The 273888-nt window shown below is 41.3% G+C and overlaps 12 protein-coding genes across 17 annotated transcripts in view; 5 read left to right on the top strand and 7 right to left on the bottom strand.

Annotated features, from left to right (window-relative positions):
* The window catches only part of triqk (triple QxxK/R motif containing), a 19397-nt gene extending 17229 nt beyond the window's left edge, over window positions 1-2168 (top strand). Inside the window, exon 4 of one of the 2 annotated variants that reach the window (XM_068728562.1) lies at window positions 306-2168. In XM_068728562.1, coding sequence (XP_068584663.1) covers window positions 306-413 — 108 coding nt within the window. In that variant the 3' untranslated portion in view covers window positions 414-2168. The remainder of the gene's footprint in view (window positions 1-305) is intronic. The other variant, XM_068728561.1, reaches the window with a different exon arrangement.
* Window positions 2169-83694: 81526 nt separating this feature from the next.
* On the top strand, window positions 83695-146257 carry runx1t1 (RUNX1 partner transcriptional co-repressor 1). Of its 4 annotated transcripts, none has more exons than XM_068728485.1 (11): window positions 83695-84455; window positions 120346-120483; window positions 122602-122843; window positions 125490-125579; window positions 129274-129455; window positions 132856-133118; window positions 133611-133699; window positions 134424-134619; window positions 135682-135750; window positions 138221-138411; window positions 141897-146257. In XM_068728485.1, exons 1-11 carry the CDS (start codon window positions 84428-84430, stop codon window positions 142218-142220), a joined length of 1812 nt encoding a protein of 603 aa, XP_068584586.1. In that variant the 5' UTR covers window positions 83695-84427; the 3' UTR covers window positions 142221-146257. The 4 variants fall into 4 exon arrangements, with proteins under 4 accessions (XP_068584586.1, XP_068584584.1, XP_068584583.1 ...); XM_068728483.1 differs by having other exon boundaries at window positions 83696-84455; window positions 138179-138411; XM_068728482.1 differs by having other exon boundaries at window positions 83697-84455; window positions 133611-133708; window positions 138179-138411.
* Window positions 146258-167827: 21570 nt separating this feature from the next.
* On the bottom strand, window positions 167828-170707 carry lrrc69 (leucine rich repeat containing 69). Its single transcript, XM_068728438.1, is given in 7 exon segments — window positions 167828-167935; window positions 168916-169020; window positions 169023-169227; window positions 169555-169627; window positions 169717-169730; window positions 169732-169835; window positions 169965-170707. Coding segments are annotated over 7 exon segments (771 nt in total). The 5' UTR covers window positions 170127-170707.
* A 139-nt stretch (window positions 170708-170846) lies between these two features.
* Window positions 170847-175150, bottom strand: otud6b (OTU deubiquitinase 6B). The gene is made up of 8 exons (XM_068728437.1): window positions 175035-175150; window positions 174333-174481; window positions 174032-174130; window positions 172453-172653; window positions 172106-172226; window positions 171925-171986; window positions 171726-171832; window positions 170847-171395 (listed from the first exon to the last, which is right to left on the bottom strand). The coding sequence occupies exons 1-8, from the start codon at window positions 175108-175110 to the stop codon at window positions 171311-171313; spliced, it is 900 nt and encodes a 299-aa protein (XP_068584538.1). The 5' UTR covers window positions 175111-175150; the 3' UTR covers window positions 170847-171310.
* Window positions 175151-176916: 1766 nt separating this feature from the next.
* rab5aa (RAB5A, member RAS oncogene family, a) lies at window positions 176917-186305 on the top strand. Of its 2 annotated transcripts, none has more exons than XM_068728434.1 (6): window positions 176917-177102; window positions 179894-180115; window positions 182052-182203; window positions 182442-182564; window positions 182792-182885; window positions 183739-186305. In XM_068728434.1, the coding sequence occupies exons 2-6, from the start codon at window positions 179950-179952 to the stop codon at window positions 183852-183854; spliced, it is 651 nt and encodes a 216-aa protein (XP_068584535.1). In that variant the 5' UTR covers window positions 176917-177102; window positions 179894-179949; the 3' UTR covers window positions 183855-186305. The 2 variants fall into 2 exon arrangements, with proteins under 2 accessions (XP_068584535.1, XP_068584536.1); XM_068728435.1 differs by having other exon boundaries at window positions 179897-180115.
* Window positions 186306-186686: 381 nt separating this feature from the next.
* kat2b (K(lysine) acetyltransferase 2B) lies at window positions 186687-195044 on the top strand. The gene is made up of 18 exons (XM_068728603.1): window positions 186687-187077; window positions 188199-188325; window positions 188426-188571; window positions 188677-188763; window positions 188879-189060; window positions 189155-189346; window positions 189553-189656; window positions 189760-189885; window positions 190578-190711; window positions 191146-191354; window positions 191445-191571; window positions 191663-191773; window positions 192230-192373; window positions 192467-192581; window positions 192714-192744; window positions 192860-192923; window positions 193015-193099; window positions 193541-195044. The coding sequence occupies exons 1-18, from the start codon at window positions 186877-186879 to the stop codon at window positions 193732-193734; spliced, it is 2379 nt and encodes a 792-aa protein (XP_068584704.1). The 5' UTR covers window positions 186687-186876; the 3' UTR covers window positions 193735-195044.
* A 235-nt stretch (window positions 195045-195279) lies between these two features.
* sgo1 (shugoshin 1) lies at window positions 195280-199825 on the bottom strand. The gene is made up of 10 exons (XM_068728537.1): window positions 199728-199825; window positions 199372-199523; window positions 198982-199190; window positions 198808-198860; window positions 198644-198708; window positions 197416-198267; window positions 197175-197300; window positions 196300-196470; window positions 195870-196059; window positions 195280-195770 (listed from the first exon to the last, which is right to left on the bottom strand). Exons 2-10 carry the CDS (start codon window positions 199511-199513, stop codon window positions 195611-195613), a joined length of 1968 nt encoding a protein of 655 aa, XP_068584638.1. The 5' UTR covers window positions 199514-199523; window positions 199728-199825; the 3' UTR covers window positions 195280-195610.
* A 4686-nt stretch (window positions 199826-204511) lies between these two features.
* Window positions 204512-217068, bottom strand: LOC137886190 (zinc finger protein 385D-like). Its single transcript, XM_068728515.1, has 8 exons — window positions 216944-217068; window positions 214124-214218; window positions 209325-209432; window positions 208716-208884; window positions 207336-207587; window positions 207066-207247; window positions 205843-205944; window positions 204512-205280 (listed from the first exon to the last, which is right to left on the bottom strand). The coding sequence occupies exons 1-8, from the start codon at window positions 216951-216953 to the stop codon at window positions 205038-205040; spliced, it is 1161 nt and encodes a 386-aa protein (XP_068584616.1). The 5' UTR covers window positions 216954-217068; the 3' UTR covers window positions 204512-205037.
* A 4940-nt stretch (window positions 217069-222008) lies between these two features.
* LOC137886179 (ras-related protein Rab-25-like) lies at window positions 222009-224338 on the bottom strand. The gene is made up of 5 exons (XM_068728500.1): window positions 224088-224338; window positions 223428-223623; window positions 222952-223145; window positions 222697-222777; window positions 222009-222611 (listed from the first exon to the last, which is right to left on the bottom strand). The coding sequence occupies exons 1-5, from the start codon at window positions 224122-224124 to the stop codon at window positions 222484-222486; spliced, it is 636 nt and encodes a 211-aa protein (XP_068584601.1). The 5' UTR covers window positions 224125-224338; the 3' UTR covers window positions 222009-222483.
* A 940-nt stretch (window positions 224339-225278) lies between these two features.
* ubqln4 (ubiquilin 4) lies at window positions 225279-231951 on the bottom strand. The gene is made up of 11 exons (XM_068728576.1): window positions 231775-231951; window positions 230057-230208; window positions 229793-229941; window positions 229425-229687; window positions 229101-229259; window positions 228709-228931; window positions 228454-228593; window positions 227774-227857; window positions 227259-227374; window positions 226889-227183; window positions 225279-226788 (listed from the first exon to the last, which is right to left on the bottom strand). Exons 1-11 carry the CDS (start codon window positions 231916-231918, stop codon window positions 226636-226638), a joined length of 1878 nt encoding a protein of 625 aa, XP_068584677.1. The 5' UTR covers window positions 231919-231951; the 3' UTR covers window positions 225279-226635.
* A 2668-nt stretch (window positions 231952-234619) lies between these two features.
* On the top strand, window positions 234620-236339 carry LOC137886233 (lens fiber membrane intrinsic protein-like). The gene is made up of 5 exons (XM_068728589.1): window positions 234620-234639; window positions 235204-235412; window positions 235642-235791; window positions 235879-236013; window positions 236278-236339. The coding sequence occupies exons 1-5, from the start codon at window positions 234620-234622 to the stop codon at window positions 236337-236339; spliced, it is 576 nt and encodes a 191-aa protein (XP_068584690.1).
* Window positions 236340-239457: 3118 nt separating this feature from the next.
* tinagl1 (tubulointerstitial nephritis antigen-like 1) lies at window positions 239458-263796 on the bottom strand. Its single transcript, XM_068728490.1, has 12 exons — window positions 263665-263796; window positions 259925-260235; window positions 257868-257934; window positions 251149-251241; window positions 250918-251032; window positions 248974-249100; window positions 248392-248542; window positions 248071-248257; window positions 246573-246618; window positions 245458-245581; window positions 242764-242809; window positions 239458-242607 (listed from the first exon to the last, which is right to left on the bottom strand). The coding sequence occupies exons 2-12, from the start codon at window positions 260226-260228 to the stop codon at window positions 242440-242442; spliced, it is 1428 nt and encodes a 475-aa protein (XP_068584591.1). The 5' UTR covers window positions 260229-260235; window positions 263665-263796; the 3' UTR covers window positions 239458-242439.
* Window positions 263797-273888: the final 10092 nt, after the last annotated feature.

Below are 273888 nucleotides of genomic sequence, written 5' to 3' on the forward strand. Positions count from 1 at the left end.
AAAGCACATTTACAAGTTACTTTTTCCAAAAAACGCCAGTCAACGATGTATTCTTACACACAAAGTCAGACTGGTAAAATTCAGATGAGATTATTTAAATGAAAAGAAAGACAATGGGGACTTGGCAAATATAGACGTAACAACGCTAAAAGATAAGCACAATAATTACAGAACCCTGCCAACTCATTCAAACAAAGTAGAGCTGCTCCTGTGCATAAAGACAGACAAGGGATCAGCCAGTAAGATGTATAAATAGTTCTACAGAAGAACTCCATATCTTAAAACCTTCTCGCTTTCCTTCTCAGGATGCATTCCTGGTCATCGCTGCAATCCTGTTCTTTGTCCTCTGTGTCTACGCCTTCTTCTACCTCAACCTGAGTACCGAGATGAACCTGGATGTGGATGTGGATTAAGGAGAGGTGGACTGTATGCCAACGACGTCTCGTCTCTTCACATCAAACACGAGGACGGAGCACAGTCTGTCATCTTTTTTTACACACTTTTGGTGACTCGGTGACGATGAACTGCCTCCTCAGGATAAATGGGACAGTCCATCAAATAACTCAAAGCTTCTATTGAAGATCTACTTTCCCTTTATTTTCTGCATGGGAGCACGTAAACTATAGAATTATACTATGGTTTTACATGTGAGTTCCTTTTAGTCTTTCCCTGACCCCAGATCTGAGAGTAGCTTTGATTCTCTTTCCCTGAAAAAGTCAGTGACCTCGTGCTTTGTGGCAGTTGTATAACATTCTGCTGCAAAATCTACATACAGCAGAGAAAATGAGCCGCTTTAAAAAAAAGAAAGAAAAGAAATCCTCTCTACAGTCAAGACTGAGCCTCCGTTAATCATATTCTGCGGAGTCACGTCCCTCTGTTTTCTCCACTAATAGAAAAATGTAAATCTCCTGCTGAACTTCTCGTCACATCCAGACAAACACTTGCCTCACATTCCAGTGCACAAACCTCTCCTCTTGGATATCTGGAGATCACAAAGTGTGAGATTAGAATCCACAAAGCCCTCGCCCTGATTGAATGTGTGTGCAGAATACAGAACAACACATTCTACCTGCCGCACATACAGGCGGCACGGAGACACATCACAGGATTAGCATTACAAATATGATCCTGTTCTCTCATTTGAATGGAAATTGCAGAGATGAATGACGACTGAAGAGAGCCGGTGTGTTTCTCATAAGCAACACCTTGATTATTTTTCCGTCTCGTCAAATGTAGGATGTGATGTCTCTGTATGAATATGAAGGTTTGTCAAAGCCTCTTTATCCCGACTCTTCTTGCACTAGTGCTGCAAGGTTCAAGGACTGACCTCCCATTTACAATTTCAATCAATGTTCTTCCACTGTTTGAGGGATTCTTTGTTCACAAAGACTTAGTGGCTTTTGTTTCGTCCTTTTTTTTTCATGTTATCACTTTCTATTCCTTTCTAATACTGTCCTCCAAAAGGCAACTGATGCTTTGTTTTAGATATGACTCTTTTATATTAGTGCAATGCGTAGAAGGCCAATACCAAATACACAAGAGACCTTGTGACTTCTTTCATTTCCCAACATGTTTTTTTTTTTTTTTTCTCTTTTAAAAACAAGTCTTGTGTCAGAGCCTGGCTGTGTTCTGTGGCTTAGATGAAATGTGAGACTGATTTTGAGCTTTCAGTTTCGGCTCTTTTCTCCCATGACCTCCCGACCTCTAGTAAAAGAATACTTTTCCGAGAAACCATTATGATAACCATGCACTCGTACCCTCAACCAATGACTTTTATCTGGCTTTGGTACTTCAAGACCCCCTCCTCCACCGCTGTGGACCACTCACATGTGTAACAATAGATAGGCAGTCCTGAGAGACCTTCATATGTGACACCGGTTATCTAAAAGGTCACCATTACCAACTACTAGAGCCCTGACATCGGCACAAAGGAAAGGATCTATTTATTCAGACCCACGCTTTGGAAGATGAGGTCATAAAAGTATTGTTATTGAATTGGTTTGTATGGTATGTAAACATTTTTACAGTTTGCTTTGTCATAATGATTCAGTTACAGGGTAATGTGTGATATATTATGATTTATCTTTTAGTTTTTTTTTGGTTTAATTGCTCAAAAAAATCAAAATCATGGTATCTCTTTGTAAGGAAATAAAAAAAAATTGAAAGACCTTCTCAGTTTCTATATTATTATTTGTATGATTTTTATTAAATGAATCGATGCAGACAGAAAAGGTGTCATGAGTGTAAACTGACAGCAGTATCAGATTTTTTTTTAAGGCCCATTTATTTTGCAAAGTTATTACCATAATTGCAAATATTAAATTATATAAAGTAAATGTTGCATTTAAACACAATAGGAGCCGAACAGGCAGTGCGTACCTTATACAACACCTTGACATTATCTTAACTACCAGTAATGTTTTATACTTCGCTATCCATGAAGGTTTATATTTAGCTGTTAAATGAAGGTGTAGTCGTTACTTTGAGTCTTAAAAGTTAATGAATAAAAAAATCCAATCGTCGATTTACTTTTATGGGGTATGAACTTGCCATTATTTCTCTTAGATCTCATCAATTCTAAGCTATAAACAACAGTGTTCTATCAGTAATGGGTTATTAAATTGTATTGACTGTAGTAATGTCTTCATCGGCCTACATGTCGTGGCCTTTCCTCAATAAGAGCGAGGCTGCTTGTCTGTCAACAAGTGTGACCGTGACGATGTTGACGCAGGATTCCCTCAGAGAGACGCTACAGTAGATTGGAGATACACAGCGCAGAGCGAATCCTCAGCAATGACAAAAGGAACATGGGTGTGACGTTGGCACTCATCATGTGACATATCTCTGCTAATTGACGGCGTTTCACTGACTTCTGCTCACAGCAAGTCAAACGCGGGAAGTTAATCAGGCAGCAGCGTTCGTATGAGCGTTCAGCATGACCTTAGCAGCGTTCCACAGGAGTTGAACGCGCTGAAGCTTTACCCACCATCCTGAGACAAATGAGCTAGACGCCACGCGCCCAACTTCTACTCATTAGTCATGTGAGGTGTGTCACCAAGAGTAATTACACTTCGCCCCAAACTTGCATATGCAACACCACACACATGCAATACGTAATGTCGCTGCACTTTCCCACACTTAAGCCAGTGGGGAACGTTCTCATATATGTATGGCTGTTTACCGAGACATGAATCATAATTATGCCTGCTGGTGAACTCCACATTGCACATTTGGAGCATGCAAGGTTTGGCTCTCATGGTATTTGCTTTAGACATAAACAAACTTGTGCATTTTGTCACATTTTCTGTTCGCACCATGACGTCATGTGAACGTAAATGCACATTGACCTCAGCTTATCTTCTGTTTAGTTTCTAGGATGGCGTTTACTTCTGTTTTGGTGCCGTGTGTGTGTGTGTGTGTGTGTGTGTGTGTGTGTGTGTGTGTGTGTGTGTGTGTGTGTGTGTGTGTGTGAGAGAGGGAGTGAGCGAGCATACAGATGGGCTTGTGCAGCCGCCTTTCTCTTGTTCATCTATGTGTGTGTGTGTGTATTTTCAGTATTCAGCACAGCGCCTTTGGCCATGCTCCAATGGAGCGCTCAGTCTCTGACGGACCGGTGAGGAGTGAGGAGGGTCAGTCCCGCCAGGAGCTCATTTAGTTCCTATCTCTATCATACACACACACACACACACACACACACACACACACACACACACACACACGACTCTACTAGTCACTCTGACAGGGAGTCTCATCTCTCCCTCTCTCGTTCTCTCTCTTTCTCTCTCACACACAAGTGCACAGAAACACACACTGCTGCGCTCCCATTAGGGAGATATAGTGAGAAGACAGGGCTGATGTTGCATGTCACAAAGTACTACTACTAGTCTCACACATAATGTCTCCTCCCTCTTTCTCTCTCCCCACCTTCCCTCTATTTTTTCCTTCTCCATCTTGTTGACTTGCTGCCTTTCTTTCACAGCGTCTGCAGTTCTACTTAAAAACTGAAACATGTAGATTAATATCACGTAAGAAACTTTGGTGCATACATCCAGAGTCAGACAGCCATGATGACAGAAGACATATAAGCTTACATTTCTCTTGACTCTGAGTGACGTGTTGCGTGTTTGAAAATCTGTAACTCATCTCATAACACACTTTATTATTCTCAATGCAGAGAGTGATGTATAATATTGTTGTGTAGTATAAAAATGTGTCTGTCAGTCTGCCTTGTTTTTCATACAGGTCTTTGTCCACAAATGATCTTCCTACCTATCTACCGCATTACCAAAATGCAGGTATCTGCCGACTTCCATGTGAAAAACAAACATGACCACGTCAACACTGAACTTGACAAGTAATACTTTGGTGTTTAATTCTCAGCCGACCTCTGTTGCCTGTGTGTCTGATATGAATGCATTATCAGGATTGCGCTGTGCGGTGGATTAGAAACTCCCCAGTGCTTTGTGAGGTGTGTGGTAATGCCAGACTTAGCGGATTCTGCTGCGAATCACATCCTCCCATCGCCTTCTTAATCCCTGATGCGCTGCCTAATGACACAGAGAACGTAAAACTCAGCGGGTATGCAGAGAAAGGCAGAGAGAAAGTGACAGGAAAGTTTGCGAAGACTCAAAAGTAGTTTGAGGTCTGATAGAAAAGTATGACTTAACGCTGACTGACACCAAATTCATTGCTGATCTTTCTCTATGGTGTTACAATATTTGGGATTTGAAGGAAATGTGCATGTGCAAGTTTTGGCTTTGTGTGTATGTGTGTGTGCGTGTGTGTGTGTGTGTGTGTGTGTGTGTGTGTGTGTGTGTGTGTGTGTGTGTGTGTGTGCGTGTGTGCGTGTGTGCGCGTGTGCGCGTGCCTGCGTGCGCGTGCGTGTGGACAACTGCTGCATCCATAATTGTGTGCCATGAGCGGATAGGGCAGGTGCTCAACAGGTGTGCTCTCTGATACCAGTCCCTCTCCATTTGCCTGTCTGTCCCTCCATGTTTGCACACGCTCATTGTGTTCTTCATAGAGGAACACCTGGGCTCTGCTGTACCTGGGCTTGTTGCCCAGTCATCTGTCTGACAGCACGCACACACACACACACACACACACACACACACACACACACACACACACACACACACACACACACACACACAGAAGAACACACTGGAACACAGCCAGTTCCTGTTACAGGCTAAAGCAGGAAGCAGCAGCTGACATCCTATCCTTCAGTTCCCAGGAGACTCAACCCACTGAGTAAACCATCCAAGTTGGACCCACTTGAGACTGGCTCACCTGAAAAAAAAAAATCAGGCCTCTTCTACACAGCAGTTAAATGGAAAAGGAGAGCATGGAGGACTCATTTTGTGCATTAAGCTAGTATCTGGTACTTCTGTGGGGTTCTGTGATTGCTTTGGGCATCCATTTGTTTTGCCTTTCAAGTGTGGTTTATCATGTCAACAAAAGCTGCAGTATGCATCACAGATTTGTTGTCAAACTCAGCCATGGCTTGTCTGTTTGGATCAGCGTACCTTTCCAGGCAAGAGAGACTACTATATTTTAAATGAGCAAAAAACATGAGCAACCCATGGTTTACTAAATGTGTTTGAGGCTTTAACAGTGTCTTTAAATTGTCTCAGATGAGGAAAGAATTACATGCAAAATTGTTGCGGGTTTTAATCAATAACCACCCTTCAGTGTGCAGGAGACAAAGACAAAGAGAGTCGAGCAGAGTTGCTGTGTTTCTCTCAGTGGTCTGCGTGGCCATGCACTAGTGAGCGTGGGATTACCTGAGGGAATAACACAAACAGGTTGTCTCCAGTTCTATTGGTTTGTTGTGTTTTTTTTTACTGAAATAAGGCGGTCTCAGCTCCCCCTTCTCTCGCTGTGAGTCACTGTTCCAGAGAGTAGGCAAGCACTGATGAGTGCATTCAAGTAACTTAGCGGCTCACTTGCTTATTTGTCAACCATCAGGCTCTCCAATCACTACCTCGTCTGAATAAAAAAAGTTCTGCAATGTAATCGTTTAAGTGATACAAGGGTTGCCTTGCTTGTTTTGTAAATGTAACACTTTAATTTCATGTTTTTTAGATCATGTATTTGTATATTATTTGCCTATTTAAATGTGTGCGCTGTTAAAGCAGTAATGGGGATTTTTTTTTTTCAATCATATAGTTAGCAGAACAAGCTGTGGTCACAATATTGATTTATCATCACCTTTTATAAAGTTGATATGGCTAATGTGTTTGCCTCTGTTTTGGGCTCCACCAACTCCTGAGTGTAATATCTGGCTATTCAGTCACCATCTCGTCACTAACTGTCTGTCAATCGTTTAGTGCTGAGCAGATATCGTACTGAAGGTGTATCCGAGCTTATTCACTGAAAACTGCTGCCTGATGCAGCTGGAAACGAGGATGTTTAGAGTGGTGAGACTGAACCAAATCAATGAAGTCATGGGCCATAAAACCAAAACAATGAGCTGAAGGACGCAATATGACTATAGAGCTGAAGTAAAATAAAATACATTGGCTAAATTGGCACTACTAAAATAGATTTCAACTTCACTTTAGTACGTTTTTTGTCTTCTTCTCTAAACCTATCCGTAACAGCATTTGATGAACAATTAGCCATTCTTCCATCCTCACGTTTTACAGGCACGGAGTTGACCTGGGCAGGATACCAAACCCCATAGGAACAACACATTAGTTACATTAGCAGCGTAACCCACATCATTAGCAGTGACATTTTAACGGGCTGAAGCAGCAGTCACTGTGTTTTGGCAACAGTGACAATGGCAGATGATACATGGTCCAAGAAGATGGTGGCTATCAATCTTTCTGTTCACCTCTCTATCTTGTTCACTTGCTCCCTCTTTGTGGGTGAAACAAACCCGAGCAGATATCACATGACACGGGGGTAACGAGCCAGTCTCAGTGTTTTGGCAAACGTGCTCATAAGCTGTACTGTAGCAGCTTGGTTTGTGATTGTGTCAAATTCTACCTGCTCATTTATTAAGTTTCTATTCTTCACCAGAGCGAGTACTCTCAGCGGTTTCCTTTCGGGGAAGTTGTGAGGGTCAGCCAGAGATCACGTGTCGCACTTTGCTCTTTGATTTAGAACAGTCAGAGCCACAGGACTCGTTACCCGGAGGCAAAAGGAGAACAGGCACCCACACACATGCTCTTTCTTTCTCCCTTTTCCTGTCTGTGTCCCACAATTGCACACACTGCCCTCTCTATTTGCACACCACCGTCCACTCTCTCTCTTCCTTGTCCCCTTAAGCCAGAGGTCACTAGGGGTCAAGGCAGATATCATTCAGTCAGAGGGTCATTAAAGGAAGAAAGAGGGCCATTCTTTTCTTTTCTTTCATTTTCTTCATCTCTGCACCTCTGTCATTCTAGATATCGTAGTGAGACAAAGGCCAATGGTCAGTTTCCAAAGATGTTTTCATGGGAACCATACGCTGGATTTGTTGTGCCTGTTTTGTCCTGGTGTGACACTTGTTTATACATTTTATTGTTTTTTGTGTACCATCATTATGGTTTGTGAATAGATCTTTTGTTTTAACCCCAGTATCTTTGTTGTGTAGATGTTGGAGGAAAGAACAAGTTACACATTGTTAGCGTTAGCAGAGCTGATCTGCTGTTCGGTCAGTCCATCACTTTGGTTGGGGTTAGGTTTATACAGCCTGTACATTGGCTATTTGGAGTGAATAAACACAAATGGTCTAGTGGTCAAATTTGCATGAATGACACAAGGCAAAACTTTGGCTTTTTGTTTCTGTCTGAACACACATTTGGTCTCGATAAACTGACAATTTTGAAATGCTTTCTTGTAATACATTTTTCTGTCTTCTTTTCATCTCAAAATAACACTCACTATTATTCAAAACACTACTCTACTTAGGTCCAATTCCCTTCTCTGTGGTACAGAAAACAGCCATTGAAAGCATTGTTCTGTGTTTAGCACATTGTAAGAACTTATGTTGATTTGTGATTTTCCAGGCATTTTAGTGATGCTTTAAACAGCAAAGAGAAGCATCATACCAGCTTCAAAGGAGCAAAAATAATGATTATGGCATGAAGAGTTTATTTTCATCCTTCAGAGATTGTAAATACTGAATTATTACGTCACCTGACAGGCGGCTGTCCGGGCTGTCTGCACACACAGTGGCATATCGAGTGACATGGCAGTTTACACAGGTGTCCACTATACAAAGGAGAAAACAAACTTCCTGTGATATTTGCATTTGACTTCTAAATATCGGGTGGGCGGGCGGGCGTCCCGGGGCTAAAGTGAACACAGACAGACCTAATACCTTTCTGAAGGACGACTCTTACACCACAGTGGGTTTGTGTCATTAAATTGAATACACATCAGAGGGCACTATGTGAGTGTGTTTTGTGTATGTGCACGGTTGCGTATGTAGCGCCAATTTGTACCAGACCTGTTTTTGATGATGAGATTAGATAATAAACACCTGTTTATTGTTTATCATTTACACACAGAGACACACTTTCTGCTGTCTGCTGTGCTGATCTTGTGTTTACCTTCACACTGTCTATCTTCTGCTGCAGAAGACCCTCATGACTTCACCACAGAATTACTGATCACATTCACATATGCACAGTCACATTTCGATGTTTCTTTTTATGGTTGTTAAAACTACAATATGCAAACTACATCATGCCTCCCTCTCTCTCAGTTTGGTTAGCTTCCGAACACTTCAATCATCTTAATTTTCTTTCTACCAAGAATAATGTAGCTAGCTTCCCTAACAAACTCATAAAAAAGACCAAGAATGTTCCTGAATCCCAATGTGAGATTCTGTTAAGGACAAATAATGTGCTTTACATAAATATTAGTTCTTCCCAAATGTGGTAATAATTGTTTTATCTGAAAGCATCTGTGGAAAGTTACAGTCTGCTGCAAATCACATCTGCCTAAATTTTCAGATTGAAAGCATATTTTTGCAGCGCCAGTGATTTCCATTCTTTAAATATGGCATGAGAAATTAAACTTCCTTGAGCAAAGTAGTGAATATATCTCTTTTTATTGATGTTGTCAAACCACAAAATAAAAAGAATAAAAAACAATTTCAGATGACAATGAGCAAACATGAATGTCATTAAAAGGAAAGTGAGGGTTTGACAGCTCCTTGAATTTAATTATTTTTTGACAGTTGTTATTGTTATTATACTTTTGTTTTTTTGTTTTTATTGCACAGTGGCTTTAATGCATCAATATCTAAACAGTAGGATTTCAATGACAAAAACAAATGGAACAAAACAACAAAAAGTTTCAGGTGAATCCAAATCCAAATAATTTCAATACAGAATTAATTTACAAATGCAACATACTGTACTGCACAAACAAAAATCTGAATATAGAAATTTACAAAAGGAAAATTTTTACTTTACTTTATTGTCTTTTAAGCTCTAGCTAGATTTGTAAAAATGCATAGTACCCATTGGATATATTGTCAAAAAACACTTAATAACAAAGAAGATCATGGCAAGCTCATACAGCAATACTTAATTACTACATTATCCATATATTAACTATTATCCCTATGATATCACGTCAAAAGTGCTCATTGCAGCTTAGCAGGCACCAGCTTACAGCTTGTTTTCATTGTCTTAAATCACTATGTTCAAGCAAACACTGACCGGTGTTTACAGATGTGTGTACGTCAGTAAACTCCCACCACCTTAACGGCGTATAAGCTGTAGATGAAGAACGACCTTCCTCATACCTTGTCCTCGTCATCACCTTGACCAGAGAGAAATAATGAATGAAGAGGTCCCCTCAAATCATTGCTGACTAGGTGCTTCCTGTGACTTACAGCAGAAGCTTGTGGTATCGGTCTGTTGCTGCTTCAGTCAGAGTTTCTCAGGTCATCTCCCCTTCCTCTGTTCTGTCCCTCTAACCCTGCTACACATACACACTGTTTACCATGATATTCCCTCTCCTTCCCAGGCTAACCCCACCCCTACACCCCTCAGTCATAACACTAACTGCCCCCAACGTACACACACACACACACACACACACACACACACCTAGCCCTGACCCAACCTCTCCTCCCTCAACCACAGATAGTGTAAAATGGGGGTGAGCCAGATGGATACCAGGCCTCGACACAAGCCAGTACCAGGGTGAATCAGGGAGCATCCTTCTGCATACTTGCCCCCTGACTCACCCACAAGCCTGGGGTGAGCTCATCCAGCTCCCCCTCCCCTGTATCCCACGCACCCTGTCCCTCCTTGCTTGCTCGTCTGTCTCACCTTTCAGAATCTCTGTGCTCTTGTTTTTTTCTTTAAACTTCTTGGTATTCCCTGTTATCACAACACAGTATAATCTCATTGTGGGACAAATTTATTAGCTTTGATATGACTTCTTCACACTTAATTTCCCTTTAATGTCTTTTTGTCATAAATGATAATGATATGCACAGCTGCAAACAAATCTTAATATCAGTGCATATGGACAAATATTTGAATCAGCATGCACAGCTAGTTAGAAGCTTTAACACTTTTTTTATCATTGCTATCTTTGAAGTGTCACCGCCTTTGTAAAATGAATAGCACACACTCATAATTTAACCTGAATTACAGTTTTTATAATTTTATTACATTGCTTTTTAAATGACAAAATATTCTGCTCCTGTCTAATGAAATGGAGAAAATAATTAATAAACTTAATTCATAAAGTCATCACAAATTGTAATGCTTAAGGTCACAGTTTCATGGTGTCAAAGCAGACAATTGTGCCTCATTGTCTTGTGTGTGATCCTTACGGAATGCGGTTGCCTCCTGAATTGGCCCCTGATTTGCTACCTGGAATCAAATAAAACCACTGTATAGCATCACTTAAGTGAGTTCTCAATGCTGTTTTGGAAAATAACCACAGTGTTACACAGTCTTGTATTTGCTCTTGAAATATATTTCTCTTTAAACACATACAAATATCTTACAATTTTTTTTTTTTTAGTAAAAGCCAATTTTCAGTATGCCCGACACTGATTTGAGAGATAAATAGTGTTTAATGAACAAGTGTTATCTTTATAAGCCTTGGTAGGTTTTTACACTTTGAACTCAGAGACTAGATATTACTCTACAATATGTCTTTAGTGCATTGCTTCACATATGCATCAGCCTGAGAGAGATATAGTATATAAAAAGCTCCCAAACTGACCATGTACAATCTATCCACATCACACTGAAGTCAGACAGTAATCATTTGACACACAGTGGATACCAATAAGATTGACCCTTTGTTGTTTGATTGACGATAACTGGCAATCTTTGCAACAATAGTGGTGGTGAAAACAAGGAGCAGACAGTGGGTGTTTTCATGCTTGACTTTCATTGATGTGTTTCTGGATTAAGCCAGTTTATCGGCCTTCAAATGTGAGAGTCTCAGTATTATTTGTTAATTATTGTAAAGGATATATGACTTATAACGAGGTAAACATTCACCACATAGAAACCTAAGCTTTCAGTTTGCACAAATGCTCTATATAATCCACCTCAAGTACTAGTTTGTGATACCATGACCTGTTGATGTCCTGGATTTGTCACGCATTACAAGCATACTGTGTTTGGAAAAGTAGCCACAAATTTCAAAAATGTTCTTCTTCTCTGTGCCCGTTTGTTGAAGCGTAATTTTGAGAGTGTAAAAGACAAATAAATCATGCTTGTTTGGTCATGTTAAGTCCGATTTGTAGAGCAAGCCATTTCCATGATAACAAAATCTGAATACCCCACACACAGATAAATGGGATTCCTGGAGTGCTTCAATGGTTTCTTTGCAGAGCGATGATACAACTCATCCTCCGACCATAACTATTGTATTGTCAAAGCATCAGCTAAATATGAAAAGATTTGGGGATTTTGTTGCTTTACTTTTAAGTAAGTAGTTGTATTTACTATGTCTTAACATTAAGCCTCTTTGTTAAAAAGAAATACAAGTGCAAATGAGGGAAGTTGAGATGTAGGAGAATGAATACACTACCCTTTTTACCCAGTTGCAGTTCAGTACATTTTCCCAATGGAGCCATGTGCTGTCCTCCACTGCAAATCTTCTGTGTGTAATGTTGTTACACTCAATAGCTGAATTTCATTTGTGAAAAAGGAATGGATTGCAACGTATTCACACATGTTGCGCAGGCACAAAGAGCACTTACTGTAAGAGGACCCCTGGAACTGCTGCTGGAGGAAAAGGCAAAACGATTACACCCACTGTTCCCATTATTTCGCTTTGACCCTCGTCTGAGAGTTTGACACCCAGATTACTTCTTACAAATCAGTTTAATTTGCAGTCACAGTAACATAGATTCTGTGGGAGCATATGTGCAGATGCCGCCATCGCCACTTAACTGTTGTAGTCACTTTCACATTGCGTCTCGACCAAGGAATGGGTAGATCAACTTTTGTCCTTTCTGGCATCACGTGAAGAATAACAGCTTTGAAAAATTACTCTGAGCTAATAAGACTTTCCTACACTATATCTCTCTCTCTCTCTCTCTCTCTCTCTCTCTCTCGCTCTCTCTCTCTCTCTCTCTCTCTCTCTCTCTCTCTATCTATCTATCTATCTATCTATCTATATAGATAGATAGATAGATAGATAGATAGATAGATAGATAGATAGATAGATAGATAGATAGATAGATAGATAGATAGATAGATAGATATATATATATATATATATATATATTGTCCTGCATATAGTATTTAGTTTATTATCTCTGCATGAAGGCAGTACAACATATACCATAGGTGTATTTGACTGGAACATGCACAGGGAGCTGGGTGACTGTGATTTCTTGATGTGAAGAAGTTTGGTTGAGGCAACAGTACAAATCAGACGATACAGCCGTCATTCATCCAGTGATCTCGCACTGTCCCCTCCTGCCTTAAAGGGAGTCAGCCAAATGGGCCAGAGTGCTTGTTAAACATACGTTTCAGGCAGAGATGGGAGGCGAGTTCATACGATGCTGTAGGGCTGCTGAGGAGTCTCAGGCTTTTCTATGAGGGTGTGTGTGTCTGGTTTTTTGCCTTTTATGTGCACTGTTTTTAAAGGAGTAAAATTAACTACAGACAAGCTGTCTGTAGTTAATGCACATCATACAATCACATACAAAGAAGAAGTACTTACAGGTACTGTAAGTACTTCTTCTTTCTCAGTTGTCTTTGCATATGTGCAAGTGATGGTATTTAAACACTCTCTCTCTCTCTCTCTCTCTCTCTCTCTCTCTCTCTCTCTCTCTCTCTCTCTCTGTGTGTGTATGTGTGCGTGTGTGTGTGTGTGTGTGTGTGTGTGTGTGTGTGTGTGAGAGAGACACACACACACACACACGTGTGTAGCTCTGCACACATTGCCAAATATAATTATGACTTCCCAGGGCCACTTCCCACTGTCTGGGCTCGCTCTCTCAGCAGGGTTAGATTGGGAGAAAATAAGGGCTTATTCACTGGACTATAAAAAGAGCTGTAAACAATCCCACATTGTAGCTACTGGGAGGAAACAGAGCTGGCAGCATGGGGGAGGCACTCGGCTGCATTGGCTGGCTGACTGGCTGCTTGGCTCCGAGGTCGGCTACTTGACTGACTATCTGGTTAGTTGGGTTGTTGGGGAGTTGCCTTACAGTTTGGCTGACCACAGTTCTCTACATGCCTCTGGCCAGCTCTGCCACACATTGAGGCTCTTAGCAGAGAAGGAGGGAGTTTAAGAAGGAGGAGAGAAGACGTTTATCTGATCTGACCGTCTAAACCTCAAACCCAATTTCCCAGCATGCCAGTGTTCAGGCAAATTAAGGAGCCATGTAATTTCAGACTGATGCTTTTTGATTGAACTGCTGTTGTTCTGTACACACTGAGTGGTATACTTAGTACAGCTGCTGCACAATGACAATGGTCGATTCACTTTACACCTGTGACTGTTAGCATCATGGAAATGTTACTGCCCCAGTTTTGTTTCTTGATGACAGGAAGTGTTGATTTCACAACATTGTTAAAGCCTCAATGGGCTAAAGGAGTTTATGTGCTTATGAAGTTGTAGTTGATAGATACAGTGGGAGGATACTTTAATGCATTTAAATTTATAAATTTGTTTGTGTGCACAACTTTGTGGACAATGCTAGGTAAGTCCATGTATTGCCCGTGGCAAGTCAGATGAGAACAATTGGCTACAATTACCATCAGCATAGATGATAAACTTTTGAGAAATGCTCTGATCACACACGCAAAGTGAGGACATAGCTTGGGGTCACAGTTTGTTTGGTGACTGTTAATTAATTACATTACTTTAACTATGATGCTATTACACATTCTCCATAGTAGATCAAGAGTTGCATTTTTTTAACTTACAAAAGAGATCCTTAAAAACGTTTCAGAGATTCATCTGTTTTAGCAAATTGCTATCAGCAGGTAATTCAGTATTTTGGACTAAAATACTGACTGGGCAATACCTGGTATTTTCAATTGGATGGATGGATGGATGGACTTTATAAATACTAAATTTGGAAATCATTGATTCCTAGTATTAGTAGTATCTTACCTGACTTGCTCCGAATCAACAATTGTTTGATTGTGTACAATATTCAATCTGCCTCTGTTTATTTGTTTACCTGTTCAATTATGTAGCTGATGACCATGACATTTCTGTTGTAGTTTCACATCCCTGCAGCACTTTACATCATTTGAACACACATAGTAATGTTGTTCTAGTAGTTTAGTCAGCGTTATCTTGAGTTTTCATGAAATGAGAGAAAACACAATAATTCAACAGTTGTACACGACCCTTTATGGACAGTATATTCTTGTATACTGTGCACGTAAACACTGCATTTTTACATCATCACTCCCCTGCAGGGCACAACCTAAAGCATCACCACCTGCCCATCAACAACCTGAGATGCAGTGAATTAATTAGCCTGTATAGCTGCATCAATATGCATGCACAGTATGAATGGGGCATTTATATAATGGCTTGTAACCACATCCAGCACGTAATAATTACTCAAAAGGCATTTGCCTGGTAATAGCACATAATTTCCCACATCCAGATTCCTCTCAGAGGTGACCCATTCTGTGGCATATTGATTCAGCTCTAATGAGAGTCTGGGCAGCAAGAAGTTTCACAAAGGTTACAAGCAGTGTTGTGTGTGCGTACTGTGCATCAGTAATGATTCAGAAAATAAATGTCTGTTTTTTTTATGGAATGAGGTAAAAGTTCTTGCGAACAACTATCCATGTATGTATTTATGTGCCTTTCCATATATGTACATACATCTGTACATACATCCGTCCGTATGTAAGAAACATTTAATCCGTCAGTTGCATCTGGAAAAAACACATTTCTTTCATCAGACAGCGACACATTATATCACACATTCAGATGATTTCCTCTCACTTTCATGTCACTGTTACTGTTGATAACAAAAGTCCATTTCTATCACCAACTGATGAATTTTTCCTGTTTCCATCAGTGTATTTCAGATTTTTCATAATTTACTGAATCAGACCGTATACTGCAGCGATAACAAATATTAAAATTACATTTTATTGTTGACACTGACAACAGCTTATTAAAGAAAAAAGATGATTGTACAAACTTGCTTAAAGAAAAGTCATGGAAGCTATGTACGCTAAAGCTCTTGGTAGCCTTTTTGTGACAGTGTGTGTGTCTATTGGATACACACACAATAGGCACCCGCCCAATGATACGCAGCTCATTAAAACAACTTGTGTGTTTTTGCCAAGTCCTCTCAGCTTTGGGGACATTATTCTGCGATACACACCCCTCTATCTGGGAGCAGGGGGATATCGTTTACCGTTGCACAACTCTGAGGAACCACTTATGCGTGAAAGGCAGATGTGTTTGTACTGTAAACAAGAGAGGGGAGACGGAGAGTGGTGCAGAGCCATGCCAAGAGATCCTCTGTGTCTGCCAGGGGGCTGCAATGATAGACTTCATGAAAAAATACGGACAGGAGCAATGCTTTGCCTGAAAGCACAACAATACATATTTATGTAATTCTTTGCCAGTTGCAAACACGTGTACCGTATGCGGCAAGAGACATTGACGACTATAGCCAATCAACTGTATACCTTTTTGTGTAAAGCATGCTCGCACATCAGCATCTGATCATGTCCATACTTTTCCAATGATTTGAAAGCAGCAAATCCACTTTTTATATATAATTTATTTTAAGGTGGCAAACTGTTGAAAATCTGTAATAATGTTGGAGGAATCCTTTCCTTTTATCAGATTTCCGAGGCACTTGACTGCAACTGTGTCCTTTTGGAGCATTCATTCACTCCCCTCAAAACAAATTATGCCAATCATAAATCATTCCACAGCATCCATGTGCAGATATGGTTCTACTAATTGACATACTGCTCTTGTAAACTGCAGTACAATGAGATTTCACTCTGTAAAGGGCTGTGTCCTTCTCCCTGTAAACTAATTTCAGTGATGTGCTGTTTATCAGAACCTTTGAATAGAGTAGACCTAGTTATTGCTCTCCATAGTTCAAAATGTAGTTAATCACATCCCTCCTCAAGCTATTTCCTTCTCTCTTGGCCTATATTATTCCAACCCTTTTCCTTTAGATGATTTGTGATGCACATTGCTTCATCAGCAACAGGGAGGCAAAGTGGCTGCGCTGACTCAGTCCATCACTGCAGACTTGCAACAGGCACAAGATACACTGCCCACTTAACTTGTGGCAATGTATAATATTATTCTTTTTTTCCCCAAGCTGTAACAGTTTACTTGTCATTGGAAATATTAGATTATTCTGTGTGAGTGTGTTCTCTGGACTCTTGTTGTGAGATAAGGGACATGCTGGCCAGCTCTGGACGCCTGGATAGCCGCTCACCAGGTGATAGAGACTCTCAAATTATCAACTAGTTTATAAGATTTAGATGAACATCCAAACAAATTTTGACTCATGTTTTATAGCTATTTCTTGCTGTCTGTGTCTTCTTGTTGAAACAGGATCAGTTGAAACTGTTATAATCTAATTACCTACCATCAGTTTTAATACATCAAGGAGATTACATGGTAATGATTTTAAAGCCTTTTCACAATCTTTCCACTTAAAATCTGCTCTATTGTGTTTTGTTTTCACTGGCTGCTCTTTTTTCTTTTATGTCACATAATATGTATTGATGACAACATTAACTTTCTGATCTCATGTGTGCCACGTTTACATGGTATAAATATGATTTTTTTTTATAGCATACCAATTATCTGTTCTCAGATATTGTTTGAATAGATTTTTCCTGAGATTTAATTAGGCCCTCTCAAACTATTGTACTTGAAAGTAAGTACTTATGCATTCAGTCCAGTGCCAATTTCTTGGCAGGCTTTCTCTTTTACTTTATTTATTAATTAAGCAATTATTTGTCCTTTTTTTTGTAATTAAGTGTTTGAAATACCCATAAATTTCAATTAATGAGTGCTGCTCACTGGCCATGAACTACACAGCGTGGTCCTGACAGGCAATTGTGGCCATTATGGATATTATTCTATTGTTTTGATATTTGACCCCACAAGTCTTCTGAGGAATAGTGTCTTTGTGTATTTGTCCTAATTGCACAAACTTGGCACAAAAAGGCCAATCATTGAAGCTAGAACTTACCCTTTTCGGAATCTCTTTAGTCTTTGTTGGATATAAATCTCTTTGTTTTCTTCACTTTTCTAATTAAATACCCCCACTGGTCTTTCTAAACGAGGTCTGTATTCCGTAATAGAGATGGATAACTTTGCTCAGTAGGTGCAAACTTAATTGATAGTATAATCATAATGTTCCGATGCATTCTTGGTGAAAAGCTGAATCTCATGTTTGTGTACAATTGTGTGTGTGTGTTTGTGTGCACGTGTGTACAATCTCTCACGTCCGCATTCATTTGTATGTGCATGTGTGTGCGTGGCGCTGCATGATTAGGAGTGAGGGCGAGAAGTAGAGGTGTGTGTCTGTGTGAGGGGGACTGTATAAACGGCTGGCAACATGCATTAAGAGAGAAGTGTGGTGTGAATGGTGATTGTGTGTGTGTTCTGTATACAAGAATGTACGTGTGGGAGTAAGCACAGTGTGTGCATGTAGTGTTAATGAGGCCGAACGATTTGCTTGTGTTTGTGTGTGTGTGTGTGTGTGTGTGTGTGTGTGTGTGTGTGTGTGTGTGTGTGTGTGTGTGTGTGTGTGTACGAGTGTACGGGTGTGTACACACATCTCATCTGCATGGCGCCATGCCCCATCGCTTCCATTGGGGTGTGTGAGAACAAAGACTTTCCATTTCCAACGCTGCTGTGCCTGCAGGGAAAAGCCTGATCATAATTAGCTGAATGATGAGCCTCCGCCATGCACAGCACAGCAGGCCTGTGACTGCCTCTCTGCAGCACCCCTCTCTTTCTCTCTCTCTCACTCCTCTCTCTATTTTCTCTACTTCTTCATTTTTTTTTTCTATTTCTGGCATTTTATATCACGCATGTGCTGCATATTGCTCACCATCTATCTTATCTTCTCCTCTCGCAGTCTGGCTCCCTCTCTTTCTCTCTGCCTTTATCACTCTCTCTCTTTATTTCATTCCTTGGATCTGACTCCCTCTGTTTTCCCTCGCTGGCTTCACTTTTCTCTCTCTCGCTCTCTGCTCCTTCGACACACTCTTCTTTTTTATCTTCCATTTCCTCTGATGCTGGAAAAAGCAGGGATGGGACAAGATTGACTTAAAACTGTCTGGTAAAAGATCAGACCCAGACTTGCATACTCAAATGCAAATATTCCACTGTGCTGAATTAGAAATGTCTGATGATGCGTACAATAATATCTGAATCATCATTCAAAAATTAATTATAATATATTCTAGGAGCAATATTTTTTAGTGTTAATGTTTCTATTGTTAACGGTTAAGACAATATGTGCTCAGATTTTGCTCTATAATTTCAGATCAATGATATTTGATTTTACTGTGTTAAGAAAATAGTGACTGTGTGATACTGTATAATTTTACTCTGCAGCTACAGGTGCTGTACAGTATATTGGCTGTATATTTTGTTACCTCGTATCAATTAGAATTATGTCAATGCTTTTTTGTTGTTGTGATGTAAAACACTTTATAGACAAGTTTATTGACACTGTTTCTTCGAAAGCAATTTCCAAGCTTGAACTGTAAAAAATCTGCTTTAGAAACCTCTTCATATAATTTTAAAACATTGCACCAGTAGGATGTGCAAAAATAAAAATGGCAACATGGTGCAAAAACAAGTCCTTGAGATTTACTCCACATCAAGCGATAAGACACTTTCAATTTGTTTTTCCACTCCTCCCTTGATCTTATCAGTTAATTCAGTCTGGCAATAATTCCCAACATTGTAATATCATTTTTTCCCCGTGTTTACGACTCAAGCAGCCCCATTTTCCTCCTCACCTCCAGGGTGAGTGTTGCCATGTTTGTTGACTGTATCATGACTTAGGGATCTGCAGCGTTTCATTATGTTGGGGATTATTAATGACATCTGTTCTGAACCAAACAGCGTAGCCCTCCATGATGGAGATTACTGAAAGGCAACAAAGGTTCTGATAGCTGACAGATGATAGGGATACTGTGAAATAGACTACACTGTGTTTGACTCAAGTGGAAATCCCTGCATCTGGTGAGCATCTGCATGGAGAGACCAGTAATTTGTTTGCTCCACAAGGTGTTGATGTTTAATGCAATAATCTGCTAAATCATTGAAATGGCATATTTTAAATTCCTATTTTTTAGTTTGGATACCAATGAGTTGTGTTACCTTTAGGATTCATTAACTTAATAGTAAGCAAGCATTAAGTAAAGATGATTTTGTGAATATACTGTAGCTGTGTGCGTGTGCGTGTGCGTGTGCGTGTGCGTGTGCGTGCGCATGCGTGTGCGCATGGGTGCGTGCATACATACATGGGCCAAGAGGGACTTATACCAAACTGATGGACCACCAGAACAATATTCTGTGAGGTGGCCTCTGGGCAACTCGTTGATTTACTGTGCCACCCGACCACTCAATCTGATACACACACACACACACACACACACACACACACACACACACACACACACATATGCAAGCCGACTCTCTCTATCTCTCTCATTTCCTCTCTCTCTCATTTCCTCTCTCTCTCTCTCCTCGTCTCTCTCTGTATACCACAACAGGCCGGGCAGATGGCAGCCCCTCGGCCCGCCGTGCCAGGAAAAGCATGTGAATTAAAGGTTATACCCAGCAGGTTTGAAGAGCTGCCAGCACCGTTGCGCTGCGGCAGAGGGGGGCCCCGGCCCACCTGCCTCCCAGGCTCGGGGACATCTGGCTGGGGTTTTGTGGAATGATGAGCACGCTGCCGCCAACCACGGCTACTGCCACCACGACCGGCATCACGCCGAAAGGAGAAGCCGTCATCTGTTCAGTTTTTCAGCTAGCAAGTTAACAAATGAGCGGGTGTCCGTGTGTCTGCTGGTCTGTGTGCTTTTGCATGTGTGCATGTGTGAGAGGGCTGGAAGAGATTGTGCTGGATGTATCTGATTGGATGAGAAGGATAGAGTCAGGTTCGCATAATGGATGCAAATATTAGGGCAAAGTGCAGGTTAAGTCTCAACAGACCCTAATTTTTACATTCCGTCTCTGTTTTTCAAACTTTTCTCTCTCCATTATTTTGATTTCTCCTTTAGCAAAACCCTCAAACCTGTATGCAAATGTAAAAGTCCATAAAAGTGCACTTCCTAATAGATGTATATTTTAAACCTCCCGACCTTGCAAATCAGTATCTAACACATCTTGGCTGGGGTTGCCAGGTCCATGAAGCGGTTGCCAGGTCAGGTTGTCTGAAACAGACATGTCAGTGGTGAAGGCTTAACAATACAGCCTGTCTCAAATCTGCCCTTAATTCCTTCCCAATATGTTTCCCCTTGTTTGCTTTAGCTGGGAGCGGATTGAAACGTTAGGACCACAAGTAGCTTCACAGATGTTGCAGCATATTTCTAGACCTGCCAACACACAGAAGCTCTATCAGGGAGCAAGACACATTACATCCACCTCAGGGAGTCAATGACAGTAATGATTAGAGGTGGTTTGATTAGAATGGCCTTTGGTTTGGGAGGTTTAGAAAAACACAGAATATTGGATAACATTTAGGGGTAAGAGTTGATGTGGATAATGATGTCTTATAACAGTATCTTGGCAATCACTGTTGGCTAATTACAGATTTCGTAACTTCAAGAGGGATAGTAGAAACGCCTCTCCTATTGGTGTAATCAAGTTTTGCAAATGAAACAGACTATTTTGTGAGAGAAACTCCCTTGTGAGGAAAACATGGCAACGCCAAGTCATTATTAAAGGATAATTCCAGTTTATAAAACTTTGGTCTTGCTCTTGTAGCGTTGCCTTTAATTGGTCATAAATAACGTGGTGCTTAAGAATGATGGGACAAAAAACACAAGTTTCTTTTTTTGCAACAGCAGCCAAATTTATTTGAAAGAGAAAAGAACTAAAAACTTTAAATTACAGTCTAATTTAATTTTACCCCAAATTATTACTTGACTCAAAACCCTTCATCAGCGTTTAAGGACCTACTTCATGGTTCCTACCTCCTAGTTATGCATACAGTACAGATTTCCTGTGGAATATTATTATAGCCGTTTTGTGTGCGTTCACTTTCAGTTTTACCTCCAAATTAAGTGGTTTAGATTATCTGACTGCTATCTATTGGCTTGTGTAAAACCCGTCTGTCTGCTCACATCAGATGTTACAGCAATGTTGCCGTGTTCCCAGACCTCAGCTATTACTTTGGTGAGTAAATGGTTATCATGACGGATAGAATAGACACAAAAAAAATACCCAGTGTAATAATCCTGAATGATCCAATAAAGTATGTAATCAGTGAATACAAGTAAACCCAGCAGCTTTTAATCTACCAGATCCTGGTGTGAGACAAGTTGTGGGGATGTTGTGTGGCTCCTTGAAGCAACATGTGTGACTTGTGTGTGACCCCTCCACTCCAGAGGTCAAAACCATCAGTGATGTCAGAGGAAAACCAGATGCCCGCTGAAGGTGCTAATGACTGCTCAGCCGCAAACTCCACACGGTGTGTGGATGTTGAGTGTGTGCGCTGACGCTGGGGTACAACTATCAACATGAGGTGGGAGTGTTTCCATTGTTGTCCAAGTGTTAATGTGCTTATCTGATTTAATAGACATGGATGCTTGCGCAACATGCTCGCGTTCCCTCTTGCTTTCTCTTTTTCTCACCAAAACTCCCTTTTCATACACACACAGACACAGAAACACAACTCTGAGCAGCTCCTAATGTCTGGGCCTCTAGACACAGCGCTGGACTCCCTCCCTCCCTCACTGCCAGCTGCCAGCTCCTGACCCCTTGATACATCCTCCTCCACATGGCTCACACAGCTGGTGCAGAGCCTACACAGTGTAGGCCGCTGACTTGCTTATACCACACACACACACACACACACACACAAAACATATATTCTGATATAGTCAGACAGACACAAACACACTTGCAAATATGTAAGAACTGCACCCACAAATACAAAGTAGTACATGGACGCTATCATTCAAAAAACCCACCTAGTTTTCTCTCCCGCCCACGCACAGATGCCTGTTCCTCTCACACCCCACCACACACATCTTAAACCACTTACTGCCCCTCACTCCCTTTTCTGCCGGTGAAGGTGCAGAGGGCAGAGAACTGCATCCTGGACACCACGCTATTGTTCCACCAACTCTGTTAAAGTACTCACGTAACTCTCCTGTGTGCGTCCCCCTGTCTTCTGTTCAGATCTGTCTGTAGTGTTATATGGTGTAAGGTTTTGCATGAGGGAATGACAAATGGTTGGACACAAGGTTGATGGGAAAAGCATGAGAGAGTGATTTGTGGCAGATGATTGATTTTAAAGAGACAAGGGGTTGTGGAAAGTGTTTTGGGTGTATTATGTTGTCAGTGGCTCCTCAAGGTTTGTTCATCACTAAGTGCAAAGACAGTGAAACATTATGAAGACACAGATGAAAAGAAAAACTATACAATAGTTTTTAGAATGAGTCCTAAACTTGTTTAAATATTATCATTGTTTATAACAGCAGCCTTTGGCAATTTAAAGGCAATTGCTTTAGACATTAATTTCATTCCAACATTTTTGTTGGGCATTATTTTGTTCTTTGTGCACACACACACACACACACACACACACACACACACACACACACCTAGACACACTCCATCACCACTTCACCCATGATGGCATGGAGCCTGTAAATAGCCCCCATGGCGCTGTACTGTCTGTTGCCATCATCAGTGGCCGTCACCCTTAACTGACAATCCACATTTGTGTCACCAGGTTGGGTGGAATGAACTACAACAGGCAAAAACGCTGCATATTCTTGTTAAGAGGTACTATTGTGCTACTTCATTTTCCCCCCAAAATGACACAGCACCTAGTGTATGACTCTGCTAGCAGGAATCAGATTTCTAGCTACACTTACGTAGAGCCCTCATTCTTTACTTGATGTCAATCTTTTAATTCAAGGGCGGAGTTGCTACCCTTTTCCCCTCAAAGTTAAGCTTAAAACTTGTTTCAGTGGTAAAACTGAAGTTGAAATAGTTTGAATCTCTACATTTTTGCTTTCTTTATCTGAAGACATGATATGTTCTGTTTTGCTGTAATCATGGCAAAAAGAAAGGGAATGTGTTCAGTTGTGGAAAAGGGCAGCCTCAGGGCAGGTTATCAGCCCTGTACAGGCTCCTAACTTGTAGCGCGCCTGGTGGGCGTCAATATGGTGCCAGCGGACTCACTTGATGAAAACCAGACAGAGTCTGGAGCTGAAAGGTGAAGCACTAGTGGGATGATGGGATGGAGAGAAAAGATATACAGTACAGTGTATTAGAGAGAGGAGTGTTGGAATGGATAAGAGCAATGGGTACAGTAGAAATATGAGAAGCAATGTGATAAACATTCAGTGGCTTGGGAGCAGAGCAGAGTGGAGTGGAGTGGGATGGATTTGGGAAGCTTAACAGCGGGACACAGTAGATCTCTCATCTTACTGTGTGTAATGGCAAACAGGAGAAAGGATAAATGTTCCATGGATTATCTCAGTGCTTTAAAGAAAACATTACAGTTTACACACAAATTTAACAGCAGTAGTCGTCAAACAAGTTTTTATCTCTTACTTGTTTGAACTCCAAAAGAAGAGACACAGCTTGAGCTTTCAAAGTGTTGCATGCATATTCAGTATAATCTTTTTTCCTGTTTTCCTCATCACAATCCAGTTGCTGCTAGACCAGACAGAAATGCAGCTATGCTTAACTGTCCAATTTGTTGCTGCCATATGTGGAAACACGCTTGGCTAATGATTGGGTATGTTTGTATATTGATGCATGCATATTCTGTGAGAAAAGTTGCAATCAAGCCACTGATTCACAACTTTGATACTTATTTGTGTGTATATTGAATGAGCTTTAGCATTAATTTACACATAAGTAACTTTTATAAACAATTTACAGATTACTAATTTAATTTCCAATATATAATCAAATCAGATCTCCAAGGACATTGTTGAGCAATGTATGTAAATAACACCAAAAGCCATGGCCTGAAACATGGGTGTGTTGAATGTGTGACCAGGGGAAAGCGGCGGCAGTGTGACAGAGTGCAGGTGTATTTAGGCGGCTGCTGACTATCGGGCAGGGAGGTGATGCAGACACACAGCACTGACAGGGAGGCAGGGACGACAAAGTGCTGTTGATAAGGAATGGAGACAGAGGATCACATGAGGGATGGCTGGCTTCAAGCCCGCTTAACTGAGTAAACACACGCTGAACACACACACAAACATTGTATTTGTGCTGTATTGTATATAGAAACACTGGATTTATATTGTAGGAGCACTCAAGACAATAGCCATTCATCTTCATTGCAATAATGTAAAACTGATTGAAACAATTTTCCTATTAACAAAATTCCATATTTGGAAGTTATACCATGGGCTGTATATAAGAAGTGGATGGAAGAAGTCATTGGTTTGTGGACGGCTGTTATGAAGCCTCAAGTTTGGCATTTTCCTGTTGCAATCTTCGATTATGGCCGTCGCCATCTTGACTTTTTGCAACCGGTGAACGGAAGTTACCACATTTGGAATGTGGAGGAGTGACCTAGAGACGCCGTACATGGCTGTCAATCTCAGTAAACCCGCCCAAAGCAAACTCAGCTTTATGCTCTATTTTACTCTAAATGGGACCATCATTTACTAAAGGAACATCTTGTTGTATTGAAGAAGACTTGAAACTAACGATTGAGACCATAAACTCATGGTCACTGTTTACTGAGGTAAAAAAATCAAGTGAGAAGTAGGACTCTCATAGACTTCTATACAATCAGACTTCTTTTTTGCAACCGGAGGAGTCGCCCCCTGATGGCCATTAGAGAGAATGCAAGTTTTAATACACTTCCGCATTGGCTTCGCTCGGCAGAACCGTAGGTTGTACTCTGAGTTATACCTATAATATATAAAAGCTTGACAGTGCTATCCACTTTAAACCGACAGCACTTAATGTTGCCGCCACAAGTCTCTCAAAATAATAATAAAAGACTTTGATGACGTTGTGGAATAGCGTGGGATCATGGGAGTTGTTGTTTTCATTGTTAAATAACCACGCTTACTGATGAAAATCTATCTGTTGTTACTCAAGCAGAAATCATGTTCACAGACGAGGTAATGTATCAAAGTGTTGCCAAGGGTTTTGAGTCATGCATGAAGGTGATAAAATAAAAACACAGAGGCTCCGTTGTCCTAACCACGTTCAGTGAAAAATACAATTTAAAAAAAGTTGTCAGGAAGCTGAGGAGGGCTAAAAATAGAGAGTATTGCCTTGACTGTCATTCTTCAAACTTAAACCAGCATGTGGGAAAGGAAGGGGGCAACTTGCCAAAGTCCTTAGTCTAGCCAAGGTGTTTCACAGACCGGTGAAATAAGCCTGTCAAGCTGACACATGTCCAAAGTGAGCAGTGTTACTCAAATTACTTTTGTTTAAGTAATATACTATGCAATGTCTTCAATACTGTACGTGTGTGTACAAGTACTGTAGAACGGGGCACCGAGAGAGGCAGAGCATGACAAAGTAAAAAGGGCAAAAAGAGAGGCAGGAAGAGTAAAATAACCTGAAAGGGGAAATTTGACCACATGTGAGATTGTCATGGCAGGAACCTAAAGTCAGAAAAAGTTAAGGTACAGTAGCAGGGATATTGTGTTTGTGACTCTGTATGTGTAAGTACATGCATTATGTTCATGTGATATTATGTATTTCACTGTTTGGGACAAGGTGTGTACAGTTGGAACTTTATTGCCAGGACAGGGTCTGAAGCCTGGAGTTTTATCTTTCAGACACACACAATTGCAAAAAAGGAGTCCTTAAGGATTTGCGGATTATGTTAATTGCAAACTTGCTTTTGTAATATGTTTTTCAGATGGAGGAAATCAATTTAATGTTCAAGAAATTTAATTTTCTTCACAAATAATATTATTTTGATAGAAAAGCCCAGCTTGATGTGTGGTTTCATCATTATGTGTGCCACGTTTTCCAGTTTGTCCTGGTTATTATAAGTCTCTCATTCACGCTATGCAACAGATGGCTGACACATGAGTATCCTATATTAATGAAGTATCCCATTGTTCAAACTGAGTACATGCACAGAATCTCTAAAAGGACTTCTGATGTGAAACAAAAGCACCAACATGAGCTTCCCTTCCTGAACTCCTGGATATATACAGGGAGCATTCCTCTCCTATCATGGTCCATGGGAGCTGTGAAGCGGCCCAGCCTGCCTGCTCTCCATCACGTCCCTGTCACAAGTCCAGTCAGCAGCTCCCAGCTCCTAATTTGCTGCCTGGAGTTAGCGAGCGGTGGTCTGGCTAGTGTTAAACCACTAGAGTGATAAGATCCAGGTCCACTCCTCTTTGAGTCTTCGTTTTCCCACATTAACCAATGGGCTCTTTTGTTTGAGACACGGCGACAACTGTTGGCAGATGCACACAGACATCCATGTTCACAGGACCACTCGTACACACATTCAGATGCAGGAAGAAACATGCCTGAACACACACACACACACACACACACACACACACACACACACACACACACACACACACACACACACACACACACACACATGTACACACAAATAGCAACACAGGCCCCACCACTTCCTCTAAGCAACACAGAAGATGTATGACTTGTCTGCAGCTTGACGCCTGCTGTTGCTTACCTTGACAATTTCTGGAGTGTGTAACAGATGATGTGTGTATTGTGGCAAAGAGCATGCCTGGTATGGCTCATGGCCATGGGTTGCATAGCCAGTCAACATCAGACAGACGGTCCTGCAGAAAGTAAAAAAGGTTATTCTGGACCCCAGCTGATAAGGATGCTACATACCAGGTCATATCAGCATTATTCAGAATCTCTCTCTCTCTGTATTTGGCTAAAATCTGCATCATGTCAGTTTACATTTTTTTCAGTTCTGCTGTGTTTGGACATCACACCATTTTAATTCAGAATGATCAGCAAACTTTGATTTAACAAGCAATCAAAGTTGCAGAACAATTTGAAGACTTGCACATCTCCTAAGATTGCAGTAAACAAATTGGCTCTGACTAATATATACTGTAGTCTCATACAGTACACTGAAATTGGACCAACTGATTGGTTTATCATTCACATGGGTAAAAAGTTCAGGCCAGCTGTGTATTTGCTAATCAGTTCCCTGAGGAAAGAAAGTACCTCTGAGCAAAGTGTGATGGAGAAGGAGAGAAAGCTGCCTGCGGCAGCACCGCCGCTCGGTTACCATCCACTGACTGCATAATGATATGGATCTGTTTTTGCTGGCTTTGACTGACAGCTGACTAACTTTGTCAGCAACCTTGCAAGTGCTCCCCACTCCGACATCTTTCACATACCCATATCAATGACCTTCAGTTTTAAACGCCAAACCACAATATCGACTGAAAGCTTCCTTTTATCAGGTGCCAGTCTCAGAGTACTTCCCTTTCGGAAAGCATAATGCAGAAAGCATAACAGGTCCGGCCGTTCACTGCTCCCATGAATCATTCTCTGCAGAAAGGACGATCTTTCAACCCTTGTGTTGTTTCATTACTGGCTGATGAAGTAGTCTAGCCCTGTGAAGTGCAGAATCTTGTTTAGCTTGGCCAAACCTCTCTGACCTCGGAAATTCATGAATGCCATATGTAAAACCTTTTCATGTACTGTAAATCCACACAGAACTGTTATTTTTGTCATATTCGCTTTTAGTTGGAGCGTAGAAGAGCAAAAATATTATAACTTAGCCTTGTACGTTTTTGAAAAATGAGGAGAGGGTTGCAGGGAATTGATTCTATGTAAAAGGGGAACCTGTCTCATCACTGAATGAGAAGGACAGGTTCTGTTTCTTCACTCTACAATTGAAGTCACAGCAGATGACTAAAGGTCAGCATTGTGTGTCTGGAAAATCTGGAGCTCAGTTAGTCTGCCTCAGAATGCTTTCAAATAACTCCATCACTGTCTGCCCACATACATCTGTCCATTCATATCTGTCACTCCTGTCCCTTTTCCTCATCACTGTCCAACTGCCTATTGTGCTTTTTATGAGCTGTATCTGCTGTCTACCTGACTCTTCTTCTGCCCTCCCCCCTCCGCCTCACCACTCTCCCAGAACTAAACATGTCAGTCCTCCTCAATAAGTGTCCAGAGGTCCCCTATGAGGCAACACTCCCAGGCCGTGTTTCATCTTCAAGCATGCCTCCGCTTGCTTGAGATCACATATATGGCTTCAAAATAAAAGCGGCTACAAAAAGTACCGATTGTGGCTGTTTCAACAATTCGAACAGGGCTCACACATCCAAGGCTGCCAGAGAATTTATTTTAGTAATGAGATGGAGAGATGCCCTGTGCATATCACAGCTTGGGCTTTGATTTATGTCGCTGAATGAGGTGATGCCGTAATTTGTGCACGAGGGGAAAACACACAGCCATTTAGTGATGGGATCCAGCTCTGTTCAGTGGCACTCTCCCAGCCCATCTGGCTTCATTTACTATCCAGTTCGACTCACACACGAACATTATACTTGGCTGTCTTCATTTTTATTGGTCAGCCTTGATTTATGACCATCAAAGTCCAAAATAATTGGCTGACACTGGATGTCTTTTATAAGTCGTGTTCAGGGGGCAAAGCTTCAGCGGCAAAAAATGCTGGAAAATGAGTGAAAACAGAAGGAATGCATGACGTGATGCCTTGAGAGGGAGCAGCAGTCTCTGCAGCCGAGCTTCCACTTGTGTATTTTTATAACCGGCGCCTCTTTGGCCAGCTATGTATGGTCGTGCCAAGTACTTGTGTACACAGCGTTGGCCAGGTCATGTAACTTTTAGATGAAAAACATCTTTGCCAGGAGAGGATCAATGACTAGAGAAAACACAGAATTGTAGAGGAGATAAGTGTTTAAAGCTGAAATTTACTGAAGCTGAAAACAAATTCTTAAAGCAATTGGAAATAATTACCATACTTTCATGTCTAATTCACCAAAATAATTACAATATTTCTGAAAGACTCACATATTGTATAGAGAAATATAAATTACAAGGATATTGCACCTATTGTACATGTTTTTTTTTATTTGTTTTTTGCACACATTTTTGGAGGCTTCAACTGAGAAAGTGAAAGCATCTTCGCCTAGCTTTTTCATTTTCAAACTAATTACCAGTAGACGTTACTTTCCATTTATGTTATTTTAGCTCAGTGCTGCGTTCACCCCACACTATGCAAAGAAGAGGGTTTTGCAAGCATTTGCCGGTCCAAACATGGATCCATGGTAGCCTACTAACGTCAACAATCTTTACGCAGTATAATTCACAGAGTTAAAAAAACAACATACAGTTTGATCAATGACTAACCTGCTGCTGCTGAAGTAATTTGTATTTACAAAGCCACCACAATAATCATAAAACATGGTGTACATTTAGTTTCAGTTTTGATTCTTAATACTTCCTGCTATTGTTACTGTGACTATAGCCCTATTTGTTTATAACTTTAGTAATTTGTAGTCATTGCTGAAATTGTCTGTGATCTTAATCCTGTGTGAATCTGCCATGTCCAAAAGTTGTCAAGTAAAAATTCCCCCGCATATTTCGCCAAACACAGAGGTCAAACTGATTATTTATCATTTTAAAAGTGTTACATTTTTTGTATAAATATGGTTCATAGTGCTTAATACACTAAATGCATCTTGTGATAAACAGATACGATATCTAATATTATTAATTTTGCCACTGTTGGCAGAGTCTAATTAACAGAGTTTGGGGTGGTTTTAGAGCGCACATTTAACTCATGATGTGAATTTTATGAGCTAGTGTATTCTACCAGCAAATTAATGAGCGATGAAGAATTTGAGAGCTTGTTTTTTTAAAGTTTTCCTTACTTTCCAATGAGACAATGACAATGCATTGTCAAGACTGCCTGGATGACTTTTTTTTAATCAATATAGTAGTTCCTTTTCAATTTCAAGTCTGCAAAACATCCTTGAAAACTCAAATTAAATGAAAAGTTGTATCTCATACAGGAATGGTGAAGACGCTTGGGAAAAAAAGAAAAGAATAAGCCAACAGAATGAGAGCGGACGAGCTGAGCCAAGCAGCTAGAGAGATTTTATTTCTTCTGCCTCCATCTTTTTTGAGTTTTTGGAAGGCAGCCTAAAAATGTGCCTGTCGCAGATGTTTGGACAGAAGGTGTTTGCATGCTGTTCATTTATACACTGCCATACGGGACACAGTATGACCACCACAATAACCAGTAAGTAACACTCTCCATGTGCACAACACCTCGCCAACTTCTACCTTCTGTTTTTGGAGGGAACGGGTACCCCCGTGGATTGAGACGTACCTTGAAGCTCCTGACTTGCCCCACCGCCACTGATAATGACGCTGCCATGGTAATGGGTTTTGCATTAGCGATTGGTTTGGGAGGGAAAACAAACAGTTTTTATCGAGGCTTATACTGAGTGTCTGTGTGTGATTGCGTGCACAGGTGTAAACGTCTGTGCGTGCACAGATTGCTGTAGACCAGAGCTTGTCAAAACTCCCACACATGCAAACTTCTTCATGACATGGTAGCTTTGCTCCGCTATGCTCTACTGCAGAAAGCTACCCGGGCCATCTGTCATTCTACCCATGAAGGTGAACAGACTGCGCGCCTGAACCGGTTCCAAGTTTCTCATGCTACCACTCCCACTACATATTGCAGGGGTACAGAATCACTGTCACCAGCTTAATGCTGCATATTCATCCGTTTCAGCAGTTTGTCAGAGTGCTACCATCAACAGTGCTGACTCCCTCTCAAATGACACCAAAATATAACCCTCTCATGAACACTGAGATTAAAACATCCAGTATGCCTAAATTGAATATGTTATTTTTATTCAGAGTAAGAGTGAAATAAACAAGAATTGATAATATAGCGTGACTAGGTGTGGTATGGAAGGAGACAACGCTTCTGTATGTGACTTAAACACAGCTCAAATCCATCTCACAGAACCATTTGTCGTGTGTTTGTTTGAATCGTCTCTGTCATCACGTGTGAAGACAACACTTCTGTTCATTAATGCATCTGCAGTACAGCGGAGATGAGGCAGACTGTCGCAGCGCCAAACATATGCTGTTAATTTTTTTATCCTCGAGCCATAGTTTCCTGCTTGAAATCTGGGATTATTTAGCAGAGAGCGAGATGCGGCATTAAGCCCATATGGTCTCACACAAACGCTGCATGTATGGGTTCCACACTTCCCTGAATACACTAGCGTCATTTTGAGCCTCTGAAAATACACAGTTCTGTTAACAAACATTTTAGTTTGTAGTTTTTCTTTACTTGCGGCCTATTGTTTGCACGGACCGCTCTACTGGCCCAATTTCACACAGCTGAAGAAAACACTGGCAGCGTGCAATGGCCCAAACTCCTGCATTTTAGAGGTTTAGAATTTAAGTTTATGGTTAAGAATAATAAGGCCGGTACTAGTGCAGTACTTTGTATTAATGTAATAATTTTTGTAACTTCAAATTGCAAAGTTTGATTTACTGCTCGTTAGTGCTCTATACTAGTATGGTATAGCTCTAAATTTAGAGGCTATGAAAGTTCATTCATTTTTTAAACAACAGATATCGGTAGAGAAATATTCAAGTCTAGGCGTAATAGAGTGCTGCAGGAATGATGCTTTGGATGCTTTTAGAGATTTCAATGTTTTAGATACCCTTCTTGAGAATTTTGAAGCTGTTACATGTCTTAAAAAAGGCAGTTGCTAAGTAACTATTTGAGACAACAGAAGTTGTTGGGGACATTAAATTGTCATTGACATGGACATTAAATTATTTTAAACTTATCTACCCAGTGGTGATGGTGTTGAAGTCATGCAGCCATGGTGTAGTTAGTTTATAGCCTATTGTTAGCTTTTTACTTCAGCTGATTGCATTTATGCTCCAAAAATGATAAAAGTGGTGTTAATTTGTTGAAGATTGTCTTGCTGAACAAAAGGTGAGTATCACAGAGATTATTTATTGCAATAGATAGATAGATAGATAGATAGATAGATAGATAGATAGATAGATAGATAGATAGATAGATAGATAGATAGATAGATACTTTATTCATCCCCAGGGGGAAATTTGTTTGTAGCAGCAGCAAAAGAAAGTTACAGAGTAAACATAAAAATATTAAGTATGAACAATGCCCAATATATACCATACAATGAAATAACAGCAGAACATAATACATTTAAAGAAAATAACATAATAAAAGTGCAGAAAAATAAATTACAAATAAACAAAAATGTATATACAATAAAATAGAATGGTATTAAATTAAATTAACTAGGTAAACTACACAGTAGTGCAAGGATCACCAACAGCATACAACAACAGTGTAGTGGTGTTGTAGTCAATTGGAGGATGATCTGGCCAGAGGTGATTTGTTATAGAGTCTTATTGCAGTGGGCAGGAATGTTCTCCTGTATCTGTCCTTGTGACAGCGGAGCTGGATCAGTCTGTTGGAGAAAGTGCTCCGCTGTCCCTGCAGTAGGTGGTGGAGAGGGTGATCCGGGTTATCCAATATGGATAATAGTTTCTTCAGTGTCCTCCTCTCCACCACCTGTTCCAGATAGTCTTTTTTGCATCCAATGATGGAGCCGGCCTTCTTAACCAGTTTATTAAGTCTGTTGGTGTCTCCGGCTCCAATGCTGCTCAACAGACTGGTAGAACATCTCCAACATCTTGCTGCACACGTTGAAGGATCGAAGTTTCCTCAAGAAAAATAGTCGACTCGTCCCCTTCTTGTACACAGCATTGATGTTGGCCTTCCAGTTTAGTCTATTGTCAATGGAGACACCCAGGTACTTGTACTCCTACACCATGTCCACCTCCTCTCCCAGAACTCTCAGCGGTTGTGGAGCCAAATGTTGTGTTGGATTTACTTAATTTTTTTTTAGGTATAGGTTTTAGGTTTAGGTATCATAGTTTGGTACATACGTGTCCTACAGTTTGAGTTGCCCTTGAACCTCTCGTGTCCATCGTATTGGTTGATCAGGTGTACATGTGTTGCCAGCCAATCAGGAGACTCAAAGGAGACGTTCTGGTAACCTACCGGGTTCTCAGGGGGGCGGGACTTTTGACCGAAAAGCGTGAAGTAAACAAAAGGTCGCGAGAGGAATGACGGAGTGCAACAAAAGAAAGTGCAACACAACATGTAGCTCAAAGCCACAACCCGAAAGCAAGTGGAAATGCATATGCCTGTGGAAAAGACCTTCCAAACCCCAGTACCGTGCTGATGTCTTTTGCTATAGGTGTGGGGAAGATGGTCACTTCCAGCGAGAGTGTGAAAACCCAGAGAACCTCAGAAAAGTGAACCAATGTCTCCTGAAAACAAGACAGCCAGCGGGAAACTTCCCAGGGGCTCAGTAAAGGGACGACCTAACGCTCCGGAGAAGATACGTTCCACAAAGTGTGACATGCTACAGGAAGGAAAGGCTAATCTGCCAGAGGGTTTAGTTGGACCTAGCTCTATTATCTCTGTACAAATTGAGGGCATTTATGCCAAAGCATTACTTGATAGCGGGTCTCAAGTTACTCTACTGTATCGCTCCTTCTATGACAGGTATCTGAAGCACCTGCCTTTGACCCCTATTGGTTGTTTAGAGATTTGGGGCCTTAGTGTGGATGACTATCCATATGACGGCTATGTGTGCTTGAAACTTGAGTTCAATGAAGATGTAGTTGGAGTAGCTGAGACCATAGAAACACTTGTGCTTGTGTGTCCAGATCCGGCCATGAACGGTGAGGCTTCTATTTTGGTTGGTACAAACACCTCTATAGTTAGGAGACTCTTCAGTTCCTGTCAAACCCCTGGAGGAGATAATTTTCTTCATGCCTGCTCTGTTTATCCAGTTATAAAAGAAGCTTATGAGAAGTTTCAGGAAACTCCTGTTGACACAGCAAAGACAAATAGAGGGACAGTCTGGTTCACGCGAGAGAAGCCTTTCACTCTGCCACCTGGTGGGGTCGCAACAATCACTGGCATTCCAAAATTTTCTGGAAGTAACCCTGGTCAAGCTGTTCGTATCCAGAGGAGGGTTGTTTCCCCGAAGAGCTTCTGGTGATGCCTGTCGTTGAAAAATATGTCTGATCATCATGTGACATTGAGACGTGGAATGCAAATTGCTCATCTTTTTGGTGGATGTGATAAAAACAGTCCCTGAAAAGAAAGAGCCAAGGCTATCTACATCTAAACTTTCCCCCTCCCCTTTTGACTTTGGTGAGTCTCCAGTGCCTCCTGAGTAAAAGGAGAGACTGTGTCAGAAAGGTTTTCTCCTGCAGTGAGTTCGATGTTGGTTGTGCAAAGAGCGCACAACACAGCATTCGTGTGACTGATGATAAACCATTCCGAGAATGTTCCCGACGATTACCACCAGGTGATTTGGAAGATGTGAGGAAACATCTCAATGATCTCAAAGAGGCTGGGATAATTTCAGACTCCAGAAGCCCCTATGCTTCCCCAATAGTTGTGGTTTGCAAGAAAAACGGAACCATACGCATGTGCGTGGACTACAGGCTGTTAAACAGGAGAACAATTCCTGATCAATACACAGTCCTGCGTGTGGAGGATGCTCTGTCTTGCCTGAGTGGTAGCCAGTGGTTTAGTGTGCTGGACCTCAGAAGTGGCTATTATCAGATCCTGTTAAGTCCCGCTGACAAAGAAAAGACAGCATTTATCTACCCAGCAGGATTCTATCTGTTTGAGCGGATGCCACAAGGGATTTGTGGAGCACCAGCCACATTTCAGTGAGTCATGGATAAGACTGTGGTAGATTTGAACTTACTGGAAGTGCTGGTTTAACTGGACGATGTAATCGTTTTTGGGAAAACCTTGGAGGAACGTGAGCAGCGCCTTCTCAAAGTGCTGGACAGATTAAAGGAGGAAGGACTAATGTTATCTTTAGATAAATGTAAGTTCTGCTGCCCTTCTGTAACCTACCTTGGTCACATTGTGTCTAGGGATGATATTGCTACAGACCCTTCCAAGATCGAAGCTGTGAAGACTTGGCCACGCCCAGAGAACATCACCGCTCTTTGCTCTTTCCTTGGTTTCTGTGGATATTACAGGCGATTTGTAAAAGATTTCTCCAGAGTTTGTCACCCACTCAACCAGTTACTACAGGGCTGCATTGTAGCTGGAAGGCAAGGAAAAAAGAAAAAGATAAAAGACTTAAAAGAGAGAAAGTCACCAAAACCAGACACGGAAACCAAAGAAACCAAAGACTGGTACCACTCCAAAGAGCCATTTGGACCTAGGTGGGATGAAGACTGCGAAAAGGCTTTTGAGACTTTAAAGAGATGTCTTACAGAGACGCCTGTTTTGGCATTCGCCAGCCCAGAACTGTCCTATGTCCTGCACGTAGACGCAAGCAGAGAAGGTTTGGGAGGTGTCCTGTATCAGGACCAAGGAGAGGGATTGCGCCCAGTTGCTTTTGTCAGCAGAAGCCTGTCCCCAGCAGAAAAAAACTATCTCACACATAAGCTGGAATTCTTGGCCTTAAAGTGGGCTGTCACCAACAAGCTGCATGATTACCTCTATGGAGTCAAGTTTGAGGTACACACGGATAACAACCCATTAACCTATGTCCTAACTACAGCTAAGTTGGATGCAACAGGTCGTCGATGGTTGGCGGAACTTTCCACCTATGACTAGACAAAACTGAGCTACTGTTTCTCCCGGGGAAGGGTTGCCCGCACCGGGACCTGTCCATCACCATTGATGATACCGTGGTGACGCCAACTCGGACTGCGAGGAACCTGGGTGTGACCCTGGATGACCAACTGTCATTCTTGGCAAACATTTCATCCGTTACACGCTCCTGCAGATTCCTGCACTACAACATCAGGAGGATTCGTCCCTTCCTGACTGACGAGACGGCGCAGGTTCTCATCCAGGCTCTTGTCATCTCCCGCCTGGACTACTGCAACTCTCTACTCGCCGGAGCCCCGGTGTCGGCCATCAGACCTCTGGAGCTTGTCCAGAAAGCCGCAGCTCGCCTGGTGTTCAATTGCCCCAAGTTCTCCCACACAACTTCCTTTCTCCGTTCTCTACACTGGCTAACTGTAAGAGCTCGCATCCAGTTTAAGACTCTGGTGCTAGCCTACAGGGCAGTGAAAGGAGCAGCTCCTTCCTATCTCCAGGCCATGGTCAAGCCATACACCCCCGCCCGACCACTTCGCTCTGCTGCCTCGGGGTGATTGATTGCCCCGTCGCTCAGAGGTCCTGGCGGCCGATCGACCCGGTCACGGCTGTTTTCTGTCCTGGCCCCACAGTGGTGGAATGAACTTCCCACTGACGTCAGGACAGCGGAGTCGCTGCCCATCTTTCGGCGCAGGCTGAAAACCCACCTCTTCAGGAAATGCTACCCTGAGCCTTCCACTTAGCGCTTATTGTATTCATACTAGCTTGTTGCACTTATTGTATTCGTATTACTTCTAGCACTAACTGTTTTTCTTGTTTCTGCACTGTACTTTGGCTCTGAGTTATGCTCTGCTTCATGCTCTTAGATGCTTGTTTGGAAAAGGAAATGTACTTATGACTTCTGGTGACTAGTAGTTCTTTTGATTACCAATGTTGAATGCACTTATTGTAAGTCGCTTTGGATAAAAGCGTCTGCTAAATGACTGTAATGTAATGTAATGTAATGACTATAGCCTAAAGTATCGCCCTGGAAAGCAGAACATTGATGCGGACGCATTGTCTCGGCGCCCTCATGCAAGTCGAGATGTTTCTCATGAGGAGGAGAAAGCCATGCCAGCCACTACTGTCCAAGCTGTCTGTCATATGGTGGAATTAAGACCCCATCGCTACTGCCACTGCTGAGCTGTTGACCTTTTGGGCTCATCAAAACATGCTGTACCCCGAGCATATTGCAATCTGTCTTTCTTGAGCGAACAACAGCTCATTGAAATTAATTCTGCAGATATCTCACATTCTCAGCAGAAAGACCCCTGCATTGGAGAAGTGTGGCATGCTGTCATACAGGACCGTATTGACCGTGCCAGCAAAGACAAGCATCCTGATGTGTCGTTGCTTAAACAGTGGGAAAAACTAAAGGTCAAAGACTCTGTATTGTACAGAATGAGTAAGCCACCAAACAAACCATGTCGCCAACAACTGTTGCCCCCTCAAGAGTTCAGAGAGACTGTACTTCAGTCCTTGCATGACCAGTCGGGCCACCTCGGGTTTGACAAGACCTATGGCCTTATAAGAGAGAGGTTTTATTGGCCTCGCATGAAATTACAAATTGAAAAGTACTGTAATAACTGTCCCAGGTGTATTCAGAGAAAGTCACTGCCCAAGAGAGCTGCTGAGTTGTCACACCTTGAAAGTGAGGGGCCGATGGATCTTGTCTGTATAGATTTTCTGACGATTGAACCTGACTCCAGGAACATTTGCAATGTGCTGGTTGTTACGGATCATTACACAAGATATGCTGAAGCTTTTGCAACTAAAGATCAAAAGGCATTAACAGTCGCCAAAGTTCTGTGGGAACAGTACTTTGTCCACTATGGTCTGCCACGGAGAGTGCACTCAGATCAGGGCAGAGATTTTGAAAGTCGCCTCATCCATGAACTGTTGAGCATGCTTGGCATAAAGAAATCCAGAACTACACCCTACCACCCTCAGGGAGATCCACAGCCTGAGCGGTTCAACAGAACTCTTCTGGATATGCTCGGAACCCTTGAAACGCCAGACAAAAGCAAGTGGAGTAAACACATCGGCCATGTCCATGCGTACAATTGCATGCTGAATGAGTCAACAGGCCATACTCCATACTTCTTAATGTTTGGGTGAGAAGCCAGGCTGCCCGTAGATGTGAAATTTGGAGTCTCAAGTGACGGTACCTCCATCAAATCCTATATGAGGTATGTTAAAAACATGAAATGTGATCTCCAAGCTGCCTATCAGTTGGCTGAGAGTATGGCAGAGAAGAAGAATGAATGGAACAAGCAACACTATGATCAGAGAGTTCATTTCTGTCCATTTGTCTCTGGGGACAGGGTTTTGATCCGAAACCTCGGACTACAAGGGAAGAACAAGCTTGATGATCGTTGGAAGGGTACGCCTTACATTGTGGACATTCAACTGCCTGGTTTGCCAGTGTTCAAATTAAAACCAGAAAGTGGGCAGGGCCCTGAAAAGGTATTGCACTGCAATCACATTTTGCCTATTGGACAGGAAGTGCAGTTACAACCTAAAAAGAAGGAAGAGACACCCAAACCTAAAAGGAGTCAGTAAAAGGCTTAAGGCAAAGACAAATGAGAACCGTGATCTCTCTTCTTTTCCAGCTCCTGAGCATGATGATAGAATGGAGTCTGCATCTGACTCAGAGGATGATGGAATGGGTGTATGGTTTGACTGTAATCCACCACGAGAGTCACAGAAACCCAAACCTCAGAGCAATGAACACTCTGAGCCTTTCTGTCTGGATTTGGATTTTGCTGTCTTCCCAAGTCACTCACAAATGGAAGAGACCACAGCTCAGGAATCTGTAGCAGAACCTGTAGAGAATGAGGAGGAACCCCCAGTTCAAGACAAGGCTGCTGAAAGAATCGTTGAAGCTGAGACCGACACTGAGACACAGATGATAAATGAGACAACGGACAGACAAGACAGTATGACTGACAGCTCAGACGAGACAACATGACCTCAAAGACTAAGGAGGGTCCCAACCAGACTAACCTATGACATGCTAGGGAGCCCTACCTAGGTAGCAGTCAGTACACATAGGGCCACCCTAGTTAAGGTTGACGACAAGAAAGATTGTTTGTCCTTATCTCCCATTAAGAGATACAAAAACACTTTACAAGTGGATAGGTTGAAGGGAATGTTTGTAAGCGGTTACATTTAGAATGTATGTGTTTTGTAAAGGTCATGAGGACATGACAATTTTTTGGTGGGGAGAGAGTTGTTTTTTTTAATGTCTGTAAAACAGTACAGTATTTGCATTTGGGTTCATAGTTTGGTACATAAGTGTCCTACAGTTTGAGTTGCCCTTGAACCTCTCGTGTCCATTGTATTGGTTGGTCAGGTATACATGTGTTGCCAGCCAATCAGGAGACTCAAAGGAGACGTTCTGGTAACCTACCGGGTTCTCAGAGGGGGCTCATGACGCTTTAACTTTAGAGGCGAGTTTGTGTTTTCCGGGGAGACGCAAAGGCTGACAAGACAGTCTGCCCAAGGCTCAACACGGAGGTTCATGGAGTAATGGTGCGGCTCATGAAGAGGAATAAAGTGGGCTGTTCTCAGAGTACTTTCTGCCCGTGACTTCAACTGACGGATCAGTTGGGACTATCAGCTAAGGTGTTGGATTTGTGGAGACAAAACATGCTGCTCGCTGAGTAACCGAGGAACAGTGAGTACACCACCAATGTTCCTTGAGGATTTCCACTGAGCTCCAACAAGCGCGCCAACGCCCAGGTACTGTCACACGGACTATCACATCCTTGGTATTATTATTGTGTGTTATATTGTATGATTCTGTGGGTCACAATGTTTGATGTTATAATAAATGTTGACTGTTAAATCTTCATGTGTTGAAGTATTGGATGTCAGGGCTACATAGGAATGCATGGGATTGTTTACTCACAGGACAGTATAGCTGTTTTAAGCTAACCTTAATAACCTAGTATATTCATTTAAATTGGGCTATTTGTAGGCACATAACTAAATTCTATATTTTCGTAGACCCTCTCCAATTCACCTCCCATGCAACAGGGGTATAATCTGAAGATCCTGAACTAAAAGAGGAATTGAGTAGGTGGGCTACAATTATATTTACATTATCCTGTTTGACTACAATTTTAATTATAGGCTAATATAATTCTAAATGTATTCCAATAGCCCGAAACAATACAGCCCCTTATTCAATTAAATTGGCTAGATGCTATTGTGGAATACTACAGTATATTAATATGATCAATTTGACCCGCTCCTATTGCAGTCACCTGTTGCAGTCACCGATCACCTTGCTATGGCGAGACATTTTTAATATCGAGCAATTTCTTCTACATTTCAGTGACCCTCAGATTACATGGCATTAACAGCACTCTTATTAGTCCTATTCCTTGGCTATAGCAGGTCCCTTAATTACACTGCAGACACTACTAAAAATGATACAATTTCCCGTTATAATTCCCTGAAAGCAAGACTTTAATATTGGACATATGGGGCAGGACACGTAGCTTTATCAGGTATTATTGGGACGTTAATTATGATAATTTACAATTATCATGAAAGTGGCCAATTACGTACAAGTGGCATTCATCCTATTTACGCTGGTCATTTCCACAGCTATCTAAAGTTAGGAGCGTTTGCTGAATTTGACGTGGCTCACAAAAAAAGTTAAGATAAGAACACAAAAATGTTCCTGCATGAGGTCCATTAATACTACTCTACTATCGGTCTGTTAAATATGAGGCTACAAGTCAGCAGTTGGTTTGCATAGCTTACCATAAAAACTGGAAGCAGGAGAGAAAAGCTAGCCTTGCTCAGTCCAAAGGTAAAAAATTCACCTACCAGCACTTCTAAAGCTCCCTAATTAAAACGTTATCTCATTTCTTTAATCCATGAAAACTCCAAAGTGTGAAAAGAACATATTATTAAATAGGGGTTATGCACTGGAATATTCCACAGTGACTTACACAGTGATTTCAAAACTGGTTTTAAAAAACTGGCTGAAAAAAGCTAAGACGAATTAAGAACCTTGTGTTCTGTAATGTGTGTCTTCATCAGATGGGTAACTTTTCTTATGGAGAAGTTTTATTTTCAAATGAGGTTTACCTATCTTTTACTTCCTGTTGTCCTTCCCCTCCTGCATACAGACAATTGTTTGACTTAAATTGATTCTACAAATTTGCATTTCGGTTGATTTTACATCCAGTGTGATTTTTCTTTCATCACAGTCCTTCTGTCCTGAGCTCTGGATAACCAGTGTGTCAGAAGGCTTCGTAGTTCTGCTTGTCTGTGAATATGCATGGTTCTGTTTTCGATGGGAACAAATCAAGCAGCTGTGAATAACACATTTTGTTGATGGAGCAAAACCTCTCACTAAAATTCAATATCTGAAACTACGTGAATGAAAGACTTCAAGCAGAAATGTGAAAGACGGGCAGTCAGTGTTAGGTTCAAGGATATATATTTTCCCATAATTCAGGCAGTGGAAGAAAGGGTTACTGTTGAGTTCAAACCTTTGTTAGTGTATGATTCACATATTTAAATACATTTCTGAAGTACTGATTAATAAAACTGTAAAGTCATGCATAGGGGCAATATAATAAACCTCTGGTTTGAAGAAAGTTACCAAATGTGTCATTCCAGCAACCATAAGGATGACTTGGAGGGACTTTTCAGAAAAATGCAGCTGCCATCATTTACCTTCTATTGTCTGCTTTTCTATAGGGGGAGAAAAAAAACAACCACTAGAATCGAGCACATTGAATTTGTTTATCCCCCACATATCTCTCATTGACATGCAAATGCTCCCCTCTACCCCCACTCCTCAAAAAAAAAAAAGAGAGAAAATCAGTTATTAAAATTCAGGTAATGTATTCCTGTTTCTGAATTCTATTTGAGAAACGTTATTAATTTCATATATCAAGTTCGAAACGGCCATCTGTTCGCTGCGCACCGCTGCACCTCCCTCCATCTGCCCCTGAGTTCCCTGTGCGCCGTTCTGCCGCCACCGACTCCAAGTTTTTATGCACTCTGGCTTTTTGATTTGTCACTCATCGCCGCCTAGGCCCATGTGACCGGGCCCAGGATGACAGGGGCCTGATGGGGGCATTCGGTGATATCATTGATGGTTGCATCTCAGGTGATTCTGAAGTTGAAAAGGTGACTTAGTCCATCCGTAAACATGGCTGGCACCTCCTGACTCCGCTGAACCAACTGTGGTGTCTTTCTCCCTCTTCACTTCCTCTTCTCTTCCCTGCTTTGTTTTCCTCTCTGTCTCCTTTCTTCCTCTTCGTCTTCCCTTCTTTGTTTAACTCTCTCTCTCCCCACGGTGTTCTCTCCTCCAGCTATAACGCCCCTTCCCTCCCTCCCTCCTTTCTGTAAGTGGAGGAAGCAGATTGTGCAGTCGGCACAGTGCAACGTGTCCCTGCCACAGTTAATTTAGCATCTGTGCCTTCATGAATATGAATACATTTACACGTCCAGGATATAATTAGGTGGTGGAGTGTGGAGAGGGTTCGCGACACTCCAGGTGGGGAGAGAGGGAGAGAGAGAGGGGAGGAAGAGAAACAGAAAAGAGATGGAAGTGGGAAAGAGGAGCAGGTAGGGCTAAAACAATCTCCCAGGCACTGTGACCTCTGTCGCCCAGCTAAGCACTCACATCAATCACACAGAAATGGCTGGAACTGCATGACTGAGGCGGTTTACATGCCTGGCACAGAGAAGTAGATGCAGATGCAGGCTGTGAGGCTATGAGGCCACTTCAGCTTCCAGCAAAATGTGCAGTTGTGATGCTGGTTGATGATTGCCTGCAGACTGTGTGTATATGTTGGAAAGGCTCAGATGGCATCTGTTTAGGCTACTGGTGCAAGTCTATCTAGAAGGTTCACAAGACCTTTTTATGCTCTAGGTAACCAATAAACACTGTGAACAAACTTGACTTTTAGCAGATGGATTTTTATTTATAAGGCACTTGGAATCATTTATAAGTTTGGTGGATTTATGTTTGCATTTCTATGTTAAGCAGATGATAGTCCTGTCTTTGTCAGATTGAGGCCCTCAGCATCCACTCGGGTGGTTTGTAAATTGTTAAGTAGCTGGCATGAAATCTGAAGCCATGGTTACAAAACCAAAGACAAGTTGTCCTCAATGGGTTGAAGATTACATTTATCGCCAGGGTAAAATATAATGGGGTTTCATGGTGCAGTCCATGTTCAGTCTTTAAAAGTGATCACAAGCTTTGGGTAATGACCGAAAACAAACGGGTTTTGCTTGGCAGGGGTTGGGGCTCATCCTCGGGGGACAGAGTAGGGTCTTCAATATCGAGGAGCTTAAGGAGACCTGCCAAATTTTAAGGAGCATGTCGAGGTGATTTGGACATTTGATTTTGACATTTTTTGCACACTTCCCTGTGGAGTCTCTACGATTAACTGCCAAATAAGAGGAGACCCCGGGGCAAAGCCAGGACCCACGTGGGGGTTTATATGGGTCCCTGCTGGCTTGGGAACACTTTGGATCCCCAAAGAGAAGTTGGAACATGTAGATTTTAGATAGATTAGGTTTTTGGGCTGCACTGCTTGGTCTCCTGCCGCCTGCCGATAGAATAGCTGGATGCCGTATATGTGAACATGTGTATTTACTGTAATTGTATGTTGTTTTAATATTTGTGTGTCAAGTTTACTTGCATGTGTGTGTGTGTTTTTGCACAAGTTTATAATGCAGATTGCTCTCTTTCTGTGTGCTGCTTTGTTTGTCTCAGCTTGGCACGGGAGTCCATAAGTCATTCACACTGCGTAATGGTTTATTTGCCAAAGCGCTGTGCTATTTAGGCACCGGGGAGGCGCAGTCTCCAAAATGTTTAATGTTGTGTAGTTTAGCCATATGCCACTGTTTTACAGCATGCATTGCCTGTGTCATTACACCCCGGTGCATTGGGCACTTTCCATAATGGATCCATAACGAGAACTTGCTGCAAATGAATAGCCAAACATCTTTGGGGATGTTTGTTTAACACAGGTGTTACCCCTCTGTAAATATGATGGCGAGGTGCCGTATGACAAGGTAAGCTGCCAGACAGAGGTTGGTGTTTTTTTATGTGGACAGGAGGCAGCTTTTCTTCTGTGGAGTCTGTAAGGAGGGATGGCAACTTGGAGCTTTAAAGTCGAGTTTTGCATTCGGTTGTTGTCTCAGTTCCAACCTGACTGACATGACAAAATCGCTCCTTCTAACCAGCTTTCACTGTGAGTGATTTGAATCAGGGAATGTTTTTAAAGTGATACCACAATCTCCTCATCCATAAAACACTACATCACTCCAGAATCAGAGATGTCCTTCAAAGTGAAAAACAACATTGTCTTTAAGGTTAAAAGTCTGTGGTAGAACCTGCACACTGTGCCACTCTGTTCCTCACCAAATGCTCGCCAGGGGACCAAGCAAGGTAATTGATTTTGGATGCAGTCATGCAGGGGTAGTCCCAGCCACCACAGATAAGAAATAATTTCAAATCAAAATTATGTCTGCACTATGCATATGAATCAGATCAGGCCTAATAAAATAAAGGTATTAGCAGCAAGGGAGGGAGAGAAGTAATTAAAGCAACTCACCAGGCGATGCTCTCGCTTCGCTCTAGAGGTCTCAGTACCTCGGGGTGAGTTGAAGAACTTGTAGCTTTTAACAGAAGGCACAGAGGTCATCAAACTTTGACTTCATTCCAACTTTTCAACTGGGGTTCACACTGAGGTTCACTGGTGTGCATTACATATCATAATTCTCATTCATATCAAATACTGTGGTATGTAGAAATGTTATGAAGAGGATTCAGCACAATGACTCAGGAGTTGAGAATAAGGGGAGTAAAATGCTGTTTGGGTCCATGGAAAGAATATTATATGTAATGCAGGCTTGAGGTCCAACATTTTGGACAAAATCCAAAATGGACCATTGGAAAACCCGCATAAACCTGACCTGCATAATTACATAGAATTAAACACCTAAATGCAATCCAAGAGACTCAGCCCGAAAGGAGGACAAATCCGGGCCAAAATGTTGTTGACTCCAGCAGACACAAATAGTAAGAGAACACCAACACTGCCTGCAGAATGATGTACCGCCGACTGATGAGCAGCAGTGGTCGAAAATACATTTCATTTTAGCCAAGTCATTATCACAGTCACTCTCTGTCTCGCTTTTCAAAAACAAAATTTTCTCCTCACCTGCGATGATTTTGACACACCAGTGCATTCACTCAGGTATGACATATATTGACACACAAACCCAAGACCTGTGGCGAAAGAATAGGAGCCTATCCATACCCATTTTAGTATAATTTCACATATCCACATGGTTACAAGCAACTAAATGGACCCGTGAAGACCTTTAATGCAGATCTATAGTTCATTGGATGCTTAAAATAAACACTGCAAGAGATTGTGTTACTTCAAGCATGAAAGTTGATCTGTTCTACATTTCTGTTGTCTATTTAGGGTGGTCAGAGGTCAAATTCAGCTACAAAACAGCACCATTGCCTCGGTAGAAAGTCAAATACCTGCTGCTTAAATCTTACCGATCCTGCTGTCTCCTGCCTTGTAAACACACCCTACACTGGCACATGCATGGGACATAGGACACTATCTCTCTCTTTCTCCCTCCCTCTCTCCCATCAACAGTTGATTGACCAGCCATGGTTGCACGGGTGGAAGTCATTGTCTTTGTGTCTGTGGTCAGGAGTTCTCTGGAGGGAAAATTATTATTCACCCCCCCCCCCCCCCTCTCTCTACTCTCCTCAGGGCTTGCCTTTGAGTGTATCCCTGGATGCCCTTCTAGTTGCAGTCTAGTTACCCATCTGTGGCTTTCTCTCGTTCTCACTTTTTTTTGCATTTTCCTTTTTCTTTTTCTCTTGGTTACTCCTATCATATTCCCTCTAAACCTACCCATTCTGTTTTTTTCCCTGTCTTACCCCTCTTCTTCTCACTCTTTGGCATGTTGGGCCTTAGGGATAAACACGACCACTGGAGAGGGACACACACACACCCACACACACAGGCAAAGGCAAGATAGAGGCAGGTGCGACTGGAATAGGCTTTGCTTAAGACTCACACCTCTCCAGCTGGAGGAAATGGTAGGGCAGCCAGGGTCCCAGAGATGGCACCGTGCAGGAATGTCTTTCATCCAGGCAACACATCTTGCAACATCCCCACTTAACCCCACCACCACCAGAAGTACATGTGCTAAAACACAAACGCGCACACACACACACACACACACACACACACACACACACACACACACACACACGTAAACCCTTGCATGCTTCCAAACTTCCACCCCCAAGCTTAAAGGACAACAACATCAGGAAAAGAGCCCAGGACAGCAAGGTCACCAGCAGAGAGGAAAGAGGGAGAGGGAGGGAAAGGGGGAGCGAGAGAGAAAGAGAAAGAGGGAGGGAGCAAGCAAGTGGGGAGAATAGTGAACAAATGAAAGAATTTTGGTTGTATACATACACACACACGCACATCTTGTTCCGTATGACAGCATAGATGGCCCTCTTTTATTCCTGCTGGATTTTATCTGCTGGCTCCAGAATCAGTCCAATCCAATTTATTCCGTCCTTCACCCTCGCCGAGTCATTTACGCGTACTCTAATTTCCGTATCATTTAATTCTGCTCCCTATCACCCCCCCCACATTTTCTCCTGACACGACGTTTGGAGTTCTGATCTAAAATAAAATTACAAAAATAACTCAGCTGAATAGGTTGCCAAAGACACACATTGCATGGTTTGTAGCTGAACGTTTGGTTAATGCAAATTCAGAGACAGGTGACTGGTGAATGTCACCTTGGTTTTACTGCAGATTGGCTGTTTACAGTAAAAGTCTAATTGTTTTCGTTCACTTATACGTCAGCGATAGTGAATCCCAAATTTTCAAAAATCCTAAAGTTCCATGACTTGCAATTACAGTATGTATTGTAATATACTAACAATCACAATCCACATAGTTAAAGAACAATTTACTGTTGATGAGTTAATGTTCCCAAAATTGATAGTGACTGTGTTCCATGGTTAGCACAAACAGACAAACATTTGCCACTTATAAATTAACTGTATCTGAAATATCTATTCTACAGGTTCATTTTTAGTAATTCTGCTTTTAACATCTCTGCGTGAACTGAGCTGCATTTCACTGGTGTGGCTTGTCACAATAAGAACAGTATAAGGCCCCGATCAGACGTCGCCTGTTTTTCCAGTTTGCTGCGTCTCTATATTTATTGTTGCTAGGTCACCACCGAATGAGTGGTAAAGTTGGCTTAATAAAAAAACATGAACTGCACGCTACCTTCGAGTTAAAATGACACCTACCTTACCTTCAGTTTAAATTATTGAAAACAACCTGAAATCTCAAATACAGCACCAAGTCATACAGATCCGGGTATCCAGCAACAGTCACCACGAAAGCCTGCCTCTCAATTTGTCCTATTGGACTGTGGGAAAAAATTCTAATGACGTTGGGCGTCTCTACAGAAACTCGCTTGTATTTGGTTTCTTGTGTTATTCATCAAGTAGGAGAGGAAGCATATTGTACTGCTGCACAGTGTAACTGGTTAAATGCTTAACATTTTTTGATTTTGCTACATCTTCCCAGATTTTTGAAAATTACCAAAGTGCAGCCACCAGTTTGGTGAAAGTACAGCTGGTCCAAGAACACTGAGATGACCTCCAAGAGTTGCTCCTTTGTCCTGGGAGAGGCTGAACGTGCCAAGTCTTGTGTGCCCTGCACGCGAGCGTGGGCCTGGCAGCGATGCCAGTTCAGAGATGAGTAGGAGTTCTGCAGGCCATCTGGGAAAGCTCCAGGAGGATCCTGGGAGAGCACGGCACACTGAGAGTGCACCATAATCATGAACACAGTTTCACAACCAGACACAATGAGCACAGGGACATGAACACACCAGGACTCAGAAAAGTTACAAAGCCAAACAAAGACTGAGTTTAAATGACCAGAAATGCACCAGAAATTACATAGTAATGGATTAAAGAAAAAAAGTAATGATTTATTCACTTTGAAACACATCAATAAACAAAACGTATGCTCCTGATGTACTTTGGCTTCACAGAGCATTCTGGTTGTGTTTGCTTCTTAGCTTTCCCCCACGAATTCTTCCCTTAATAGGTTTATCAGATGAAAATGATTCAAGGGATGAAAGAGAATTATTAAGATGCCAAACTCGGTTTTTTTCTTCTTCTTAATGGTCAATTTAAGCAGTACTTAGGACTGTATTGCTTTGAAGTCTTTGAAATTTTAATGATGACCTTGATTCTTGTTTGAAGCACATCAATGTTTCTTGCTCGTGTTTAAAGACCCCAGCACATAAACGACTAAAGTTTGGTAGTCCAATAACATCCCCAAGGACACGGTGGGTGGTGGACGTGGTAATTAATTACTCAGTGACGATGAAGTCATGTTTTAAGTGAGCTGGTTGTTTGTGTTTGTTTTGCCTTGATAGTTAAAGCTAATTTGGATTGCCTGACATCTGAATTCAAAGGAAACACCCCTTGATGAAAAAGACAATTTGGGGATTCATTTTCATGTGTGTCTGTTGGACATATTGTTTAGTGTGATATGTAAATCTGCATATTTGTCCTCTCTGAGATACCTGATTCTACTAGTCCTTCCTCTCCTTCTCTCCCTCAAAGGATCTATTGATCATGCAGCACTGTGGTCAATGTTACAACCAGCCCCCCCGCCATCTTTGCTTAATCTAGTCAATAATCGTAATGGTGTGATCAGTGCGACCCCCCGTGAAATGGCTGCACAGCTGTGACTGCTTCATTTGACTGGTGGGAAAGCTGGAGGAGGGGAAGAGGAAAAAAATGAGAGATTCTAAGGGGGACCGGAGCAAAATGAGATGAAGTGATGGGTGGATGGATGGATGGATGAGAAAGTGATAGAGTGAGTGGAATGGATACATGCTAGCTTAAGATTTCATTTAGAAAAGTGTAGAGGAATAAAAGAGTCTCTGTTTTACAGCGTAACAGATGGGAGGATTGATGGAATGATGGGAGAGCGGAGGTGATGAGGATAGAAGGGTAGAGGAAAGGGGGGATGGAGGACTCTTAAAGCATAGCGGCATCAAGGCATCCCAGAGGAAGGAGATTAATGGCGTGTGCCTCTCCGTCACAGTGGCACTTTGTGCCAAGCGCCCCCTCGTAAAGCACACCCCACACATCTGGCACAAGCGCGGGGCGCGGGGCAATCCTTCTCTTTCTTTTCTCTTTCTCTGTTTCTCTGAAATCAGAAAGTTCCTCTTGGCACATGACCATGTGATGTGCCATTATGAGGACAGCCTTCTTCTTTGTGTTCACCAGATGTATATCTGTCAATTAAAGCACTTAGTAACCCACCTATTGGGAATGGTGTTCCATGTTACCCTCATGTACATTGTAATACAATTACCTTGTTAGTCACTGATAGGATTACTCTCATATTTAATTCAAATTAATATAAACAAGTATATGGTTTTTGATGATAGTGCATGGCTCAGGCTATCCTCAAATCCGAGGGATGCAAAACGTGTAACCCCAGGTCAAGACTATTCACTATGGGAGTCAAGAACATCATGAAGGTCTTTATCTTATCTTAACTTCCAGACATCATATGCCAGTTGTGAAGGACTCTGAGGTTCTGAAAATACTAAAATATGACAATGCACGAATCACACATTACTTTATGTCTTATAAATTTCCAGTAGGTTTGCAAAGATGTTTACGTTATTTTCTAAGCATAATTCCAGTTTGAGACCATGTTTGGATGTGCTGTTAGAATCGAGGGTACATTTGTTAAAGTTAGGGAAAGATAATATTTTTTTGTTGAATATTGAAAAAGTAAATCAAAAACTTCTCATGCTTCAAGTCAGTGTTCTTTAAAAGTTAACTAAGACCATCTTTCCCTGACTTTAACAAAGTGAATTGAGTTGCCTAATTGTTGTCATATCACAGTGAGATGTTGAGTATGAGCTCTTGGTGCTGCTCAACTGGCTTCCAGCTAAATCAAGTGCAACTTAAGGATTTGAACTCTGAAAGCTGTGTTTGACATGGGCCAAATGGCACCTTGTGAGAGAGATTTGAATTAAATGCTGGATGAGAGGTGTTGAAATGTGTGCGATTGGTGGTGAGAGGTGAGCAAAGGGTTGTGTATATACATGTATCTGTGTGTGTGTGTGTGTGTGTGTGTGTGTGTGTGTGTGTGTGTGTGTGTGTGTGTTTGGAGGGAAGTTTTACTGCACAAAAACAGTCTGTAGCGGAATATGTGTGTGTAACTGAGCACTGAATGTGTGCTCCCTCGCGCCGTGGCCATGTGTGCGTAACCTATCTCAGGGTTGGAGGCGATCAGTCTCTGGTGGATTACTGTCGGCGCCGGAGAGCGGGAGTGTTTGACGGATCGGCCTCCCCCACACTCGGGATGCTGCGTTCCTACACAGATGGCGTAATTAACGGGAGGCGAGCCAGGGAGGGAAATTTATCTTTGATCAGCACCTTCGCGCCAGATTGTCATCTATGTTAATATGATGATAGCATCAGTGCGCACGCGTGTACACACACTCACATGCACACACAGCAAGAGATGGATGGTGATAGAATAGAGGCAAGGCAGCAGTCAGCCCTGAGGATATAGGATTATGTGTGCAGTCACACGCACGTACACACACACACACACACACACACACACACACACACACACACACACACATCCACACAAACACACACGCACATACACAGTCTCCTCCTAATCCTTTGTTCACTGCATGGCACTGCACTCCCCCGCTGTGAGCAGAGCTGGGATGATCTGTGGAGGGTACCTCAGACAGAATCATACATACAGTAGGCCTACACACACGCACACACACACACAACCGTATGTCTGAAGTGTGGGTGCAACCATCAAGAATATTTCACTTGAAAATAACTTGTTTTTTGTATCGACAAAACCCCAAAAATATTACTGTAATAACGACAGCAATATATGATTGATTGTGTGCGATAAACTGTTCATCAATTTGAAGAATTTGAAGAACTGAAAATCAATGAAGGTTTGAGATCAAATCTCCCTGAATTGTCCTGCACATTGTATGTGTGAGGTTCTACTCTGCATGTGTGTCTGCGAGCGTGCGTATAATTGTTGTCACAGATGAGCTCCGCCACGTGCATACTTTCACCCCAGTGAGATATTAGGAGTAATGGCGTGTAGGTGTAATGGCATGTGCCATAACATCTGGGCCATGGGCAGCCAGATGAGGGAGAGATGGAGACAGAGAGACACAGATAGAGAGGTGGTCTACAAGGTCTCTACATGCTGTGGAGGTAGGAGGACAGATGCTAGTGGTTGTTGATGTAAGAAAGAAGAAAAGGAGAGAACCAGAAGAGAAAAAAGGCATACATGTAGAAATGGTGGTTTCGAGGTCAAAGCATGACAGACTGGAGGAAAAGTGAGATAGAGATGGAACGGTAAAGTGAGGCAAAAGAGACGAGAACTGAAGAAAGGGGAAATGATGAGGAGATAGAGGAGAAGAGGAGATGGGAAACTTGGTAAGTTTGAGTAATTGAGAGAGGAGGAGAGATGAAATCACATGAGGAGGACAGGAACGTATTTCTGAGCTTTAAAACATTTCCAAACAAACCGAGCAGGCAGGCAGACAGAAAGGCAGGCAGACGTGCAGACAGACAAAAAAACGCAGGCGAGCAGACAGACAGCAGGGAGAACAAAGGCTGTGTTCCTCCGCCTCGCTCTGCTGCTCCCCAGTCCATCTGCTGCTTCTGCACACAGCCTCCGATCTGTTTCACACTCATTTTCAGCTATCTCGCCCATCTCCATCTTTTCCTCCCTCTCTATCTCTTTCCCCGAACTCTTCTCCCTCGGTGTACACACACACATTGCATTTTGCTCATTTTCATCCTCAACTTCAACCATCCCTCCTACCTATTCTCTTTTCCTCCATGGCTCATTTTCCTCTCGACTTCCATCTGTTATTACAGAGTTTGACATATGAAACAGCCACCACCTGCAGGAGAAAGTGGTACCAATCAACCATATGTAAAGTGTATCATAAATCCTGTAAAAGATATTGTACGAATACTCTGTAAAAATCTTTACAAAAGAAGACAAGTCTTGATACATGACACAGGTACTGTTTGAAATATTACAAGGTTACAAGGTTTTTATTTGTCATTGTACGACAGGGTTGCACAACGGAATTTAGATTGTGGTCCCAATCAAGCAACAACAAACAACTATATGGGATTAGACATCATGAATAGAAAGAAAGTGTATCAATATAGAATTTTCATCATGTATGACAAATATTTTAAGAATTCTGTATGATTGCTTTGAGACACATAAAAAGTTTGTAGCACAAAAAAAAAAAAAAATTAAATAACAATATTTATGGTGGTCTTAATTTTTGGAAACAGTCACCAAAAACCTATTTTCTTAATCAGCGTCTTTGTAAGTAATGGTTTCTTCCATAAACACACAGTTAGGATTATTTTGGATTTCTGTATTTGTGAAATGGGATCATACCAAACACACCGTCCAGATGAAGCAGTTTTGCAGTGATAATCTTTATAATTAATAACTAAAGATGCTTTTCCTTTGTTTTTTGCTTATTTTGTCAAGATATTTCAATATGCATTCTTGTTCCCACAAGATCTTGTTCTCACATGAACACCATGTTTTTGGACCCTATGGAGATTTTTTTCTGTTTTGAATTACTATGTAGTTCCAGTCATTTTTTTTGCAGAAAATGTCAGTTCTTTCCAAAGTATCACATTGAACACGTCAATTGTGTGACTATAATTATTATCACACTTTTTTAAGTATTTGTTGACAAAAAGAGAGAAAGCTCATAAAACCATTGGTAAAAGAGGAAAAAAGCAGAGCAACAACTGATTCCTGCTAACTAAAACAAACACAACTGTACATCAACAACCTAAAAATAATCCCTCTGTTCAACACCTGAAACTTCCTTTTCCTGTGCTGGTTGAGATGTTTGTATTTCATTTTGACTGTTTTCAGTGAAGCTTAAAATGTCTCTGCGAAGAAAATGAAAAGGTCATTAAGTGTGAATAAAAAAAGAGACGGATTCATTCATTCATTTTATGTTTCAATAATAGGAAATAATAGAGCAACAGAGATGAAATAGAAATCATTTTCACCTTGTATAATAGGAAACAATGGGTTTCATCCAAGTAGCAGACCATAAAACTAAAAGCTTTAATCAGACTTTAGACACACAGCAGACAACAGCCTTCAGTGTGATGAGCAACAGCTTCAACTACATCACTGTGTGTGTATGTATGTAGAAAATGAAGTGTGATGCATACAAATAGATGTCTGTCATAAGTAATTACAGGTCAGAGTTATACAGCCTGCCGTGCCTGCATCTGTGTATGTATGTACAGTACGTGTACACGCAGATGTGGATATTTACATGCTTTTGCATGCACATGACCTCTCGCATCATTTAGTTGCTGGTGACTCTCCAAATAGGGCTGCCCTAGTGACAGCCTATAATACAGTGTATAATAATGGGAGATTTGCTTTCATGAGCTAAGCTCCGGGAATGTTTGGACCTCCCATTTAGACTCAACAGGAGCTTGGCACACACTCTGCACAGGTGCGGAGGGAGGGAGGGGGAGGAAGAGAGAGAGAGAGAGAGAGAGAGAGAGAGAGAGAGAGAGAGAGAAGAGAGAATTGGGTCGAACAACATTCAACATCTGTGTCAATGGCCGTTGCACAAATTTTCACCAATAAAAAAGAGAGAAGGGGGAAAGGAGAGAGTCGAACAGAGCGAGAGAGAGGGATAAGGAGTAAAGCGGGGATTCAACATCTGTCAGTGTCTGTTATGCTTTCTACTAAATTGAGTGAGAAACAGAGAGAAAAAGAGCTTAAAATAGCCCAGAGAGAAAGTTGGTGGCTAGCCAAGCCTGGATGAAGCAATCGACTTCCAGCTGTTGGACTGTTTGTGTATCAGAGAGAGGACAGGAGGGGAGGCAGGGAAGGTAAGAAGCTACTGAAGGTGGGTAAGTGATGAAGGGAGCAGAAGGTTAAAGTAATATGCAGCAAAAAGCAGGAGGTAGTGAGGACACAGCGGTTCCACAGGTTGGAGTTATGAATAGTAATTATTACTGACTGGCTATGTTTCTCTATGTGCACCCACTCTTTCCTCTTTCTCATTACCTTGCACTTAAAACAGTCATCCCACTCCAACTCCATCTTGCATTACATCTTATATTTTAAATACATACTAATCTCCATATGTTCAAAAAAGGTGTTTACGGTAATTAAGTAAATCCATGACCAAAACTTTACTCTAACCTCAATCATCCATTCATTATCTATACATATGTAACATGTGCAAAGGTGGCAACGGGCTGGAGCCCATCCCAGAATGCATTTGGCAATGGGTGGGCTACATCCTGAACAGGTCACCGCTCTACCACTGGGCTGACATACAAGCTACACAGACAGGCTGGTGGATTTGAATTTAGGAGCATCTCACTGTGAGGCAGCACTTAGCTGCTCCATTGTAATGTACCCCATAGGATATAATACAAGCATTTTTTTTTGTTTTTACAGTAAGTTATGCAAGAACTAGAGTTAATGACAATGTGAATATGTTGAATATGTTTGTATTGAGGACTGTTTGTTCTTGAGTGAACAGATTAATCTGCGGGATCTCAATTTGAGTCTGTTTTTGTGTGGTGACAGACAAATTAATATTTACAAAACAAACCATTTCTTATTTTTAATTTTGTTATTTGCCACTTTTGAAATAAATAAAAAAAAGTCATCAACATTTCAAAGCAGAAGTATCTTTCTCAACAGCACCATTTAAGCCAATAGTGATTTACATTCTTTCATCATTCACAATAAGCTCTTTAATAATAAACTTCTTTTTTTTTGTTCGACAAAACACAAAGGACAAGTCTAATTGAAAAGATTGCCTTGAAGAGAGATTTGATAAATAAGTGGCTTCAATATATTTAAGGGAAAACTAAGTTCCAACACTGCTCTTTAGACATGTTTTTTTAACACCTTCTGTCAGTTGTTGCTGGTTCTTTTGTCCAAGCAATGCTTTGTGACCTCTATGTGGGAATGTGAATCTTTGTGTGTGTGTGTGTGTGTGTGTGTGTGTGTGTGTGTGTGTGTGTGTGTGTGTGTGTGTGTGTGTGTGTGTGTGTGTGTGTTTTAAAAAACATTTCTAAGTTTGCTTGATAGGGTGGCAGTTTTAGGTGGAAACTTTGCCTATGCTGAAATTAACAAGCTTTTGAAATTTGCCAAATTGACCGGATTGAATGAGGAACTGAGCCGGTAGTGCACTCTTAATATGATTGCATGTGTCAGAAAAAAAAAAGAAGCTTTTTTTCATGAATAGGCAATTCCTTCGAGATGTTTTGTTTTTACAGACAAAAGGGCTAAAATGAAGCCTTTTACAAGCTGACTAGTCTTGATGGAAGAAAACAGAGTAGCCGTTGCAAATAACACTCTTTCTTTAAAAGCAGCAAACATGATAATATATAATATAAGACACCGTCTTTTTGTAGGTTTTTAAGGTTCGTCACAATTTTAACCAAGACAATCCAACAAATCTATACAAACAACATTATGTCTGTTGCTTGAGTCAAACTATTGTTGTCTCCAACTCCTGAAGTTGCTCCGACTCATTTTCAACATTCAGCCAAAACCTTGTTTTTTCTGGTCTCAACTCACTCTGAACGATTTTTCTCTCCTTTGAGTACCGTGCATCGACAATACCAGTAAAGATTGCTTCCTGGCTGTTAGAAAATGCTGTCACAATGTTGTGGATTGCACCCAATGCATAGAAAGTAGATGCGACTATCGTTATTTTTTGTGGACATGTTTTGGAATCTGTCAATACTGATAATGACGATAGTCTTTTGTAGTCAGAGAAAAGGTGTGTTTGTTCCTTTTGTTTGGATTTCCTCCCAGTTTCTGGGAGACTAATATTTGTCCTCCTTTGTGTGTTTTCACTCACACTGAAAGAACCATAAAACTGCAAGATTGAAGGTTTTTTTCTTTTTCAAACCTGTTCTAATGCAAGAAACAAAATTTTATTTTTTAACACCTTTCAAGATAAGCAAGGCAAATAGACGGATATTGGGCTGTGAAGTTGTTGAATGGCCATCTGAAGGATGTGTGCACTGTTAAGTTGGATGAAAGTGTTTGGAACTAGTGTATGTTGTTGAAAAAGAGCGTGTGCTCTCAACCCACTTACAGAAAAAGGGAAAGGTTTGAAAAGATTGCTTGAATTATCAATGTGGTTGAAGGGTCACATTATATGCACAATATATTACCTTTCAGATATTTAGCACAAACATTCACACTACTGTGCTTAATGATTTATTTCCTACTCTGTCCTTTTGTACTTGTACTACTTTCTCCCATAATATGAATGCATCTTCACATCTTCATTTTGCATGTTTGTCGCTGCTTTATTAGAATGTATCTCCCCATTAAGATGCATAGAGGCACTAATGGTAAATGGGTCATCAGCTTAATGCATGGCTAACCTCTCACAATTAGCAAAATCCAGGGACGTGGCTCTCTTTAAATGGAGAGAATGATTAGAGTTTATTGCATTAGAAATGTGAAGGATGTTATGTGGTCTTTTATGCAGTTACTTCTTCTGCACATAGATATGTACTGTATGTTTCTTCACTCCTTCTTTTCACACACAAAGAGTTGTGTAAGCATATGCTTTTCAGATACACACTCACACTCTCTCCTGTCTTCGGTGCAGGCTATTAACCTGTCTCCTTTCTGCAGAATCTCTATAATTTGGCTGTCAGTTATTAAAATTCTACCTGCTGGCACGTGGCAAGGGAAAAGGTCCCCAGCACTCATTCTGGACCCCAAAAGTACTGGCTGCTAACACACACACACACACACACACAGGCTAATGTGAGTGTGCCGTCCTTGGTACTGCAGGTTTGACACTGGGCCCAGCACTCTGAGTGGATAATTGTATATGCGATGAGAGGGGTGGGTGAAAAGGAAGGGCAGGCGTTTGCTTAACAGTACGAATGTTATAATAAATTGGCCACCAGTTGTGTTACTGTAAATGGGGACAGTCATTTCATGTACAGTACTTTACTGTTCATATCTTACAGTAATGGAGCCTTGATATTTAAACAAAGACACACAAAGCAAAAACAATGTAGACGTGTGCATCTGCAGGCGGCTGCATCGCGTCTACATACTTGGTTGGCAGGAGTAGAGCTGGTGTCACAATAATCAAAGAGCTGTTTCTCTGCAGCCTGATAAACATGAATGAGTTTGTGAGTGGCTTGATGCCCTCTGTGTGGTGTTTTTAAACTTGAGTTGGCTTGTTCTTAGTAAATATTTTATTCCTTACAATCAATGCACTTCTTATTAATTAGAGTAAAGAATATTATAAACTAAGGATATTAGTAAGGAATAGATTGAAATACACTTATGGGCTGGTAGCAGTGACAAGACTTCTGGAGGTTACTGCACCCTTAAAACCACGACTTCTCAAATTTACACTTTGGTTTTTGCATTGGTTAAAAAACGAGATAGCTTTAGAGGTGTTGGTGGGTTTTGGTACCTTTGGACATAGCCAGACCTCTGTTTCCAGTCTGTTAGCGAAGCAAACCTAACTGGCTGCTGGGTTGTACAGACAAGAGAGCGTTATCAATCTTCTCATCTAACTCTCTTTAAGGAAGTGATTATTTCCCAAACTACTACTGTCACTGTGCAAATGTTTGTGTGAGTGTCTACATTTTCATTGTTTGTATTTTTATTTCATTTTCATTTGTGTACTGAATATTAACCAATAAGTATAGTATCACTTAACATGGACCTCTCCAAGTTATTTGTTATGTTTTTGCAGAGGAATGGCAGACAGAAGTTGCATGCGAACATGTAAAAGAGAAAAATCAAAATACAGCTGAAATCTTTGATTGTTAAGCATGTGTTGTTTGTGTTCATTGTTTCTGAATGTCTGCACGATTATGTCAACAAATAAAACAATACACAGATCCATATTGAAGAAGGATGAACATTTCACTCTTTCCTTTCAAGCTAATATGAACCATACACTCCCCCGCGACAGCTTGCCAAGAACAAAATGGTAATGGTGGAACGTTGAGGGGGTGCGCTTGATTATTTATTTGTGTTTCAACAGGGGAAACCGGAGCTCCTTCACCACTGTGTGGCTATGAGTCATAAAAGCCTGTTTATTTAGAAACCAGAACTTGCTGCTCGACAGGCCGTTACATCTGGTGGCAATTATATTATTCAGCTCTGTATCCCACATGCTGAATTCAACTCATATGTGGGAGTTGCATCACATCAGACCGTGTGGGTGTTTGTGTTGTACTGTTATGTGTGTGGGTGTGTGTGTTCTACATGCCTCACTACATGGTTTTCATTGTGATCAAAAAACAAAAGACTTTGTCAGTTCAAAGGAGTCACATTTGTTGACTTTACAAGAGGTTTCAAATCTAAAACATCATATTTTACACGTGTCTGTCCCTGAAAGATGAGCGTTTGACCATTTACGTTCGTTTGACTGAGAATGTCAGTTTGTGCTCCCGTCTGGCTCAAGATGTTTCCCATCAGCTTTTATCGCTGAACTGAACGAGGAGCAACTTTCAGAAGAATGATGATGGTTTTTGTTGTGGCTTCTTTTCTTATGGCGCTCCAGTTCAACAGCTGCTTCCCGCCTTCACTAAAAACAGAGCTCGGTCATCGAGGGAAAACATCTTGTTTCATTTTAGCAGCTCTGTTGTTAAAGGACTTGGAACACTCGTTCTCTCATCTTCTCGCCGCTCTCTCTCCCTCCTCTTGCCTCCTCCCCTCTCTCCCCTTCTCCTCACCTCAGGTCCTGTCAAACCTCTCACCGGGGGGAGAAATGGAAGGTGTGTGGTTCGTCGGTGAGGCATGTGTTTTTACGCATGTTGGCGCATTGGTGCACGTACGTGTGCATCTAAGTGCACTCAGGTCTGTTCATTCACGTGTGTGTGTGTGTGTGTGTGTGTGTGTGTGTGTGTGTGTGTGTGTGTGTCTTTCTCTCAATGTGACTTGTGTGTACTCTGTTTAAACCCACTGTCTCCAAAAGCCTTACAAGGCTCCCTGTGTATAATTGGCGACCTATTACTTTCTGCCCATTGCATTTGACAGATATGAATTGGAGACGGCCAAGCGGACATGCTGATTAATGACAACCACAATTGGTACCTTTTGATTGCCATGGTTGAGAAGTCAGGCATTGTAGAGCCAAAGAGAGTCAGAATGATGAACACAAGACCTATTGCACACATCAGTGATTATAGGGTTGGTGTGTGAGTGTATGTATAGGCCATTTCTGACAATGGGTTGGAGTTATTCTAATCAACCAATGGTAGAGCATGATGGCAATACGTAGCTGTTTGCCATCAGGCTGCTCTCTCTGTCTATGTGTCTGTATGTGTTTTCGTGTATGTGGACCCACAGGGGGGTTGGGTCTGCAGGGGGTGGCATTAGTAATGTGTGTAATTTAGCACACATCTGGTCATATCCACTCCACAAGGGAGAGGAGAGTTATATTAGCACACAGCGCACACACTTGAACAGATCTACACACCACTAATTAACCTGGTGCTTCTCACAGCTGCTGGCCCCGACTTTGCTCCTGCCAAGGCGAACGTGGGTGGCTCTTCAACCTAAATCAATCTGCACTAATTGCTGGTCTACGCTCCCCTGCGTCTTTACCCTGCTGCCTGTCAGCATCCTATCTACCTGTCTGATTTGACATGCAACTCCCCCATCTTGGAGCCACTCTAATCACTCAGCCAACTCAAAGGTCTTGAGTGTTTTGATGTTGCCACGATGTCGAGACATTGTGTTACAGAACTGGCTGCGAGCTTATCTGTAATCTTTTGCAGTTGTGAAGTGTTTGAATGAGGTAATGTGTGGTTAACTTCACATATCGCTTCTCTGTGAATTCTCAACTTGAAGTTGATGAACTTTTTCTCTCTTTACATTATGCCCTTACTGTGCAGTCATTTCCATCAGGAGTTCATGTTAAGGCTGCTAAAAGTATTCATCACATCAAGGCTGACAGAAAAGCCTCCCTTTTAAATCGCACATTGATTCAGTGGTGAAGCCGTGCACTTGTGTAGATTTAGAGTTGAGGTTTGGAGAAGAAATGAGGATTTAAGATTCATGTTTAGGTGACTCCACTTGCAGTTTTCCACCTCTTTTACAGCTTCTCTGGCATGCTTACCTATTCTTGTCACAGATGCCAATGATCAATTATGCTCACTCCATCTGCAGCTTGCAAGCTGACTAGGAATGGTCTTGTCATAAATAAGCTTGTTGCCAGGAACCCCGGGTTGAGAACGGGACCAAGAACGGAGGTGGAGCCAACAAAATTCATAAGCTGACCTACTCACAGCCAGCAGAGCCTTAAAAGGGAATAGGTATGAGGAGAAAGTAGCTGTTCTGTATCATTTCCACAAAAGCAGACGTCTGTCTTCTTTTCTCCCCATGCTGACGGAGGTCATGAGTTTGTGTTGTGTGTGTAAGCACGGGTGTAACAGTGAGTCTGTCCAACTCAATGGAATGTTGTGAATGTGATGAAGAAAAGCAAAGAGCACACAGAGACATGAAAGAAAAGCCTACAGAAGTAACTGAATGTGAGACAGTTACTGAGACAGGTTGTCCATAGATGTCCATTGATGTCAACTCAGAAAGATTATGTATTTCCAGATAAAATATGCACAGAGACATTGATGTTGTTAAAAATGATCAATTATTTAACTATGGCTTGCTTCACTATTGTTGGCAATTGGGCGTGAGCCCCTCATTAGCTATTAGCAGAGCTGAGGCTTTAGGTGAAGACATTTGGCATAGGGAAGGGGGATTATGTGAACGTGTGTGGCAAGGGAATTGGGAGAGAGTAAGAGGGCCTCCCTCCTTCATCCCTCCCTTCAGACTGAGCTGTACTTTAAACAGCTGGAGGAGGGTCGCACAGGGGCTACTGAGAAAAAAGAAAAGAAAAGCACCAACGATAGGCGGGGGCGTTGTGGGTTCTTTCTCTGGAGCAGTTGTGTGAAACTGTAAATCCATCAGCTATATTTCAGTGGGGTTGGCAGCACTAAAAGACGCATCTAGTTAATATTTTATTAAGTGTATGATGTGTGTGAGCTCAGTGGGAGAAGACAAGGGGTATTGTGATGGTGTCACACCAGACAGTGAAATGTGGTTGAGAGAGTTATGAGACAAAGTGTCAGTGAGTGCATGAAGGAAAACATACTATGACTCCATCCCATAATTGTACGTGCTGCAGTGAAACATATAGGTTGCAAGGAAAGATTTGACATTTTCAAGCAAAAGTATGATTTGGGAAGTATGACAAACAACTATTTTTTTTGTCTTTTTACTGGGGCGACAACCAAACAGCATGGGGATACTAGCATTTTTTCAATTGATGAAAACTTCCAGCTATATGTATGGGGTGTGAAAAAGGTTGTTTATGATAGTTTTTGTGATTCTCTAAACTCGACTGGACTGGATAAGAGCAGGATGACAGGAATAAACGCAATCTAAACGCTGTGACATTTGTGTGTATAGTCAGCATAACTGAGTGTGTGTTTTTGAGTGTGTATGTCTGCTTCCCACGTGGATAACATTGCCATTCTGGACTTTTTCTGCCTCATAGACTCACAGCTGCTTTCTGCCATTTGAGGAGATTTGTCAAAACTGATACACAGCCCAATCCATTTTAATATTAACTCACGGCCCAGAAAGTTATATGAATAAGAGAGCGGTTGACATTACAAACGTGCACATCAGCACACACTTTATGATCACATTTGGAAACAATCAGACTCACCTGCATGTGAAATGCCATGATGTATCACAGAAGTTGTGTCTTTGATAGGACGTATTTGCTTTTCATGACCATCATGTAGTTTATGTATAAGAACAGTGTGTTGATATATTATTGCAGCTCACCGGCGGAAAAGTATTCCAGTCAGAAAGCATAGCCTTATGAAGCAGTTCACCGCACTGCTACCTATTTTTTTGCCATTAGCAGCCTTATAATTAAGTTTTGACCAGCATTGAGTCAGGTCATGCTCTATCTAACCACCCACCTCGAGGCTGTCACAGTCCCAGAAACCGTCCTAAGTCAAGGGGACTGGGAGCAGCGAGTACTGGGGCGGTCATGGACGGCTGTACACCGACTCCAGAGGATGACTGGGAGGCAGAGAAAGACAGACTTCAAACCCAGATGGGCTTTGATACGGACTCTGAACTGGTCTCTTGTCATCTAATAGATTGGTGGCAAGAGAGAAATAGAGGAGGGGGAGGGGTGAAGGAGAGGGAGAAGGGAAGGATAGAAAAGGCCTGGGGACTTTTTGAAGTGAATATACTTGTGATCAAAGAGGAACAGAGAGAAAGGGGGGAAGGAAAACGACTAAGAAACTTAATGCCCTTCAGACTTAATGTCAAAGTTAAGTTAAACTTTACTAAACACACATAGCTTACCTCCAAAAAACATATTTTTTACTAATATTTTTACAGTTACAGTACAGAATAATAGAGACAATGTATTGTAAATATGAAAATATAAATTATTTATACAATTCAAACAGTCTTTACAATAAAACAAATATATTATGGTATTAACGTGTCTTTAAAACAAATGAAACCTATCAACTATGTGTGCAACACTGTTTTTCTGTACATACAATATCTCATGTAGCTCTGAGGTCACTCTGTGTGTCTTTGTGTGTGTGCTCTGGGTTTCTATGCCCTGTGTTCTGACATCTGTTTTGGGTGAGAGGGCTAAATGAGTCTTGGACGGGCTCTGTGACCAACTGTCTGTCCCAGAGCGCAGAGAGCTTGACTCTGTGACCGCTAAATCAGCCCAGCTGAAAAGCTGCCATCCAGGCTGGATTGTGTGTGTGTGTGTGTGTGTGTGTGTGTGTGTGTATTATTGGTATTTATCATGTTGTGGGGACAAAAATCTGTTCACATCAATATTATTGACTGACTTAACTCTCATATGGAGAAAAACCTGGTTCCCATAAATAAACATAGAAACATTTAAGGTCAGGGTTAGGTTTATGTCACTAGCAGCACAATATTAGCATTAACATGGATCAATGAAGAAATGAAGAAACTGAACTCTGAGTTGACTAACCCTGTGATAGAACACTCTGAACAGCTGATCAGAGTTTGTTCCTTCACTCTGAGTTAAGCTTGTGCACGGTGAATGAAAACAGCTATCATCAACAGAGCTCCGATTCCACAATAGCAACGGGTAAACAACAGGTAGCCTCCACTGTAATTCAGTGGAAGTAGAGAGATTAATGCTTGTAAGATATATATTGACTGTGCAAAATTTTCCTTGAAAAAAAGTCTGAGTCAGAGAGGTTGAAAGAGAAAATAAGTAAGCACAATTAGGTTTTGCAAATTATAAATATTGTCGATTTATTTATAATTTGCAGATGATAAAGTTGTGGAATCTGACTGCGTATTAGGCTGTATAGATCAATAGACATAAGAGACATGAGTGTAAGCTCACAATTTGACCCAGTAATAATGTGTTGGGTGATTTAAAGGTGAAAATACATTTTTTAATAGTTTTTTAAATGTTATACCTTAAATTTGGATCTTGGCTCAATAACATTCAACATTTTCACCTTCACTGAGATGCTGTTAAAACACGTTCACAAATTCACCTTCAAACTACATTCTACAGCTGCACCAGGGACATGCGGGCAGAGAGCCTCACCTGCCATCATGAAAAGTAAAAAACAAATAATGCTAAAATAAAATAAATATTAATATTTCTCTACTGATCTGTGCTATAAATGTATTTTCTGTATGATTCCAATCATTTCAAGCATTTTTATAATCTAAATCTCTGAATTAGCGCATGTCCTGTTCAGAGGAGACAGTGAGGTGAGGCAGCGACGAGTTGTGCCTCACCTCAGATTGCGCAATCACTCACTAACTGGGTTGAACGCGTGTCTTTTGCTTTCTCATTGTTTGTCACCACTGTAATATTTGTAGACACTTTTATTATATGTCCTTTCTTTCCATAGAATAGGTAATGTATTTCACGTATGTGTAGAACATATTTAGTGTTGCTGATCTGACATTAAACCGCAGTGAAAAAGCACAGAGAGGCAAACAGTACCTCTGCCTCAAAGAAGGGGGCGTGCGAGAGCCCACGGGTCGGGTTTATGCTTTTTCTGTCGTTGCTCTTCTTCTACAGTCTTCTTTTTCTTATATTTTGCTTTGACCACAAAAATGTAAGATTCTATATCGAAGCTTAAAAATGTCTCAAAAAACAAGGAAATATGAACAAATCAACAGTAATTCAACGTCGGACAGGTAAAGTAACCTTTGATGTGTTTGTTGTTCTCTTTATACATCCGGGGTTGTTACGCAGATTATCGCGGAATCTCACGATGTTCGCGGGTGGTGCCCGCGAGCGCTCCGCTTCTGAAACGCTCCCGGTTGAATCAAATATGTACCTTACCTATGTGTGTGTAAATAATGCTGATATGAAAAACAACCAGTTGTCAATGTGCAGGCTGCCAATTGAATGGTGATTTAAGCTTCTCTATTGGGTTCATATATTTGTAAATCTGACTTATGTAGTGTCAGTGCCTCACCAGCCACCAACCTCACCGCACGTCACTGAGCTGCACCACAATCCTGCTCACTCAGAAATATTAACATATAATCTCCAATTTTATAGGAATCATGATCCGTCACTGACAGCTGACATCAACTGTGTGCACGGAGTCACAGCGTTACGTATGGCTCATTTGTTGGTTATGTTGCATGATAAAAATCTAAAGTTGACAATACAGTAGCTGTACTGTACTGTACTCCCAACTTTATGGTAAAAGAATTTTGTATGGTTATATGATGCCCCGAAGATTTTAACAAGTGAAAGGAAGTGAAATAAGAGGGGAAGATGGGTTTGAGGGCAGAAAGTGGTTTAAGGTGAATACTTGTTATCACTTAGCACTTCCTTCTCTCTCACTCCGTCTCTTACAGCCTCTCCTGTGTGCTCATTTTCAGTTGGAGAAGTGGTGGTGGGAGAAAATTTGAGATCCAGATGTTGAGCCCTCACTGCAGATGTGTTCACTTAAAGGTCAAGAAACGTTAATCTGCTTTACCGTGCACATACGCATGAAAGTGAGCACACACATTTACATAAGCCCATATATTTTCATACAGAAAATCACAAACACGCTCATAGAGACGACATTAATTCATGAATTTAAAACCAAAGAAACAAAAAAATGCTTCAATCCTACTTAAATGTTCTATGTGCACAGAATCACATACGGACAAGACAAACAGACACTGTCCTCTTCATGCAGAAAGGATTTTTTGGTACAAAACCTCTCTGCTGCATTTTATTTACTTAACAGTCACTAACCTCTTACTACTTACCGGTTGGAATAAAACACACACACACACACACACACACACACACACACACACACACACACACACACACACACACACACACACACACACAACAAGCTTAATGGTTTTCAAAATAATGTTTCCTCTGTTCGCTACTTACATGCCTCATAGCCCATTATTGTAGAAACAAGCTGCGTTCGAGAGACCTCGACTAGCCTCGTCCAAGGACTTGATGCTAATGAAATGAGCGGGGCATGGCAGCATTGAACCACTTGCATTAAGGCCATTACAGGGAAATAAAATATAGGAAAAAACAGGCACAGGAATTTCCACTTATCATCTGTGAACTGTTGTCACTGTAACAAGCAATGGTTTGACAGTTTGAATATATAAACAGGAATAAATGTTGCTGCGGAAAAGGCTTATGAGCAGGCGCTATTCAACTGCAGCACAGCCACATATTTAAAATCTTAAAAAGCAACAATTATTTTCATTATCAATGTAATGTTTTTTTTTTCATTTATTTTTTCTTCTTCTTTATTTTTTATTTCTATTAATCAGCTTGTCTAAAAAAATGTCAGAACATTGTGACTTATGTTTTTCTCAAGCTCTGAAAACAAGTCATCTGAAGACTTGTTTTGTCAGATCAAGAGTAAATATTCACTTTATTATGAAATTAATATAATTATATTGGAGAAGGTGGTGCCAGATAATGTTTTCCATTGATAAATAGCCTAAACAATTACACTGACATTATTGTTATTATTTTTATTATTATTAGACAATTCATTTTCAGTTAATCATTTCAGCCTTAAATAAAATGGAACCACTTTTTCTGATAATACACTCTTACTTTTTTAGCTCTCTACTGTATAATTATTACAATGGAAATGTTGATATCTTTCGGGGTTTTCTAACCTTTTAGTAGTTTAGTCTTTCTCTTGCTCTCTCTCTCTCTCTCTCTCTCTCTCTCGCGTGCTCTCTCTCCGACACATCGGTTTGTTTGTAGGGGGGAATGAGTGGAACTATAGAGCTTCTTTGAAATATTCAGTAGAGAACAACACATTAGTATCAAGGAGAAAACACTGTTACCCCTGCTTGTTATATATCTTTGTATGTGTGTGTGTGTGTGTGTGTGTGTGTGTGTGTGTGTGTGTGTGTGTGTGTGTGTGTGTGTGTGTGTCTGTCTGTCTGTCTGTCTGTCTGTCTGTCCCCTGGGCCTGTTGCTCATTATTCTTCCTTGTGTCCTCCCGGCCAATGCTTATTGATCGGGCCATGTTAAGTATGGAGAGGGCACCTTATGGTGACAGCTTGACTGGTGCTGCAGTGCCTTGATCTTCTCTGAAGGGAGACAGAGGAATGAAGGGAGGGATAAGTTGTGGTGTGAAGCTGCATGTGAACTAGGAGGAAGATGTTTTGGGGTTAGAAGTGCAAAGAGGTGCTTCTACATGAGGAGGTTATAAGGAGCAGAATCCTTTTAACCCACACATACGTTCTGTAGGTTTCCCAAGTCGATCTGTTTATTTTCCCATGGCTGGATTTATTTAGATACAATATAGACATTTACCGATTCATTCATATAATTACATATCTTATCTTGAATTGTCTTTGGTTTCAGTATTTTTAGTATTAGTATTATTGTTGTTGTTACATGTGCAGCAGTTACCAGTCTTGCTCTGTTTTCCTTTCACTAAATTGTTCCATACTGGGGCCTTTGAAAGGGCCCCATCTCTGGAGTCCAATAACATATTTAGATTTAAAGCAGGGGCATGCAACTACTTGTAGCTAACAAAAACGCTGCATTTTCTTTTTTTTCCCTGTGAATGTCTTTTCAACGTAATCATTGCTGCTTGCAAACCTATGTGTCAGATCTCCATTGAATTGTTTATTTTTAAGAAAAAGCTGAATCTTACATCTATTGAATCCATTTATTTCTCTCGTTGTTGTTGGACTGCCACAGATAACACACCACTATTCATTCTGTTGGTGCAGGATTTGGAGTGCCGTCTGTTGGCTTGCATCAGTGCCCTGCTGTTTGTTTTCTCTACAAGAGTAGATGAGTCAACTGATTGGCAGTCAGACTGTTTGCTAGACGATAGCGCTAAACCTTGGCCTGGGCTGGCTGTTCAATTATTCACAGAAAGAGCAAGAAAGAGAAAGAATGAAAAAGAGGGAGTGTGTGTGCGTCTGTGTGTGTGGGGGAGAGAAAGAAAGAGAGAGAGAGAAAAAAAGAAAGGAAGATGAAAGAGATTAATTAAAATGCTAAACATCACCTAATATTACCAATTGAAAAAGATCTGCTTCTTATTATGACCCACCTTCATTGGTGCAAGCACTGACCAATGCCTTCATCTTGCTGCTGGCCACTGCTACCCACCACAGTGTGAGACACAATAAAGCAGCACTACCCCTGCCTAGACTACACACACACACATGCACCGACACACACTCCAAGCACTCCAGCATATGGGTCAGATCTAATCGCAATAATTTCATTTCCCCCCTCATCAGCTCCTAGCCAGATAGACTAAGTCCCATTTGTAACCACTGCAGCGCTACTGGAAGGAAATATGACAGATAAGAGGACTCTTGTAATAAGCCGGCTGTGTGGATCTGATAAATGAAGAGAGCTTTTGCTAGTTATAGCTGGAGAAATATATTGTGGAACGACAGAAACCCAAGTGTGGTAGCTTGAGGATCCATAAAAAATAAACGGGGAAACAAATTAACTTTGTTGATTAGCGGTAAGATGGAGGAAGCCGCTTGGAAATGACTTGACACCGCTTGGGAAATCTTGGGAGCGCGAGGCGGCATTGTGATATCAAGAAGAAAGAAAAAAAACCAGAGATGTGTAAGATACAGTAAATCCTTGCAGGCATCTTTTCATCGACAGAGTCACTCCTCTCTCTTTCAATAACTAATCTCTTTATCTCCCTCTCTCTCTCACACACACACACACACACACACACACACACACATTTGCACTAACACACTTTCCGCTAAAAAAATCCACCCTTTTCAGCTGTTGCTAGTTAAAAGACAGATGTGCAGCGCTGCTAGTGACGCAAAGTGTAATATCTGTTTAGAGCCTGGGCCTGCATCATGCCCATATGGTTTTCAGTGGGAGAGGTGGAGTTGCTCAAGCGGAATTTGAAACATAAATAGAAGAAAGGGTTGTGGGAGGTGGTTAATTTCAGCTGTTTCCATGGCAGGTAAGCTCCGTTGGCAAGGCTGTGATGTTTATTTGTGTGTCGTTAATCTCTACACAGCATGTCAAATTATTTTTGACATGCTTTGCACAGTTAAAACATATGCATGAAAAGGGTTTTAAATAAATAAATAGAGGCAAAGTTGCACTGTGAGAAAATTACAGTATCACAGCAACATTTTTATAGCAGGACTGTTTAAACGGAAAGAATACGGTTGAAACGTTGCGCTGTTTGAATATTATTGTACAGTTCTGAACACACTGACTGGGAGTTCCTAGATATTTTCTTTAAAGCATATTCCAATGAAAACAGGTCAAAAGGAAAGTCAAGGAAGTTTTGCCCGTGCCGCGCTCTCTCTAGAGGAAACGCTTCAGAGAATCAACCATGCGAGACCCAACACATAAACAGTCACCTTGTCAGTCACATTGTCAGTCAGCCAGTCCAGTGAGCGGGTAGACCAGTCCGCCATCCTGCCTACGACCTAGTCGTACCAATACAGCTGATCATTCTCTTCCCTTCTCATGCACTCCCTTCTCCAAACTCTCCCTCACTTACTAATGCTGAGGAGAGCTGCAAGCCAGGACCTACTTCCCTCCCACTACACATCCAAACATGGTGCTCTGCAATGTTTGGTCAAATTACATATGTTATGTTATTTCTCTTTGTGGAATAATTTTTTGTTTTGATGTAGTGCCAGTAATCTTTTTCTTCTCCATACTGTGCACTCGGATTAAAATAGGAAATAGCAAGGTGTTGCAGCTAAGATATTACAAACCATGACAGCGACGCTGGTATTGTTTTCACCTTGTGAGTCTGTGTGTGTGTGTGTGTGTGTGTGTGTGTGTGTGTGTGTGTGTGTGTGTGTGTGTCATCACAATGCACCTACTGTAGTGGGAACTACCACAGAGGCAGTTCTGAGTACTTTGTCAGATGTTTATATTTCTATCTGTTTGTTAATAGATTTTGTAACTGTGATAACCGTGCAGGATGAAGCTTTACAGCAGTGTAGTTGAGATTAAAATGAAGGTTGAGTTCAAAGATGGGTGCGGTCCGAGCAAGAGAGCCGGAATTAGTAGGTATGAAGAGGGGAAGGGGCCGTTTGGCGTCGCTGCTGGAGTGATCACATCGCAAGATGATCTCTTTAAATGAAATATTGCAAACTGAAACTGAAAAAAAATTGCTAGGAAACATTTCTATTGGTATAGAATATTTGATGCACTGATTTAGCTTGATGTGAACATTTAACTTGGAAATTATAAAATGGCTCTTTAAATCATTATGTTATCTAACTTCATGATTGAAAGGCTTTCTGGTTCGAAGACATTATTTATTCCATGGCTGACATTGGCATATTGTCACACTTGTCAACGGTTAGATGCATAATTCCTATTCCTATTACTTAAAGCACCTTATTCAATAGAAAAGCTAAATTCACTCACAGTACCCTACCTATCAGCATCAGTGTAACAGCAGACATGTTCATGTTATTTTTTGTACAATAAAATACACATGGTATTTGCATTGTTTAAGCCACTTCCTCTAACTGCATATCGATTCAGAATCAAATGAAAAAAAAGAGAAATTGTTTCTGTCTCTTTTTTGTGTTTTGAAAAAAAATGAGTGTGCTAGCGAGGCCACTGAATTGGCATAATTACATGGGTTTAAATGCAAATTTACAATGTGCTTATTAATTCTATTCTGCACATTTCAAATGACTGACTGCACTTAATTAAATCAGATTGATTAGACCTTTTCTAGACTTTCCCTTTACAACCACATAATTATGACAAATAGAGCCACTTGACACCAAATCTACAGCAGAGGACTGAGCTTTCTTTTCTCTGCCATTCAGGTTCTTTCAAGTCCTGCATGGGGATCAGGCGGGTCACAATACTGTCCAAACGGACCGCCACATTATCCTGAAGGAATACTGTTTATTTCTAGAGGGCTTTTAGCCCTGACCTGTTGTTCATATTTACCTAACCATACATGAACACATTACATCAGCCATCTCCTCCACCAACACACAGTATTTTCACCCATTCCAGATTCAATCCGCTGGACAGATTGTGCTTGTTTCATTTCATGATGTTCCTCATCAGCACACTCACGTGTTCTGGAGAAATGGGTGACCACACAGGTTAATGTGTATCAGTTATATCATGTTGAGTCTTGCTGAGCTCCTAAATTGGAACCAAGATGTGTAAAATAATATATGCAATATGTGCAAACAGTGCTAACAGTGCAAAATCCGGCTAAAGTGCTAACAGAGCTAACAGTGTTCACATGACGAGGAACTGCAGGGTGGGTGCTTTGCTGTCTTTCGGGACGGTGTTATCAGCTGTAACCACCATATGAGAGCAGTGTAGAGCGGTGGCCATGAGCTAACCTGTCGGGCACGCTCACATGCGCTCACATGCACTAAATGCCTGCGCGGCTGGCACACACACAGGGAGAGTGACTTCATTCTCTGCTCAGATAGACATTACTCCACTATATCTTTACATTGATAATAGTCATTTGCTGCTATATTAATGCTCAGAATGTTGAATACATCTCCTTTAACTGGATATGATCTCTTGCTGTTGCATGCCATAGTGGTGACTCCTTTGAGGTGTGTCCTTAATGACAATGGTTGTTTGTGCTGTTTGTACTTGGTCCCATTAGTATTTCCTACAGTCTGAAGATACATCATTTGTTGGTAACCAGATGAAGACGACCAAACCAGCAGCGTTCTTGTGAATGTGGTCCTTTGTCTGATACAGTAGCGAGGTTATGCAAGTATATCAGTGCAAAGGGTTTGAAGAAAAAAAGAGTGATTAAGTGCATAAACTTATTAATATTCTTTTGTCAATGCAGTTACTTAGCTTGAATATTAATAAATCCCAAACAGTGCTAATGGTGAGTTGAAGACAAAGAGAAATAGGAAAAATAATTAAGAGGGAAAAAAAACAATATGCAGAAAACACATTCAAAGAAATGTAATATTTAAAAAGCAGCACCCCAGGACCTGGCGAGTTAATGGCTGAAAGGGCTCCTGCTTTTCAAGTGTTTTTCTGAGCTTTGATTGCAATTTGGAGAAGGAATTATCTCATCGGGGTGCGTGGGAGGAGGGAGGTCGGCTCTGACTGTGAAGTGCTTGTCATTACCAAGATCTCTCTCCTTCTATTTCCCCTCGTTGTCTTTGTCTTACTCGTTCCCCCTCTCCCCTTTGTCTGACTCCTCTAGTTGTGGTTGTTCTGTGACTGCAGCTTGACAGTGTCAAAATATAAGTGAGACTCATAACCCTACACTCATTACAGTATACGGCCCTTTCTGTTTATACATTAAATGATATGCTAAAACACGTATTTCGAACCAAACTTCTGATGCAATCTATGCAGTGTATGATTATTGGATTATAAATTGTAGGAAAAATACAAGTAAGAACACAAATCCACACATACCTGCAGTCCATTAACTGTCACGTTCACACACATACACGCGTGTACGCGCATACTTAATCTGTCTCTTCCATCACGATGCACCCCATCAAGACAGGTTCATTCCACATTCCTTCCCCCTCCCTCTCTTCCATTGAATTGACAACCAGTGTGTAATCTCGGACTTAAATGACTCTTTTTTCAAAATGCCGTGGGCACTAGGGTCATGATATTTCCCCTTAATTACTGTGCCACATTATCACCATAAAGCACTTTCCACCTCTCTCGCACTTCTAATTACATTGTTCCGATTGCCCTGACACATCCTTTCATTCGCTGATGCACTTTGCAAGCAAATGTGTGCGTGAGCAAGAAAGGAGAGAAGGAGCAGAAGAGAGAAAGAGGGGAGAAGGCAGCACCACAATGCAAGCAACATGTCTTCATTAATGAAATGCTCTAAATCATGTCCACATTTAGTGAACGCTTGTGATTTGTACAGCCGTCACACTTGCAACAAAATAGAGGATATTTATCTGAATCATCTGAGCTGAACACAGTAGAGGAATGTGTGTGCTGTACTCAGGATGAGACATAAAGATGCTTTTATTACGATACATTTTTGGTATCAGGTGCCAAAAACTATAGTTCCTCAAATGGTCACTTGAGGCTGTTTACAAAAGTGAGTCAATCTCCATAGAGTCCCACTTTAAAATACGCAACAGCGATTGTCCTCTTTGGCCATTTACGAGGACGGTGACATCATGGAGACTATTATTTTATACAGTCTATGGGTTTGGGTTAAAATAAGTACGCAAGTTACTTATTAATAAAAAGTACGGTAAACACACAAACAGCAGTCTCCTATTTGTCCCATCGCCCCAAGTTCTAACACTAGTTTATACCACTTGAAATAACAGATGCTGGATCATTCAGCCATTTATCCATTACTTTTAGCGATCCATTTTGACTTCACTTGCTAACTAGTTTTTGCTTACTCTCAATCACAGCATGTGGTGTTCAGGTGTTACAGCTGGGAGGCATGTCCTGTGCAATGAACTTATCATACTTGGTAATTAAGTGATCATTGTGATGACAGATATACTAAAGAGCATCTTCACGCTAATTTGTAAGCCCATTTGTGTGTTCATTTTCCTTCTAACCACAAATATGTGGATTTTTGTTTTCAAGAAAATTATTACTATTTATTTTTTTAAATTAGAAGAGCTACTTCACAATCTCTCCTGGCACCCCCTGCCAACAGTAGAAGTACAGCCCCCTCGGGTGCATGTACCCCATGGGGAATCACTGATTTAAACTGTATCCGCCATGTGCAAGGTAGTTCTCTTAATTTTTGTCGTAAGTTGCTTAACAATAAAAAATCATGTTTTAGTTACTAGCAACAAATATTGTAGAAATAAGCTAATTAAAAGACAAAAAAAGTGTCTTTATCAAGTTAAATTAGTTGTATCTAAATAGCATTAATTCATTGAAAGAAGCTTCAGGGTTTGCCTCTTGATGACATTACTACACTCTGCCTATAGCTTAAGGTGAGATGTACAAATTCCTAAAATGGAACTGAGCTTTTCATACAATAGAAATAACTATGGATTCAATGTTGGGCTACAGGCTTTCCCATTTTAAACACCCCAACTGCCAGCACCACCTCACTTTACTTGTCACAGTGTTCACAAACCATTAGGAGGTCTTTCCTCTGGCTTCAGTGTGGGGTGGAGGGAAGGGCTCGAGGGCCACGGTTCAACCAGGTGGGCTCTTATGCTAAATGGCCACTGCTCGCTTAATGTGGCCATTAAGGGCAGTGAAGTGTTGAAAACCTCTTCCTGTGTGAACACTGTATGCATTTCCATTGGTGGTCTACATCTCTTTAACTCTCTGTAGCCATGTTTCCATTCTCATATTTTTATGTGCACTTTGAAGTATTGCATTAGAAAAGCTGAATTGAAATGGCAAAATTCCGACTTCCGAGAAAGCCGAGTTGTTTTATTTCCAGCTCAACCTTCACTTCTTCTTCTGTTTATTGGTGGATTACAGCTTTGCATCACCTATAGCTCCAGCTTCTGACCGAACTATTCTGTAACCGAGTTTATTCGCTACAAACCAGTTGATGGAAAGGTGCCTTATTCGCATATCTTTTTTTGTGACATTTCAAAAGTTTGCTTAAAATTCGCTTGACAATTGAATTGATTCACACCTTCTGTGTCTGTCTACTGCCCTCTTTAAACCAAAGCTTTTACACACTGACAGTGAGAGTCATGTTATGTGGTACATAACTCTTCAACACTTTACATTTCCCCTGTGTGTATGAAGGCCAGTACAGGGCAAAATGTGGTTGGTTTATCTAGATGGGGGCAGAGGAGATGGAAACATTTAATATCTAGATCATTTATCTTATAATGTAACATACACTACATACCGTAGTACATACATATCTGTAAATATCTGTGTGTTAAAAAAGAGGACTGGAGAAAAAACTTCAATAGAGGTTTGAGTGTGAAATCAGAAGGAGCAGAAAATCATTTGTGTCAGTATATCAGTATTTTGCGTATGTAAGCTTAATAATACACCTCATGTAAAAGTAATACTCGGTTGCATGAAACAAAACTTGTCTCTACATGGGCCTAAATCTATTTCAACAAGTAAATGGTCAAAATACTTATGCTTTATGTATCCTCAATGGAAGATGGTATAGGTTATCAGCTTTGCAATCTTGTATCTAAAGTATTTGCATGTGCATACAGTTTAGGATTTCATTAAAAACATCCAATGTCTTTAAATCTTACAATTTTAAATGGAAATCCTCCCCTTCACAGAAATAACCCTGTCAAGTTGCACATTGTATGCTCATTAGGTTTTGTGAGTGTTAAAGAAACATATGGGCTAATATATAGGCTAGTATGACACTGGATCTATACTAGTTATTTCATCTGTAGCAAGAGGCCCAATGTGGGACTATGCAGCTTTAGGACTGGTATTGCCTGTAATATACGTCCATGCCACATTAAAGTAAAATGAGACAGTCGTCTGTTTTGGTCAGGTCAAGTATCATTAACCTAAATATGAAGTCACTATAGTGCATAATTTGGTCAATCATTCTTGACCTCAAGATAAACAGATTAAATACTTCAGAAATAGTTAATTATCTCTGCTTTTACAACCATTAAACAGTTTAATTAGATAAAAAAAAATCCAACTTTTTTTACTCACCCTACTGCTCCCTGTGTGTCAGGCGGTAAGAACAAGCATTCAGATATACAGTACAACAGATAGCCTTTAGTCATAGATCTGAGTGCAGCGCATCCTACATCATCAGCATGCTGGATCAACATTCATGCATTCCCATTACTGACATGCTTTTGCCATATGCTATTGTTCTCCTTTGAAATACAAAATCTCAGTATATGGCTCTTCCATGTGTTACTATAGCTACCATATTGCAGCTAACCATCCAAACTAACATGATGTATGCATCAGTATGCCATAGGTCTCATCCAAGGTCACATATATGAACAATACGCTCCTAATATAATACAAGACGTCACTTATCATGATGACTTTTCAATGCCTGCGACGGTGTGGAGGGAGATGGATTGCCTGAAAGGGATGAGAAATAGATGGGTGTGGGATGAGGTGTCAGGGTGTGTCCATTTGTCAGTGTGTGATTGCATCAGTATGTGTGAATACAGCCCATTGGAAGCAGCAAAGAGAAGTGAAAATGAACAGAGGTGTGTGCGCGCCGTGTCTGTTTCTGCGCCCACCTATGAATGTGACTTGGTTGTGCGTCGCTCTCAGCCTTTGATGACCTTTTGCGTGTTGCTGCTGTGAGCAGAGTGACCCGGCTGTACTCATTAAAACCAATGGAACGGATCATTCCCCGCTAATTGTTTTCCACTGACAAATGGCCCCAATGACTCCCAAAGACTGCTGCAGGGGCCCTGCTTGCCTAGAGCACACCGACTTCACTAATGAGAACTGCTAGTCTGTGAGTGTGTGTGTGTGTGTGTGTGTGTGTGTGTGTGTCTTTGAGTAACAGTGTAAATGTATGTCTGTGAATGTGTATTTGTGCTGCCAGCCTCCCTCGCTGTGCACTGGCATGTGTAAGTCGGAAACACTGCTACATTAGGCTCAACATAAGTCATTAAGGCATTTTCATCTTGTCAATCACCCTAACACCGAGATATTGTTAACACTAAAGTATTGTATCTAACTGCTTATAAAGTAATTATTTACAGCCGAGCACATTTCATGCGATGTGGTGATGGCAATCATTTTAGTGGGCTGAATGTAATTTTTTTTTCCTCATTCTAGGTACACTGTAGGTATAAAATGTCTACTACGTCAGCCATAACGTGGTTGTCATCATTAATAAATTAGATGAAAAAAACCGGTGACACCAGCTTCTCCTAAAGCACCCGTCTTCTCTGTCCTCCCATTGTCTCTGCTTTCACAGGCAATCGTTTTGTTTCAGTCAAGCAAACATATACAGGACATTTTTTTTGTCCAACATATCCACCAAGCATACAAGCATCTCCCTGTTGGATGCCCCTATCGGCAGGACTACATGATTTGTGAGAGCCCGCCAAAAACAACTTTAAATCACTGTTGCAGAAATAAAACCATTTTCTGTCTTGTCAGCACTACAGTCAAAGTTTGGTTAGGTTAAGAACAATCGTTCATGGTTAGAAGAAAAACAGCATGGACAGTCTCCATGGTCAAGGTTTGGTTAGAATTTGGCACAAATGTCATTGTTCTCAAGTGGATAGTTTCCTTCTGTCTAGTTTGTTCTCTTCTGTCTACAGCTTTTGGTGTATTTCAATGGTCCTTCCACCATGTTCTCCTCTTTACATTGCTGCAGCCTCTCTGATTTACGCTCTATCTCTTTGTACTGCGTCCTACCACACATACACCTCTCTTTCTCCCCGTTGTCCCTCTCTTTCCTTCCACCTGTTCCATGGTCCACTGGATGACTGTGAATCCTATTAGGGGACACCCCTCAGCACCGCCACCCCCTCCCCAGCCACACTACCTGGCACTAATCCATCAGAGGGGCAGTCAGGCTGTGCACCACCCCGCCATCACCCAATCCCCAATACCCGACAGTGCCCAGTGCTGCAGCAGAGGCCCCAGCTGGGGGACCGCCAAAGCTTGGTCGTTATCAGATGACGGATAGCTTCATATCAGGTGTATAAAGCGGGCGAGCGTTGGCGAGGGCCATCTGGCCGATGATTTGGGGGAAGTTGGGAAGTCGGGTCCGCAAGCGAGGTGTAGCAAGGTGGGTGATGATGATGGATGGGGCCAGGAGCATTGCTGCCAATCACAGCAACCTTCGGCAGCTATTATGCATACATGTGTGGAAGAACTGTTTCACATAAGTATGCAGGCATGGTTAGACACGAGCTGCTCACACAATCTCTCTAACTTCCCCTTTCTCTCAATCTGTCATCTCTCTCTTTTTTCTCAAAGATCCTTGCTCTTTCTACATTATATCTTTCCGATTGCATCACCCTCTTTGTCCTGTCTGTACAGTTCCCAAATTTCTTTCTAACATGCGGTAATGTCATTGTAAATTCAGTCCCTGAGGCGTGAGTATTCCCTCTGTACCTTTACCTAAAGGATTTGATGAGACTGTGTGATGATAGCAACAATCAGGACACACTGCCTTTTTATCCATTAGCAGATAGAGAAGACTCCTCAACAAAGTGTGTCACTGTCATTTTAATTTGACCATAGTACTATTCAATTCAATACATTCAAACTTTTGGAGCTGTGGTACTATCTCAATCTGCTATAATCTATAGTAGAATCATACAATGCAGTTATCATTGTATCACCAAACACAAATAGGTAAAATTAATCCACCATGAAAGAAAACATTTGGCAACATTGTTACGACGATTTTGTGAAATGTTAATGAATGCGACGTTTTCCTTTATATTTCTCATTCATCTAAATGTGTCCTTGTGTGACGAGAATAAACAGTGGAAGTGTGTTCTTGAGTCAGTGAAAACAGTGAGCACACACTTCTGTTTCTCAAGACAAAAGCATAATGTTAGGTGGTTAATTACTTTCTGAGCTGAGGAGTACTTTCATCAATTGAATTCCATTATACATTTGTTTCACCAACATCAAGAGGCTCAGAAGATGATTCATCCACCGAGTGACATTATAACAAAGGTGTTACCGCAGCTGTCGAAACAGAAGCTTTGAGGGTAGGAATTACAAAGGGCAAAACCTATACAATAAAGAAATGGATGAAAACTATGGATGTGGTGGGAGCCCCTGTTTTTGTCTCTGAGCAGTTAATGATGCCGGTGTGACTTTGAGTTACAGAGTATTTAAAATCCCCAGGATACGTAAAGTATACCAGGCTTCCAAATTTTCCAAAATGTGATGTATTCTTTAAGATGACAACTTATCGGTTTGCTCATTAGACATGGATTTTGTCCTGTAATGACATTTGGTGGGATTTGAAAGTTATTGTCTTACATGTTTGCATGCTGTCAAGACATTTAGCCAGTCTTCTCTGAAAGTTGGAAAGATCATTTACATTCTCATGGAAGACAGCAAGGTTGTCAGTTTTCGCCCACTTAGTTCTTCTCCTTTGCTACGAGCCAGACGGTGGGTTGAATTCCATAATACCCCAGTGTGTGAGTAAGATCCCTCTCCAGACACTGTACCTGCATAAGATGCTGCACTGCAGCTGCTATCCCATCATGCAGCTCTGTCTCTATTCCTCCCTCCTACAATCCCTTTCTATCTCTATCAAAGGAGGGTTAGGGATTGTGTTTGAGCTGTTCATTTTAATTTATTGCTTTTCATACTTTCTCCATGAGTTGTAGAATAATCTGTGTGTCATATTTAAATATTTAGTTATTTAGTGAAAGGAAAAATGATTGCGTTTGACTCAGTTCAGTATTGCATGTGTGTGTGTGTTTAAATGGCATGTTGATGATGGAATGTCATGTGGCAGAAATACCTCCAGTTAAACCAATAACCCTGAAATATTTCCTCAAATATCAACTGTGAGCCAGTTAACACGAAATGCATGACTCTTTCTAGTATATGTGCTTTTTAATCAATTAAACTTGGGAAGGTAATTATTAAAAGTCCCTTGACTGACTCGCACTCCTTGTCTCAATCAATGCTACTCTCATTTACTTATTTTTTTTTATTCAATCTTTGCTGAATCACTTGAGCGCAACTTCAATTTACTGTTACCTTGGACAAGCTTATTTATTGGCCCCTGTTAGTGTTTTACAATTCTAGATTACATCACCGCATTATCATCACTTGTACATTGATATGTAAGCAGCATTTTACTTTTGGAATTGGTCAAAATGTGTCTAATTTCAACTATTTTATATACAGTTGGTTTGCTCCCTTTGTTCCTGTAACACTCACATATGTACCCTGACAAAAACATCACTAACCATTTTGGAGACCAAAGCGCTAGAGATACTTTAAAACAAAAGAGATCATTACAGTATATCTACACACTGATGACCCAAAAATAGAACTATGACGACTAACTATTAGGACACAAACGCACGACTCAAAGAAACAGGCAGGTAGACATGATCGTATACAATATATACTGCAAGCATATATAGCAGTAGATGGGACATTTCCATTTAAATCAATGTAGCAGGATGTTCAGAGGGGCAGCCATTTATATGTGTACTGTTAGCATGTTACAAAGGTCATAATGGTAATTTCCATATCAACTAAACCAACTTACGGCAAGTCACAGACTCACTGAGGTTTTGCAGTAACGACTAATACGAACAGTGGAGTAGTAATGTTTCAAAGCGAATGAGTCAGAGTAAATCAGTTTAACAAATGCTACATACACTTTTGTCACAGTGTAGGAAAGCACATTGCTATGGCCAGATTATTCCGCCATGCTTTAATGCCTTTAAAGTGCCACACTTTACAGCTCCACTGACGAGTTGTCACCAAAACAACATTTTCTTTTGTACTGGTCAAATGACCACGGAGAACAGTTCAATGTCCTTCCCTATTCTATTTTGCTGTGTGCTAAGCGTGTGGAATAAATACAGTGAACTACTAGAAAACGTGAAAACGCAAATGGCGTCATGTAGAGCCAGTGTTTGGTTCTTTCGTTCTGGGCCACTGTAGAGACACGGCGGCTATCTCGGTAAAGAGGACCCTCTCAGTATATAGATATAAAGGGCTCATTCTAAGGTAACAAAAAGACAATGATGGCTATTTTCAGGTGATGAAACACTAAGAAAACATACTTCTTGATAGTACATAATAATTCAGCCAACAGATTTCCCTAAAATGCTACACACTGTACCTGTAATAAAAATCCAGCCCTAAGTGAGCTTCTTGACATTAGTTGTCTCTCTGCTTATCCTGTTGCTGGTGATGTGGGTGATGTTGATGTATGGCTGCTTGGCCTCAGGCTATGTTGACCCAATGCCAGATAATAACGGGGGTTCGAATGGCACTTGTTTACTGTCAACTCCCAACTTATATTGGTCTTTTCTTGCTTTGTCTCCACGAATGTAGTGTGTGTGTGTGCTTGTGTGTAGGTGTGCGTGCGCATGTGTGTGTTACAGGTGGCCTCCCAGTAGGTGAGAAAATGCAGGAAGTCTGCTTGTCTGTGTCCACATGTATCAGACGCAGCATGTTTTTCCCTTTCAGAGGCGAGGTATCCTGTGTGTGTATGTGTGTGCGTCCTCACATGTGCGTGTGTGTGTGTGTGCGTGTCGCCGATCACACTGGGCGGCTGACTTCCAGGAACCCCTACAGCAAAAACAGGCACTGTGTGTTTCCTGCTCTCACGCACCGTTATCACAGGACACACACACGCACACACAGATCACTGCCCTATTCTCTTTTCCCTTGCAGGTTTCCTCAACGCCTATCCTTGTGCCTCCGGCCGTCAAGATGTTTCGCTGTGATTGCCATGAGAGAACTTGCTCTCTGGGAACAAATCAGAGGACACAAATAGGCGAGGAGTGACGGCATCCTCACAGCCCCGCTGTTTTTTTCTGACCCCGTTAGGTTGCTCAGTTTGTGCGGGCGCATTACCTCTGCACCTTTCTCATGCCTGACTCAGGGGCCACTTCTTTTCTCAAAGATGTATTCACCACAGGCTTCCCTTCGTCCTTCGTTTCATTATGAACCACGTCTCATTTTCGTTTCCACTCCTTATCATTCAATATTCCCTCCCTCCCTTTCCATCCCTCACCTTCTCCCCCTATATTTATTCACACATCCTGCGTAGCCCACTGCCATTGTAAGAAATTGACAAAAGGACCCAGACTGAAAAATGGAAGCAGAGCAAAGAGTCCTTGCTCTGTGCTTGTGAGAGTGCCAGAGACAGTATCTATCTATATTCCCTTTGAGAACACAATAAAACTCATTGCAGAAGTAGTGAGACAAGGGAGAGATGAGAGAGAGAGAAAGATGAAGTGAAAAAAAGAGAAATGCACAATGGCACTGTTGCAAACAATTGCCATTAATGGCATCATCTTTTCCCCACAGAGATGGCGTTGAGGGAACATAAGCTCTGTGTCGATGGTGTGCTAATAATCCACTGACTGTGTTACATGCAGTATGTTACAAAAGTGGAAGAAGTTACTTTTGTGATAACGATGCTCTAGACACGGGACGAAGTGCATGACAGTTAAATATATGTTGGTAATAAATACACACAGAATTTGTTTTTCAAGAGTATCCTTTGTATTTCCCAGGAATAGAAACCATGTAACCAGAAGTAGTAGTCTGACAACAGACCAGAGGAAAATTTATATTTATTAAGAATGTCTCACAATTAAGCCAACTTTAGTTGTTGTTGCTAACGCCAACTTACTGTTTATTTGTTTCGGCCGAAATGCCTACAAGTATATGAGCATTGCAAAATAGAATACAGTAGAATCTTTTAATTTATCAGACGTTATGAACGGGCTTTGGTGCATGACTTGTTCAACCATGCAGTTCAAGTGGACCGGTTGTTATCACCGAGTTGTAAACGTAGCTTCTGCTCAGTGCTTTCACTGGCTCTGCGGGCGAGATGACTTCCAGATGGTCTGGGGAAAGTGTTTGCCTTAGGTTACTGCAAGCAGCCTGCCTGTGCCTTTTTCAGCTGAGGGAAAGTTAGAGATACAATATGTGTATGAAATGCATCATACAGTCCTCGTCTTCTTTGCACACACAAAACAACCAACCAGCGCTAGCACTAAGCTGGCTGGTTCTTATCCATCACAGTACACTGCTGGCTATGAAAGTGGTTCTCAAAGAGGGGTCCAAGGATCGCTAGGGGCCCCTGAGGACACTCCGAGGGGGTCCCAAGCAAAATTAAATAAATAACCTCATTCCATTTTTGAGAATTAACGTATTTTGATCTAATAACTAATTACTCCCCACCTAAAGCAAACAGAGAATTAAAGGATAGGTTTTCTTTGTTTCCATGTCTTAAAACAATGTGTGCATTGAAAGAGTTATTGCTTGCTGTATTTGTGGCTCCTGTCCATAGGACCCCTCAAAAAGTAATTTCAGTATAATTGATTAGGCACAGATATTACATTTCTGTGCTAGAATGTCCCATTGTGTGCTCAGGAATGAGGAGCAAATACAACTTCATGAAGAGAATCTAAAGTCCTTATTCTGTGTAAAAAAAAACCATTTGTTTAGCTAAATCGAATATGAGGCTTCATTTGTCAGAGTTAGATTACTCCAGTTGCAGTCTTTTTTGTACAAAATCCCCTCTTCAGACAGTAGCCAAGTTTATATCCCCAATTTAGTGCAAATTCTAACTAGATTTCCAGGAAATTCTAATTCATGCACGTTTCCATCCACTGCATGATCTGATCTGATCTGTATGCTAGGCTGTGATTTATTTGGAGATGACAGTCTGACGCTGCTATAATGATACTGTTTTTCTCTCCACACATTTCTTTCCCAAGAAGGGAGTGATGCTTTAGGGATGACACAATGTCAGTCTAATGTATTGCAGTTTTTTGTTTTTCAGTCAAGTGTAAAAACTTTTTTTGTGTTTTCGAGTTGTTGTTTTTTTTTTTTTTTTCATTTTTGGACAGAAAGATACATTTTGTCCACCAACTCTTACATTGGAATTTCATTGGGAAACGATTTGATTTCATCACAGCCAGCATGGACAGGGGAGACAATTACCTAGGCATGATGCAGACATGTGAAACAAACTGTGAACCTATCCGTTAATTCTAGACTAACTTCCTGCGTCCTTGTGTAAAAACCTTAGGGGTGATCTCCCTGGGAGCCCTTGACGTGAAGAAGCTTCGGTAGCCGCTGGTACAGTAGAAAACACTTCGACTTGACCTGACCCCGCTTTTTCCAACCTGTTTTAGGACACACAGATGCTGCTGCCCAGTCGCCGCCTCCCCCTCCTAGGCAGCACTTCGGTACCGCCCACCGCCACCTGGCTCTGCTGCGCACCGCCGACTGGAGGCAGAGTGCCGCTACTCCTCTTCCCCACGCCAACGAAGAAGCAGAATAACAAGAAGCCCTTTGACCAAGGGTGTGTGCATGCATTTTTCTCATACGTAAACACCGATTTCTACGATCTAGACCGACTCGACGTTCAAAGGATTTTGAAAGGAAAGTGCGAAAGACGGATAGGAAGCCAGACGGGTGCCCTGCGCACTACTGCATCCTCCCTCTCCATCTCTGTTTCATCTCTCCTCCTTCTCTGCGTCTGCGCTTTTACAAGACTCCCGGCTTCTTCCATCCTGAAATATCCCCAGTGACTGATCACTTATTGCAAAGCCGTGAGCTGCCCTTCTTCTTTTGTCGGAGTTTGAACCACATTCTGAGCTGCTGGAAGTCTACCGGTTGAGCCCCTGAGAGCTGGCTGGACTGTAGCTTTCGTCTTCACCGATACAAGCGGATCATCGAGGGGACCTTGCGCGGAGTCAAAAGGACTGGAAATTATTTAGCCCTCTCACATCAACGTACCGCATGGTGGGAATTTCTGCCTCTTTTCAGTGTAAGTGGCCTCTCTCTTGCTATTGTGATTTTCTTTTTTTTTAAATTACGCCTTGGCTGAGCATTTTGAGCCCTCATTTAGACGCGTGTGCACCAAATTAAGAACATAAAATCATGAAACAGCTGCTGACCCACTAAAGAATTTGACATTGATGATTTGTTTCATTTGTTTTAATTTTAAGTAGTCACAAGCTGTTGTGCTCCAGAGTTATAGACGTTGACTGATTTGTTTAAAAACAATTACATTATAAAGCCAACAATTACATTATAGCCTTTTGTATTTATTTGTATTTTATGTTCGTTGTCTGGCATGAACTGCTATGACAAATATATTGCAGGAGCGAACAAAGCGTGTCTGTGCTGTGGGAGAAATAGGCTTAGCACTGATTTTTTTGTTTGTTGATAAATTGAAGTTTAAGATCGCATCATCCTAACGTTACACACGTATGACCGCCCATTTAAATATACACTTTATGAAACCAGTTAATTTGTTGTGTTGTTAGAAGAACAACTATAGCTTTCCTTTATCTGAATTATTGGTTCAGTTTGTTGAAATAGTGACACCAACTCACTCTGCCCCTGCATGTCTCCATACAAATCTGATATCAATTCATGATCTTGGACATATGGCGAGTTGTTCGGGCATCAGGCAACTTAAATTCACGGATCACGTTTGGTGACTTCCTTTCGATCAGCCAAGACGCATGTCTCGAAGTGAATACCAGTTGATAATCCTCAGAAAGCATGGGCACCGAGGCGTATGTTTTATAGCGAGGCGTACATGCCACTCCTCAATACGGGATAGACAATAATGTACCAGTGGACTGAGAGCATGCAGGGTTTTAAATCAAAAAATAAAACACAAGTTGAAATTCACAGATTTTATTGACTAAACAGAATATTCTTAAATTGGATGGCAATTGTTCACTATTTTCCGAATAAGACGAATTGCCATTAATGACATGATTCTGTTCAAAGATTGTGGAAAGATACTTGGATGCAGCGACTTTGCCTTTCACAGTGAGGAGCCTCCTCTCCCCCTGCTCTCAGAGAGAGACTTTGCATTTCAGAGTTTGCATTTGAAAACATCCTCCGGAGCTCCGTCACAACTGTCAAACGCATCTTCTCAAATCCTTATGAAGTTTCCATCTCCACCCGCTGCGACTTTGTCATCACCACATTACCGAAAAGCGCAAAGAAAAATAAAGGTTCTCTTTTTTTAATGGAGTGGCGCAGGGTTGAAATTAAAGGGTTCGGGTTATATTTTACTCCAGTGGGAATGTGTTCCCCCGACTGAGACGACAGCAGACATGCGGGTTGAGGAAGGAGACGGCTGGGGCTCAACCTGCTGTCGATGCCCGCCTGTTCTCACGGCTCGGATTAGAGAGGGAGGAAAATATCTCTTGGAAACCCACAGGGCTTTGGACATTTTTTTACGCATGCCAAACAGTGCCATGCAAAACTTTGTAGACATCCGACAGAGTGATTGTTAACTCCTCTTAAAAGCGTGACCCACTGTAGATGTAGTCTTCACCTAGTTAAATATAATTAAAAAGGAGAAGTGTTTATGAGCGGTTGCATTGAGGTAGTCAGACAATTTTCTCATGTCTTCTGTGAATCCAACACACTAGAATTCTACTGGGTTGTTATGATGATGTAGTCTTAGTGTTGGTAGCATTTTTAAGGCTATCATTGTTATTTACTGCAGTGGTCATTCTATTTGAATTGGTTACCCTGGCCGTCATTTATTGTGTCATCCGTTGTTGTTGTTTTTTATTCTGTGACCACTGGGACTTCCATTAAAGTGGTGACTTGACTGAAAAGACCATTACCTGGAGTGTGTGTGTTTACAGAGATAAAGAGAGAGGGAGACAGAGGGACAGAAGGAGTAAATGAAAGGTAAACAGAGCTGGTGATGAGGAGAGAGTAAATTATATGTGCTGTTTGCAGGTTATCACTGTGTTTGTGTGTGCATTTGGTTGCACACGTGTGTGTGTGTGTGTGTGTGTGTGTGTGTGTGTGTGTGTGTGTGTGTGTGTGTGTGTGTGTGTGTGTGTGTGTTGCTGCATCGTCCGTGCTAGCTGTATAAACAGACTAGTATTAACGTTAGCTGCTAACTCTCAGTGGTCCAGGCTCTGCAGCATCAGCTAGCACTTCCAGGGGCCATCTGTCCAGCCACCAGCCTGCCTCACACCTGTTCCCCCTCCCTCCTCCTCCCAGCTCTCAGGCTGTAGGGTCAAATGCATCAGGCCGCCGCTCACAGACACAGACGTGGCCTTGCAAAAATGATGGCAGCCATTTTATTATCGCCTTCATACACACACTCGCATGCACTCAAGCACAGAAACACGTAACCCTGGTTGGCAAGTTGAAAAACAATGTCATCTTTTTTTCTTCAGTGCGTTTTGATGCGAAGAGCTAATAGCTTGTAGTGTATGATGCATTCAAACACAGCTTTTTAGATCACAGCCTCAAACAATAAATGACTGTTATTTTAGAGGGAAAACACTGATTTCTCCTTTGGCACAGAGTCATATCGAGGCTCCAGCGCTGTGATGTGATTACAAAGCACTTCTTTTAGGTGTGACACACAGACGTTTGGATGCGGTCCAGGTTTGCTATGTGGTGAATAAGTGATGATGACTCAACATAGTTAATATGCTGGCTACATCATGAAGCCCCCTCGTGTTTTTCTGCATCAGCAGTAGGGCTCAATTTTCTCAAAGCTACATGTTGATGCAAATACTCAACCACCAAAAGGCAAAGGCTTGGTATTGGATGATGCCCAGAAAACTTGCATCACCTGTATAGTTCAAGGTGGTTGAGTTACAAAATAATCAGCTAAGCACATCTCTTGGCAAGTTGGTTTTGTCTAGCATGCAGAAGCAAACACAAGCTTGGAACAAGTGAGTTTTTCTGGTGCTTCAGTTGGCTAATAGGAATCTCATGTAACTGCAATGTCCTGGATTTCAATCTGGAAGGTTTGTTTGACATGTCACACAAGGAAAACTTACAACATTCATCTTTCTTTCCTTCTATTCTATTATTGCATGGTGTATAAATATGAAGATGGTTGAGCTTTTTGAAATAGGCACAGGTTGCATTTGAAGCAGCCATGCAGTCAGGGGACAAATGTCAGCAGTAGAATTGGATACTAAAACCACTGTTCCACGCACTCCTTCAAGATGTATAGATCTGCTCTGATTATTCAGAGCCATCTCTTACCAAGTCCCAGAGTGAATTATGGAGGGAGTTGGTGTGTATGTGTGTGTGCATGCACCTACTCACACGCCCTTGTAGATCAATAGGCCCATTGATGGTTATCAGCGAGAGGGCAGTTCTCTTCACTGCTTATTGAATTTCATCACCCATGAAAGAGCAGCAGCGGTATAAACTGACTCGCATATGTGTGTGGGTCTGTGTATGGATTTGTGTAAAGGTGTGTTGTATGTGTGGCGCGTGTGTGTGCTCGCTCTCCTGCATTCACAAAAGCAAGAGGTCTTTGTTTTATTGTAGTTGTGAGTTGGCCTTTACAGGGGCTTATTTAATGTCAAAGTCAACAGTGAGTACTACAAACTGATTTTATTGGCCTTGTTTGTGTTTTTACTCCAGATAACGCAAGACTTATAGAGCAACTGAAGAAGACGCCAATAGGGCAGAGTCTGATGGTTCATCAAATTTCATGGACGCAGTTAATTCTTCATAGGTTTTTACACCTCAAGCCATTAACGAAAGAATGGGAAATCATATTTATAATACGGCAGTTCCTGAATGTGACCAAATTAAACTTCTTCCTTTCCTTTCCTTAACTGTTGTGAAAACAGTAAGATACAGTAGCTGCACTAGTAGTATTTTTCAATAAGATGGCTGGCTAGATCTACATTTTAGTTCAGGGTTCTTGGACTGAAACACACTGATAGACATGTGCAGGACATCACAAACACACACATACTGCTCTCTCAGTCCTCTCTATATAGACTGGGATTGAGTTGCTAATTAACTTCACTTTCTCAAACTGTATCGCACACAGGCAGACTGCCACACACACACACACACACACACACACACACACACACACACACACACACACACACACACACAGAATCTCTCTCTTAGGCTCCTTCTCATGATGTCTTTCCCCTCACGCTCTCTCTCTCTCTCCCACTGTTTATTTTCCTGCCTCCATCTGGAGTCGGCTGATATTGTAATCGCCCTAATGCACATTGCCTTCCCCTCTCACACACACACACACACACACACACATGCACACGCACACACAGACGCACACATACATACAATGTGCCATCCTGACAAGCCCCTTTTCTTATTCCAAAAGATAAGCCACTGGTTGGGATTCTGTGACTGTGTGTGAGCATAAGTGCACATGCAGGTGTCTATGCAGTGTTTCTAATGAATACAAAGGGACACACACAAAAGTGTGTTTCACTCTGCACTCTGGCAAAGGTAACGATATTGAATGGGCACTTCTCAGTGATGCGGAGCGGCGATAATGTGGCTGAGTGAAGATGTTACCCATTATCGCTCACCTCTTCAATATTCACCTGTCACACAATTTACATTTAAAATTTAGACAGTGGAAGGGAATTCAGAGGTGGTAGTGGTGTGTATGTTTGTGTGTTGTTGCATGTCTTTTGTGACATTTGTGTTGTATGAAAAGGAAAAGTGTGTACGTGTGTGGGCACATGTGGAAAGAGATTACCGCGCCGCCATCTCTAATAGCTTTTGTTTTGTGATTCAGGAGAGGTTTGGGATGTCGGGTGGTGGGAGCGTGCACACACGCACATGCGCTCACACAAATGCCGAGGACACACAGACAGGTTTGATTGATGGCGAGTATGAGCTGTGAAACTGTGCGATTAGGAGCCTTTTTTTTCTCCCTAGTTCACGAGAGGACAATTGTTGAAGAATGGACTGGCTTGCTTTGCCGTCAGTCCATAAAACCTGACCATAAAAGTCGTTTCTGTCCGTGTGTGTGTGTGTGTGTGTGTGTGTGTGTGTGTGTGTGTGTGTGTGTGTGTGTGTGTGTGTGAGAGTGTGTGTGTGTGTGTGTGTGTGTGTGTGTGTGTGTGAGAGAATGTGTGTGCGTGTTAGGGAGAGAGCGAGAGGGGTGGGTGCAGACAGACAGCTCTTAAAACAAACAAAAAACAGGCAGGCAGAAAATCGGACAAATTGACAAAGAAAGAGACAAAGAACGAGGAAAAGGACGGGAAAGAGGAAGAGTGAGGGCGGGGAGCAACCTCACCGCAGCACCGTCACGCTTTAGCGCTTTTAATCACCTAAACCGAGGTTGCTTCCTCCATAAAAAATTCTACATTGTCACCGTTGACCTCCATGAGCATGTGAAAATAATTCTCTTTCTATCCTTCTGTTACTGTTTTAAAAGGACATAATTTACGATCACCCATCCCTGCTTATCAGCTCGGATGCCCCTCATATTTGATTTACAGCTCGGTTCTCTCTCATTAATTTTGATGTATGGATCTGGACGATACACTTTATGAAAAGGGCAGCCGCCGGAGTGGAGGCCCGACTAGCCTGGTAAAAAGAAGTGTAATTAAGATCAGCAGACAGGGAGAGAGAGAAAGAGAGAAGCGCAGATCAATAGATGCAGACATTGGACCCTCTGTTTTTTCCCTCTGAGTATTGACGTGTTCAGTCAATTACAGCCAGAGAGAGAAGAAGAGAAGACGGAGGGATGGGGAGGAAGTGTATGTGTGTGTGTGTGGGTGTGTGTATGTGTGTGGGTGTGTGTATGTCTGCTTACATATTGTGAACGTCTACACCCAGAACCATGTTGTTTTAGGACTTCGAGTTGCTACAAGCCTTTTATCCACCATCAGCAGACAGACACAACTAAATCATTGTTTCCTCTACTTGCTGGTTAAAATCACACCACTGCAGCCAAATAATGAGGCTCTTTTCTTTTTGTGGTTGAATTTGACTTGCATGATGGGTATTGTAGGAAGAGAGGGCTTCCAGCTGTTGTCAGTTAGTGTCACAGACAAACAGGGAGATGGGACAATGGGACAAAGGCCACTCGCTCCGTCTGATTGTCTTGTTGTCAAACTGACAGCAGGTGCTTCAAATGATAAACGCAGAGTGTCAATTATTTCGAGGAAGGGCCATTTTGGAAATTGGTTCAAAGAGAGAGAGGCACAGGAGACAGTGGGGATTACATAAAGAAATGAAAGGAGCTGGTCCATTTTCCCAAAATGCGGCCAAGTAAAAGCCCCATTTTGTTTAACTTCTAGTGCATCCTGTTCCCAGTATTTCCCGCCCCACATGCCCCCACCCCATCCACATCCACATCCAACCTTCAACAGCCTGAATTGTTGCTCGCTGCCCCGCTAAGTGTTTGTATGCTCACAGTCGATAAAGTCTTCGCCAGGAACAAAATTACAGTCCATTTTATCTCAACAAAAATTATATTTGATGGCATCTCTACCTCCAAAAAAAGAAGATTATGTTGAGAATAATCACACTCACTGTTATTTTTTCTCCAAGGGGATAAAAAAAGTACTGGTTTTCTGGCTGAAGATGGTGGTTAAGTAAAGGAAGGGGGGGTTGTGAGGATTAGGTGTGTGGCTGAAGCTGTGTATTGATGAATTGATGTCTGTCTGTCTGTCTGTCTGTCTAACACATCTATCTATCTATCTATCTATCTATCTATCTATCTATCTATCTATCTATCTATCTATCTATCTATCTATCTATCTATCTAACACATCTATCTATCTATCTATCTATCTATCTATCTATCTATCTATCTATCTATCTATCTATCTAACACATCTATCTAACACATCTATCTATCTATCTATCTATCTATCTATCTAACACATCTATCTATCTATCTATCTATCTATCTATCTATCTATCTATCTATCTATCTATCTATCTAACACATCTATCTATCTATCTATCTATCTATCTATCTATCTATCTATCTATCTATCTATCTATCTATCTAACACATCTATATGTCTTTATCTGATTCTGTAGTGTCATCTGATATACATTCATGACCCCAGCTGCTCTTATGGATTTGCGATTGACAGCCCTTTCATCAAAGCATCTGTTCCTCCCCTCTGTCGTACTCTCACCATATGGACATGTCATCCTCAGCTGCGCGTTTCGTAGTAGTGTAGATGATGTGTCTCCATGGTAACCAAACTCTGCTCTTTAGAAATATTATATGAATTATGTTTTTGGCCCCACATGTGCAGGATGTCTGCACACACATGCTGGTGTCTGTAATGCAATGTACCTTGACATTTATTGTGTTTCATATCGAGTTAGTCGGCGTGATACTGGACTCGTGCAGATTTGGGCTGATACGGCGGCGCTCTCTGAAGTTTTATGGCTCCTGCAGTGTACGGACATGTTTGTCTTCTCTACGCGATAAAGCCATTTGTGGAATCTGAGCTTTTTTCCAGGATATAACCAGCTCCAGATTGAGGCGAAACATTGAGTCCTAACACTGAGAGAACGCTCAGAGCAGAGGAGGGAGAAGGGCTCTCACGGAGCAATAAAAATCCAGGAGAGAGCATAAATCCATCTCCCCTTGTAAGGTCCGAAATTTTTTTGCAGATGTTTCAAGATGTTTGGCCCAAGTGACGGTAATTTCTTGCCCATCTGTCTTCTCTCCTCCCCCTATGTCTTTTTTTTTTTTATCAACATCTGGTTTTCGGTGAGGCAGAGAAACAAGTATCCTTTATAAGCCAAGGGTTCCCAGTTCCCCCTCGGCTTGTGCTATTAACTTAGCCTCAACTACTGCTCTCTCTCTGTGCACACATACTCACATATGCTAACTATTAGAAAGTCATACCATTCAGAAAATGTAATAACTTTCAGTGAGACGGGGGGAGATAAAGTATTTTGCCTTTTTTTTTGTTCTTTTTCCATGAAGAATTTGGGGTTCTGGTTTATATGCTTCCCCTTTGAAAGGACAAATTATTGCTTAGTTGTTAGTTTGGGGATGCTTTAGTGAGAGGAAAGCCCTTTCCCCTTAAGCATTTGAGTGGGACCCTTGGGTCTCTGTCTGCACCTCTACTACCCATTTAGGAGTTAAGAGAACAGAATCAGAGACACATCCAATAATTTAACAAGAAGACATGTTTATTTAGAGATGAATGAGCACAAACATTTTGCTGCACACATAAGCAGTACAGCAAAATTAAGATCTCAATTTGCTATTTCCTCTTTGGCAATATTAAATTGTCCACATAATAATTCACAGCTGCGCCTATTGTTTCACAGCTGCAACTTTATGTTTCCAAATTAAACCACCTCACACACAGAGCTGAACTGCAAATCATACAGTATGCACACACACACACACACACACACACACACACACACACACACACACACACATCTACAAACAGACACACAGGTGTGCACTCCACCAGATCTTTCTCTCACATGCTCACAGACAGTAAGAAGTTGAATATGTTGACAAAGACAAACAACTCAGCACCATATGGTAAGGTTGTCAATCTAAAAAGCATGCAGAGCTTGCTTTGAGTGTGCCATGTAAGGTGCTGTACAGTGTTCCTGGTGTGTTTTTGATAAGGTGAACAGTGTCATGTTAACAGACCTGGACAAAAATACAAATGTTTGCTTTTTGAATGCACAAACATGCAAACACTCTCATTCCACCACATACCCATATCCTACGAGCTCATTGTTAACGCCAATTATGTTCTATTAAATCAGTGTTGTTACTGTAACGCAACACAGTCTCACAGATTTCATCACATGAACATTGAGACTAAAATGGAGACAAACCTCTTAAATTGTATCACATGAGCAGGCTCTGTATTTAGATATAACAAGTCTTTGGCTTTGTTGTTTTGCCCGAGGCTACGAGACAAGAAAAACATGGAGCCACACGCGACAGATGCCCCTAACTGCCAAAGACGTTAATGCATTAGTCGTGCAACGCCCCCGGCTTTTGCCTGATAAGACAATAACAAGACCAAGTCACCAGCTGATCAAGGGTGGACGGCACACACACACAAGTTCAAGCACTTGTGTGTTTATCCTGATCCCATGTTTGTTTACCATTACCATATAAAAGGGATTACACTGAATTAAACAAAATTAGTTTAGTATTAGATAGACGGTGTCTACTATAGATTTGACGTAATGCTTATTGATTAACACTTCTATCTTATGATGACACAGGCTGTCAGACTTTAGGTACCAGTGCTCAGTGAGACCAGTGTGGGAACAATCCAAAATGGGACGCTTGTGTTTTGGAATAAAAGCCATTTTATTAAGCAGGGTGCGTGAGGTTTATGTGTTTGCGGCTCTGATATAAGCCTGCTTGCCTTTGCCAGTTGGAGAACAAGACTCTGGAAATAGGGAAAGTGGGAAACGGAGAAAATCAAGTGGGGCACATTTGTGAGTGACTCTAAACCGCTGGAGACTGCTGCCAGAAGCCACAGAGTCAAGCGGAGCGAGAGATGGAGGCAGTGACAGAGAGAAATACCCCATACAAGATGTTCAAGAACATTCACAAGTTTCCAAATAGCTGAGCTCGGATACAAGCTTCAGCTTTCAGACCTCTAATGTGTTTTTGAGATTCTCTGTCTCTCTTTTAGACAGCCGCTAATGCTAAACTGCCTCTGCGCTGGAAGCATTTCAGCATTTGAGGAAAAATAACCTACGAAATCAGCCAACCTATATTTAACTAGTCCATGTGAAGGAGTTCACACAGACAGTTTTAACCACAGCTACATGCGATGGTATACACTTTATATAGCTGCTCCACTGTAATAGAAAATTATAGTACAACTGGGGATTAAGAGGTTGGGGAAAAGTGCTGTATTTATGGTATGTGGAAGAAAGTTTGTAAAATGTGACACAGCCTGCAGCTAAAAGAGCGTCTTGCTTTTCAGATAATGTGAGGCGGCCTCATTTTGTGCGATGGATGGAGACATACAGTTGTTCTTTTCTTTTTTTTTTATAAATGAGGAAAGACAAAACAGCTTCTGCATGCACACCGCGGGGGGAGGAATTTGAAATATATTGCTTCTTCTCATTTTCAACGTGCCTGTGTTTTCATTCACACCCTGCAAATTAAATCAGGATGTGGATTTGAATGTCTAGGAAAAATGCACCATCATGAAGAAAATAAATTCACAGATCCTAATAAAATAGTTCATTTACACAAGGAACATTTGTTATTTTATGAATTTCCCTGAGAAATGGCAGAACAGAAGCGACAATATTAAAAATCTCTAAGTAATGCCTCCAACACATACACATTTACAAACACATGTGGAGCCCCAAACACCCACACACAGTCACATACACACTCTGACATCCCTCTAGCCCCCGAAAACCATCAATTGTGATACTGCTGAGTTAGGAAAGGTTGTACAGTCTCTCTCTCTAGCGTCTAAGAGCAGCAGTAATGGTGCACTTGTGCCAGAGGAAGAAGCAAGGACATAGTGTTTTATTTTACCAGCCAGACACATGGCCAGTCTGTTTCAGGGTGAGACAGGAGAAGAGCACAAGAAAGGAGATACTTACTGCAGATTTGTTCAAGTCCATCGTAATACGGGAGTCAAGATGTACGTTGATAGAGTTATTGGTCACTTTATTCTTAACTGGCACTAAAACACTCCATTCCTGGCACAACCACACTGTAAGAAAATATGTGCACAAATATAAGTTCACCTTCCTGCTTTATTTGGCTTTTTCTTTTCTTTTCTGCGGTCTTCCATTGTCTCTTTTTCTCTCTCTGTCATTCCAGCAATGACAGCAGTAACAACTGCAGAACGTGCTTGAAAAAATATTGCGTTTGTACTCACCTGTCTTGTATATTTGCAAGTGCATATGTGTGCACGTGTGTGTATGTAAGTAAAGCTTTATTTAACACTTTTTAAAATGCACAGTTACAAAGTCCTTTGACAGTTGGGATAGCATATGTGCTCCTCTTGTTGTCATGGAAACAGTGGGGGCCGATTGTGCGTGTGTGTGTATGTGTGCGTGTTTCACCCCAGAGACCCCCAAAATAGAGCAAGGTGCAGATCTGGTCAGGAGAATCAGGACCACATTCAGACTTCCATCTTGTCCTCACCTAAATCATTTCTTCCTCTTTTTTTGTCTCGATGACTAACTGCCATCAGGAAGTTCAGAGTCCACGGCTGCTCTAGTTTGACTCACTGTTTGATGCCCCAGACCATGTCTGAAGAAGCCAGATAGGACAGTCTGCTTACCCAGGGAAGCAGCCAGGACAGTGGGGTCAGGCCCAAGGCCATCGCTCCCACCATCACCACCCTCCTCCTCCATTAACTATCCTCCATCCGCCTTCAATCCCACAACTACTGTTCCAACTTTTATTACCTGAAAACAAGCAAAAACATCCTGGCTCAACCTGACTGAGTATAATGTGTGTGTGTGTGCAAGTTTGTTTTTTTCATGGGAACAAGACATTTATCTGAACACTGCAATACTGACTGTCACATGGACACACACACAACACACACACACACACACACACGCACACACACACACACACACACACACACACACACACACACACACACAAACGCTGTCCCCCTCACACACATCCTGAACCCGACCAGTCAACCATCCCCACCCTCCTCCTCTCCTTTGCTCTCTGGGCTCCCATCCCCCCCCCCCCTTCCAGATTGCCCTTCTGGTTCCCTTTCTGGTTCCTGACCACCGGGGCTATCTCTGGATGGCCGGCGGTTCCTCTCATTCTGCCGGCCCATTGTGTGGTGAGTTGGGCTGGGCCCGGGGCCCCGGGGGCCGGGAGGGGAGCCAGGAATGACCTGGTTCCTGTTGCTGTAGTTAAAGGAACTGTAGCACCATTTCCATTAGACCATCATAACTGCTGTGAAACTGATTTGAAGGGCTATTTTTTGTGGCAACAGTTACATCCCTGTAAGTTGTCTCCCTCTCTTTTGGAGAAGTGTGGCTTTGATAATGAGAATCGGGTAGTTTATTTGGATGTCTTGGGTGTTAAAAGAACTTAATAACAATTTGTTCCGCAGCAGCACAAGTCTGTATCTTACATGTAGAAGATGCAGCCGAAAAAATAAATGGCTTTTCTCTGGAACTCTAAGGCATACATTTCATACTTATCTAAAAGAGAAAGACATCCTTAATGATATTGACCATATAATGCCACTGTCAAAGTATTTTTTTTTTTTTTTTACTTTTTCCAAAAGTGAAGGGAGTCATCCATAATGCTGTTTTAACAACTTTTCAAAATGACCCTCTTCATTCAACACTAACAAATATTGACAGCATTATTCTTTAGGATAATTTAGTACTTCATAGCACAACACTGACTTCATCAGCAGTCAAGCAGCAATACCCACCCTCAATGAAGACAATGATACTCAAATGAATAGGCTGTAAAAGTCATTTTCTTCTCCCCACCCCTAAGTATAATGGAAGTCAGCCAAACGTACTCCACATTATCTAATACCTTTGATGAACGCACACAATTTAGTGCATGCGTGTGTGCTTTAAACGTCTGTATCCACACATATAATTCATCACCCACTCATAGCAGCGACCATCGCACCTTGCGGCAGTTCTAACTATGAGCTCCGTCCACTGTGCTTTATGAGTTTCTCCCTTTGAGACTATACTTGTTCTCCGTGGTGTGTTGCTACACTAGCTAGTGCACTCAGTTAATTATGACCGCCAAGCCAGGCTGTCACAGTGATTCACTATGGAAAGAGAGAGGGAGAGGAAGAGGGGAAGGAGAGAGAGTTGGCAGGTGTACAGATGTATCGTTAGCGCCACCCAGTGATGCAGAGAGAAGAGAATAGCAACGCCTACTGAAGAAAGACTTGGAGGGGAGTTGATTTTGACAAACTGTATTGCCACACATTTTTCTTTTCCCTCTCTATCTGTTCTCCTCCAATGTCTCCCTTAAGCTATCTTCTCTTCTCTCCATCTCCTATCTTGGATCTCAATCTTTCATCACCCTGGCACTCCATTTTCTTTCCAGCTTTTTTTTTTTTTTTACTTTCTCCTTTTCGCCACTCCTCTTGCCAATGTCAGTTGTGCTGTCTTGTGTACTGTTGTGACAAATCAAGTGCTCCATTCATCTGTTGTCAACTGTGTTACAGAGAACTGCAATGTGCGCTCTCTTCTCTCCTCTGTCTCCACTGACAGCCACCTCTCCACTTTATCATCCCTGAGCAGATCAGATCGGAACTGGGCCAAGTAACTCAGTGCTGGATAAATGGAAGGAGGCCGAGTGTGAGGATTTATAGGACTGGTTGAGGTTGCCCAAGCTGAAATGAAATGGGGTAGTTCCCCATTGTGATCATATGGTTTATTTGCTATAGATCTTTGTGGCCCAGCGGGAAGTGCATTCAAATTACAGTTCCCTATAGACTCCATGTAAAAAGGGTTTTTGAATATATTGGACAGATTTCTGTTTTCAGCGCTCTAGAAATCAAACATCTGTGCGTAAAGACTTCAGATCATGTGTCGGTAATCTGCAGCTATTTTGTGCCTCCAGGTGAGGAAGCAAAACTGGTTTTCTGCATAACCATTAACAACTCTTACGGCCGGCAGTTGAGCGAGCAGTTTTCTGGCGAGCAGCTGAGATTGGAAGAATTCAGCAACCCATCCACCCACTCACACACACCCAGGCCCGCACACATGCATGCACCCGCAGCAAAAAAGTCATTTGTTCTACCTCATTAGCATGTATTGTGGCGAGCGGGCGTAACACACTGAAAGGTGAAATGGGTCCGCCATGAATAGCACACCAGTCGGCAGAGGAAAGGCGAGGAAAAGGAGGGGGGAGGAGAGTGTGGGGGGGGGAGGAGAGTGTCCAGATGGCTGGGGACCTGCCGCACACACAGGGAGTCTCTTGCTCGCTTTTTTACTCCGCTGATTGCACCGTTTCGACTACACTCGCTTTCACTTGCTCTCTTTCTGCAGTTCCCCCTTTTTTCTCACTTCCATCAACACACTCACACACGCACACACACACACACACACACACACACACACACACACACACACACACACATACACACAAAGGCCAACCCCATATGTAACCTCACTTCCTCCAGAGTTGTTGTTCACATGCAGCCGTCGTGCTCGTGCACACACACACACACACACACACACACACACATACACATATACTCTCATTAGTGACGGGAGGTAGAGTGCAGTTGAGTGCAGCACAGTGAAGCGCCTGTTGTGATCCATTACAAACCTGTCTCCTTCTATCTCCTCTCCTCCTTCATGACTCTTTCATTCACCTTCGCCACCTTTCCGTCCTCCTACATTTTTCCTTTTGTCGTTTGACCTCCTTTTTGTGTAGGTGCCTTAAGTCCTCTCCTCTCCTCTCATCCTCTCCATTCTCTCCTCCCCTCCATTCTCTTCTCTTTTCCTCTCTTTTCTAAATTATCAATTTACCAAAGGTTTTTTTTAATATCCTCTTAATTAAGGACTTACATGGACCAGAGTTTGTCCACCTTACAGTCTGACACATTTTGGACAGATTTCACATAGCCTCCCTCTTCAGTTTGATGACTGGGGTATGACTGGGTTTGATATGCAGTACTGAGACTCTGTTTCTGGCGAGTTACATCAGATTGCACTAAAGCTGAGGCCATCTTTGGTCGATCCTTTGACTAGGAAAGAGGAGAGAGGGAGAGAAAGTCACAGGGAGGAAGAGTACTGACGTTTTCCCTGATGTTCCCTTTCCTTTTCTCTCAGTATAGTGTTGCGCTGCCAGAATATATGTTCATTTATCTTCCCATCTGTGTGAGTCTGTATATCAGTCTGCCAGTCTGTCACTGACTCGTTCTTTCTCTCATCCTTCTCTTCTTGATTCTGTCTCCCCCTCCCTCTCTGCTACACTTTTGCCTCTTTTCCTGTGTCTCTCTCAGACTGTCTTCCCTGTGTGTCTGGTCGAGAATCCCTAATGGTCTCTACTGGGGTGTAAACTGTGTTTTGTGTATTCTGTAGGCCACACACACACACACACACACACACACACACACAAAGACACCCACACATCAATTTTAGACAGCACAGAAGCAGGGGTTTGTGGGCTAAGAAAGGGAATAGAAGGAAGGAGGCAGGCATGTCTGGGTGTGTGCTGATGTGGTGTACTGTCTGTCCAAACACAAGCCTGTATTTACATCCTTTTGCATCCCTGCTCTTTTTGCATACATCTACCTCTCCTGCTTCCCTTCCTCTTCTCTCTCACACACATCCCTCTGTGACATTAAACCTACACATGCTGAGCGGCGAGAGGCTGTCTCAACGGACCTCAGTGTATGTGTGTGTGTGTGTGTGTGTGTGTGTGTGTGTGTGTGTGAGAGAGAGAGAGAGAGAGAGAGAGAGAGAGAAAGAGAGCATTTTGTGTGTCTCACTCCATCACCCCCACTATTCAAGTCCACCTCATTGACTCATCATTGAGTGGGCCCTCCAAAGCTCTATTGAGTTTATCAAGTCTTCCACAAAAAAGTCACTCCCATTCTTTCTCATTGAAGCCATTAACCCTCCTTACACACACACACACACACACACACACATTGGCTGATGCACACAGGATGGCTCCGTCCCACACAAAACAGCCTCGGCGCTCCATTGAAATCCCCTTAGCAAAACGTTTTCTCCTCATCAGCATTGTGTGACTATTCAATTTGTTAATGCGCCTGTATGCAGAAAGCTTTTTATTTGCCTGTTTTGAATTTAAGCACATATATTAACCCATATGTTGAGAATGACTCTTTGATAGCCTGAATAGGAGGTGGTGAGTGTGTTTTTGTGTGTGTGCGGGGGGGGGGGGGGGGGGGCGAGAGAGGGGAGATCTTTATTTTGGAAGCCAAAGCTTCTTGACAAGTTTACTTGTTTAATTTTTTAATCAAGCCCTGGAGGCTTATTCACAGACACACACACACACACACACACACACACACACACACACACACACACACACACACACACAGAGTAATTACAACTCATATCCCATACAATTGCAAAAGTGGTATTTGCAACGTGAGTGTCTCGAATGTATTTGTCCCTTTTTAACAAAATTGTTCAAATGGCAGCGAATGCCACAAACTGGTGAAATTACATGCATTACCAAACATAGACCAATGCAAACAATCATCACTATTTGGCCACCGAATTTTACTAAGCTTTTATTGCTGTCAGTTGGAGTATGTGTTTTGGCAAGCCTCTCACTAAAGTGTTTGTTTGGCTGCCTACGTCTGTTGCTGTTATTACATGTTTTTGTTGCGGATGAGATGGTGAAAGTGGGACTGATTCCAGGCAATCTGGTACAGAGGAGTGAGAACAAATGACTCGAAAAGAGGCTTCAGCATCCTGCAACACGGCGCTTCCACACATATGGAATGATTTCATTGTTCATCGTTATCAGGTTATATAAAAAAGGCTTCCCTCACACTGACTGATCACAAAGGTTGACTGGCATCAGCTGGTGCTGGTGAGCATGGCCTTCCTGGCACCAGTGTTGAAAAAATCAATAGCAGAGCTCTGATTACAATAACTGGAAGGTGGGATATGAAGTTAAGCTCCCAACTGCTGTTTATTGAATAAAATAAATCCATTGTATCAATGTCTGCTTATGAAAGGAAATAAGAGCTTAAAGAGAGAGACTACGTGGATGTGAGTAATTTTCAGCACCGCAAGTCTCAAGGGAGCTGGTGGAGCTATTGCTGTTGTCTACCGGCACACACACACACAAGCGCACACAAATTTTCACTCTCATCTGTCTCTACCTCTTCTCTCCGTGTGTCTTATTATGTTCCTTTATCCCTTTTTCTCTCTCCTCCATTACTGGCATTTTAAGCAGCTCACTAGGGAGCATGAGGCTTGTTGGCTTGCAATAATGTTAAGATGCTTTGTCTCTCATCCTCACAGTTGTGGGCACACACACACACACACACACACACACACACACACACACACACACAAATGGAGGTAAATGCAGTTAAAAGGAGGATCAGTGGAATTTCTGTGCCTTTTTTGTCTTCTACTTTCTTGAACCTGAGACACGATGCATGAGATTGTGTGAATGTGTGTGCTTGCATGTGTGCAGATGCCTGCAAGCTGACAGGGAGTGAAAGCCCAGACATATGTTAATCAGATGTTGTGATGATGGCAGAGCAGAAGGGGAGAACGAGAAAGGGAGAGAGAGCACTGGAGGGAAGAATGATGGGTGAAAAGAAACAGGAGCTTTTAAAAGATGAGAGAGGAAAAGGAGGCTTGGTAGAAGAAAATGACAGGAAGTGGTGGAGTGATTCATTTTCTAACAGCCAAAACCACTGCTGAGAATCGATCCAAACCATTACTTTAACTGAATGGACCTACACTATAAGTTTGAGGTCACTGAACAAAAATGACAAATGTTTCCTCTTGGGACTGGATACATTATCCATACTCTGATTTTAGTACGACATAGCTTGCTCACATCAGTACAGTTTCCCTTCAGCTTTAACTGTAGCATCTTTCCACCAGTTGCTTTGGTTTCATGGCCCACAAGTAACTGTTTTTGTTCACTCTCATCCATGTTGTTTCCAGCTGCAGGAGGCAGCTGTTTTTAGTGAAAACACTATAATACATTATCAGCTCAGCTCTACATGTCAGACGGTCAAAGTTCTTACTGCTGAACACAGTGGACAATTTAGCTGGTATATTCAAATATTTCCCTCAAAAGTTAGTGGAGAACAAGCAATAAATAAAGAGAAAATAGTGGACCTACATTTATGAAGTGGGCACAAACACGACTCTTAACACATACTAATGTTGGCTTGCATTTTCTGGATGTGTAGATAAGCAAGTGTGTTATATCACCTTTATAAGGTGATAATGTCTGAAATGGTTTTGTCTATTCTAATGCAAATCAGTGGGCCACATTTAATTCAAATTTAAGTATTATTCTCTATAATAATTTTGCATGATAACATTGCATTATTATGCATATATTTTTAAAATACAAATTGACAATCAAATTCTGAGCTCTAACCTGATGTGTATCAGTAGAGTGAGGAAATCTGAAGGTAGTATGAAGGCATGGAAAGTTAGTGGCTCATGAAACAGATAAAATAGAGAAAAAGAGAAATGCAGAGAAATAATTACAGTATAAAGAAGGGAAATCCAAGAGGGAGAGAAAAGAGGGAGAGGGCTGGAAAGAGGAGGGAGAGATGTGGGGCATTTCTTCTCAGGAGGGTTCAGAGGGGGCCAGAGAAGCAGCAGGCTGCTCCAAATGGATTTTCCTTGTTTGTAATGAGGCTACTTCTTCTGCCGCTGCCAGAGCATGTGGTGCTTCTTTTTTTTTTTGGAGGGTTGGGGGGCTGGATGGAGAGAGGGGTGGAGAGGCGTACAGACATAGCAGAGGATGAGTAGTGAAAAGTGGTAGAAGTGGTAAAGAGAAAGCAGGGGGAGGTGGGCGACTGAATGAGAATGGAGGGTGAGGCAGAGAAAGAATTGGGATGGGAAAGTGTTCAATCGTAGATCTTTCTGACGGTGTTATGCAGTTGCCTGAGGGATGGGGGGGTGAGAAACAATCAGTTATTGCAGGTAGTGGTGGCCAGTGAGAGGGAAAGAAATAAACGGAGCGAGGAATAGAAAGAGAGGGGAGATTTGTGATTGAAAATATTACAGCTGTTGTGTTGTGGAGGAGAGAAGTGATAGCTTGGCGCCATTCCAAAAGCCAAGCTGTTAAACTGTGATGTAGGGATAAAGATATAAAGATAAATGGAACAGCATCTGGACAAAGTTGAAAAAAAAAAATCAGTTCAGCAAATGAGCTAAATCGTACGTGAACATACTCCAGCTGAAGAAAAACAAAAGGGCTATACCCGTGTAGTACTTGCGTCTCTCCTTGGCCTTCATCTGCAAACGGTGGTTCAGAGGGTTTAAATGAGAAACATATGACAGAGAGCTTCACCCAGGGCATAACTCTGGTAAAGACAGTGACCCGTTTTAGCTTTTCTTTGATGTGAATTCCACGGTTCTGAACTCATATTACCTTCCCACTTCTCTTCTCCTCCTCCTTTGTATTCGCCCTCTCTTCTCCACTTTCTGTTGCCACTCTGTTTCTCTCTCTACATGTTTTTTTTTGCTCTTTTGTTCTCATCTTCACTCACTCTTCTCTGAGATGGAGGGATATTCCACAGTACATTCACTCCTTTTGTTAAATGTCTGTACATCTTCCCCTCCGGTTTTCATAGGTCTTGTGTGATGTATTCCAGGTTTTATGTGCCTGCATGCACACATGTGTTTCAGTATAACAAAACCACTTCAGGACACCTCCTATGGTCTCTCATTTCATCTGTACATCTGATAAGAAAGGAAAGGAGGTTTAGAGGAGAGCCTCTGTGGACGCTTCCTGTCTTGTTCAATTCTAGTTAACCTGAAAAGGGCCGGTCAAATAATGACACATCCTAATCTTGTATGCCCGTGATATAAAAAATACTTGTACAGTGTCAATACACAGGTGGTCATGATGACATAACGCAGGAATCTGTGGCTTGGAAATTCATCCGATAAGATGAGACACGATGGAAGAATGCGAGGAAGGGAGCGAGAGTTTATGAAAGCAAAAACAAGGGCAGAGAACGAAGCAGAGGGAGAAGTCGGAGGCAGCGCACAGATGGTGAGCTGTCAGCGGCCGGCTGTGCGTGTGCGCGCGCCTTTCCCCGTGTGTTCATGCCATGCATATGTGTGTGCATGCTGCATGTATGTGGAGTGCATTTCTGCCCTTGTGTGCATCCATGCATGTGTGTGTGTCTGTGCCCTCTGAGCTGAGCTGAGGTGCTGTATGTGCGCAGAGCTGCTCTTCCCAGATGGCACTGGCAAACAGACACTGCAAGGCTGGCAGAGTTGGCACAGCTACCCAGTGCACAGTTGGCACCGCCAGCCACCATGCTCTCCCCTATGTACCGAGGCGAGGGTACCTGCTGCCAGCCGCCTGAGCTCATTGACTGACTGGCGGGCTGTCTACCAAGTGACTTATTCAGTTGTTAAAGTTTCTCTGCCTTTGTTTGATCCTAAGAGAGCATCCTTTCGCCTCAAATGAATATGAAGAATTTGTGGTTCAGAGGCAGCGTTTTTTTGTAATCGGTTACCGCACAGCTGCATCTAATGAAAAAACACAGTCAAAGCATGAAGCAACATCAGATTGCCTGTCACAAGGATTCACATCACACCTTGAGCATTAAAGCGGCTTTAACTGTACACAGCTGCATTGTAATTACATTCTGTTGATTCTATTGTTCCAGCAAGAGCTTTCATGTCTTAATTTCATTGTCAAATCATTAAACAGTGAAGTGTCTTAACACACTCCTATGATCATGCTGATCTATAGGCCTCCGCTGGCAGGTTGCCAGCACTGGAGGCTTTCCAAGTGAATGCCTTGATGTTTTCACTCTGTGCGTTGAGCAAAACAAGCAGATACATACAAGGTTGAATAGCTACTGAGGATAAAGCACTGTATTAGTGTGTGTTTGTGTGTGTGTGTGTGTGTGTGTGTGTGTGTGGCAGATGCAAAGGCATGCATATGTCTGCCTGTGTGGGGGCTCTAGTGGTGGTGTCTGTCTGTGTGTGTGTGTGTGTGTGTGTGTGTGTGTGTGTGTGTGTGTGTGTGTGTGTGTGTGTGGGTTGTGAGTGTGGACTTTATACTTCCCATGCCTTAAACAGGAAGTGTAAACTAAGCACAGATGTATGTGTGTGTAACTGCAATCCTCCGCTGTGTGTGCACTGTGTGTGAGTGAGTCTATAAGTGTGTGTGCCTCTGAGGAAGCAGCTGTGCAAGCGGCAGCGTGTGCCAGGTCGGGAACACTTAAGCAGAACCAAGACACTGTGTGTCTGTCTGCATGTGTGTTGTCTCTATTCTGGAGCATATGTGTGTGCATGTGCGTGTGTGTCTATTTTTTTTTTTTTTGTGTGTGGTAATGTGGGTGTGGGGGGGTATTTTGGCCACCCATCTGTGCTGGGCTATTTCGCTACTGTTTCTGCAGGCACACACATAGACACACGCCGAGCACTGTGCCAGGCAAGCTGTTCACTAGCTGGCGCTGGCAACGCTCCAGAGAGAGTGGTGGCATCCATCTGTAGCACTGGAGAGCGGTTAGGCTGTGTGTCTGAGTCTGTGTCTCTGTGTGTGTGTGTGTGTGTGTGTGTGTGTGTGCGTGTGTGCGTGTGCGTGCGTGCGTGCGTGCATGCATGCATGCGTGCGTGCGTGTGTCTGTGTGTGTGTGTGTGTGTGTGTGTGTGTGTGTGTATTTGTGTTTATGCTGCAGAAAAACAAAACAATGCAATTGTCGTGATGATGCTATTAGTAGTGTCGGTGGTGGGTGTGGTGGCAGAGTTCAGTTGTTAAAAAGCTGCTGTTGTTTGATGGACCGTGGGAGGTGGATGTGGGCCTCCTGCAGAACAAAGACTGCAACATGTGTGCCAGAGTGCTGAGTTAACTTTCATGAAGTCTGAACAAAGTTTTACCGTTTTGTAAGATTCTTTGGAAGAACTTTGGATTGCCATTAGACAAGAAAAATAACTGAATCTACCCACGCAATTCAGATAAATGATGGCATTGTCCCTGATGGAGTAGCTATGTTTGTTATCAAAATGAAGGTGAAAATGATTTTATACTTGATCAGATGTGTTCATGAAATATAACTTCTACATATGGCATATGTAGTATGTATCATACTGTAAATTTAAGACTAATCAATTTCCGTTTACACCAAATTCCATAAAAAAAATACCTGTATTAAAAAAGAGCCGATCAGTTTAAGATTTACATTGTTGCTTTTATGTTTTAATACTTGGCTTATTTTGTTGAAAAGAGAAGATGCTGTTCATTGCATTTTACAACGATGGGTGTACTGTCGCAGTGAGGACAGCTCTCAAAGTGCTTCAGCGAAGAGAAAAATTAAGAGAAATCTTGAATGAGCTGATGAAAGCAGTAGAAAGACACAATAAGTGGTTAAATTACTGCATTTGAGCAGCAAATCCTCTTTTTAGTTTTTTTCAATATTTAAATCAAATACAGATCATTTGGGGATTTTGTTTTAGAAACAAAAATTCCAAAATAATGAGTTCAATGTGCAGTACATATTGCACACATTTATTGTATAAAGCGCACAGAACATTTTGAATCCAGGCAGCAACTATGGTTAACTGTCACTGAGGTTCCAGAGGTCAGTGTGTGTCAAAGCTTTTATTGTGAACTGGTATTCTTCCCCATTTTGGGATCCTCTCTTCTTGTTTGTCAGTGGCGTCAGATGGCTGAGGCTTGACAGGTGAGGTGAAACAGTTACAGGCGAAACGATGAGGAGGAACGAGCCGAGAAAAAAGTATGTAATGGTTAGATCAAGGAGACAAAGACACTTCGCTGACCTGGAATGGTCATGGTGGTACTGTGTGTGTGTGTGTGTGTGTGTGTGTGTGTGTGTGTGTGTGTGTGTGCATGCATGTAGAGCTGCCTCCCCCTCCAGACATGCTCTACTCTCAGCCACTCAGAGCCATTAGCAAATCATGGTCGTCATATCACACACAAACACACAGGGACAACAACACACACAAAGACACACTATGTAAGCCTGGAAATGCCCTGATGCGAGGTCACACCAACCACCACTCTGGCTCCCTGCTCACCAGATGTGACTCAAACCCCTTTTTTAAACATCTCCTGCTGCAGGGAAAAGGAGGCAGGCGTGGAGGAGAGGGAGAGGGAGCGTAAAGAGAAAAGCGAGTGGCGGCTCTCAGAGAACGGGCATTGAGGGGTAAAGGTTTTTTTTTTTATCTTTTGCAAATCTGCTTCTACTTAGCAGAGCCCTGGAACACATTTCATAAATTGCAGACATATTTTTTCGGAGCGCTTTTGGGGAAGATAGTTAACCGGCAGTAATTTCCAACACATGGCAGCCGTCATGTGATATTTTGAAAACACCAGGCAGACAGGCTGCCCCCCCCCCCCCCCCCCCCCCCCCCTCACTGTTAGCCTTTGCCGTCTTTTTTTGTGCTCGTCCTCTGCCTCTCGCTTTTGATTTCCCCATCTGTCTCTCATAGACGGTTCGTGTTATCTCTAGTTTTTAGTCCCTGTCTTCACCATCCTCACCTCCCTTTTCCTGTATCTCTTCCTTCTCTCTTTCTCCGTTTTCCACATCTGTTTCACCCCTTCGTCCCTGTCTGTTTTCCTACACAGTAACTGCGCTCTCACTTAGCCTGCAGTGTATATCACTCCATCCATCCACGCCTTCATCCGTCCTTCATCTCCCTCTGTGCCTCTGTGTCTCTCCACATAGTAATAGATAACTGTCATGTAAAACAGGAGGGCCTTTACTGTCTGTTGAAAATTGATTTTGCCCCTGAAGACAGGGATATGATTCCTTTTAGCATTGACACACGTGCACAGATTCAAATTGGCTGCAGAGAGAGGGTTCCATGTAGCGTGAGGAGATAGAACAGCGGAAAAGATACAAATTGCTACTTGGGCATGTGTGTTTGTATCAGTGCGTATCAATGTGTTTGTGTTTAGAAATGGAGTGGATGCATCAGTGATTTTAAATTGTGCTTGTGTCATAGAGGGTTTGTGCATGTGTGTTCTTGTACGTTTTCCTCAGCACTAACAGCAGAAAAGGCTTTGTGTGTATAGACCCACAAATGCAAAAGTACACGGCCTACAATGAGATTCCCATAGTGAGCTTTTGGTTGTGTACTATAAATAGTGTTATCTTATATATGCTGCAACAATATTAATCCTCAGCCTCACAACAGATGTATTCACTATTTCACAATGGAAAGAAAGGTAACCCACTGTCTGTACATGAAGCTTAGGAAATAAAGCCATGTGTTGTCAGCATTAGGATGTGTGTTGAGTGTTTTGTGTGAGTCCTTCTCTGCTGGCGTAGAGTCTTGCCTGGGAAAACACCCTGATCCATTTGGGTTCACTTGGCCGTGTGTCAGCATGGCATCAGAAATGAACCAAACTGTACACAGAAAGCAGTATCCAATAGGCTGGCTTCCATCAAATGGCCAAAGTAAGCTCCCCAAGGCTTACGTCTGATTTATATTGCTCTATTTTCCCTCAAAAAGCTAAATTTTTATCATTATTTTTGACATCATGTTGTTAATTGCAATGACGGACTGGCTTTATATAAATAAACAATGCTTTTGATAGAGTCTTCTAAATAGGTTGAGCCCCGCTTTGCCCCGCTGTGGAAAAATGTCTAATGTTTCTAGTTTAGTTATTTCTAGAATAAACATAAGCTCTCACTTTCTGTCCAACTATTTTCTTTACCTTTACCTCTCCCGGACCCAATTCTTTCCCTCTCACCCTCTCTCTGTATTTTTTTTCCGCCACCCATTCCCACTGCCTGTTTTTTTACAAGACCCCATAGTTCAATTTTGCCTGGCAACAAGATGTGGCAGGAATCGGTTAGATTTGTGAGGGCGTGTTACAGGCACTGTGAATCATTTTTATTGTTCCCTAACACTTGCTTCCCCTCTCTCTCTCTCTCTCTCTCTCTCTCTCTCGCTCTCTCTCTCTCTCTCTCTCTCTCTCTCTCTCTCTCTCTCTCTCTCTCTGTCTCTGCAAGAGAGACTTTATTTCAACAGATGGGTAAAACAGACAATACTATAAATCTATATTTTGAAAAGGAGCAAAGGACTTCTAATGTTATGCGCCACATATGTTTTATTGTCCAGTTTTTGGTGTGTGTGTGTGTGTGTGTGTGTGTGTGTGTGTGTGTGTGTGTGTGTGTGTGTGTGTGTGTGTATAGTTGGAGGTGTTTTGCAGGATTTGTGTGTTTAGTTTGTTCATTTTTGTGCATATGTGCATGCGTGTGCGTGTTGATGTTTGTGTGATGAAACAGATGGTGTTCAGACCTTTGTGTGCGATTGAAAAATCTCCGTATGTCTTTTCTGGCTTGACAAAGTGTAAACACACGATGTTACGCTGAGAGAAAAATACAGATATGATGGGAGACGCTAAGGACTGTCAACACTTTGCAAAGCTTTAGTGCTGTATTGTACCATCACTTTTTCACTCTATACTGTACATACAGTCTCCTATTTGTGATATTAGGGCAAGATAGGGTCACAATTAGCTGAAGTGAATACAAAGTACGTTTTAAACTGAAAACATTAAGCTTATTGATAAAGTGGGAAAATAACTCATTCTGGATACTTCAGATTCTTTGAATATATTTCTTCATTCTTGTGAGTTGTATTCATATACTGTTAATTGTTATTGAAATATAACAATTATTACAAACTTAAGGTCCTTTTTTATGAACTTCATTCCTCCTGTATTTGCTGGTCTCAAGGAGAAACTCTTACCTTGTTAGCGAGCCGTTTTCAGATAACGTAAGTCCCAGAAGTAACGTGTTTCTACAGTATGACGGGGTTGATCATTACTGCTTCAGCAGTCAGGACAAAAATACATACAGTTAGGTCCATAAATATTTGGACATTGACACAATTTTCATCATTTTGGCTCTGTACACCACCACAATGGATTTTGAATGAAACAATCAAGGTGTGCTTTAAGTGCAGACTTTCAGCTTTAATTTGAGGGTATTTACATCCCAATCAGGTGAACGGTGTAGGAATTACAACACATTTTATATGTGGCCCCTCCTTTTTAAGGGACCAAAAATAATTGGACAATTGGCTGCTCAGTTGTTCCATGGCCAGGTGTGTGTTATTCCCTCGTTATTTCATTGACAAGGAGCAGATAAAAGGTCTAGAGTTCATTTCAAGTGTGGTATTTGTGTTTGGAATCTGTTGCTGTCAACTCTCAATATGAAGTCTAAAGAGCTGTCACTATCAGTGAAGCAAGCCATCATTAGGCTGAAAAATCAAAACAAACCTATCAGAGAGATAGCAAAAACATTAGGTGTGGCCAAATCAACTGTTTGGTACATTCTTAAAAAGAAAGAACGCACTGGTGAGCTCAGCAACACCAAAAGACCTGGAAGACCACGGAAAACAACTGTGGTGGATGACAGAAGAATTATTTCCCTGGTGAAGAAAAACCCCTTCACAACAGTTGGCCAAATCAAGAACACTCTCCAGGAGGTAGGCGTATCTGTGTCAAAGTCAACAATCAAGAGAAGACTTCACCAGAGTAAATACAGAGGGTTCACCACAAAATGTAAACCATTGGTGAGCCTCAAAAACAGGAAGACCAGATTAGAGTTTGCCAAAAAACATCTAAAAGAGCCTGAACAGTTCTGGAACAACATCCTATGGTCAGATGAGACAAAGATTAACTTGTACCAGAATGATGGGAAGAGAAGAGTATGGAGAAGGGAAGGAACTGCTCATGATCCAAAGCATACCACCTCATCAGTGAAGCATGGTGGAGGTAGTGTTATGGCGTGGGCATGTATGGCTGCCAATGGAACTGGTTCCCTTGTATTTATTGATGATGCGACTGCTGACAAAAGCAGTAGAAGTGTTTCGGGCAATATTATCTGCTCATATTCAGCCAAATGCTTCAGAACTCATTGGACGGCGCTTCACAGTGCAGATGGACAATGACCCGAAGCATACTGCGAAAGCAACCAAAGAGCTTTTAAGGCAAAGAAGTGGAATGTTCTGCAATGGCCAAGTCAATCACCTGACCTGAATCCAATTGAGCATGCATTTCACTTGCTGAAGACAAAACTGAAGGGAAAATGCCCCAAGAACAAGCAGGAACTGAAGACGGTTGCAGTAGAGGCCTGGCAGAGCATCACCAGGGATGAAATCCAGCGTCTGGTGATGTCTATGGATTCCAGACTTCAGGCTGTCATTGACTGCAAAGGATTTGCAACCAAGTATTAAAAGTGACAATTACATTGATGATTATGTTAGTTTGTCCAATTACTTTTGGTCCCTTAAAAAGGAGGGGCCACATATAAAATGTGTTGTAATTCCTACACCGTTCACCTGATTGGGATGTAAATACCCCATGAAATTGTTTCATTTCAAATCCATTGTGGTGGTGTACAGAGCCAAAATGATGAAAATTGTGTCAATGTCCAAATATTTATGGACCTAACTGTACATTTTTTTCTGTTGATAATGCGATAGTACAACCAATACAACCATCATGCTAATTATTTAGGAATATAGCCATCTTATATGAAGTTAACCTTCATTAACATATATTTTAGGTACACATCAAGTTCATGTTTGGAGCGTCCATTCAAAACGGTGATGTACATTCCAATCGGCCAATATCGGAAAAAAAATGTGGTCGTCTGTAAAACGACCCATCGCCGCAGATTAATCGGCCGATGTCGACCTCTAAATAGCATTGAATGCGTAATGAGCAACAGCTATTATGCTGGTTTCTTGAATAATAACATGCTATTACTGGCAAGGGGAAACTATATCACACTGTGCCCAAAGTTTGTGCACTTAATGTTGATGGGAGACGAGGTGAAGCTACCGGTCAATGGGAGCCTTCAGGAGGAATGTGTGTTCATCAGTAAGAGTTCGCAGTGGGAACGAGTGAAGTCGGGACCAACATGGAGAAAATGAGAGAAAGAGCGATGGAGGGAAAAGAGAGAAGGAAAGAAAAAAAAAAAGAAATTCAAAGGGACACACTGATGGCGGTACTGCTCTCCTCTGTATCCCTCATTTGCTGGGGAGGGAAATAAATGAAATCCGATCAGTGTGTATGTGAGGGAGAGAGAGAGAGAGTTGTGTTGTTTTGCTTGCAATCTGTGCACGCGTCCTTGCAGCTGTGTGTCAGTGTATGTATTTGTGTGTTTGTGGGCTTGTGGTAGGGCGTAGCAACCATACATCTTCTTGACAAGCGGGTGGAGTTTGATGGGACATGCTCTGCATACTGCTCCATCTGGCTCCCGATGACTCTGTTTGTGTGTGTGTGTGTGTGTGTGTGTGTGTGTGTGTGTGTGTGTGTGTGTGTGTGTGTGTGTGTGTGTGTGTGTGTGTGTGTGTGTGTGCATGCATACCGATAGATTACTCCTGTTTCTCTGCATACTCCGTCTGAATCTCAATCACCCCACCTGTCCCTCAACTGTGTTCTTTTAACACTACCTTCGTCTCATTCTCTCCACCTTTATTTCTCTCTTGTGTGTGTCCCCTGCTCCCTCTCTCCACATCTGTACACCCAGCACACAGAGCAATCACCACAAGCCACTATCAAACCATCTCTGTATCGCTGCATCTATTCCATTACCTATCTGTCCCACTCCCTCTCTTCACACGTGTGTGTGTGTGTGTGTGTGTGTGTGTGTGTGTGTGGGGGGGGGGGGGCATAACACACCCGGAGGCACCATTTTGCACAGACATTGGCACGTCGTGGACATTAGTGCTCAATTCACAGGCTTCCTGCGGCTTCATTGCCTCACGGTTTTCACTTCAACACCTACATATCAATGTGTGAGCTGAAGGTATTATGCCTGTCTAGATCATATGTTTGCCTGTGTTTGTGCAGGGCATAAGTGGGTCAGTCTTCATGCATTTTTCAATTTAAGTCTATAATGATGATATCTATGTCTGACTTCTACAATCTTGTGCTCACACAGGCACCAGTGCACCGTAAATTGTTTATGTCACAGCCGCCGACTCTCGAAAATTCACCCAGCGTGATTGAAATCCATTGTCGTTTTGAAGAATGGGATTTGCCTGTGTGAAGTGCTCTCGAGTGGCATATTACTGCCGCTGTTATCACATCATTTTCAGTCTCCAACTGTACGATCACAGCGCTTACATACAGTCACGTAAAAACCCGCACACACAGCTCATGAAGTGTATAATGGAGATTGTTTGTCTCCTGATGATAGACTTTGAAGTCGTTGTAGCCTCTGTGTAATCTAAAATATCAAGGTTAGGAGACGTTGTTCCCACTTCACAAGGTGATTTGAATACGAAATGACCTCACAGCTTTGTGTGCGATGATGAAATGTATACGGTCTGGATTTAATGTTGTATTTTTTTGCCTTGAGTTGTGGGGTAGCAAAGTCCTCTCTGTAGTTTGTTGAACTGTTTCTCAGGGACCGCGTTCCTTCTAGATATACATCATTGCAACAACCTTGTTTTATGCGAGTGATGTAACTTGCATGTAACCTTAGCGAAGGCGTGTATCACAAGTCAGCGGGGCGATAAAATCTCCTTTCTTTGAGCTTGGCTGAAAGATGGTATGAGTGAGAGGGAGAAAAGCGAAGAAAGAAAGAGATATTTTTGCAAACATTGAGGATCACGTAATCATGGACGATGCAAACGGGTGATGTAAGTGTGAAGACATCCTTGTGAGTGGCAGGTGGTTGTCCAGGGTTCTGCCTCATTTCTAGGATCGGTCTGTGAATCAGAGGGATGGATTGTAAAGAGATTAAAGAACTTACAAGAATAATTCAACTTTTGCTTTGTTATTTCAACTTTGAGAGCTTGTTCAGAGAGGTTACCGTGTTCAAATTTTTATACTTCATTCTCAAATACTCAAATATCGCGTACAGTAAAGCTTAAAAAAGTAGTTACCAACCTGCGGCTGAGGGATCACGAGATGATGAATAAAATAAAAACTTTTTTTTTTTTCTCAAATCTTTGATTTTTTTTTCTTGTGAAATACAGAGAACTTTTACCCCTTCAGACATATATAAACTGTTAAACTGAAATAATCTGAGAAAGAAACATCACTCTTCGATTGAACCGCTCACAGCTCAAAGACATCCGTGACAATGCAAGTGGGCAACAGGGGTTCATAAGATTTCTCACTACACAGCATTGTAACGGCACTTCTGCCATCAGTGTAATTCCAACTTAATGTAGACAAAGCAAATACAACCTCATCCCTCCTGGGAGCTCATAATTCAGTCAGATATCAGTGTAATTACCTCAACACATACAATATGATAGCTGGGTAACAATATACTAAATACATTTAATGAGGCATCACTAAAGCCTTGATATTCTCATGGGTTTGAGTCTCATTCAGGCCACCTATGCTGCAAATATTTGCGCTGAGCTCTTTTATGATTCTCTAGATAAAAACACGCAGCAAGTGGCTGTTGTGGGACATTAATCACTGTCATCCATAAGCATGATCATCAATAGGTTTGGCACCTCTGCCTTCATAGAGTGCATGAGTGAATCAACACACATTTGAGAGAGGCTCTTCTGTTCTTTATAGCTAATTGCTGCCTCTTCCACAACCGTCCTCATCCTCTTCATCCATTAATTCCTGGACAACAGCACTTCTGAGAAGTCGTAAAGTGAGTTAGGCAAAGTCAAAGCACTCATCGCCCCTTTCCATTAAAGCTCAGCACATCAATACCTGTCCAGTCTTGGGATACCATCCATCGGCCGGCCACAGATCTGCTGCTTCGCCTGCAATATGCAACTGGCTAATAAATGAACAATAGATGTGCATTAAGTTCAGCCATTAACTTTTAACAGATGTATTAGGCTGAAGGAGAATTTGTTTTCAAGGTTGTTTAAGGTTGCGTGTTCAGGTGGTGCTTTTTTAATTGAATTATTAGCGAGCACTTGCTATTGTTCAGCCTTGCTCTATTGCTGTAATAAAATGAGGGCTTGTCTGACTGTTGTCGGCACAGGTATTTTTTATTCTAAAATATACATGCCATGTTTTCTCTTGAAAATGGACGGCACACAGTTGTGTGGGGTGAGCTGTTTTCAATAACATGCCTCAGCTGGAAGATTTATTTTTATTTTTCCCAGAGACTGGGTAAATTACCTTGTGGAGGGAGTATTGCTATTGATTCAAGTAGCATAGTAAGTGCAGAGTGAATGGTTGGGTGCAGCCCTTGTTGGTTAGTATGAAGACATTGATTTTATTCTGCTCATATGCTTTGCAGTGCTCTCAATCAAATCAGAAACAGAAAAGACGCTGTTTGTAAATGACGTGTGTGTGTGTGTGTGTGTGTGTGTGCGCGCGCGCTCGCGCGTGTGTGTGTGTGTACACGTATGTGTGTGTAGGTGTGCATGTGCGTATGTGTTGGGGGCATGTGGACTGTATGCATGTGAGAGAGAGAGACAGTAATGGCCTGGATGCATGCATGTATTTGCTGTGTACACAAATTTCACACTAATTCATTCTTTATCTTTCATCTTCTTCCCTGAGGGACTGCAGAGTTTCAAATGCCACCCAACTACTGCCATCCAATCAAAATACTGACCTAGGTGCTAATCCCCAATTACAAGCCTGTAACTAAACTCATCTTTTCATACTGCCGGAGCCCTGCAGGGCCATGCAGGAGTTTCAGGTGGATCTTGAGTCCAGACTGTTGTGCTTTTTTCCCTCTTTAATCTTTATGTATTTTACATTGTGCCTCCTATTGAAGTTTTTACTGTGACCACATGTTGAATGTTAAGAAAAGTGTTTTTCTGTTCTTTCTATATGAGTATTAACCCAAAGAATAATGCTCCAGTCCTCTCCTAAAAGACCCCACATCAATGTAAATTAACCAAAAGATTTCTATATGAGATATATAAGAGACGATATATAAGATTTAGGTATGCTTTGCACTGGAGGTCAATACATGTTTTCAAATTCCATTGTGACGATATGAGTCATTGACATTATCCAACCCCCTATCTAGTCTCAAAGATAATGGTAATTATAAGATGATGGACCCTAATTGGTCGTCCTACTATCTAACAATAGATCAATGTCAGCTTGGCAAAAAAATTACCACACAATTAGAAAAGCCAATACACAGAACTATGGAAAGCATGAGCTCAAAGATTCAGTGAAACAGGGTAAGCACAACCATGTGTGATATGGTAACTTCTTTCTTTTTCACTTGGGCCCATTATACATGTTAGGTCTTTGTGTTTGACTGGAAAATGATGAATTACCTTGGGTCCTGTCACCCGGCCGTCTTTTTTTAATGGCCTTGTATTTTCATAGATCATATTTTAGGCAGGCATACAGGATATGATAGCTGGCAGCCAAAGGTAAGACTATATGTTTCCACTAGCTACATTACTATATCCTGAGTTTATAAAATAAATAGTCAGATCCAGACTTTTATACTGTAGTGAAATTAGAGTAGTAAACCTTTTTCAGTCTGGCCAGGTCGGTAGACTGGAGAGACAGGTTGTGTGTGTGTGTGTGTGTGTGTGTGTGTGTGTGTGTGTGTGTGTGTGTGTGTGTGTGTGTGTGTGTGTGTGTGTGTGTGTGTGTGAGAGACAGTTAGCAGAAATGCAGCACAGTGACTACACAGTTCAAGGTTTGTCAATCTCTCTCTTCACATTGACTCTTTGTTCACCTCCAGTCCTCTATTCTCTGCTTTCCTAATCAGTTAGTTTTTTTCCCACTAATCTCTATTCTGCATCTATTCATGCTGCTTTCTGCAATGTATCCTATGTTAGCTGCATTTTAATCAAATCCTCCTTTGTTCAAGGTTCAATTTATTGCCATGGTACAACACAGGCTGTAGTCCCATTTTGCTTCATAAGTAAAACAAAAAAAACTATCCCAGTAAGTAACACTAAAAGGTTTTAAGATTGATGTCAGTTATGCTCTGGTGCTCAGTCTGCACCTAAAAGTCTCTGTACCAGTGTGCTGAGAAAAATCCAACCTTCCCAGTGACTTCATCAGTTGTCCACTAGGATAGCATGGAGTCTGCATGGTTACTGAGGGACAGTCATCTGTGGTTAGGTAGATATGTGACCTGTCTGGGGATGTGAGGATGCTTTACTCTTCCTCTCCTGTCTGCTGACAGTGTCTCACTGCATAGGTTGAGATCAATTTGCCTTGAGGATCTTTGAAAGCTAGAGAACGTTTAAAAACAAGAGATAATCTTGATAACAGCATATTGCTGGCATAAATGTCAGTGGACCAGCTAGACGCTCCACAGCGTCAGTCAGTAAGTTAGTCCAAATCAGTTCTGTGTTATTGGAAATAATGATTAGCATAACCTCTGGGAGCTAGTGTGGATTTAAGGCTCTTGTTTGATTCTTGTACGTCTCAGTTCTTCTCAGTAAACCTTTAAAGCTTAAAGAAGCTACTCATTAATGTTCCTGAACATGTCATTGGTCATAAAGCTTTCACTACCTATTTATATCTTGTACATTCTTGTGATTGTTTCATTCATTTACATCACGTCCCCTCTACTCATTTGAAATGGAGCTATGGAGCCCTCTCTATTTACAATTTCAGTGACGTCTCCATCTCTCACTTGCCTGCCTGCTAAAGCTGAGCTAGCGTGACTAAAATACTTAGTCACAGTGCACCTCGGCAGCAGTGAGCCACAGTGAAACTGAGGCTTGGCACTAGCTAACAGGCTTTGGCTATCCTGTCTCTCTCACATCAGTATTTCTCTTGCATTTCACCTAAACTTAACACTATGGATCCAAACAGTCGGTGCAGAGGAACACTAACATTTATATAGTCTGTACTGTATTTACACACAAACGCTGAGGGAAAAATATGCAAAGTTACATGTAAAATATAAGATTAACCTCCTAACCCCTAGCCCCATTCCTCAGGAAAAAAAATACATACCCAAAATGAATTAGAAATAGCTCCTCCATCATAGGGCTTATATGCATGTATCTGGTCTCCTTTGAAAGGTAGGAAGCTAAGAAATATGAATCCATTATAAATAAACTGAACAGCATTTCCATTCCAAAGAAAATGGAAAAGCAATGAAGGAAAATATTTTGTTTACCTTGCCTAGTATAAAATCTTAATTTCAGAGGCAATGTCACCATTAAAATTAAGATCCAATAGACAACGATGCAACTGAATGTCTTCTCCTACTCTTTGACTTAATTTGCAACTGATGAAAATACACTAAATATACCCAGGGGGCCTCAGTGTTTTGGCCATATTTACGGTTTACCTACTTTACTGTGAGTTCTACTTCAAAACACTATTTATATCCATATAGCGACGTTACCAATAACATAAATATCCCCAAGACATTAAAATAGTTATAAACACTATTAATATGATCAATATGCATATGACAGAAGTACTATACAGGCAGATAAATCGAGAATGAAAACGCCCACAGTGCTTTACGAAGGATCTATATATTACTATGGATGAGACGAGGATAATGGTGTATACTTTGTTCGTGTGTGTTGCCATCTGGTGGCTGTATCGAGCACTAAGGGGCCAGTAATCGTCTGAAAGCGAAAGTTTCAGTTTCAGCCAACATGGCGCCTGACTCCCATCCCATCCAATCTGTGTGGCTTTCTGGTGGATTATAATTGCAGCAGACATATACATCACTCAAATCTGCTGTTTTGGACAAAAATAGCATAGTCCTTGGTGAAATACTTTGACTAGAACATAGATTTAACCGCTATGCGTTTTCGGGTGCATTAGAAAGCTCGGAATTTCTAGTTTCCAACAATACGAAGCATGATATTGTAGACTAAAGTGACGAGAAAATTATCCTGTATCTTTTGATATCTACTTGTTCTTATATTTACAAAGTTTATATCTGTACAAAATTTGAACAACATACATTGATTTAAGGATTCTGAAAGCTCAAGTTTTTTTTGAAACAGTATAACATTAATATTTTCTATGAATAGACAATCCTTAAATAGCAATATTTCTTAATGTCATGGGTTGCACTCGGTACCGGGGGCGTTCATTCTTAGGAGTTTCAAATAATAGTCGTAACACACTAACACACTCAACAACTGTGTGACAGGGACCTGTCTCCTATGCATGCACCCTTACCACCCTGATTACAGACTGTGTGTGCCTTTACCGTGCTTGTGTGTGTGTCTTTGATTCAAAGCACATGCATCCACTTCATGATTACAGCTATATATTCCCAATGTCACAGATAGTACTTTTGTTTCTTTTGCAGCCCCTCCCTTCCCTCAACCCTCCCCATTCCCTCTCTCTCTTTTCTCTTCTCTCCCTCCACCCTCCTCCCTCTCTCTCATTTTACAATCTCCCCTTCACAATGTGCCACAGACACATTTGATAACAGTCTGTTGACTCTGTGTTAATGCTATTGCTGAGGGAAGGTGTGTAGCTTATCCTGCACAATATGGGCTAAGCCCTCACAGCTAGTGCAAGACATTGATAATGTCTTGTTGTTGCTCTCAGACATTAGACATGGTCAGTTATCTGCTGAGCACAAAGCAACATGTATTAGGTGAAAATAGGCATGTCATCAATGACAATATTTTGTTTTTGAATAAAGTTTTATCTTTGATAATTACTTTGAAGTAGTGTGAGTATGATCCGGCTGATTTTTTCCCGTATCTGTTGCGCTTTAATTTTAAGGTGTGGGGTTATTTCTGTTACAATTATCACAGAATATCAAATTTAGTTAACAAGTTAAGAACTGTTAGTTTGTGTTGTGTATTTGTCATCTTAAATTAGTTCATTGTTCCAGTCCTGAACAGATGTGAATATAGTATCCAGAGGTACAAGCTTTAGGGCTGTGTGTGTGTGTGTCTGTGTGTGTGTGTAATGAGCACTGCAGTTGTTAGCAGGGGAGGAAGGTACTGTGTCACTGTTCTGTACAGCGGGCATGCAGGATGGCACAGATGGTGGTGGAAGGAGACCCGTACCCGCAGCAGATTTACGCTCCCCCCTCGGGTGTCTGTCGGTGTGTCTGTGAGTCTCTCCTTTCTCACCCAATCATTCCTCATCTGACAATCTGAGCATCTGCAACATGTCATTGTGGCCAGACATATGATGTGGCGAGCCGTCTAATACCAGAACTAGTCTTGTCTGGCCCACCTCACAGGCACTTTCTTATCAAATTAAATCCTGCTGCTGTTTATGCCCAAATTTTGGTATAGGTCTTTGTGGAATGTGGTGCCCCGAGCTTACTTTATTTTCTGTGACAAGCCATCAGAATGTTATTTTTAAGTATGTCATGACAACCTTTCTCTTTGTCCTCCCTCAGATCGCACTGGGAAGCGCTCCACCATGCCCGACTCACCTGCGGACGTCAAGACACAGTCCAGGTTGACCCCCCCTACCATGCCTCCCCCACCCAGCACGCAAGGAGCACCCCGTAATAGCTCCTACACCCCCACCACATGTGAGTAAAGCCAGGTTTATAGTTGTGGGTTAAGGGGTTATGGTGTAGCAACAGAGGTACACATCATTGATTGCAATTGGCTCTTCAAAGGTCAAAAAACAGTTATGTTGTTACATATTAACATTTTAACCTTTAGGTTGTTTTCGCCAGTTTTCGATGTACCGTATCAGTGCCGATACTGACTTTATTAACTGATCCTCATTAAATCCAGTTTCTTTGTAAATGTCATCATGAAGTTCATTGGGTCCAGTATCAGATACATTGTACTCACAGCAGACTGCAGACGTGGTTGTCAGTGCCACAGCATCCCTGACCTTGTGTTCAAAGTTCCATGCAATGTGGTATACACGTTTTAATTTTGGGAAAAGAGAACACTATGATAGTATTAGATCAATACTTGGTATTAGCAAATACACTGAGTTGTGGTATAGTGGCATCGGTATTGGCAGAGTTGGAAGAGTTGGGTTAGTGCATCCCTACATAATACACTGGTGGTTGTAGTGATGCTGAACCTGAATATATTCCAGACTGAGGGCTGTACATCAGACAAAGTATAATTCCACCTTAAAGTATAATTCCACCGTACAGTGTGTAGCATTTCAGGATATATTTTAGCAGAAATGGAATATTATATTCACAACGTATTAGTGTATTATCACCTGGAACTAAGAATTGTTGTGTTTTCTTAGTAGCCCAAAACGGACAAACCAATCGCTGGCTCTAGCAAGAGCCTTACACATTTTCACGTTACCTAAAGCTGCTGCATTACTCCGACACACTTGTGAAACTGCGTTAACTTGAACTACAGAGTGCAAAACTATAGTACTGCCAGGTGTACTGCATTTATATGGTTTTGCACTCTGCGGCTCAAGTTACTGCAGTAACTAGATGCCACCAAATCCTTCACACTGTACCTTTAAGTCACCCATGGAAAATATACACAGCAACACTTTGAAACAGAGCAGATAGGCATGCGCTCATACATGGAAAGACAGTCGCAATTATGCATTGCTAAAACCCCAAAATCAAAAACTTTAAAAGCCATCAGCATCGTAAGACCTCCGTAACAAGTTGTATGGAACCCTCCCAAATTGCACTCATTCCAAACAACTCCCCTAACAAGTTCATTAACACCCAAGCTTACGAACCCTTGGAGCTTTGCCACGGCGTTCACATAGCCTGTGACGAGCAAATTACACCCTAGTATTTACTTAGAAGTACACACTTAACCACTTGCATGAAGAGCACTAGAATCAAAGAATCAAAGGCCTTGCGGTTCAAAATGCTCAGAGTGCTCAAGTCGGCGTTAGTAGTGATGGTTTTCTGCTCCAGAGGAATTATTTTGTTCTCTTTCAATCACTTATCCTGCCTTCCTTTATCTTCAGCATTTACTTTCTCCCTCTCTCTTTCTATCTGTTTGTCTGTCTCTCTCTCTGTTGCAAACGCTCACACTCCGCAATTAACATCGGGGCTTCTGTGCAATGAGGGAGGAAAGGCCCAGCTCTCTCATTACACATGCCGAAGGTTTTAACAAAGCAGTATGCTTTGATTTCCACCCGACGTAATTGTTACCAGATGCAGTTGGAGTATCTCGTCTCTCCTCTCTTTACAGTGGCGGCTTTGGACGGCAGCCAGAGGGGGAGTGAGTGGATTGCTAGTCAAAACCTAATCTCATTAGTGAGAAAGCTTTATGCCGCCTTGTATCTCTTTGTACACCAACTCCCCCAACACATACACACACACAAACACACGCTGCTCCCATGCTCTGGCACGGCGGGGGGGGTCACACTGTCCCTGCTTGTTTAGACTGCTGGGAGGAAAGGAAAGGGAGAAGGAGGTGCAGAGAGGCAACATGTCTCCAAATGCAGAAATATGTTTTTTATGAGATGCCGCAAAGTATCAAACGAGCCGCGATGATTGGAAACAAATGTTTCATTCCAAATCACTGGTTTGGTCTCAATAAAGCTGACGTATGTTGTTTCCTTTGTTGGTGTTTGTTCAAGGTAAAGTCAGGGATTTTAGGTTATTTTTTTATTTTCATATAGAAAGAGTGAATGCAGCACTACTTTGCCCAATGGAATGTATCTTTCTCTTAATGCTATTTTTTGTGTCAAACAGTAACCAATGGCAGCAGCCACTCTCCTACGGCGCTCAACGGCGCTCCATCTCCTCCAAACGGCTACAGCAATGGTCCTAGCTCCTCCTCCTCATCCTCGCTGGCCAACCAGCAGCTGCCGCCGGCCTGCGGCGCCCGGCAACTCAGCAAGCTCAAGCGCTTCCTCACAACTCTACAGCAGTTTGGCAACGACATCTCACCTGAAATCGGCGAGCGGGTCCGCACATTAGTGCTCGGACTAGTGGTGAGTGGCTCCTGTTTATATGAGCTTTAGTTCAAAGGGCTCATGGAGTGGAAATTGACACCGGGCCTATAGTTAACAGGAATGAGTGAATCCATTAGAATATTTGAGAATAATTCCTAGTATTAGTTCAGCATGCCTGAAATAGCAGATGGAACAAGTTTACTGAATCAAACATTTTAAATAGTGTCAGGTTTGTTGTGAGTCAGATGAATACTTAAAATACTTTGAAATACTTATCACTGATTATAAAATCCTCAGGGGTATTTCTTCAAGGTTTGTTTTTATTTTCTTATGTCAGAAACTTCACCCATCTGGTCCTTCAGGCGTAAGTATAAAATAAACACAGAGATTTGTGAACCTCTGCCTTCAGGCTTGACACAATACCTCACAAAAAAATGGCCGTATGTTGTCCTCTGAGAACAAGAATAACATCAGACCAGGAGACTGCTATCTTTATGTACCTGAGCCAATTTTGATTTTAATTTCTATTGCACTTATTTAAATTCAAATACAACATGCTGGTTTTCCATATTGCCTCATGGAAAACCAGAGGCAATACACATTAGAGTTGTTACTTTAACATCATTATCACTAAGGTTGTGCTGCTGTGTTGCATTATTAAAACCGTATGTATTTATTTAGCTTATAAAAAAGATGATTATAGCTTTAAGAGGATGCACAGATTTAAGCATTACTGAACCCAAATTAAGACCCATCTATAAACTTTGTTGATATTCAAAACTTGAATTAGAATTTGTCTGAATTTGCAAACATCAAACTACATTTATCCAACAGAGATTTCTTAAGACAGATGTGTTTCTCCAGCTTAGCTGACATCATTATATGAATGCATTATGAAATACATGTGCAAATCTAAAGATTTACTGCACGTCTTTGTGATCTGAGAAGATTTGACTTAACGAGCAGGGGAATACAGAAATAGTGATTGTATGTTGTGCAGAAAGGAGGAGGCGGAGTAGATGGAGGGAAGACATTTTTTTTAATTAGCCTCAGAAAGCATAGCCTCCTTTTGGCTTCACTATGTTTATTATTCTCACCGTCTGCATATGCACATGCCTCTCCTGTGTCGTTTTAGCTCACATACACCCCCCCTCTCTCTATATCTCTCTCCCTCTCTTCGTCTCTCGCTCACTGTCTCTCTGTCCCTCCCCTTGCCTTATTGAAAAGAGTGACACCGTTAATTAGCTAGTTGTGTGCTGGGGAGAGGGGGAGAGGGGGAGAGGGAGACTCAGGAGGTTTCACTAGCTGTCAAGAACAGCCCCTACGCAATCTGGGTGAACAGCTGTAAGGCTGAATGTAACAAAATTCAGGTCTGGGAAATAACACAGAGAGTGTTGGGAGGAAAAATAGTATCTGCAGCTTTTTTATGTTTTTCTTCGTCTCGCTTGATTCTTTTGCTTTTTTTCCCCTTTGTTTGTATTTATGCTTGTTATAGAGCAGCTACTTCTCCCATGTGCACGCTCTCCTCTTTCTCCTCTCTTTTTCACTCTTTCTCTCTTCTCTGCATCGTGGGAAATAGTTCATGTTGAAAATTTAAAATAGTGTCACGGCTGTCTTGTCAGTCAACAAAAGTGAGTTACACGAAAGACTTTGTTTTGGTGTTGACAAACTGAAACGTATAACCCACCGGACCCCCCACTGCTCCAAAGATACACTCCCCCTGGTTCCAACCACACAGAAAAGACACAAATACCTTCTCCCCGTAAATATACTACACCCTCTCTGTCCTCATTTTCCTGCATGGCCCATAATGTATTTTGGTCACCTTGGTCTTATCTGGTCTGTGAAAAGAGCCAGGCCGTTATTTGGTTGGCACTGATCGAGGGAGGGCACAGGCGTGGAGCATTATGGCACAAGTGTGTCAGGCTCATGCACTGTTGTGTTGATAAGGACATGGATGTCATCCATGTACATATATACTTCAGAATACATGTGTGCAAACACCCAAATGAATGTCAATAACAAATAACAAATAAAAGCAATGAAGAAGGAAAAAAGATCACGTCCCCTGTGATGATACAAGGAGGCTCAAATCAAAGCTCAAATCAAGGAGGCTCAAATCAAAGCTCCTTCAATCAAAGAAGTTAGATATCCTGTTCAAAACTGAAATAAATTTACTATTTTAATGGACATATATTACGGAATACGCTCCAAAAATTAGCACATTTTTATTCATGTCACAGTTGTCTTTAGAATATTAAAATTGTCTATATCTATTCATAATAAAAAACAAGCAGATCTGAGCTAATTTGAAAATAGACTCAAACAATTGAACTGCTCTTAGAAGTTTACATAAATAAGGAGATTGTTGTTTTTAAATTAGCCAATAACTCATGTTCAAAAACTGAATTTTTTTATTTTTAAAAATGAGGCACAATTCTTCCTCATGCAGCATATTTTTTGATGAGGACACTGCATGTGTATTTGTTTTATTAATTGAAGGAGATGTGTGTCTTTGTTTTCCGTGGGTCTTTTCACTGCGGCCTACCCATATGCTTCCTATTACAAAACCCGAAACATTCACTCCAGGTCAGGATGTAGCTTAGCTTCCAATAAGTAATATTTTCACTTAATGCCTTCCACATGGATTCATGTGTTTTCTCTCTGTTTCTCTCTCTCCTCCAGAATTCCACGCTAACCATCGAAGAATTCCACTCCAAGCTCCAAGAAGCCACCAACTTCCCTCTGCGACCTTTTGTCATACCCTTTCTGAAGGTAGATATTTAAATATGCATTTACTACGGAAGGTTTGCCTGCCTCCCTGACTGATTGACCTAATCTGGAAAACTTTTAGCCAGCCCAGATCCAGATGTGCATACTTGTGTTTCTCCCTCTCTTTATCTCTCTCTTTTCTTCATTTCTTCTTCCTCAGTTTCTCTGCAATTTCAGTACAGTCTCTCTCATTCTGTGTCTCACATCATCTTTTTCTTTCTCTTGCTCAATCTGTCTCTGACCTGAGATCAACATCCCCTTTCATGTGCTCCTATCCAGCCTCCACCACTTTCTCTGAGGCTCTCTTTGTCATCGATTCCTCATCCCACTAAGCCACACTTTCAGCAAGTATTTCCCATTTCCAGCCATTAGCATGGCATATTACCAGAGAAAGGAGCCCTCTTTTAAGCATCCAATTGTACCTTTTTTTCACCGGTCACCTATTTTCAGTCTCAACGGCACAGCTCTCATCTCTTTATTCCAGTCTGGGAGATGAAAATGAAGAGGGATGGTTGGATTTTCTGTTTGTATCTACAGGTGAAATAGTGTCCATTTCTGTACATTTGGGCTGTTTGTGTCAGATAGGTCCATATTGTAAGTGTCTACAGGAATTGAGGAACTACAGCAGTCTGGAGGCAAGACTGGTGTTGGCGGTATGATTTGTTTTGGTAGTCAAAGATGACAAATGGGTCTGAGGGATGTACTGTGCAGCAGTAGTTTAGATCATGTTATGGGGTCTAGGTGAAGCTGAGATCAATATCAGTGTGCAACTGAGAGATGGAGAGCAGAGACAGGCATGACATTTAACACAAAGCTCATTTGTTTCTATTACAGGTTCTGTTTTGTTTTCTCACTTTATTTGTTCTTATTCCTTTTTCTTTCCCCCTCCATCCTATTCTGGATTCATCTGCCTACTTCTTCCTCTTTATCTATTCTCCATCCCTTATTTATCCCACCCTCCCCTGCTCTAGCATTTGTGTCTGAGTGACAGGCATGAGGTAAATGTTATTTGTGAAAACAAGACAGTTCATTCATACTTTATGCTGTGTGTATGCACGTGCATGGGTGCATTTGCAGATGTGTGCATGTGTGAGTTGACATTCACAAGCCTATATTATCCACTATGGTCCTGAGTGGATGTGGAATTGGTCCCACTAGAATCGCTGTTACTGGCTGTTAACAACACTAACAGGGACTTGGTGTCCTCCCTGTGTCCTTTTTCACATCACTCCCTTATTGTAGTTGCGTTCATATTTTTCTGCTTTGCCTCACCTTCTCATTTGTTCTCCCTCCACATCTTTCTGTCTTTATCCCTATGCTGTTTCTGTTTACTGTTCCCCATCTATCCATCCTCCGGTCCCTCCTTTCCTTTCCTTCTCCTCGCCAGATGGTTAGTGTATCACTGGGATGGCTGTGGAATCAAAGATGCAACTCTTTTTTTTCCCTCCGCCACTCCTTCTCTGCCTCTCTCTATCCCCAGTCTAATTTTAGTGTCTTGCCACTGCAGAGCCTTTAATGCCAGCTACCATATGGTAGCAGAGAGCAGTTGGAGGTGTAGGGGAGCTTTTATAGGTGCGTCGAAGCACAGCTGCAACAATGCGCGTCAGGGCTCAGAGTTTTTCATTACGTTAATGTTAGACCAAACCGACCCCTCCAATTCCCCCACCTCCACACAAACCCACTCAATTCCTTTCCCCTTCTCTTAATACTAAACCGCAAATTGGTTGGGACTCTTTACTGGAAGGAGGCAATCATAAACCACACAGCGCCAGTGACGTGATGAGTTGGCGGGACGCCCGCAACACAAGACAACAGGCTTACAGAGTAACAGTGTTTCTCTAGTTTCAAGTTAAATTTTAGCTTTTTTTTTTTTTTTTTAACTCTCTAGTGTTTTGTTTTTCTTGTGTTGTGATGAAGTGAGAGGAGTGCTTTGAGACAGAGGAGTAAACACATTTACCTAAAAAGAGAGAGAGAGAGAAAGTCATGACAGGAAATAATTGAAATAGGACAATAAAGACGTCTCCTAGATTCTCCTTCAACTGCAAATTACACAGAACCAGAAAGTTGATGAAGTGCAGCATATCCTGCATATGGCATATTCTGAATAGTTTTTTGGCATCGTTTGACAAAATGACAAATCCAGTATTTTCACAATAAATCATCCTGGGCGGATTTTAGCTGTGGCTGCTGAACACTACTTGAAATTTTCCTTTTATGCAAGTGCAGATGTTGGTTGCCATAACTGCACAGAAGCAAATCGCCTTGCTTTGTCATATGAAAAATGATCCAGTCTCTTCAATGGTCTGCATTTCTTGACTCAGACTTTTTGTTAATGCATCCCCCATCTCTGGCAATTAGGATGACCTCTAATTAATGAAAGATGAGTTCACCAGGGTCAAAGCAATCTATTTTATGCTCTTTTTTTCCAGAGGGTAATTACGATCATAAACTATTAACGGACCATTAACTCGGGCAGGTAAAGCGAAGGCCAGCGCTTGGCATTTCTTTTACTGCAGCCAATTACTGGAGAGGGATTTTGTATGATTATGAAACATAAATCCCACTAAACAAATCATGGTTGTGTTTTGCAAGTATTATTTATGTATGCAGTTGGCAAGGACAAGATTGAATGGTCAAAGAAATGGAAGCAAATTCATGAGCTAATGTAGGACGGGAGGAATGAAAGAGCGAATGAAAGCCTTTAGATTATGAAACTGGAAAAAATAGGGAAAGGAAATAACAAAGCATGAGACTTGGAGAGAGATTATGTTATTGAGGACAAAACAAAGATTAACAGACACAAAACTTAAAAAGATGTGATGTACCTTGCCAAAATAGTCCCCACTCTCATTCTGAACCAGCCTGACGAAACACTTTCATCTTCTTGCTTCAAAAACGCACCCCATCAGATGTCTTTGAAGTCTGCGCGCACATACCTGCATGACCCACACAAGAAAGTATACCCCCTTGTTATGTCAAAGAAATTGAAAATAGCTGCTGTTTCTTTATATATATTTTTTTGAAAAATGTATATGCCACAGAGAAACTTTTTGGGTGTTAATGCACTCTGAGTCACAGGAAGTGGTGGTGGTTCAGTGGTAATGAGCAAACAGGGGTCAGATGACATGAAAGAAATGGTGCTTTTGTTATTTGAAATTGTTGCTTTTGGTATGAAAAGACATGGAAAAAGCTTTTATTATAAAATCATATTTCTATGTGTTTTATGAGCTTTACATTTTGTTTCAGATCAAAGAGATGCATCAATCTGTTTGAATTTATCTTTGTTGTAATTTAATTATCAACAACCTATGATATTATATTTAGCACATGAGTAGAACTTGAATATTCCAGCTGCATATTTTCTCTTTTAAGAGCCTAAGTTGACTTTGATTACCTATAAAGTGATTTTATTGTTTTATGCAGTTCTAAATCTTCATTATTATGTTTTTCAGTGTAGTAAAAACAGCTCATCTCAGAATCTGACAGATTATGTAATTGTTTCCCAAATTAGCCAGAAAGCTAAGAGCATCTTAGAAAGAAGAGTGAGTGACTGAGCAAGTCAATTTTTACAGGTAAAAAGGCAGATGTGATATTTGTATTCATGCATCTCTGTAAGAAATGTCTGTCAGTGTTATCTAAAACATCCAGCACAAATGTTACATTTCCTCTGGTAATACAGTGACGTTTCCTCCTGTAGGCCAACCTGCCACTCCTTCAGAGGGAGCTGCTGCACTGTGCCAGGCTCGCCAAGCAGAACCCAGCTCAGTACCTGGCCCAGCATGAGCAGCTGCTCCTGGACACCAGCACCACCTCCCCAGTGGACTCCTCTGAACTCCTGCTGGACGTCAACGAGAACGGCAAGAGAAGGACGCCAGACAGGTGAGTGAATCAGAAAGTCAGAACCCGATTTTGACGGTATGGGACTGATTTGGTTTATGCATTTACCAGCTCCAAACATTAAAGCAGCTGAGGTTTTTTTCCTCTGTTATTTGATCTCATTCATGAATCCCTTTAAGACTGCCTGCTTATCCATGAACCCATACAACGCTCCACAGAAACAAGCTGAGCCAATGCAGGGCAATAGTGTGATGTGTTCATGTATGTATGGGAAGTGTCTGTCAGTGTGTCACCGGGCCTCATGACGTGCTCCGTTGGACATCTCAGCTCCCCCCCCCCCCCCCCCCCCCCCACACACACACACACACACACACACACACACACACACAAATGGAAGGAAGGCAGTTGTTCCTTAATGGAAAGTGTGAATGTGTATGAATATGTATTCTATGTAAGTTATCATTTACTTCCATGCTTGATTGGGTGTGTGAGTAATCAGAGTGTGCCTGTGTGTGTGTGTGTGTCTCTCTCTCTGCATCAGTTCAACCCCCACCCCAGCCAAATCATTACATCCGTTTGTTGTCACAGACTTTGGTAATGACTCAATGTTCTCTGCTCTAATGGACAAGCACTGAGACGTGCCGTCCAGGAACACACAGCACTAAAAACCTATAGTCATCTCTCCAACAGTCTTCCCCAGAGCAGCAGAAAAAGAAACAAACACAGAACCCGCAAGCCCAATGCCAAGCATGTCTGCATGTTCAAGACTGTGGCTCATTCCCAGCCTATTAACGTACACTTTTTTTGGTAGAGCTGCAATACAACAAAAAAATACCTATCAGAATCTACACAATATAGCTTTGCATGCATGTTCGGCCAAAATTGGCTTTACAAAGGGATTACACGAATCACACCCGAACACATATTCTTCTATTCAACATTAATAAGCATTTTTAACTTCTTCAACAGAAGTTTGTGAACATTTGTGTGTGTGCCCTGTGGTGAGTTTGTGCCTGTGCTTTGAGGACAATGTGTGCATGGTCTTTTGAAATAAATTCTCCTGTGGTCTAAAATTTTTAATACAGGCAGGGGAGAGGAAAATGTACTTTTTATATTTGCTGAGGGACAAAAATGCCAAAAGCAATATTAATAATTTTCACCTCTCTTTTCCCCCAACAGTCGGATAGGCAGACTTTTTCTGTAATACCTGCATATTTGCAGGCCGTCTGGTGCTTAGGGGAGTGAGCTTAGGGGAAAAGGTGTGTGTGTGTGTGTGTGTGTGTGTGTGTGTGTGTGTGTGTGTGTGTGTGTGTGTGTGTGTGTATGAGAGAGAGAGAGAGAGAGAGAGATACAAAATATATGGAGAGAGAAAAAAAGTAAGTAGGCATCTGTATTCAGTGAAAAAAATGTGGTCTGTTTGTGTGAATGTCTGTGTGCATGATTCTCTATTCAGTGTGAAGGGGTGAATAGGGTTCATGTATGAGCACCTCTGTGCGTGTATGTGTGTGTGCGTGTGTGTGTGTGTGTGTGCCCTGGGAGATGGGCTGATAACACTTACAGATGAGGCTCCAGCACCAATACGGCTGGCTAAGCACCTCTGGATTCTGCTTACCTCTGCTCTGCGTTCCTGCTTATTAGAGCCCTGCGCCAGAATATTGGAATTTGAATGGGAATCCTTAATTACAGACAACAATGCACCATCAATGCATCCTGATTAATACCATGGTCTGCAGGAACCTGACCAGGAATATCGCAGTACAATATGAATATGACAGAAAAAGCATACATCATGTGTACTTTAATTATCTAACAAAGCCGATACTAAAATAAAAGCTGGGAGTGCAAAATGACTGGTACTGTAATGGCTTGCATGGTAAATTAGAATTCAGTATATTTTTCAGCATTAATTTTATTAGCGACATACAGCATAAATAAGCTCAACACTCTATTGCTCAGAATTTCTCTTTTCTCTAAGAGAAATGGTGTTCTCGTTCACTAATTGATGAAGTCTAATCCATTCTGCTTTTGTCAATGGAACACTTATTGCAGATGTTTCACAATAACAGTCTTCCATGCAAGAGAAGGAATTACACCCCCTGAAATGTTTTCAGTGTGAATAAGGGGAACTTTCGGATTTGTATAAAAACAAAGGGGAACAGATAAGTCAGGCTTTACTAAAATAAAATCTAAAATACACTTTTTAAACAAGGGAATTTAGAAATGAAAAGCCCTTAAGTGAAGGCATGGGTCCCTCTTACGTAGAGGTAAAAGAAAAAAAGTATCTCATTCACTGTTGAGAATTTCCAGTATTTGTAAATGATTGTCGCTCTTTATGAGATGCCGTTTAGTCATTTTACCTTAGAGACAATGTGAACCCAATCTTGACATGTTCACTTTTTATACGTAATAAATAAATGCAAGTATTAAAATGTCAGGACATTGGCATATGCATGTAAATTGGGCCCATGTATGTATCTTCAGTAGGTAGGTTATGGGTACACACATCAATGCATTCATTGTATAGGTAACTGTAAAAGTGTGTGTATGTGTGCACTGCACTGCCTGTAGATATAAACATTGTTGCAGCAGGAAGGCTGGGGAGATAAGAATGTGGTTGGGGGGAGAGAAGAATGGATGGATGAGTCGAGGGAGGCAGCGAGAGACGGACGGATGGAGGGAAAGAGCATATGGAGAGCTGTGGATGAGCATTAGGAGCCCATAAAAACAGCTCATTAAGAAGTTCAATCTGTTCGTCGGAGAGAGAGATGGGGAGGAAGAGGAGAGAGGGAGAGAGGAAAGTGGAGTGCAGATAGTGGGGGGAGGTTGGCAAGATTTTAACTGTGAACTGACAAAGCTGAGAACACACACACACAGACACACATGTGCAAGAATGCGCACACACAAACACACCTGGTCACATTAATCTTCGGATGCAGCCTTACAAAATTTCACCCGATTCCTTGGAAGCTACTTTAGTGAGTATGTATGCGTGTGTGAGTGCACACTGCACTTGTGTATGTGTACGTATGAATGGACGTGAATGAATCTTTTCTATGAAAGAATTCCAGTTATTTTGTCTGTTAGCGCATCAACTCAAGCATTTAGTGCAGCTCAAAGGAGCGGAAGAGATGTTGTGATGCCGTTTCAAGTTTGGCTTTTGTATGAAATAACTGGAGCAAACAAATTCTGAATCAGATATTTTTACAAAATATGTGTGATATTGCCATACCACAGATTTTTCCTGTGTCCTCTCCTCTTTTGCACTTTTATTTTACTTTCCCTTTGCTACTCATTCATTTTGTCTATCGTCCAATGTTACGGATTCTACCAAAAGAGTCAAATAAAAACACCCACTGGAAGACAAACCTATTTACATAAAGTGCTATAAGCAGTGACTATGTAATACTCAAAATGTGTCTCATTTCTTTCTTTCTTCACCCAGAACCAAAGAGAACGGCTTTGAGCGAGATGGCGCCCTCCACCCGGATGTTCACCCGAGCAAGCGGCCCTGCACCATAAGTCCCGCCCAGCGCTTCAGCCCGTCCAATGGGCTCTCCTACCAACCCAACGGCCTGCCTCATCCCGGCCCGCTCCCTCCGCAGCACTACCGGCTGGATGACATGGCCATCGCCCATCACTACCGGGACACTTACAGACACCCCGCCTCCAATCATCGGGAGATCCGGGAGAGAGCCAGGCCTATTGGTGAGGACATGGGGGAGGACGGGAGGACGGGGGGGGGGGGGGGGACGCTGAGGCCACTCTGACCTGATGGCTGACTGAAGTACTGCACTGTGAGATGTATGAGCGCACAACAGAAGCACATTTAGGCATGGCGCCGTTGAATTAGAGACATTTTTCTGCGTAGACCGAGCCTTACTTGATGAAGCTGTAATGACGACGTTGGCTCTGCTCTAAAAATAGGAGAGACATTTACCATGTCTTGCCTTGTGATGGATGTTTATTGGACCAGAAGCTCAGTCATTTGAGTCCTGCCCTCAGGGTGGGAGAGAGATATGGAGACAGTGAAGAAAAGGGGGAGGGAGGGAGGAGAAGAAAGAAATGGATGGAGAGAGAGTTTCAACCAGGGAGCACATGGAGCACAAGGATGGGAGTGATGGAGGAATGTTGCATTGTTCCTCTATGTCATACTGACTTGCCATTTGTTTATCTTTCTATCCGTCCTATTGATTACAGGTATGCATACAGGGACCAGGCAGGAGGAAGTGATTGACCACAGGCTGACAGACAGAGAGTGGGCTGAGGAGTGGAAACACCTTGACCATGTAAGAAAAGTAATAACATTTTTTATTACTATACCTTGAAAACCAGACATTATCTAAATCCTTAGTTCAGTCTTATTCAATTGTTATATGTCTCATTGTATTTTAAGACAGAGTGAAGAGAAACAGTGTGTTTGTTAACTGCTGTACACAAAATAAGAGTGACCTTAAAAAAATAGTTATGTGAGATCATCTAAAGAAAGGTTTGACATTACATGCATATCAAAACTAAAAGCAAGTTTTTTAATTCTTTATATAATTATATTGTGTATGTGTATGTTTGGATGTAAATACGTTTGCCTGCAGTGCAACAAACATACAATGTAAACATTGCTAAATTGTTGCTTGTGTGCTCACCATCAGGGTTGTTAATCCAGTCCCATGTTCACTACGTGAAATATATCTAGTGTCACATTTGTGATGCTGTTTCACCTCACAGTTGCAGTGAAAATTGTCACTAAATGACATAATGTGAACACAAAGATATTCTTGACTGAAGTGATAAAGTCATGTGGAGAGGTGTGACCTTTGAAGGGTGAGATTGTGTCTAGTGTTTCACTGACGAACTTCATGAAACATATGAATATAATAATGACACACTAACTAAAATAACATCACAGATGTCTGCTTTAATTAAGAACTCCACTCGCTGCCTTGCTGAATTTAAATCAATCCCTCCACGTCTATGTGTAAACTCAGCGCCTTGTCCGCTCCCTGTCGCCCCCAGCTGCTGAACTGTATCATGGACATGGTGGAGAAGACAAGGCGCTCACTGACAGTACTGCGCCGGTGCCAGGAGGCCGACCGTGAGGAGCTCAACTATTGGATCCGACGATACAGCGACGCTGAAGAGCTGAAGAAGGGCGCCGCTAGTGGGCAGTCAAGGCAGCAGAGCCCAGCCGCACAGGAAAATGCAACACCAGGTAGGGCATCACACGAACTGCACGTGTATTAAAGAGCTGTTAAAGGACATAGTGGCAAAGCAATTAGTATATTTACAGGACTGCTTAAAGCCATGTTCCAGTGAGTTTAAGGAGTCATGGCAATGTTTCCACGTCTCCACTGGTCCTTCCACTTTCGTTAGTCTTTCTTTATGAGTTTATATATTCCACTTCCTCTATCGATCCTCTTCCCCACACATCTTTGAGGTGGAACTAATGTACATAAACACTTTCTTGCAATCTGTCCTTTTTTTTTTAGCTCTCTTAAATGGATAGGTCGGATGTTTTGAAGTGGGGTTGTATGAAGTACTTATCATACTGAGTCTTGTTGCTTTGAAGACCGCATAGATCAGTTTCACTTTCAGTTCAGTTCCACATCTGAAAAGGCTGTCCAACGGCAAGATAAAGCTGTTAAAATATTCTAAATATAACACACACTTGAACTGATATTGATTTTTTTCAGTGAGCCTTTCTTTCTGTCAGTACTCCTGTCTGTTTCTGTTGGGATGTAATGAGAATTTAAACAAATATAACAAAAAAGTGTCCAAAAAGACATTACCTACCCTAGCATTAAAGAAGCCCTACAATGACTTATTATTAGCTGATCTAAAATATCCCATTGTTACTTAGCTGGTTTGCGTCCTACTTGAAAGTGATAATATCTATTTTTTTTATTTTCTCCAGCAGTTTTATGGTTGATAGTTAGTGTGGAGATCCCCAGGGGTGGATTCTAGGTCCTCTGCTGTCAAGTTTGTACATACTGCCACTAGGCCATATCATCTATGTTATCATGATTATACCGATGACAAGTCAGTTGGAAATATTCATGTCCCCTGAAAACCAGAGCCATTTTACATCTCACTACTGTATTGCATCAATGAAAAATAAACTGGATAATTTGTCTCGTTCCTTAAACCATGACTGAAATATCAGGGTAACCAACAGGTTCTACAACACGCTGATTTGTTCTACAATCTTTTGTGCTGTGTCATGCAAAACATCAGTTGATCTCTAATTACCATGGCCGTGTGTTTGTCTCCCCAGAAATTCACAGGGAGCTGCTGCACCGGCCTGTGTCTGGATACGTGCCTGAAGAGATCTGGAAGAAAGCTGGTGAGCAACATTTCCATGCCTGCCATTATGACACACACACACACACACACACACACACACACACACACACACATACACATATACTTTCTCTCTCTTTCTCTTTATCGCTCTGCAGTTTTTAAGAAATTTTGCTTTGTAGAAATCACGTTAATTTTTTTCACCCAGATGGGAGAGGATGAGAGGCACTCCTTCAACCCCATTCTCCCCTCTCATCCTTGTGTAGTCTACTGGCTGTAATCTCCACCTCTGGTAGACGTATATTAATGTGTCAGGCTGCTCTTACAAAATGATTTATATTTGATACAGTGGTGAAATAAAAAAAAATAAGAGTTCTACCACCACACTCTGCACGCTCCAAATATGACGTCAGGTTGTAAAAACGATTTTATTGCACCAGTCAAATAAGGGACATAAGTAGCTTTAACAGCTGGTCCAGTGGTTCTGCTGTTAAAAAAAACTACTTAGCAAGACTTTTACTGTATCTTCTTGCGTTTGGCACCTCCGTAATCACCTTAGCGATAGATATCGCAGATATTCTTTTTTACAAAAGTATTGTAAAATTGTGAGGGAAATTTGTACAGCCAGTTAAGATCAAGTATTGAAACTAATTTGTTGCTTTTACAGCTTTCATTAGCAGCCATTACATTTTTAGTGTACACAAACAGCATTCTTTAAACTCATGAGCACAGCTGCAATCACCATTATCGCTGTCCTGAAAAACTGAAAGAATTTTCTGTTGAGGGCTCACTGCTCGAGGAATCCACTTTGTATTCACCGTCAGTGATACAGTATATCTGCTTTTTAAACCCCTTGGAGAAAAGAAATTGTCCCCTTGCTTGACCGAGCATGATGTGTGAGATACTCAGAACAAGTAATATGCATTTAAATTGAATTGAGTATCACCATTGGGACTCTACCTGCTCTCCAGTCCTCTCCTCCCCTCACCAGCTTTGATCGATCTTCCATTTAAGGCATTTGGTGTGTAATCACAATTCCATGCACAAGGCGTATATCACACCGCACCAGGGCAATTTCCATGACTTCAGGCAGCATAGTAGGTTAAAGACAAAACCACCCTGGTTTGAAAATTTAGCTCGATTGCGATGGAAAGAAAATGTCTGTCTTTAGAAAAGCTCACATTCTGTCTGATATTGAATACAGATTTTACATTTGTAATACAAGTGTAACGTCTACAAAGGAACTTAAGTAAAGTGAAGCATATTTGTCAGACATAAAGCTGTATTTATCTTTTGTCTGTGGGATAAATGGTGCCTGCTATTTTTCATTCTCTGCATTGTTCTCCGTATTTCTTTTTCACTTCAGTCGCATATATTCTGGCTGAGGAGAGACTGATTTAAATGTGACCTAGGGAGGATTGCAAAATAGGATTTTTAACACAATGGAGTATGGCGATGAATACATCTGTTTGAAATGGGCAAAATGTTTACAGTTGGTGATAAATATTCAAGCACCTTGCACAGTGTCCTACCGGCTTCCCACTTCCCTCACCACATGGGCCTCTGGGATCACAATAGAAATGCATAATTTAAATATAAATTGCCTGATTTGCATACACAATTAGTCAAGTTACAGGCTTGATGGGAGCAAACAAAAAAGCCTTTTGCTTTGACGTTCGCTTGGAATTCCACTGCTTAACACCCGCGCAGCAAGGTTATTCATTACACAAAACAAGAATAAAATAACACATTGCTCCATCTCAAAAGTATGTTTTCTGACTGATTACCTGGGATTAATTGGCCCATGCTGTTATCTCGAGGATATTATAAGAAAAAATATAGTTTTGGTTTACTCATTGTCAAATATGATCCTTTTAACGTTTTAAATTTAAAAAAAACATCATCATTGACCCATTGGAGAACCTCTTGTAGCTGATTAAACATGCCACATTCACCGTTACTTCCTAAATGCCTTAATGATTAAACGAAAGCGATCAAGTTTTCATATTTTAATGTACCCACTATCGTATATTTACCACGTTTAAAAATTGTCTGGTTAAATTTGGTGTATCCCAGGGGGTACTACCTGCAGATGATCTTGGAATAACAAAAACTAAAAAGGTTTTCTATGTGAATTGATTCTCATCATTTAACTACAAGGCATGTCTTTTCTCAGATTTTTCCTAACATAAAAGTGAGTGAAAGCATTAGTTATATGGTTATGGTTTCTGTCCTCCAGATGTGTTGCAGATTTAGCACATGAAACTGCTTTTACCATTAATCTTTCAGAAGGCACAATCTTAGATACCACTTCTGTCGAATGAACTTTTCAATTGTTTCAGAAAACTGTCATTAAATGTTTATATTCAGAAATAGTAACTGTTGTATCCTAGACGAAACTAAAAACATCAGTGTGCTCATTGAAAATAAACTCCCAACAACAGGTTGATATAATGCGCACTACATTACAGGTACGGGAGGCTTGACTTCCTCTGTGTCCACACTCTTTCCAGAAGAGGCTGTGAATGAGGTGAAGCGACAGGCTGTGTCAGAGTTGCAGAAGGCCGTCACAGAGGCCGAGCGTAAGGCTCACGAGATGATCAGCACCGAGCGGGCTAAGATGGAGCGTACGGTAGCAGAGGCCAAGCGACAGGCCGCCGAGGATGCGGTTTCCATAATCAACCAACAAGAAGACTCCAGCGAGGTAGGAATATACACAAGCACTTCGAGACATCAAAAGGTGTACCCTCAATCTTTCAAAGACATCATGGTAACTGTCATCGCCATCCTCTTGTTTGGTAGTTATGGTAGTTCTTTGTTGTCACTTTGACTACTCTTTGACTACTCCATATCCCTATCCTCTGCTCCATCACTTCCTCCACCTACCCACATGGTTTCTACCCGGAGTCATCTCCACTCCCTCTCCCCTGCTGATCTTTCCTCTTCTGTCACCTCTGCTCTCCCTGACCCTGAATCCTCCCTCTATCTCCTATCCCCTGATACTGCTACTGATCTTCTCCTCTCCACCCTTACTTCTTCTGTGGACAAACTCTGTCCCTTCACCTCCCGGCCTGCACGCCCAACTCCACCTGCCCCGTGGCTGTCGGACTCAGTGTGTACTGATAGACGGAGCCTAAGAGAGGCTGAGCGTAAATGGAGAAAAGGCAAACTCCCGGAGGACCTTCTTAACTTCCAAGCTCTTCTTTCCATTTTTTCCTCCTCTCTATCTACTGCTAAAGCTGCGTTCTTCCGCTCTAAAATCCTAACCTCTGCTTCCAATCCTAAAAAACTCTTTGAAACTTTCACTTCACTCCTCCAACCCCCACCCCCTCCTCCTACTTCCTCCCTTCTCCCTGATGATTTCGCCAACTTCTTTGACAAGAAGGTAAACGATATCAGATCCTCCTTCTCTCAGCCCCTCTCTCCCTGTCCAATCCTGCCCCACAGCTCTCCCTCCCATCTCCACGCCCCATCTTACCCTTTCTGGCTCCTCTCTCCCCTAACGAGGTCCTCAACCTTGTTACGTCTAACCGCCCCACCACGTGCTCCCTTGACCCGATCCCTTCCCCTCTTCTTCAGTCTATTGCGACTGAACTCCTTCCTTTCCTCACTCACCTCATCAACACATCTCTTGTTTCAGGATGCTTTCCCACGGCCTTCAAGACCGCCAGAGTCACCCCCCTTCTGAAGAAACCATCACTTGACCCCTCTGATGTCAAGAACTTCAGACCGGTTTCTCTTCTACCCTTTCTATCCAAAACACTTGAACGTGCTGTCTTTAACCAACTGTCTTCCTATCTCCACCAAAACAGCCTTTTGGACCCCCACCAGTCCGGGTTCAAAGTGGGTCACTCGACAGAGACGGCCCTCCTTGCGGTGACAGAGTCGCTTCACGCCGCGAGAGCTAACTCTCTCTCCTCTGTCCTGATTCTCCTGGACTTGTCTGCGGCGTTTGACACTGTGAACCATCAAATCCTCCTCTCATCCCTCGAGGGGATGGGCATCTCAGGCTCTGCACTCACCCTGTTTGCATCCTACCTGACGGGTCGATCCTACCAGGTGACCTGGAGGGGGGCCGTGTCGGAACCACGCATGCTGACTACGGGGGTTCCGCAAGGGTCAGTTCTGGGCCCCCTTCTCTTCTCGCTCTACACAACATCTCTGGGTTCTGTTATTCGCTCGCATGACTTCTCCTACCATTGTTATGCCGATGACACCCAGCTGGTCTTGTCATTTCCCCCGGGTGACACCCAAGTGGAGACGCGCATCGCTGCGTGTTTGGCTGACATCTCGAAGTGGATGACGACACACCACCTCAAGCTCAACCTAGACAAAACTGAGCTACTGTTCCTCCCGGGGAAGGGTTGCCCGCACCGGGACCTGTCCATCACCATTGATGATACCGTGGTGACGCCAACTCGGACTGCGAGGAACCTGGGTGTGACCCTGGATGACCAACTGTCATTCTCGGCAAACATTTCATCCGTTACACGCTCCTGCAGATTCCTGCTCTACAACATCAGGAGGATTCGTCCCTTCCTGACTGACGAGACGGCGCAGGTTCTCATCCAGGCTCTTGTCATCTCCCGCCTGGACTACTGCAACTCTCTACTCGCCGGAGCCCCGGCGTCGGCCATCAGACCTCTGGAGCTTGTCCAGAAAGCCGCAGCTCGCCTGGTGTTCAATCGCCCCAAGTTCTCCCACACAACTTCCTTTCTCCGTTCTCTACACTGGCTACCTGTAAGAGCTCGCATCCAGTTTAAGACTCTAGTGCTAGCCTACAGGGCAGTGAAAGGAACAGCTCCTTCGTATCTCCAGGCCATGGTCAAGCCTTACACCCCCGCCCGACCACTTCGCTCTGCTGCCTCGGGGCGATTGGTTGCCCCGTCGCTCAGAGGTCCCTGCGGCCGATCGACCCGGTCACGGCTGTTTTCTGTCCTGGCCCCACAGTGGTGGAATGAACTTCCCACTGACGTCAGGACAGCGGAGTCGCTGCCCATCTTTCGGCGCAGGCTGAAAACCCACCTCTTCAGGAAGTGCTACCCTGAGCCTTCCACTTAGCGCTTATTGTTTTCATACTAGCTTGTTGCACTTATTGTATTCGTATTACTTATAGCACTAACTGTTTTTCTTGTTTCTGTACTTTGGCTCTGAGTTATGCTCTGCTTTATGCTCTTAGATGCTTGTTTGGAAAAGGAAATGTACTTATGACTTCTGGTGACTAGTAGTTCTTTTGATTACCAATGTTGAATGCACTTATTGTAAGTCGCTTTGGATAAAAGCGTCTGCTAAATGACTGTAATGTAATGTAATGTAATGTAATGTAACTTTAGATGCCAGCTGTTCTAGTAGCTCCAAATGACACAGATGATAGGATCTTCTCTTACAAAGACGTTTCTGTTGTATTTTATTGTTGTGAAATTAATGGAATCCAATCATTGTATACTGTCTTTCAAATATCAAAGAGATTTCTGATTATTAGCAGCTTTAAAAGTGTTCCTGCAAATAGAAGTTATTTTATAGTCAGAAGGGAAAGCAAAACAAGGTCAATCAGCATCTATTACCCTCGCTTTCCTCCGTCCTCTATTTGTTTCCGACAGAGTAGCTAGCATGTTTAGAGAGGTGTTACCAATTCAGCTGAGAGGAAATAAGGGAAGAAGCTTTCATTTGCTAATCACCATTAGAAACCTTGGCGTTTAATCAGTTAAGTGAGAGGGAAATATGGCTCACATCTGTCATTAATTGCAGGAGTGATGTTTATGAGAGAGAAGCACCCCAGAGGTAAACTCTCAGAAGCTGTTTGTAACCTTGTTCTCCTGTTTCCTGTGGATATTCAGCCGCTCTCCCTGTGGTTTCTAAGACTTATAAGAGACCATAAGTGTTATTAGAGATGGGTTTTTCATCTGTCTGTGGTTTGTTTTAAGCTTAAGTGTTGTAAAAAGAGAGACAACTTCTGTTCATGTGCAGACTGTTGCACTGATATCTGTTGGTAGTTCTCTGTTTGAGGCATTTTGATATCACTAACACATGATAGTGTGTTATGCATAGAATAAAACAAACAAGGGGTCCTACTTACAGTTTTATCAATAATCAGAAGTTCATCAGCTCAACTGGCCAAATGTCTGGATTGTAAATTCTTCTGCTGTATTATTTTCGTGTTAGGTGACTGTGTGTCTTTCTGTCTGTCAGAGCTGCTGGAACTGTGGCCGCAAAGCCAGTGAGACGTGCAGCGGTTGCAACACGGCGCGCTACTGCGGCTCCTTCTGCCAGCATAAGGATTGGGAGAAGCACCACCATGTCTGTGGTCAGACTCTCCAGGCCCAGCAACAGCAGCAGGCCAGCCAGCAGCAGGGAGGCGTGCCGGGGTCAGAGACCCCTGCTCCCATCAGCTCCTCCGCCTGCACCCCGAGCAGCGGGACCGGGAGTCCGGCTGCTACCCCGCCTGCTGCTACCCCTCGCTCCTCCACCCCCAGCACCCCGTCCTCCTCTGCCCTGGATGGCACACCGCGCTAAGAGACTCACACAAAGGATGGAGGCAAAGGCCCCCGGGGCTTAACAGCCAGCCCTCAACCCCACAAACAGCATGACTGTCTACATTGCCTTGCAAAGATACTAAGCTAACGTGGCTAACAGAAAGAGATGACAATGCTTCTGTCTATCTTGCAGCGTAGTCATAGGAGGAGGAGGAGGAGGTCCATAATCAGGTCATATTGACTTGCCATGACTTTAAAGAAACACAAAGATATTCTTTGTTTTGAATGAATGAATTTAAATATTGACATCCTTTTATCGTTACACTTGCTATTCTTGTTGTCCGTTTGTCGTCGTGCCTGTTGTTGTTAATGTTGTTGTCATTGTAGCTTATCTTATTTTTTCCTGTAAATATTAAGAGACCAAGCAGAGATACCCGTGAACTCAAGACAAGTATATCTGACCTCCCCTTATTTTAAATGTTTTTATTTTCCATCCTTGAATTAATGCTTATTTCCTTCCTATACCTGGGACATGAGACTAATCAACCTCATTTTACCAAACAGCATACCAAGGGAACATAACTAGCTAGCAGAACGAGTGAAGTCATCAATATTCTTTGTAAAGAAGGATATTAGATACCCTGAAAGACAAACCAACGGAAGGATGGATAAACAAGTTTGCTGCCTGGAGAGAGGAGAGGAACGGACTGAATCTCTGGCCCACAGACAGTCATGAAACGGGCAGATGTGCAGCAGATTGCAAGTAGAGCCAGCTGTTCAACCAATGTTATTTCCCTCTCACTTGTAATAATATCCAGGTCAGTGGGCTGGGAAATACAAATCCGTCTCCCTGAAGGACATAAAAGGAAGAATTCTTGGACAAGATACAAAACTTTGCCCACTGCACATGTGGAGGATGTACTGACTACAATTCGCACGTGCATGCTTGGTGGGTCACAGAAGCTCTCAAACAGGAAGTGAAGTCATCGTCCCACCGGCGAAGACTGTCAAATCACCACGACAGCAAGCCGCTGGGCCCCTCAGAGCTGGAAACCTACAGTGTGGAAAACTTGGTAGTAAGCTCATTCTGCACTCCAGACGCTCCCCTCCTGTTTCAACTCTTACAAACATTTTCATCTTTCTTCATGTTTTCTTATTCTTTTTCTGTAGATGTCATGGTGTTTAAGACTTCTGTCCTGTGGTGTCACCAATGGTTATTTATTGTATATGTGTTGGACAATTGTGACAATACATAGTACTTCAACCAGTCACAACTCTAAATCCTTCATAACTCTCGCTCTCTCTAGCAAAAAGAGATAAAAAAAAGAAGTGTTATCTTTTTTCCAAGCTGCTTTTCTATTCTGTGTGTAAGTGGTAGATCCCTCGTAGTTCTTTAAGTTTTACTTCCCTTCGTCCTCAAGAAAAGACACAAGCTATATCTCAGAGCTGCTACTTGAGTCCGACCCAGATCTTTTCTGAGAACTAGCATGTTGCGCGGAATGCTAATCTAAATGTTTTGTACAAGGGACATACATAAATGTATTTGCACTGTCACGGAGGTTATTTCGGCATGCTTATTTTTTAGCATACTTGTGTTGTCGCTATAGAGCCATAACTCATCAACCATTTTGTATGTAGTGATAGCATTATCTGCTTTCACATTTTTTGGGATTGGGCTTGTTGGAAAAATGTAAAATCACCAAATTTTTTTCTCCTTCTCAACATGTTAACAAAAGCGGCCATAATGGGGGGTTTTTTTGGAATAGTTACAGACAGTGCATGCACATTACTGAACGTTTGTTAAATATTTGTTATTTTTTAGAAAAAAATGAAAAACAACCAAAAAAAGTAAAAAAATGACAAAAAATATTCTAACAAACTAACTTTCCAAATGCAGAGGTGTAGACTCCGATTGACAGCTTTAACACTGCAAAGCACCAGGTAACACAGTATTAACACAAAAGATAAACAAACAAAAAAACAGCCAAAGACTGACACCAAGGACCAAAATCCTGATTTAAACGATTTTCAAAAGAGGTTTGTTCACACATATATTTGGGTTATTTATGTCTTCATGTTTTGTTCACACATATGGAACAAAACCAACTTCAATATCATAAAAGTCATTTATTTTAATCCTTTCTGGAAACCAACGGCACTCATCTTACATTGTGAAATGAGAAGGTGTGAATTAAACATAATGGACATTTTCACAGCAGTGTTACATTTCAACTGGAGCAATAATAACTAATGAACACTGATGACTTCTGTGACCATTTTTGAAGAAAAGTCTTGAGATATTTTTTGATCTTGTTTGTGCATTTTCTCCTTACACAAATGTCAGATTAAGTGCCCATTACAGCTTTAAGCAGTAAAGTTCTTTATTCTTAAAGGAGGTGAATGTGAGACTGGGCCATTTGTTTTGTATTTATTTATATCAGAGTATGTCATTTTTTTGCTGTTGGGATAGATAATCAGTCACAGCTTTGTTGTAAACCTTCAATGTAAATCAAACAGACCTCTCATTCGCAGTGAGAGAGCACTTATCCTGACGCACACAAAGGTTCTTCACCCCAAACACCCTGGTGCTACACAGAAGCGCATTACAAATTCTGACCTCAAGAAACAAGTGGAGGCTCACAAAGGTTCTGGGCTGTTTGCTCCCTCTGTACTTCCTCATCCCTCCTTTCTTGTCTAACAAAAATACGCACCTGCATTATTGACTCTAAAGGGTTAAACAATCCAAAAAGGTGTCTGACACCCTACTCAAGACTCCTCAGAAGCTGTGAAGAAACAGCCAAGCTGTTTTAACACTAGTGTATTTGAAAGTATACAACAAATAATGTGTGTGTTCATCACTATCAGGGCAAAACCTGGGTTTGAAAAAAAAAAAAATGGAAAAAAAATTAAGACTAAAATTATTGCTCAATAATTCTTTGAGAAGCTCTATTTTTTTCTTTCTTCCCTCCTCTATGTGTGTTTTGCTACAAATTCCTCGGTGGCAAACAAGTCTCACTCTACCTCTTACAGCACGATAAGAGCATCAGTCGCGGCGCTGATACTGGTCTCGTCTAAACCAAATGGGCACAAGAGAACAGGAAAATAAAAAACCCAAAGTCGAAGCTCATACAGCTGCAAAACCATATCACTACTTGGTAACAATGCAGACCTCATAAATAAATGAAACATAAATGAAACATAAATGAATAGAAATGAGAAAAAAAAAATGAAAAAAAACTTTTGTTATGTTCCTTTATGCCTATGGCGTTTTTAGAGTACATCAAGAGTGATTTGTTTGAACAGAATTTTAAGATTGTGCTAATTTTAAAGAAAAGTGTTGTCGATTCCTATTTCGATGATACAAGCTACTGTAGGGTCACAGATAAGAAATGTTGTTTGTCTCTCGCTCTTTTTTCTCTCCTGTTTCCCCCTCCACCTTTTTCTCCTTTTCTCTGTTGTGAAGACATGCTAAAGCGCTTGTCGACTTGTCAGCGGGGGGGGGTAAATTTCAAAAGAGGGGATTTACAAAAGGCAAATGCTTGTAAAAAACTAAAATGAAAAAAATAAGGCTAAAATTTAGACATGCCCTTTTTTCACAATGGTAGGAAATATTGTTTACATTTCCTACTTATCAAGAAACATTTAGGAAATGTGTGGGGCCGACAGTGAACAGTGAAGGCCGTAGCATTAATCTGGGGGTGTGAGTTGAACTTAAAGGGTGGGATTTTTTTGGGGGGGGTGGGGGTGGGATGGGTTCTCTTGAGAAGATTTATTGTGAAAAAAAAGAGCTCAAATGATTTGAAGTTGTTGTGCAATACTTATTTGAGACATGAAAACCACAGGTTAGTGGTAGGCTGACACTGGGCGGTTTCTCCATCGCCTAGAGTCAGTGTCCTTAGAGAGCTTTCCAGTCTACTATGTCAGAACTGTGGTTTCTTGTTTTTTTTTGTTTTTTTTGTTTCTTTTTTAAATTCTTTTTTTGGGCTGTAAACTATGGTCTGTCAGTCTGTGAAACTTTGCAGTATAATTCTGGTATTGTTGTTCTCTTAACGGTGTAATAAATATGTTAATACCTGCCTCTGAGACTTAGACTGGAGTTATTTCATTACATCAGCAGTATCCAGTATTAGCACAACACCATCCAGACAAACACCAGCATTTCCCAAATTAAAGGGACACTACAGATTTTACAGTTAAAGTTCAGTTGTCATCACAAGTTGCATACAAAGACTGTATGAGAAGTGAACGTAGTTGTTGTGACATCAGCCATTTGTTTGTGGACTGTGGTTTTGAGGCCTTGAGCTTGGCATTTTGGACATCACCATCTTGGATTTTGGTAGTGACCATATTTGGACTGCGGAGGAGTGACATAGAGACACCGCATACAGCTCTGGTAGCGACAGCGACACGTCAATTACAGGTAGCCATATCCTAAAGCATACCCTGCTTTATCGTCATTTTTACTTTAAATGAGACCATAATTTACTAAATCAACATCATGCTGTATTGAAGAAGACTTGAAAGCTGTTGAGACCATAAACTCATGTTCCCAATGTTTCATCATTGCCCTTTATGCCTCCTGGCATGTAGGGCAGCAACAAAAGTCTTCTGTGAGAAGTAGGGTAATTTTCTCATAAACTTCCATACGATCAGACTTGTTTTTGCAACCAGAGGAGTCCCCTCAGGGTGGAAGTAACGAATTAGGCTACTACTCTTGTTTCTAGTTATAGACTAGGCCTTTTTTTTCTCCAAAAAAATGTATTAATTTTACAATTACTTAGTCTACCTTAACCTGAAGTATTGTACTTAACTACATTTGTAATCGCTTCCTTTACAGAGTTAAAAAAAAAAAAATAACATGGAAAAAGTTTGATAAACTTTGTGAGAAAGGGACAAAAGAAAGGAGATAAATCCAAAGAAGAGCACTTTCTGCACTCAGCTGACAATCCGGAAGATACATGGCCGAGCGTCGGGGCGGGGTGAGAGGTGTGGTCTCCTCCAGGCCGAGGCTAAGTACATCAAATGCACACAAGTAAAAATCAAATTAAGGATTTCATCCGTATGTGCTATGGTTTGTATTATTATACCTCGGTAAAGTTGCATATCTTAATTAATCAGAGATTGAATACTCTACCTGGTAAGCACGCCAAAGTGACTCAAATCAAGCACACCCATGATATTACGTGTACAGGTGCACGTTGTGGCTATAGGATCGCTGGTATACTAATATGCTGATATGCTCACGGTGGATTCTCAACGGTGACATTCGCTTCACTGAGGAGCTTCAACCTTCACTGTGGGAGGACTTTCTCCTGTTTGTGACAATAATCCCCAATGTGACTGCAGCGCGTCATTCGGCTCATAACTTGTTGAATTTGAGCAGCCAGGCTGAGTGGACTGTTACATGCTTTGATTCACGAACTTTGATCTGGTGCCGACTGTGGAGGACTTCTCGACTCTCATGGGACTCACGGGATGACGTTCAGACAGGTGAGTACAACAACAACAACTCACTGAACTCAGATGACAACGTCAACAACCACTGTTGTTATACCCATCTGTGGCGCTGCTTTGGTGGTATTTTATTCTGCTGTTGGTTCCATATGAAGTGTCAGGCTGTGCAATGTACATAGCTTAATAGTGCTTGTTTCTTGTCCGGGTACTTTTTATTCTGAGTTTTGTCTTCTTTGGTTAGTTCTATGTAGCCTACACTGAGGAAGGTGGTTGTATGTTTGCATGGCCATGGGCAACACCATTGGTGTGAATGTGAGTGTGAATGCTTTGAATGAAGGACACATTGTAAAGCCCTTTGTACGTTTACCATTTACCATGCTGTCTAAATGGAATGTATTGTTGGTTTGGACATCAGGGCTCAGGTTGCTGATGTTGTTCCACAAATATGTACAGTGACATTTAATGAAATATATTTCATTGCCTAAAGATGTTCTTTAATGTAAATTACTTAATAGTTAGTAACTCACTTTTATTGAAGTACATATTTACACAATCAGTTTAACTTTCCTTGAGTAGAATTTCTGTAACAGTACTTTTACTTGAGTAAAATATTCTATAGTACTCTTTCCATCTCTGGTTGTAGGCTGTATATGTTTTTAGCTAAAACAACTGGTAATGGGTGGGATTATAAGGTGAATAAGTCACTCCTGTGCACACGCATGCCAGGTGAAATTTCAAATCAGTAGCATAGGAACAGATCTAAATGTGACGTAACAGTCCACTGTCCTGTATCGGACTCATGCCTGCATTCATTTAATCTGTTTGAGGAGAATAAGTAGCGGAAAATCTGTTGAAGGCTGTACAGCTGAAACCCTGTTAAGTACATACACAGCTTTTTCATTTTTCCACACTGCTGGCTATTTTTCCTGATTCCTGACCTTGGACCTCACTGTCTTTATTAAGGGACTCTGCTATTGCATACTTTTCCAATGGTTTGTTTATCCTTCAGCTACAGAGACACAGACAAAGTGTTTGAATCTACACACCTGATGTTTTATTTTAATGCTTGGAATTATGATTTTACACCACTCAAAACTAAAGTAGCATTACAAAATGGGAACTATACGTTATATGAATTGTGGTGAATTTCTATTTACAAGTTCAGCCTTCACAAAGTTGATTCCAAAGACATCCAGACTTTACTGAATAGCTTTTAAACAGATGAATTGTGGTCTTGAAATGTACTTCTTCTCTCTCTTTCCCATGACTTCTTAATGTCCTGTGACTGACTGCCTCTTTCTTTTTCATTGCCCACAGTTCTTGCGATACAGTTTGAACCGAATACCACAAAGACATTACAGTGATGCACCATAATGTATCTGTGAGATATGGTCTAGTTTGGAAAATGTAAGTAATATTGGCAAACTTATATAAAAAGAGGGAATTAATTTTGAATTAGTATCTGATATATCTCTATTTCCTTTTTATAAATACATAAGCCAGTTGTAATGTTTTCTTGACGTCATGTGGGATGGAAGGCAGCGTTGGAAAAAAACTTCTAAGATTTTAGAGTTCAAGTCATCAAACAAGATTGTTATATGATTGCAGATAAGTGTAGATTGAGAATAAAAATACTGTGCACTGACAGCATAGTCCTATATCCATGAAATGTGGATTTGTTTACCTTAAACATTGGACTTTAACTGTGAGGAGACATTGTTTTTGCATTTTAAGCAAATATGGAATATGAAAATGCCTTTTCAGCATTTCGGAATCTTCAGTGACCAGTTGGATTTATTGGGGCAGTCAGAAAAATTGGATTTTCCTTGTTGACTTGGAAGTTGATGTGAACTAATGTCAGGTACAGTAATTTAATATGCAATAAGACAGTGTCACATGTCAGGATGTCTTCAAACTTTAATGATCCTGTCTGACTGGCTGTAAATTATTTCATTGCCCATTTTAAGTTACATGTATTAGTCTTAAAATATCATCTCTGTCGGCAAGTGGGCTCTTGAGAGAACAAAGATCAGCCGTCATAATTGACAAATGAGTCCAGGTAGCTGAGGGTGCATGGCAGTCTAAGGTGGCCAAGTATTGGGGCTTGCTGAGCTCAGGTTATTTGAAGGACTAAATCATAACAGCCAGCTAGAGCCTATGAGTGACCTTTTGAATATTTATATCCTTTTCATTATATGTTTTCTCAAGATATATGACTATACACTTCCTAATATAAGAGAGGCGTGTGCTTTTTTCCAGTTGCATCTTGGACACTTGAAAGACTGATTATACAACCAGTGCAACAATCTTACCCTCCGTCTTAAGCATAGTGACAGGGCTTAAGGAACTGTTAAAATTAAGCCAAGTGATATTCATTATAACACAGCTGTTAAGATAGGAGCCTTTGATGTAGCTATTTATATGCTGCCCTGTCACCAGTACAATTAACCTCTTAACTAACTCAGGTTTTTTGCGTGACAAGACTGTGTTGGACCTCAAAGAGCTTGAATCAGCTGCGCTCTTCCAAAACTAATGACAGTGAAGTCACAAAGCAGCCTGTGAGCTCTGGAAGCTCTGCCTTTTTATGCCCCCCCATTTTTATCTCTGTGTTGAACCACTTTGGAGTTGATAAAGCTCAGGGATGAGTTGGACGCTGTGATATTCCTGCCACATTCTTCGACATAAAGTTCATTGTGACCAGGACTCTTTTCTTCTCCCGCTCATCTCCCCTTCTCTCTTTCTCTCTCTCTCTCTCTCTCTCTCTCTCTCTCTCTCTCTCTCTCTCTCTCTCTCTCTCTCTCTCTCTCTCTCTGTCCTCCTGTATTCTCTCACTCTCTCTTATCAAGCCAGGCAGAAGCAGACAGTGACTTGAATTAAGCGCTGGTCGCGGGGAGCTGCTCGGAGCCGATAACAATACAAAATGGATTTTCTCAAACAGAGAAAAACAGCTGTCTCCATTATTTGAATGCTTCACCTTTCCCCGCTCCATTAATTGGCTCTTTGATCACAGGCAGAGGTGCACGGTGACTGATAAGGAATAGGTTATTAGTAAAGTAGCCTGGAGGACCGAGAGGCGGCCGGCCGTGCCGGGCTGCAGGAGATGAGATAAAGGCGTGGTAATGCCGGCATGAGAGAGTGCCGGTGAGTGATAGGGCCGTGCCGGCTGGCCCTCGCGCTCCCGCTTTGGCTCACGGGCGATGGGAAAAAGAGCAGCAGCAGGACAAAGTGAGATATAGCAGCTAATGCAGGATTGTGATTCAGCTTGTGGGGGGATAAAGTGTGTGATTTGATTCCATAACGGCTTGCTCCTTTAACTGGTAGATCTCTCTCTGTCTCTCCCTTCCAGTCTGCCCTTGCCTCTCTCACCCACTCTTACAAAATCAAACTGTGTGACAGGAAATTTCCTCTGTGCTTTTCATATTGGCCTGATAAGTGGTAAATGTTAGGGCTATGATAGCCCCGAGGAGAAGAACTAGAAGGAGGGGGGAAATGACAGTACCCCATCTAGGGCCTTTAAAAAGATGGGCGGCTCCTTTGATGTTGTGCTGAGCTAAATTCCCTGCATTAAATCAGATGGAATTTTCACTATAAGCCTGTTTATGTATTTTCTCACATCCATGGACAAGGGACGATTTGCCACACTTCTCAGCAGAGGAAAGGCGTCTTCAAGAAGTCACTATCTTGTAATCCTCTCTCTCTCCCTCTCCCTCGCTCAGGAAATAGGACCGGAGGGGACAAGCAGGGTATTTGTGTGTTGTAAAGCGTGGTAAGAAAAGAGGGGAAGTGTTGATATTAAATTACCGAACACAAGGTTATCTAGTTCCTGCACATGGTTAGGCTGCCCTGGGCCAAGGGTAATCTGCTAATAGCGTTCACACCGAATGACATTATTAAGGAACTGGGCCCATGTGTCAGGTCTCTCTCTCTTTCTCTCTCACTCTCACTCTCACTCTCAGATACACATAGGTAACAGTAGAGAGGGAAAGAAGAAAAAAATAGCAAACGAGACAGTGAGGCAGAGATGGATGAGGAGAGCTGGAGGAAGAGATAGGAGTGGAGGAACCAGACTGAGAAAGAAGCGGAGAGAATGAGGGGAAGCGTGAGGAAGTCAGTGGTAAAGGATATGAGGCCAAAATGCTTTCTTTTTATCAGTGGCATTTGTTTAAAAGTCCCCCGCAAATATCAAAGTTCAAAATGATTTATGACTCTGTGAAATCATATGACAAAACACTTGTATGTAGGGAATTGTGACCCACTAAACCACTTTGAGGAAGGTCACGCGTCAGAGTTGCATTAGGGGTAGTTGGTTAGTCCAACAGAATGGGATGAGGGCCATGCAATAACAGACAAAAGTCAGACTCAAACTTGCAATTACACTGCAAACAGTCCGTAGCTTGCTGTGCGAGGAACGCCCTAACCTTAAATTAAGTCTCCTCAGCAGCACGGTACAGTGTATTCAGCTGTGGCTTATACAGGCCAAGGACAAAATCCAATGCAGCTATCAATGTCAAGTAATGGCCTCCATACACTGCCCAGCAGGTGAGTGGAGAGAAAAATACACTACGCTTCCTTATGCCCCAGGGGAATAGTGAAAACTCACTGAGAGGATTCAACAGGGGACAAAACAAACATTCTCCTTTTCTTTACACCCTTTACTCCCTCCTTCAATTTCACCCTAAGCAATGGCAGCATCCTATAATCCGCCATGCAGTTGTTCTAGTTGAAACAGCCACAGTTGTTTCACACAAATGGAAACACACATTCAAGTATATGCAGTCACAGACATACATGCTTGTTCAATTTGAAGGGGGAAAAAAGCCAGGAAATTATGATCATGTTGAAAGTAGTACCACCCATGCTTTTTACCCAGCACTGCATTCTCACAGCGACTGACCTCTCAATATTTGACATTGACTTCAATCAGCAAGTAGCTTTCTGTGTGTGTGTGTGTGTGTGTGTGTGTGTGTGTGTGTGTGTGTGTGGGGGGGGGGGGGGGGGGGGGGTTTAAGTGCCAAAGTGAACATCTTGCTTGGATGTGAAGTCAGGAGGTCTCTTCCCATGCAGGCAGCCAGTAGAGAGGAGGTGATTGATGGCTAATGAGGGCTGAATGAGGAGCTGAGGCCAAACACACTGTATACTGCCTACTGCGGCTTTACCGCATGATGGATGACACGCTGAGATACAGAACCCACGCATACACACTGCTCAGAGTGTGTGTGGATGTGCTTCTATGTGTGGTCTGTATGGAAGTATGGCTGTAAGACGTGCATATAGATTTGGTAAGATTTATTTACATTTTAGGTATTTCTGTGATTGTTTTAAATAATACACTTAGGTAATACACTTTGCTCAGACTGTGCAAACCACTTACATTGGCTGATTTCCATTCATCACTACATTCAATAAAGTAACTTTAAATCACATCTTAAAACCGTTTGCCACGACACACAGTGGGACATCACACTCCATCAGTCAACTTGAACCCCATTGTTTCCTGCTCAGTGGATCCATTCCATACCATTCAAATACCACGCATGCTGCTCCTATAGACGCTGCATGAAGCCTCGTATAAACCTCGCAACATATGGATAGTTGGGGAATCGTATTTTATCTTCCAGGTTAGTTTGATCGGTGATAAATTGGTCTGCATGTCGGAGGCTAACCTTGACTGAGATGTTGTTGCATGTAGGAAAACAGACAGAGACCTAAAACATACAAGTCATTAGGACTGCAACTACTGATTATTCTCATTGCTTTTTGATTTATCATTTAACAACTTTATCTATCAAAGGTCTGAAAATAGTGAGCAATGGCTTTCAAAATTTCTCATCTTCAAATGTTTTATTTTGCCTGATCGACAGTCCTGAACATAAAGATTCAGTTTATGATGATATAGAGAAAATCAACACGTTTTAAACTGACAATTTCAATAATTAGTCGATTTTCTGTCGATGGACCAATCTGTTATTTGACTAATTGTTTCAGCTCTACAAGTGATAAACTTACATAATAATGTTTGTGTAGTTTATTTCATGTGATTATGACACATTATAATGACCAAATTAAATAAGACAAAATACACAAACATTGCATAAACAATTCATAAATTGATCACTGTAGGATTCAAATTATTTTTGTCTCAAGGGATAACAAAAAACAGTTAGTTAAAATGTCCATGCCTTAGATTTAAATGGATTACATTACTGACTGCTAGAAAATCATCAATAACTCATGATAAAAAACAAACAATAAACTTCAGTCATGGGTTGTTTTTTCTGTCTGTGACCTCAAGCAGTATTTTCTTTAACTCTAAAAACATTATTCATCATATTAAATCTTTCTGTGTCCAGAGCAGTTATAAATACAGCTGTCCATTACAGTAATATAATGCAGAAAAAAACGGTAATGTGTTTCCTTGAAATAACTCATTTTGGAGGCACAGAGAGTTCACTGTTAAACATTAGTTGGGCTAAATCATACACTTGAGCCATATATCAGAGAGTGAAAGTGACTGTTGGCCTCATTGAACATTTAGAGCATATGGGACATCCTGTGATGTACAGTATCTTTCACAATCCTGAATGAAGCACCAAAGCAGGGTTGTAAATCAGCAGGTACTTTTTTCTTCACTCAACACTCTTCTCTCAATCTCCTCCCTCTCTTTCTTCATTTTGATTCTTTGCCCGGTTTACTGCCACACTCATTTCTCTCTACATGTATAGATCTATTCCTGTTGATCAAGGGACAGTAGAGAGCACAGATTAAAGTTAATGCCTAATGAAACTGGGCTCGCCACCACAGCAAGACCGTAGATGACTGCTCCCCAGACAGAAAAGGAGACGCCAGGAAATTTATAGCTTATTCCTGAGCATCCTTTAAACCCCTGGCCCAACTTCCATCCACCCATCACTGGTCCTCTGTCTCCCCCATTCCCCCCTTACCCAGCACCCTCCCCCTGGTTTCCCCAGCTGTTGTGCACCTGGATGCTGGCCTAAGAGAGGGATGGGAATGCATGCCATCCATCTCTCTGAGGAGGCATGGGAGGTATGTGTGCATGTGTGTGCGTTGGGTTGGCTGGAGTTCAGGAAGCAAAGAGACCTGGGGGGTTGAGTTGTGTATAAAACTAAAGCATTGGTTTGGTGCTGCCACATAGGCCCTGCATGTAATGGTGGTCTTTAAATCTAAAATTGGGGATATCATGACTAACTAGGGAGTGCTAAATTCGAATATGCTAATGCTTTCAAAAAAGTCATTATTCACCTCTAGTGTGGGAGGGATGTTTTTACCAAAATCCATGAGATGGTTGTGTGAGGTTTGGTCCAAGGCCTTAAGAGTCTGTGAGGCTTGAACAAAAAGTTAGGAAAAGCCTGGAAACATGTCATCTTCAATGTGTAATGCTGTAATTGTTCGGGTTTATGATTGAATAGTTGTTACTTATTGTTACTATGAACATCTCAGATACCACTGATAACAATACTATGTTCATGTTGTGTTTGTTGATGCAATTCTACACCTTTGAGCATATTGGTATTGGGATTGAACAGATTTAGTCCAAAATATGTGCTCAGCCTTCAAGAGTCCTATTGCCTACAGATGTACAGTACGTATAGATTCAATCACTGTTCAAACCTACAGAACTTTATTTCAAATTCTATATAAAAGAGTTCTGTTATTTTTTTTTTTAAGTTTTCCTCATCGGTTTCCTACTGTCCTCATCAGAAATGCATAAACAGTCACATACATTACTGAGTTCTAAATATTTCTCCACTGTGCTATTTTACTTGTTATGTTTGTCCTGGTTGTCAGAAATAATGTTTTTGTATAAATTAATTGAAGAAAGTTGAAGAAAGCATGACAGGGCCAATGGAATATTTATCACTTCATGAGGTCGTCCCTGTGGACAATATGAAATTAATTTATCTCAATGCTATGTATTAATAAAAATGTTAAAATGTAATAGAAGCACCACAGGCACATCAAGCCATCATCTTGATTAAAAGCCATTTTACTGGTGAATGGTTTGTTAGTGGAATTAATTTTATATTCTAAATGTCACATTTCTGTGAGTTTTGTAATGCAGACTGGCTGAGCTATTTCGCTGAAATATACATGGGACTTCTTTGCTGTCCCATGACACACAAATTTGATTGGTGTGAGAGGGAAGGAAGATGGATGAAGATTGTCTGGGGCTGGTTGTCTGGAGACCTGGGGGAGGTTGCAACGTTGTTCTATATCTGCATGAAATGTCTCAGATCAGAAATGCCTGCTCCCTTATGGATTCAAATCCAGACACAATCCGCATACTAATGAGCAAATTGCACACTGACAGAGACATACAGAGAAGATGTGTGCATGCCGCATTTACACTTTAGGGCTCAACATTAACTTTTAAAAGATAGACATCAGCTTTTGATTGCTGAAACTGAATATATATATATATATATATATATATATATATATATATATATATATATATATATATATATATATATATATAAAAGCAATTTTAGTCACCACAGATGCCTGTGGGCATGCGAGTAAACGCACCAACGCACCTGAAGCGTTGCTTGGTTCTGATTCTAACAGGAATATTTAAATGTCACTAATGCAACAGATATTATGAATTAATCTATTTTGGGTGCATGTTTGCCACGTTTTGCTGTATGCTGTCCCTATTTTTTATGTATTTACTATGTTAAAAAGTGGTGTGATGGAAACCATTGGACCAATAATTGAAGAATTTCTCAATATGGTTGCCAATGGCAACCTGGCAACCATTGCTGTCGAGCCCGGCACTTACAGAAACAAACGGGGGTTACGTGTACTTCAGTAGGCCTAAACATAGATGCTCTGAAACAGTAATGGTAGTCATGTGTTTGCAACTTAAGATAGTAAGTGCTTAAGTGTTTTTATACAGAGTTCTGCGGCTTCATGGGGAACCAGGACATGGCGAGCTACAGTTTATGTACATTAGATGATTTCTACAGGGGATATGAACTGTGGAATGAAATGACAGCCCTTTTAAGGGTCCAAGACAAACTTGTCTGTGGAGACTAATAAATGAATGGATAATTTATTGTCTTCGTCAAACTAATACATAAAGTCTTGTTTGTCAAAATTTGCTTAATGCAGCATTCGTTTCATAAAGTAAGGTGTCTACCTATAGAGTTTTCAAGCATTGGTCATCTTTAACTCTACAGTTTATTGACTGAACCTGTGAGTCCTAGTCACTCTGTCAAATTCTATAGTATAAGTGACCTACATTTTTTTGATGTGTCCTGTTGTATTGTGTGACTTAGTTTAGCTTACATAGAGGGCTCGCTTCGATATGATGATAGAACCAATGGGAAGTTCTATTTTCTCTTTTGTAAGAGAGCTGCGTACTGTAGGGAACTACCTACTGTGAGGGACTTCCTTCTCATTACCAACCAAAGACACAGACATCTGAAAGGGGTTAATGTGAACCTAATTTAACTCCACAGCTTCTCCAGACGCTCAGTTACTCTTTGTATCACTCGCCCAGCTAAGAATTGCTAAACTTTATTAGCCTGCAAGTTCCTTTTAATCAGACTTAAAGACCATTCTCCTATTCTGCCTCCTGTTTCTCATCAGTTTGGATCAGTAGACAACTTTAACCTCTTTTCAAATCAGTTATTATGAAGTTAAATCGGTGGTAATAGCAAGAGAATGAGGTAGATTTGATCCCAGTGAATCCTGGTTTCAATTCTCTTCTCCTTCATGGAGAGGTAGGACAGGGCTATATCAGGTCAAATAGCCTCTAACAGACCATCATGAAACTATTTCCTCGGATCAGACCTTCCCGCTCTGTCTCTCTCTCTTCTTTCCTCTGACATCTTGGATTCATCTTTCCTTGCTGCTCATCCTTTTCAGTTGTTCTCTCTCCTGCATACCCTTGTATTTAGCATTTAATCTGTTGATTTCCTCTCTGCTATCGCTCTTTGTCAAATGACATCTTGCATTTAGAAGTCCATCCTTTACTATTCTAACATGTTGGACTAATCTACTCTCTTTCGCTGTCTCAGATCTACAACAAATGTTTGACCAAGCTGTTCCACACTGTATTATTCAGCGTTGTGTGTGAGCTGCCGTCATCAGACATGTATGCCTGACATGATGCATTGGCTCTGTTTAATTATAGAGATGCTGAATAAATATTTACAGATGGCCAATCCGTCTTCTCTTGGCTAGGCCCACAAGTGTGATTTATGAACCGTCAGTTGATGCAAAAGAAACGGCTGTCATTGTTTCTGTATGGAAGCTGGATATTATGCACTGCATGTATGTATAACAACCAGCTATATGGTGTTTAAGTTCTCAGACACTGCTGCGTTAATGTAATTGGCTGCTACTGTGAATCTAGATGGAATTTGTTTGGAACAGGTTCTTGAGACTGTATTAGCCTGTAAATGTATAACCATGGTATTAGCTATGAAAGCTGTCAGGTCCTGTGAGATAGGATGCTGGTGAGGGTAAAGAGTAAATGGACTATACTAAAGTTGTAAAACTCTGGCCTAAAATAACCCTACTTGAACTAGTGTGGATTCTGTTTTACCTTGCCCAAAGTGAACTTAATAATATAATCTCCAAAGAGTCACTTTATCCTTGACATGCTATTTAAATCTTAAAAGAAAATTCTAACTATAATTTGATTGTGATGTAAGAGACTCAATTGGCTGATTGCAGACAAGAGTTGGGTATTAATAACAAATTGTAACGTAAAGAATATTAACATCAGATGAAGAATGCAATAATACTATTAATAATAATACATTTTATTTGTATAGCGCTTTAAAAGGTACTCAAAGACGCTTTACATGGTAAAAACAGTAACAAAAGAAGTATTTATAATATAAACAAAATTGATGACATAACAGTAAGGAACAGCACAACAACAACAAAAACATACATAACTGCAATACATTCATTCAAAATGAATGACATCAAACTTTGAGTCAGAGGGAATTAGAGTCTGAATCAAACCAAACCCAGAGTCGAGCTCATCGGGTTTGGGCTGAGATTCCAAGCTCTGGATTGGCAACCCCTGAATCCAAATCAGTCTATTACCAGCATGGGCGGCCGTTTGGAAATAGAGGAGCTGCAAGGCTGAACTACTGATATGCAAATACTACACTTTATATACAGTATGCTTGGAGAACTTTCATTTGCTGAAAAAGTTGTAGCTAAACTAATTTTTCATTCAGTGACTTTTCAGAAGCAGGTGTGTGAATGTATACTCTAAAGATAATGCTCAAGCAGCTTGGAAATACTCAATTTGCATAGTAGTCAAAAATTAAGAAAATCTCCATTAGATTATATTTCACACAGTAATAGTATAGTTAATACACTAACAGCTCAATTGTTAACAGACCATTTCACAAAAGAAACTTTGTAATATCTCTTCAAACTGTGGGCCAAAGTTTTCATTAGTAGCTTAACTCACATATCAAAGTATTTATTTAAGCACCAAAACTGAAGTCCCATAAACTCTCAAGAATTTATCCTGATCTAGTTGAGCTTTAGACTTTATGAGTGACATTTATGTGAGCTCCGAGGTAGAGGGAGTTGTATATCGCTGTGTTGTGCATGACTTCTACCTCAGTCGATGGGGAAAGAGGTACAGTAAAAACACATTAAGCATTTCACTTCGAAACTCACTGGAGGGCTGCAATGTCTCTGAATGTTCTCCTTTTTATGGCACACATCAGAGTGTCTTCGTGTTGTGCTTGTGTATATAAAGTATGTGTGAGATGGTCCACTTGCAAGAGTAACTGTGTGTGTGTGTGTGTGTGTGTGTGTGTGTGTGTGTGTGTGTGTGTGTGTGTGTGTGTGTGTGTGAGTGCTGGTGTACTTGCCTGCCTGTTTATGCTCCACAGCCATCTGGTATCTGGTCAGTCTATTGAGTCTCTGGAGGGCACCTGGCCAGCAGCTTGCTCACCTGGCTCTGCTAGCCCCTGCCAACCACCACACCTGGCCTGGCCAACACACAGGGAAAGGGAACAGATTGCAGAGTGCAGCCAAAAGCACTCCTACATTGCAGCATGAAATTATGCAGTGATACAGGATATAGATACTGCTTGCACTGTTATTGATGCAAAGAAATATGTTTTTAAGGCACTATGTTGGGCATTACTGCACAAAATGTTGATTTCCCCAGACAGATCAGTGCTTTTGGAAACAATGCTTCACACATAATTTGTTGGTAAACTAGACTCTCAACAACATACTCATAAGATTCCATAATGAGAAATGTTGACTACATCTGTCTCAGCCGTTTGTGCCAATCTGTGCCAACCCATCCATTTAGCATATGATGGCACTTCCTTCCTGCAGGTTGTCCTCTGCTATCAATTACACTCACCTCTCCCTGCAAGAAAGATGCACTTTGTCCCCTGTCGTGGGCACAAACACACTCACACACACAACCGTGCACATACACTGCGGACGCAGAGGGACAGACACCTGCAGAGTGTTTGTCACCTCTTCTGTTGGCATCTGCGACCGCACAGCATTGTGGGCGAGGCAGCCATCTGGTGTCGGCAAGGCTGGATTGGAAGGGGGCAAGTGGGCACAATGCATCATGCTGCTCTTTTCTGTTGGTCTGAGCTGTGTGAAGTGTTGAGCTGTTATGATTGTGTTGTTTTCACTCCGATTGGTGTTACTCAGCTTCGATAATAGAGTAACTGTAAACTTAAATTTTCATTTTTAATTTGTTTAATTAATAAGCTACGGATGTGACTGCACTATAATGTTTAAAGTAATTGTAGCTTCTCTTTAGGGCAGTAACATCTTTTTTCAACAAATTCAAGATGTGCTAACACAAAGGCGACGTCCCATACAGAATGTTTTGGATTCATTAAAACCACATGCAAAGGGTTGGCTTTCGTCAAACTGAACTCTCTCCTAATTATCTTGGAAATGTTTACCCCTCTTCACAGGGAGACAACCCATGAATGCTTGATTGACATGACAGTGGCTGCAAAGTTTCTTCAATTAGCCTGGCAAGGTTACGATTGCTGCCTCTTTATTCACAGCAGGTCCTTGTCATTCTGAACACAGAAATAATAAACTTTTTTCTCTGCCTACACCGCTCTAACCTATGAATTTTAAGTTTGTTGGGATTGTATTTTTTTTTTTAAACGGACAGGGAGTTGGAACCATTAAAATGATGAGTGGTATTTAAAATGTGTGGAGTGAGCAGAGGGCAGCTATCACTTTGTTTTTGTCAGTCTGTCAGTTAGTCAACCACTTTGGTCCAGACTGAAATATCTCAACAACTATCAGATAAACTGCCATGACATTTTGTTCAGCCATTCATGTTCCCCAGAGGAGGAATCCTGCTGACTATTACTACAGCACCACCATGAGGTCAACTTTTTTGTTATTTAGTCAAATATCTTCACAACTATTGTGTCATGTTTCCCTCAGGATTAATTGTAATGACTTTGGTGGCCCCTTTACATTTGTATTTGTTCAATACATAATATATGATCAAATTATTACAAAACTATCCACATTTTGATTAGCCTCAGCTGCACTTTGTGCTAAGTCCTAATTAGGAAATGTTAGCATGATAATACATGAAATTTAGGTGGTCAATATTATACCTGCTAGACTCAGCATGTTGTCATTGCAAACATGTTGACTTGCTGATGTTAGCATTTAGCTCAACGCAGCGCTGTGCCAAAGTAGCCTACAGCCTCGCAAAGCTGATAGCGTAGCTATAGAATCTTGTTTAATTTTATACAAAGAAAAGTTACTATGTACGTTCTCAAGTATGCATAAGAGCAGAGTGCCTGTATTCACATTCAATGTGGTGAGGAAATTCATCATTGTCATGTCTCTTTTTACAAATGCAAGTGTGCTGGAAATAGCAAACATATTGGCTAGAGGGTGTGAAAATACAGTTGAGCAACAAAAGCACCTTTCTTATTTTTGGCATTGATTGTCACAACTTAAGAATACACACAGCCTCTTACTGTTACAACAAATACATTATTGAAATGTGCACAACATATCTTTCTCGTTTCAGTTTTGTCACTGGAGGCTACAGCGGCTTTGTGAATTGTTTGATGTTGGAGGAAAACATTTGCTTCACAAGAAATGAAGCATTGAGAAACATGGAATTTTAGAGGATACGGTCTTCATCTGGAGGAATGTGCTACAGAATGAAGAAAAAACAATGACAGCAGCTGAGTAGAGTGAGTAGAGTCAGATTGAGATAACAGAGATATTAACCCACATATTCCTGAAGGACATTTACTTGGGCAGGACATTCAATTGGCTGGTTGGTTGGGTTGTGGGTCTGCTCATCCAGCCGGCCTGCACATCGCAGACAGATGTTGGGCCAGCCAAGCCTGCAGCGCCACAGGCAATGTGTGTTCTAGAAAAACCCGGAGACCAGATGCTGCTACCTGGTGTCCCACCCGCCTGCTGCTCCGCTATACTGGGCATGCTCCAGTGGCCATCACTTGACCTCAAACTGGGTTTTGAGATTGTGTGCCGTCAATCAAACTGATGATAGAGTAGAGTGGAGCTGGAACCGAAACACTTCGTAGGGTCGACTCAGCAGGTTTGCCACTGTGTCTCTGACAGGCTGAATTCATATGCCGGGTTGTTTTGAATAATTAATCAAATAAGAAAGTGTGAAAAACGTGCATGCATTTGAGTCAGAGGATTTGCATTTTCTAACTGAAAAGTCAACTACGGTGTAAGGAGTAATAACACAACCTGAGAATAATAGAAATGAATACCACACAATAAAGAATAAAAAAAAAAAAGAAAGCATTAAAACACGCATCATAAAATACCACACGGCATCCTACTGAGTGAACTATCAGAGGTAACATCAAGAGTAATGCAGCATCTATCTCTTTCAGCCCGATTCTCAGTTTTGTTCCCCTGATAAATAAACAGTCACTTTCTCCCGAACAAACAGAAACACGGATTCTTTATCCGTCTCCACAGTCTCTGTCATTACCAAACCCGTGGAAACTTTCGAAGAGATTCAAAGACATTCAAGATTAAAGATTTATTTTTCCTTTTGAAGTTCCCAGCACTGTTTTTGTCTTATTTCTTCACCAAATGCGGCGTGCTGTTTTGGCAGTGTGGTCGGTGCTGACCCAGAACTGCCAGAGAGAGGTTGCTGGCCTGACGGCCGAGCTCTTGTCTCAAAACTCCCCTAATGAGGAAAGACTCAGTAATGGCATCGCTTCTTTGTAACCTCAAAGGACAGACAGTTTACTCGCTTGTATTCCAACTGTTATTTATATATTATATCGTGGTGTGAAAAAGAATAACAACACTAGAAGGAAGCTGGGTTATTAGACTGGCACATCTGGGTGGCTTTGTTTTGTAGCATCTTTTTTTAGTCCAGCGCGCTTCAGATCCTTCTTTTATAGATTATTTTCCTCACTTTTTAATCTATATTAAGGATGCTCTTTTGTTCAATTGTGTTGATTTTGATGAATGCTGGTACAGTTATTGTCTTATACATCTGGTGTCTTTGTCATCTATTTTTCTGCATTAATGAGTGCAAGCAAACTTCCACCTTTTCTCACATTTGGTTGCACTTTTTTAGATTTAACGGTCACACATGAGTTACGATGCTCTGATCTGATGCTGAGACTTCAATTAAGCTTTCCAATTCCAATAACCGCTCATTGTTCTTGCTTTTTATTAGCTGCTTTATCTCTTTGATTCATCAGGCATAGCTCAGTTTGCTGTGCATCAGTGCATCGCTCTCCTTATCTGCAGGAGAGCAAGCAGAGAATCATAGTGCCCCCTAGTGCCCACAGGCATTTGTAACACAACAGTATTGATTGTGCAGCCATCAGCCAGACAATATCCTGGTATTCTGCCAGTGGCTCGATACCAAGATCTGTCATGGGCAGCGATGCACGACAATAGATTCTACTGATTGGAGTGGTGTGCACTCCTGGCTATGACACTGGCCTACCGCTCGCTATCGAATGGCTGTTTTTCCCTCTCTTCAGTCACAAGCCCCCTAATTCAGCAATCAATGCTACTCATTTTAATAGCACCTCTGCCATTGCCCCGAGGACAGAAGAGGAGAAATCAGGGTGAGCCGGTGTCAAATAATTTTTTTCTGAGGGAAAGACCGCAATCATGGCTTTGATGGATCTCTGAAAACTACCAAACATGCTAGCAGTGCTGCAGTGGGAATGTCATGCTGGGTTGTGTTTGTTACTGGAACCAGTTGCACAAACTTGTTTAAGTGTATTACTGTAAACGTAATTCACACATGATAACCATAAAAATGATATATTAAGCCTTAACACGTAGTACTGAGACTTGATAATACAGAGTAGAATATTAAATTCAAAGTCACAGTCATAAGTGCAGAGCTGAGGCTGCATATGACCTTCAGTAGCAAACATATTTTCACCATATCCATTACAATAAAAGCTTCCATCCAGCATCCTATGATCTTGCAGCATCCTATGTTTTGTTTTAGCTAAAATATCACAAGCCTTTCTAGCTTGAAGAAGCAATTTGAGCTCAAGCAGCCATAGGCTCCTCTGAAGACATCCTAAGTAAGTGGTCCAAATGACAAGGCAGACTAAATACCCTCTAACAAACGATACAAGACTGCAGAAAGCGCTTTAACAAAGGAGGTATGTAATGAACCCAAGGTGTCTTCTCCCCAATACATCATTCTGAGTGAATTTGCCAACATCACTCTTTACCTCCAAGCATGGTAAATGAGAATTTATGCACCCACTACTTTGTCATTCTTTACTTTTTTCACCCCCATGAGGTAGCCATGCCATGCGAGACAGATATTTCCACCAAAGGCAATATCCCTTCGCAGTAATTATATCAGAGCAAGAGAATGGCTCATTAACATATGCTAGGCATGTCAAGAATTTACAAGCGACTTTTGTAGATGCCTCTCGTCAGTGTGCTGCTCCCATCCGTATGGTGTCTCCTTTGAGGATGCAACCTCCTCATTTCCATAGACGTCAATCAAGCTGTACGTGGTTTTCTAGAAATATTCTGTACAAAAACACAGGGCTCTCTGAATATGGCAATCATAAGGGACAGCTCAGTGATATGGAAAAAGTGTGTCTGTGCACAAGTGGGGGCGCGACTATGTGTTTTGTGAAGCGACAAGATGAAAACAAAGCGATAGGTGCAGAATTATCTTGATGACGTGCCATCAATGCAAAGTGATTTGTATTTGATTTTTCTGCAGTGGGTTAAAGAGGCCTGTGTGTATGTGTAAATACATGCATAAAGCTTGACACCAGACACCAGACCGACTTAACAGACTAAGTCCCGAGGCCACTGAGCCACCTCCACTGCTTTAGGCTCTAACATCTGCTGCCTTCAAGAAGGCACGTAATGTTGGCCTTTCACCCATTAGTATGGTTCCAGCGGAACGGAGTGACCTATTTATCAGGCATGTTCATATACACCCCTTGAAAACAATTTGAATTTGTGAGGTCATTATGTAAATCTAGTGAATATTTAGTAAAGTTATATTTAATTTATTGTCAAATTTTGCCCAGAACAAAACGGTGTCTGTGTAGTCTTAGTCTTGGTAATTAAGTCTTTAAAAAAGTTTGAATGTAGATGCATGAACATACAGCTCTCTTCCATTGCCGGAGGCAGGGGAGCAAAGTCGGTAGTGATGTAACCAGGGACAATTTCCCTGTGAAGTGCAAACCAGAGTTATACTTAATTGGCAATATGATGGCACCCAGTGTGATTATTCAGGGGAAATGTAATAGAAGAATGTTGAATGTAAAATCCACCTACCAGCACCTTTAAAGTTCACTAATAGACACATATATATATATATATATATATATATATATATATATATATATATATATATATATATATATATATATATATATATATATATCTTGTTTCTGCAATCTGTACAAAAGCTGCATTAGCATTAGGGCGCTAGTAGCAATTCTAAAGTAGCTTAATCCTTACTGTACATACATGAGCGGTTCCAATCTTCTTATCCAACTCTGCAAGAAAAGGAATAAGGGTATTTTCCAAAATGCTTTACTATTCCTTAAGTATCTTGAGATTCATGTCGATCATTTAGTCTGTTGAGACTCTTTCCTGATTCCTGAATTTTCAAATGTTGTTATAATGATAACGTCAATGAGAACATGATTTCTGTTTTTGGGTAGAGCATTGATGTGCTTTATATTTCAAATATATGTATTAGTATTGTCAGTTATTGAAAATTAAACCAAATTCCATACCATAGGGCAAGTGCATTCGGTCAGATGTCCAGTGCCCCAGTGGCTCTGACTGCTTCTCTTTGTCTGCCCGACTGACCTCAAGGATTTGTCCACTCTACGCCATCAAGGCCAAGAGAAACTGGTGTGGCGTTTAGCTCCAACACACTGGCTGACTTAGCCCAATGCCATCATACTCTTATTGACAGTAAACTAACTAAGCTGACTGGAAATTCAATTCAGGCTTTTCTGAGAACACAAATACATCCACTTAAACAGATGCCAGCCTCACTTTAGTTTTTCTGTGCCCTAAATGGACACTAGCGTTGAAATTGACTTTTTTTAAATGAATAAGGTAAGTGGAAAAATGAACAAAAGACATGATTTTAAAAGGATATGGATTAATTGTCTGGCAGTGAAAAAGTGATGCAACAGTGGCATAACAGGAGTTTGACAAAAAGCCTACAAAGTGAGATGGAGACGGAGAGAAAAGTAATTTTGTTTTTGAATGAATCTGGTCTTTTGCCCCAGAAAATGTCACTGTAATGACTGAAGACCCAATGTCCATTTCCATCTCCAACTGCTCTCTCTATCTCTCTTTCTTTCCTCGTTGTCATTGACTTTTCCCTTTTAAGTGCACTTTCACCCACACCACTTGGAAATTGATTGAAACAAAATGTCACAATTATGCCCTGTAGCTCGCCGCTTCAATTATTCATCAATTAGGGGCTAGGCTTCTTTTTTTCTCTCCTCTGAGCTGATTTTTCATTCAGTTTGCTCGAGATGTATGGCTCCCCTGCTGTTAACCAGTCCAAAGTCATTAGTTTCTGGGTTTGCAATTAAACCTGATGCCTTATGCATGAGGCTCCGACTCAGTAGACACACGCAGCAGCGGCCGCAGCAGCGATTGAACGAGCTAGCAAGCTCTGGAGGCGTGGATGGGAAATTAATTTGCTAGAAATGAAGTTCTCTCTCTCTCTCTCTCTCTCTCTCTCCCTCACTCCCTCTCTCTCTTGTCTGGCAGGTTGGAACAGATGTCACTGGCTGGAGATGGAGATAGAGATGGGACAGCTATGGAGTCTCAGTACAGCTTGATCAACCCTGACAAAGGAATAGGATCTCACTAGATTTACATAGACAAATTGTGTAGGTGATATATGCTAGTAAAATCTTGATCCAGGTATTACTAGAATTTTGTCATCGATGTATGACTTTACTGGTTTTAAACTCTCACACCAGTTAATTAGGTACACCTACAACTAATGCATTCTAATACAACAGTTCTGCAATAAATCCTCTGTAGTTTATAGTGTTGAGTTTTTGTTAAAACAGTTTGAGAGAGGAGTTGATTCAACTTTATGATCATTTTGGAGGATGTACTTTATGGGGCTGTAAAAACGATTGCATTACACAGAGAGATGTTTCCATTATTTATCCTCCCCGCATTGATATAAATGAGGTGGACAAAATAATACAAACACCTGTCGGTAAAATGCAATATTTTAATATGGAATTTAATTTTAGGCTGCATGTTGAACAAATATAGTGTATGTGATTCTACAGGGTTGGCAGTTATATATTAGATATCTGCTGCACTGACCAGACAACGTAAAAATAAACAGCTGGATATAATCCAGGTGTTCACGTACAAAGGTTTTAATCTAAGTATAGTATGCATTAGTAAACACAGTCACCGTGTACAGAACTGGTCTCCAGCTGTTGCAGTGTTAATTCTATTATTGGGATTGTATGACAGCTATGGTTGGCACACAGCTAAGATATATTCTACCTGCTGTCAATTGAGGCCTATATGAAGCATTAAAGCCGAATCCGACCAGTTTTCAATGTTCATTGGCTGCCACCTAGTGACTGCAGAGTCAAATGGCATCTGTGAGACGAAAAAAACTCATATACTGGAAATCATAGCACCATATCAACATACCTTTATTTATCTTGTAGCAACACCATAATATGAGTGTCCATCTATATTTAGGCACCTGTATGAACAAAGACAAGCATGCACTGGAATAGTCTGCAAACTCCTCATTTTCAAGTCCTGTAACACACATTAAAAAAAAGACAACGCACATTTAATTAGATGAGCCACTATATTCTTCCTATATCAAGGGGCCAGAGAATCATATTTTGATGAAAATCATTTTACCCAATCCCCTAAAGCAGTGGTTCTCAACCTTTTTTCAGCCAAGTACCCCCTAACCAGCGCAAAGCATTTTTGGTTGAAAATAATACACAGCGCTGTGCCATCAGTGTCTTATTTAATAAACTGTAAACACTGAAGATTGCATTGTTGCATTGAACTAAGTGCTTTTGCATTTACATTTTAGTGAGAAACTTGTGCTTGTGCTTCACTGAGGATCTTTGTCAGTCTTGGTGGCAGGGAGGCAACTGCTGTCATCAAGCTCTTCTCCAGACACAGTCTGTTTATTTGCTTTGTTTTGATCACAGTCATTGCAGAGAAGGAGGCCTCACATAAATATGTGGAGGCAAAGGTTAGTAGCTGCTCCAAAGCTTTCTGTCCCTGGTCAGGGTGCTCCTGCTTCACACACATCCAAAACTGTGTGAGCGTGGATGTGGCTTCATCTGGAGTCCACGGTCAGATGACACTTCCAGGAGTTTTTCCTGATAAGTGACAGGTAGCTTGCTTCCGTTCGCTTTGGACAAGATAAATGTGTTTCTCACCCAATCCAGCTGCGCAGATTTCTCCTCCATGTCAGGAAAGTAGGAATGAAAATCTTGAATTAAGTTGGTCAAATGTCCCACTATGACCGACTTGACTGGAGCTCTGTCCACATCCTCACTAGAGAGAAAATCATCCACCTGAGGAAAGCAGGTGAAATCCCCCTGTGCAGAGGCCCTTCTCCACAGTTCTGCTTTCTTCAGGAATCCATTTTTTAATGGATGCTAATTTTAAATATATTTTTTTTAAATCTCACGTACCTGGAATGCCTTTACGTACCCCCATTTGAGAACCACTGCCCTAAAGCAATGATCGTAGGACAAACATATTCAACCAACCTTCTTCAGGCTGATAAAATGCACACACTCCAGCCAGGTGGTGAGGAGGGGGTCCAGGCAGAGCGCACAACAGCTGCCATCGGCCAGCAGGGCGGTCAGGGTTGGGTCAGGGTTGGGTAGTGCGGAAGCATCATGTGGACCAGAGAGGACCGGTACCTGTCCGCCCGCAAGACAAATCTGGCAGTCAAGTTTATCTCAGTCAACTGTGTGAGATGACCCAACTCAACAGGGACCTCCTCCAGCTTATTGTTCAGCACACTTAGATGTCGAAGCATAACTCAAACTAATGATATAGACAGGTTTGCATTCATTCTGTTTAACACAGAAACACATTATTCTTAAACCCTTTGTGGCGTTCATTTTACCATTTATTTGGATAGAGATTAAAACAAGTCAGTTATAAGTCAACAATCAATTAAATTGAGCCAATGAAGTAATTAAAATAGTTACATTACTTATTGCATTTTTTAACAGAGAAATTAGTAATCTGTAACATATTACATTTCTAAAGTAATAAATCTAATAAAGCTAATCTTCGCAACATTGTATGTATAGGCTCCAGTTATTAAAGCGGTCTTCAGAACCTACTATTGCAGGTATGTAGTTCTTGGATACCATGGTGCCATAAATGTGGCCTACCTTTTAATCTCTGGTGGAAGTCTTTGAATCTGGTTGTGGTTCAGATTGAGCACAACAGGGTTTCCTAAACCATCTGTAAAATATAAATATGACAATACTTAAGCTTTGATCTTTTAAATAAATCTTCTGAGGTGCTAATCATTCAGAACAGAGAGAACCTACCTATCACATCAGGCTGTAATTTGGTTGCTGAACAGCTACAGTTTCTTCAATGACTCCAGATGGCCCAAAACAGCAGCAACCTCATTCAAGGCATTATTTCCAAAATTCAGCTTAGCTAGCTTGCAGGCATTGCAAAAATAAAAGCATTTAATCACAAATCTGCGTGGTGTGGAAAACATTTAAACAGTTTTCTTGGAACATTTCCAGCAAACAGATGATATTGGAGCAAACAAATGGGGAAGAAGCACGTGTTGTAGAGAGAGCATCTCCGCAGGCAGGGTGCTGATAGAGATGTTGTTCAACAGGAGAACTTTCAGGTTTGTTATTCTGGAAACACACGTGGGAACGACCTTCATTTTTTTGGAACTCAGAGTTAAAGAAGTTGCTTTGCCATATAAAGCTCTCATCATGGCGACAAGACGCTTCTTGACACATTGATGAAGATAGACTTTGTGGAAATAGCTGCTTCTAGTAGTGACAGCTGAGCATAGCAGGGTGTTACCACGCACTTCAGTTTGTTGATAATACTGATGTACAATTGTCACTGCACAGCATTTCCCAGTACTAGGAATTATTAGACTCTTTAGCTAAGTATGTATAAATATCTCAATATAAAAGTACATTACAAATACAAGCACTGAAAGCTAGTCTGAACTAATTTATTTACTGTTAAATTATTATTTGAGAGTTTGGTATTTATTACTTTTTTCTTCGGTTTTTCCTCGTTTGTAAGAATTGGGAAGCACTACAGTCACTTCAGGGTTATGGGCAGGTATAGGTCCACCATGCACCTCAGAGGGTCTACGTTTGTTTCTATCAAACACTTTGTCAAACTAGATTTATTTTTTCTGAATACAGTAAATTACGGTAGTATGGTGCATTGGTGTTCCATCTATATAAAATACGTTTTTTAATTGAACATGTTTTCAATGTGAAACTTTAAACTAAAAAGTAACTAGCAATTATATTTGTCAAATACATAAATATATATTTAAATATAAATATATTTTTTTTTAAATGTATAAATATAATTATAATAATAATGAATAATAAATATGGTTATACCATTTTACACCATGCCCCAAAAATACAGCAGTGACATACCTTATTAGTATTGTATGTTTATGTAACATTGATATGATTTACAAGTTCCACAATTGAGTTCATTCCAAAAACATTGCAGAAGTTCAACAACCCCTCAGTGACTCTGTTGACATTTGGAGTGACATGAATGATCAAAAAGTAGTGCCACCCGGTCTTATGGGTAGGCTGTACACCATTGCTTCCCAAAATTGACTAAAGTGAATCCTGGGGGTCATTAGGACCAAGGCCGTCCAGTGTAAAATCATTAACATGTTACAATGATACAGTTTTCAGAACTAGATTTTACACTCCCCACTGATATCTTTTGACTTCTAAACAAAGACATACCAGTATGTGTTGAAGCCACCCTGAAAACAGCAATATGCTCTGTTAACCTCAGCTTGTCTTCAATGGGGGGGGCAAATACATTTGTATTTAGGGACCCTTAGTGGTGTGAACACACTCTGCATTACACACATTGGTTAATATCACACCAAGACTGAGCTGTCTCTCAGCTGTCCTCTGCATTGGCTGGGTCCTTCAGCACCTCCACAGAGTTGTAGTGCTCTCCTAGTCCATAGGCATGACGCATATAGCTGCAAACAATGAGAAAATATGTTCTGTGAGTCAAGAGGTCTGAGATAAACCTTTCAAAATTCTGAAAGGCTTTATCAGAATGTGTCATTTAATAAAGTTAATGCATATATTAAAGTTATAAAGTTTGTCTGTCTACAGCTGCTTTAGTGTGCTGCCGGATTGCTATGATGTCATCAACGCCTTAATATTCACGAAGGGTCCAAAACTGTCATATTAACGTAAACAAGTACAGTCAGTACATGTAATGTAACTAATTTAACTGTATATATTTTTTACAATTATGCTAGTGCTGAGTTCCTGACAAAGATAACAACATATATACAACGTACACAAGGGTGATGGGTTCACTATCAAATTCCTCCCCGATTTTTATAGTTGCGGAGTCGGCCTGGATCACTGCCACTGGCAAGTGAAGAACTTGGGTCAAAGCTTGCAACTGTTGGGGGAAAAAAACATTAAAAAGAAAGTGATTGAAAAGCTCAAAAGAGTAACAGCACAGTGCATCTGTGACAAACTCCAAATACTCACTTCCAGTTGTCCACCCCAAGCTGCTGTGTGCTCCACATCACTGCAGTATTTCTCAAACTCATCTGGAAACCAATACACACACACAAACACTAGCAAGATTACTGTGCGTACATATTAAAACGTACTGTTTTACAGACTTACAGATTGTTTCTGAAAACCAAAACAAATATCAAAGTGTTACCTGTTGTGTACATGTCACCAGTGTTGGAGTTGGTGAGGAAAGGGAGGAAGTCATCAGCATGGCCTCTCATGTGCTCAGCGGTGCTGGACCGCAGTTCTTTCACACTCGTGATTGACCCAGGCTAGAATAAAACAGAAGACAATACGTACTCTGTGTATGGACTTTGCTAATAACATATGTATGAACTTTGAAAGTTGTTGAAAGTCCGTCAGAGCAGCATTGTGCTATTTGCAATTGAAGCAACAACAGAGTGCAGACGCAAGAAATGTAGACAGCACTTTTGCTTTTCACGTTGAGATTAGGTATTCAAACTACAGCTACAATGTTCCTATAACAAGATGACGTACCTTTGAACGCTGTGCCAGCTGATCTTCAATGGCACGATACATGCAGTGGCCATCAGAGGAGATCTCCTTGATCTGAAGCTGTTGCTGTGCGAGTTTCTGAGCCAGCTTTAAACCCTCCTGGTGCCTCACACCCTGCAGGTTTTGTACCTCGGCCTCTGCTATCCTGCTCTCTCTGTCCTTCTCCTGGGCAGCCTTCTTGTCCTGGAGAAGATCATGTAAATACAACTCATTTTATTAGTACTTAAAACCATAACGAACAAAATTGATGGTCTAGATCAGACATGTCAAACTCAAGTCCCGCGGGCCAGATCCGGCCCACCACGTCATTTTATGTGGCCCGCGAATCCGCCAGCAAAAAATAAAAAATAATTTATAAGTTAGACTTGAAAATAAAAATATCCCTGTGGTCGAAATTATGATATTGCATGTTGTCTGTGTGCCGACATTAAAACTATCACAACAGGTGGACGGGAGAGGCAACAGCTCGTAAAGCGGTTTTCCAACAAGTGATTGAGTTGAAAATGATCAACAAACAATCCCAAAATGTCCACGAAGAGAAAAACGTATGCAGAGGGAAGAACATTTTATGAAAGATGGGAAAGTGAATACATGTTTGTGCTTCAAGGGGAAAAAGCGGTCTGTCTTCTGTGCTATGAGGCAGTGTCGGTGATGAAGGAATACAACTTACGTCGGCCTTTTGACACCAAACACGGAGCTAAATTTAGCCTCCAAGAAAAACATAAAATTGTTCAAGAATTAAAAGGCAGACTGCAATCGCAGCAGAATAGATTTACAAAAGTTACAGCCCAGTGCATGCTAAAGGTATGTGAGCAGGTGAGCTCCGACCAGATACAGACTTTTATAAATGACAGTTTGTGAAGAAACACCATCAGACCGAGTTCAGGAACTAGCAGGCAATCTGACAACACAGCTAGCTGAGAGACGAGCAGGTACTTGTCTTTTTCATTATCTGTTGCTGAAAGCACAGAAAACACAGATACATCATACATCTATCAGTGTTTATAAGAGGCTGAAGGCAGACTTGACCGTCAGTGAGGAGCTCTTGGATGTAGCTGCATGAATGGGACGACGACGGGGACATTAGTGATGCAGAGAGGTGACAAAGATAGCTTTGAACAAAGTTAATGTAATAACTTGCACTTGATGATGTTTGATAGAGTAATGTGGGTTTCCTAACCCTAAATTAAAATGATTTATGTTTTAATAACAGAAATGTGCTTAAATATAATTTTACATTTATATAACTGCATGTACAATCTTGTTACAATTGAATAAACAATAATCAAATGCAGAGACAGTTATTTAACAATATGTTAGGGAGTAGTTACAGTCTTAGAGTTAGAACCGGCCCCTTGAGGGCAACCATGATGCTGATGTGGCCCAGAGTGAAAATGAGTTTGACATCCCTGGTCTAGATAGTTGTCCAAGTATAAATTAAATGTTATGGAATAACCTGCTATATAAGTACTGATATTTATTAATGTGAATTCTAGTAAACTGTGGGCAATAACAAAGAGCACTTAAAACGGTCCTATTTGAGTTGGAAACTGTATCTCACCCTTCTTTTCTGGGCTTTGGTTACACGTGATTGTTTCCCCTCCTCTTCTTCTCCATCGTCCACCTTCATGGTCTCCACTCCATTTAACACCTCCTCCACCTTTTAAGATGGAGTGATGAGAGCTTTGGTTATGTTGCACATTGACACAGTTTAGAACAATACATGTGTTATATAAAATATATAAATTCTTGTTGTGCAATCATTTATATAGGGACCGCATTAAAAAGGGTACATCTTTTTAAGGCCGCCATGTTTAATGATGTAAAATCTTATTGCAGTGCCAAGAGATTTGAATATTTACCTCTGTGTCGGTTGTATACTGGAGTTGCCTCAATTCTTCCTCATGTTTCTGGCTGAGGTCAGCCTCAATTTTTGCAATCTCCTCTGTCAACTGTTTCCTCCTTTTCTTGTCATTTTTGGGGATTGCATTTTTCATGCTCTGGATTTTAGCTGAAAATGAAGCACAAGTGCAGTCATGACAAAACAATACTTAAATAACACCTAGATACTAAATACAGAATAGAGCTCTCATATGGGGCTGGCTGTTGGTTAGAAAAGTTAAAAATAAAATAGATGGCTAGGATGATCAACAAGAAGAAGAATACACTCACAGATGGTATTGATATACCAAATTATTAGCTTATTGGTTACAAGAAATAAAAAAGCATCTGCTGCTGCACCTCCTTCCATGAATTAAAATAATATAACCCACATAGCATGACACAAAGAGCCCATAGAGCTGTGTGCATCAGCTCTTCTCGTTTCATTCGATGTGAACTGTACCCCTGAAACTACAATCATTGTGAGCTACTTGTTAAAAAACATAATGCAAAACACCTCAGAATGACAACACTGTAATAGTAGGTTTGCTATGTGAAATTACATTTTCCAAACCACTACTTGGCTTGCTGGTGGCTGGATTGTGCTACATTCCAAGAAATAAAACAGCACATGAGATGCAAACAAGCTGCCAGTGAATGTGGAAACAGTAGAGGTTAGCTACCTTGCATATCTTTCTTTTCCTTGCGGTGCTGCTTTGCCAGCTGCTCCTCTGGTGTCTCCACTTTCTCCTCCTCCATGACTGGACGCTGCTCAGTTTGCGAGCTATATGAAACTGACCGTTAGATAAACAACATGTTATTGTGTCCCTGTCATAAAATAGGCCACAACACTGACGATGGATAAATATATATATATTCCACAATAAATAAAACGTGCTGATATGGCCTTAGCCGGAAGAGAGGAAGAATCAGGGCGGAGTTTTCTTCGCCTGGTTAAACTCTGAGATTAATTTGTTATACCGCCACCTATTGGCTGTGTCACTGTACTACAGTTCTCTCCTGTCATAGCAGCCAGCTGTGACATGCTGCAGGCGTTCATTCAAATACTTACCATTTGCATACATATGTATTCAACCCATGTGATATATTTCAAGCAGAAGCTTATCTATTGATCACATGTGTTTCTAGATACAGAATCTAGATAGTTGTTCATGTCATCTACAATTTTTTTAGAATATGTCACAAAAGACTTGTTTCACTTACACTTTTCTCTGTCTTGCTCAAACATCACATCACTCTTCCTTCCAATGTTCTTGTGTATGTGTATACATACATACACGTATATATATATATATATATATATATATATATATATATATATATATATATATATATATATATATATATGCATATGCAATATTGCATGTATGATACTGTATACTTTACTATTACATTTGTAAATTTGCCGCTTTGAATCTGAATTACACAACACATTTAGCTTTACAAATATTACAGCCTGGGAACCATTGGGGGATGTTTCCTTGGTTCTCCTTATATTTTAAATAATAAAGAGAAACTTCTGCTGACTTGTCTGGAGGTATAATGTTTGTTTTTCAAGAATGACCAACCACAATGTAGCATTTCACAGATGTTCTGTAAATGAAAAATAACCTTCAGGGCACGTTTATCGAACCATTATGCCTGATGCAAACCTTTAGAATGTTCTTTAAAGGTTGCATGAAATGTAAAAAATATAGCCAAGCGGGAGCTTTAAGGGAGTGTTCCAGGAAGGTTATCTTTTTGCTTGGACAAAATTGTGTTTATTTACTGACATCAATAATTTAGCTTTTGTCTTGTGAAGTACAGGTTACCTCTACAGGCCTCTAAAAATGTATCCAAATGAAACAGTCTGAAAAGGAAAAATTCATTGAACAGTTCGCAACTTTGTGTGATGGGGGTCGAAACAAGAATGGGTCACAAGCCAAGATGGTTGTGAACTACAGCTTTAAACATTAGAATGTTTATTATTAATAACAAAACCTGCCTTATCTAGACATGAATATTGAGCTATATTTATGGACACATCACAGTGTTCTTTGTCTCCCACCTCAGTTTTGTCTCTTTTTTATAAACAACACAAAGGCATATTTATATCAAATACCAATATTAAATGAGGCTGTTTAACAATGCAATATTATCAAAATATATAATTGTGCAATATATATTCAACCAGCTCTGCTACCAGTAGACCACACAACACTAACACCACTAAAAAGCTGTCCAATACAAACAACATTCTGTCTGTATATATAATATTTTAGTTATTGTGGATTTTTTACTTTTTTTACTTGTTTCATATTCTTTACTGTTTTAATACTTATTTACTTATTTATAATACTTGTTTTCATCTTGTTTTTTACTATGCCTCTTGTTTGCACTATCCACTATACTGCTGTAATCCTGTAAATTTCCTCACTGCGGGACTAATAAAGGATGATCTTATCTTATCTAAAACATAGGTGCAGTTATTGTTATTGGTAACATCCTCAGAAACTCATTTCTGGAGCGCAGACGTGCTGCGTGACGTGGCACGAGGGGGGCGGAAGAACTTGTTTGTGTTTTGGTTCTAAGGGGAAGTTGCGAGAAGAAAGAAAGAAAGGAGGAGACGTGACGGGGTTGTTGAAATTATTTTCTTGGTTTCCCAACACCACCCCACCACAGTGTTCCGGGCTCCTTGTGTAAATACTACAGCAGTGGTATTTAAAGTCCCAAACATCGTCTGGCTCTCAGGTAGTGTACTTGACGTGAATCTACGAGTTGTGGTGTCCAGCTGACGAGCTAACGCTCATCGGGCACTAACGTTAGCTAGCACTGTGGCTAGCTGCCTCCAGCTAATGTCGGTGATGTTTGATAGCTAAGGGAATGCAGAAATACAGGCCTTTGTCACGTCTTACCGAGTACAACTGTTCCTCTTTTGTGTGAACGTGGTGCCATTAGCAAGGTGCTAGTAAAGTCTGGGATTTGCCAACAGTTGACTGTGTGATAGCTAACAGCTAACACTAAATGGTTGGAATCAGGTCAGTGGGTGGAATGCTAACAGTGCTAGCAAGCTAACGTTGGTGCTTATTATTTGAGGGTTGTCTACTCCCCATTAAATAACTCAAGCAAACCAGCACAACATTTAAATTTGTTAACGTTTTGTAGCCATACAACGACTAGCTTGTCAACCCACCGTATTTGTTGTATGCGTCGTTGTTAGCTGAGCTTATCTTAAAGTGGTTGGGAGGCTAACGCCAATGTTATTGTCCAGTTAAAAACCTATGGCTGGCTAACAGCAAGTACGCCAACCAACAAGCTAGACAACTAGCTAAACAATTTGAAAAATGCCATCCCGTCTGAGATTAAACAGATAACTGTCTACAGCTAACGGGAGTAAAGTGTGTTTACTGTCAACTAACGTCAGTCACATATTGTGTGAGCATTGCAGTACGCAGCGTTTGTTGACAGTCCCTGTCGTGGGTCTCAGTAACCACAGCTGCTGTTTTTACGCAGCAGTTCCTCATGCATTTTTGTTTTCTTCTTGCCTGTCTGTGTTCAAATTAATTATTGTCAAATATTCTTGGTTTAAGGATAAATGTTGGACCTAAGTACCTCGGAAACGATCTCTCTGGTCACTTTCTCTGGCTTTGTATTCAAGAGGAAATTGTTATTCCTCCATTCCTGAATAAATACATAAGCAGATCCTTTGGTATTGCAACATAAAATAATTTCTGACTTTTCTGGCCTCAAACTTAACTATCAAGGCCATGAACACCCCACAGAGAACAATATACCAATATAACTACTATGCTTTACAAAGGTAGTTTTATTTTGCATAGCCATTGCACTTTATTGCATAAAATAGCATATGAGAGTATGATACGGTATCTGTATATTATCTATCTCCTGGATAAGGAATTGGTGGGGGGTGAACACGGTGAAGTAACTTTTGTGATCAGGGATAATATTCCACAGATCATGCTTGGGGAAACTTTTCTGCAAATCGGACATAGGGTGCATTTACCTCTTGACAACAGTCATCTGTTGTACAAATTAGTCAGCAGTTCAATCCTAAGTAAGTTACTAAGCAATGCATGAATGTGTGGCATGTATCCATACAGAGTTTCTTCCAGGTAATGTGGGTGAGTGAAACTCATGAAAACTCCGGGATTCTTTACACGGTCTCCTTTGATTTAAGGAATTGTATGTGGTTTTGGTGGTTTTTCATCCATAATGTCGTATGTAAAGGCAAGGAACTTGTGTTTGTAACTGGATGTCAACAATGACAGTTATATTTAAATGCATGTTTGAGGTGCTTTCACCATGGAGTTAATTGGCTGTATTGAAATGACTTAAACATAATTTCACAAATTAATTTACTTTTTCTGAAAGACGAAAAGTAAGGAATTATAGCATACATTGTGAGCACATTTTGATAATATTTGAATTCAATCAATGCATAATTTTAATGTAAACTTATTTATTACTTTCAGTCGTGAAATTTGTAACTTAACACACATTTTTTCTGTTTGCAGTGATAAAAGGATGCTACAAAAACTGCAGTGTTGTTGTTGTTGTTGTTGTTGTTGTTGTTGTTGTATAAATGAAATGACTTCTGCAAAACTTGTAAAATGCAAGATGTAAAAAAGTGTGATACTACAGGGCTAAAGCTTCAATTTGTAATTTGAAAGTAGGGGTGTGAAATGCATCACTTTCACTAAAATGGCTCTGTTTTCAGTTCACATGATTGGCCTTGTCAGTTTGATAGGTGGGGCTAGACTATCAAAATGTATTAATAATAGAAAAGAGAACTATGCTGTTGACCTTTTCTTGTGTTACTCCAATACATAGATAAATCCCCAAAATATGAATTAAGGACTTGACCAATAATCACTGGTCACTAAGTAATTATTGATTATTATTAATCGCTAATAAGGTGCTTAAAGTCAAGCTTCCATAATAAGTACTTACAGTAGTACTACCAGCCTTTTATTGGTCTAGCTCTAGTTTGTATTAATTTGTGTATTTTTTTCAATTTAGTTTTTATAGATTTTTTTTCGTATTTATTGCATGATTTTATTCTAAATAGACCACAAATTGTCACTCCCCTTATTTGGCAAATTACACTGATTTATTATTCTATACGTGTATAGTCTTGTTGAACTGCATCTAAAAGTCTTAATGTTTGCATTCTGTTCTCCCAATGTTCTTCAAAATTCTAAAAATGCTCAATATCACATGTTCAGTAAGGCAAGCCAGTGAAAAGGCCACGGCTTAGACTTGTATATTGCACAGTTTGAGTAACATAGTCTGCACCTTGTTCACTTACGCCATGTAGATTGGTCTCACTACTTTTTTCCCCAGTGTTTTTAATGCATTTTATACACCCTTTGGCAGATCAAGCTAATAATTAACTCTCAGTAGGTTGTGATTATTTTGTCTTTTTCCACGGAGTAATATTACATTTCTCTCACAAGTGTGTCGTATCGTTCACATCTTCATTACTCGTCCATAAACTCTTTCTTCTCTTGCTTTCTTGCAGCAGAAGTCCTGATAGTGAGGTTTGGCACACAGGACACCAGGGGATCTGACTAGGTCATGGCCAATCGGGGAGGAGCTACGAGACCCAATGGACCCAATGCAGGGAACAAGATCTGTCAGTTTAAGCTGGTGCTCTTGGGGGAGTCAGCTGTTGGGAAGTCCAGCTTAGTGCTCCGCTTCGTCAAGGGTCAGTTCCATGAATTCCAGGAGAGCACGATAGGAGGTGAGTTTCATATCAACAAACCAGGCTATTGCTCATGGTTGTTATGCAATTAAGTGATCTTTATGACAGGTGCACTTCCGTAGTGCCAATTGGGCTCTTTGCTATTGTCACGATTGTAAAGTAGCCCCTGAATTGAGTGACAAAAGTCATTTGTCTCTTTTTCACTTAAGCTGAAATTGTATTACAGGTGAAACTCGAAAAATTAGAATATCATGCAAAAGTTCATTTATTTCAGTAATTCAACTAAAAAGGTGAAACTAATATATCATATAGACTCATTACATGCAAAGTGAGATATTCCAAGCCTTTATTTCTTATATTTTTGATGATTATGGCTTAAAGCTTATGAAAACCCCAAATTCAAAATCTCAAAAAATTTGAATATTGTGGAAAGGTTCAATATTGTAGGCTCAAAGTGTCACACTCTAATCAGCTAATTAATCCAAAACGCCTGCAAAGGGTTCCTGAGCCTTTAAATTGTCTCTCAGTATGGTTCAGTAGAATTCACAATCATGGGGAAGACTGCTGACCTGACTGTTGTGCAGAAAACCATCATCGACACCCTCCACAAGGAGGGAAAGCCTCAAAAGGTAATTGCAAGAGAAGTTGGATGTTCTCAAAGTGCTATATCAAAGCACATTAATAGAAAGTTGTGTGGAAGAAAAAGGTGCACAAGCAGCAGGGATGACCGCATCCTGGAGAGGATTGTCAGGAAAAGGCCATTCAAAAGTGTGGGAGATCTTCACAAGGAGTGGACTGGGGCTGGAGTTGCTGCATCAAGAGCCACCACACACAGACGGATCCTGGACATGGGCTTCACATGTCGTATTCCTCTTGTGAAGCCGCTCCTGAATAACAAACAACGCCAGAAGCGTCTTACCTGGGCTAAGGAAAAAAAGAACTGGTCTGTTGCTCAGTGGTCCAAAGTCCTCTTCTCTGATGAGAGCAAATTTTGCATCTCATTTGGAAACCAAGGTCCCAGAGTCTGGAGGAAGAATGGAGAGGCACACAATCCAAGATGCTTAAAGTCCAGTGTGAAGTTTCCACAGTCAGTGTTGATTTGGGGAGCCATGTCATCTGCTGGTGTTGGTCCACTGTGCTTTATTAAGTCCAGGGTCAACGCAACCGTCTACCAGGAAATTTTAGAGCACTTCATGGTTCCTTCAGCAGACAAGCTTTATGGAGACGCTGACTTTATTTTCCAGCAGGACCTGCCCACACTGCCAAAAGTACCAAAACCTGGTTCAATGATCATGGGATTACTGTGCTTGATTGGCCAGCAAACTCACCTGACCTGAACCCCATAGAGAATCTATGGGGCATCGCCAAGAGAAAGATGAGAGACATGAGACCGAACAATGCAGAAGAGCTGAAGGCTGCTATTGAAGCATCCTGGTCTTCCATAACACCTCAGCAGTGCCACAGGCTGATCGCATCCATGTCACGCCGCATTGAGGCAGTAATTCGTGCAAAAGGGGCCCAAACCAAGTACTGAGTACATATGCATGATTGTACTTTTCAGAGGGCCGACATTTCTGTATTTAAAATCCTTTTTTGATTGATTTCATGTAATATTCTAATTTTCTGAGATTTTGAATTTGAGGTTTTCATAAGCTGTAAGCCATAATCATCAAAATTATAACAAATAAAGGCTTGAAATATCTTGCTTTGCATGTAATTTGTCTATGTAGTATATTAGTTTCACCTTTAAAGTTGAGTTATTGAAATAAATGAACTTTTGCACGATATTCAAATTTTTCGAGTTTCACCTGTATATCATATTTGATATGTTTATCTTGCATAATGGAAAAACGGACAATGCTTTGTTTTCATATATTTATGACCTGAAATGTTTACACAGCATTATAAAACATATTGTGTGTAAATATTCATTATCTAATACTGACTCACCCCTCACCTTATTCTGTCTTTTCAGCTGCCTTTCTCACCCAGACAGTGTGTTTAGATGACACAACAGTGAAGTTTGAGATCTGGGACACTGCAGGTCAGGAGCGTTACCACAGTTTGGCACCCATGTATTACAGAGGAGCACAAGCAGCCATCGTGGTCTACGACATCACAAACGAGGCACGTTTATTCGCCCTCGGCGAACTTCTTACACCTTACTTTCACTATTATAGTTGTACAGATGATACATACCATAATCAAGCCCTCAAGAAGGAGTAAGATTACTTCAGAACAACAAGCTGTAGTTCAAATACAGCTGGTGGCCTAAATGAAAATGTCTAATTTTGAAAGGAAATCTCTTTTGAAGTTACTGATCACATGAAGGTATTGACAGATTGCACTGTTTTTCTTTTTATAGGAGTCTTTTGCGCGGGCAAAGAACTGGGTGAAGGAGTTGCAAAGACAAGCTAGCCCTAACATAGTCATCGCTCTGTCAGGAAACAAGGCTGACCTAGCCAGCAAGAGAGCTGTTGACTTCCAGGTCAGAGCAAACAAACAACTGTCTTAACACTTTTAACTGCATTTCTTGTGAATACTGATCTACTACTTCTCATGGATATCTTGGTTTGGTTCAATGTTATTACATCCAGAACAAGTGATTTGTTCCATTAGTCTTCCCTACCAGGACTTGCAGTCTTTATACCACCATCTAATTGTTGTTTGTTGTCACTGAATGCATGTAATATTAAAAACTCGTTGTGTTGACAGGATGCCCAGTCCTACGCAGATGACAACAGCTTACTTTTCATGGAGACATCGGCCAAGACATCTATGAACGTGAATGAGATATTTATGGCCATTGGTGGGTAATTGACACTTTATTTGTAGATTTTGCCAGTGCTTTTCTAGAGTGGTACAGATATATAGTGATACAAACAACCTGCGTTTCGGCAGCTAACGCCTTTTTTCTCGTCAATTTGGGCGACTTTTGTGAATAGTCCTGATCCGTACAGTTTTTTTAAGAATTGCATTGATTGCGTAGCCATCCTCATTATACGGGCTACTTCGGAAAACGGCAGTGGCAGCAACATGACGATCTTGCAGTAAGCGTTTATTTTATAAATAAATTAATTAAAAACCAATACATAGGCTAGATAACACATGTTCCTCCTTAAAATTATCTTGTTGTATTTCATTGAATAAGAGAGCATTTTAAGTTTCTAGTAAAACAGTATATCATCATTGTTGCACGTCTTGATAAACCCTTGATAAAGTATAAATACATAATAATAAATACGGTCAAAAGTTCTAATCGGTCAGAAATATGAATAGCTATTTACAGACTGTGTGGGCTGAAACACACAAGAAGCCTAGTTATGTTTTTCCTTTCTGAAAATATATAATGAAAGTTGATACTTAACATCTGTCTGTCTCTAATTAATCTGCGTATATTAAATAGAATTGCCTATTTATTTAGCCATATAGCACAGGCCTTCATCACATGTTTATATGATATTACGCTGCCTTTTTATCTACTTTGGGTTGCGCCCCCCCCCCCCCCCCCCCCCCAAGGTATCAGAACTAAATTAATTAATCCCACTGTTATTTGACATGATTTACATGAAGTTATTCCAATTGTAACTTATGCACCCTGCAAAATGAAACTTGCAGTTTTCTTTATTGTGGTTTATTGTGGTTTGTTTTTTTCCCTACAGCAAAGAGATTGCCGAAGAGTGAGCCACAGGCTCCAGGAGCCAATAGCGGGCGGAACCGGGGGGTGGACCTGACAGAGGCTGCCCAGCCAGCCAAGGCTCCGTGCTGCAGTAACTAACATGAAGAACGCCTTCCTTCAAACCAACCTGTAGAGCAGTAACTAATGCGGCAGATGCCCTGAATGCCACCGCATTAATGCAATGTGTTGTACTCTTATCTCCAATTCTCTGATCTGCGAAACGATGCCCCCCACCCCTCTTCAAGTCAATGGTATTACACTGATTTCTCCACATGGCTTTGCCTCTTTCCCGCCATCATGGTTCTGCTGCTACCTGGTTATGCCCCCTAACAATTCTTTCCTACTTTCCAGCTTGTTACATCTATCAATTATTATTGGTAGATCAATGACAGCAGATATTAGAGACATTAGTGTTCCTTGCCTTCCAATGTCAACCTTCTTAACTTGTAGATATGAGTTTAATTTAGAGGAAGTGGTTACTTCCCTGTTTTTGGGATACTTTAAGACTTTACTACTGCATTTCTAATACCAGTCTTCTGTTTTGTTTTTGATAATTTTGTTACTTATTGTTTGCACAAAATTATGAATGCACAAACCTATATACTTACATGGCCTAAAATAGAAAAACTAAAACTCTTTTGTCTGCAGTAGCACAGAAAGTGGTCTATTAGAGAAGAGGTGGTGTATTCATGTGAATCTAGTAAAGATGGAAAGGCAGAGAGAGAAAGACACAAACCCTAAGCTCCACACCTCTGTCACTTGGACCCTTTTATCTTAAAGTTTAAAAACATTTGTGGACTGTATTCCTTTTAGATTCTGCCGCCTGTCTGTGTTCTTTCCCCCACTAAAACCCTAAGTAGCACTAGTGAACATTATCTAAGGCTCCATTCTGGAGCCATGCCTGCTTCTAGCTGTCCCGAGTGGCATTGTGCAATGTTTCACAGTATTTACTCTGTGACTTGAGTGTCTGCAAGGACCAATGCAGCACAGCAAAAACCCTGTTCCACCCAGCTTTCTCCACAACAAGGCACATGGCCCTCTGAGGGACACATCAGTGTCACCATCTTCTGATGCAGTGTCCCTTCATACATCTAGTGTAGACCGTCCCTGTGGTTCTACCTGGGTCTCTTGGTTTCTGTCTTTGGATGATTTAGTGTATGCAGATTATCTTTCCCATTGTGTTAATATTGCTGGACCGCTGCTGGGTTTGCACCTAGTAAAAAACGACGGTGATGGTTGTGAGTTGTGAGTTGCAATATGTAAGGCTGCTTCATAATCACCTTTGAATCATAATTGTTTGCCATCTTCTCTTGTTTAGGAAGTGCTTTAGACACAGTTGTGTCAGTGTGTGTACAAACTGGGCCTGGGCTGGCTGGCTGATGACAGATTTCATCCATAGACTCACACACACGTGTGTGTGTGTGTGTGTGTGTGTGTGTGTGTGTGTGTGTGTGTGTGTGTGTGTGTGTGTGTGTGTGTGTGTGTGTGTGTGTGTGTGTGTGAGAGAACACACATTTGCACATGAACACACACTTACATTGACTTTTTTGGTCTGAACACAGACCTAAACATATTTGTACATAAGCACACACATACACACGGTCTGTTACAACTCTCCCTCACTTATGTTGAGTTTCCTGTCCCAATCCCTCACTATAATGTTACACATAGCCACACACACACACACACACACACACGATCAATAACTCTTTTTACAGGTCTTACTCATGCCTTGCACTAATGATGCTCATGAATATATCTTGTCATAATTACAGCCAGTGTGATATAAATATATATATATATAAATATAAATATATAAATAATATACTGTAAATAGGGTGTTGCAGTGTAGTCTACCTTTTTTTGATTTACCAGTGACAGGACTAATGCTTGCTAGGGAGTTGTCTAGATAATCATTTAAAAATACTGTACAGTTAGCAGAAAAAAACAGCTACAATCTGGGTTTGGAGTTGTGTTGCTGTTCCTTTTTTCACACAAATGGTTAAATTATAATCAGTGGTGGTCTTATAAATGTATGTAGTGTTATTAACAAAAAATGAAATTGCATTTATTTAGTCGTCTGTCTTGTATCTTTTTCTCAAAAGAAAAAAATAATAATATCCAAACATTTTGGTTTCTATTTTTTTAACATTATCTCTTTCTTGCATTTCACTAATTATTTTGTTGTTGTATAAGACTTGTCCAGCACTCTTCCCTGTTATTAGACCCAATCATCCAGAAGCACTGGTTGTAAAAGCTCTAGAGAAGTTGGACACAATACAATACGGATTGATTAACCAACTGTCTGCCCCTTCATAACAATTCAGTAACCTTGTGATGATATTGTAGGAACAGTGTAACAACTATCAGCTGGCACGATGGTGATTCATGAATAAATGAATTTACAAATTATAACAATGCAAATTGTATGATTTTTTTATTTTTTTTGCCGTGAACACTTAATTGCAGCCAAAAACATTTAAATGCAAGCATTTTACAGTTCTGGTATGTGATGACCAAATAAATACTGAAATAAATTTGATAATTTATTATTGTAATCTTGCTGTGTGTATGATACTGTGATATTTCTTTCTTAACTGTTGTCTTGTTCATGTGTGGTTATTATAGGTGTTATTTCTCCTCAACTTGATATTGAGTTGACCATTTTTCTGCAATAATTGTCAGAATCTCATTAGATCCCTTGATTTCTTTCATTTAGGGCTTTTAACTAATTGTCCCAACAATTTTGTATTTTTAATGATAATTGTAATACTAGTCTATAAATGATGGGGTATTGGTATTAATTTATTATGTTGCATGAAATTACCACTGTTCACCAGTCACTGTGTGCTCAGACATGGATCCGCGAGGCAAAACACATTTCTACTACATTTGACCTTGAAATTTTGCTCTGAACGGTTGCATTTCGTGACCTCTCCTCTCTGAATTGTGGTGGATTTGGCCTATCCCATCTGAGTCCCCTAGCGGAGGAAAATGGGCCTACAGTGAGAAATTGAAAATAAGGATGAGCGCCATGTCTGATCCTCCGCTTGTGGAATAGAGCTGACGGCAGAACGATTATTTCCCGGGCCGGGGGTCCCGTCGGGGTTCCGTGTGAATCATGGCCGACAGCGCTGGGATTCAGCAAGGTTCGCCGGCCATCGGGGCAGCGGGCCTGGTTCCGGCCGCTCCTGGAGCCGGGGGGACGGAAGGCTCCGGCGCCGCTGGAGGATCAGCACGTATCGCCGTGAAGAAGGCGCAACTCCGCTCTTCACCTCGGCCAAAGAAACTGGAAAAACTCGGAGTGTATTCATCCTGCAAAGTATGCTGTTTTTTTGCAGCTGGCTGTCTTTTTAAACACAGCGGTTTGTTTATTCACAATGAATCGAATTTCACGGGTTTGGTTGCAATAGTTTACAAAATGCAAGCGCAGCAAAGGAAGCCATTGCCGCACTTCATTTTTTTTTCATTTGGCATGCACGAGCGATATTAATAATCCAGTCGATGCAAGCGTTATTGTTGCTGGACTATAATGTCGGGGTCTTCCAGCTGTAAGTTGTCCACTGTATGTACAACGTTACTATGTTTCTGTCTCGGTGGGGGGTCGGTGAACGTAAACATTGGCTTGGCGCTGGTACTTGGGAGTAGCAGGCTGTGTGCACAAGGGCTGCATCCCTGTGTGTGTGTGTGTGTGTGTGTGTGTGTGTGTGTGTGTGTGTGTGTGTGTGTGTGCGTGTGTGTGTGTGTGTGTGCGCGCTTGTGCGCGATCTGAGGCTTTCCACGGGAAATTATACTGTGCCCCCGTGCCGACTGTCAACGACAGTGTTAAACAGAGAGGATTTTATGTTTTTATGCAGTATATCATCCGCAGAGAGGGACGGGGTCTTTGTTTTGACAGGGTGACAGCTGCTGGAGGGGCGGAGTTTGTTGTTGTTGCAGGCGCATGCGCAGTGTGGTAACTCTGGCTGACGCTGACAGGCCTTCTCACCCCATCTCCTGATACTGTACAAAGTTGGTCGTAACAAATCTATTATTCTGAGCAGCTTTGTCAAGTTTTAAAATGTATAAATGCTGCTAAGGCCCATTTACTGTGTATTCAAATAATACATTGCTAGAGAAATGTTTAGTGCCTGAGATATAGCCTACTGTTTACTTTAAGGCACTGATTACAAAGCAGATAAAGTATGCAAGTGACTGATAACAGCAACTCCAGTCACAAAGCACCATAGCCAACTTTAGAAACAACAAATACTTTAAATTTCGAAAAATAATTAATCTATACTTTTTTTTTCTTCCAATATCAATACAACTTCATTGTTTTTTTTACTATTCACTATATAATATGAATCATATGTTTCACAGATTCAAAAAGTGATTAATTTGAAGTGGGTCTACCCTCATCTGTATTCCTGCCTGTACTCATTTGCATTGTGTTTTTCCTAGGCTGAGGGAGCCTGTAAGTGTAACGGCTGGAAAAGTCAAAACCCCCCTCCTACACCCCCACGAACTGACCAGCAGTCCAGCACAGTCAACCTGCAGGAGCCTTGCCGGAGTTGCTCTCACACCTTGGGTATGTCAGCAAGTCTAGGAAAGAAGCTACAGCTGATAATAATACCAAACAGTACAGAGTATGGGATATACCATTTTAAAATGTATTCTTTCCTCCCTAGGTGATCATGTGACCCATCTAGAAAATGTTTCTGAGGAGGAAATGAACAGACTTTTAGGTATTGTCCTGGATGTGGAGTATCTCTACACATGTGTTCACAAAGAGGAGGATGCTGACACTAAACAGGTCTACTTTTCCCTCTTCAAAGTAAGCCTCGTGTTCTACAATCAAAATATGCAAACACAGGATTTTACAACCCGCATTGTGTACAAGTGAAAATTCGTTCTCTCCCTTTTTCTGCATATTTTTCAGCTGTTGAGGAAATCCATCCTACAGATGGGTAAACCGATGTTAGAAGCACAGGAGAGTCCTCCATTTGAAAAACCCAGCATCGAGCAGGTAATCACATGTCTACCATGTGCATCAACGGCAATAAACAAACAACAACACTATTCAACACAAATTGTTTCATTGTGTCTGCTTTCCCTTGTATTTATATTTTTGTTTCAAAAAGGGGGTGAACAATTTTGTCCAGTACAAATTCAGCCACCTGCCCTCTAAGGAACGTCAAACCATAATGGAACTGGCCAAGATGTTTCTCAACCAAATCAACTACTGGCAGCTTGAAACGCCCTCTCAGAGACGACAGAGGGTTCTTAATGATGATGCAGCTGGATACAAAGCCAACTACACCAGGTAGCAGCACTACCAGACGTCCTGCCAGATATCCTGTTCACATGCATCCCACCTGTTTACAGTCATAGTTATTTATCTGGTGTGCTTGTTATAGATGGCTCTGCTACTGCAATGTGCCTCAGTTCTGTGACAGTCTACCCCGGTACGAGACCACTCAGATCTTCGGCCGGACGCTGTTGCGTTCAGTGTTCACTGTGATGAGAAAACAACTGCTGGAGCAGGCAAGACAGGAAAAGGACAAGTTGCCGCCTGAAAAACGCACACTCATCCTCACACACTTTCCCAAGTAAGAAAAAGAAACTCTGAGATTGAATACAAAGGGATACACCACAACCTTAATTATCCATTAAGACTAACATATAGAGCCACTTGCTTATGCACTACACATGCATGGCCATCCTCAGTATCAAACTACACAGTGAGCACTATGCATGCTTGACAACCATCTTAACAACCAGTTAAATTGTGGTTGTTTTGTTTTCTTTGGCTCAGGTTCCTGTCTATGCTGGAGGAGGAGGTGTACAGCCATAGTTCTCCGATCTGGAGCCAAGACTTCTTGGCAGGAGCTTCAGGAGGGCAGATACCTATCCACACAGGTAACGGACACCCTCGCAGACACACTCTTCAAGCTAACTTTAGACACTGTAAGAACTGTCACTTGAGAAAATGATAATAAAAAAATGCTCCGTTGCTCTGTAGTTATCAGCGCTCCCCCTGTGGCCAGGCCATTGTACTACAGCACCAGCCCTGTGTCAGTGGACCCATCCACCTGCGGCAGTGTGAGTCCTGCCAGGAAAACAGCTTCTGCACTGGAGCCAAACCCAGGTATGACAGTCAAACCTGTAATTACTCATACGGCTACAATGATTCCACGTTATTACATAGCATCTCATAGTAAACAGTGGGCACTAGGGAAGAGTTAGCCTTGTGTCTTACATTTAAACCGTGTTTGTGTTATTGTGGCATTTGTACTTGAACCTCCTCAGCTAACAAAGATTCATCGTCACCATCCGACTACTTTAATTCTATCAATTGATTCAAATAAATCTTTTTATAATGGAATGTCCCAAAGTTTAAACTAACTAATTTCCTCAAATACTTCTTGGCCTTAAAGCTGTATCAAGAAATAGAAGTGAAAAACACCCCAGAAATACGCCTAACATACTGAAAGCAAGGAAGAATGGGACCATAAATAATCTTAGCGATTACAACTGTTTAACCTGCAATAACATGTCAAAATGGCCGCTGTGAGAAGGGCCTATTGGAGATGAGCCTATAGTGAGCTAACCTTAAATGCTGGGTAACTTCTTGTTTGTATTGAGATACAATACTAAACTGCTGAGAAGGTTTAAAAGAGACATTTAATGAGGAAGATAAACTAAGATAAAACTAAATTCATCCTGAAGGAAATTTCTGTGCAGCAGTTGCAAAACAAAGTGTGAAGAGTGCCAATATAAAGAGTGCAAATATAAAAGTTTTAGATAGCTACCTTCCTCTGTGTCCATGCATTATCACAGTTGGAGAAAAGCGTAAACCCACTGAGCCTCTCCCCCATGAGGAAAGCAAGAGACCTAGAGTAGTGGGTGACATCCCCATTGAGCTCATCAATGAGGTCATGGCAACCATCACCGACCCTGCCGCCATTCCAGAGGTAACCACTTCCCATTGACTTACAGTTAGAGTTGGATGAAGAAAACATTATCTTTTTTGACATCAAACACATTTTTAAGGTTAAATATTGATAAAACACAATACTGTTTTTAAATTATCATTTTGCATTGCCAAAGTATAAAAATAATGTTATTCATTTGGCAGGAAATGTATTAGATAAAAGGAAGAAAAACACATCTATGTTTGACTACATTTGAGTATCTCCCTCCTGGCATTGCTTAATACTGTTAATGATCTACTTGTAAGTCCATGATCCAGGATAGTTTCAGAAACAGTGATGTGCAGTATTGCGGAGTGGTGTATAGTAATCTGTTCACACTTAATGAATACAATGTATATCAAGACCTCTGATAGAGACAGGGATGAAAGGAACAAAAGTGATCATCATCGTTTAATACCTTCCTTCCTCTGCAGACCAGTCTGCTGTCAGCTCACTCTGCACGCGATGAAGCTGCTCGTCTAGAGGAGCGCAGGGGTGTGATTGAATTCCACGTTATTGGTAACTCTCTGAACCAGAAGCCCAATAGGAGGATCTTGATGTGGCTCGTCGGCCTCCAGAATGTGTTCTCTCACCAGCTGCCTCGCATGCCCAAGGAATACATCACGCGGCTGGTCTTTGATCCGTCAGTGCAAACGTACTTTATCATCACATTCAGAAATGTGTTGGATGTACATTTTGACTAAAATCTCTATTTATTTTTATTTTTTTACAGGAAGCACAAGACGTTGTCACTTATCAAAGATGGCCGTGTGATCGGAGGGATCTGCTTTCGAATGTTTCCATCGCAGGGCTTTACGGAGATTGTCTTTTGTGCTGTCACCTCCAACGAACAGGTCAAGGTGAGACCACATTCTGTTTGTTAGCTTGGTGAATTCATGCTGTCTGATTGGTCAGTTTTGACCTTTGCCTTTTTTGGCTGTGTGGTTGCAGGGTTATGGGACCCATTTAATGAACCACCTAAAGGAATATCACATAAAGCATGAAATCCTCAACTTCCTCACTTACGCTGATGAGTACGCCATTGGCTACTTCAAGAAACAGGTAACATGTTGTGTCCATTAAAGTGCATGTAACATTTGTGTAATACTGTGGTGACTTTGGTCACATTCTCTTTCCTACTGAACCGTGTCTACATAAAAGGCTTTAAATGGCCTGCAAAAACAAAAGAACCATTTCAATTTAGACAATTTCACTTGTTTCCAGTGTAAAAAAACTTGTTTTAAGATATTGTTTTGAACTTTGCTATTTCTGATACTGCTGCAACCTGCTTAGTTTTACACTACTGACACACATTTCTACAAGTATAATTACTATCACTTTGCAGCTTTTGTTCAGCTTTTCACTTACTTTTACTTTAATTTTTTTGGTTTTTAAAGTATCATAAAGAATATAAATCAAGAATAAGATGGGGGATGTTTTGTAAGTGGGCTCATTTTTGTAATGGTATAATTCAGTGTATGTACAGCTTCAACAATACAGAAATATCTTCCCTCTCAGGGTTTCTCAAAGGATATCAAGGTTCCCAAGGCCAAATACGTGGGCTACATCAAAGACTATGAAGGAGCCACGCTCATGGGCTGTGAACTCAACCCCAGCATTCCCTACACAGAGTTTTCTGTCATTATCAAGAAGCAGAAGGAGGTGTGTGTTTTTGCATTTAAATTGTTTAAATGCCTTCCTTCTCTGTTTTTGTCCCTGCACTCACTATCTTTTATTCTCATTTGTCTCCCTCAGATCATCAAGAAGTTGATTGAGAGGAAGCAGGCTCAGATCAGAAAGGTCTATCCGGGGCTTTCCTGTTTTAAGGAAGGAGTTCGGCAGATTCCCATTGAGAGCATTCCTGGCATACGTAAGTTACTCACAATTTTGATTTCACAGTATGCAGTATATCTTTCTCTTACACTACATTAGGTTTGTATTTAATATTTATGGATGTCTTTAGTACGATATGAGGTTCATTTTAGTTTCTTTATATCAAAAGGTGAAACTGGCTGGAAGCCTGTGGGCAAAGGGTAAGTGTGACTCTACTGTACAGGATTTGAATTTAGCAGAGTGCCTTACCATTGCTTCACCCAGTGACTTGGGTTATTAACTTGATGTTGTTTTCTGTTACTAACTGCATTTTAGGAAGGAACTGAAGGACCCAGATCAATTGTACAGCACTCTGAAGACCATCCTCCAGCATGTGAAGGTGAGGATTAGGCACACACGTACCCATTATGCAGTGTTCTTTTAACACATACACACATTTTATTCTTACCAGACTGATCGTTATGTCTTAGAGTCACCAGAATGCCTGGCCTTTCATGGAGCCAGTGAAGAAAACAGAGGCACCCGGGTACTACCAAGTAATTCGCTTCCCAATGGGTATGTATACAGTATACAGTATATGTCTGAAGTAAAAGAGGATTTAAAGTGGAACTATTACCAATAGGCAGACCTAATTATTTACAATAATTAATTGAAACTGAGGCGTAAGACATTGCCGATGAGGTTCAAGGACACATCGTCAGGGCAGATGCATGCTGGGATTGAGGCTGTGTCTTCTGGTTGAACGTTGGTCTGCACAGGAGGAAATGCTTAACCTTTCTATTTCTATTTGTGTACCATGCTCCACATTAATAGTCCGTTAAAAAATCGTTTGCACTTTTTTAGATTAGAATTTTTAGATCACAGCGCAGGTCTTTTGGAATAAGTACTTATAAATACTACGTGCGTCTTTTGTGCATTAGAGAAGAGCTCTTGGTTTGGTAGCATACATATTCAATCAATGTTAAAAAATTCAAAAAACTTTTTTTTTCCTCACAGACCTTAAGACAATGAGCGAGCGTCTGAAGAGCAGGTACTACACGACACGCAAGTTGTTCATGGCTGACATGCAGCGCATCTTCACCAACTGTCGGGAATACAACCCTCCAGAAAGCGAGTACTACAAGTGTGCCAATTTACTGGAGAAATTCTTCTACACCAAGATCAAAGAAGCAGGCCTCATCGAGAAGTAGAAGAGAGGATGAAGAAGGTTCTCCTCACCTTAACAAAAGATGAGACTATTAATGTTAAAGGTTAGGTTATGGGTAATGCAAAAGACAGCTATATGCATGGAGAAGTGAAGAAGAATAGGACTACTGACTCTGGAGCGGTTAGGTTTCAGAAACACATATCTTAATTTGAAAAGATGTGAACGGGTCTCAGATCAGCACTCTTTTGATGTTTGACGCATGCCAACCCAGATCCTGAATCAGTAGCTTAGACTGATATTAACACTGAAAGATAGGCCATAAGGAAAGGCCTCATTGAAGGCCTGCGAGACTGTTGCTGACATTAAGCAAAAGAAGCATTGTGTCTTTTTATTTCATTACATATCCCAAAGTCCCATGGAAAAACAGGGCAGTGGAATAGTGATATATTTTAACCAGGTCAGAAAACTTCCGTTATTTTTTTTGTGGTAGACATTAAAAGGTAACAAAGATTGACAGCTGATTGGAGATTCACTCCCTCCATCTCTTCTTTCCTTTCTTTTCATATTTTCACGCCCTGCCTTTTTGAGTGTCTGCCTTTTCCTCTCAGTTGACTCAGGTAGAGTTGTGAAGAGCAGTAACCACATCTACATTGTATTAAGTCATTACACAAGTGTTACCTGTAAGGAACGTGACAGAGTTCAGGTTTTCCTGTCTATTTAACTTCGTTCCTGTGAGTGTGCACGGCGTTAATGAGGTCAAAGCTTGTCTGTGATGAGTTCATCCTGCCAAAAGAGGAATACATACTTTAAATATGTACAGATTTGAATTATTTTAAAGCACTTATACCCTCTGTATATTTTAAATGTGTATATAACATATATTTTCTGTTTCAGAACAAAAAACAATCTTCTTTTCCCCAATAAGCCACATAGGGCAGTTTGACTATCGAAATGCACTTTTATTAAGTATTTGTTAAACTATTTTTTTCTTTTCAGAATTTGTATTACACATAAATTACCGCTGTTCACTAAGGACTAAATTCAGTTACCTAGTTTATTCTTATTTATGTTCTGTAATTTAAAAGAATTATGCTTAAGACAAGGTCTTAATTTATTCTTTCTTATTTTTGTCCTGCAGATGGAGATTGATAACTTTATACTTTGGAGATATATGAAAAGATTGTGCAATACTATGTAGTTTTGCTGTTTTGTAAAAAAGTGTTTGTACTTTTAAAACTTTAGGAAAAAAATACATTTTGTAATATGTCTGGAAAATGATCTCTTTGTACAACTGGTTTTAATGACATAGTATTAGCCTATTTTATAGACTGAATAAAACAGAAGTGAGGCTATTTTAGTGTCTTGTAGTTTTTCAAATGCATGCGAATCTAAGCTTACAACCTCTTCACATATATAAATAGTTAAAACAAGCTGGAAAATTGTATCTCAAAAACTTGTATACATTTAAGACCCAGCAGACACCCTGACTTCATTGCCACGCTACTACAGCCATTAATATGAACATGTATATAGTTGCAAAAGAGAAAAATAAGAAACAGCATTTATTGTCACACAATACAGGTGAATATTATGATTATGGAAACATTTAAATATATTAAATGACAATAATATGAAGTAATTCAGGATATAATAAAAATAGAACTGAAGATGGTGACAAATAGAATTAACCATCTTCATAAAATAGCTATTAATACATTTACATAGAGATCATGAGGAGAAAAGCCAGAGAGAAGAAAGACTTTAGCTTTGCAGCCAACAAATAAGATCTACGTATCACAGTTTTTCATCAAATAAAACTAAAATACAACCTTGAAAGTTAAAAAACAAAATGATCACTTGTCAAACCTAAAAACATTAAAACGGACAATACCAGCCAACACTCAACAAGGTAGCTGCCTTCAGCGACATCCAACAAATGACTCATTGTATTTATCAAATGGCTGCTGGCTGCTAATTGAATTCCTTGATTTCTGCACAGACCTCCTGCCAGACTTTTGCTTGAAAATAGGAGAGCGGAGGAACTGCACGTCTGTGAACTTGTCTCCACGCCGAAGTTTCCTGTCAACATGACAATGTAATTGTTGAGCATTCAAGCAGTAAAATGTGAACATATCTGAAATCGTTTCCACGAGGAGCGGCAGCAATATGTAAACTTACGCATTTAGCGTGGGTTCCTTGTAGTCCACCACCATGGTGCAGCGCCGCTTGCGAGCAGGAACAGGGGTGGAGCATCGGGCATCAGATGGCCGTGAGCCACCATGGGAGAATTTGCGATAGGCTGCAGGGGACAGATTGGTCACATCACACAGACTTAAGCCCCGCCCTGCTGTCCTTACACCAAGCCCACCTGTGGAAACGTGATGAAAGATGTGATCCAAAAGCAAGAAAAAGAAAACGGGTGTGTATTCATGTGCGCACATGAGTGAGCAACTCAAAGACATCGCAAGGAAGAGAATGAATCGAGAAGTGACAAGGCGATGAAGATGCGATCTGGCCAAGCCTCCCAAGTGCCCACTGATGTGACAAAGCTGTTGTCTGTGGGATTGTGTTTCGACAAGCACATTTAATAAGTGACAAGTAAACGTACGTTTCTTGCACGTCTTGATCCTCTGGGGCGTTTGGTGAGGTAAAGGAGGAGGAGCCTCACCGGAGGAATCGCCAAAATTAGACAGGACATTGTCTATTCTCATCATCTCCACTTCAACCAGAGGGCTGACGGGTAGCAAACAATCCTTCTCATTAACCCCTCCTGGAAGCTCTGAAAAACCAGGATAAACAAACAAATTATGACATGCACAAACAGATACTCAAGTGCAAAAAAGAGCTATGAAACAATTTGCTAAAACAAATTAACGTGACATCTTTGTTAAAGATCATACAGTATCGAACAGTTAGGACACCAAGAGAGTCGAGGATAACATCAAGCAAGATTTTGGGGTTGCACTGAAAATTGAAAACATTACGCAGGAAAAGAAGAAACATTTTAGAATGTGCTATACATTTTGACAATTTTATGAGATGCAATAGCTGCTGCAGACCAAAATGCATTCATTCAGCAGGAATATGGACTAAAACCTCCTTGTCTGACTGGCCAACCTGGATGTCTATAAAGTCTCTATTGATATTGCACATGATAGCATTTTTGCACATCCGGTTCCCTCATCTCAAAGTCAATGGGATTTTTTGAAATGTTGTTTTGTTAGATGCCTGAAAAAAAGTTCTATGGTTTGCACAGGCTTGAGATATAAAATGTTTTGCTCTACGATATAAAACACAGCAGTAAATAACCCTCTCGAGAATTTGTCTTAAAGAAGGCGGTTACAAACAAGTGGCCAAATGAGACTACAAAACGGCATTACGCCATCTAGTTCACCTTTACGGCTTTGTGTATACTCACGCTCATGCATTACAACTCGAGAGCTACAATTATAATGCTCAACGTGTTCCTGACCATTTACTCACCTTGGTGATTTTCCTGTCTCAACAATGCTGGGTCAGGACTGTTAGAGAACCTCAAGTCAGGGGAGTGATGAGCTTCTGTCTTTTCAGGCTGTACGGCCATAGGACTTGACTCCTCATCTCTAAAGACTACAAAACACAAAATAATTAATTTAATTGTTTAACTATAACCATCTTAACATTGTAAATAAATCACAAATCAAACATAAAAATCAAGTTAAGAACAACAAACCCAAAAGCTCACCAGAGAGCCCTTGTTTTGGAGGGATGATTTCTTTCCGTCTGACGACTTTAGAGCGCCGGCCTCCACGAGTGGTGATCACTTTGGTCTTGTCAGGGGAAGTCTGTGCCCATCTGCTCTTCTGAGGGACATAAAGGCTGTCCTCCGATTCAGAAGCTGGTGATGACGAGCTGGATTCAATCTGCTTGAAAACAACATTTGTAGCCTCAGGTTGAGGAGCCTCTTCGCCGATGGGCGTGGACGACTGATTGTCCTCTGCCTTGGCCTTAAACGGTGTGAGGTGAACCGCCTCTTCACAATCAAAGTCAAATGTGTCATTAAAACCCAGTGAGCTGTTGAGCTTATTCCCCTGTGACGGAATTGCTGTTTGGGCCCGTGTGGTTGACCGGTCCCGACTCTTGGAGCGAGCTCTGGGTTTGTGATTCTCCCAAGGTTTCTTCAACGGGGCACGGTCTGGTTTGCGGCCTTTTTCTGCTTTCTGTGGAGCAGGTTCTGGTTTGGTTCGGGGCTGCTGCTGGGCTTTTTTTCTGCTGGGCCGCTGCTGGTTGTTGCTGTTTTTGGGCGGGACAGGTTCAGGAGTAGAATGGATAAAATCCTCAGTGCCAACGGGTTCCACTAAATGTGTTTCTGCTCCTCGCTGTGGCTGATTTGTATTTTCATGGTCACTGCAAATAGGACTTGCTATCAAAGTACCCAAGCCTGTGATGGGGTCACCCTCATTCAACGACTTCCTTTGTTGCACACACTCAGACCTCCTCCTGCTTCTTCTATCTGCATGGCGACGTCTCACACCGACTGTAGATGGCAGCACAATCTGCCTGTCAGACTGTATATTCTTTTCAGAAGGCGGAAGGTCTGTGAAAATAAGAACAAAAACATTATCATTACAACAGTTTAGTTTTTTGGGATACATGCAATAGTTTATTAAAACAATGAGACCAGTACACAATAGCTGTCACGTAATAATGTGCAAAAGTCATATTTTTCCAATTTCTCCAAATATTAGTCAACTAGGTGATTTGAAGAATAGCCTATACCTAAATATGTTATGTTGATCGTTCTACAAATAAAACTCTTGGCAGAATGCTTACCAATTAGTTTGATTACTTAACTAACAAAATGGTATAAGAGTACTCATCTGACAATAACTCAACTTTTCTGGCTAATCCGTAACATTAATATTAAGAGTAGTAGTAGTAGTAGTAGTAGTTGTGTTGGTGTCTATATATACCTGCACAAATTGGTGAGGATTTGCACACAATGGGCTTATCAAGGTTCTGGCTGGACCGCTTTCTCCTGTAAATTGAGAGGTAATAGATCCTGATAGTCATAAATCTCAGAATAAAGGGATGTCATCAAAGTTTATGCAATTCATTTTTGTTTTCAAAAAGTTACCTTGCCGAATCTACATGGTGTTTGGGTTCCACAAGGATGTTTGGAGCTTTATTCTAAATCAACACAGAAATAAATCAAATACAATTTCCTTTACAAAAGGCACACAGTAACATTACTTCGGAATAATTAGTTAGTTGATCAACAAAGAACAGACCACAGGTCTCCTCGGTGTACCTCTGTAGCACTCACTGCGAGAGCCTCCTGCTCTTTGAGCTTCTTCTTGAACAGAAGTAGGTGAAGAAACAGTGCCTGTTGCTCCCTTTTCAGCTGCAGGATCACTGCATTAGCCTGTCTCCCCTTTTCCTTCTCAACTTGCAGGGCAACAGCCAGCTCCTTGTTGTTCAGCTGGACACCCTTCAGGATGGTGTGAATGGAGTTAACCACTGCGAGAAAACACGGAATGGATGTTATTTGCCTGTTTAAGGGCAAAACTTCATCTGCATTTCAACATCTCTCCTGCATCTGACAATGTGAAGTACTAGTATGCTACATAATTGTGGGGAAAGTCCTAAACGTCATCTAAGCTGTGATTGTTAAAGTGATAAGCATGGCCCACTTCCTTACCACTGCTGTTTATCACTTTGGACCGTACTCTTCTGGGGGCTGAAGCACGAGCCAGCCGTTTGTTCCTCTTTTCCTTCATCCTCTCCTTAATGTCCTCCAGACTCTGCTGGAAGGACTTCTTCTGGACCCGTTCTTTCACCATGGCTCAGGATCTGTGATTAGTTCAAATGTTTTCTTGACGTTATCCAATGTATCAACAGCGTAGCCTGCTGATACACCTCAGCAAAACAAACACCTATGCTAATGTGCTAACTAGGTCAGCATGCTATTTAACGTTAACGTATGTCGATATAACAATGTCTACAGTAGTTGTAGGCTGCCGTCATGTTAGAAAAGAAACCTAAAAGTCAACTTACCGACACGTGCAAACCACCAGGCTATTTGGTGTGTAGCAAAATGCGTTGGTGACTAAAGTTAGTTAGCAACACAATCCATTTCAACATATCATATCCGACTCTCTGCTCTCCGCAAGTTGAATTTCGAATTTTGAGCCGCGGCTGTTGATTGGTAGGAATTTGAGGCAACGTCACTTCCTTTGAGTGAAACTACCGTGCGCTAGATGGCGCCAATGTATAGCAAAATATTTAAATAATGTACATTTCCTTGCTCAGTTAAAGAGGTGTAACTGATTTGGTATTCATTATTCGTCTGCATATTCTGATCCTTTGAGAATAAACAGCAAACCACCACATAGCACACCAGGTATCTAATGTTTTCCTGTCTGTCTTCCTGTTTTGTCTGTGGGAAGCAAACAAAGCAAAGTGGAGAACACTGACCACTTGGAAAGTGGAGGTCAGCTATAGTAAATTTCTTTCTTTACATTTTCTTTATAATAATTCAGATAAGTACTCATCAAGGGTCAGGCTCATTGGCCCCAAAAAATCGCTAATTGGGTATTTATAATTGACTGCTGAAGATAGCTCTCTAAAGTGCTCTGCTATAGGCCTATAAAGCTGATACTTGTGTTAATCTGAGAAGCCCACTGCAATGTTTCAGTTATATTCCTTGAGCTTTTTCAGAAAAATCATTTGGCTCTTTCAAAATTAGATTAAACAGTAGCTCAGAAAGCAAGTAAATTATTAGATGAATGCAAATTTTTGAGCCAGTTTGTCACTATGCTCCCGTGTCCAGCCTTCTGTGTTGTTTTTATTTTTATTTATTTTTCACATAGGGCATACAGTATATACACCTGCCTTAATGCATACACACAGCTTTCTTAAAGCCACCCTGCTTCCATGCCGAAAGTAGGCTATACCCATTCCTTCCCTTCTCAGGTTTTGTTCAATAAATGTTCTGTAAATATTGGATTACACTGAATACCTCATCATGATCCCATTTACTTTCCTAACTCAACGTCAAACAGGCATGTATTACTTGGCAGAGTAAAGGGGAGAAACTCACACCTTTCCTGCATGGCATTGCAGCTAATGTAACATCCATTTAGACCTTCTGTCAGTGAGGATCCAAGAAAGTGTCCATGACAGCCAACTGAATGGCATATTGAGGCTACAGGAGGGGTTTGGTAAAGCTTGGGCATTGTCAGTGTCACCCGCTGAAATCAAATGACTTCAACAGGGCGCTTCAGCTGTGAAACAGGCCTGTATTTTCAGCATACAGACCGCTCTTGATTTAGCTGAGTTTTCTCACAAATATTTGACGCTTCGTATGCTCTCAGTGGGAATTTACCATATTGCGTTTGTAAGGCTATGTAGCAATTAAGTTAACTAAATAAATACAATTGTATTACAGTTGAAAATCCCTTAACTGAAGCTAACATTTATTTATTTTTTAGTAACACTTTTAGTATGGTTTGGGGGTCTGAGTAATGACTCACTGTTTTAATAATAGCATCACTTCTGTTTTCCTAAAAGGTGTGTTATTCTTGCAAAAAGCCAGTAAATTTTACAGCTGTTGCCTTACAGCAGGGAAATAGTGAGTGGTGTAATTTGTGTGTGAGTGTGTTTTGGGAGTCTGTATTAAAAAGAAAGAGAGAGAGAGAAAGAGAAGACAGATGGATAGACAGCCAGAAAGACTCCAGGTTTTTAGCTCAGCTTACTTTAATGGACAAATCCATCACACAGTAATTTTTATGCCACCCCTGACTATTCCCATGTCAAGATGACTGGAGAGAAATGTGTTATCACAGGTACAGCAAAAGGGCAGAATAACTGATTCAAATTGACAGAGCATTGTGGCAGCCAGAGGAATTAAGGCACATGAGCATCAACACTGATGAATACATTGCCTTTTTTAGTGCAACAGAAGCCAGTGCAAGTTTATGTATCTACTGACGTGATGCACTGGTATCATTATTAAGGGGAAAAAAACATCTCTGTCCGGTCACATCTTTAGCTCACCCATCACTGTCCAGACGCTGACTGGCCAATGAAAAGATCATCTGCTTCATGAAAAGTATTATCTCTAATCTGTGCACTCGCCTCAGCTGGGGCCAAGAACACACAACGCTTTTAATATGGAAAATATGACTATGGTGCCATACTCACAATTTGTGATGATGAAATCATAACACAGATTGTGTGATCAACCCCAAAATCAACCTTTAAGACAGAAGAAGCTCAGGAAATAAGATTATGACTTGTTTTATGGATCTTAGATTGATGGAAAACTAAAGTAAAGATAATCCGGTAGCCACCTACATCAATCAGATCAGTGTGAGATCATAGAGTCTGTCTTCCAAAGTGCCCTTTAAAACCCACACTACAACAAAATTAATCATCTGATTAAGAAACGCAATAGTTAAAGGGAACATAACTGGAACATCCCACAATGCATTTCAGTATTGCAGAGGAACTCTGATATGAAAATGTTTCTCTCTATGGGTGTGGGCAATGTCAGACTGCATTTCCAACTAAACTGAAGCAGTACTCTGTTTACCACCACAGCCCTTTGAAAGCAGACAACAGTGGCACTGAGCACCAGACACACAATCAACTCTCTGTGTGGTGCAGCTTGGTCATTATGCTTTACAGCCTGCTCTTGAATACCCTGCTGAGCCATTTGCTTCACAGCCTACATCCCCTCCGTTTACTGATCTATTGCTCCATGCCATACAGCTGCACTGCCTCTGCAGTACCAGAAAGCCTTACAGGGACTAAACAAATCCTGTCTGGTGCTGCAAGAGCAACAATCGCTGCCGAGGAGAAAACTTGAACTGACGGCTGTGTCTAAACGTATTCTGGACAACTGTTGAAGCGACAGACAGACAGACAGACAGACAGACAGATAGACAGACAGACAGACAGACAGACAGAAGGTGCTCGTGCCACAGCTTCTGCCCATTCATCTTTTTTCTGAGCCACTATAGGGCCAGAGAATCACAGCTCCCAAGGGAAGCTTTTACAGGTCTTTTGGCATAGGAGTGTCAACCTAAGCTGTTTCCTTCATTTACAGTCTGTTGGCTCCAGCTTGAGTGGTATCAATCTTCTCATCTAACCTAGGCAAGAAAGCGAATGTGTGTATTTCCCAAAATATTGAACTATTCTTTTAATTATTGCTTCAACTTTTTCTCCTATCTTAAAATGGTATTTTAACTATATTTCAACTGATTTCTTATTTGCACTAATTTCAGTAGTACTTTGTAAAGAAAGTATTGGTTTGAGAATATAGATTGCATTTTTATTTTGAGTGTTTTATTCCAGTTGAGTTTCATGAAAAAAAAGAAAAGAAAATTCCAAACCACATTTCTGTTGGTCGTAGTCTCGTTGCACGTATCCATGAACACCTTTGTTTTATTATATGCAGAAGTCAAAATGCTGCACCCTCGCACTGAGAGCTTATTATAGTTCTTTTTTTATGTGAACTGCCCACATATGTCATGCAAAGGATTGCTTTGTACCTTTGTACTCCCTCCAGGTAGCAGAGAATGAAACATTCCCTGAATGCCAAGTCAGGCTTTTGTGTTGCTGACATGTTTATGTGTGCATGTACGCGTGCTTGCCACAGATTTGCCAGAGGAGTGAGAGACAGAAAGGCTGTGAAGAGAGTAGCCCTGAACGTATTGTGAGATAACGAAAGAAAGATGACAAAAAGTGAAAAGAGAAGGCAGTGAAGGCTGGCGAGAGAATGAGCCAGGGTTAGGGTTAGGCCAGACCAGAAGAGGTCTGGATTCTGACAGCCTGTGGAGAATTGAGAATACCACACACAGATGTTCACAATCACCCCAGATGATTAATAATAATAATGATAATGACTGCTGTGACAACTGGAGAATCATGAGGCTGTGATTGATTGGAAGATTATTCTCTGAATTGGCCTGTAGAATTATTTACTTTGGAGCTGCTGAGCGAGAAAGAAGCAAAAGATATCTAACTAACTAATCCAGTTTGGTGTCAGTTGACTGATGAAAGACCAAAACAAGAAGATAGTCTGAGGGGTCATAGAAAGTTGAAAAAAGACAGCAATCACACAACCTGATGGAGTGAGTTAAGACTTCGACCTCTGAGAAAAATAATCATCATTCACTGAACATCAGCATAGAGTCTCATCAGCGATCACACAAATGTGGTCAGTAAAACTAGCTGTCAGTTTTTTCACAAACAACATTAGCTTACCAAGAGACACACATTGATTGAGGCTGCAGTGTTGTGAACATCATCAGACAGACAGACATTAAAGTCAGGCAGAACATTCTTGCCTTGATTTATCACAGAGAATGAGGGGGAGGGGATTCAGAGGCTACTCTTCAGTAATAAATAGTTGGAAAAAAGTCTTCAAAGTCCTCCGTAGCCACATAAAGGTTATGAATGCGCTTTTTTCAATTTTGTTTTTCAGGAAAATACTTGAATACAAACCAAGAGAAGTTTTTGCGTACTGCTAAGCAGCAAAGGAAGATGAAATTGGCTTTGGTCTGCGCCTGAATGCAAAGAGTTATGGGCGGAGGTGGTGTGCTACATTTCTAGCAGTGTCTGGGTGAACACCAACGCAAGGAGCTGAAAAGACTAACGTAGATGTTTGTTACAGCATATGTCTTATTTAATACATCTGTTGGAACAAAGCTGTGTCGCCATATGAACACCAAGTTAAGTTGAAAGGATGTTGCTCTTATTTTTGAATAAAATGCACGTTATGGAGCATTGAATTGGTAATAAAGAATCTTCTGGGGTCAAACATGAGTATCCACAGCTATTGTTTATTGGAAAATAATAAACCTCTTCACTCAAGCATGCTCTGACTGGCATATATATATACTTATATGCATATCTGCACACATAAACACACACAGCTATAGACATCATGGAAGTTCACCATGATGCATCTTTCATCTATATATTTCCATTTTAATATGTTTTTTCTTGATTGTCACATAGATGATCAGCATCTATAAAAAAGTGTTTATTACTGGAGGAATGAAGCAGTAGTGCAGCAAACATGTTGTAAAGTTTGACTTCTATGATGACTATATCTGCGTATGCACTCAAACACATTCACACAAATGCTCACATCAGAAAATGCTGTTGTTTACACTGCTTTGTACTTCCTCCATCGCAATCTACTTTGTGGTTTTGGGCCCAGGAAATAATCTTCAGGCCTGGTCCATGACACCCACAGCATCTGTTGTTAGTAGAGCACTGTCTTATATCACATGTTGTTCATGTCTCAGGTCTGCTTTTAGCTGCAGCTCAGAGCTGATTGAGACGTCGACGGGGTCAGTAGGGGGAAAACAGAACCGATGCGTGTGCTGAACAGATGGGTCCAGGGGCCGAATGCAGCAGCGCCTGGGGGAGGGGCTGACTCTGAAACAGGGCGGGGCTCGAGTTCGAGGCAGGGCGGAGAGGGAAGGGGGGCAGCATTGCCATGGCAGCAGCAGCGGCAACAGAGAGTTGACGCTGTAGGAGACAGGAGGCCAGAGGTTTGGTCAGGTCTTGCTCCTTCCGTAGAGCAAGACGTATCTGATGAGGAAAACCACAGACAAACAAACTGCAATCAAGGTTTGCATGAGGAAATTGACCAGTTAAGTAGGAAACTAGGGACGGACAAGGAGATTACATTACATTACAGTCATTTAGCAGACGCTTTCATCCAAAGCGACTTACAATTCAGTATCTATCTATACACTGTAGGCACAGCTACGGGAGCAATTTGGGGTTAAGTGTCTTGCTCAAGGACACATTGCCATGAGACTAGCGGAGCAGGATCGAACCGCCGATCCTCTGATTGAAGGACGACCCTGCTCTCCACTTAGCCACGGTCACCCACGAGATAAAGTCTTAGCAGCTACTTGGGCAATAGAAGTACAAACTGTCCCAGTTACTGCCAAACAATCTTATCTGGAGTCTGCTCTCCTGCCTTTTTTCCCTCTCACGAGGTCAAGGGATTACAACATGCGGTTTTTCAACCCATATCGCAGACAAGGGAGTGAAGCTTCCTGGAAAAGGGTCTAGAGAGTCAACTCATGTACATAAACACAATCATGAGGGATGACAGTAAATCAAGCAACAGCAGAGTACTCACTGCTTGGAAACTCTGGTGACGCTCGGTGGGAGTGTAAGGGCTGAACTTAGGCTTGGCTGGTTTACCTGCTGCTCTGTCCTTGTGTCTCCTACTGCTGATGTGCTGGACAAGAACAACAGACAGACGCAGCATAAAATGCAGAGCGTACAAAGAAAGAACGCATCAGTTGCCTTTGTTTGGAAGAGATAATTAAAGGAAACCTAATCAAAGTTCTTAATTTGATGATTCAGACAGCATGTCGATATTTTGTTGGCTCTGACTGAGATTCAAAATATTCATGAGGGGGCGGGTTTGGAAATCTTTTTGGTTTGATTGACAAGCACAAACAGATGGCTACGGCCACACAATCAGCAGTGTACTGCTAAATATTCATGAGCACCTGGCCAAAGTTAACTTTTAAACAGTCAGTCCAACACTGAGCATTCATATCACGAACAGAGATGCTAACATCATATTCAGATGCTCGCTGAAAAAGACAAGGCTCAGTAGCTTTGTGCTCATCATTTTTAGGGATCTGTGATTTTAACTCACCTGCAGCGACAGGTGTGGGATGTTTGCACTGTGGTTTGACAGAAAATTTGCACGGTCCTGAATTGCCTCTCTGTAATACATACTGGATAAAGTGACGTTGAATCTGTTGATGCCTTTGAGCGATTCGGCTACTAAAATCTGCCAAACAGAATATGTCTTGCTTAAAACTTAAAGTTAAAAAATAATTTAAAAAAATGAAGGACATTATATTTAAAAAAATGTGTCCCTTAAATCACATGAGCATTAAAACACAAAGTGGACTTTGAATTCAATTTCAGCAAATAAATCCCTTTTAACCATTTCTATCGCTAACGATAGTGTACCTCAATGTAACAGTGCACATCACACACAGATCACAACAAACCATGTTGAACAATTTCTTCTGAGTTTTGAAAAATGTAAAATGAATGAATTATAGAAAAATAAAGATTTGGCCTCACTAATCCAGGGATGTCCATGCAAAATATCCCAGTAAAAGATTTTTCTGGTAATCTATTTTTCTGGTTCTATAGTCACAAGTTTGTTCCAAAGCAGGATCATCTAAATTTAGTCTGACGCTTGGAGGTTCAAATCCCAAATCTTCGCTGATGCAACTGGTCTAAACTTAGCTCCGTAATGGACTGTGTTTCTGTGTTAATCAGTACAACAACTAACCACTCTGACATTTGTTCCTGACATTTTCAGCAACTGACCTGTTTGAGCTGAGTCTCGGAGTTGACGTGCACATCGCAGATCTCACAGTGAAATGTTTTGTTCTGGAGTCCAGTTGGCGACTCAGACGGCACTACCAACTTGACCTTGACCCCCGTCCTCGGGAAGGACTTGATGGCTCCATCACCACTCCTAGCCTGCAGCATTGTCTTGTGCTTAGTGCCTGAGCAGATATAAAGCCATGTGAACACAGCATCAAACACAGCACAAGCAGGCTAAGCTTGACTACAGCAGCGCATACAGGTCCTCACCACTATTGTGGGCCTGCAGCTGGGAGGCAGAGTTCACAGCAACCTTGCAGAGGGAGCAGTAGAGCAGACGTAAAGCTTTCTCTTCTTCTGTTTCCTCCTCTGGAGCCACCTCCATCTCTCCGTCTCTTTGTGTCTCTGTCTCTGGTGTCCTCAGGCTGGGTGACAGGGAGGGTTCAGAGGGTGCGTTCACAGTTTCAGTGGAGCCGCAGCTCGATGGCGACGCCTCTGATGTAGGGTTTGGGGGTGAGGGTTCTGAAATGAATGCAGAAAGAAACAGAAAGCTCTTAATAGGCCAGTGTAAACAGTGCAAGAAACAAAAATATGATAAGAAAGGAACAGAAAGAGAAAAGAAAGTCAGCAAGAGAGATGGAGACCATGAAGATGAGACACATTTAAACATTTTTCCACAGATTTCTGAACTTCTACTGCTTACAAAAAGAACTGATTTCATGATGTGTACAGAGACAGAGATACAAACTCACCAAGCTACAGGTGTCTATGAGCTCTATCAACATCTCTAATCGCACTAATAATCAATGATTTCCCCAAGGATCTGCCTCCCAGCACTTAAATTTAGAGTTTAGAGTTAGAGATGATTTTGGCTGTATTATCTTTTGTGAGACTGACTTGTAGAGGTTCCCTGGAGGAGCGTGTGCTGATTTAAGGAATTACTCTTTGCAAATAACAATGATTAGCTCTGCCTAGCTGGGTGGATGTCTATTTGTTGCCATTGACTCCCCCACTCATTGAGGCCGACGAGGCTGTTTGTTGAAGTAATCTTCAGAGAGCTCTCCTGCCATCTCATCCACTTCCCTTAAAACTGGAAATGATCACTCTTTCCCTCACTCTTCAAACACACTCTCACGGTAGCGATAAAGTACGATTCTTCAATCTTTTTGCTTTTTTAGCTTGCAGCAAAATGTATTATTTTCATTTCAAAACACCCACACGCAAAAGTAGCACATCAGGACTGGCACACAAACACAGACATGCTGGGAAGCAGTCAACGCTTTAACATACCTCCACACTTATATTGACACATCTCCAGGCACACATGTACTCTCACACACACACACACACACACACACACACACAATACAGTTACCCACTGATTTTCAAAGCATTGTAATGTGCTTTTGATCTCAGGAGGCCACTCAAGAGGTCGGTAAATGTGGATATGAAGAAGGAGCGGAGGGTAATTCTCAACCTTTAAGCTCTTCACTGTGAAACCCAAAGCAGCAGGAGGTTTATCACATCAAAGAATTAAAGTCGTGACTGGGAAAAGCCGCATATTCATATATCTAACACTGTCATACATTTCATGTCTGCACACACACCCACATACACAGGGGAAGCATGTGTGCCTGCAGAGACACACACCTCCTGATGTCGTGTCAGCGCTGGAGGGCTGTGAGCAGGGTGACGGGAGGATTTGCGATGTGGTTTCCCTGGCAACCGGTTCAGAGGTCCTGATCTTTAAATCGGGGGTGTCCATCGCTTTCAGCCTTTTTGTGTGTTTGATACCAGTATAGTGGGGAAAAGCCTGTGCCTGTTCACACAACAACAAACAAGAAGGTATGAAGTAATTGCACACAATTATTTAGTTATGTGAACCTGAAATGTTTTTATGCAAAGCAACAATACATGACGTGAATGTGAGTATTAAAGGCTGATATCCCTTCACATTGATAACAGATGTGTTAAAATATAGACTAACACCAGCCAACAAGTTGATCAAAGTTTGTTATGTAATATAGACATGGGTGTGGTGACTTCTGTAATTAGCACAGTAAATAATGCCTACTCTACAAAGACAAATATTAAGAGGTGTGCACATTTCACCCAATTATGAAATGGGGCAGGTCTAACCTCAGGCAGTCCTCCTAAGCCGTTCCAACTGTCATGTAAGGGTGTGTGTGAGAAATAATAAAAGCACCCTGAAAGAAAAACAATTCAAAGTGTGTGTGGTTCCAACACAACAGCACCCACCTCAGAGTTGAACCTCAGTGGAAAGACTCCGCAGGAACTGAGCTTCCTCCTCAGTGGCGTTGTTAGCCCGAAGCCTGGGCCAATCAGAGCTTTATGGATGTGATCCATCTGCAAAAAAGGAGAAGCGTAAAATGAAGGTCATGACCGGTTCAGGGTTGTAAAAGGCCAGACTGAGTATGTAGTGAAAGTGATCACCTGTAGTGTTAATGGCATGCTGTCTGGAAGCTACTTATGTGCTCCTTTCAAGAAACACAGATTCATAACATCTCAGGTAATAGGTGGGTGTTGTAAGAAGGAGCTGAATGGGGGAGTAGTTTTCTGGCATGCATGGACACAACAGTGTGTGAATGACATACCCTGCACTGAGGCTAAACCTTGACTAACCCCAACAGGTTTAAAGTGAGTATGAAACACTTAGCACCTGTAAATTTGAAAGTTGCCATTTAAAAGCTTGAAGGTTGCTGACCAGGGGCCCTCTCGGGTTTGAGCAAGCGGTTCTAACTAGCACTTGGGGGGGGGGGGGGAATAAAATAGTGAGTAACAATCCACAACAAAATGATATGCTTATTCTACATAAACTATAAAAACTATGATAATACTTATTTTCTTTGGTGTTTTTGTCATATACAGATATGCAATGATGATTGCTTGGTAATAGTCACATTGATGTTGTTCAGTGTCAAGTCATATGTCACTGTTTGATCATGTGAACAGACTATACAATATACTGTGGCTAGTTTAGACGCAAATTCTGTGAAGACCGACAAGCTCAGCCCATCTGCAAGCCGAGCGAGCAGTCACGCCTTTCAAGCTGTGAGAAAAGAAAAAGGGAAGAAGATAGCCAATCGCCCTAAATTTGATTCCTTTTGCTTTTTCTTTACAAACAGTCACTAACCCATGGTGTGTGTGATTCATAATAGCAACCAGCATGTACTAGGGCTTGTCATAATAGCGTGCACTAGAGTAGCAGCTTATGGGCACCAATTGACAGCAGAGAAGTGGCATATGCAGAAAGGAAGATTGGAAAAGCTCCTATGAAAGTTCTGATGATTTGATTTTCCAAACAAAAACATGTAAATATGAGTGTTAAGAGTGACCACCCTGAATCCCACCTGACCACCTGGCCTCCGCTCTCCATGATGGAGCAAACTATAAACTACATTTTACAGCCACCTTTCAAACCTACAGGGGGTGAGTGCTTCATGCTGAAAGCCAAGCCTCACCCAGTCTTTTTCCAAGAAGATTCAGATCCTGCTGATGGTCTTTTAACCAGACAGTTAGACATGAGGGTGGGGTTTAGAAACATTCCTTAAAAGGTGTCATTCACTTTTAAAAGAATGCTTTTCACTATTCAGAGAAGACTGAATCACAGTTTTAAAATTATGTGCTGCATGCACCTTTCACCCCAAGACTAGGTTTCTTTGAGAGTGTAAGAAACAGGCAGTAAGCCTCTGCATGTCTTTGTGTGTGTGCGTGTGTTTGTCTGTCTATGTACACAACTATACCAGTAACTGACCACACATCACCTCTGAACATTACTGGTTTAATGAGCCCATATACTCAGTGCAATAAAACCCAACAGGCCTTTGTTGAACATAACAAACTTGTGATGAAATGTAGGGAGCCATATAATCAGTCACAATCAGGGAGGCATTATGGAAATCTGGCTGGAGGTGACATAAAAATGAATATATTGTTGTGGGCCAACCAACTAGTGCTGTAAGCCCTGAGGACATTAACTGTAGCCACTAGAGATTGTGCTTGTTTCTTTCTAGTGCCAGAAATGAATTCTTTGCTCTTCAAATGTTAAAAACGCAACAGAATCTGGAAGTGTGTGTGTGAGTGTGTGTGTGTGTGTGTGTGTGTGTGTGTGTGTGTGTGTGTGTGTGTGTGTGTGTGTGTGTGTGTGTGTGTGTGTGTGTGTTCATTTTCTTTGATCATCACTCTAGGCAGCTGCAGTGAAATGCTTCTCTGCAGTCACTGGTCTCTTATCTCTCTGTTTCCCTGCAGCTGTCTGTCTATGTAAAACTCAAGCAAACACATAAAAACAAATATAGTTCTGTCGTGTACCATATCTGAAATACAAATCATGATATCATAAAAGTAAAACAAATAATTCAGTAACTAAGCTTCTGTAATAAGCATGGACATATACGGTGAGTGTTTAATGTAGCACATCAATAACAACATGGCCACATTCGTGTTACTCATTTATGAGGACGTAGTTTTCTATTTCTCCGATTGAGACGGAACATTTTAACATCAGTAAAAGGCCTCCCTCCCTCCGCAGCCCCCAAGGCTCCAGTATCACTATTTGACCTTCCATCACACATTCCTCACTTCACCCCTCCATCTGCTCCCCTCTGAACTCTCTGCCTCTCTCTTTCGTGGCCGTCTGATCAAAGTCACCTTATTGCCTCCCAGTGGACTCACTCTTACCCTCCACTCCCAATCCACACTCTCGGGTGGATAAACACCTGTGGCAAAGTCATTTTTCCCTTCTTACTCATTGCCTTTCTTCTGTTGTCTGTACGCACACACGCACAGTCATATTTCCATCACTTTACATTACATTAACTTGCATTCATTTCCTGGAAACTTACCCTAACCCTAACCAATTCTAGCCTAATCCTAACCGTAACTGTAGCCGTAAACCACTTCTTCACCCTAAAATATAATGATTTACGTTATGGAGAAATGCATTTTTTCCCCAAAAGGAAAGCGAGTCTCCTTAATGTGACTGTGTAAACAGATTTATGTCCCCACAACATAAGTAATACACACACACACACACACACACACACACACACTATATCTACCCTCCCGGCTTATTGTGACATTAAAACCAATAAAAGCAGTAAAGTCAGTGGGATATATAGTAAATAAAGACCTCCACCACATAGCTTCAGCATTAATCAGTACTTTGTCTCGAAGTTCCTCATACACTGCGGTGGTTACGTGTCAGACGTGCTCAGCTCAATGGAGTGAGTTAAGGCTGAAACATATGGCCCAGTAAAGCAAAGCAGACTTTTACCTGGAGCACAGTCAAGCGCCTCAACATTTATAATGATGAATGATCCTGGATTTATATTGTGTACCAGCGTGACTGCTATTTGTGAGCACATGACATCAAGCAACTAGAGTGGGTTACGATGAATGAGCTGCTGCTTTTGGTTCTTTGTCATTTAAATGAGTATTTGCTTGGAAACAAAGGCACTTGTTTTTGTTTCCAATTCTGTCAAACTACAAGCAAAACTAGCCTGTGAAGTCCCAGTTTGGATCCCTGGCAAATTACACCCAACCAATACCAAGCATTGTAAAGGTCAGACAATATTCCTCAAACTGCAGAGTTGGTGAAGTGTTGGAAATGCAATAAAATGAGAGAAATGAGTTATAGATAGATGAGAAGGGATGTGACTCAGCAGGGAGAGGGTCTTGTGAGACTTTAGAAGACATCTTTTAACCTGTGTTAAATTATAAGCGAGACAGCTTTTTCTGAACCCAGTAGGAATCATCCATTACGAGGAAGTCAACGGATAAACAAAACTTGTTTTGAAATTTGATCAAAAATGTTAATATTTTGATTTGTGTGTGCAGGGTAAAGGAGGAAGAGAACAAAGAAAGAGAGAGGAGGGTCAGTGGAGAAAGTGATGGAGTGATGCAGAGTTGAAAACTCTGAAAGTAAGAAAGAGTGCATGACTGGGTGGGAGATGGGGAAGATGACAGCAGGAAACAAAGTGGAAAATACAAGAAAAGAGAGCTGAATTGAAGAGGGTGATGGAGCAAGAGCAACACAGTAAAGTGCACAGGATGGATGAGAAGGCTTGAGAGGAGAGAGAGGTGAAATGGAGGGGAGGGGGGCCAAGACCTCCTCAGGTGGCAGAATGGCTTTTCGACAAAGAAGGAGATGCTACACTCCCACACATTGCAGATTTAGAACACTGAACACTAACAGTCCAGCAGACACACACACATACACACACAATCCTCTCTTTCTTGTAATCGCTCAAATTATCACTCTACATCTCTCCTTCTTAACATCGAAGAGAAAATCCCGGTTTAAAGACAAGACCAAAGTTAAGAGAAGGGAGGACTTTTGCTTCAGAGTGAGTATTTGGCCAGACTCAGTGATGGGATCATGAGTCATCTCAACTTCATCTCAAGTTTAGGTTTTCTAAACGGGTATTAACGAAAGTGTGAGGACAAAAAACACATCATGATTTCTTGGCTTCATGTGCTCGAAACAAATAGAGGTGTTAGAAAAGTGCTTTGTGCTAAAATACAAATAAATACGTAGCAGCTATGGAGTCAAGCTACATTACTTATACTGCATTGATCCATGCCAGAAAAAATGACTTCATACATCGTGAAGCCAGGAGTATATGGAGGCATACAGTACAATCCCCCTGTAATCCAGACGTCAACCCTGTCTGACACATCAACTCTCTTCTGGGCTTGGACTTGGCCAGCTTTGTTTCTCTCCACCTTCACAAGCACCGGGACAGACAGCTCTAAGAAAAGCTGTGTGAGGAATATCAAGGAATCAGCTCCACCCTCCAGCTGGTGTGGAAATGTCACAGCTCTCTGCATCAGAGGTGATATATTTGGAAAGGGTGTAGGCAGCTCGCTCATGCATCTGTGTATTGAAAAATAAACTCCACACAGGCAGACTGTTATAAACACTTGCAGCAGAAATCGGCGTGATGAAGTGAGCGATTTGGGATTTCTGATTTTCTTTAAAAGGCACAGTTGGTGAGATCGTGGTTGCTGTGACAACTACGATGACTGGAAGTACTCACGTCGGTGAATCCAGGAAGCAGATGGAAGGGGACGAGGGGCTTCGGGCCTGGGGAGGGGTGGGTTCTCCCCAGCAGAGCGCTGTGACACACACTACCTGGGGAGGAGACAGGTAGATAAACATATGAAGAAATGACTCAATAGAGATGAGGTGATTCTCTTTAGAAATAATAATATGGTGATGATGATAGCAAATACATATAGAAGCTATATGAAGACATTCTGTGCTCAAAGTTGTTGTGCTTATAAACTTGTCTGACTGTTTAGGATTGTCAGAACACAGTGTTGTTATAAGTTTCCTTCAGTTTTTTCCTCTTTTATTTTCATTGCAACTTTACTATGTATGATGCTTGTCAGTTTTTTTAGTTGTGGCAGGAGCACTAACCAAGGCTCATTTGTATTAATATTGTTAAATGCCAATGTTGATTAATGTGCTTTCTTACCCATAAACATAAAATTAAATTAACAAAATTTGGGGTCATAAATATAATAAAACGTTCTTTTGACTATTAGACAACTAACGAAAAAAAATATGTCTGCTCTGCAGTGTCTTATTTAGGTTTTACTCATCCTTATTGGCAGTTATTGAAATAAGATACACTCAGATCACTTTGTTTTATGTTGATTTGAAACACCTACTCACCTACAGTGAAGTAAAATGTGGAACTGAGGTGGCAGGTAAGGCCTACATACATTGGCTAAACACTATAAAAAAAGTACAGTTCATTGTGACACCATTGTGTCTTATCCGTGTCCTATCTCTACTTCACTACATTTGAGAGTGCAATATTCTTTGCAGATTAAGATTCATTTTATAAAATGCGAGGCAATGTCTGTGCAAGTTTGGTTTGTCTGTATATGTGTTTACATGTTAATATGATAAAAAACACTCCTAAAATTACAGTCATTTCTAAAATAAAGTAATTACTAAAAAAAATATTTTACACACAAAACATGAAATCTGATTGTTATAGATTATGTAAGTGTCTGCTAACACATTAATCCATGTGTCCAGTAATTAAACAATACATAACACAATACATAGAACATTCTATGTTCTGTGAGCTTCCTTCAGGCAAGGCAAGTTTATTTGATTAGCGCATTTCAACAAGGCAATTCAAAGTGCTTCACATAAAACCATTAAAGACATCAAAAGATAAGGCAAAAGAAAAGGAGATTTAAAAACAATTAAGAACATTGATTGAAACATTAAAACCAGTCATTAAAACACTAAAAAGCAGTGTAAAAAATAAAATACAGTAGTAAAATGCAAAAATGTCAGGTCGACTCGTGGGGCCAAATGTGTTTTTACACACTTCTGGTTCAATGAGACCATCACTAAAAGTGTGTGCCGCTGTGTCCTGGTTATGGAAGCTTGTTTTGTATTTGAGCAATTCCTCTCTGAGCTTGATTACAGTTCAATTTAAGACAAGCCCGCGTGTGTACTCATCATAATCAAGATCACAGCACACCCATCCGCTCTGCCATTAGTCTGATTGCCTGAAACGCTTGTAAAGTAATTTAAGTATGTGTGCACGCACGTCACGTTGTACTCGTTTTGACATGAATAGGCTATTTGCTTCAGCATGAGCGTGGGAAGGTGAATTTGGTAAGGAGGGAGGGGCTTGTGCACGCGCATATTAGAGAACTTTGCAATTAAATAATAGAGCCAACAGTAGGATAAACATATGATCCATACGTGTTATTAATCAAAGAAGACGTATGGTTGTCAGGGACCTTCACAGTATTACATAAATACTGCCAAGAGGTTTTGAGTCTTTTAAGATTAATTCACTCTTCTGGACATGTTGAGGATCCTGTGGTCATCGTGTTTTCTGTGCGTAACAGCGCGCGATGTATTAGTCATCACAATGATCCACACAGCGCAGTCAGCTGTTACCATAGTATCAATATATCAATTGAAAGTAGATTGAAAACTCAATCAAATTTTGTTTAATGTTTTTCTGGATTTAAAAAAAAAAGATTAATTCAGTTAGATTTGACTATTGCTCACGATCCTGAAACGAATATTTTTTCACCTTTTTAGTTCATGAACGAGACTCGCACAACGTGCGGCGCGGACCGCGAGAAACATGGTGACGCTTGGCATGATACCTGCTCAACCGCCCCTTTCCTCCCAAATTAAACAATTTAATTATTTTCATCAAAGATTTCCTTTAAAGTGTAAAATAGAATTTCCACTCTTTCACTTTGGCCAGATGAAAGACTGCAGCTGCCTCCCCCTTCGCACGTTCATATGCTTTTGTGAGGAATTACTTTAAAGAATTTATGACATACGAGACACGTGGACGAGGTGGCACATACACACACACACTCTCTCTCTCACTCACTCAGTCAGTCACTCACACACTCACTCACACACACACACACACACACACACACACACACACACACACACTTAGAATGTTTCGATACTTCTTAAAGCCTACAAAAGCGATTCATCATCATTAAATATAATTCCATAACTTGCATGTAATAATCTAAAGCAATAATAATTTGTCTTACTGTATCCAGTGATTTTTCATAGTTTATAATCCTGTAAGATTTGTATATTGTAAGGCAATCAACAGTATGGGTACGCATATTTGTTGAAGAGCCAAGCGCCATAAAAAGGCTCTAAACCAAAACAAGCCAAGATTCTAAGAGATGCGTTGAATGGGTTTCCCTATCACAGCCTCTATTTCACTGTGACTGACTTCACAAAGCTCACATCCATCTCAACATAGCAACAAGTGACTCCGCTGCGTTTATAACAACAACAAAAAAGACTCTTTTGAGATTAAAACGCATCGTTTACGTACCAAAATACATGGCAGCTCCAAGTGAAATCCGTTTGCTTAGTGTAAGATAAAGGGGTTTTTCATCTCCATGCAGAGATAAAGCTTTGCGTCTTCTCCTCCACAGTCTGTCTTCCCTCTATATATCTCTCCTGCAGCGCCGATGCTGCTCCTTCCCATCTGGATTCCCTCCTCCTCCTGACTACCCGCCCCGCCTCCTCTTCCTCCTCTTCCTCTGCCTCATCTCTTCACGATTTGGGTTCAAGTCTGCTCCGCATCTCCAGAAATCTGTTTTTAACTCTGTAAACAGACGGAAATGACCTTAATGAGTGTACAGTACCACCCTGGAGTATTGCAAACCCTCAAATGCTAACAGAGCAAGAGGCACATTTGTGTTTGATACAGTGTATAACTCAATATAACACCACAAATCAGAGAGAGGGTTTCTCATCTTTAACAAAGAAACTGCAGTCAGTTTTGTTTTTTTCAGGCAATATCAAAAACAAACTTTCATGCTTGAAAGAATGAGGGGAAATCCTTCTCCTCCTGGCCACAGGGTGACTCCCGGCTGCAGGCGTCTCTCCGGGGCGGATGTGTGTGGAAGGAGACCTGTGTTCTTCATCTGTAAATGACTTCCCATCCTCGCTTTCCTCTCGGGCCCGTGGTATATATTTAGATGCATCCCAGAGCTTTCACTGGGAGGAAACTTCATACAACACATACCAACACAGTCCAGCTAAAAACATCACAGGCTGTCACGCTTCTATCCAGGCTTTTGCATATGCATGCACTCACTCACACTGCATGCAAGGAATATAGTATGTTCATATCTGTCTTTTTGTGTTGCGCACAGACACACACACATGTAGAGAGTTTAGATGTACTGTATCTCTTGGCAGAGACCTTGGTATAACTTTCATATTCCTCAAGTCCAGGCATGTTTCCCCCGTGTCAGGAAAGCGAACAGCAACATGTGTTTTCCCACAATCTGCAACTCCATGGAGAGTTTGTTCTGGAAGGCTGTCAATTCAACAACTGTTCTGAAAATGCACACACACACACACACACACACACACACACACACACACACACACACACACACACACACACACACACACACACTGTCTCGGTGTGCTTGAACTAAGAAACATTTGAATTAGTGATGCGCATAAAGCGGGCACATATTTCTGATTGGACAGTGCAACCCTCATTAGGACGACATACAAGATAAACCATAAAGTGACATAAAATATGAATAAATATATCGGAAAGGTCCCATCCATCTCCATGCTCCTGGCTGAGCCATGTCATCTGGACTGTACCTCCATCCACGAGCCACATGGAACAAAAGCTAAGGAGGAGAAAAATACACACATGGAAATATCTACTCATAAAATCAATTTAACGCCCCTTTTGTCACTTACTGTATTGCCAGATGTTTTGTGTTCCTCTGAGAAAGAGCAGAACACATATTAGGGGCTGGGTGGTATTATAGCCTTTCTCCCCCCTCCCTTGGAAGGAGAAGCTGAAAAGTTTCTCTCAGAGGCACATTTGGAAGCTCAGGGTTTCATATTCTAGGTTTAGCCAGGTGTCTGCGGGTACAAATGTTGGACTGCTGTCAGAAATTTCTGGGTCAGTGGAATTTGTGGTCAGTGCAGCTTCGTAAAACCAAGCAAAAGTCAAGTGTTGTGACTGTGGATAAACGACTTTATTAGGCTAATGTGACTGAAAAAGTTTGCCATTTACGGACTAAAACGTGATCTGCCTCCTACTCTCCAGATGCCATCACTTGAATGAACACTCAGCAAAAAGCTCACCTGTGACACCAGAGGTAATATGTTAATGACAATCCAATTTCACACTGTTTCTGGTCTCGGGTTTCAGCTGAAAGCAGCACTCAAATAATAGTTCACTGCATCAGTTTACACCTGCAGCCGTTTAGCACCACAGACTCTCAGCCAAACGCCGAGGCTGTCATGGCAACTGAGGTATGTAATATTATGGTAAGTGAACCGATGCTGAGGTCTCTCGGTTCTGTTTGTCGCTGGCAACCTGTTTAATTGTACGCCGGAAAGGAATCTCGTAACCCCAGCTCGGCCTTGAATACGGACAGCCAAGCAAAACGGAAATTAAGAAGAGACATTTTAAAGAAGTAAAGTGACTATATGGGGAAGAGGTGATACAGACACAAGAGAGCACACACATGTACACAGGCAGTTATGGAAACCGTTTTCAAGCTTCAATCAGGAGTGAATAACACACTTAACATTTTCTCTGCAATCACCTTCAGGCCACAATTCACATCTCAGCTCTCTCTCTCTCTCTCTCTCTCTCTCTCTCTCTCTCTCTCTCTCTCTCTCTACTGCACATTTTGAGGAGTAAAGAGTCTGAATATGCAGCCACCCATCAGCTCACCTCTCCCTTTGATTGGTCGCCATAACAACATCACCATGGTAATCAGCGTTCAATGAGTATGATTCTATTTATGTGATGTCAGATGACAGAGAAATCATAAATTGATGTTCTCAGCTGAATTGCACTGAAAGATGCAGGATGATGGAGGAATGTAGGCTTGTCGCACACTTGTGTTTAAACTTTGGTTTTGTGTTCATGTTTGTGTGCACATGTGGAGGTGTGCACGCACATACAGACGCAATTATATACAGTACATACACACATGGCACATCAGCCAATGTGACACAATAGTAACAAACCATAACTCTCGCTCTTGATGACAAGAGTATGCTCAAGACCTCTGCACTTTAACATAATCTTGTTACATAATGATATTATTACTGTCCAACTTACTGTCAAATGAATACCCTGTATCTCCAAATTTGGTTTGGATTATGGGTTGAGAAGATATTCCTACACCCTAAAAAAAATAAACCACTAGTTGGACGAATAGAAAAAAATGCATCATCACAAAGCTGTCAACAATGCTATTTTTGTTAGTAATATAATTTTTGACATCATGGAGGAACAAGTTTTTCACAGGACAGCAGTGATGAGCAAAAATACTACAAAATAGATATCTTATGTGTATATGAATGAATGTTCCCGGGGTTTTATGTCAGTCTCTGATTATCACATGTGAACAGACGATGGAAGCAGAAATAAACAGCAGGAAAACCGCTCCGTAAAGCATGTTGGATAAAAAAAAAAAAGTCAGGTGTCTGGGAAATCAGGAATCGGAGACGGGAAGAGCAATAGCAAGGCAACCAAAATTATGGATGGAAAGTATGCATTTTAAAAAGATCCATGTTCCTTGGGGTGAAAGGTCATAAGAACACAAAGGTCACAATAATACCCGTACAGATGTGATATTGCAGTAGTAAATTCTAGGAGGACAAGATTCCCCACAAAGTGCTGGAGGAGGTGTCATAAAAGGGAGATAGAAAGCTCCATTTTGGGGTCAGAGTTGCCATACTACTCATCACTTTAGCATATATGAGTCTTGGTTTCAAACACTTTTTTTACAAGCTACACATGTCAAGTAGCATGTGGGTAATAGCCACCTCATGTATGTGTTAAATCCAAGTCTTTCCGACCACTTTAAAACAAGGTCGGAAAGTGGTCTACACACAGATTCAGGTGGAATTTGGGAGAATCTGTAAAGTGGTAGCTTATAAAGAACAAAGAAGAGCTTGTAATCTTTTCTTAATTCAATTACTTTTGCAAAGATAACCCTTACCTTCAGGCTCTGAACAGAAGGAGATTTACAGATATCATGACCTTTCAACCTGTGCAGCCTGCTCAGCCTGCATGGATTATTACACCAGATGCTTTAACTCAGCCCATAAAAATACCCTCATTCACAGGAAATAATTAAACATATATAGCCCGGTGCAGAGCCTTCCCTATCATGGTTACAGGGGAGAAACTTAATAAAAGAATTTGTGGTCATTTCATTTTTGCAAAATGATCGTCAAGCAGAAAAGCCTTGCTTGGACACACAGACACAGACACACACACACACACACACACACACACACACACACACACACACACACACACACACACACACACACACACACACACACACACACACACACACACACACACACACACACACACAGAAAGCTCCTTATGCACATCTGTGAGCCAGAGATAGAGCACTATCTGTCCAAAATGTCATTAACTACCACTGCTGTAGATTTATATTCTCTCAGTCGTGCCATATGAGCCTGTCCAATTACATCCATAGTCTGTACAACATATAACAATTCGATCTGTGAATAAATGTATTATATGCGGGAAAAGTGTAAATTAATTCCCTCCTTCATGGGCACGCTGATTAGCTTGTCGAGAGGGCATTAGAGGTTGCTACCATGGTGACAACACTGCAGCGCCACATGAGCTTAATATTATGATCATTAATGAAATGAACAGTTGGATTAGATGGCGGTACGAGTCGTGCTGGAATTAATAAGGAAATGAGCGAGGGAACAAAAGCACTGCACAAAACAGCACTGATGCTATAAATTCAACATGCAGCAGCAGCACTGCCATCTACAGGCTGATGAGAGACAAACCTTCAACTCACTAGATTAGTGTTCACAGTTGTTTTTCAATGTGGCCCCTTAATATGAAGCAATGTCTATGAGCAACCCCCAACAGGCCCATGTCTACAACTACAACTGACAGATATTCTATCCAGTGGTGGAAAGCAATTTTGTAAATTTAGTCAAGTAATATACAATTTTGAGGTACTAGTACACTACGTTATATTTCTACTTAAGTACAATTCAGTACCCCGCACCATTTATTTGACATCTCTAGTAGCTGTTCCAGATTTCAGACACACATATTATGCATTTTTATAGATTGAACTACCCAACAGCATATAAATTAGTTAAAGTTTGCTTCATCTCATCAGCCTCAACATTAAACACTGCTTACATGTTAATGCATCAATAATAACATCCCTGTAATATACTGTATTATATACAATAGTTTTATTAGACTATATTTTGTTGATTAAACTTCTGCACTTTTACTAATGCAACTTACTGATAACAGTGTTGTTTTACATTGGGGATATCACTACTTTTATTAAAAGGTTTTGAGTTTTTCTTCCACAACTCTTTATCTCAGATCAGCCCTCTCTCCTATTCCCTCCTCTAGTTTAGAAAACATGTCTAATGAAGATAATGAAGTCATGACTTTGTGTGGTAATTACACATAGATAGAATGCCGTAAATAATTTATTCCAAGTGAATCCCAAAGCATTGCTTCGTAAAAGCAATAGAGCTTTACGTCTTTTTAAAACATGAGGATAAGAAAAATTGCACATCTATCTCTAGTAAAACACACCCATTAGCCACCACAAGAAATATAGCATATAAAATATAGATTTTCTCAAAATCCATATCTTAATTTATTGTTTTTGACTTTTTATATTTAAAGAGGTTTGTACATTGACTGCTCAAGTGTTAAGCAGGTACCTCGCTCTTCAAATTGGATGTGAATGATGTCATGCTTAAGTTTCAGCGACAGTCAAGCTTGTGAAACCCAAGTTGTTTTCACTTGGGCAGAACAGGTCTTTACAGGGCAGCAGTCTGTTAGGAGCTCTTGCAGCAGTTTCTACGCTCCCCCTGTGCCTCGCTGTTGCGTCCGATGGGGCTGGAGATGGTTACAGCACAAATGGAGCCGCGGGTCACCTCCCTGCTGGCCACCTTCTTATGAATCGCTGGAAACAATGAAGCAAAAATGCCAGGTTTGCATCAGTAAGTCATTCAAAGAGGACGTACCGATGACACACTGACTGAACGTACCTAAGAGGACTTCATTGAAAGCAACTTCGACATTGGTGGAGTCCAACGCTGACGTCTCCATGAACATGATACCTCTCTTCTCTGGGTTGATCCAAGGGGGGGAAAGCAAGGAAAGCAAAGAGCACTATCAACAAACACAGACATATTGAAGGTGCAATATTGACATTACTGAGTATTAAATACACTCAATTATCACAAGAAACCTTCAGATACGGTATTATAAAAACCCAGTCATATAACCGGTTCCTAACCGACCTGCAAAATCCTTGCCCTCCTCTGTTGGCACGGTCCTGAGGGTATCCAGGTCTCTCTTGTTTCCCACCAGCATGACCACGATGTGAGGGTCTGCATGGTCGAACAGCTCTTTCAACCATCGATCTGCACTCTCATAAGTCAGGTGCTTGCTAATATCATAAACCAACAGTGCTCCAACTGCTCCCCTGTAATACCTGAGAGGTGAGAGAGAGCAAACAGTTATGAGTTGCATCTTCTTAATCAAACTGGAAGCTGTGTGGTAATGGCTACGTGTGTGAAGGAGGTGCAACTATTAATTGCATGCAATCAGTGTTACTTTAATTGGCACGTGTGAGCAAACACTGATGTGAGGATTCTAACCTCTTCATTATGTCTTTATTACGTGTGTGTGTGTGTGTGTGTGTGTGTGTGTGTGTGTGCGCGTGTGTGTGTGCGCGTGCATGTGCGTGTGTGTGTGTGTGCGTGCGTGTACCCACGCTGAGGTGATAGCTCTGTAGCGCTCCAGCCCAGCTGTGTCCCAGATTTGGGCTTTGATGGTGTAGTTGTCCAGCTGAACAGTCCGCGTGCTGAACTCGACGCCGATGGTAGTACGACTGTCATGATTGAACTCATTCTTAGTGAAGCGAGACAGAAGGTTGCTCTTTCCTACGCCAGACTCCCCTATCAAAACCACTTAAACAAGCATAGACAGGAAAATCTGAAAATAATTCATTATAAATACTTTATCTGATTAACACATTAGTTTTTTTGACACATGAAGTCCAAAACACCTATGTTAATTGGTCAAAACCACAACTTCCTGTGATGAATCAGATATCACATTATCTCATCTAACACATGTAGACTTGCTGTCACCCTCACAAGACACTGTGACATCACACCAACGTGGCAGACGGAGGCTGACTTTACGTTGGAATGAATGGAATTGAAAATCACAGACGGTTTAAATACACACAGCACAGGAAAGTCTCTTAGTAAACAGGAAATGTAAGAGAACTAGTTTCTTTAGTAGGTCAGAGGACAAATCATTTACATCCAAATGAACAGACAGCCATCACCTCCTGCTTTACTTCATTCTCTCTAGTCCCTCGACAACTTCTACAGAAGTAATCACAGCTTAAGTAAACATTACTCACCTTTGAAGACAAAATTGTATGACTCATCAGACCCCATGCTGCATGTAGTGGCAAAGGCTTTCCTGTTTCACTTATTAAATATCCTGAAGCCACTTTCAATATTTGTTACCAAAGTAGAGAAGACACGGAAAAACCGATAACAAACTCACTCCGGTTAGAAACAGAGGAGAGAAAAGAGAGCAGGTTCAGCTGCTCCTACCTGCTTCCTTCTTTATCTGTGGATAGGTTGTAGCTCATGACTGAGGACAGACGGACAGGCAATCCAGTGGCCTGCCGATCCCTCATCAGCTGACACCCAAGGGAGGGCTGAGGAGGGAGGAGAGCAGGTGGAACAGGTAGAACCACTGGCAGGTAGTAATCAGGAAGAGACTCCACCCATCCATTCATTTGTATGACAATAAACCTTACCCAACAGGTGGATCTGTTTACCAGTACACAATGACACTTTGCCTCATGTCTGATGCCTACAGGGATGTGGGGAGAGATTTGATTTGGCCTGTGGCACCAATTTTCATTTATTATTTTGATTGTACATGAGGAACACAACCTAAAAGCATTATGAATACGTGGCAACCAGCAAACTCAGAGTTTAGGCTCACATGGTAAAGGGTTTTCAAGGTTAAGATACTATGTCATGGTTATATTGACTATGACAATACAAAATTGGGTAACGCTATATTTTACAGGTCCATACATAATTACCTAACCTTTACTGAAGACAAAATTCTGAGGCTGTGAGAAATTCCATTAAAAGAACTTGTCTATTTAAACCAAAGTAAATATTCATTAGAATATTACATTTGTGCATGTTCTACAGATTTACCTAATGGATACCTATATCTAAGGATCTAAGGATAGATGGTGCGGTATGCTGTATGGATTCTAAAACTACTTGAGGCAAATTTGTCATATTGGGCTATGTAAATCAAATTTACAGAGACCTGATTTGAATTTAGGGAGACATATCAGTTCCTTATATGAAAAAATTGGGAAATATGATTATCTGTAAATGAAGTGTTACCCATATGCAACTAAACTGCCCACTTACCTCTCAGTGGGAACATTTGTTACCCAAACACAGGTTACTTGCAAATTAAACAACAGAAGCAGATCATAAATTGAGTAACTTTATATTAACGTTAACGAATGTTGTCTTCACAAGGCTGTAATCACCTGACACAGGGCGTAGACTGTTTTTGACCATGTTTTATTCTTCTTTAGTACAGTACTGTTAAAAGTTAGTTTCAACATGTTCAATTGTGAGATGGTTTTTTTTTTTCCAGCTGAGGTCACAGACAAAGCAAAGCTATAGAAGCAGTTGCCATGGTTACCACAACTACAATGCTGAGATTTTTCACAAAAAAAAAAAAAAAAAAAAAAAAAAAAAGACAACCTAGAATTTGATTTTAGAAATGTATGGTGCCACCACACCATAATGGTTTGTAAAGCCTTCCCATTATTTATTCATTTATTTTTTTACTTACTTGATTTCAATGTTTATTTTATACGAGACAAATCATAAAGATTTCTAGGTACTAACTGCACCTCAAAAAAAAGAAAAATATAATGAAAAAAGAAGAATCAGATTAAAAGGAAAGGAAAGCTTGTTTGTTTGTTTCATTCATTTTCATTCTAACAGCGTCCTCTGCTTCGGAGCTGCTGCAATGTGACATTTGATTATGGTTACAGTCACGGATGATGCTGTGTGGAATTTATTGGGGGTTTCTAATTAACCCACTGGATGGGGGGGCGTCATTGCCGACAATGCTCTTATAGGGCAGGGAAGGACAGAAGGCACAGCAGTGGTGCCTCAGAAGGAAAAGACACTGTGCACCTGTGAGTGGGCACTTTTATCTGGAATGACAAATTACAAGTTACGGTAAGTGTGGAGGGCGTCATTTTATTAAGCACTTGCAATAAATAGTGAAAGTTGTTGGGCAAAAACAGCTATTTATGTAGAATCTCGAGAATGGGGTTTTAGGGAGGAATGGGGTTGAACGTCTGTATGGACAAAGTGTCTTCCTGTTGGTGTTCAGGTTTACTGTCAGTATACCAGAAAATGTTCATGTACTGATTTGCTAGTTAAATGCTAACAAACTGCCTGACAACGGCCATGTGTAAAACAGAGCCAACAGCCAATCACATCACATGGGTTTAATCTGTATTATGTAAATGTCTGCAACACTCGACTCCAGTTTTATGTGAAGAAAACGGTGAATGAAGAAATGGTTGGGAGTCCCTTTTCAGGAGAGGTTTTCGCTCCTTTCTCTGCACCAGAAAGCCCCTCAAGATGAGAGTGTTTCAGTCCGGCTCTACAGCAGCACTCTGTGACAAAGATCTGGTTGGATGACGCCAAAAAGTATGGGGACTAGGGAATGATCGTAGAACAGATGTAGAATGAGGGTCTAACAGATCCTGCCAAGTGTCTTCTGGAAAGTTTGGGACAATACACTCAAATTTCTCTTGGTTCTCTGTAGATGCTGGGTGTGTTTATGAGTTAGGTGTGTATGTATGCACGTGTCTGTGTGTCAGTATGTACTGTATGTCTTTACGAGGGCTGTGAGCCCAGCAGTCTCTCGATAGCGGCATTGATGTCTCCTCCAGTAGCAATGAGGGCCTGAAGGTTGGCCTCGCGGTTGATGAAGCCCATGGCGCTCAGCTGATCCAACTGGGACTGGAACCGCACTTCTGGGGTCTGGGTCTACAGGGACAAATTAAACAGAATAAATTAATGGAATTCTAAAAAAAAAAATAATCATACAGGTGTGAAAGATGTAATATTCGTGCATGTATCTGTGTACCGTTGCACTTCCTCCTCCACCTGCTCCAGCAAACATCTGGAGCATCTGTTGCATCAGCTGCTGCTGGGCGGCGTTTGTTCCTGCACTGCTTGGTGAGGAGGCCGGGTTCTCTGTTGGCAGGCCCCCACCTGTGGGTATGCCAGGAATTCCACCAGGAACTCCACCAGGAACTCCTCCAGGAGATCCACCAGGTACTACACCAGGAATTAGACCAGGAATTAGACCAGGAATTCCAACAGGAACTCCACCAGGAACTCCACCAGGAACTCCACCAGGAACTCCACCTGTCATCAAACTAGGAAAAAACAGAAGAGTTGGAAAAAATGTACCAGAAAAAGCAATATGTGTATATCTGTCTGTTAGAGCATACCTGGGCATAAGGCCTGGTGCTTCTGTCTGCAGTGTCTGTAGACCCTGTTGGATCTGCATTAGAGCTTGCATGGCGCGGGGATTGGTCATCACTGACAGGGATTCTGGGTTCTGCATCTGTGACCAAACAGAGAGTGTAGCAATGACTTTACCAAACTTTCAACCAGGCAGTTATTGCAGCTAAAGACAAAAAGGGCACACATAAGCCAAGTGGATGGAAATCTGGATGGAATTTTGATCCCCGTTTATGAGAAAATGACTTGCAGCTTATCAAAAGAAAAACAATTCTTAACTGGTCAAATCTTAACAAAAACATATGGCCAATATCTGTAATTTCTCAAGGGAAAAATGTTCAACATGTGCAGATAAATATCTGTGCCAGGTTTTAGATGACCTATACCAAAGCTTGTTAATGGAGTATATGTCCCCCAATGGGCCAATCAGTGCCGTTCTGTATTTCATTTCACGAGGACTGTTCTGTCTGACTTGGTAAAAGAACTAAAATGCGTGTGGTACCTGCTGCAGAAAAATGGGCAACTGAGATCTGAACTGGTCCTGCAGCTGTGGGTTTCCAGCAAACAAGGGGTTATTCATCAAAACCTGAGAGAGAGAGAGAGAGAGAGAGAGAGAGAGAGAGAGAGAGAGAGAGAGAGAGAGAGAGAGAGAGAGAGAGAGAGAGAGAGAGAGAGATGGTAATACATCATTCCACATCTGAGTTGATGTTTACATTTTATATGTATCAGCACCGTAGCTGATAAAATGTTGAATAACAAAAATAATAACAGCCTGGGACTTCCCCGTATTTCTGTTTGTGTAGCACTACTGTAAGGATTTTCTGGTTTGGTGTAAAGTCAGCATTGTTTGTTAGAACCCAACAAGTCAGAGCTGTGTGTTGTTGATTCTTTCTTACAGTTTGCTGCAAATGAGCTTAACAGACAATCCCCTCTGTTGAGTATGCCATAACTAGCTGGGCTTATTTGCCTAATGCACAACAGGCTAGACCCTATTGACATTTCATTACAAACTGCAGAGTTCAACATAATAAATCGATTCAATATGTGGTACACAATCTGAATAACAATGAGTTCTAAAGCGAGCTTTGAATCTAAATAACCAGGATTTGTACTTTAATATGACTACATCCTGTCTGTGTTTTCTGTACAGTATCTGTGTGCACACGACTTTCTTTTTCATACCTGGGAGGCCAACTCTGGGTTTTGAGACAGTGACTGCATCATACTGCGCATATATGGAGCAGACAGCATGTTCTGCATCAGCTGAGGGTTTTCCGAGATCTGCTGCAGTAAACTCTGCATGCCTGGGCTGTTAAACATCCCTGCAACACACAGAAAAGAAAGGAGTTTATTTATGTATATTCATATACGTACAGCTGAGTAAATAAACTACTTAGCAAGCAGGCGTATTGAGAACCACAACCTGTCCCGTCTTACCATTGCCCAGACTGCCAGGATTGATGCCCAGAGGGTTGGACACACTGGGGTTGGTGCCTCCAGTGGTGCTCGTGCTTCCTGTGGGGGCCCCACCACTCTCAGAGGGGTTAGAGGAATTAGGTGCGCCCCATGGATTGGGCAGGGGCTCCCGGTTCTCTGTCCGTGATGGCTGGGCACCAGACTCAGAGTTCCCACCTAGAGCTGAGAATGGGTTGCTACCAAACTACAGAGAAAGAGATTGGACACATTTGAAAACACAAAACTAGCTAGCCACATAAAGCTGGCAAGTAAAGCCAGACAAAGGTTGTAAAAAGTGTGAAAGCAAATGCCAAAGAGGATTAACACAGCGCTAACAAACAAGGATTTGATCAGAAACAATCCCTCCCAGATACCTGTTCCCTGGCAGCGCTGAACATGGGTTCCTGGATGTCTGTGTACATCCTCCGCAAGGCATTGTAACCTCCTGGGATGCTCTCCAAGTTGCTCAGAGCCCGGTCCTGGTTTCGCATCATTTCCTGCATCATGGCCGGGTTCCTGGCGAGCTCCATGGTCTGGGAGTTGAGATAAAAGGAGAGGGGATGCAAGTCAGCTGTAGTTTATTTTAAACAGAGGAAGTAAAAACCTAAATAAACAGTGCAAAATGCAGTGGGAAACTACTGTAGTCATGCAAGTGCCCACTATCTAAGTGCCATTCAGCCCCTCTCCATTTCCTTTACCTGTCTCATAAGCTCGGGGTTGTTGAGCATGTGGGAGATCTCAGGGTTGCGTTCCATTAGCTGTTGCATCTGAGGGTTGGCCATGATCATCTGTCTCATCAGGTCTGGGTTGGACATCATGTTCTGCACCAACGGGTTCTCCATGATCTGAGACAGCATCTCTGGGTTGGACATGAGCTGCCTCTGCATCTGCTGCTGCAGCTCCATGAAGTTAGCCGAGCCCATGCCCAGTCCAGCCAGACCGCCCAGGTCGCCGAAGCCAGCTGAGGGATGCCAAATGGGTGAGTGATGGTTATGAACATTATCTTTGTGGAGCTGAACTAATAATGGGTGTTTGAATGTTAATAGTTACACACAAGTGGACTCACTCAGTATGTTGGGCGTCTGTGTGGGTGGTGCGGCAGTGCCAGTAGAGCCTGCTGTGGAGGAGGGGGTTGTACCTGGACTAGAGGTGGAGGTATTGCCTGCTTGAGTGGAGGTTGAGCTGGAGGCTGAGGTGCTACCGCCATCTCCTGCCCTACAGAGATCATTTGTAAGTGTATGAGAAAGTCAGTACTTATGTGAGCTGATAGTATTTACACATTATTGACACAGTTAAACACAAATTTGCTTGAATGATAATTTAGACGTACTTGTGTGCTGTCTTTATGACCAGGTGAACCGTCAGGCCATCCTTGATGCCGTGTTGGCTGAGGCTGTCGCCATCCTTCAAGATCTTCCCTGCAAAAATCAGAACCAACTGGTCCTGTTTGGCTTTGAACCGCCTCGAGATCTCTTCTTTAAACTAAAAGGACAGCAAGAAATGAACAGAAATTAGATTGAAAATGGGACAGGAGGGAAAGAAGGTCAGAAAGAAAAAGGAAATGAAACGGATAATATCAAGAATAAGATGGTTCAATGTCATTAGAGCTGCTCAAATCTGATTACGTTCTGTTGCAACATTCAGGCCTTAAATTCCAATTTCCAAGAAAGTCCTCTATACTTATCCTATTAGCAGTGGTCTAAACACTCCAAATCTGCCAAATCACAGTTACTCTTTGACTATTGTGTAAAGCACAATTTGCCCAGAAAACAGTCCAATCCTGAAGGAAGCAGCCGTCTTGTCACGTTAATTTTCACAGTGAATAAAAGGGTATTTTAAGGGAACACTGTATTCCAATGAATTATGTGTAGTGACGATATGACCACATAATAAAGTTGTAACATTTATATGAATTTTGATAGCTGAAACAGATGAGATAGATCCACCAACCAACACAAGATCAAAAGTAAAATTTCTTTCAAAAAGTCACTTAAACGGAAGAGGATAAATGTCACATTAGTGTTCTTATCTTTGTATTAGTTGAAGCTGTTCAGGGCTTTTTTAATTTGTGTCTCTCTGGCATCATTGATATGTAATTTTTAACAGAGGTTTTTGTTTTGTGCGAACCTTTGGACGACTAGCACCCACTTTGTAGCAGCTGATAAGGATCCAAGTAAGTAAAAAGAACAAAGAATGACGTTATTCGCACAAGTCCTCATCTTTAACAATTTCACAGCACTGTAAACATAATGCGCGTCTCAAATAATACAAAATATATTTCGTATATGAAAACATAAAGCCACATGTAACGTTAGATAAAGATGGCAACACACACTTGGAAGTGAGGGATCTAAGTCCAATGTTTCAACATGAAACACATGTAAATATATAACCATGAAACACACACACAACCAAACAAAAATGGCTACCACATGAACATACATGGATTGCATGGTTTCACTGCAACACGTCGCCAAGCCAACACTAGCTCTGGGGATCCTGTATATTCCCTAGAAAGCTGAATGACTCAGTGGCAGCAGTGAGAATGTTCTAGAGTGATAGCAAGCTTTAGCATCTTTCAACGCCCTCGAGCTGAAATAGGAAATGAAAGCGATTCAACCCATCCTCCATCTAAAACCACTTCCAAGGTTCCAGGCCATTATTGTTTGAACGCAACCTGTCAGCTGACACTTGTTTGGCTACAGTTTAGTAAGCTAACGTTGGCTTAGCTTGCAAGCAGAGTTAGCTAACTAAGCTAGCTAACTGTTAACCGTTAGCTGGCTAGCCGGTTAGCCATTTCAAATATGAACGTGGTTGTATCTCTCTTTTAGATGTCAATAACGTTAATAACACCGACCAGTTATTTAACCAAGCAGTAATACTTCCACTACACACAACCTCTTTGATTTCACACACTATCAGTTAGCCGGTAAGAGTGACGACGAATGCTACCACGGCTAACTAGCTTCCTAGCTGAAGTTGTGGGCAGGGGCATGACGTTAGAGCTGAACCGCACAAGCAGCTCCCCACATGCGAAAATTGACGAACCTGAGTGACAGACGCATCTTCTGCGATGGCGATTTCTTCTTTGTCTTTAGGGGTTTTTACCGTGACCTTAATAATAGTTCCCTCCGATGATTCAGGTTTATTATTGTTGTTATTACCAGGATCTGCGGCGCCTTGGTCAGCCATCTTTATTCCGCCGATGGAACAGCTCGGGTCTGGCGTCAGCTTCCGGGTCATAAAAGGTCAAACACTTTTTCCAGAACGAATCTCAGGAGTGCTCATGTCTGCTGCCTGGTCGTCTTAAGCACGAGACGGAAAATGTGTTGTCCTCCTGAATTATATTTTGTTGATACAGTGTTGTAATGTTTCATAAAGAAGCCGCCTGTTAGGTCATGTCAGGCAGATCATGATCAGGTGGTCTTGAATATTGTCATGGCCATTTTCAGAACTTAATATACTAATTTTTTGATTAATTACTTAATCAAAAATATAATTGACAGATTTATCGATAAGGAAAATAATCATTACTTGAGGCCTCAAAGTAAAGTGAAGTAAATTTTACTTATATAGCCCAATATCACAAATTTGCCTCAAGGAACTTTACAATCTGTACACCATACAACATCCTCAATTCAGATAAGAATGAACACCCCTAAAAAACCTTTCGTGTGTGTGTGTGTGTGTGTGTGTGTGTGTGTGTGTGTGTGTGTGTGTGTGTGGGTGGGGGTGTGGGGGTGTAGGAAACCTCAGGAAGTGCAACAGATCTAAATGGTAAAATGTGCTCTTACCATATATTTTATGTATGAAAATAATGTGAATTAAAACAAATTAAAAGTATTATACGCTCAACAATCAGGACTCAGAGCATATGTTCAGTCCAAGGTCTGTTTACATTTGAAATTTAAAAATGCAGCACTCTGTCATGCTATGTTACAACTTGAATATCCAATTTATCCGTGAGCAAGTATGAAAAAAAACAGAGGGCATATGATTAATATCCAGTGTTGATCTATCATTTCCACACTCATAGCTCTTACTGAATCAGAGGAGACAAAATGTCCTCTTTTTACATTTTGATCAATTTGTGACAAGTATCACATCATTCTGTGTCTGCATCTGTTGAGTGAATGCTAACAGTGAATGTCTAGTTCATATGAAATTACAGGTTTAGTTTTGATCAACCAATAAATCGTAGTAACACAATGTGTTAACCACAGATGGGTATGGCTGTTTTGTTATTTAAATAAGTGACCCTGTTTGCTGTGTTTCTTGAATGCATCTCAATATGCAGGATCCCTAATGGTCAGGTCCTTCCTAAGGGGGGGACTTGGAAGGGATCAAACCTACAACTGGCCAGAGTGGAAGTTAAAAGCTAATCTTGTATTAGACGTTTAATGCAGGTAACATTTTAGAAATAATGATGTAAATCCATCCTGTTTGATGGATGCTGACCTGTACGGGAGTCATCCGGGGGGACCCCCACTGTTTCCCCGGGGATCGGGCCTGAGGTGCCAGCCACAGTTTATTTTACACATGCTTAGCCTGACATTGTGCTCTCCTACATTTTCCCTTTGCTTGATCATTCTTTAACCAATATTTATCCAGAGAGACTTTGCTGAAAACAGGGCCTTCCTGAAAAATGCATGCAGCCCTGACATCCATTCAGTATAACTACAATCTAATCTTTTGGCCATAGGTAGCTCCACTGGAGTAGTTAAATCCCTGGTTCAAGGCCCTCTCGGTGGCGCATCTTCTCCAACCTTTAGGCCACCACTGCCTACAGTATCTGCCCTTTCTCATGCATTCTTTTCTAAGACTAAGAGACTGAAACATGTCCTCCCGTATGCTCACACATACAAACATGCTGACAGAATATCCAACAATCTCTCACATTACTCATAGTCCCTGAATTAATTCATGGTATTTGAAAGCAAAATGTCCGTAATATGTCATGTTTTGTATGTTAATCTTTTGTCTTTTGAAGACAACATTTGACTTATTGTGATTGAGTGTGTGTGGTAGATAGACAGAAAGAGAGAGAGAGAGAGAGAGAGAGAGAGAGAGAGAGACTGTTTACCATAGATAGTCATTTCAAGCCTTATAGTCCGTAAAGTTCATCTCAGGATATATATATTATATTTGATCTTAATTAAGACAATCCTATAGTAGTGGTAGAGAGACACTGCCACTATAGAGCGCTCCCTCTATATGTGTCCCTCCACACTGCCACTGTGTGACGGCACTGAAAGAAAAGTGTGTGTTTCAGCATGTTGCATTGACACCGACAGTCCTGCATACCTATGCATATCCCCAATTCTAGAGCACACCATTTACAAAAAAAGAAAAGAAACATGGACCACCACCCCCTTTCCTCACAAACCCCACACAGACACACACTCAAATGTACAGGGTCACATGCACTGTGACCCCTACGGTGTTTCATTCAAGTGCATCCCACACAGGGAGACTAATTGCGGCAAAGCATTCTGCTTTCATCGACAGAAAAACGAGGGGGCAACTTTTTGGTTGTAGTATTGTCTGTGACTCTCTCTCTTTACCCCTAAGTGAGCAACAGCTCTCCCTCTCTCTCTTTTCCCCTCCACCCATTTCTATCTTTACCTCAGAAAGGTGGGCAGTAGAGAGGGTGTATTTCCAGAAAAAAGGTAAGGGATCAAATTTCAGGGTATTTTTTGTGTGTATCCTAGAGCAATACATTTTCACATATGGTGACTGTGATTGAACAGAGGCTGGCAGAATCAGATAAAACCTCATTACAGCTGAACAAGCACTGGTGTGACATGAGGATTGGGAAGGGGAACAACAACAACAAACTGCAACATCATAGCTTTCATTGTGGTTTTGCTTTGCATCTGTTCAACTAATAGTGATGGTTCCACTAAAGAAGAGGTAAATAAAGTATGTTTGATTAAATGTTTGTTGAATATGCTATTTACAAATCAGGGGGTTCAAGCAACTGTAAATGTGCTTTTTACATGCTCATATATGGAATAATTTTTCTGTTTAGATGTTTGTATCAGATTTTTGTTGTGGATATGACTTTATCATTGGCTGGAATCATGTGTGGTTTTCAAACGGATCGCCAAATGGACAATCAAGTTTCACCACAACCCTTTTTTTTTAATGGATCCTTTGCAAAGTGTGTGCAGAATTTAAGTGAACATATTGAGTACTGATACATTTTTAGGGACGTTATTGTACATTTATACAATTGTTGGGAGGATATTTTAATGTGTGCAGCGTTTATTTCAGCAATTGTACATTCAACCTATTAAGTTGCAGGTTTTAAGACAGTAGTATGTGTATGTAAGTGTCAAATGTCTAAAATTTGACAGGAAGAACTGTAAGTGTGTGTGAATGTTTGTTTGCAGTACGTGAATAGCAAAATATGATGTTACAATATCTGCAGTACTCTGGACTCACCTTCCACATTTTTCCTTGTCTACATTGCAGTTACTCTGCAGCGGCACCGTTATCTCAGCTCAAGATGTACAGCTTCATGGGAGGGGGCCTGTTCTGTGCTATTGTTGGTAATATCCTGCTGGTGGTCTCCACTGCAACTGACTACTGGATGCAGTACCGTATGTCTGGAAACTATGCCCACCAGGGTCTGTGGAGGTACTGCATGTCCAACAAGTGCTACATGCAGACTGACAGCATAGGTAAGGACAATTAGAATGTCTTTTAAAACTTTGAACCCCCTGCAAACTATTTCAATGTCCGTATATTTTTGAGCACATGCAAGAGACATGCCTTTTTTTAAAGTGTGAGAAATGCTATCTGATGCCATATACTTCTCTATCTTGTGGGTCTCTTATTTGGATTTAAAGGTATATTATATGTTTAATAATACCTTTATAATGATGTCTGATGATTTCTACCTCCTTCCAGCTTACTGGAATGCCACCAGGGCCTTCATGATCCTCTCAGGGATGTCGTGCTTTGCAGGCATCATCGCTGGCATCATGTCCTTCTCTCATTTCTCCTCCTTTGAAAGGTTCAACCGCTCCTTTGCTGCAGGAATCATGTTTTTTGTCTCCAGTGAGTCTTTTTTCCTCTGAATTGACACACATACACTTAACCTTAACTTAATCATAACTGACATGTTCCTCCCTTTCTCCCTCTTAGCTTTCTTTGTTCTATTGGGTATGGCCATTTATACTGGAGTGACAGTCAACTTCCTGGGGAGGCGCTTCGGTGACTGGCGCTTCTCCTGGTCCTACATACTGGGCTGGGTGGCCATGCTCATGAACTTCTTTGCAGGTGAGAAAGGACAAATGCTGGGGGTCAATCTTTCTCCAGACATAAACCACATTATTATTGGCAGTTGTCAAAGATAACCACAGAAGTTACTAACAAACTTTTTTTCTGCGTATTTTCAGATCATGTCTAATCCCATTGATACTGTATGAATAAGATCTTAATATATATATCCAAAGCCAGATTGATTAACAATCATTAGTAGACCCATTGAATGAAATTGTGCTATCTCTACATCACCAAAGACTTTGGTTCTGTCTTTTGCAGGTATTTTCTACATATGTGCCTACAGAATGTGTGAATGTAGGAGAGGAAATGGCCCACGCTAGAGGGAGAGAGTTTGTTTGAAAAAACAAGAGAACAATGCCACTTTGGATTGAGGACGCACAGAAGGCAGCAATGACTGATCTACTGAGGAGATGACGTTGGATGCTGCTCCTGAAGGCCTTTGACTGTCTACTAAACATGTTTTCTAAAAGTCATAATCTTGCAATATGGATTTATTATTAGTTATAGTCATGACTAGTCTAATGATGATTGCAAAGAGGAACTAAATAAACCTAACCACGAGTCTAATTATTGTGACAAGATATTGGTATTCTTACTGTTGTTTGGCAAATTCAATAAAGCTGATCCTCAAACATTTAGTGTGATTTTTACAGCTGTACTGAAAAGCCGCCAGAAGATGGCAGCACTAAACCACTCCACTGAAAGTACTTAGATTTGCTCAGTGATGTGGGCATTACAGGTTGAATCAGGATCAAATATCAGATAAGACTGCAGGCTGTTGAGAATTATCGATCATTTATCTACAGTCATTGGAGCAAATTCAGTGTCACAGAGGGCCGAATCCATTTCAGGAAATGCTTCACAGTAGTAGGTGTACTATATTGTGGGGAGGTGTGTAATGTTGAAATATTAGTCTACACAGCAGAGAACAATACCTCAAAGGAACACAGTGCATGAGTTTGTCTCAGGATTCCCCCTGAAGCTATTTGATTTGCTTTCGCTTCAATACTTCGTTGAGACAAGGATTCCCCCAAACTATGTATGTTTTTTATTAGGTTGTTGTTTACGGGAAAGGGGCGTTTGCCTCTGGCAGCCAAGCATGATCTTCCACAATATGTTTGTTGACATCCCCAGAGTACACTCAAGCATAGGCAGCACATGGAAAAGTGATGTTTTTGTCAGCATTTGTGTGCAGAATAGGCCACAGTACAGAAAGCTCAACCTGAGAAGAAGATCATGTTTCTGGACCGGGGGGAACCAGGGTGGGGTCTCCAGTCACTGATTGTTCCCCTGCCTCTGTCTTTAATAACTGCTTCCTCCTTTTTCTTGGTACTCGTCCATTCAACACCATCAGCTGGGAGGAGAGGAGCAGGAGCTGCTGGAGTAATGAATGCTTTGGCTACCCGGTGACGCAGAAACAATGAGAGAAATGTAAACAGTCACTGGACAGATCCCTTGATCCAAGTTTCCATACTTGGTCCTTGTGGCTGCTGTGAAGAGATAAGCTCTGTAATATTGTGTGCTTTTCTCTAGATTCTTTCATAACCCCGCTCTAAAGCTTTCACTGAGGCCAGGTCTTAGCCCGTGGGATAACTTGGCAAGTGATCACATTTTAGCAAAGCGACTAAATGATTCATTACATTAATTTACTGCAGAACTACAATGGGTGGTTTTAAAAATTCATGAAGTGATGATAGGGTATTTTCATTCATCTGTCCCTTCACGCACAAAGTGAATTGTGAGCATTCATTGTGAAAAAATTTTAACACTGGGGTTGTTTATATAAGTGTGTTTTTGTCAGGGATTATAGTAAAAGATTGAAAAGTATTAATAGTTTCCAGGTCAAAGTCCATCTCTTTTCACCAGCTCAGAAAATCGCATTGCAAAATTATCTTCAAAAGTATTGGATAGCATTTTAGGTGCTAAAATGAATACATGTTTAAGACTGAATATACACTTGTAAAATATTGCAACAACAGAGATTTCTTCTTTTAAAATCGTTCATGTGTTACCAACAGAAACTGGCCAGACCACATGTGTTATAAAAGTGGGCAATGCATATCTCATTCATTGAAAAATTTCATAGGTGAGAGATTGGACACAGGAATGCAAGGTTAAGGTCACCCCTCCAAGGCGTCTGTGCTGGACACAGCAGGTCTGCTCACCCCTCTATTAGCTAAAGTGTTGAACATGGAGTCAGTGATAACACCTGGTAGTTTTCACTGACAGAACCTGCTGATATATGTGACCGTTTGCTTAATAGGGCTAATTTTACAGACCTGCAATTTATCTCACTTCAAACAGGAGGGTGTCCTCTCCCCAGGTTAGAACACTGTCCCTCTCTGATGCAGATGTTCACCCAGGTGTTTATAAGGGTCAGACATGCTAAACACACTTACATACCAAAACAAGGAAGAAAATGTGGGGATTGTCTTATTGAAAAACTGTGTTCTGAGTGAAGATTGCATTCTTTTTATAGAGTTTAATAATTTATTTTTACAATCAATCTTCATTTTGTTATGATCTTCTATGAAATTGAGCTGAGAGGAAAAAGCACACACAAAATGGGTTTTTCCTTTGAATCAAAAATGTATACACAAGCACAGAGACAAGAGACAGTTGCAGTTGTCACGTGCCTGTTAGTGTGTCTGTGCATTATTGTAGTCATAGTAATTCATACTGTACAACTACACAAAGCCAGCATTGTCATACAAGACATCACAAAGTCATTGAAGCCAGATCCTGAGTGCTGCGCATACATTTTCAATCTACAAAATAAAAAGCCAGTGAATCTTGAAAAACAACTCTAACACCTTTCACAATCAGATCTTCCTCATTGTCTAAGGTCATAAATCCCAGACACAAACATTTACTGGAGGAATGAGAGTAAACACTAAGTCAATAGTCCTTCTTTTCTAGGCTTTTGAGACAGAGTTCGCTAACTTAAACACATCCAAATTAAACAAATATATTTTTTTTATGTTTCGGGGGATTCTTCTAGCCATGTCATGAAAAAAATATATATATATATTTATGTACTTAATTCATATTTTATTATTTATTTATTTTGATAATCATTATTTTTTATTTATTTATTCTTATATTTATGAAGCATATCTTTGGCCTTGTCTTTCACTGACTGATGGTCAGAGTTATTGCTCTCACTGATGGGCGAGTCTGCTGATACAGCAGGATCCTAAAAAAACTGTCCTCATCCCACCCGGCTTCGTCCCATGGAGCTTCCCCCCTGAACTCCCTGCACCCAGTCCCTCTCATTGTGGCTCACAGATCCCTAATGTTCCTAAAAATCATACACCTTCTCAACCATCCAACCTACATACACGCAGACTATACAAGGCATTCTCCCTGATCACATCACCTTGTTTAAATACTTCAATGATGCAACACAAACAAGTCCAAGTTCACAATGAGACCATGTGGTTTTGGAAAGACTTTATTGTGCCGCACAAGTGAATACTAATGTGGTATTGCATTTAGTGCACACAAAACAAGAGACAGAGAGATAATAAAACATTGCACAGGAAAACAAAGAATAAAAGTACAGTATATAATTTACACATCTTGTCATAAATAAAGCCTTCACATCAGTGAATATGGAGTGGTTCATTATACATAAAATACACAACTTCTGAGTGGATGTCTGCTGCAGCTCCTGGGTTGTTGTTTTTATGAGGAGAGAGGTTGTGTTGGAGAAAACTGTTGCTGAAAGTAAGAAAAGTAGCTTTGGAATAGATTTGAGCTTTAATGATATAGTTATTATTGGTCCCATCTGAAAAATATATAATCATAATGTAACGCATGTTCGTGCACATTTACTTGAGAAGAGTTTTTGTAAGCACTCTTCTATATATTCAGTATCATCATTTAGGTGCAAGCTAACAATAAACCTGAATGACCGTTAATGCAACACACTGTAAGCTAAATAAATGGACACCGATAATCAAATGCATCTACTCAATGGAAACTAAATGATTCCAATACCGAAAACAGTAACTTCTCTCAGTCCACTGATACACACCAAGTACAGAACTCACTTATCCAATGTTGGTGCTGCTCTTAAAGAGGCCATGGAATATCTTCAATAAATAAATATTAAAGGTTACCCAACTGGTGGAAATAAATTGTAATGAAACGAACAGGACTAATCTCTGTACTTTCAATGAGGATTGCAAAACAGTGATGCAAACCAATCTAACAACGTGAGTTTTGTCCATATTTTTCTCTCTTGCAAAGGAGCTATAGCAACATGCCCACAGATATAGAAAAATATAGAAAAGAAGAATCTCCTTCTTTCTGCTGACAGAAGATTGACATAATCACTCTTCAGGCCAAAGAGTTCAGTTTCAAATTGTCCTTCTCGTCTTTATTGTAAACCTGTTGTGCATCTCATGTTGATGGGCTGCTCTTCATTTTCCACTGCCCTTGCTCACTTCAGAATAAAAGCAAAGATTCAGTTCTTTGCATGAGAAAACATGCAATGAACTGCTTATCTATCCACCACATTGCACATTGCCTGTCCATCCAGACATTTCTCTTGGCTTTTATGCCTTTCTGCTTATCCATGCCTGAAGAAGATGATAGAAGGACCTTAAAGATCACAAGACGTGATGATATAGAAATGGAAAAGCCTTTTGAAGTTACAGCTAAAGCACACCAGGATGTAAGGTAAGTGGTAATAATATACCATTCTTTCCTTTTCAAGTGAGGATGTGCTCCAGAAAGATCTGAAAATTTCTCAACTAGCCTGAAATTAAGATGTCACAAAGCAGTGTAGCAAAGAAAGGCACACGGCTGATAAGTTGGAAGGTGTTAAGTTTTCATACAAACACTAAAAATGAAAACGAGAACATAAAGCCAAACAGCTCACATGAAACCTGTGTGACTTGAAGTGTTTCTGCGTTAGAAGTGGCTTTACATGTTTATTACATATGAAAAGAATCAAACTACAGACTCTGCAGTCAAATACCGAAGCACAAACCGGACGTTAGCAGCAGTATCCCCCCCACCCCCAACACCTCATCCTCCTCGCTGTGGTCAAACAGTTACAACTATGTAGAAGCTCAAGAAGAAAAGCGACTGAGTGATGAGTGCGTAAAGAAAGTTAATACATACAGTACATCGTAAAACAAGTAGTAAAATAAAACTTCACAACATAACTGCAACAAAAAAATAACTTTCTTATGCTCAAATTGTAACAGTGTACATAGAACGGAGCTAATTAGGACTACTATACACTAACACTTTCTTTTGCAGTGGTCAAAACAACAGTTGTTTTAAGGAATTACAATCTTTTTAACCTCTTAACGCATCAGGGATTCATCTTTTAAATGGGATTGTGGTGTCAAGAATGGCAGCATGGCTTTTATGTATATGTTCATTGTCAGTGGTGACTTTTCTTATCAAATGTGACTTAAATTATTTATTTTACTTACAGCCAAATGATACATGTTTAATCTTATCTAATCTCAAGGGCTAAGATTTAATTGAATTCATTATTGAATTGCTTTAAAATGTCCAGTGGTGTTGGTCATGGCCGGTGGCACTGTAAAACCTCTTAAAATCCCAAATCCGAGTTTTTGAAATCGTTATACTCCACATCAAATCTTCTACTGTTTCTAGTGTCAGATTCTACATTTTTACTGGAATGTGTGAGAAACTCTACAGCTACTAACTCCATTTAAGTGTCCTCTCTAAAACTGAGGGAATTAGCCGTGCTGTGAACTCGGTATAACTGACAGTAAGTAAATGGCACTAAGGTCATCTATGATATATTATCATGTTACACAGTTCGACTGGGTGTGTTTCTCTGACATGGTCTTATGTTTGATTATCTGCGTCTCAGATATCCTCTTTTTCAAACTGTCCCTCTGAAATTGGGTCTGTCTAGATTATAGATTTTGAAAAGACCAAAGTTTCAGGTTGACAAAGAAGCGCAAAGAAGAATAAACGGATCAGAGTGAGCTTCTGCTTTTGTCATCACCCAACTTTGACATGTCTCACCAGATATTACGTTGAGGATTCTGGGTAGTGTGGTCTTTGGATCAGTAGGTACCTGAGGTGCCTAAGTGTAAGGCGACGCAAAAGAGCTTCAGCTTAGTTGAGTTTCTTTGTTGTTTTGGTGCCATAAACCTTGAGTTACAGGAAGAGTGGGGAAGGTTGTTCTCTTAAACAGGGGAAAGATGGATGAGGAGAGGGGTTGTATGGATCCCCAGAGTGAAGTAAGGTATAAAATGAGAGGGTTAAGGGGCTCTGGGGTTGATTTTGAGGCTGTCCCAGCCAGCTTGATGCGTAAGGGGATGTGCTGAAGTTCTGAGACTCTTGGTGTGGTTCTTCTCTGGGGGTGAAAAACATCAATAGGTGGGACTAAAAACTCTCTGTAAGGGTTTTAACATCGTGTCTCTAAATGTGCCGGCGACGATGGTGGTGATGATGGCTGTGCATGTCCTCCATCGTGATTCTGCCCCACACACCAATAACAAATGTTTCAATCTCACACTCATTGTCCCCACGAGCGATACGGAAGTAGCCGTTCTCTCCCCAGTTCTTTCCCCAGGAGTTGGCAGCAATCTGAAAAAAAAACGTCAAATCGTCAAATTTAGTACGGATAAAATAGATTCAAAGGTAAACAGTCCCTTTAAAATCTATTTTACATTAGAAAGAACAACATATTTGAGCCAATTAAAGGCTCATTTGGGCATGGGTATATTTTGCACAATGACTTACCCAATATTTTTTTGATGTCCCATCAAAGTTTCTCTCCTCTCCCCACCTGGTGCACAAAGCAGAGAGGATGGTTACTCAAAATGCATTAGAGTAAAAAAAAACTGTAAAACAACTTAAATACAGATAAAAAATCAGCTGTGTCAGAGTTGAAATTCTAATTTTAAAGTATGGATGCTGCCCAACAATCATGTCAGCTGTAAACACTTCTCAGGAATGTGTTAACCTAGAACACGCTTGGCATTATTGATGAAGAAAAGCAGGAAGAGGTATACATTCAAAAGGGGGGGAAAAAATATTTCATCTTGTTAACAACATCCTGAAAACAGTATTTATGCCTGGACACCGTCAAGTTGCACTCCTACATCATTCCAAGCCAAAGAACACGGAATCCCCTTTTCCTTCCACCGGATATGAAACAGGAAGGAGAGGGAAGGTTACGAGGACATGAACACCGCCTCAGTCCCGTCACAGACAACAACACCAACAACATAAAAATGCCCAAATATACATATGTGAATCTGAACTTCAAGGCCTATCTTTAACCTTCTTCCTTGCTGGCAGCATTGTTCTCAGGAAACTTTGGCGAAAGGCCCATACATTCCCATCATGCCTTGCACTTTGCTCTTAGCTTAGCCATTGCCAACTTTTATACGCCGGCGTTGCTGCTCCTCATGATCAAAACATTCTCCTAAAGCAAATTCCCATCCTGTTTTTGCACTCCAGGCCTTTCGTTTCCCAAGAGACCAATCACTTGTTATCTTTCATAAGGGAAAGGATTGCTGGGAAATAGAGTGGCTGGCCTCTGGCTCTACAAACTCAGTAGCCTGCCACCACAACACAGGCAGATGGTGCCAACCTTCTATCAGTGAGTGTATTTATGTACACAGTGTTTCCCTGATTCGAGTCAGAAGTCACATTGACCAAACGCAGACACATTAAAAACGGCTTTGTTAACAAAGATGCAAACTACAATCTGAACCAGATTGGAAAGATGGGATTTGTGCTTGTGACTAAGGGCATATTCACAACTATATGTGTGTTTGTGTGATCCCACATGCATGCCTGCCTGCATATTTATTGGTATGGACAGAGCCAGACAGAATCGGACCACTGCTGATCACTTATCTGGCCTCCAATCAGCTCACTTGCTCATGCTGGGACAATGATGGGCATACCGCTGTGCCCATGTGCCCCGCCCTTCCCCAACGCCCCTAAACCACCTCTGACCTCTTCTCCGAGGATTGATCCCCTCTCTCTGTCCGGTGCAGTCAGGATCAGCGGCCCAGACAATGCCCTTTCCACCACAGTGGACCTCAATGCTCTTTCCACAAACTTTCCCAGGCCCTGGGCTTAAAGGAACGCACCGCTATGGGATTTGGCCTATGAAAACACACTGATGCCTGTAGCTGGCAGGTTGGAGCTCAAAACACTATGTTCTGCCCGCCCTCATTCCGTCCCTAAACCCGTGTCGCTGCTACATCCACATCCACTGACCAAGTGAGTGGTGAGGAATCACAGCGTCAGTAGAAGGAGCCAAAGAGCAGGAGGCATTCAGGAAAGGTGGGAATCCACATCCTCATCCGCAGCATCATTTCACACAATGCATACCTCCACAGTTTATTGACATGCTGTAGAGATGCAATTACAGTCCACAGAGTATGAGCCAGACATGAGTGTTGTGAAACATGGGCATCCACAGTTTTCCAGGAGGACATTTCAGAACATTGCATGCTTGTGAAGTATGTAGAACAAACAAACTAAGTACAGGTTGGAGTGTTTATCATACACATACCTTTACATGCCATATGATATATCTTTACATGATGTGCACATGCAAGACACGCACATGAAAAGCTGCTTGTAAATGGGTTGTATTTTGTCTTCACCAATGGCCAAGCAGATAAAAGCAGAGGCTGTTTTTATCGTAGCTGAGATGCCATGTCTGTAGAAACTAATGTTCGTGGACAAGTTCAGACTCTGTGGTACAGTCAACTGCTCACAAACACACATTCCTCAGCCACCATTAGACCCCCATTACGAGGTAGCTGCTCATTTTTGTAATTTGGAAAGTGAAACTAGTGAGCAGCAACATATCGTTGTCTCGACAGACACAATTTAAAACCAGCTGGATGACTCACGGGTCAAAACCACCCACTGCTCTCCAAACCACAGATAAAAAGAGAAGTGCACTACTACCTGTCTGTCTGTGGACAGTCTACATGATAACAAGAGTGTTTTGGATTGGATGTGGAGAGGAGAGAAAGAGAGGAAGCAGGACGGTCAGTGACTCAGATGGTCAGCTGAGGAGTGATGTTGGAGACACCACAGAGATGCGGCAGGAGAGCCAGGAGGACAGGGGAATAACGAGAGACAGATGGGTGGGGGCAGGTAATCCAGGTGTGTCTGCTGTCTACCCGCCTACATATTTGTGGTCACCGTAGTTACTAGATAGAGGAGCAGGATGGGGGGGGGCTCGTCTGGGGCAGACTGAGGAGTGGAGCCAAGGTGTGTCTCCAAGAGGGAAGCTTGTTGTACACTCTCAGCTGTGTGCAAACACACATGCAGGTGAAGCTTTGTTTCTGATGAAATGGCATCAGTTGAGCATGTAGCAACAGTGAAACCAGACACATGGGGAGTTGAATCAAGAGGGCAAATGAAACAAACAATGTTTTGCACTGTATACTGGTAACTTACCCAGTGATCCTGATTGAGTGTGTGCCGTGTTTGCGGTATTGTGGAGGTTTGGTGAAGCTGACATCAGTGTGCTTATAGATCCCATTCTTATAGACAAAGAAGTCCTCATGGACCTCCATAATAGCTGCAAGAACAAACGAGCAGAGAAAATTAGTTGGTGGATAAAACACACACACACACACACACACACACACACACACACACACACACACACACACACACACAGGCAATATGACTATTTAGGCTGCTTCAACCCATTATTGAAGGGAAAGATCAACATCTTATTCAAACAACAATTAATCTCTAAGCAATTACCTAATTTCACCAAACAAATTCCAATTCCCCCCCTGAGTCACACACACCCAGACATCAGACAGGGCAGCAGTGTGTGAGTGAGTGTGAGTGTGAGTGTGAGTGTGAGTGTGTGTGTGTGTGTGTGTGTGTGTGTGTGTGTGTGTGTGTGTGTGTGTGTGTGTGTGTGTTTGTGTGTGTGTGTGTGAGAGAGTGTGTGAGCTGCACAGCTGAACCTCATTTAATTTTCTTATTCTAGCTCAATAGAAAAAACTCTCTGGATGTAGAGTGGAGAAATTCACTCTTTTGGAGGGACACATGCACTAAATCCAATGGTCTGTAGCTGAGAACAGTGTGTGGACTCCTCATTTATAAACAACTCGCACAATGCATGAGTACACAGACACAAACACAGATCTAGGCCTTTGTGTCAAAGAGAATCACACAGACACACACACACACACACACACACACACACACACACACACACACACCTACCTACATGTGACTCCTCTATTCAAGTGTACTTGACAATGGTCCAGATGGGCACCAGACAGTGAGTCGTGTTAGTAAAGGAAGGTCACTTCAACCACACTGACATGAAGGCCCATTATTTCTGACCAGGTGACTGGGAGTCAAAGTTGAAACATAGGACAAAACCATCACGATGACAGGGTCAAACATGACCTCATCCCAGGTCGGATACCTAACATGAGGCTGTGTTTGAATTTATGTGTCCCTTGGGAGTATATTATTGTTTCGTTTTTTTGAATAACACTCACTTGGGAGCAAATGTTGACACTAAAATATTAACTTTGCCTTACCTTGCACAGGGCCATTATCCATAATCTCCTTCATGATCTCCTTTTCCTGAGAGAGACGATAGAAGGAAGAATTTATAGGCAGAGGAGAGAGAGAAGGACAGGACAAGATTATTGCATGTTAGTGAAATGGATAGGATGAAAACAACCCCCTGGATGTTAAAAGTCAGATAACAAGATTGAGTCCAGCACGGCCCCCTGGCCTTAATGCCTGGCTTATTGACTTCACAGGCCATCGGGAGACAGAAACAACAGGCTGTAATGATTTCGAGAGACATTAGCCGTCATTTAGCAATGATGGATGCTGGCTGATAAAACCACATGTCGGCTGCAGCTCAGTGGTCAACTTTGAATTGGAGGAGATGCAGGGAGCTGCATGCAGAGACGGCTTCTGGAAACAGTTTCAGTGAATGTTACATGATACTTTGTGCTAAAAAGTGAGGCCAGAGGTGCTTTCTACATGAATACATTACTAGAAGAACATTATTAATTTAGATCAGCCAGCTTTTAAAATTGTAAAATAAACATTACACTTTTATCACAGCAATTTGTAATTGTGCCTTTAAATATCAACCAAGTAGAGCTCATAGTTTAATTATTCACCTATTTATTTCTCATTCTATAGAAAATACCAATATACTATAATTCCTATAGTATTTTTAGTATGTTTTTAATATTTTCATTTGCAATTTTTCTATTCTATAAATATATGTTTTACTCTTGCAGTACTTTGCCTGTAATTTAATTTCCTCTTATTATGGTTATTAAACACCAAAACAAAGTCCCTGCATGTGAATAACCTACTTGGCAACAAACCTTATTCTGATTCTGATCAGTCACTCAAAACTTTGCTCTCATATCGACTGACTCTGGTTTATTCAACTCACTATTGTAGCTGAGCATGAATAGATGACATTGATATTAGAAGGTAAACACGGAAATCTAATTCTAGATACACTTTTGAATCTTGATCTTTTGTAGATAATGATTATGGATGATGATAGTCTGCAAATTGGTTTAATTCACTCACTGGCCTGTATATCCAGTGTACATCCAGTACATTATATCTGAATCTATCTGAATCTAACTACAATAAGAACTGATTAAAGTCTGTATTATATTTCAATCAACCTTCCAAATCCTGAATTCAACATCCTGGACAATGACAGTGGCGAACATGCAGGTAAAAGTACAACTCTTTGCCCTTAATTGATTCAGCGCTGTCGACCACTTAATCCTGTACATTCCCATGTTCATTCACGAAGGAGTCAAGCATGCACAAGGAAAGAGTGCGAAAACACATACTTTAATAAACACGTGGGAGAGATTATAGTCTACTGTAGCACGAGGATTTCCCAAAAATGTACAGTGAGCTCATTAAAGCTGCATGTTTACTGTAGTATTGGGAACATGTGCTGGTCGGGTGTTGGAACTGATGAAGGAAAGGTGTACAGGGAATACCTGTTTATGCATGCATGTTTTGTGTTTGTGCAGTGCTTACATTGGATGAGAGCCTGTAGGGCGGTGTGGACTGGTAGATGTCGTTTTGGTAGTTGTGTGTGTTGGGGCAGCGCTGTGTGGCCTGCCTCTTCCCCCGGCCGACGGAGCGACTCTGCATCATACAGCGGCCCACCTCCACTGGTGTTTGCTGTGGGGGTCGGTATGGATAACAGTTTTCTGTCACCACTCTGTGAGGGAAGAGGAGAGATGGTAAGATGTGCCTAATCTTTAGCAGGTTGTTACCAAGTAATCGGCAAAAGGTATTGTATGTTGCTTTGCTTTCTTGTTTTCTACTGAAGATTAAATAAAATGAAGTCTTTACCCTCTACGCCGGAGGTACCACCAGGCTCCATCGATGCGACCCCCATCACACCCTCCTTGATTGCGCGTGTCACAGGAAATAAGATTTTGTGGGGACAGCTGAGGAGTCATGTGACCCATTGACTGGATGGAGATTCTGTCTGATGCCACAGCTAGTGAAAAGGACAGGCTTTATTACAAAATGTTTTTTTTGTTTTTTTTATTAAAACACTGAAAAATGTGTTGTAAAATATGTAGGATTTCTTTCAATGTATAAATGTAACAATTTGTGTCTTCAGGAAGTTTAAGCAATCATAAATAATGGAAAACAAATATCTGCAAAGAAAGGCGATATATTTCAAACATAAAATTGAGGAAGACTTTTTGTGGTCAGCACATTGTCATGTCCATTTAAGATAAAAGTATTGGGAACTAGACATCAGTGTTTGGGTATTTTTTTTGTCTTTTTGAACCAATATCACCTCACCTGTCAAACATGTCAAAGGTTGTGACGCTTTCACAAGTTTTTGTTCTATTTTCTGCCCTTCCTTTACGTCTTATAATGATATCCCATATTTCCCTGCATTTTTTTCATGTATTCTACCTGCAGTTGAGAAAGCCCAGGATGCAGCACAATTGCCCTGGTCCAGCGGTTCATGAATCTTTCCTGGCCACTTCTCTGCTGAGTTGAAGTAGAGTGGCAGACCATCACTCTCAGGATCCATGTTCATCTGACAGAGAGGAAAAATGAGTCAAGTCAAGTCAATAGAGCTTAATCACCGCTACACTCTCACAGAACAAGCCTCATTCAGGAAACATTAATGTTTCTCAGTGAAAACAATTGTTACCATAAGTGGCAGACCACAATGTTTTAACCAGGATTGAGAGCAAAATTGAGGAAATAGTGGTTCAAACCACCAACACAGAGTTGCAGCACTGGGACTTACAATGTAATTATTTGCCCACAAACTAACAGCTGCAATTACTACTAGTACTTGTGGACGGCTTTGTATGACAACTTTGGAACCCGGGCAGATTACATAAGTCTGCTAATCAACCCTCCAGTAGAAGGGACTTATTCACAAGCACTTAGGGCCATTTGGCCCAGTGTCAATCTCTGTAGAATAGACAGGAACTTTGATCCCGGTCCTCTCCATGAAAGTACGAGGCCGTTTGGTTACATTGAATCAACTCTTTCATGGAGGCACCAATGTCACTGTGATGATAAATCCTAATTAGGATGATGGAGTGCAAATATCTTCCTGATAGCGCATGTTCACTGGCAGATGCTTCTCACATACCAAACATACTCAATCTATTAGTCTCCACTCGAGGTTGGACGCTCTCTTAAGTACATCTCTCTCTCTCTCTCTCTCTCTCTCTCTCTCTCTCTCTCTCTCTCTCTCTGGCTCCTGTGCAGCATTCCTCCGATTAATAGCAAGGTATTCAAAGTACAAACTGCCACCTGATGCATAACTAAAGAATGCGATGCTGGTCTGAGACTTGTAGTTATGGAAGGTCAAGGTCCAAAAGACAGACACCTGAAACACCTGACATAAAGGTTTGATAAAAGCGTCGAAATGGCCAGCAAGAATACGTCTAAATACATGAATTAAATTAAGTAATTCATGAATTCATAATTTTCCATCCCTTACACAAGAGTCTACATACAGACATGAAAGGACAGTGGGACAGAGAGATTTATGAATGGGCTGCAAGTCTCTGATCTGGTTCCTGGCACAGGTAGGGACACGCTGACAGCGGAAGGAGGGGGAGTTGTAAGGTTTTTAGGGTGGAAGTAGTCTTGGAATGCTGGGAGAGGTAAACAGGGGGAGTGGGGATAGATGGATGGATGGATGGAGGTGGGGGGGTGCAGACTGACTCCATCTTTTCCATCTGATGTTTTGGTTCCGTCTTATGTAATCTGTCTGGGTGAAATATAAACAAAGACTGAGCGGATCAGAGTGGGCTGAGGTTCCAGCCAGAGTCGCCATCGCATACCAACAAGCCACCATAATTAAGCGAGAAACGTTTTGATCAGCACTCCTTTGTTGTAATAGGTTTCAAATCTGCATATCACAATAATATCACAATATCACTCACAGGAAGTATGCAGGAGGCTTTAAAGAAGTGACAGGCCACAACAAAACTGTAACAATTCACAAATATGACGTCATACAGCTTCAGTGGGAACAACAAATACATAATATGGGACGTATGGGACTTTAAGGTGCTTAAGTGAAAATACTTTTTAAAGTGGAATTTTAAGGGGAAACCCTGGACTTAAGAGGTTACACCCAGTAACAAGTAACACGATATTCTTCAAATCCCTGTATGAAAATTTTCTCATGGCACCTTTTAAAAGCAAGGTCAGAGGTTAAAGATCAGCTACAAAACAGTGAGGATGGCAAGGTTTTTATGACTTGCTTCAGAATATGAGTCTCAACACTGAACTTTGTGTCTGTGCCTTCGGAAAATTGACCCTGTATTTCTTTCTTTGTCCTATCAACCCCAGAATTAAATTGTAGGTATGAGTACTGTCCTGTACCTGCATCTCATTCATGTTCATAATAGTCCTGGAGGGTCTCTGTGTGCCCAGGCGGTAGCGGATGCCCTCGTCTAGAGTCATGCCATAGAGCTGACTGTAGTTGGCTGCCTTCCATCTGAAAGCACAAACCAGGAAGAGAATGTGTTTGTCACCATGTGTGGTAAAGATCTTTTTGTAGAATATCATGTCATCAAGTACGCGTGGTAATGCAAGTCGTGTTTGTTTTTTTACCCATAGTTGCCTCTGTTAATGGCGTGGATAACATCCGGCTCCATCAGACAGGCGTTCTGCTCACACTCCCATCGTCCTGTGGTCCCACATGTACTGCAGAGGACAGACAGACAGACAGACATTAGGGACAAAGAGTTGAGACCATTAAAAGGCATTAGCGGCTGCAATTACACAAGTTATAATTTTCATATTTATGCTAAAGCCAGTGAGGTCAACCGCTAAAATAGAAGGACTATCTAAGACATAGACAAATATTCAAGGGCTCAGTGGAATTCCCAAATAAGAAGTTAATTGAGAGAAGAATGTCAGTAACTGGAAAAAATGGAAAAAGAACAGGCGAGGGAGTGAGAAACAGAGGGAGAGGTTAAAGGAAACATTCAGCCTTTTAAGGCTGCAGAACGAGGATCCATTTTTGGTCAGAAGGAAGCAAAAGAAAAGTCAAGAAGATAACAGAAGAGATAGAAGCAGGATATTAATGATGACGACAATGTTGACTTTGGGGATGCTCAAAAATAACTTCCAATGTGTACTTTCTGATGACTCACTGTGAAGAAGTGTGTGTTTGTGTGTGTGTGTGTGTGTGTGTGTGTGTGTGTGTGTGTGTGTCTGTGTGTGCGTGCATGCGTGCGTGCGTGCATAGCCAGACTAGCAGTGAAAGTATCAAGATCCTTCCTTACTTAAATAAAAGGACTATTCAAAGTCAAATTCCTGCATTCAAAGTTTTATCGGCAAAAATAATCTAAATTTATCATATAAAATAAATGTAGTGGAGTAAAAAAATTATTTCCCTCCAAAATGCTGTGAAGTATAAAATGGAAATGCTTCATTAAAGTAAAGTAAGAGTACTTTAAAATTGTACCAGACAGAGAGATTACTCACTCACCATGCACTTCAGTTAACCTTCCACTGATACTTCAAAGTCAATGATTTGCTGCAGCTAAATGTACAATTTCACACAAGAGTTCCCTAAACTTGCTGATTAATTGTTTGAAACTACAATAATCTACAGGAGATTCCATCACATATGGTTCCTAAAAGCATCTGTCTAGATCAGGGGTCGGCAACCCGCGGCTCCGGAGCCGCATGTGGGTCTTCAGCCCCTCTGTTGCGGCTCCCTGAGTCTGCATCCAGACTAATAAAAATAAATAGAAAGTTTTAACAAACAAAAACGATTTCCATCCACACGGCGTTTCAGCATCGTTTTCGTTGTAGTCTCCGTCCAGACTACAACGCCTGAAAACGAATATCACTTGACTATTCATGTACACTGGGCATGCGGGTGGGGCCGGTGTAAACAGGAAGTAGACTGGTTGCTCAAAGCCGCTACGTGACTTCAGACAGCCGCTCCGTAGGTCTGATAACGCCCCTCACTAATCGCTACAATAACAGCAGCTTCCTCCGCAGAAATGCAGACTTTAACTGGACAACAGCTGCTAGTAAAGACAACAAGGTCAGCAACGCCTGTAATCAGTTGTCCATGTTAAATTAACCCGGTAGTCATAGATAACCAATGGTGTTGTTTGTGAATTTCCGGGTAAGGGTCACGTGATAGGGGTGTGACGAATCAGGGAAGGACACGTCGTGACTGCTAAGAACCAATCAAGTAGCGAATGTGGGTGTCTACATCTACTGTGTCACTGAAAATATATATTTTTTAATATCTTGTCAACTAAAATGTGACATCTTATTACGTCGCTGTCAAGCGCCTTTCCCTGCAGGTGGCTAATCATGATTTGCAGACCCCCGCTCTCGGTAAACTATCAATGGATGAATCCCAAAAAAGAAAAGTCATCGAGGAAAATAGTGAGTTTAATTCTGCGTGGACATATTCATTTGCTTTCACTGCCAATGATGCTGGCTTACCTGTATGCTTGATATGTGCAACAAATTTAATGTAGAAAGACAATTCCAGAACAAGCACACAACATTTGCTGAAAAGTATCACGCTGGAGATGAGCGAAAAAGAGTGATTTCTCAACTGCTGCAGCAAACTCTCCTCTTCATAAGAGTTTGATATTGTTATAACAGGTAAAATAGCAATAGAATGTCAAGAATTGTCTTTATTCTTGTCCTATATTTTCATAAATACAACAAACTATAGTTGTTGTATGTATAATATAACTATATTTAAAACTTTATAAGCTGTAATATCGAATAGCTTTTGTGGCTCCAGACGAAATTTGGTGGAAAATGGCTCTTTGGATAGTAAAGGTTGCCGACCCCTGGTCTAGACACAACAAGACAACGGAGGCCTGTCCTTTATAAACTTTATATTTTCCAACCAGGATGGAATAGAATATTAAAGAATAATTACAGAGATAATGCAGTGATTTACACACAACTTTTCTAAATCATAAAACTATTGGTGGGTCAACTTTTATGTCTAAATGTATTCAGTAGATATTCTTCAATGTCATGCTGTTTCATAATGAATTGTCTATTAATAACAAATATGAACTAGTTATATAATTAATAAAGCTTAATATTTTGGGAAACACACTTTCTGCCTATACAATAAATAAATGAAGCTACAGCCAACAGCTAGTTAGCTTGGCTTAGCTTAGCATAAAGACTGGGGGAAACAACTAGTCTGGATTGGTCCAAAGGTAACACAATCTGCCTACCAGCATCTCTAGAGCTCAATAATTAACACAAAATATCTTGTTTCGATAATCAGGATTTAGTTTTTGGTTTTATGCTAACCTAAGATAACTGACTGGATAATTTCCTAAAATATCAAAATATTATAAGTCCATCACAGCACGCTTTATCAGTAATGCAAAATTCCATTGCTCTCTGTATCTCAAAGTTGGTCCACTTATGACACATTAATCCTGACTCGACTAGATTTAGGTAATATGCAGCATTTAAATGAAATGCAAACAAGCGAGATTCTTTCATTACTCTTTGGAGATTTGGAGATTTTAAAGCTTTATTGATGTTTTCTTGGTTTCTCGGTTGTCTAACTGTAAATATTATTTTTCCCAGGTCCCTCTTTCTAAGACTACCTGGTTAAATAAAGTTACTAAGCCACCAAAAATAAACAGCTGCAAGGTCAGCTGCTGTTTCAGGAATAACATAATAAATGTGTGCATTAGCGAGAGAGAAAGAATGAGGGGTGTTTCCCACAGAGGCGTGTATAGACTTCCAACCATAAAGTCTACTGTACATTTTAGACATCATGTTTACAGGGAGGAGAACCTGCCCAAGAGGATCATTAAACACACACACACAATGATGAAGAGGCCAAATTCCCCTTCAGTCACACTGAACCTACAGAGTGTGTATCACCTCTCATACTGCACTCCTCCCTGCTGGGTCTCTGAGACATGACCAAAAACAGTGTTCAAGCACACACCCACACACACTTATACACGCACGCACGCACACACACACACACACACACACACACACACACACACACACACACACACACACACACACACACACAGCGGCAGAGTTTAAACCGTCTAATGGCTGTGACTGGAGGAAAGAGACAGTGACCTTTCACCTCTCTCTCCAGCAGGAACACATACATGCAGCTCAAAAACAACAATAAATTCACACAGTAATGGTACTGGACATGCACACAGGGACAGGCATAATGACAGACTCATGGAGACAGGGGGACAGAGTGTCAGTGGAAGGCCAAATTTCACATTCTCCGTCACGCCCTTTATTAGAGAAAGACACCATCTTCACCTCTGGGACCGTACACACACAAACACACACACAGACACACACACACACACACACACACACACACACACACACACACGTGCATACATACATAGAAATACACACACCTGGATGACATGCGGTGCATTGTCTTGCCAAATCCTGCCAGATGAGTAGAAACAACAGAACCATGCTCTGCATTCAGATATGACGTATCTACTTAATCTGAGAAACTAGACATCAATTTAGAAAATCCAAGCTGGTATTAGTTGTTGTCCAATCTGAAGTACACACTGAAAGAGCAGAGCTGCTGCCAAATCATAACAGAGATAGTTGCTCCTTCAGGGCTGTGTGAGCAGGAGGCGCTGCGTTTCAGATCATTTGTAGCAGATAAAGAGTTATCAGGATGCAAATAGCTCAGGGAAGAAAAAGGTCTCAGCTGGGTTTATCCCATTAACACAACAGAATACTGCCACACATATCATGCTGTATCTTCACACACACACACACACACACAACATAAGCATTGCTTTAATACTTCATGCTAACTTCGGTTGTGTTTCTATGCTTTCTAGCACATACACAATCTGCCCAGGAGTTATTTCAAGCTGAAAGACAAAGTTTTACAGATTGCGATACTGATGATCAAAGAGCAGCTTTACTGTATCAGTGATGTTTGGCCAGTGGTTAGTGAAGATATGGAGGAGGTTAGATAACAGTGAGCGGGAGCTTGATTACTGCTAATGAGAGACTTTGGAGGGAAAAGAGGGAGAGCTGCCTGTCAACTCAAAGCGGAAGCCCTCTCCTCCACCCTGCAGCCCTGATTCTGAGAGGTGGGAGGACGCACATTTGGGAAATTAATAAGTGGAGAGAGTAGGAGTAGGAAAAGGGAGTGTGTGTGTCCCTCCGCGCCAAAGCTGTGGTGCAATTTCTCAAGCATCCATGTGTATTGCCTTAACAAGCACGTGTGAGAGCGTATGTGCATAAGACTCTTTTGTTTGCCAGTGAAAGGGAGATGTTTTCTGGTGAACTAGGACACTGGAGGTTATTTTTAACACGCAGCTTCCACAAGTATTTCCTTTAAGGAGAACGTTCGCCCTGCCATTTATCAACTGCCATCCTGGCCTATCTACGGACCCATCAGACCCTTTAAGCCAAACCTAATTGAGCTGCAATGATAAAAGTCAGACTTCAGGCCTACCAGATTGACGCAGTACAGCTTTTGGAGTCAAACAGCTGCTAGGGTTTTAAGTGGAGATCAGCGGGGTCAGCGGGGTTTGGGTAAGACATGTCATGACAAACAGTGTGTTCTTGATGCATAAGGATAAATATAATACAAATATGTACAAATGAATGTTAAATCAACATCGGTGTTCATGTTCACACACGTACAAAGGGTCTTTGAGGAACATCAAATGACACAGATGAGAGAAACCACAGTGGAGGACAGGTGAGGAATTAAATTTCCCTTTTTCCTGCCTTCTCCCACTTGACTTCCTCCGTCTCCTTCCTCTAGGTCAAGATCTGCTTTACCTCTCCTTGACTGTTAATATTATCACGCAGAAAAATGTCAACAGCCACATGGACTCTGATGTCCTCAGGGTGTAGAAGGCCATGGAGATAAAAATGCACTTTGCTGTCACTGAGAGCTACTCTAAAATAATGTTTTCAGAATAGCTTAAGCTTATGTCAAGGTTGTAAAGTGAAGAGATGTTTGGGAAATTTGTCCAATTGGAAACATAATACAAGATTGCCAAGGAGCTCTAATCAAAGAGTCAAAACAAGAATACATGAGCTTCGTAGTACAAAATCCAGCCTCACTTTTGTGCATTAGAGGAGAGTGGATTTGTATCCACATCAAAGTAAGAACAGTTCAGGGGATCAAAAGAAAGTCTCTTTCAATTAAGGTTAAATCGACCATGTTACTCAGTAGGCCTGGGGGATATGACCGACACTGTTGGAGAAGTTGGCACTCACAAACACATTGCTACTAGATGGAAAACATTAGCATGGGGCCTGTTTTGATTTATCCTCAGTTATGCAGCTACTGTTCCTCCTGTTACAGACACAAACTACCAAGCTTTTCTTCACAACAGCTCATAACAGAGAAAGCTTTGGAATGAATAATAACCGACTTTATCAGTATTAGCTGTTCAATACATGGACTCTTAAGTTTAAAAGCAAGACTAAATATTGTTCTCCATAGTTTATTAAAACAAAGCAAACTTTAAGTGTGTTTTTCTTCCTTTTCTATCTCATTACTCTCACACTGAACTATGGGCCTTTTTCACAGCAGACATTTTGACTTGTCATAGCAGGAAAAATATGACTAACATTAACGATGGCTCCGTTCTATTAAAGTGTCCCAGTAAACCATCACAGTGAGCCAGCATGCACAATACCAGTACCCTGAAACTGAAGCAGCCAAATGGAATTCCGTCATCATTCATTTTATTTTTTACACCTGTGCTTTTCCTACTGTTTGTATTCCTGAAAAAATGACCTGTTACAGACAAAGACACACATTAGAGGAAGCGGAAGTAGACAGGGTCAGTGTGTGTGTGTGTGTGTGTGTGTGTGTGTGTGTGTGTGTGTGTGTGTGTGTGTGTGTGTGTGTGTGTATAAAGATATGAAGATCATGTGATCAATATAACCAAAAATATGGATATAAAAACTCAATATGATGCCACGCAGTGTACCAACATATTTTGTGAACCCACCAACTACAAATCCCAGAGGTTTTAAGAACACAAAGTACTGTGTCAGCATGAAATCAGGAGAAATGTGAGGAACAACACATCTACAATTTGTTTCAATGGTGCATCCATAAAAACTTGGCATCTTGGGCTTCAATGTTTCACTCAGCATATGCATGCAATGGTTCATGTGAAGTGTTAGAACAAGTATACACAGAGCATTTAGATAAAGTGAAGGGAACCATGTTTTTCAAGCTTTAAGCCACTTAAAAGGACATTTAAGGGAAAGCCCAGGATTTAAGAGGTTGAAAGAGAAGTAAGAGGAAGAAAGACAGGGTTACATACCATAAATTGCAGTTCTCTTTGTATGTTTGCCCAGAAAAGAACTTGTTTCCATTTCTTTCACAGGTGCCTGAGAGGAGACAAAGAGGGGTAACTTAATATATAAGCAAATACACAAATAGGAGACAGAGATGCACTTATATGTAAAGCACACACACTTAATACGATACAAACATACTGACCAAATTCCTTCACTTGTGATCACAGTAAAAAAAGGGCTATCACTAACTCCTAAGGTGTGTGTGCAGAGTGTTTATGTCTTTGTGTGAGTGTACACACAAAGAATATATGTGAGTTCTAAGGAGCTCTGAGCTCCAGTAATCCAGTGTAGGAATGTGGCGTTAGCTTCTTTCCTGCCTTCCCAGGCTTCCCAGGCCTTCGTCATGCTTTAACCAGCTTACGCTCTACTTCACCACCTCTAGTGAGACCGAGGAAAAAGGGCCACAGAAGAAGCCTACCATTACATCCCCGATTAAGCACCAGAAAATCATTAACATTTGTGAGCTGCAATGGTCTACTCAGCATCGTCACAAACAAACCACAAACAAACATAGCTTTAGCATTTCATTTGGAATGAATTTGAAGTTTGAACCATGCTTACTTACAGCTTGTGAAACTAAACTGGAGTTGGCCTAAATATTCACAATGAGGTTTATCTACATACTGATTTACAGTGGAAGGTGCTGTCAGTGTGAATTATCATATGGAATTTACGGCATGAGCCGGCTGAGAATTTACAGTGTGAGCAGGTTTCCTTGTCTCTGGTGTGAGGCCCAGAGCTGATTGTGTGATTTATGACTGAGGCCCTCTGTTACCCATCATCCCCCTCACAGCTGTCTCACCCAGTCTGTCACAACTCAGTTACTGCAGAGCTCAAGTGTGTGAAAAGTTACTCATTGACATAGAAGGACTTTATATAGAGGACTTCTGTTGAACTGAAAGTAGTGGTTTCATGTAAAAGGTTACATGGCATGAAAGAGGCATTTTTTTTTGTAAGCAAATATTAGAATGTTATACACTGACTTAGACGAGTGAATGAGAAAAGTCCAGTTTAACAAAGCACTGAATATTGAGTCACGGAACCGAACAATCTGTGACTGCAGGGCAGCGATAAGAGAAACAATCAAAGACTGAGACAAATACGTCACCTCTTTCCTTTTGAAGCGCCATAGCCTTCCTTCAGGCTTTTGTAGCTGTGTGGTCAGATATGTGTGTGTGTGTGTGTGTGTGTGTGTGTGTGTGTGTGTGTGTGTGTGTGTGTGTGTGCACCCTTAAACATGCATTAGTGTCCCACCCCGTGACACCCCTACCTTGTCGTCCAGGTTACACATACCTGTAACGACCCTTCTGTCTCCCGCCCCACACCCGTTGTCTGTGTCCCCCTCCCTCCGCATACCCCACATTCTTTCTCTTGACCTCCATTCATCCCTCCATCCACCCCTCCTCCCTCTCTCTGTCTGGGTTAATAAGAAGCCTACTGTTCCCTGCTCTGTTTGCAGGTAGTCCTCTGCTGTCGCAGGCACATTTTACACCTCTGCAATAAGAGAATGGAGTTATAACTGTGTGGGGAGTCAAAATAGGGTCAACTCAACAGTTAGATAGACTGTAAAATGTGCTAAATCTGAACTTTTCTACACAAACTATCACGAGAGGGTTTCAATCTTTGCTGAAGGGAGGGTAATCTGACTTTTTTGGAGAGCAGGGGAGGGTCTTTTATTTTTCTCTCATCCCATATTTATACTTTATTTCAGCCTTACCTTTTAAGATTTATTAATGAAAAATGGGCCGAACAGACATAAAAAAGAAGGTATTTATGTATCCAATAATTGTGGTATGGTCCCTTATCTTCAGCACGTAACTTTCTTGTGAGTTTAAGGAAGCAGGTATGTAATTGTAATTTCAAGTGTCCTGCTGCTTTGCGCTGTGATCCAGCACAGAGTCTGTCAGTGGGGTTCTGTGCTGCTCTCTGACTGACTTTAATTAACTACGACAGGCCCTCACACACCTATAAAACTCACCAATACACACACAAACTCATTCGCTTGTGCACTTTTACTTACCTATGAAAGGTGGCTCCACGCCGAGACAATGTCCCCAGAAGTCAGGGCAGCAATCAGCGATGGTCCGGTTGCAGAACAGGTCGCAGTAGCAGATGGTGTCCAGGTAGGGAACCGTGCACAGGTCGTCTCTGCCGGGGCAGCAGCCTCCTCTCCTCTGGCAGTAGGAGCCAAACGGGTCTCTGATGCCTCCGACGTGGAGCGGACTGGCGAGCTCCCTCTTGGTCCTTCTTGACAGGATTCTTTCAGTAGCGCTCGCTCCCACCACCAGGAGCAGCGCCGCTACAGACAACAGTAAGAGCTTCATGATAAATCTGTGAAAGGAGAGATAGAAGATTTTTAGATGTTAGGTAAAGGTAACATGATTTAATACATGCCCTTCTATAATCCATTCTAGCAATGGACATTTACATGAGGGAGCAAAAAAATGTTTGTGAACGTTGGCCTGCTTTTCCCCACAAGAGACAAATGCTTCACACTCCACCGGAAGAAATGGGAAAAGGTCGCACTGTGAGCAGCATAATTGGGGTATGACTGCTGCCAACACATTATCCACCTCCCGCTGTGTAATTCACAAACACACTGATGCATATGCACTTAGTAGCACACACACACACAAAAGATGCATTTAAACAGACCTCGCAGGAAACCCACGTGATCCTTGGAGATCCTCTGCTCATTTTTCCAACTTTCCTTTCAAGCAACCAAAACAAACAGCAGCTAAATATGTAAATGCACTCAGCAAGAAAGTGAGGGAAAACAAGTATGTATGAGGTCTTTAAACATGTTGAACGATGTATGATGGGGTCGCTTGAGGTCTCAGGTGAAAGGTTCTTTAGCTACCATTTTTTTATAATTCTCAGCCCTTAATGTGAGTCTCACATTATACTATATTTTTCCTAATGTGTGCTGGCATAAAAACAGTCAATCCTGAACTGTTATTATTTTCACTAATGCAGCACTGTTTGCATTGCAGGGACACATACATTCAGGTGCACTACAATCACCCTGTAATTAAATGTTTTACTTTATCTATGAGGGACCTGCCAGTGCAGTTACCAGGGTGAGGGAGGGGACATCATTGTCCCAGATTAACATGCTATCTCAGTCCCGGAAATAAAGTAATGTCCTGCTGTCAAAACTAATCTGTCACACTTGAGGAAACAGTCTGAATGAACAGACAGAGCCCACATCCAGTATTAGTGGTCCTCAGAGACAATAGCGGTTATCTAAAAACCATGCTGGGGTACAGTAACAGGGCAGGTAGAGGGAAACTACATGATCACACTTGGGCTCTGGCTGGTTACTCTGGTATTAGCGGACACAATCAAGAAAAAAAATCAACACTTTGAGTGATTTAAGAAATTAAACACGTCAATAATTTTACAAACTGCTATTAAAGGAACATCCAAGCATTTTTGTCACCAGACCGTGATTTTTTTTTGTCAGTGACTTTGAAGCAAGAAGGTGATACTGTTCCTCTAATGGTTTTAATTGTCACACTATGACACAGTATTTTCTAGCATGGGTGTACACACATGTAACACCTTCAATGACCAGAGTTAGTGTGTGTGTGTGTGTGTGTGTGTGTGTGTGTGTGTGTGTGTGTGTGTGTGTGTGTGTGTGTGTGTGTGTGTGTGTGTGTGTGTGTGATCGAGCAATCCACAACTCTCACACTTAACAAAACGTCAAACAAAATCATCCATATGTATGGTTGATTGTGTGGATGCGTGTGTGTGTGTGTATTGGTCTCAGGTTGCTGAATGTGTGAGTCTATATGGGGCCGGACAAAGACAAAGGGTTGGAACGCTGCTTACATAAATAGCATAATTAATTATCCAATCAGATCTCAGAGCACAATGGACACACATAAAGCAGGACTCCGGAAAAGATCTTTGCTGTCCTGTTTTCTGCATGACTGCCCCTTTAGTCGAAACACATACACACACACACACACACACACACACACACACACACACACACACACACACAGGCATATGGCAGCATGGGATGGCCAGGTCTCCTCTTAACACAAGTGTTTTGTTGTGGCAGACTGAGCAGTAGTGCAATAAAACACCCACCAGTCTGCTCAATAAGCTGCTGAGGCCTTTAGGTCAAACTGGAAGTATATTTGATTGTGTTTGGTACAGATCTGGGGGTGACTGTGGCTAAGTGGAGAGCAGGGCCACCTTTCAATCAGAGGGTCGGTGGTTCGATCCCTGGCTCCTGCTCTACTAGTCTCATGTCAATGTGTCCTTGAGCAAGACACTTAACCCCAAAAATAATTATAATAATAATTGCTCCCGTAGCTGCGTCTACGGTGTGTAGATACTGAATTGTAAGTCGCTTTGGATAAAAGCATCTGCTAAATGACCGTAATCTCATCTGAAGCGAGAGATTTAAACTGGTGGGTCCATCTTCTCAGCTCATTTTTGTCTTATGAAACAAGGTTTAGAAGATGGCCCATCAGTGCTCCAGACAGCTGTAGCCAAGCTACTGATCAAACACTGCAGCCACAGGACAGAACAGAAAGGGCAACCCACACACACAGACATGCATAAAGTGCATACACACATCAAACAGTAGAAGGAGAAGAACTGCACTGTCACAAGTCTCAGCTAGACCTTCATCACCGCTTCAGGACCGTGTTCACAACTTTTACCTGCTTGATCTTAGTAAACTGAGCAACACTGTGAGGAATCTCCGACAATGTGAAAAACCCAGACAGTTATTTATTAATAGGTCAGTTCACCTACATTATATAACATAAGGGCGGCACCTCTTTGTAAAAACAGTGTCCAGATTAGTGTTGGCAACGCACAGGCCTCTATGTGAACACAGACACTTCTTCTACAGATGATAGTCTCTATAAAAGCTTTTAACAGCATGTTGAACATTTGAAATGTAATGTCATTTTTTCAAATACGTTCATCCCACCATTGTAGTGAAAGAATTATTTGGGAGAGATATATCAACATCTGGACAACTAAAAACCTAAACTATCTGCATGGCTACTCGAGGTACATGAAAAGAATCACCAAACCTTTAATGATATACTTTATCCTATTACCCCACTCTTTCACTTTCCTTCACACAGCTGAACTTTGAGATATCACTGCACCACCCAACAGATAATTCAGGCATCTTGGCTCAGTGTATCTGCGTAAAAGCCCTTTTTAGCTCCCTCTCACACAGTCCTTGACGATCATTTGTCCAGCTCTATTTTTAAGACACCCACCAGGTCAAGGAGAACAGAGACCATTTATAATACCGTGCAGGTGTCTCATGAGGCCAGCACCCTTAACAGGTGAGTGACGTGATAACTGGTCTTTGTGTGTTAACAGTCTCGTTGTGAATTACACAAGAGGAGTCACCACAAACTCACTGTACTCAATAACCTCTTTAAAATAAATCGCAGTCTCCCACTTGTATTCTTGAACCTATTAATAACTTGAATATTGTATCCTACAATCCCACACCCAGAAGGTAAATATATCGTAACAGTAAAGACTTGACTTAAGTTCAGTGCTTTTGGCCACATGAAGCACAGTGGAATTAATCTCAAAAGAAATAATGTCAGGCAAACATATATATCAAAAGAGTTTAAAAGATCCCATAATTCGTTAAGATATTTAAAGTAACATGGGATCAGTATCAACTGTACTGTGATGTTAAGCCTGCACCTGCCTGGAGTCTGGTATTAAGAAGGCTGCTGTTTGAAAAGTGAAGAAAACTTTTGCTACCTTGATTTGAGAGAAAAATGCTGGCGTGGTAATCCGATAGAAAACTGCAGAAGTTTGCTGGTGTGTTGCTCAGGAAGTCCTCCACAGGTAGAGAGGTAAAAAGTCTGTCTCTCTTGTCTCTGTCCCTCACTCTCTCACTGGATCTTCTCTGTCTGGCTCTGTCTTCTCTATATACAGGCAGTAAGAAAGACTAACCACTCCCCCCTGACCCCCCTTCACTCTCTGCCCTGTGCCTGCTTCAGTAACTCAAATCTGCACTCTCTCTCTCTCTCTCTCTCTCTCTCTCTCTCTCTCTCTCTCACACACACACACACACACACACACACACACACACACACACACACACACACTTTCCCTTTGCTATCTCTTCATGCCTTTCCTCTCTTTATCAGAGTGGAACCTCCAATCTGAAAGTGAAATGGTTTGCACTCATCGACATTTACTCTTTCCTCAGGTTTCTTCTTCTATATTCTTTCTACATTCACTAACAGCAGGGGTGGTTTCCCCTCCACTGTATCTGTTGCTTTTCCCTGCAGGGCCAAATCTACTTGTCCCTCTGTGGTGGACACAGTGGTTGGTACTGCTGACCTCCATCTAGTGGTCACGGGTTGCATATCTTCAAGTCAGGCAGCCAGGAAATTATGGGATAGCCCGTTAACGACCTCCCAGCTTCTAGAAACTTACAAACTGGCCTCCGGGGGTGGAGTTTTGGCAGGTGTTTTAGGCAGGCCAAGTACTACGAATGTACTAGAATATTACAGATGTTTTCTTTCTGCATGATCCACGTGTCTGGAATTTGTTTACACCATTTGTAACATCCCTTCTTCAACCTGAATGGATTCAGTTCAGGAAATTATAAAGGGTTAGGGTTTTTTTTTAACTTGATTTACCAAACTGGTAAACTTCAAAGCGTTTTGTGATTTAGCATTCACGAATAAAATGCTCAACCCTCTCATATGATTCAGTCTGCCGAAAAGAAGTTTATATCTGATGCCAAAAGACACAATATACAAAATATCAGCAATTTCCAATGATTTGTTTTGGCTTGAATACTGAACAGGTATTTAGGAGACTGACATGGTGGTCCCAAAAGACACAGCTGTGCCATAGACCCCCCTGCCATAGACACTGTGTAGATAGGTGAGGACTGCAGGGTTCCCAATACAGACAAAAGAGAACATTGCCCACACAAAGGTACTTAAATGCCCATTCATTTAACTTGCTCAACATAATTACCACTTGTAGAACATTTACAGAAAATGGACAGTGACCTCTCACAGGTCAGCCATGCCCCTGATGAGAATCTGCCGATACTCTTGTCTCCCAAAATTAAATAAATGTCAATCAGACAGTTTTAAACATCCACTACAAAGAAGCCTTCGGGTGATTTCTCACCACAGTCTGCCATTTTTGCTGTTGCTACAAAAAAAATGCTACAAAACCTGTTCAAACTTTGATTCGAATATGTTGACAAACTATTTGAACATCTGAAACTCTGAAATAATCTTCCACAAGTTTTGTTCAACAAATAAAAAAACCCATCATACAATACTAACAGAGGCCCCACCATAAAGACTGTTAAACTAGAAAGCATTCAGAGACGCATACCTCTGCTCGTAATTGAGACGTAACCTTCTGTAAAAACTGATTGTGATGTTGAATTGGTGCTTGGTATCTTGCCTAAAAGCCTGGTTGGAGCATAATATGAAGGTGTGAATAATCAATCACCTGAATCAATAATCTGTAAGATTCAAAACAGTGTCTCTACCTTACATGACAGAAGTGAAAAACTCTCAGACAGTTGAGACAGTTCTGGGCAACATGTTTGCTTTTCATACACTATAATTACGGCTTTAACACCTCGTACTCAACCTCCTGAAGAAAGGTGCTTAAGCTGTGTTTACGGCGTCTCATTGTCACCACCGTCTCAATTATTACAGTAAAACTGTAGATGTTGTTTACCATCAAGTGAAGATTGATTCAGTTGCACTAACATGTAAAGAATGCTATTTCGCACAGCTACTGGCAGCAAATGAGTCATATATAGAAGGCCATGCTTCATTTACGGTAATTGCACAAGAGGTTGATTGTAGCCATCTGTAGGAGAAGGTGTGTGTGTGTGTGTGTGTGTGTGTGTGTGTGTGTGTGTGTGTGTGTGTGTGTGTGTGTGTGTGTGTGTGTGTGTGTGTGTGAGGACACTCAGATAGCACCCTTGAATCAGAAGAGGAAGTCACCAGAGGAGGGAGTGTAAGTGATTCATTTCCATTTCATCAGTGAAGACGAGGAGAGTGAATCACATTGGATGGCTGTTAGAAATATGTTTCACAAGATCTGTAGGCGTTCTGTTGTAAGACTTATGTATGGGTTACCAATTGATATGTACACACGCCGGCCCGACCCACCCTGTGATGACTCAGGCCTTAACAAGCCCTCCAGATGTTTAACCGTGACTCGTCATTCTTCAGGGCAGCAGCAGATAAAGGGAACCAGATATCAGATCAGCGGTGCTTCTGTTTGTGAGGTCATTTCCCCGAAAATAGACTGAACTGTGGAGGCTGAGGACACACATGGCAACAATAGAGCCTATACATACACAATGAACCCTCCGCGGGTGGACACTACAGGGAAAGGCAACACACAAACACTCACACACACACAAAAAAAGAAAATTGTGTGCACTTACAGATGCATTTGTATCAATGGACATTAAATGCGTTTAATAAGGAAACTTTAGGAAGAATAATCTAACATTGAGTTTGGACTGGACAGACACATGGTGTTGGCCTGACACACGCACACAAACACACACACACACACACACACACACACACACATCCTGAGGAACAATCCCTCTCTTTCTCCCGATCATTGGATCACAATCCTCCCATGGTGCTACGCAGCAAGGCTGGGAATCCCAGCTGCACCGTGTCAGGGTGGAGGTCTCCTCTCCTGACCCCATGGAGGAGTGGACACATGTCCATATCCAGCCCTCTGGTGCATTTCCTGTTCCAGGAACACGTGTGACGACTGCAGCCGATAGTTAACAAGAATGTGTGCTGGCGACACGCACATGTACAGAGTGCATCAACAATTGTTCTCGATTTTTCTGACTCAGTTAGCAGCAGGTGTATGGAAACACACCCACATGGTAGTGTTGATGAGAAGCACAGACATTTGGGAGACTATCAGAATTTTCATTGTACTGTTTGTTCTCTTTTCTGCAGCTGGAGTTTCGGCACTTGACAGTTTTGTTTTCGAGAGCAGTTGGTGCACTTTTGTTTGGAGGCTACATGGCTTAAACAAAGTGACCTCAACCCAAACAACTCCATGGGGTATAATATGTGATACATTTATACTAGTCTCCTTTCTCTCTATAATCCTCTCACCAAGGTTAGTTTCAGGCTCAAATTCCTTCTCATGTTGAGTAAAACAGGTCTCAATGCTTTGAGGGATCTACATTTGCTTTTGTTCAGAATATCTCCAAGACAAAACACCTGTCCCTCAGTCAGTGTAGACGAGAAAAGGACGGTCAAGGGAAGAACTTTTTTCAACTTGACTGCATGGATGTGAAAGTCCTTATAATGCAGAGTTTAGCGGATTTGAAACTAAGCTGGAAGTTTGGTCAATTCTTGGAAATGACTGACTGAGTTAAAGGGCAAACAAGATGATGGTAACAACTAAGTAAAAACACTAGAGATACACACTGTGCAAACACGTATATCTGTATATACCGTATGTTCTGTTATACACAAAAGGAATAACGGAGGAAGGAAGGAAATTACATTAATGTAATACTAATTTGTTTATTTCTAAATACATTTTGAGGAGATTAAGGACCTGGCCGTGACTCTGACACCGTAAAGCATCCTGAGTGCTGTCGGTGGTCATGTTTCGGCAACAGAAGCACTTTGGTTACGGACAGGGGACGAAAGGGGTTATGGTTAAATGTTTATAAAGTCAACATGTCATTTCTTGTGCTTTAAGTCACTTTTGAGCTTTCTCAATATTCAACCAAGACCATGATCGTTTCCTAAAGTTAAGTTAAAGGTGCATAATATGAGATTGAGAGTATTTCAGTGGTCTCTCATTTCATTCTCTACTCAGGTAGGCATTACATCTCTATATCTTTACATAGATTGTAGTTGTTTGCTGCTTTATTGTTGTATATTGCTCCTTTAAAGTGCTATGAGTGCATAGCCCCACTAGCCCCTATCAACCTGTGTGACTCCCCCATCGATGCGGTGGAGTCCTTCCGCTTCCTGGGCTCCATCATAACCCAGGACCTCAAGTGGGAGCTTAACATCAGCTCCATCACAAAGAAGGCTCAGCAGAGGATGTACTTACTGAGGCAGCTGAAGATATTCAACCTGCCAAAGACAATGATGGTGCACTTCTACACAGCCATCATTGAGTCCATCCTCTGCTCCTCCATCACAGTCTGGTCCTCATCATTCGCTCTGCTGAGAGAGTGATTGTCTGCAATCTGCCGTCCCTCCAAGACTTCTTCGCCTCAAGGACCCTGAAGCGAGCAAGAAAGATTGTCGCCGACCCCTCACCCTCATGCCCCTTCCATCTGGCAGGAGGCTGAGGTCCATCAGGACCAAGACCTCACGGCACATAAACAGTTTCTTCCCATCCACAATCGAGCTCATTAACAGAGCCCGGGTCCCCCACTGACTCTGTCATCCCCAGGACAATTTTCCTACCAGTCACTCCCCTGCACATCACTTCTAGGTTGTTATTTAAATACACTTGACACTTTTACACTACACTTACATCTCACTTGTTTATAGTCCTGTTATCTGTTCGTTTGTGCTAATTTATATTGCACTTTATTTTGTGTTTCACTTTATTTTATACTTTATTTTATATTTCTCTGTAAATTGTAATATGTTTCTACTTTGCACTGTTGATTGTTATTGACTGTTAAATGTTATGCACCTCCCGTCATGTCAAATTCCTCGTATGTTCAACATACCATGGCAATAAACGGTTCTGATTCTGATTCTGATACAAATGTAAATCATGCTTTAGTTGAATGTTGTCTTTTGTCACTGAATGTTTTCCAGATGTTTATTAAAACAGTTGCCTTTTTATGTTAATAAGTGTAATCCAAGCAAAATATGCTGTTACAAATCACTAATATATAAACGTAATTTCTAGTAGACACGGTTGCAAAAATCTTTTTTTTTTTTTTTTAAATGGTAACTATTAACTATATGACATCATTTTGCATATAAACACAGAAAAAGTAAGTTTCCACAGTCTCCATCAATGTCAAACACATTCACCATCATGTGAGGAAGAAATGGATTGCTCAGCGTGTTAGTAAAGATCAGTCTGTCTGCCACCTCTGCCACCCTCACATGTCTTGTCTCAAATGATTCAAATCAATTGTGAAACCACCGACTTGCAGATTGATTATTGCTGACTGAGAAGTGACATATTCTGAATCATTAAGTCATAGGAAAAACTGAATTTCTGAAGATCTCTGAACTTCATTCAAGTCAGCAAAATTAAGTTTCGTTTGATAAGAGTCATGAATAACAAGCTCAGCAGATGCCGTTTCAGTGAGTATAAAGCATACGCCAGAGTTATGTTCAGGACTTCAGAACAGATGTTTCTTGTATGCTAGCTAACATCACTAGTTACGCTGATGTTTAGCACTGTGTCACTTAGCATCCCAGTTTAGGCATCATTCCAAGACTACATATAACGTATTTATCATTCACTGATGGGGAATAATAATGTCATTTTGATTGAAAGTCATTTTAAGCGTTGAAAAACTCCATACATGCAGGAAAACAATAAATAATGGTCTTCAAGCGATGTCTTCTTCATCAATCAAATAACAATCACTATAAATCCCTTCAATAAGATATTGATATTTTATCATTTTAAATGAAATTGCACAATATCGACAGCCCCAAAGATTACACATTATGAAACAAAGTCAGTGCCTTGAGGTGCCTCTTTGTTTAATTAAGTGCAGACCTCCAACATTGTGTTGCCACATGTTTAAGTTGCTGTATGTGGCATGCAGAGGCTTGTTTCTTTGATTGTTTTGTACTTTTCAGCTGTGCATACACATCTCTTATGTATGAGGTGTTTACATGGAAGTGCTGAAATATTACTGACTGGTTGTACAAACTGTTGAAATCACCACTTCTAATGTAAAAAACAAAAAGAGTCAATTGAAAGACTCATTTGGGGGAAGAGATTCTTTGACGTCCAAAGGAGGTTGCAGTGGACAGTGAAGGAAACACTTTTATGATTTGAGATGTGTGTATCCTCTGGGAGAAGAGAGGAAAAGCTCCTCATAGATTCTCCCTCCAATACACAACCCCTGACCTATGATGTCACTGCTTCACTTTAACTAAAAAGACAAGAGGAGACATCAGGTCTCCTCTTGTCCCCCCCCCCCCCCCCCCCCGCACTTACATCCATCCATCCCTCTATCTCCACAGGGACTGACCCAGCTGTGGTGTTCGATCAATACCTGTCAGCCCTGTCCTCATCCATCCATCCAGTCACTGAAGGTACTCATCTCTCCTAATGGAGCATAATACATCCACCAGACCGTTCTATGGACCACTTTAAAAACGGCACAGCCTAGCATTTAAAACTGCATCATTTTTGCAGCAAAATCAATTCAATCACACTTGGGGCGGTAAAGAAATCTTCAATTTTACCGTGTCAAATTAAACAAAGGTGAACATTGACTCGCAAATTTGCGTTGTTGACCAACAGCAAACCGTCTTCACAGTGTTGACCTTTGAAGTTACAAAGAGCAAAGTTGAGAAAGGTAATGTAGCTTTTTACCAATGTCCACGTTTTGCATAAACTGTGTGAATGTATTGTCACAATAGCGGCCAAGCAACCAAGCTTGCTAACTGTTAATTAGGGCTTAGGGCTGGGAGATAATTAAAAATGCTAACTTATCATCTTTCTATGGAATCACATCATGATGAAATCATATATCGTGATATTAAATTACGTTGCCTACATCATACCATGAAGTAAAATAAAGTCACAAAGAACACAAAATGCTATTTACACAAAACCATTCATGCTGACAAAAGTGCTGAGTCACTGTATTTAAGAAAATACTGCCCCATCAAGCCTAAGAAGTATGACTCATTGCAACGTGACTCGTGTACAGCTTGATTTCATTGAGAGTATATCTTCCAGTGAGGAGGCAGGTTTGGCCTGGAGGAATGAGTTTTGTTATATTTGGAGCAGACTGGGGATCAGAGGGCCAGCGGTGAGCCTCGGGGGGCGTCAGCATCAGCAGCACTCCATACCTCTCCTGTGTTTATCATCTGTTTATCCTGTCCAACTTGTACGACTGATACACAAGCGATTTACTCATCTCCACAGAGATTCAACACCAAATAAACATCTTATGGTTTGAATGTTTATTCTGGTAAATTAAAGGTTTTTTTAAATGGCTTGCTCAGTGTTATTTTAGGCCAATTTAATCCATTCCATTTAATTTGATCTCTTCTTTCTCCCACTCCTCTGTTTGTCCAACAAGTTGTTTAAAAATGTACTCTGGCCTCTGTGGTTTGTGCTCAGTCACAATGGGACTCATTGGCTACAGGAAGTGTGTGTGAGTGCATTAAATAAGCATACAAACAGCATTCATGACCGCGGGTGCATTCGCTGCTTCAGAGCCCTGCGTTGGGTCCAGGGACAGACAGGGACTGTACGAGTATAGCCCTCGTTGTTTACCAGTCAGTGTCACAGCAGCGAGATTGTCTCCCTCAGAGGCGACAACAAGCTGGCAAAGACTTGAGATTACATTCCTGCCCGCGGAAAATCCAGCTGCATGTTCCATGTCGTACACAAACCGTTACCACAGAGACCAGGACAGAAATGGGCTAAACAGAAGTGTGGAGAAGCAGGGTGTTTGGGTTGTCTCACAAATGTCAAGAGGGTGATAGAGTCATCGACTCGGAGCCTAAAAGCTATAAATGGAAAGTGTTGTTAATGTGAAATGCACTTAATGTAAAATGCAGATGAGTCACATGTTTTTAAATGGAAAGCATTAACAGTCTCATGTTAAACACTTTATCGGGAATTCAACTTCACCTTACTCATGTTCAGTGGGTGTTTGGACTCAAGATAATAACAACAACATAGTGCGCGTAAAAACATAGTGGTTCCCTCAGTTATGTGTTCATTTATATGAAAGGATATTTCTGTTTCTTTTTTTTATGTGATTCAATATAGGGCCAAAAGTATGTGAATACCTGATCAAAACATTTTAGTGTTTGAGTTTATTCCACAGTGCAACATGTAAAAATAAAAAAGGTAAAGTCACATTTAAAATAATGTTGTTACTTATTGCTTAGGTGATTTGCAGATGTTTTTCTATTTACGCCGTTTTCTTTTCAGAAATTATAGGATACCCACTCACTATCATTCACACACCGTTTTGTTTTTTTACTGAAGAACAACTACCAACTGTATATTTCAACTAGAGCAGAAACCATGGTGCTCATGAACAAAACACATCGTCTAGTGATGACTGGAAAGTGGGAGCAAACATACAATGTTTTCAGAGTTAATCATAATTTGATGATGTGAGTTTTTTCAGCAATATTAAAGAAAAGTTGAAGAAAAGTTGTCGTTGAATGTGTTTTTGTGTGTTTCTTAACAAAACATAAATGTATTGAACTCAGGTGACAGTAAATTAATATTTTCGAACCTCTGCAAAACCATGTGAATTGATAGAAAAGTGAGAGAAAAAGAAAAGTTGTTGTATTTGTGGGAGCACATCCGTTGGAAACCATATATATGAAAAATAAACAGCTATTAGTCCAAACCCGTGGATCTGCCACTACGTGTAATGGTCCTGACCGTTGACCCTTAAAGAGCTGAAACCTCTTTGTCTGTAAAACCACAATACTAATCCTGTAAGACCCTCCACACTGACCCCTTTAAGACCTTAAGAAGATCACTATCTGATGACACATGTCATCCATCAATACATTTTAGGTAAAGTTGCTGGCAGCAGAATTGGGTTCTAGAGGCACAATATGGTGAGAAGACACAGACCACACAGTCTCACAGATGCTATCAAACACAGACACATCAGTGAGGGTCTTATCTATCTTTTTCTACCTGTGGCCCGTTCCCCCTTCATCTCCATCCCACTTGTCTCTCCCCCTCCTCCATATTCCTCCTCCTTGGCGTGTCCCTGCACGACTCCTCTAGGATTCCCAGAATATCTCACAGCCAAAATAAAAGAAGAGAGTGTGCTCGGAGGAAGACATAACAAGGTAGCGCTGGTTTCTGATGTTCCCATTCCTCATGTTATCTGCATGGATACATATGCATACACTGTAGCAGTGGTTCTCAACCTGGGGTTTGGAAGCCTCTACAAGATCCTAAATAAATCTGATGGGTCACTAGATGATTACACGGTAAGGACAATAAAAACACTTTTCCTGTTCAATCATTTTTCTTGTGAAAGTTCATCCCGCTAAAAATACTTCAAATTTAATAAAAACAATTTTTAAAGAAACAATGTGTAACATTTAGTGGGATTAATTGGCAGAAATGGAATATATTATGCATAACTGTGTTTTCATTAGTGTATAATGACCTGAAACTAAGAATCGTTATGTTTTATTTAGCTTAAAAAAGCCATTTATATCTACATAGGGAGCGGATCCTCTTCCACAGAGTCCGCCATGTTGCACCGCCATGTTTCTACAGCAGCCCAGAAGGGACAAACATTAACGGACACTCCGTTTTTGCATTACCTAAAAAGGTAGAAATGCGTACCAAAACTCGGTATTAAAAGTGCCCCGGATTATTATTAGAGTATTGATTAGCTCCGGCGATACTGTTGTTTCTTATTGGTACTTTTTAATGTTTTGCTGTAATTTACTATTACACTGCAGCAAACATTTCAACTGCTTTCTCTGTCGGGCTGAGCTCCACCAACTACACACACACACACACACACACACACACACACACACACACAAACACACACACACAACACGTCAGCGGGCAGAGAGGCGGGGGTGAAGTAAAGAATACTTGAGTTAACTGCAACTACAATTGTTATTGTTAATGCATTGAAAATTTGAGAGTCAAAAAAGCCAATACATTATCAATAAATCTGCTCAACAAGCATGGACATGTAAACGAAAGTGAAACCCAATTCAATCGGCCGCTCTCATCCACCGCCGCCATGCTCACACAACC

This window comes from Cebidichthys violaceus, unplaced genomic scaffold, assembly GCF_023349555.1.
Source record: "Cebidichthys violaceus isolate CVI_PGR_0920_01 unplaced genomic scaffold, fCebVio1.0.p SCAF_42, whole genome shotgun sequence".
Classification (NCBI taxonomy): Eukaryota; Metazoa; Chordata; class Actinopteri; order Perciformes; family Stichaeidae; genus Cebidichthys; species Cebidichthys violaceus.

Coding starts and splice junctions, on each gene's coding strand:
- runx1t1 (XM_068728482.1), top strand. CDS start 84,428: ATGGTGGGAATTTCTGCCTCTTTTCAGT. Junction 133,709..134,423: donor ACCTTGACCATGTAAGAAAA/GTAATAACATTT, acceptor TGTCGCCCCCAG/CTGCTGAACTGTATCATGGA. Junction 135,751..138,178: donor AGAGATCTGGAAGAAAGCTG/GTGAGCAACATT, acceptor ACTACATTACAG/GTACGGGAGGCTTGACTTCC.
- otud6b (XM_068728437.1), bottom strand. CDS start 175,110: ATGGAGGAGGAGAAAGTGGAGACACCAGAGGAGCAGCTGGCAAAGCAG. Junction 172,227..172,452: donor AGCTGGCACAGCGTTCAAAG/GTACGTCATCTT, acceptor GTTTTATTCTAG/CCTGGGTCAATCACGAGTGT. Junction 171,987..172,105: donor TGGTGACATGTACACAACAG/GTAACACTTTGA, acceptor ATTGGTTTCCAG/ATGAGTTTGAGAAATACTGC.
- rab5aa (XM_068728434.1), top strand. CDS start 179,950: ATGGCCAATCGGGGAGGAGCTACGAGACCCAATGGACCCAATGCAGGG. Junction 182,204..182,441: donor TCTACGACATCACAAACGAG/GCACGTTTATTC, acceptor TTCTTTTTATAG/GAGTCTTTTGCGCGGGCAAA. Junction 182,886..183,738: donor TGAGATATTTATGGCCATTG/GTGGGTAATTGA, acceptor TTTTCCCTACAG/CAAAGAGATTGCCGAAGAGT.
- kat2b (XM_068728603.1), top strand. CDS start 186,877: ATGGCCGACAGCGCTGGGATTCAGCAAGGTTCGCCGGCCATCGGGGCA. Junction 188,572..188,676: donor TCTACTTTTCCCTCTTCAAA/GTAAGCCTCGTG, acceptor CATATTTTTCAG/CTGTTGAGGAAATCCATCCT. Junction 192,582..192,713: donor TGAGAGCATTCCTGGCATAC/GTAAGTTACTCA, acceptor TTATATCAAAAG/GTGAAACTGGCTGGAAGCCT.
- sgo1 (XM_068728537.1), bottom strand. CDS start 199,513: ATGGTGAAAGAACGGGTCCAGAAGAAGTCCTTCCAGCAGAGTCTGGAG. Junction 198,709..198,807: donor CACCATGTAGATTCGGCAAG/GTAACTTTTTGA, acceptor CTCAATTTACAG/GAGAAAGCGGTCCAGCCAGA. Junction 195,771..195,869: donor AAGGAACCCACGCTAAATGC/GTAAGTTTACAT, acceptor TCATGTTGACAG/GAAACTTCGGCGTGGAGACA.
- LOC137886190 (XM_068728515.1), bottom strand. Junction 209,433..214,123: donor TGCTTCCTGGATTCACCGAC/GTGAGTACTTCC, acceptor CCTTTTTTGCAG/ATGGATCACATCCATAAAGC. Junction 208,885..209,324: donor CACTGAGGTTCAACTCTGAG/GTGGGTGCTGTT, acceptor TTGTGTGAACAG/GCACAGGCTTTTCCCCACTA.
- LOC137886179 (XM_068728500.1), bottom strand. CDS start 224,124: ATGGGGTCTGATGAGTCATACAATTTTGTCTTCAAAG. Junction 222,778..222,951: donor GGAGGGCAAGGATTTTGCAG/GTCGGTTAGGAA, acceptor GGATCAACCCAG/AGAAGAGAGGTATCATGTTC. Junction 222,612..222,696: donor TTTCAATGAAGTCCTCTTAG/GTACGTTCAGTC, acceptor CATTGTTTCCAG/CGATTCATAAGAAGGTGGCC.
- ubqln4 (XM_068728576.1), bottom strand. CDS start 231,918: ATGGCTGACCAAGGCGCCGCAGATCCTGGTAATAACAACAATAATAAA. Junction 229,688..229,792: donor ACAGACGCCCAACATACTGA/GTGAGTCCACTT, acceptor GGCATCCCTCAG/CTGGCTTCGGCGACCTGGGC. Junction 227,375..227,773: donor TGCCCATTTTTCTGCAGCAG/GTACCACACGCA, acceptor GTTTGGTCACAG/ATGCAGAACCCAGAATCCCT.
- LOC137886233 (XM_068728589.1), top strand. CDS start 234,620: ATGGTTCCACTAAAGAAGAG. Junction 235,413..235,641: donor CATGCAGACTGACAGCATAG/GTAAGGACAATT, acceptor ACCTCCTTCCAG/CTTACTGGAATGCCACCAGG. Junction 235,792..235,878: donor AATCATGTTTTTTGTCTCCA/GTGAGTCTTTTT, acceptor TCTCCCTCTTAG/CTTTCTTTGTTCTATTGGGT.
- tinagl1 (XM_068728490.1), bottom strand. CDS start 260,228: ATGAAGCTCTTACTGTTGTCTGTAGCGGCGCTGCTCCTGGTGGTGGGA. Junction 249,101..250,917: donor TGAACATGAATGAGATGCAG/GTACAGGACAGT, acceptor CCTCTCTGTCAG/ATGAACATGGATCCTGAGAG. Junction 245,582..246,572: donor GGATAATGGCCCTGTGCAAG/GTAAGGCAAAGT, acceptor TTGTTCTTGCAG/CTATTATGGAGGTCCATGAG.